Here is a 288,358-nt window from a genome sequence, read left to right on the forward strand (position 1 = left end):
TCTTTGTTGAAATATCAAAAATAAGCGAAATAAAGTTTAAAAACGTTGGAATTAATGGTCTAAGGTTTATCACAACTCTAATCAAAGTAACCCCCCAGACATCCTGTTTGCTTATTTCAATATTGAGGTGGTCCAGTCTGGGGAGTTACGGACCCAAGCCTTGCTTGATCACACTGTCACTAGCATTTCAGCAGCGTCCTGACTGGTCTGAGGGGCTTGTTTGGCTGCTCTGACAGTGCCTGGAGCCTTCAGGCTGTTCTCCAGGAGAAATGCTAAGTGCTTATGACTGTTTGCCCGGCCATCATGCGCACCACTCCTTCTCCCTGCTACCCCAGCCCTGCCCCACCCTAACATAGCCCTGTAACAAGTATGAAAAACAAAAGGATAAAAACATTATCATTTTATTTTTCCTTTTTCCACTGCTCTGAGAGCAGTGGGGCGATGCTCCTCCGCCTTAGTAGAGGAGCCGCTGCTGCAAACAAGCAAGAGAACAAACACAGTGGAGAAATGCCACAAATGGGTAGAAGAAAATCAATATGTGCAGAATAATTTTACCAGTGAGGAAAGAATGTCAACTATGTTTTTCTAACCTTAGAAAGCCCCTGGTCCACTAACCTTTATGGGGCTAACACTTACCAATCTGCCTTTGCACCTGCACCTTACCATTCTGCCTTAGCGCGTGCCGATACACCGCCCAAGGCATCCTCGTTTCCAGCAACTAAGGCAACACCCCCTGTCCCTGATTTGTCGCCTGGTGTGCCTGTCACTCCCCCGAATGCTGTCCACCCCCCAATACAGTAACTATTGTTGCATTCCTCATTTAAACTGTTTCTCTCTAATGGGTCATTTTAGTCCTCCCCTCTCGTTGAAATATGGGGAGGACCCCATTTTTGATGTCCCATTCTTGGGAAGAAGCCCCCTTTGATTTTCCCCTTTGTCATTTCTATTTCACATCATATTTACTGAGACTTCTGTTTATTGCACTGAGGATCCTCACTGTTGTTGCTGTATATTTCATGCATCCACACCTGTTGCATACAACTGTAATATGCAATGAATATACACATAAAATACAATAAAAAAGATTAAAACGATAAAGAAATGGGGCAAACGCTTTCTAGCTGAATGATCACAATCAATTCAATTCAATTCAATTCAAAAGTGCTTTATTCGAGTATTACTCATAAAAGCAGACAAACAAACACATAATAAAATACAATTAAATTACAAGATCGAATATGACTTAAGCACATTACACATTAAAAAGACAATTAGAAATACATTTCATCCTATTTTATGCAATCCAAGGTGCAAAGTTCATAAAAACAGATTAAAAAAAGCAATCCAATATCACTGTTAAAATCAATATGGTTTTTAAAATTATTCATCAGATAAGACACCTCGCATGGGAACAGAGAATAGATAATCTAGCAGTCTCTGTTCGACTAAGGAGAGAGTAGTTACCCTACTAGCAATCTCTGCCTAATTACCCACGCCCACCCCAGATACTTTGCAGTCGCTATTATAATCCAGTTTAAGGAGGTAGATTTTACAATGCGTAGAGCTACCATACTACTTTTAGTACCCAGGTTTCTACACATAGGAGCCAACCAAACACGTCTGGGAGCGGAATATGCATAACAAGAGAACAAAAAGTGACCCAACGTTTCCTTTCCTTCCCCACATACTGGGCAGGTAGCTGGACCTCCATCTCTCCATTTTGATGTTAAGTTACGTAGAGGTAGAGAGCCAGCCCTCATTTGGAAAAGCAGCTTCCTATCCATGGGTTTCGTTATGAAATCCCAATACATTTCGTACGTAGGAAACAGCTTAGCTTCAAGGAAAGCAGTCGTCATAGACCCATTATTATTGCTAAGCAGACTCCTGTTTTCAGCCTGTTCCCAAAAAAGATTTTTTATAAATAACTTAGATGGAAAGGATGACCCGGTTGGATCGGTCCACAGTTCGTTTAACCCTAGTTCACATAATGCTGATTTTAATGATCTGAACCATCTGATCTTATGAAATCGGTCTGCTTTGATGACATCTGCAAACCCTGCTGCATAATGTGACAACTCAGGGGTGGTCCAGATTCTCCGCCAATATAATATCGGACGAAGTTTGCACATTGCCGAGATTTCTTTCCTACCAAGGTCGTATCTGAGAGGCAAAAGGGGGCTGCTCTGTGGGGTACCTGTTAGTTTCCGAAGGAAGTTATTCTCTGATGTCTGTAACTCCTGGAGGTTTTCTTGCCCCCACATCTCTGCCCCATACAATGCTGACCCTATTGCCTTTGCCTCATATATGATCAAGGGAGGTTTAATTGGTTTGGTCAATGATTTACTATGCTCCTTAATGATGGTACCAGCCAATTGTTTGTGTCTTAACACTGCAATGTTTAAATGTTGGTTCCATCTATTATCATTAGAAATGTGAATCCCCAGGTACGTAAAAGAATTTACTACTTCGAGGTAACGCCCACTCATGGATATTTTAGATTTAAAATTTCTACAGGGATTAAAAACCATGAGTTTTGTTTTAGCTGCGTTTACCTCCAAGCCGTGGTCACTACAAAACTTGTCAAAAATTACCAGTGCCTTTTGCAGACCGCTAGGGGATTTCGATAAAATTAAGGTGTCGTCTGCGAACATTAAAATAGGAACTTTTACACCTGCAAGGGAGGGAGCATCCACAGACTGGGATTGCATATGGGAGACAATTCCATTAATAAAAAGTGTAAACAATGTTGGTGCCATTGAACAGCCCTGTCGAACCCCACGCTCAACAGGGAAATCGACAGTGTCGTTGCCGTATCCACCCCATTGAATTTTAGCATAAGTACCCTCATGGAGTCTCATGATCAAGGTCAGAATGGTCATTGGGACCCCCAGAGCTGCCAGCACCTCCCACAATTTTGCCCTCGGCACCAGGTCGAATGCAGCCCGTAGGTCAACAAATGCTGCGTAAAGACTGCATCCACCCAGTACCACGGTCCTCCACTGTATCAATTGAAAACGGAAGACCTGGTCCACAGTGCTGGTTGCTCTGCGAAACCCGGCCTGAAAAGGAGATAAAACATTCTGCTCCTCTGCCCAATCAAGCAAGTTGTTAATAATTACACGCCCTACAACCTTTTGGACCGTGTCAATTAAGCTGATTGGGCGGTAATTGCAAGGTTGGGCACGGTCTCCCTTTTTATATACTGGGATAATAACAGCACCCCGCCAGGATGCCGGAATTTCAGCGCCCCTAGCAATGTGATTTAATATAAGGCAGATGTATTTACTCCACCTGTCGGTGTCATTTAAAAAGACATCCGCAGGGACTCCGTCAATACCCGGGGCTCGGCCACTGTGAACAGATTTCAGGGCAGAGAGTACTTCACCCTGAACAAAGATGTCATCGTCTGCAAACAGGTAAGTAGGGCAGGAGCTGTTAACAAACTGGTCCCTTGAAGAGTACTGCTCGCTGAAAAATTTAACCCATGCATCATGAGAGACATTATTAATGGGAGCTTCTGGAGAACTATCGTTACCCCATTTGACAATATGCCAAAATAGTCTAGAGTGTTTGCGGTCACTTGCACATTTCAGCTTCTGCCAGTGGGCTTCGTCCCATTCTCTTTTTGCCCTAGCAATGCAGTTTTTATAGTGCTTCCTGGCAGATCGAATCTCACCCAAGTTGTTACTTTTGATCGCAGCTCCTAGATTGAATCTTGCTGCCCTACAATCTTGATTGTACCATTTTGCTGCTTTATGTTGGCAGCCCCTCTTGTTATGTACAGGTTTTAAGAAAAAACTTTTGACTTCGTTAAAAAGAGTTGTGTGTACTGTAGTGATATCTTCATATCCCTGTGTAGACCCAACTACACTCTCCAGTGCCGTTATGGCCTTGTCTGTCGCTTCTCCTATTTTTTCGAGGACCTGCTGGTCTGTCTTGACACCTGACCACCTTAACCTACGCATATTATTAGATGGAATGATCGTCGGGAGCACAAGTTGGTCACAAGGGGTTGGTGCTATTTCATTTAATGTCCACCAATTATGTGAGACACAAAGAGGGTCGTGGTCGCTCTCAGGCCTAGCTGTTACTACCATGTCACTGAGAGATGACCATATAGATATGCTACAAATGACATAGTCAATGCGACTCTTATTTCGCCCATTATTAAAAGTCATGGCAGGGACACGATCTGATTTAGTGCGACCGTTCAGGGCTCGTAGTCCATGCTCCAGACACATTGCATTTAAGCCTAGAATGTCAGCCGTCCAGCGAGTTATAGGTGGAGTATCTAATGTGGGGATGTCCCAAAGCTTATCTTCCTCTGCTCCGAGAGGAGAGTCGCCAGTGATGAGAGGTTCGAAAGTGCGATTTAAATCGCCTGCAATTAGAATGTTTTTCCCTGCAGAATGTGTCTCCAGAAGATTAAAAAGACTCAAGAGAACCTCTGATTTACCTTTGTTTCCACCTTTAACATAAATATTGTAAATATCTATGGAGATGGATAAATCGCTGGTCAGTCTGATGAGCTGAATATCTTTTTGGTCAAGCTCCACACATTTTACAACAGTTTTTAATGACTGCCTGATCCATATAGTAAGACCCCCCATCGGCTGCCCTTTAGGGCCCTTAGTAGCAGGAACATGAAAATTTATATACCCCAAGGCAAAGATAGGGTCACACACCCAAGTCTCTTGGAAGATGCAAAGATCGTACTTATTAATAAATCCAAACCAGTCAGCACAATCCAACTTGGAACATAGTCCAGCCACATTCCAAGACAAGAGATTCCCTGAGTTAGGTTTCATAAGAGAACAAGGGTTTGTAATAGTCTCATGTGTCATCCTACCCCCAGTGTCCTGAGTAATATTTTCATTGGATGGACCTGCTAAATCATCAAAGGGATACCCCTGAGTACAATCTTTAGTTGAATTGCTGACCACACCAATAATTCTTTCGTCACAGACAATCGAAGGCATAGAGTTACAAATAGGTGGTTGTCAATCACAAGCATTCAAGTTAGATAATGCAGAGAAACGATTTTCCAGCCCCAAGCCCCAGTCCACTGAAGCAACATCATTCCTCCCCCTCTTAGTCACAATGTTCCATTTGGTTCTCAAGATACTTGAATTTGGACCACTTCCCTTTCTTGGATAGAAGAAGTCCAGAGTCAATGGAACAATTGAGGTTGATCTCCGTTGTGGTGGTAAGATGTTGGGTAAGATGTTAGGCAAAACCTCTGGGTCAGAAAAGTGGAGGACAACACACTCCCCCTTAAACTTTTTCACCCTGTCCCCAATCCACTGAACCCTTCTTGCATTTACGAGCTCTTCAGAGAGTTGCTGCTTTCCCCATGGAGAAATTACCATGTTGTTGGTCAACCATGATAGAGATTTATTTATTAAGGAAGATGTTGTTTCACGCTCACCTTGGGCCAAGGGAAGAACATTAGCAAGAACAAGTACCAATGGTGAAGCTTCAACTACGAGCTCAAAGGTCCCTTTTTCAGTGATTGGGTCATCAGCAACAGGAACTGGAATGGAGGCATTAGGAGCATCACCAGGGAAAATACTCTTGGGTACCATTTGAGGGTTTGATACAGGGGTAGGGATAAGTCCACTGTTAACTACAGTGACTGATTTGCTCAAAGTAGCCTCAATCCTAGCGGAAACATTTTCCGGGAGTTTACCTATCTCACCCAAGGTTTTTTCTAGTAGACCTTCTAATCGGTTGACCTCAGAGGTTAACTTATCTATTTTACTGACCAGAGGTTTAACCACACCTTTAATTTTGGTATCCATCAGAGCCAGTAGTTTATTAAATTGGGCGTTTGAAAGTGTAACATAAGCCTCGTTGGTCAGATCAGGCTCCTCTTCCTCTGAATGTTTCCTCGGGAGGTTTGCTACTTTGTTCTTGCCTGACCTTAGACACTCCCGTTTCCCCGGAACTAAAATGGGAGCTGGAGGGGAGATTGAGGGCTCGTTACTAGTGGGTATCTCTATCAGAGCTTCATTAACGCTAAGGTCTTCAGTTCCAGCAACAGTACCACTAGGCTGAATGATAATAGTATCGGGAAGAGAATCGAGTATATCACCATTTGAGCTACTATTAATCTGAAGCCCAAAGGGATCATCTGACTCAGCATCAATAAGGGGGGATTGGGTGGATGAGTCAATTCCCAGGGATGTTCTCCTGTCACTATTAATTCTTTCTACAACGTGTACAAGATAGTTCTCAATTGAGTTATTAGGAGTAACTAACTTTTTCGGCGGCATATTTCTCTATGCACACAGCCACAATTGAAAAACACGTAAAAGAATAGCCAGAGAGTGAAATGAACTGAAGCTACGTTTACAGCACGACAAACCAAGAGACCAGGCCCAACCCAACCTTGTCCAACCTCGGACGGCCTCAGACTGCCCGCCCTTTGTCCGGGCTTCATCCGGGCGTCCCGCGAGACGGGGGTAACGCGCTATTTCAGCGCCTCCTGGCGCCGCTCGGGATGCTGGGGATTGTGGTTCAGTGTCCCCCCTCACACCGCGCTCCACTCGGCAGCCTGACTCGAAGATGACAATTGAGTCGGCTGCGGGAGGCGGGAGGGCGAGGCTGCAGAGGGCAAAGGTCTCCAAACGTTCTTCTCAGTGGCAAAGCGAGTGGCAGCAAGGACCGGCACAATCACAGTAAGGTTTCCCCCTCTCGACCGGGGTAACGCGCTATTTCAGCGCCTCCTGGCGCCTGATGACGCGGCGTGCGCCGCTCAGGATGCTGGGGATTGTGGTTCAGTGTCCCCCCTCACACTGCGCTCCACTCGGCAGCCTGACTCGAAGATGACAATTGAGTCGGCTGCGGGAGGCGGGAGGGCGAGGCTGCAGAGGGCAAAGGTCTCCAAACGTTCTTCTCAGTGGCAAAGCGAGTGGCAGCAAGGACCGGCACAATCACAGTAAGGTTTCCCCCTCTCGACCGGGGTAACGCGCTATTTCAGCGCCTCCTGGCGCCTGATGACGCGGCGTGCGCCGTTCGGGATGCTGGGGATTGTGGTTCAGTGACCCCCCTCACACCGCGCTCCACTCGGCAGCCTGACTCGAAGATGACAATTGAGTCGGCTGCGGGAGGCGGGAGGGCGAGGCTGCAGAGGGCAAAGGTCTCCAAACGTTCTTCTCAGTGGCAAAGCGAGTGGCAGCAAGGACCGGCACAATCACAGTTTAGAAACGTCACACATAAGCCATCACAACTAGGCAGCTATGGTTTGCAATTTGTTAATAAAAGGAATCTAGAAACAGAAATATCACAATCAAGATGCAGTCTGAGACCTAAAACAAGTAAAACAAAAATCAACAGCAGAACATGTTAAAAAGCCCAATAGAACCTGCTAACAAAAAGCTATTTCAAACAACAATTGTCTCATTGTTCTGATACACTCTAAGGTAAATGTTTTGATCACATTTGATTTTGTTACTTTCATCCTAATTTACCTAGGTAATGATCTGTTCAATAATTGCGACTGCAATTTCATTTGCAAGCCTCTGATATCATTAATTCCAAATTATAACGAGGAGGAGGATGCACCTTTCATGTACCCCTCCTTTTTTAGATCTGTTGGGTCTTAAAAGGAATAGTGCGAGTTGGGAAAACTTTTCTGACTCACAAAGTGCCCTAAACACAGCCTGAAACCCACTTTTTGGGTTATGAAGCCTGTGATTTTATGATTTGCTGGCATTGTGACCTCCAATTTGGTTGCGGAGTAGCCTGCTACTCGTCGAAAAGCACTTCAACACCTCATCAAGGGTAGCAAGAGCTAAATAAATGCAAATCCTTTCCTCTTCAATGCCTGCACTATCTTTTTCAATCCAAATAAGACTAACATATCCACCACTCAAACATATTTCATATTTTACTATTCTAATTCACCGCTAATCCTTTTTGGGTTCCAGAGAAGCGTGCTACTCGCCAAAAATGCGCTTTGATGCCTCGACTGGGGAAGTAAGCGCTATATAAATGCAATTACAACTACACTTTGTTCATCTGGCCGTTCCACTTCAGAAAGCTGGGCCAACGTACTTGTAAGTCCAGTACATAGTGGAGACTTATTTAAATAACATTCTCTTAATTAAGGATTTTAAGTAACTGTAACTCATGAATTTTAGATGAGACATGTCAAATGACTTACCTAAAACTGTCCTTGAATGAGAATTCTGCTTATCCCAGTTTGACAAGCAATTTTCTGTGAGGCCCATGTAAGCTGGATTCCCAAAACCCAATCTTTATTTGACTAATCCATTAGAAAGGGTAAATACTATGCAAGTAATTAAAAAAGAGCATGTATTGTGGCACATTGGAGTAGAAGGTGAGGATTGAAAGTTGTAAATATGCTAAAGTACAGGTACTCCAACCTTTGGAGAAAGTGTACATCTTTTATAAGAATCCCAGGGAATCCCAGGCAAGCTATCAGAAATGTAAGTCAGTCAGAGATTTCCAGGAGTATCACATCTATAAAATGTATGCGAGAGCTAGAAAAGTCTACCTGTGAAAAATAGATATCAACAGAGACTGGTAGGGGTTCTGACAATTCTTCATGCATCATCATTCCATTTACTGCTATAGTAGTGACTGTTTCACCACTACCAGGACCCAACTTGTTTCTTACTGTGGATAGGGTTGCACCACTGTCTATTAGGAAATCGATCGCTTTATCTCCTACCTTAATTTGAAACATGGGATTCTCCTCTGGTGTCTCGGATACCTTCATCATAAAGCACTGGGCTCTGGTTGCTGCAGTTTGTCCCATCTCTCTCTCCGTGTTGTCCTATGCTGATCCATGTTGCTCCTGGAAAGGATTCCTCAGGGAGTGCTGGGTCTGCTTGAGGTCTCTGGGCATGGGTGGTGCAGATGGCTGGGTCTCATTTCTGTCTGACCTTTCATTCCTGTTTCTATCATTTCTATTATACTGGTCACCTCTCTTATTCCAGTCCCTTCTACCTCTATTATTTCTACAATTGCGTGCCCAGTGCCCATACCTCTGGCAATTAAAGCACCGATCCCTACTCTTGTCTCTCCTCTGGTATCCTTGTCCATTATCCTGTCTTTGTTTTGCCCCCGATAGTACATTCCCTCTGGCTCCTCCTCTCTTTGTATTTGCTGCAACATCATTCCTTTGTCATTTTTAGCGATGTCCTTCCTTACCTTAAAAATACCATCTCTTTCCATAGTTATGAGAAGCGTGCACAACTTGTGATGTTCTTTAGTGGACCAATCAGGGTGGCATAGTTTACAACTGTGGGCCACAGAAGCTAGCAATCCATTCATAAGGCTTTGCGTAGCCAATACCTTATAGGCCTCTGTGGTGCGTGGTACCCCTGCACTGTTATCCCATGCTTCATTGTACCTTAAGATGTAATCAGCCACTGACTCACCTGGCTTCTGCAACGTGGCAGTGACTTGAGAAAAATCACCACGTTTAACTGCTAGGCCATTAATTGTGTCCCTGATAGACTCTAACCAATTAATCAATCTATTTTCTGTGACATCTTTATTATTAGTCAGTATGGTCCAATCCCTTTCCTGTGGAATTTGGAATGCACTTTTTACTAAAGACCATCTGCTCCCATATCCTATTTTTAATAGCATTTCTACATCTCGAGGGAGGGGGGTATAGGCAATACATATTTTATGAAGCTACTCATAATATTTTACACTGGCAGTCAGTGGGTCAGGTGCGTCCTTGGTCATATAGGTTGCCTACAAGGGGGTCCATGGTTTTAGCATGGATGTCCCCCCAACACTATTTTTGGTGCAGTTAGTTTAGTGTTCAACAGTATGTCATCAGTATATGAGTTCTCACCCATTCCCTTTAGGGTCCGTGTTTGTGACCGTATATGTATCAGCCGTTCCCTTCTCTCTAGCTTATCCTGTAGTTTATTAATGGAGCGTTGTATTTCCTCCCTATCAGTGTTCACTTCTTCTTGGAACTCATCTGCCTCTTTCCTCAGGTGTGTCAACTGCTCATGTTCCTCATCTTTTCTCTCTTTTGCACTCAGCCCTAAGTCTTCACTCAGACCAAAAGTGGAAGGTTGGGTTAGGGATTCAAAAGCATGTAGCATGTCCCCTCCTAAGGATAAGTGCCCATTCAAGACTGGTGTTCTGAAACTGCCCTCTCTGTTGTTAGTTGGTATGTCAGGTACCCTAGTTAAATCACCTTCCATGGATATGTGGAAATAAGGTACATGTGCTAAGCTCAGGTGTGTTATGTCTTTCACACTGTTTGTAGGGGCCTGAAAGTGATGGGTAAATTGAAGTTGCCGGAAGAGGGGATGAGAATTGAGGTGCAGGAGAAACAGGCCCTGCAGACTGGATGTTTTGTCCCACTGTTTGGTGGCAGTTCTCATTGCTGGCTCTATGGGAGACCCAGGAATTAAATTCACTATTTGCATCTACTCTCTGTCTTTTCCTTTCTTCCTCAGTAAGCAACAAAATCTCCTCCTCAGTCAATGCGCTACTAGTTATTTGCTCATTGTCTGTTCCTTCCCCCGGTTTGACAAAAAGACCTTGAAGCTTGGAGGCGATAAACTGTTTTTTCAACGTATTTATATCAATATTTACTTGGCCGTGCGTCCAAATAACTAGCAGAGCAGCAGCCCTTCTAGAAGTAGTGGCATTTGGTATTTCTTTAACCCGTTCTGCTTCAATTGTTGAAAACCCACACTTTTGCCATAGTGACAACAATTGCTGTTCTGTTTGCACATAGTTACTTAATTCCAATAAACACTGGCTATAAGATGCGGGCCAATCTTTTGCTAATTCTAGCTCTTTTTTAGTAGGCTTTTTGCACTCACTATTCACCATTGCTATTGCAAAACAGTCTTTATATTCAGTGGAGGTATTCCCCTGGCCTTTCTTTTTTGAAAGGAGAGCTTTATATTTTGCAATTGAAAGCCACTGCTGTAAACAATCTTTTACATAATGTGAATCCCATGAAGGGTCACCCTTTAAGTGTATTCTTTCTGTCAAACGTTCACGTTCAATATCATCTATCTCAAGAGAACCAAATCTAGGCCAATCAATCAATCAATCACGTCATTTGTATAGCGCACTACTCACCCGGGAGAGTCTCAAGGTGCTGGGGGAGGGGAAAGTTACTGCTCGAACAGCCAGGTCTTGAGCTGCTTCCTGAAGGCGAGATGGTCTTGGGTTCGCCGAAGGTGGGTGGGGAGGGAGTTCCATGTCTTGGCTGCCAGGTAGGAGAAGGATCTTCCTCCGGCGGTGGCTCTGCGGATGCGTGGTACGGTGGCGAGTGCGTAGCCGGTCGATCGTAGCTGGCGGGTGGGCGTGTAGAAGGTCATGCGGTCGTTGAGGTACTTGGGGCCCAGGTCATGGAGAGCCTTGTGTGCGTGGGTGAGGAGTCTGAACGTGATTCTCTTGCTGACGGGGAGCCAGTGCAGGTCTCTCAGGTGTCCGGTGATGTGGCTGTGTCGGGGGATGTCGAGGATGAGTCGGGCGGAGGCGTTCTGGATGCGTTGGAGTCTTTTTTGAAGTTTCGCTGTGGTTCCGGCGTAGAGGGTGTTCCCGTAGTCCAGTCGGCTGGTGACGAGTGCCTGGGTGACGGTCTTCCTGGTTTCCGTGGGGATCCATCTGAAGATCTTGCGGAGCATGCGCAGGGTGTTGTAGCACGAGGATGAGACGGTGTTGACTTGTCTGGTCATTGACAGGGAGGAGTCTAGGATAAAGCCCAGGTTGGGTTCGTGGTCCGTCGGTTTGGGAGCGGTGCCCAGGGCCGGGGGCCACCAGGAGTCGTCCCAGGCGGAGGGTGATGATCCCAGGATGAGGACTTCCGTCTTGTCCGAGTTCGGTTTAAGGCGGCTGGTTCTCATCCAGTCGGCGACGTTTTCCTCCCTTTGTGTAGGTTGGCTCTGGCGGTGGTGGGGTCGCTGGTGAGGGAGAGGATGAGCTGGGTGTCGTCGGCGTAGGAGATGATGTTGAGGTTGTGCTGGCGTGCGATGGCTGCGAGGGGGCTCATGTAGACGTTGAAGAGGGTTGGGTTGAGTGAAGATCCTTGTGGTACGCCGCAGATGACTTCGGTGGCCTCGGATCTGAACGGAGGGAGGCGGACTCTCTGGGTTCTTCCGGTGAGGAATGAGATGATCCATTCCAGCGTTTTTTCTCGAATTCCGATGTTGCTGAGGCGCTTCACTAGAGTTCGGTGGCAGACGGTGTCGAATGCCGCAGAGAGGTCCAGGAGGATGAGGGCCACTGTTTCCCCGTTGTCGATCAGGGTTCTTATGTCGTCAGTGGCTGCGATCAGGGCGGTCTCAGTGCTGTGGTTGGCCCGAAACCCGGACTGCGAGGGGTCGAGGGATCTGTTCGTCTCGAGGAAGGCGGCCAGCTGTTTGTTGACGGTCTTCTCGATGACTTTGGCCGGAAAAGGAAGGAGCGAGATGGGACTGTAGTTTTTGAGGTCGGTGGGGTCCGCCGTTGGTTTCTTCAGGAGGGCGGTCAGCTCGGCGTGCTTCCAGCTCTCCGGGAAGGTGGCTGTGTGGAAGGAGGAGTTGATGGTCGGTGGGGTCCGCCGTTGGTTTCTTCAGGAGGGCGGTCAGCTTGGCGTGCTTCCAGCTCTCCGGGAAGGTGGCTGTGTGGAAGGAGGAGTTGATGGTGTCTCGGAGATGGGGTGCGATGGTGGCATCGGCTTTGTTGAAGACTTGGTGTGGGCACGGGTCGGTTGGTGATCCGGAGTGGGTGGAGTTCATCGTGCGGGTGGTGTCTTCGGTGCTGATCGGGGTCCAGTTGCAGAGGGTGGTGGTGGCGGGCGTTGGTTCGGTGCTAGGGTGCGTGGTCTGTGCGTAGAAGCTGTTGTGTATGTCGGCGATCTTGCGGTGGAAGAACGAGGCGAGTGAGTTGCAGAGGTCTTGCGAGGGAGTGATGTTGTTGTTTCCGGCGCTGGGGTTGGAGAACTCTTTGACTATGCTGAAGAGTTCCTTGCTGTCGTGGGTGTTGTTGTCCAGTCGTACTTTGAGTGCCATCTTCTTGGTGGCGCGGATCAGCTGATGGTGTTTGCGGATGGCGTGCTTGAGGGCGGTCCTGTTGTCTGTGGTGTGGTCGAGCCGCCAGGCTTTCTCGAGGGTGCGGCAGTTCTTCTTGGATTCCTTGAGTTCGTCGGTGAACCAGGGGGTTTTCTTGCTGCTGGGTCTGCTGGGAGGGTTCTTTAGTGGTGCGAGGTCATCAGCGCAGGCGGTCAGCCACTTGGTGAGGTTGCTGGCTGCTTCGTTGGGGTCCGTTGTGCTGGTGGGAGTGTTCTGGCTGAGGAAGGCCGTGAGCTGCTCGGCGGTGATCTTGCTCCAGCATGGGCGTGGGACCTGTTGCGGGTGGTGGTGGGTTGTAGTTTTTTTGAAGCTGAAGTGGACACAGCTGTGGTCGGTCCAGTGGAGTCCGGTGGCATGGCTGAAGGAGATGTGCTTGCTGGATGAGAAGACTGGGTCAAGCGTGTAGCCGGCGTAGTGGGTGGGGGTGTTCACTAGTTGCTTGAGTCCAAGGTTGGCGAGGTTGTCCAGCAGGGCGGTGGTGTTTCTATCGTTGTTGTTCTCCAGGTGAAAGTTGAGGTCTCCTAGGAGGATGTAGTTGGCAGAGGGAAGGGCGTGCGGGCTGATGAAGTCTGCGATGTCTTAGCTGAATTGTGTGCGTGGTCCCGGTGATCTGTAGATGAGGGTGCCGCGAAGGGTGGTCTTGGGGTTTGTGTATGTCTGGAAGTGCAGGTGTTCAGCGGCGGTGAAGGTTTCGTCTGAATTAGTTGAGATGCGGATGGTGTTCTTGTGTACGATGGCGATGCCTCCTCCCGTCTGGTTGACGCGGTCCTTCCGGGTGATCTTGTATCCGTCCAGGATGGCTATGGCATTGTCGGGCGCTGAGGAGGCGTTCATCCAGGTTTCGGTGAGGAAGGCGACGTCCGTGCTGTCGTGTCGAGCAGGTCCCAGAGTTCCACGGCGTGCCTGTGGATGGAGCGGGTGTTGAGCAGGATGCACTTCAGGTGGTTGCTGCTGGTGCAGGGCTTGGCGGGGGACGTGCAGGTCCGGTAGCAGGAGAAACGGCAGGCTTGGCAGGCGAAGGGTCCGTGGGTGCGTCTCGGGGTGGCTCGGTAGCAGGCAGGGTTCCGGCCAGTGTTGAGTGCGTTGAGTGTGGCGGCATCGTAGGTCTGTCGGGCCACAGCCCTTCATTCCCTTTCAACGTCCATACTAGTGCGCAAAAAGGAGTTACATATTCTAAACAATTTGTATCTTTTACAACCTGAGCTGCAGGGCTATCTGCTGGTAATTTAAAATCCTTCTTCAATGACAGTTCTTTAAATAATTTCTTTATCTTTTTCACCATGCGAGGTCTTACCACCTCCATAGTTCCTTTAGAATTGCCAGAACCCATTGTGCCCTTCACTCACAATTTTTTAAACCCTGAAAGATAAACAAATATGTCTCCTGGAAGTAAACATTTGTTAAGATTTGGATAGAGAGGCTTGAGAGAAAAAATATACAGTTATGGAACACTCAGACACCACATAAAACAATTTGACTTCTCTGATGCAATTTGTTTTGATATCACGCAAAGAAGCATTTTCAAATAAACAGAGCAGGACAATACTTTTTAAAGATCAACACATAAACATAAGTAAATACAATCATTGATCAATGACATAAAAGTGCAAAATTGAAAAACATTTCCGTGTCCTGCAGACAGCCAATAGTCAATGCCTCCCACGCTACACTCCGGGAGGGTTGTTTCTATCTCTTCATCCCTCTACTCTTGGCTCATAAATTATTGTCGTGCCTAGGCTCTCCTGTCATGTATGGGGTCCCGTAGACCCCTGTCGCATATCAACTCCACGGTGTTGATACAGAGAAATATTTCAATGATGATAAAAATTTCAATCACTTGATGGAAAAGACTTCAATCAATGATGAAAAAAAATCAATCAATGTTTCTCTACAGTCCTCTAGTTAGATTAGATGCCAGTTACTATCTCCTCTCTCTTTAAAAAAAAAAAAATACTATGTTCTAACTGAGCATTTGAAACACTGAAAGGTCACGCCAGCAAGTTATTGTAGCTTTACAGCCTACTTACCAACTGGTGACATTACAGTCCTTCAATGCCTTCACTTCTGACACCACTTCTGTTGGGTAATAAATCCATTAAGCTGGGTAATAAATCCTCCAACCCTCCTCAGAGCGATGCAAAGCAAATAAACCACAGCTGCCTCCCAAAACACAGGAAATGTTCTTGCACCTTTGTCCGTTCATTGGCATGCCAAGGCAGAATGCAGACGCAGTGTCACGTCTTGGACCAAGCTTCTTCTGCCCCTCATGAATAGTCACAGCAGAATATATAGGGCAGAAAGTGCAGTCTCCAATAAAATCATAAGATGTGGCCAAGGCCAAATACGGTTGTACATATACAAATAGGAGTGCCATGCAGGCCCAGGACAGGGAGCAATATAAGGGCACAAGGGACCAGAAAGCAAGTTTAAGCCAACCTGCAAGATCCAGAGGCTTTCCACAGCTGTTAACCCATGACCTGTCGGGTCAAGTTTTAATAGATCTGTTAGGGGATGGTGTTCAGGAGCACGGAGCAAGTAGCTTGGTCAGAGCGGTTAGCTCAGTAGGTCTGAGATAGTGTGGAGGAGAATATGGGATTGAGATATATTTTTCCCCACAGTTACCCCCACCTTGGTAACTGTTGCTGCCGACCAGAGACACATTTCTATCCTGCTGCTGCTGAGCCAAGCTCGAGCAAAAGAAGGCGGAACAATAGACATCCTGTCATACGGAGGTGTGATCACCTCTCAGACAGTATTTAGTGTATTGGGACCGGGTGGGTGCGCTTGCCAGCTCCAGAAAGTCTGCATGAGAGGCGCACTTGGTGTCCGTGTGCATAGTCCAGTTCAAACCAGTTCTGGGAGCCGTAGGCTCACGCTTTGGAACGATACTAGACAAAGGACAAGGGAGTAACCGCCCCCTGTCCAGACGCTTCCCTGGGAGGGTCCCCTGAATCTTCCCAATCCTTTCTCTAGGGGACTTAAGGGCTTACCTGGGTGTATGTCCCTCGATTTGTTGTGGGATAAGATTCAGAACAGACACCACTGCTACTTCTACTATCTGAGCACTCTTGACTACTCTGGACTTTGTTTGGATCTGACTTAGTCTCCCTTCCAGTCTGCTGCATCGTCTGTGCTTGTACATCATACAGGAACCTTCCAAGGCCTGTGAAGCATCAAAGACACTTGAGAAAATCTCCCTTGGAGTGAGGGAGTCACTCGCCTGCATTCGCAGGTACCGCAACTAAGCCGACGGGTCTGCAGATTCTGAGCTCCTCCGGACTCAGTGGGCTCTGCAACACAGGTGGTGGTTTTCCACACCTCCCAAGGCCTGTTCTGCCCTCTCACCAGGTTTCAGGTCAGTTTCCCTTATGCGGGTTGCAATAAAGCAATAACCGAACCCCTGGGCACTGCGCCCAACTTGCAGTTGCAAAGGCTTGACAGCTTTCTTCCAAGAAGATGTTAGGGCTCCAAGGAACCCCAACCTCAAGCAACTACAGTGACCAGAATCTTCAGCCACGCTGCATCATGTACATCATGGGCTGCATCTTTTGGTGAGTTGTTCGAGGTCCTCTCGTGACTCCACTGCCTACGGCCTGTGGGTCCACTTGAGGGTCACACTTTTTTCTTTTGGATTTCCCTGATTGCTCGGGCCTGCCCTGACTCCCCTGCTTTTGGGGAGTCCCCTGGACCTTGCTGGTCCAGACGTCGCTCCTTCTTTGATTCCTGTGTTGGTTGCATTTGCCAAGGCTTGTTGGTGCTCCCGCTGGACACCGACCCCTCAGCACTCGACATTCTTCATGGGACAGCTCGTGCATTGCTCCTGGTCCTCCTCAGCATTGCCAGGTTCTCACAGCTGCAGAGTCAAGGTCCTCGTCAACCATCCTGCGACACCCGACATCAGAGGGCATTCATCTTCCAAGTCTCCCGGCCACTCCTGAGTGACATAGACTCTGTCCCCTCTGCTTGCAGCTACCTCTCATCAAGAATCCATCCTCGGATTCCACTGGACACTTCTTCCTTCTTCCACAGCGGCACCTTCCTGAAGTCCTCCATTGGGTTCGACTGCGTTTTCGACACCACTTCACACGTACACACCCTGGTGTAGGTAACGTTGGTACTAGAGTATCCGCAGGTGGGGTGGCTCGCTAACCTTCTATATTTTACTGGGCTTCTTCAGGGTCCACTCGGAAGGGTCCTTAATCTTTAAAAATCCAACTGCGACTTGCACATAGAGTTGTACGGAGCACTCAGTCGTGTTTTCACACTGCACACGCTCTCCGTGGTGTCCCTATCTACTCAGCTTGGGTTGTTTCTTGGAGTCCCTGCACTTCTACGTCCTCTCTACCATGTCTTGATCTAAGCTGTGGTTCTTATACCACTTTCTTAGTATATGGTTTGCCCCCCCCCGGGGTCCAATGTGTATTTCGTGCTATTTACTGTGTTTCTTTGCTGATTTATTGTGTGCATTGTGTTTCTCTCCGTGTTGGAGATATTGCAACATACTAGAGAGTATTATATAATAAATACATATTTGTATAAATACTTGGTGTGGTTCTTTTCACTTAATCTATACTATAAGATTGCATTCTGGTAAAACAAGCTTCTTTACACTCCTTCTGGACTAAGCCTGAAGGCTTCTCTCCACAGCTACCACTTAGAGAGTTTTCTAAGATTGCCTAAGACCTCTTAAATCACCATAAGCGTTGTCTGGACTGGTGCAAGGTGGCCACTTACATTAGTGGACATCATACCAGGCCCGCCTCTCACAAGGTTTATTTATAAATGTACTTTTTTTTCGCTTCTACTGACCTAGTAAACTATTTTACTCACATGGATAAATCCGTACCCCTAAATACCGAACAATATATAGTGATATTCTCGCCACACTCCTGCCCTTGAAACACCATCTCTTGCCCTTGATAGGAGCATATATGCATGTGTTTACAAGTAGGGGATCTAACTGCTAGGGAAAAGGGAACATCCACTAACTTACTGGTAACTGATTTACTTTTTATATAGACTCATCATGAAAAAACTTACTCCCACAGCACCTACATTTCTGATTGAAAACCATTTTGGTGCAATTTCCGTTTTTCCAAATTCACTTTGCTGGGGCAAATTTGTGCAATCATGAATCATTGAATCCGAATTTGGAATTTCTTCACTCAAATTACCTTTTTAATAACAGAACTAGAATTTAGGTGGGCAAATTCTTTGTAATTTGTGCCTTTTGTGAGTAGTGCTCAATTTGTGCTATTAGTTGCAGGTGGTGGTCGCCGGCATTGGTTTTTAGGAACCAAGGCTTATTTTTGTTATCATCTGACTTCGACCAGGAGCCGGATGAGAAGAGAGAAAGGCTGAAAAGTCAGACAGAAGAAGGAACAGAAAGGTATCCCTCCCATCACTATTTTGTTTACTTTAGTGGGACGCCCTAATTGATAAGGGTAATTTATGCCCACATGTGGGTCCTGTACTCACTTTACCGCTGGAAATCAGCTGTGCCCAACTGAAGAGCCCCAACTAGGGTGACTGTTCTGTTTCAAGGAGTACCAGACTTGGGAGTTTGGGCAGGACTGTTCCTATTGGACCAGGATCAAGGTTGATTTGCATATGGCTGGTTCTAAACTGAGGTGTCACTGTGGGCAAAAAAACGATGGACTGGAATGTACTGAATAATTACCACTGACTGAGAATAATTCCAGCATCCCTCCCATCACGTTTTGTTTACTTCAGTACAAAATGACACACACTCGTTGCTGGTCTCGTTAATTTATTTATTTTTGGCAAATGATACACATAATCATCAAACAAAAGCTTTTCACCCTAATGCACAACATTGGCAAACAGCATTGGTAAAGTTACGTGTGCCAGTTCTTGTTTAGCCATTTAAGCAATGAGAAAATACAATTTTAATGCATACAAATACTTTGAGGTGGCTCAAAGTTTCTGGGTGCAGAAGGGGGCTACCAAACCCATGACGTCTGCACAAACAAAGCTGAAGCAATCTAACTATATCTGATTCTTTTCATTATGATAAATAAATATTTAGTCTAGTCGTTGCCTTCTTAACACTCCTGTCTGTTCCTGTAATTACAATTAGTAAACAAATCTTTCCATCTCCCAATCGAGATGGGTTAGGGCTCATTAACATTTACCAGAACCTTTTCTCTCCAGGGTGAGATATTCCCTGAGCCCAAAGAAGTTACTGTGTTCTAATGAGGCTTTCATTAAATTGTCCCTTCCCACACACTGGGGAAAGAGACACCCTCTGGAGTGCACACAAGATTAGGCCCTGATGAACAAATCAGTGCAATAACACCAGCTTCTCCCAGAGGACCAAACACACACACACTTTCACTGTTCAGCTTTCACTGTGGTGTGACATCTGAACGGTCCCAATGGGCTCCCAGCCTGTCTGTACAGTATTTACGGTAATTCGCTCATTTCCCAGTAGATGGGTCGGCGATTAATGTGTTTGTTTCAGGAAAAATATTAACTAATGGTAGAATAAATCAGGTAAATGTCAGTGTCAAGTTGCAAATAAAAACTAAGACCCTGAGCTGCTCAGTTTAAACTTATGCTGGGGGCGGCTAGAAGATATACAGTATAGAGGCGCACGACAAAAAAAGTAAATGTCTTTCATCATTTTCAGAATTCAGAATTCATGCCCAAGTAAACAGGAATCCCCATACCGAATTATATAAAATAGAACAGCATTTCAAAAGGAGAACCCCTCTAGGACCGTCTGTAATAAGGATACGATACAATTTGTAATTCAAAGGGCATTAGACACTGAAAACATATGTTTAAAGTGCTTAATTTGAGCCGTGGTTCCAGGTGGGGCCAACCGGCACTCATTGACCGAGACATAGCAAGAAAACTGAAAAGCGGAAAAGAAGGAGAAAGAATTGGCAGGGGTGCCTCTGGTGAATGAAAGAAGCCTGATGTGGGTTCAAGACTGCGCAGCCTTGGTATTGGGCACCACAATATTCGATAGCGCCATGCCAGCTTCTGAGCAAAACTTTGGGTCCAGGCACGTATTCTTTTACAAATTAAGCACTGATATGTGTTTATACTGTTCTATATATAGACCTTTTCTGGTCCCCCACAAAGCCTCCGTTTACTAGTCCTTCCTCGTCCAATGCACGTTTAGAGATCCTTGCAATATTTATAAGGATTTTTCGATGTCGCCACGGGACACCTGTGTAGCAAATATATCAAAAGTTTATTTTTTGCAAAGCAAAAAATAAATGTCCCTGTGGTGCTGGTGAGTTTTGCCTACACTTAAGGGACTATGGGACAGAAGTCCTGAGGTTTTCTAAATAAACAAACAGGTTACTTCTGTGAATCGTCCAGTTTGCGACTGCAAAAAAAATGTCACTGAATCACAATTTAGGTTTACAATCAAATACCAATTGGGTATTTTGAGAGGGGCAGGTTTAGGGCTTCCCTTCCAAATAACGAATCACAATGACATGTATTGTAGTTGTGGCCCACATGGCTCGTGGGTGAAGGGGGTTCGTAAGGGGGTCACGCAGGAAGGAGCATAATGAAGAAAAAAAATAACACCTTTCTGTTGGGTCCCACGTCTCTGCTCCTCCTCCTATCTCCGCTCCAGGAACAGGAAGCAGGCAGCTAGGCTCCCTCCGCTAAGCCATCAAACACTGCAATGTAGCGCTGTGATTGGTCTGAGCGCAGGGGCTGGAGGGGTGGGCATGTTCTCCATGCAGGCTGTAATGCAGCTGCATGGAGAAGCGGAAAGTGCATATAACTGGTTTGGGCGACCCGAGAAGGCCGACTAAACAGTCATTGTGCACTTAGGAGGGGGAAAACCACTCCTCCCCTGCCCTGCTCTGTTAGCAGAGCAGCCCCACGCACCTGCCCCACCCCCCCCCCCCCGCAAAGGAAACATAAAATGGTCAGAACTGAAAGTTATTACCATTTTATGTTTTTGCTTCTCACACTGCGAGAAAGCAGTGGGGCAACGCTCCTTCGCCATAGTGGAGGAGCCGCCACTGAGAAGTGTCTTGCAGTCCATTTGTAAGTAGGTGCAATTCACGGTGAGTCACCCGGTGAGGTGTGTGAGAAGCAGCGTATATGGGGATCCACATATGTTAGTATTGTTTTACTGGAGTAGACCCCTGAGGAAAGAAACTTTTCTTTTTAAAACACAGTGCTGTTTCCTTTAAGGGGAATAGGCTTTATTCAAATCAAAATTGCTTTATTAAAAAAGCAATATCAGGCAACCAGCAGGCCACCATCCCTGTGATGGCTACGATTAATAGTAGTTCATCCTGAGTTCCTCCAAGTGACGTAACGAACCTTGAGGGGGGCCCCCCTGCAGGGTACATGAAGGGGCCCCCTCCGGACTCACTCTAGAGCTCCCCAGCAGAAGTGCGGTGCTGACGGGGCCCCCTGGAGGGTGAGGCCCCCCCTGCACCGGGGGGGGGGGCTGCAGGGGCCTGTGTTACGCCCCTGGTTCCTCCGTGGCAGTAATAAGGGCCAGCTCGGTACTATGCTGGGCCCGAAAGCCAAACTGGGAGGAATCCAGTACGATGTTGTTAGTTATGAAGCCAGAGAGTTCGATGTTCATCGCCCTTTCTACCACTTTTGCCGGAAACGGGAGTCTAGATATTGGCCTGTAGTTAAGGGTATCCTGGGCGTCCAGGTTGGGTTTCTTTAAATGAGGAAGAATGGAGGCCTTCTTCCAACCCATGGAAAATTTGTGAGTTAAAAAAAAATGGAATAAAAAATTGCTGTGAGTGGGATGGCCAGAATTTCTGGGGCGATGTGCATTATTTTGGGGGGACATGGATCCAGTGGGGAGCCGGATTTGGTCATCAGAATCAGTTTAGCGGTCTGTTCCGTAGTTAACATAGAAACGGAATGAAGAGTTAGGAGGCCCAATTTGAGAGAATCTTGATTTATGTCCTGATGGATCACATGCATTTTATTACATTGGGCCGATGTCTGAACCTACTGGCTGTCCTGCTGAACAAACAGTTCATAAACAGATTTGACTTTATGCTGAAAAGAGGCAGATAGTAAATTATAGAATTCCTGACTGATATTAATGTCTGGCACACTCTGCAGCTTTGGGGCAGTTATTGGCTACTGTGATTTCCCCAGCGAAATATCTAGCCTTTTTTTCCTGAAGATCAGTATCTTATAGTTTTGTAGGGTGGTATTATATTCCCTTCTGGTCTGTGTATTATTCTCAAGTCTCCACTTTCACTCTGCTTTACGGCAGAGTCATTTGTGAGCTTTCAACATGTAATTGAACCAGGGTTCTGATGAAAACCTCCTGGATCGGAGACTTTGTTTGGGGGGTCTAGTTGTATCATGGTCGACTCAAGCTGATGGAGTAAGGATTCGCACATAAGGCGACTTGCTCTCTCTCATGAACCTCGTTAACCTGTAATAATATTAACCAACCCTGTTCGTCATTAATAATTATTGCACTTTTACAGTACACGCGGGTGTCTTAGAGATACTTGCCTATGTGTTTATTAATTCTAACTCCGCTTGCATACTACTGAATGGCCGCTTCGCAGAAATTCAGTCTGCGCATGCGTCGGTCATACCCATGTGATGTGACGCACTCGCAGATTTGGAGGGAGAGTTCGCTCATGCGCATTGTAGCTAATATGGCCGCTTGTCTATAACCATGCGTTCTGCTTGCCCATGCTGCTTTGCATTTCTATCTATTTCCGCTTAATCTTTAACCGCTATAGTTATTATGAAGTAAGGGGTGCAGTGTAGATTATCATGGTGTACAGTGTATTCATTTTTTCTGTGTTTCTAATTTGTTTTCGCTTACTTTTCATGTACCTCGTATCTGGGGGCCTGGGAGTTGGGGAGCTTCTCCATCTTAGAAGTCTATGTGGACCCGATCACGTGATATGAGGACCGGGCCTTGCATCAGTGGAACTCAGCCAGCTGGCTACCAAAGCTGAGACGCTCCTGGGAAGATCACCTCTACCCCGGGAGAAGATGCTGAATTTCACCTAAAAATGTTACATTGTTTCTCTCCACTTTGTATTCTATTGTCCTCTTCTACACGTATGCCTAGGAACAGGAATGTAAGGGGTGGGTACTGTCATTTGAATATTAAATATGGGAACCCAGAATTTTAGGTGGTGACTTTGACCTAACCACCTCTCCTGACCAATCGTAAGTTGGGACCTTGTCACTTGCAACATTTGTGGGTGGTCTGGGGACCCAAAAAGGGTATAACTAGCCTAGTTTAGTTAGGGAAAATTGTCCGACTTGTCCGAATAGCTAACCTGTCACCGACCCCACGACTCTATAGGTGATTGATACAGAGAGCTGCGGAGCACTCTGTCCGAATTTCCACAAACTCCAAGGGGTGGAAATAGTCTTAAGTGCTGGTGAAGCACTTTGCTGGGAGATTCGAGAACCCAATCGGGGTTACTGGCGGATTCTGTGCAGTAAGGGGGTAGCGCAGGCGTTGCATCCGAAGCTGCAGGTGTTGGTCGTGCCCTTTGGTGAGCCCAGTCCTGACCCAAATCCTGAGGGGTATCCTGTCCTGATTTTCCGTGAGCTGTACCTGCTCACCTTCTGGCATCCTAACTCCTTGAGGGTCCTTGTCCTCGTCTATTCCTGAAGCTGACCCGCGGCCAGGGTTAGTCCTCATTCCTGTCCTAGGTAAATATACCCGTGGATGTCCGTCTACTATCCTTTCTTCCTGCTCTTTAATAAAGCCTCTATGCCCATGATATTTTCTCTGTTCTCTCTACTGATGGATACGCAAATTGTTTGTTAGTATGTTCCATTTTTCCCCTTTCCTGTAGGGCATAGTGAAACTGATTTTTGCTTAAATAAAGTGTGATGAATATTTAGGATCTAAGTTAGATAGACTAGGATTAGGGTTTGAATCACTTATAGGCTTTAGAAATTCACTAGCTAATGTGTTTAAATTTACCGTCCCTAGTTTAAGCCTGAAATTAAATAGCATGTTCCCTGTTACCCTTACCCAATAGAATCCCATTTGCCCTCAATGGTGTTTTCTCTTATCCATAGTTACATCATTTTTATGGTTCTGCTTATTGATGTTTTGATCAGCATTTGCCTTGTACTTTTGTCACTTTAAATTTTACATTCTTACATAAAATCTTTAAAACGCCTCAGGTGTCTGTGGTCATTGAAGACTTTTAAATGCTAATAAAGGAATAGAGTAAATGTTTATAATTATCTTGTCACCTACTCTCTAAGAGCTCCTGATTCATCATGAAGAATAAGTACCTGTGGTAAGTCAGGTGTCATGGTAATAGTGTTACAGGAAACACATATAAAATACTGATAGTGGCGTGTAAACTCACTCGACTCACAAAATTGTATTTGTAATCACGTCATGGGCCCGAGTGCGTGAAAATCTGGTAAACTCAGAGCCGGGTGACCTGCGCGCTCTATCAAAGCCATGCTTGATATTGAGCTGAAACATGTTCAGGATCAGAGGATAGGTCAGGTAAGTTCTCTAAGAGGATGGGATTGAGGGAATTGGCTGCAACTTTCTTCCAATGGCGACTGACAAAGTGTTCCTTGGGAGTTTTGGAGTACATTTTGAGCGGTAGTGAAATGTCAAATAGGACTGCTTTATGGTCTGACCAGACCAAACGCAGAACTCCTGTCCAATTAAGAGTGGGAGCGAGATCTGCGGCCATATGGAGGTCGGACCCTGCAAATCGATGAAAACTCTTTCCTGCGACTGGCCCTTTCTGTGCCGCTAAGCATTTCTTCGTAGAGCCTTTCCTCTCAGATGAATTGGCTTTTCGTCCCCTGGCATTATGGCTCAGGATTTGGGCCAAGCAGGAAAATACTTAGTAAACACATCTGAAAGGACTGTCTTTCGCTTGACCATCTTTTGCGTATTCGATGGCTTCAGTACATCAGAGTAGGCCTTTTGAGGCTAGGAAGAGCAGAACTATTCACTAATCCGGAGACTATATGTAAGAGGGACTATGTATGGGCCTAAAAGTGTTTTTCAAGATGGAGCCGTTGCAAAACAGAGGAAGTAGAGCTGTGCAAGTCCAGTGTACGTAGGCACATTATGTTAAAAACGGTGCCAACCACAGAACCATATCTTTTAGGGCTCAAAAGCATTTATGATCATTTTTTATTGACGAGGTTTCGGCTCAATGTTTTTCCACTATCTCTTGGCTCAACCACGTGGCTTCCACAGCGGTCAGCGCCTCATGCCCTGTGCTGCGACGGATAGTCTTCTCAGGACATGATGTACTTTTTAATGTTCTGCAGTTTTTATGATCTTCCCAGAAAAGTATTTAATATCCCTATCCTTAAAAATGCTGGTTTCAGGAGGGTTAAACCAGCTTTTATCTTTTTACAACTTCTTTCTACAGATACTGTTTAGTACACTCTTAACTTTTTAAGGGCAGCCCTAAGACTCGGTTCAAGTTGTGATTAATTTCTGCACTGTAACCTATGTATTTTAGTTATAAACCCAGTGTAATTTGATGTATTAACAGTTGTTAACCTGTATTGTGAAACACGTTTTTAATCATGTTTGTTTGACTTTTGTGGTTTTATACTCATAAAGCCGAATAAAGTTTGTTGATGATGATGATGAGTGGGATTATCTGAGAAGATCCCATCCAAAGAGTGCACGGGTTTATGAGTTGGTTCTTTAACTAGTTGGTGCAATTCTGCGCTGTCCATGTGGTCTAAAAGTGCTTTAGTCTCAGTGTCTGCATTTTTTCCAGATGCAAGTTAAAATCCCAGAGCACTGTCAAATTTGGGTGCTCTGCTTTGTGTGCTAGCAGGGTGCCTACGTTGTTGAGAAAGGGAGCCTTGGGTTGGGACGGTCGATAGAGTAAAACCCCAGTGAAGGAGTGTTGGCCGTGCAATTCGATTTTAAAATCAAATGATTCACAGTCCTTAATGACCGAATTTGTTTTAATAGAGGATTTAAAACTAGCTTTGAGAATAAGGGGAATAACCCCACCCTTTTTCTCTAGCCGGTCTAGCTTGTGAATCCTATAACCTAGAGGTAGGGCCGATAAAAGCTCTGGATCCGAGGAGACATCTGGACAGGTCTGGTTAGACTCCAGGAATTCTCAGAAGGCAATGGCATTCTTAATTAGTGATCTACAATTGATGAGAGCACAGCCTACCTTTATGTGTTGTGTCTTGATTGTGGTGTGAATTTGTGTAGTAGGTAAAGAAAGCTGGACAATATGGTTATTATCACAGGCATCTTTACCTGAGCTGCTCATTGCTGAGGTCCATGCCATGGTGGAAATGTCTCCCCATTCTTTGTCCAAAAGTCAAAGTCCTATTTCCCTTCACACCTCTTTTATGGTGGAGGCTGTGGAATGAGGGTCGCCTTCTGCAACTCTTTATGTATGTCCGATAGCACGGGTTTTATCATCATGTTTCGTGACAAACCACTTTTTGAAGTCTGTGAGGGGTCTTTTCACTTTGGTCCGAATTGAAGGATGGGTAACTCAATCCTTAAACCCTTGCATGCTGATGACGGCCGGGAGCCGTCATGGCACACAGTGCTCGTGTGCTGATGACGGCTCCCAGCCGTCATGACCGCACCCGCGATCGGAATGTGCCGCACAGGCGCAGAATCGCGGAAGCATGCAAGGGGTTAATCTCTAAATAGAGCATGCGCTATATCTCTAGAGAGCGGCCATTGACCCTCAATTACTTGAAAGATTGTATGCCCTCTATATCGTAGAAGTCTCCCTCATGTCTACAGATGGAAACCTGCCAATCCAAACACAATCCAAAACTGACCCCTCTGAAGATGATAAATTCATGGTTGGCTTTAATAAGGGTTATGTAGGAAGGCATAGTTGTCCGACTCTTTGAAAGAGCCACTTTATCCCACAAATCCATGATAGCACAAGTCCCACACCCTATATTATGTTGCTTGCCAAGCCACCTTCCATTTATGGACTCCCGCTACCGCTTGGTCCATAAAGGAGCAATGATTCTACTGCTCTTCCTCCATTTGTCTGGGCTGTGAAGCAAGATAGTTAAGTAATAGCTGAAGGATTCCCAACCCACCCTGGTGAAAATAAATGATAAGAAAAAACTCAATGCAAGACTTTAAGGAGGCACTGAGACAATAAGCTTAACTACAAAGGTCTATTGAAAACCTATAAGCAACAGCAAAATAATATAAAACCTCACATTATCATCTTTTTGTAGAGTAAGTCCCCAACACTAGGAAATATTTATTTCAGATTGTGAAACAAGTAAAGCACCAGACCACTAGAAAATGTAAGATCTTGCAGTCAATCTTTCTGGTAGAGCTTGTTCTATTTCCTTTAAGTTTAAAATAAGGATATTCATGACAATGGACAAAAGTCAATAACTATTATTATTTGTGTGTGAAGCCAAATAGGGTTGGGAAGGGATATCTCTAAAAGGCGAGCGTAGAAATTATTTCAAAAACCAAAACTCAATTATTACAACGCTCAATCAAGAAGGGAGAGACATTTTAAAATAAGAGAATGTACAGTTCTTGTGGCAATCAGCATTTGAATATGAAACTAAATATATGAAACAATCTGTCATTACACAAGACTCAACTATATATTGTTAGTAGGTTTTTACAAATAATCCAATTAAGTACAGCTTTTTGCAATTTCAGCCAAGGTGGCTAACAAAGATAGTGCAGAGTTCAAGTGGGCCTCATTGTTTATCAAATATTGCATGACATTGATTAACATATGTATAAAATGTAGGGCCTTATTTAAGGTTTGGAGTTCCTTCCGTGCCCAGCCAGGGAGGCAGAGGTGATGACATCCACCACCCTGGCAGATAATGGGCCAGGCTGAGATCCCTGTGCCGTAGTAAACGAACAATGGTTCTACTACCTATATCTTGAAGAATTTCATAAATATCTAAATCCAACCCACCTGCTGGGGAATATTCATTCAATGAGAAAAAAAACAATTTACGTCTTAGTCTGTGTTGAATAGGAGATTGACTTAAATTGTCACATTTGACACAAGCCTTAGAGGAATGGGACGTTATATGTACTAATAATAATTTTTATATGTGATTATTATTTTTGTGTATTTCAATGTGTTGTGATTTATATATGTAATCATTTATACACTGTATTTGTATTTTTTTTGTATTGATTGTGTAAATATATTTGTGTTTATGTGTGTGTACATACTATGCCTTTAATACATATGAATTGCTTAAATTGCCTATGTATGATTACTTAAGTTAATTGAGAGACCTATGTAAATTGTTACTTTCTCATTGAATGATTATTCCCCGGCAGGTGGGTTGGATTTAAATATTTAGGAAAGCAGTACCATTGTTTCTTTACTACGTTATCCCCCAGGTTCTGTACATATACTGGGTAACCCCATTGATATTAATGGAGATCCCTGTGCCTTCAGTACAGCAGCACCCTCAGCGGCACTGCTAAAGACACTGTAGCTTTGTTGAATGCCCGCCATTTTTCATGCTGGCTCTCAGCACACGGTATACAACCTTTACAACGAAACTTTTACCACGCACTACCATCACAACGCAGTCATTACAACGCAAACCATTACAACGCATTGCGCTGGGGGGCGCTCTAGGATAGGGAATAAGTTTAATTTACTATTCAACACCTTCCCTAGTGTCCACGGGGACTGGAGTTGGAATAGTAAATTAAACTATTCACTATCCAGCACCCCAAAGCGCTATGCGTTGTAAAGGCATGCGTTGTAAAAACCACGTTGTAAAGGCATGCGTGGTAAAGTATGCGTTGTAATGTCATACATCCTCAGCACACATATTTGTTTTTTTAAAACAAACTCCCATAGCTAAAGGTTTTGGAAAACTGAAAACAAGTGTCCCTGAAATTGTGGTATGGCTACCTTAAACAGGAAAAGCTACACCAGAACCGCCTGAGGTCCTTAGACTGCAGCCCAATGCCAGTGGTGGCTCCTCCACTATGGCAGAAAAGGGTCACCCCACTGCTTTTAAGCAGTGTGAAGAAGAAACATAAAATGATAATAACCAAGATATTACCATGTTATGCTTTGTGTCCTGTTGCTTTGCAGGCAGGCAGGTGGGCGGGGCTGCTCTGCTCTCGGAACAAGGCAGGGGAGGAGTGGTTTGCCCACTCCTAAATGAGCAATTACTGTTTGGTCGGCCCTCTCAGGCTGCCCAAACCAATCATGCACACTTTCCCCATTCTCCATGCAGGCTGCATTACAGCTTACATGGAGAACATGCCCACCCCTCCAGCCCCTGGCTGAGCGCCGTGTCACAATCACAACGCTCCAAGGAGCAGCTGCCTCAAAGCCTGTCGGGCATTTTTTGCTATATGAAGTCAAAATATATATCCACGCTGAAGGAATTGGGCTCGGCATTGGTTTTTACAAAAAGAAACTAAGGAGTTGATTATCGAGGTTCGCTACCTCACCATGAGCCCGCCGCCGTTTTGAGGTAGGAGAACTCGCGAAACTGTTTGATAAATATATATAGCTACGTGTAGCGCGTTATGTGAGCAAGGCCGCAGGTCAGCAGCCAAAATGCAACATAAGGACCATGCTCTCTAAATAAATCTTTTTCACGCATTTTGGAGTCTGTGCCCGAGCACAAACTTTTATATGGCAAAAGCTAGACCATTTCTGGTATCAGAGTGCTGGACAATGGAAAATATCAGAGAAAGTGCACAAGGAAATACAAGGAGGCATGGAGGCATAAGATGGTACCAAAGCGCTGTACATCGGGGAATAACAGGGAAGGTACAGCGAGTGGCACAAAGAGTCATAGGGTGATATCAAGAAGCAAGACTAGGAGTACCAAGGATTTTTCAAAGTTACGGTCAGCTGGAGATCGGATGGAACATAATTGTCAGTGTCATAAAGGTAAACAATAGAATGTCAGACAAGGGAAAGGAAAGAGAAAGTAATTGTCAGGAACAATTACTTGAGAGGAAGGGCACTATTCAGAATCATTGTTCTTCTTTGAAGAGGGTTATTGAACGATGGGTCCTGAGCTCCAAAGGAAGAGAGTTCAAAATTGTTGGGGCAATTTCGGAGAAGGTTTGCTTGTAGGTTTTCTTTTTGTTAATCTTTTGGGGTTTCAGTAGTATCGAGCTTCTGCTGTGAGAAGATCTATATCCACCAGATAGAACCCGTTTCTGGGCCAGGTAGTAAATACTGTGGTGAATAAATTTGAGCATGCCAACAAAAAAAGAGAGGTCCGTGGTATGACAGCAACCACTTCAAGGAGCAGAGAATAGATATTACCTGACCCAACTTAGGTAGGTAAGAAAGCCCTCACACACCGACCTGGTTGGTGTCATGCTTCAACATTGGGCCCCACCAAAAAGGTCGAGTACCTTTTTGGTGTGCTGCGACGCCAGATTTACTGCGGAGTGGGTTTTGTGTAATAGGCGTGCAGTGAAAATACTTAAAAGTGTCTAATGAATATCAAAAATAATTTAATAATGGATCCCTTAGACACAGATAAAAAAGCTATGTGTTCGGAATTTCAACCCAACATAAATGGTTTATTTAATTCCAATTAATATTAATATCAGTCAACATGTTTCAGCCTATGAAACGGTATGAATTTACCAGGCATTCTTCAGGACTCATGTGGTGTAATAAACCCTGGTGGTATGAGCACCCTAAGGCTCACCCTTACCTAGGGACATGAAAGTGAAAATATTTTTCAAAGGTGAAAACAGTGCAAAAATGGAAGGAGCAATTGCTCATTCCTGGTTACTCCTGGTTTAGGAGGATTTCCGCACTTTTTAGTTAATTGCAAAATGCACCATGGGTCACAGGAGCGGGGTGGAGGCTTACTTGGCACACCGGCCTCAAAGCCCGGCACCCGTGTGGCACCTAGCTACTCCTCAGACTGGACCCCGAATAAATTTGAGCGTCATGCAGGTAATTTTTAGATGAATCCCAGCCTCAAACAGTAGCCAGCTCAGAGTATGTAGGACAGGGGAGATATGATCACTTTTTTGTGCCTGTGATGAGTGAACAGCTGCATTCAGGGTAGCCCTCAGAGATACTCGTTTTGTTTTCAATAGGCCCACTAGGGTCGCATTCCCATAGTCGAATTGAGAGTTCAGAAGGGTTTGGACTGCTATTTTGAGATCTGCAGTGGGCAGGAAGGGTTTAAGTTTCCTTAATGTGTGAAGTTGGGGATTGTACCCTCTACTGAATGCGCTAATGTGGTTCTGCATGGCAAGGTTGGTGTCCAGTATAATTCCTAGAGGTTTAGTGGTTTCGATTATATGAGGGGTACAGCGCAAGGCTGTAAGAAGTGGGATCTAGTCATTGATGTTAGAGGTGGAGCTTGGTGGAGAGACTAGTAGGAATTCGGTTTTAAGGGCGTTAGGTTTGAGGTGGTTGAGATGCCACCAATGTTGAGTTTTAGCCAAGGTGATGTTAAGAGTCTTGACTTCTTCCGGTGATGCAACTTTCATGTAAAGTTGTGCATTGTCAGCATACAAATGGTATGAGATGTTAGATAGTTTGAGGATTTCAGTCAGGGAAACCATGTACAAGTTGTACAGAGTAGGGTAAAGTGTAGAACCTGGGGAACGCCTATTGAGACAGGCATCTGGTCGGATAGGGTGAGGTTGATCAGGATTCTTTAAGATCTATTTTGTAGGATTGAAACAAACCATTTTAATACAGAGCTGGAGATAATCTTGTGTTTGACTGTTAGGAATAATAAGCTGGTCTTGCTTTGATCGAGTAAGCGTAAAGCATTGTTGACAATGTGGACCATGGCAGTTTCAGTACTGTTATGTGGTCAGAAGCCAGATTGGTTTTGGTCAAGGATTTGAAATTGGGCAATATGATGGCAAAGTTGCTGATGAACATATTTTTCCAAGAGCTTGGCTAGGGTTGGGAGGCTAGAGATTGCGTCGTAGTTGTTGGGATCAGAAAGGTTGAAGTTTGGCTTTTTGAAGATAGGGATGACTTGGCCACTTTTTAGGCAGACTGGCATGGAGCCTTATGTAAGAGAGGCATTGATAATCCTGGTCCACAAGGGGAGCAGGAGGGATATAGTTTAATTGAAGAGTTTTGAGTCAAGAGGGTCATTGATGTGGTTAGAGTATTTTATAGAAGTCAGTAGTTTAAAGATTACATTTTCGGCAAATGTCTGGAAGATGGAACAGGAAGCATCGTTTTTAGGTTTAAGGAGGTGGCTACTACAGCATTCTTCATGTGATATGGAAATGCGAAGGGGTGGGGCTTCAATCAGTAGAATATTCACAGCATTCCAGAGATCAGTGTCAATTTAGTTTTCTCAAAAAAGGAGGCAAAGTTTTCACAATTTGTGGGAGTTTTAATGTCTGAGGAGGGGGGATAGAGTTTCCCATTTATTTGAATTTGATGATTTCAAAGAGTTTTTTTGGGTCGTTTAACGGCCATGTCTAACTGTTGTCGAAATTAAGATGATTTGGAGCTTGTAATGCATGTATTGTATGCACTCCATCTTTGCTAAAGAAGTATGAGGTTTGACAGAGGATTTGCTCTACATTCTCTTTCCACAAGGATGAATAAGGGACAGCATTACTCCTTAGGTCTACAATTGAACCAAGGGTTCATTTTTTTTTTAATCGGGACTCTTTGATTGTTTGGGGGAAATGGAATCCATGATGTTGGACATAGAGCTAAAATAGTTGTGAGGCTGGCCTGGTATATGATGTCCAGTAATGTAAGGGGGCACCCTGCACAAGTCCAGGCACCATTGTGGGGATTTAAGAGGTCTTAGACACCATTAGAAAGCTCCTCTATTTGGTATATGGCTGCATCACTTACATCCCGTAATAATGGACTCTGTAGACTGTAAGGGGTGTCCTGCTCATGCAGGGGCACCCTCACACTTAGAGCCAAGCACCCTGCCTAAAGGTTTGCAAAGGCCTGCTATAGGGGTGACCCGTAGGTTTTAAGTGCAATGACCCTAGATAAAAGAAACCTATATCTGTAGTAAGTGGTGCTAGCACCATCTTACACAGGCTGCAATGACAGGCCTGTAGTTCCCGTTTGAATGGTCTTGCATGGGTGGCATAATACATGCTTCAGCCCATGGGGACCTCTGGGGTACCTATGCCCTGGGTACATTAGTACCATATACTAGAGACTGACAAGGGTACCCCAGTATGCAATCTGGGATGTATCTAAATACTGAACATAACAATTTAAGGGAGAAAGCAGAAAGACTGGGGTCCTGATTCACCGGATCCCAGTCAGACTAGTCAAAAACAGCTTAGCACCAGGCAGAAAGTTGGGGTAACCATGCAGAAGGATCCTACCTTCCTACAGTAGTGCTCTGCGAGGTCTTGTGAGTCAGACATATGGGTGGGTGGGGACGAGAAATCGTGGCTGAAAGCGTGCTTGGATTGAGGCTACAGGTGTCTCTAACCCAATGTCTGGTCTTCACTGGTTGATCTTTGTGGATGGCTGCTTGTTCAGTTATGGAGAAGGCGATGCAGTGGTGGTCAGTCCAGTCACAAGGTAGAATAGTGTATTTTTGGATGGTATTTTTCTTAGCTATGATTAAGTCTAAGGTTTCCCTTTTAGTATGAGTAGAGGCGTTGAAAGCTTGGATCAGGTTAATAGTTCATATATGTGCAGAGCAGTGCATTGCCGGCATGTTAGTAATAGTTAGCTCAGGTAACTATAACTGCTGAATTTCCCTGGTTTTGTACGAGTGAAATGCAAGACTAACTATAACGTCCCGGTAACCTTTGTTTTTTTAAGTGAATTTCTATGGGTTTTTTTTATTCTGTTTCCTAACTATAAAACCAATGTTATTGTGGGCATATTTCTAGAGGATAGTGTCCTTGGTGTCTGGCATATTAACCTATGACTCTGATAGGTAAAATATTATTATCAAATATACGTACATCTATCTATCTTTCTATCTATGTATTTATCAATCTGTCTGCCTGTCTGTCTAGCTATCTGTGTATCTCTCTGTCTAGCGGTCTGTCTGTCTATCTTTCTATCGTTGCAACTCAATTTATCAATCTATCAAGGCAACTCACACTAATTGTGCAACCTGCTCTACATATGCAAACGGGTCTATCTAGCTATCTATGCAATCATATTGAATTATGCAACACTACTTATCAATCTATACCACTAGATCTGTGTATTTGCCCACCTCTCTGTGCCTTTTTTTTCAAACCTTTATTTGTAATAAAGAGTCACAGAAACATTACAAAAAAGCATTGGCATAGGCAAAAAGGCTACCAGACAACAGAGCCCTATTAGCTATTTTAGGTCTGATGTTAGCAAATGACATGGTTGGGTATCAGGTTTTTCAGCTAGTCTTAAGGCCCAATTTAGAGTTCGGCGGACAGGGTATTCCGTCACTAAAGTGACAGATATCAAGTCAGCAGTATTAAAAGTGATATAGAATAGAATACACCTATAACACAGCTGACGGGATTTTGTCACATTTGTGATGGAGTAGTAGTACGCCCCCAAACTCTAAAATCTTATCCTTTCGTTTGTTATTGTATCATACACCTATTAATAATTAGCCCACTTTGGGTGACTTCAACATGAGTTATGGCAAGCTGCCGTTTCACAAGGACCATATCTAAACAAACAAACATTGGAAATGCAATTGGTCTCTCATTTGTTTGAGTTAGAGCTTTTGGCATTGTAAATGGCAATGTCTTTTACCTATGTGTTATAGAGTGTATGTATGTGGCGTGTAGTGGAAATATGTCGGTTGGATTGGATTAGTGATTTGTGTAATTGTGCGGCATGGAATTGTGTGGTGTGGAGTAGATTTGTGTAGTAGAATTATGCAGCATGGTGTGATCTGGATATATTTGGATATAATAATGTGGTAATGGGTGTCCTGGAATTATATGGAGTGGGGTTGTGTGTTATGGAGTGGAATTATGTGGAATGGTATTGTGTTGTGGAGTGTTATGTAGTGGAGATGATTATGTGGCGTGCTGTTGAATTTTGTGGCATGATGTGGAATTGTGTGGTGTGGATTGAATGCATGTAGTGTTGTGTAATTGTGTTGTTGAGTAGTATTATGTGGTTTTTGTAGTAATCTGGTAGTCAGAGTCCATTCATAAGAGAAGAAGTTTATTCCAGAGACAGCTTAAACATCCACAGTACATCCAAGTTTAGCTCTCTCTGCCCAACTCCCACATAAAGAATGTTAACTAACAGAGATACAATAACAATTCTAAATGAGCATTCTAACTAAGAATACTACACACCTTCCCCCCTTTTCAAAAAAAACAAAAAATAAAAAAATTAAATAAAATAAAATAAAATAAAATAAAATTAAGGAACAAAATCCCGCAACTTGACAGAAATATGTTTGATACGAGAACTTTTCCTCAAATTAACATTAGAAGAATCTGAAACAACATTACCCACATTTTTATCATTGTCACGAGATACACAAGGAGTAGAGTCATGAATAATACTTGCATTAGCAGAAACAGGCACAGCAGTATCTGAAATTGGTAGATCATAACCAAAGGTGTCTAACATGGCAGGATAGCTGTCATAATTATCACAAGGCTTGGATTGAGGAATAACCTTAAAATGTACAGCTTTACATAACGAGAAACGTCTAAAATTCCAAATTTTACCACCTTCTACTCTTACTGCCTTACTAAAAACTTTTAACACTTAGACCATTTAGCCCACTTATTACCACGAACACCACCAAACTTGACACAAACAAAATCATCCTCTCTAATCTTAGAACCCTGACTAGCTACATGCAAGGAATTGCCTCTCATCTTTTCTTGATACTTCATAACTTTGTCTCTAACCTGAGAAGGATCAAATAAAGACTCACAAGGAACTTTGACTTTTATCCACCATGGTAAGAGTTTAGATCCAGGTTTCCTACCTTGCAACATTTCAAAAGGAGATAAACCAGTCACAGAATTTGGAGAAATACGGTATGACAACATGGTCGCACGTAACGCTTTTTTCCACTCCAAACCACTTCTAACTGCAAGTTGAATAGACTCTTTAATTACCCTATTAAAGCGTTCAATTTGACCATTGGCTTGAGGATTGTAATTGGACACTCTTTTATGAACTATGCCACACCGTTCAATAAATAAACCAAACTCTCTGCTGATAAACTGAGGACCATTATCCAAAACAATTTCCGCAGGGATGCCCTCTCTACAAAAAACCTCATCCTAAAAATTCAATTTCCTGTGTAGAACCAACCTTATCAACCACCTTCAGGCCATTTATAAAAGTAGTCAATTAATACCAAAGCAAATACATCCTTGTTGGCAGATTAATTGAGCGGACCAATAATGTCGATGCCAAGTTTCTTCCAAGGACTAGCAACAAACTCAATAGGAGAAACATCAACAACCAAAGTCTTAACAGATTTATCACTTTTGGCACACGGAGAACACAAACTAACCCACTTGTCAACCAGCCTGTCAATCGCAGGCCACCAATAGAATTCCCAAATACGCCTTTTTGTACTGGACATACCCATGTGACCCTCATGAGCCACAGAAATACTTTTCTCTCTTAGCTTAGTTGGTGGAACTATCTTATCACCCCTAGTTACAAAACCATGGTCAAACATGAGTTCATCTTTTATTTTACAAAAGGATACAAGATCACCAGATAACTTCCGTTCCTCAGGCCAACCCAATTGCATGAATTTTACAACATCAGACAAGTAGCTGTCTTCACACATAGCTGCTTTCCACTCAGTTTCAGAAATATTATTGGGCAAACTTTTGGAATTCTCACCATTCACATCTTCCATAGAAAATGCAACATCACAATCAACACCAATGTTGGCAATGTCAAGTGTGTTGGATAACGGCAACCTAGACATACAGTCGGCATGTACATTAAGACGACCAGGAATATATTCAACTACACATTGGAATTCCTGTAATTTTGCAGCTAGACGTGCTAACCGAGCAGTTAAAGTCCTGCCACCGCCAGCTGCCAACATATTTATCAAAGGCTTGTGGTCAGTTCGTAAACAAAATTTAGTGCCCCACAATAATTGTCGAAAATGTTGCACAGCCCAAGTACACGCTAACAATTCTTTTTCAATATTAGAATAATTGTACTCTGCACCCCGGAGAGTTCTTGAAGGATATGAAAGTACATATTCTTCACCCAAGTTCCTTTGCATTAGAAAAGAGCCTAACCCAACATTACTAGCATCCACAGACACAATATAATCTTTGCCAATCTCAAAAGGTCTTAAAAAGGGAGCATTTACAATTTCAATCACATTATCAGGTGCTAGTGTTTTTTCCACCATAGATCTGGCTAGTGCCTATCATCAAGTTGTTCTACATGATGAATCGAAATTTCTAACTACCTTTATTACACCTGAAGGTATGTTTCGGTTTTGCCGTGTGCCATTTGGCTTGGCCAGTGTGGCATCTGTTTTCCAGAGACTCATGAAGGAGGTCTTGGAGGGATGTACTGGTGCCATTGCATTCCAAGATGATATCTTAATTTTTGGAAAGGATTTTGAAGACCATGATAAAAATTTGTAGTACTACAATGTGTACAGGGAAAAGGTTTAACTTTGAAGTTTTCTAAATGTAAATTCAGACAGAGAAGGGTTGAATATCTCGGTCACGAAATTTCTTCCCAAGGTATTAAGCCCAAATGTAATCATGTTAAGAGTATATTTAATGCTCCTGCTCCATCAACAAAGGAAAAACTTGTATCCTTTTTAGGGCTTACAGAATTTTATAGTAAATTTGTACAGGACTACTCTTCAAAGGTTCACGTGTTAAGATCTTTGTTAAAAAAAGATGTGAAATTTGTATAGAAACAAAGAGCAACAGTCTGCTTTTGAATTGCTCAAGAACGAAATTGTAAATGCTCCTTTTTTAAGACCTTTTGAGATTGGCAAAGATTGTATTGTGTCTGTGGATGCTAGTAATGTGGGGTTAGGCTCTGTTCTGATGCAAAGGAACTTGGGTGAGGAATATGTTGTTTCATATGCTTCAATTATTCTACTATTGAAAAAGAATTGTTAGCGTGTACTTGGGCTGTGCAACATTTTTGACAAGTTTTGTGGGGCACTAAATTTCGTTTACGAACTGACCACAAGCCTTTGAATAATATGTTGGCAGCTGGCGGTGGCAGGACTTTAACTGCTCGGTTAGCACGTCTAGCTGCAAAATTACAGGAATTCCAATGTGTAGTTGAATATGTTCCTGGTCGTCTTAATGTATGTATGTATGTCTCGGTTGCTGTTATCCAACACACTTGACATTGCCAACATTGGTGTTGTTTGTGATGTTGCATTTTCTATGGAAGATGTGAATGGTGAGAATGATTCTTCTTTAAAATCCCATCCTCATCGCCAAAATTATGTAGTAATCTGGTAGTCAGAGTCCATTCATAAGAGAAGAAGTTTATTCCAGAGACAGCTTAAACATCCACAGTACATCCAAGTCTAGCTCCCTCTGCCCAACTCCCACATAAAAAATGTTAACTAACAGAGATACAATAACAATTCTAAATGAGCATTCTAACTAAGAATACTACAGGTTTGTGTCGAATTATGCTTCATGGATTAAAAAATGTGTGGAGTTGAATTGTGTGGATAGCTTTGCATTTTCAAGAGGTATTGGCATTGTCAATGTATGTTAGCCACGTGTTATGGAGTGTAGTGGATGTATATTGTGTGTAGTGGAATTATGTGGGTTGAGTTGGATTGCAAATGTTTGTGTAATTGTATGGCGTGGAATTGTGTGGTGTTGAGTGGAGGTGTGTGTAAAGGAATTATGTGGCATGGTGTGCAGTGGAATTATGTGGCTAGTAATTATTTGGCATTGAGTGTACTTGAAATTATGTGGTGTGGGCTTGTGTGTTATGCAGTGTAATTATGTGGAGTGGTAGTGTGTGTCCTGGAGTGGCATGTAATGGAGTGGAATTATGTGATGTTGAGTTTTGTAGCAAGATGTGGAATTGTTTGTAGTGAATTGGATATATGTAGTGTGTAGGGAAATTGTGTTGTGTAGTTGAATTATGTGGCTTGGTGTGGAATTATGTTGTGTGGAATGGCATTTTGTAGAGTTCAATTGTTTTTCACTAGACTATTGATATTTCATGTCAAATTAGGGGATTTCTCCTGTTGTTATTGCACTATTTTCAAAGAGAAGCCAACGTCTTCCAGTCATATGGTATGGTAACATTTTCAACAGAGAATAGAAAAAATACACAGCTTGCACAAAGTATCAGGCAACTGGGAAGAGCGCTAAAGACAAATCAAAGTCAAACAAAAGCCACATAAAAAAGGACAATACCCAGCATCAAGTATATACTCTCATGCATTATGCTATTTGGCCAGTTCCAGTATGATGACATGTATGTGATCACGTATTATGATTAGGGCTCCCTGTTTTCTGTTTTTTACTGTTTTTTACAGATAAATACAGACAGAAAAACAGTTATTTTCCTGTCTGTATTTATTTTAAAATGTGGATAAAAGCAGAAATTATTTTTTTTGAGCGATTCTAAATGCTGTCAATCATGACTATCAGGTCAATAGCTCTGTAGATCAAAAAGTAAGAGGGTAAAAAAATTAAGGAATTTTACTAAAGAGCCTTAATCAGCAATATATATGCTCATATGAGAAAACATGCAAATTTGAATATCAAGGTTGTGCATTATCATCTGAGTGTGTTTATATCCCTGAAAACGTTCAGTCCTTCAGGCATGATTGCATATTTATCAGACAAATAAATGTGGAAATATACTCATTTCAGATTCATTTTTTCACAAAACCCAAAATAAATATGGATAAATACAGATAAAATTAGCAAAAAATAAAAATGGATAAATACAGACGAAAATGCCCAAAAAATAAATACCATAAAACCGGGAGCCCTAATCATGATGCGCATGACGCGCTAGCGTTTTTTAATTTTATTTACTGTTCCAAGATGGTGGATGCCCATTTTGAAGCAGTAAAGTAAAAAAGTGCACAAAAGTGCAATATTGAGAAAGGAGCATCTTAGTAGCACAATTTATTCGGTCTATGGCATTTTTTTTTTACACACATCAATATAGGGTGCGTTAGTCCGTTTGTTTTAACTAAAGACTTATTTTTCTTTCCTAATGAACACCCGGGACCTGTTATGTGGTACTCGGCATTCATGGATACCGAGAGATCTGGCGACCAAAGATGCAGGCTTACCGCCAGCATGCATGCATGCAGCACTTTACTCATACCCTTCATATAAGCGTAAAAATATAGCAGCAGCTAAGACGCCACAAGAGGCCCTTTTAATATCAGAAGAAAAAGCACGGCCTAATTTCAAATACCACCTTCCTATTTTACAGTTGTCTGACAAAGACTGTGGTGGAAAAAGCTGAGTACCTATTCAAAAGACAGACTCCTGTTAATCACTTTCCATTGTAAGAGCATTTTAAGTCACCCATTTCAGCCAGTAGCAACATAGTAGCGCCTCCAACACCAGGGTTGACAAGAGAAAATATTTGCTCTGCTCTTCTAGCCTGTCTCTCCTCCCTAAAACTCCCAACACTTCTTTTTCCACCTTTAATTGACACAGGAGGCATAAATCATCCAGGTAGGTGAGCTGTTTATTAACGTGTAATTTATAATGTCAGTGGCAGTAATATCACTTCATCACTCCTGTGCTTACATCTGTACACCCAGTAACATGTAGTTGAACAAGAATGAAGTGGCAGGACGATATGTGCTGTGGTAGAGTGTTAGGGTGAGATGGCGACCGAGTTACAGGGAAGTTCATGGAAGGAAAATCGATGTATTTGCCTGTGCTGTATTTTTTTTGAGCAGTCAAGATAGCATGCTTTTTGATGGCAGGAAGCCTGCAGAAAGGCATAGCGGTGTATGTCGTCGCAAGCTGGAGACTGAACTGCAGTAAGTGGTAGGTAGTGATGACACCACTAAGGTTTGCCATACTTAGCTTTGAGGCGAGCAGCAAACTCTTCTTCCTTGTGTCCACTCTAGATAGCGAGGAGCAGGCACAGACAGTGACCCACATAGAAACACGGGCTATCCAGCACCGTGCTAACTGGGTCGAGAAAGGTAATCCAGCACAAAATTAGGAAGAGGAGAACCCGCAACGGGGTAAAGTTACTGAGTGGGTAAAAAGGAAAGCAGTAGCACAGGCGGAGAGAGCCAGCAGCGACCGGAGAGGACATAGGATCAGAACAACAGCTGGACACAGGACTACCGAGGGAGCCTATGGGAGGGTACGAGCTGCAGCACCAGGCGGTCCAGGCCGAAGCTGCGGGAGGTAGAGGCAGCCTTACTGCGGAAGCTGCTTGAATAAAATGACAGTAAATCAAACAAGCATGGACAGCGTAAAGCGGGCGCCGCAAGACCCTCAGAGGTACCAGCCACCATTTTGCTGGAAAACCAGCTCTTGGTAAAAGAAAGTAAATAAAGCATGGTGCTTGTGAAGCTGGCACAGTGCTGACCACAAGCTGTCGACATTGTCCCGGCTGCGCACGTCGTCCTGCATGCAGTAGGAAAAATGAAAATAGTGCTTCCAGACTAATAAACACGGACTGTGTAACAACCGAAGTAAAGGGGACAGTAGCCATGGGAAGATACAAATGAAGAAAAGGAAGTACTAAGGAGGGACTAACAAACCGATTACTGAATCCAACGCCAGCAGTTAGGAAGGAAAATGACACAAACCAATGATAAATATGAGTGGAGAGTGGATGAGTCTTCTTTTTCATACTCCCCTACAGCAGTTCACCAGAGCAGCACATGCGGGCAGATTCAGGCTCGACTTAAAAACGAGATCCCTTCGGTGCCAGGGTTACCATGACAATGTGTGCTTTTCGAGACCAAAACACACTTTGCCTTTGGCCAACTTCCTTTCTAGATTAATGAGGGTTGGGCAGCTTACCCCACAGTAAAGTTTTGCAAAAACCATGCAAGAATAGAACAAGCATTGCCGGTTAAGCCGAAAGCCTGACTTACACCGCAAGACCTAGTCCTGCCAAGTATCACGCATCACGTGTTAGACTAACGCATTTCAGTGTGCTATTCTGCATTACCACACTGAAATGCATTGTCACGCATATGCATGTCTCAGCTCTCACTGAAAGTGCTGCCTAAAACTGTTGAGTGTGGCAGTGCGCCGTTCGTGGTGCGCTCGATGCTCCTGCACTTCAGTGTGGGGCTCCCAGCAGAGTTAAGGTTGCTGGCAGGCTCACACTCCAACTGCTACAATGTTATGTAGCACATCCATTATTCCCCGGTGCGCGCCTCTAGCCTGACGTCATCGAGTGTGTGTCCAATGACTGTCTGGCACTGGAATCGGAACACAGCCTCTGCCTTGACGATAATCACCGGAGGCGGCCCGGGCGGCAACCCTGAATTTCCCGGGCCTGCAGTGGCCGACGAGCTGAGCCTGTCTGGTGCAGCCAGTACTGTACAGCAAAGTCGTGCCTGCAATTATGGAGCTCCAAACTCACCAATCTTCAAGCCCGGACTGACTCATTGCCAACTGCGGCAGAGGTCCCAGTAAGTACGTGTGCATGGCAATTATCAAAATGCCAACACCTGCTTACAGAAACGGTGCGGCCAGGCGGGAGGCAGGCGAACGAGGAGTGATAATCCTCCCGTCCTTCCGCCACATTCTGGGGCCAGGTTGTGGACTGCAACTGGTCTTCCTCCTGGCTGTGACCAGCTGGCCTTGGAAAGTGGAGGGCGTTGAAGAAGTGCACGCCTGAGAAGGCACAGGCAAATTCCAGTGTCGGGGACACTCACAAGGGCAGAAGCATGGGAGTAGGAAGTGTGGGGGACGCGGGGATATATCCCCCCCAGATTTTGGAGTGGGGGGACACGGGGGACAAGGGTGGGGGGGACAAGGGGACAAAAGAATTTCCCCTCTCCCTACTGTCATTCGCAGGGCCATTAGCGCGCGAAAGCGCTACCTAATTGCCCTGCACTTGACCTGTGACCTCACCTGCGTGCAGTCAAAGAGGCCCCCGCCCTCTGCACTTTGTTATGCTGCATGAAGGCTCGGTGTTCTGGGAAGGCCCCTGGAGAAGGCAAGGACAGTATCAACTTCTCCTGGTCTGCCTCTGGCTGCTGCCCTCCTCCCCTCTTTCTTTATTCCTCCATCTCTTTCTGTCTCTGTCTCGCTCCTCCTTAAGTTCTGATTTCAAGAGCTCTTACCTACTCTCTCTTGCCTCTCCTTTTCTTCGTTTCCCTGTGAAATGGATCCAAAATAGGGGGAAAACACTTCGGCTGGAAATGTCCTCATTTACTGACCGTTTTATAATTCCAAAGAAAAATCTCGGGATGGAGAGAAAAAATAATTAAATACCGAAATAAAGCAATACAGAGTGGTCAGCAGACAGGCCAGATTGTTATTTACAGCCACACACATTCGTGCAACTTAACAGAGTTTGCCAGTGAAAGCGCTACTTTCTTTCTTTCTTCTTTCTTCGAACAACATTGTTTTCGCAGGGTGGGGAACCATTCCTAAAGGGACTGAAATACCTGGTTGATGGGTGAAGTGGAAATGTTTAATATGATCAATTTCAACTGTTTTAATTATTGTAGCTTATAAAATGTGTACTGCTGCTCTGTGTCGGGGATGTGGTCTTTTTTAAACCAAACTGCTTACAATTTGAAAGGATATAAGCAATGGACATTGAAACAGGTCCCTTCCTGGTCCTGTAGCCATGTTCTGAATTTTTCAGGCAAAATCACTTACTGATTTCTGAATAATGAGTTTTAAACTGTTAATGTATCCATGTTGCTCCTGAATTCATTTCACATGATTTGAATATTCTTGCATTCCTTATGAATGTTTGCTTTTTCCAGGGTGTTATTCATTTTTTTCAGGCAGCATTTTACTGTTGTCTAGTGCATAATTTGAATTTAGTCACAGCACAATTGTTGTGACTAAGTGAGCAAGGGACCGCTTTGTTCGCCATAAGTTGGCAGGGTATGCTCAGACGTGAGTCCCTTGCTCACTTTGCCACTGGATTCAAGCAAGCCTGGCTGAAGATGGCTGTAATGCCAGAAACAGGTCCTAGGAAGCTTGAATCCAGTCCAGGGACGGCATGGCTTGGCAGTTCGAGCTGGACTGTTCCCATAAAGCACAGGGTCAGACCTATTTGCATATGTCTGAACTGAGGTGGCAGAGTGGGCTAAAGAACGGTGATGGATTAAACCCAGATCTGTTGACTGGGTGTGACTGTTTGATGGGTTCAAATGCTCCGTCCATCACCCCCCCCCCCCTTTTTTACGAATTTGGAACTGGAGCACCATTTTCTGCCTTCATGACCAGTCCACCAGACCACACTCCTGACAGAGCTCATTCCGATGCTACACCTTACAAGGTCCGATAGACCTTGGAAGCCCTGGTGTCTTAACACCCGCAGGTGGACCCTAAGGGTGGCAAGTGTGAGTTAACCTTGAAGGCCTGTCCACCACAATCCATACTGCAGTTCACCTCCAGTCTTGCGAGCAGGCATACGAAGAAGCACACCCTAGATTGACAGTGACTCTAAGGTCACAAGATCCTTGAGGCCAGTCCACCGCACCCATTTGTACCTCCATTGGCCTTTTTCAGCAGTAGTGGTGCAACTTACCAGGGGTTGGCAATGTAGGATTTGCATGCACACCAAACTTAGGGGGTGATTATAATGTAGGTGGGACCGCCAAGTCACCCCGTCAGAGGTGGTCCCACCGCCATCGGTGACTGCATCACCACCAACCATATTACAATGGCGGGTGGTTCACTGGCGGTCGGAAAGACCAATCGCCACGCACCTGACTGACTCCTTGAGCCCGCCAGTGCAGCAGATAGGCTTGTGGTTCCTACAATGCTGTTGGTGCCTAACAGGCACCACAGTAGGGATTACGAATCTTACGATACCCCTTACCCGCCAGCCTATCCATGGCGGTTCACCCACCATTGAAAAGTTGGCGGAAAGGGACATTGAAGGCCTGTAGCAGGCCCCGTTCCCCCCAGCCCCCAGACATGGGACCTGGGGGGCACTTAAGAAGCCCCCCTACATATCACTGCACCATGTGGCAGGCACCGCATTGTGCCTGCCACATAGTGCAGTGATATATGTAACATGTCAGTTTTTACGTTGCGGCAGATGATGCAGCCAGCAGCACCTGCTGCAATGTAAAAGATATACACTGCGCACGCCATAGTGGCTGTCGCATTGTAATGCCTATCGTGGGGCCCCCACCTTGGAGGCCAGCAGTCCCATTCCCCGATTCGATAGCGGACGGACTGAAGTCCACCTGCCATCGTAATCAGCCCCTAAGTTTGCAAACTTCATGGTCTCTGCTTCATGCACAAACACTTGCAGCCTGCTTTCAGGCCACTGGAGTTATGCAGCAATGGAGGCCAAAATTATGTTGCAGTGTTGACTAAATGATGCAACAATAAAAAGGCTGCAGCGTAATGCAGTGCATTTTATGATATTTTATTATTTTGACATATTTATACATATTAACAGCCTCTGCAAAGCTTTTGCCTCATTAGCACCTGTGTAACATACAAATGCAGCAGTGGGAAAGGTGACCAGTCAACCTTTGCAAAAGGCCCTACACTTCACAGCAACATAAATCACATTTCTTTTAGTAATTTTTGATCTGTTTGAGCTACAAAGTTGTTTTGGGTCAAATCGTTAGATTACGCAGCAGATGATGTATTATGTGGCAATTATGATATAGTTAAGTTGAAAAACATTTTCCACTTAACTTAATTTTGCCCCAGCATTGTAGTTGATCAATTTATAAGTTCCTCAAACCCAAAAGTCGAGTTTGGGCACAATTTGCGTTTTAAAAGCAGTCCTACAACACAAGGCTACTTTTAAACTGACCTCAGGCTTCAGCAGTGCACACATGCAAGCGCAGAAAGAGCTGCTGGCCTCTAAACTGCCATGCCCTATTATATTCTAGGGACTTAAATGTAGTTCTAATCCCCCTGCCCTATTATGTACTAGGGCCTTATAGGAGAGGTCATGCCAATCATAGGGGTACCCTAACCCATAGTGCACCCTAGTGTATGTAGGTATTTTCACAGTATCTTTTAGTGTCTCTTTCAGAATAGCACTGGCCCTGGGCCTGTGTAGGCAGAGGCCAGGGGTCAGAGTCAGGTACCACCAGTACCAGTCAGCAAAACATTGGGAAGTGCCCAGGGTCCAGGATGGCTTTGCAACACTAAGGAAGCACAAACTCAGAATTTAAAACATAACACCATGGTTGGGGGGTTCTCTTTAATAATCAGAATTGATTTATATTCTAATGAACCCATTTTCCAACATTAGGATAAGGAAAGACTGGGGAAAAATCATAACGTTCTAATCTATACCTTGAAGTTTTCATGCAGCTCTTTGATGACGTTAATAGCTCACTCTTCAATGTTAGGATTTAAACTGCAAATACCAAAAGAATCTCTCAGACAAAAGCAGTAACTCACTGACCTATCTACTTGATATGCATATTGTGATCTGCGTGGTACACGTTCTTTGCGGCAGACATGTTACCCCAATGTGGCTACCTTACCAAGAGTCAAAACTCCCACTAGACAAACCTCTGATCTCTCTCAATAAAGAACATTAATCACCAAAGTTATCTTCACATTTGTATTGTTGCCTGAAAATTGCTGGATACCAGGAAAGCAGCAGCAGGTACTTTTCAAACCATAAGGCACTTGCAAACATGGCACCCCCAACCTAAGTCAGCGACCTTTCTTTGCTTGGTGCATGAAGATGCAAGATTCATATCCATTTTTTTAAACATTTGGTCTGATTACTATATGAATGTAAATAACAATAAAGCATACATGCAAACTGTGACCACGTGTCTGCTTTTCTCAATATTTCACTTCGAAAGTAATGCGATTCTATTTATTTAATGGGCGGTGATTTGTATAGGGTCACTGGAAAGTCCACAAGGTTGTCCCTGTCCCCCCCAGAATTTTAGTGTCTCCGACGCCCCTGGGCAGAAGGGCCAAATGCGAGAAGCCGGCCCCACAGGAAACAGCACGACCGGGCCGGAGGCAGGCACCATGACTATTGGCGAGAGAAGACTGCTTTCTTTTCATTCTTAAGACACCCTCTGGGCCGCGTCGGGCCTGTGGTTTCTCCTGCGATAGGCTGGCGCTGGGGGATGTGAGAGGGACAGACCTGATGGGCAGCTGCACCTTTTGCGTGGTTGGACACGAGGCTCAGGTCACACAGTGATTCCTAATGCACATCTGTTGATGTTAGCGCCTGCCCTCGTACGACACCAATGAAAATTAACTCACACACTCCTGGTACACAGCAGAATGTAAAGTCCTCAGTTTTGGGCTCTCAAGGAAGTCCTTGCCGTCAAGGTCACTAGCCTGGGCCCCAGATCCTCTTTGTAGGCGTCAAGGTGCTCATAATTAGGGTGATGAAAACTCAGTGACCTGAAACGTCAGAGGACGTGGTGAGTGCCCAGCCTCTTAACCTTGAAGGCCCTGACGCCACCCCAGTGCACACGCCTAGACTGCTTAATTAAGTAAGTATGTGGGAAAATCACATTCTTTTCACAGGAAAGTTGTGATTTTCAAATTCTGCTCCGATACAAGTTTAACAGGCTGCGAGGCAGGGGTGTACTATAGGGGCATCCAGCCCCATAAGTTAAGATTAAGCCAGGTTCGAGGGCAGGGCCGCAGCTAATCTTAGCCTAAACCCTTTTGTGTCAGAGGTAGTGTGAAAACCCAGAGGCTAGGCACATGTTGTGAGACCCGCAAGAAGTGACTCTCCCTGCTTTACTGGCACACTGAAAGAGCAATCAGCAGCTCACTGACAAGGCATGGGTTCATTTGCATGTCAGAGGCTCATATTTAGAATCGGTAACACCTTGGTTCAAAACACAAACAGCCGGCCATCAGCACAAGGCAGCACACCAACTCACTTCTAAAGGAAGGAGAAAATGTAGATCAACTGTGTCTTTTCCCTATTAAAAAGCGCAGTGTAAAAGACAAAAAAATATTCACTTTAATTTCGCACCAAACCAGGCAATATATTTTAAACAATGCACACCTGTCAAATTACTAGCGATTTTCGGGTGTCATGCAAGATTTGGTTTTGACACTAGCAAAATATGTATCACACCCGCAGATGCACTGTCAGGCCTGCCCGTCAGTATATTTTGATGAGAAACGCATCTCTTTCAGCTTTGAGAGAACTCTCATGTGCACAGCTCTATGAGTTAGCGAAAGCGAACTGTCACTTCATTGTCTTTGTATTTGTAACAGCACCACTAACCACCAAACGACAGGCTGATACAGTGTCCACGCCACAGCGCCCCAGTACAGTGAGTAGGTTTGTATAGCAGTGTTGCACTTGCAGGCTTCAGTAATAGCCCTTATACATAGCTGTTGACTCACTATCAGGCACTACATGCTGCTTTCAATACCAGAGTTTCAAACTGTGGTTGACTTCTTATTGTCTTTGCCGATGTAGCTCAAGGGAAGCATTCAAGGAGGAAAATGTGTTTTGAGAAGCACCAAAGAGACTGTACTGTCTGCACGAACCTCATGCAAACAGAGCATGACTTTCAATGCATTCCATGCAGGAACAGCGTAATCTGAAGTATACACACGTTTGCCCTAGAGTGCATTGCTACCCCTGCTTATATATATGTTTTCATTGCATATCTGAAGAGTATCTGCCTTTGTGGCTTGTTGCTGTGGAGGTGGACACTTTCTGTCCAATGGCTACCTGTGTTCTTGTTTAAGGAAGTACATATTTTCAGTTAAATCCTGCATTCGTTTAAGTAGATCCTACGTCCCGTGAAGTTTATGCTGCCATGTAGACCTGCATATCAATGAGATCATCTTCTGAGACGCTGCAGTGCCTGCCTGCCCCCTGTTACTGAGAACTGTGGTCATGCCGTCTGCCTCCGATGAGTGCCATTCCATTTCTGGTGCTTTGCAGCAGTTTTTAGACTTTCTTTCAGTTTCTCGTTGTTCAAATGGGTGTAATTTCTGATATTTATATGTTTCCCCCATCTTCATTCCTTGATTTTACTCGCGAGAAAGTGTCACTCACAGTCGTTGAATTGTCACTCATAGCTACACTGAAATTATTGAAATGTCACACATAGCAATCTGAAACCCTGGCAGCTATGAAGATCTATTGGCTTTGCCAATGCTTTTTTGAAAGTTGGACCAGTCTGATAACTCTGCGCATGTTTTTGCTGTTAGAGCCAGCCAGATCACTGGGTCTGAGCTGTATAACGATCGAGGTTTAGGATTTCCTTCTGCATGTTGAACGCACACTTCTTACATTTCCGGTCTGCCCGGTAAAACCAAGAGCCGGAAGTTGGCAGTTGCCTGGCAACGGAGATGCTTTTCCCCGGAAGTGTGCGAAGGGGCGGGCTCTCTCTGAACACAACAACCGCCTGCACGGAGGAGTCCAGAAACCCTCGCATGAAACTGAGCCCCAAAACTGTCAGCTCGAGTCAGAATCGGTAACCTGCCCCTCTCGTGACTTTCAGTTGAACTCTTACATAAACGTTATTGTTATTCGGTTAAATATGTATTATACATCGCTAATATGATGACGCTTTTGTTTTCTCGCTTACGTTTAAAATGTTTTTCGTTGCCTAATATTTATCGCTCTTTAAAATGAGTTACTTTGTTTTGGGAAGGAGAAAGCGCGTTTCTGATAACGGTGACAAGTGAGCATTAGAAAAATGATTAGTACCACCAGGGTGATCAAATTATTATATCACCATGGAAATTAATGTCCGAGCAAAACAATCATTAGCCAATAGGTCGAGTCTTGGAAGTGGACTGTCGCAGGAAGAGTGACTACACGATGTTAAATGTTAAATGTTAAATGTTGTATACTTGTAAAGCGCACAGCTGCCCCAGCAAAGGGGCGTCCCGGCGCTGTATACCGCTGGGGAACCCATCCTGGCTTTCCCTGTGAGATGGTCCCTCCTGGGCATCTCCAAGGTGAAGACAAGCATCCCCGGCGCTGATGGGGCCGTTAGTAGAGATTAAGCAAGCTATTGCCCAGAGTTGCTGAGTGGGACCCATGGTTGGAGTAGGCACCGAGGCGAGAATTATCGAGTCCGCTGACCATGGCTCAAGACCCTGCCGCGTCGGGAATCGAACCCTGGTCCCAGGCCGATCTCTGCTTCCGGGTCTGCCGCTTCTAACCAGTGAGCCACACCACTCCACTCGATGCATGAACTTACGCACTTGAGGGCTTATTTATGCGAGCACTGCGTCACTTTTGCACCACATAAAATGGTACATGCGTAACGCAGGGCTCTCAATCTAATTTATGAAGCCACGCAAAGCCATCCTTGGTGGCTTTGAGTGGCCTCATGTTGAGTTGGGCAATGCAGTACAAATCTGAGCCCGGGAGGCTCCATGGGCATTGCGGTTGGTTTCCCCAAGGCACACCCATGGATTTTGACACTACCCCAGATTTACAAAATCATGTCAACTTGGGAAAGCTCCACATCTGTACGCCTCTCAATGCGTGGCGTAATGAAAATATGTTTATTTCTCCTCGCATAGAAAGAGGAAAACGCCGCTTAGGATTGTTTTTATGCAGGAAGGTGTCCTGTTCTGTACGAAAACAATCCTGCCTGCACTATTGAATTCTGCGGCTGGCACCTTTGACCTGACAGGAATCAGCTCTATAATTATGCCCTAGTAGAACTGCAGAACCGTTACAGCTCTCCTTTTTCTGCAAAGTTATTTCACAAAGAATGTATTTGTTTCATATGTTAAAAGAAGGGCGATTCTCCCTAAGTACCGTGCTGAAAAAATTAGTTACCTTTATTTAAAGAAGTTAACAGCAAATCCTTTGTTTCATGCCAAAAGTTCTCTCACACTTCTCAGAGTGGTAGTCTCACACTGCTGACAACGCTAACAGCCCTCACAAATTAATAGTATTTCACTACTGACTGTACTCACGTCCCTTACACCAGCAGTCACACACATTGGACAGCACTCACAACCCTCACACACTTTTATCAACAGACCCTCTCATTATTTCCTGACTAATTGTACCTGACCCACTCTCACACCCCTCACGGGCTACCAGCAAAGCTAATAGATCCGATTGAAAACTGAAAGTGCCTATTAATTGATTGATTAGTTTGTGTGTTAGGGATTTTATGAATTTACAAGTGAGTGAGCGCAATAAAGAGTTAAAATAGGGGATAAATAGTTCTTTGAGTGCATGGATAAGTGTTTGAGTCCATGGCTTATTACTGAGTGTGCTTATGGATGGATGGATTTGTGACTGCTAGGATGAAAATTTTCGGGTACAATCCAGACATACCGACTTTACCAGTATGCCATGGCAGGCTGTTCTCAGCGTTGCATATATAGTGCGTGTTGTGTAGGATTTCTTGCATTCTTACTGGTTTTACGCCAGATATTTCTGCTCATGTAATCTTAGATATTCTATTTTTGGTGAGCCCAACATGAGGCCAATTTGAGTGTTGTCAGTGTGATAGTGATAGTGCTTGCTCAGATCAGTCAGAGGGTCTTCATGTAGCTTAAGATAAAGATTGAAGGAGGTAGACACTGAATATAGCAACGTGGAGTCAAATTGGCCAATTTTTATCTGCTGAGTGGGATCTGTAAGATAAGATTTGAACCATTTCATTTTCTTTTGAGAGTGTCAATTAGGCTTTAGTGGTCTACAGTGTGAAATGTTGTGTGAGGTCCAACAGGATGAGGGGACAAGAGGGGCCTTTATCAAACTACGGAGGAGAACATCTTATACTATAAATGTCTCTGACCAGGTGCTTTAGCCAGTGCAAACCCGTGATGGAATTTAGCTAAGAGTTCATTGTTAATGTGTTTTTTTTCATTGTGATACAACAGATCTCTCAATTATCTTAGAGGTGAAGGGAAAGTCTGAGATGGAGCAGACAGGTATTCCTTGTAAGCCACAGAGTTTTCTTTATGTATGCTAGTGTAAAAAAATATTTCTAAAGGGGATCAGTATTTTCCCACGGCGGCCGGCCTGGTGCTATCAGTCTCAACTATCAGGAGCCTCAGGGGGATAGAAAGCAGGCCGCCCCCCACTCAAAATACTCTCAACAAAAATGGCCTACCCCTTATAAGCTCTATGGCTAAAGAAAATTTCTGTTTTACTGAGACAGAGGATGTACATAAGCCTTCTGTCTATATAGACTGCACTGTGTTACAGATTTGACCGGCGCTAGTGCCTATGTGTGTGTGTCTAAGTGGTCCACCACCAAACTATATATGCCCACTTTCTTCCAATCGTGAAAAAAGGGGAGGGAAGGTTGACAGTGCCTCACGGAAGCAACACCAAGGGGCGGATTCTACCAGGCTGGTACTCGCCTGATTTCTCACTTCTCATCATCAGCTACTGTCAACCCAAAAATAAAATGGGAGAAAAAGAGAAAGTGCATTCAAACCAAAAAACAATTATGTGTTACACGTGTTAGAACCCAATGTGATATTGCCCATATCCCTAGTTAGTGGAATACAGATGTATCACAAATAAAAAGAGCAAAGCTAACTGGCAACTACTATCTTTATTCTGTGCTGTTAGCGCACTCTGTTAAAAGTCAACCGACATGTTTCATCACTGTGTTTTACTTTACCAGTGATTTCTTCAGGGTTTTGGGTCAGCATATGAATTGCACCTTTACAATTCTTCCCTTATTGTACCAGGTGGCCTCCTCTGACATGCCTACCCGGCCCCCGTGGAAGAATGTATCGTCGTTTGCAAACCCCTAACTCAGTAGTGGGTGCCAGTCAACCGCCAATCGGTCGGTATCATTGATGCGCACCGGTGTGGTCTCAGCTCACCCCTCGTGTCACGAGGGGTGAGGGGTGAGGGGTGAGCTGAGACCACACCGGTGCGCGGTTGACAGGGACCCACTACTGAGTTAGGGGTTTGCAAACGACGATACATTCTTCCACGGGGGCCGGGTAGGCATGTCAGAGGAGGCCACCTGGTACAATAAGGGAAGAATTGTAAAGGTGCAATTCATATGCTGACCCAAAACCCTGAAGAAATCACTGGTAAAGTAAAACACAGTGATGAAACATGTCGGTTGACTTTTAACAGAGTGAGCTAACAGCACAGAATAAAGATAGTAGTTGCCAGTTAGCTTTGCTCTTTTTATTTGTGATACATCTGTATTCCACTAACTAGGGATATGGGCAATATCACATTGGGTTCTAACACGTGTAACACATAATGGTTTTTTGGTTTGAATGCACTTTCTCTTTTTCTCCCATTTTATTTTTGGGTTGACAGTAGCTGATGATGAGAAGTGAGGAATCAGGCGAGTACCAGCCTGGTCGAATCCTCCCCTTGGTGTTGCTTCCGTGAGGCACTGTCAACCTTCCCTCCCCTTTTTTCACGATTGAAAGAAAGTGGGCATATATAGTTTGGTGGTGGACCACTTAGACACACACACATAGGCACTAGCGCCGGTCAAATCTGTAACACAGTGCAGTCTATATAGACAGAAGGCTTATGTACATCCTCTGTCTCAGTAAAACAGAAATTTTCTTTAGCCATAGAGCTTATAAGGGGTAGGCCATTTTTGTTGAGACTGGTGCTATCAGTGACAAGTGTTTGTTCAGTGCAGGGGCTTCCACGTCTGGGCTGGGTGGCCCTGCATTGTCTCCTGAGGGAATGTTGGATCACTTATGATTCTCCTCCTCGGCCTCCTAAAGGGGCCTTACCGTCCCTCCAAACACGATTTGTAATCCTGGGACTGAGCCAGCTTCTCTCCTGTGGGCCATCTATTCAGCATGGCCAGGTACAGCCCTTTGAAGAGTTGGTAGAACAACATATCCTCCATCTGTGACAGCTCCTGATGTACGGCCTTCTCTGTCAGGTAGCTATGGCAGATAGAAGACTCTGAACCAGTTTCAAATGCCTTCACAGACAGCCTTCTAACCCTGGGTAATGAGAGGAAACTGATATCATGGCTCAAATGGGCGATGATGACACGCACCAAGGTCCTTGTGCAACACCTTAGCAAGCCCTATGAGGCAGAATTTGCAGGGCCTTACACAAGAGGGATTGGGTGCAGGCCTTTCAATAACCGCACAAGGTTTCCCACAATGCACCTCCAAGGTTGATACAATTTTATGTACTTGACAGAGCCTACCTCCCACCCCCAGCGCATCAATTGTATATTACTGGCTGTTCCTGGCACATGTACCCATTATAGATCCCTGGCGGTGGACCTCAAACATGTCCTATGGGATTGTCCCCATCTCATACACTACTGGGGGAAGGTTGCACATCTTTCCGTGATCATCTGCCGACTGCTTCTGGACACATGGGATGTTGGAGTGCTGGGGATCTATAACTGGTCAAAGAAACTGAAAACAGCTGCTCGTTTACTGATTTAGCCCTAGTTTTGGCCAAGCTTGGAATGACGATGCGCTGAAAGAGTGCGACTTCCCCTAGCGCCGGTGAGAAGGTCTGTGGGTGAGGCAACTAGCTGCTGTTGCTAATGTCCAATCGTTCCAGTGTGGGACTAATTCCTATCCTGGTTCTTAGATTCAGGGCCGGATGACTCCTCAAAACAATCAATGGAAATATTAATGGATTTACAGCCAGAATACTAAGACTACACCAGGATTAGGCTTTGTTCACAATTTACATAACAAGCAGTCGTTTTACATTATTTATGGTTAGCAATTGGGTGTAAGAATTCAACATCAGATCTTCAGTGGATGGTCTGTGGTTAGTGGGGATGCAGTTTGTGAGAAGTCGGCCTGATATGTGATGTCCACTATTCTAGTGGGCACCCTGTGTCAGTCCAAACAACCCTTATGGTGATGGTTGTAAAGTCAACCTTATAGACCAGCTATCCTAGTTGTAGCATGGACGAAGCAGTTTTAGGCTTAAACTTAAGAGAGCATGTGAAGCCAGCTGTTTTACCATATGTAACCCCTTGAATACCAAATGGAAGGACACCACACAGGTTATATATACAATATATATGTATTTATTACTAACACAACCCCTCTGAACTCTTTATGAGGTCAGAGGCACAAGCACATGACAAGATACTTAATTATCATACAATAAGTTGCACAAAATACAGTTGAGCCCTAGGGGCGGTGCAAACCATATACTAAAATAGTGGTATAAGAACCACGTCACAAACAGGTAGTAGGCCTAGGGCCTAGGGAATCGCTGGGGCTACGCTGTACTACCAAAGGTTAGGAAGCAGGAGGCCCACGGGAAGCGTGTGCAGTGTCTTAACACACACGCGAGTTACCATAGCGGTACAATGGGAACGTAAGAGTCAGAAACTAGTTGATTTAGGGCACTTCCGGATGGACTAGGAGAAAGTTACTGAAAGCTAGGACACTTGGATAGTCAATACCCACAGGAGCACCGGAGTACTTGCGTTAACTCACCCACAGGAGCCGGGTGCATAGGTGTCAAGTTGTGTCGGGTTTCGTTGCTGAATCCTATGGAGACCTGTAAAAAGATACTGCAGGCAACCTGAAGAGAAGTGTCCGGTTGGATCCAAGGGTGGATCGAGGATGAAGTGTACCTGAAAGCAGAGGGGACAGAGTCTGGGTCACTAGCCAGTGACCAGGAAGGAACCAGGAAGGAACCAGGCGATGTTGTGAAGCAATCAGGTGATGTTGTGAAGCTTGTCTCTGCAGCCACGAGGTCCAGGAGGCATCGACGACGACCAGGCGCTGGAATCGAGCTGTCCCACGATGGATCTAGATGTCTGCGGTGTTGGTACCCGTATTTGACCCAACGAGCCTTGGCAAATGCAACCCACGCAGGAATCGAATATTCGCTTCGAGTCAGACTAGCAAGGTCTGGGGGGCTACTCTTTTTCAGGGAAGCAGGAGCAAGCCTGGAGCAACCAGGCCCGCGGTGTAGATTCAAAGGTTTGCCTTCACAGAGGCCACTAGCCAACGGGCAAGTGACCGGAAAGGTGTGTCAAGCTCAAAGGCAACAGCAGGCCCCACGCCGCACTCGTGGAGTGTGGAGGGCTGTGCGTCAGTGCAAATGTGGCTCGGGGCTGGGGCTTCTCAATCCCCAATGCACAACTTCGAGGGTGCATCAGAAGCTGTGCAATTAGCAATAAGCACGTTTTTCAAGATGTCCGGTCCCACGTCTCTCGTCGCCTCCACGGGTCTCAGCTCTGCTGCAGATGTGGGTTGGGGTCAGAGAAGTCTGGAAGTCCAGTTCTTGTCTGGCTCTGTGCTCGGGCTCCGGCGGGAGCGTCGACAAAGCAAACTGGCAAGTCGCTGTTGGTGCCTGTTTGCACATGGTGGTCACTCCTTGACCACAAGGGAGATTCTTCAGTCTTCTAGTTTCAGTAGAATGTCAAAGGTCCAGAGTTTTGTTTCAAGTTTCAGTTCAGGATAATCTAAAGTCTCTAGACTCAGCTCCTAGCTTTATACTGATTAAAGGGGCTGGATTACCTGCTAGGTCCCTCCTATGGGTGGGACCAGGGGATGGAGTGGTTACACCCCTTTCCCTTTGTCCAGTTTCGCGCCAGAGCTGGGGCTGGAGTGCCCCAGCAACTGGTTTGAACCGGGCTATGCATGGAGCACCTTGTGTGCCCCAGGTAGTGTCTCATTTCATTCAGCCCTCCCTACCTCAATACACTATGGTCTGTCTGGGGTGGTGCTAGCACCTCCCAAGATAGGAAACCTATTGTCCAGGCCTTCCTCGCTGGAAGGACTCCCAGCAGCAGGAGGTCAGACTTGTGTCTGTGGCAGCAGCATCCATTTTGTGATGCTGAGGCTCTGGTTAACTTTAACCGGGATTAACAGGAACAACATGTCTTCTCCCTCTAGAAGGGTGGAATGCTACCCCCGTCGCCAGAACTGGCGAGGGAGTAGTATTCCAAAGCGTATGACACCTTACATGACATGTTTTCATAAAGCCAAACCAAAGTTAGCATTAACCGCGAGGATTATAATGCACTTAAGAGTATATGGTATGGCTATATCATAGACCAGCTATAAGGACATGGTTCAGAAAGCTGCAGACAGGCTCAGCTCATGCTAGAGCACCATCTCACATTAAAACCAGGCACTCTGCCTTCAGGATTGTTAAGGCCTGCCATAGGAGTGACTTATAGGTAGATATGTGTCTAAATGTAATGGTAGGTATAGGGATACTATACCTAAGCAAGGGGTGAGTACACGGCCTTGCCCCAGCTGAGTGATCAGCCAGTTGTGTCAATGTGGATGGGCAGCCAGGGGTGGCATAATACATGCTGCAGCCCCTGGTAGGCCTTGGATGCACCTATGCCCTGGGTGCCTATGGTACACTATACAGGGGCTCATAAGGTGACCCAATATCCAATTGGAGATGTACCTAAAGTACATGGAGTCCATTTTACAGTGAGAGCAGATAGCCTGGGGCCCTAATTAGCAGGATCCCAGGCCACCTAAGTCGAAAACCAGCTAAACACTAGGCAAAAGGTTGGGGTAACCATATAGTCAGATATCCACCTTCCTACACAGTTAATTGAGGAAAGGAGATTTTTAAAATTAGATTTGCATCTTTACTGTGTGCCATCCTTAGATGAGGTGATAGGTGAAATCAAAGTGAGGCAGCAAATATCGAAAAAGCGTGCTTTCTTGTTTTCTCTTTTTTATTTTTGGACTGGCAGAGAAAATATGTCAGGTGCTGGAAGTCAAGCATGAACGACCAAGTAGAGAGATTTTCAACTAACTGGGCTGGCTTGTGGGTTTGTAGGGTGTCCTTTTCTTACACAGGAAGCCTACACGGGAACCTTCTAAAGAAACGCCAGGACCCAGTATCATGGTAGGATCAATGGTTGGTCCCCTCTTTGCCACTTTGAATTGGTAATAACAAGTAGGCTTCAGTTGCGCCCCCCCTCCACATTTCCTGCATGTTAACAATACATTTGAGGTTTTTTTTACCAAGTACAAAGGCCTCCACATTTGACGAGGTTGATTTGTTGCAAATTTTAAAAAGTGGGATAACGGTGGACCTGGCTTTGTAAGCCAGCATAGCGGACGTGCTCTGAGCCGACTCCGTCCAGCCCGCCATATATCCAACATCTATCCTGACATTCCTGTCTGATTAAGACTGCAAATAGCGTGTCTGGGGCGCAGCACCGCTCCTCTGTTGACAGGTGTCCTCTGGGAGCTGGGAGCCGTGATTCAGCGGCGGTGGAGGAAGGGCCTGGCCGGGTGTGGAGGGCCCGAGAGTTAGCAGCGGCGCTTCTGAGAAAGATTCGGGGCCGAGTACGGGGCTAGGCCTGGCCAGCGGACACACCGGGAGGCGGTTTACGGCCTAGTGCGGCAACCGATCAGCAGGGAGGAATCGTGCGGGGGCCCGGAGAATCAGAAGACGGGCCTGCTGTGGTGAGACGAGGGGACCCCGGCGGTAAGGTCAGACCGTGGCAGTAAGGTGGAGTGCCTGCGATGAGGGGGGCGGATGATCAGGGGACCTGTGAGGGGCTGCAAGGCGCGAGAGCACAGGCGGCCGGCGATAGGGGCGGCAGGCCTTCTCCCCGGAGTGCTCTCCTCCCTCGGCATTGTGGTGAGGGCCGGCGGCACTATCGGGCCGCGTGGGGAGCCTCCGGAGGTTTAGTTGGGTGCCTCGCCCCCCTCCCCTCGGCAACGCATGGTGGTCTGCTGATGGTCCTGGTGCAGCGGCGGCGGTGTGGGGTCCCCCCTACCTTTTCTTCAGGGTCACAGCGGGGATCGGAGGCCTGGCTGGGCCGTGTGAGGGCCACCATAGCTGCGATTAGCCGCTCTGCCCCCCTCCTTTAGACACATTGACCCTGCTGGGGCCTCCACGCAGGGACTCGGAGTGCCTTCCCACCATCTGCACTGAAAGATTTTGCCGGAAAGTAACGGAGCTGTGGGAACGGCCGGAGGCTCTGTTGGGCTGCACCCACCTCAGTGACATTTTCCCACGCCTGTTGGGCCATTGGCGCTTCAGTGGGAGTAGGGTCTTGGCGGCAATATCGGGCCGCGTGGCTGGGACCTGTGGGTTGGGTCGCCTGCCTGCATCTCGTCACCCGCTCCAGAACCCATTCTGGCCATCTGTTATTTCTGGTGATTCGTGGTACGGGCCACAGGTGTGAGGACTGGGCCGGTGGAGGTGCTCGCCGGGGCCTGTGAGTGGAGCACAGGTGTGTGGGCTGGGTCAGTGGACGCATTGCTTGGGGCTAGCTGCACAATACATGCCGGTCCGCGTGTCCAGGTGGATCTGAGCCCGGGGGGGGGGGGGGCATTTGGAGAGACAGTGTTGTGGGGCCCAGTGCGTGTTGGTGTGCATTCGCGGTCAAGTCGGGCCGCGGGAGGAGCTGCTGTAACCGGTATTGGAGCATCACTTGGTCTGGGTTGGGCCGGTATTGACAGCCTAAGGCACAGCCATGACCAGGGACCCGAGGGGGGCTGGCCTTGGGAGATCAGACATTGGAGCCTTAGCAGAGGGGGCCAGTGTGGCGCAGCGGAAATTCACTTGTTGAGTACCGGGATGTCCTGAACTGGGCTTATGTTACCGTCAGGTGTGAGCTGGCGGGAGCCCTGCCAGATGTGTATGGGCTGTGAGTTGTGGATCCATTGGTTGGGGTGGTGCCCATCCCTCTGTTGAGGATCGGGGATCAAATGTGCCGCAACAGAAACTTAAGTGTTTGGGTTGAGGTATGGGTAGGGTTTTTTTTGGGGTAGAGGTTGTTTCAGTTTTCAGGTCGCACTTCCATCACAGGTCCAATACGGGCTACACACACTCCACCGAGGCTTAGTATTTGTGGTGAATGACGATGCAACCCCCAATGGCTAGTACGTCCGAGGGTGGGCTTGGGACGCAGGGTGGCCTTCGTATCCTAAGCGGGAACGTTCGAGGGGCTTTAGACAAAGTCAAGCGGGGCCATACTTCAACACGTGAAGCGGACACGGGCAGACATTCTTATGTTATAAGAGACGCACCTTATGGGCACAAACGCTCTTTGCCTGCAGCGGTATGGATTCCAACAGGTTTATCATGCAGGCTTTTTGAAGGGGTCCCGGGGGGGTGGCCATATTGTACATCTCAGGGTCCCTAACACGCATGAAAAGCAATGGACAGATTTGCAGGGACGCTATTTGTTTGTCCCGGGTAGGGTCAGGGAGGAACCCCAGATTTTAGGTAGTGTTTACGCACCACCCCGTTGCAGTGGAATTTAATCGAGCGGCAGCGGTCCTTGTGGGTGGATATGCCCAATATATTGTCGGTGGTGGTTGGGGACTGGAATGATGTTATACAGGTGGCACAGGACAGGTCAGAGACGATCCCAGATGAGATAAACCGACTAAACTACATTCTCTTGTGTCAAGGATGGATTGGGTTGACATGGCGGGTGCATGGCGTGGCTTGGGGCTACACCTACCTTTCAGCAGTCCACAAATCCTTCTCTAGATTAGATTATATATTTGTTCCCCTGGCAAGGGCAAGTAGCGTGGTGGCGGCGGGGATACTGCCTCGGGGTCTCTCAGACCACTCCCCCGTGTTTATAGTTAGATACTGGCAGGGGGAGCCAGCCGTTTCTATGGCGTCTAGCGGTATGGAATATTCAGAATGCGGAATATACTGCCCGTATGGGAGAATCCATCGCCTAGTATCTGACTGGGAATGTGGGATCCGTGTTCAGTGCTGCCACTTTGTGGGAGGCGTTGAAGCCCACTCTGAAAGGGGTGGACATATCTTGGTGCGCGGCTCGCAGGCAGCGTAGGGAGGAACTGACTCATGCAGAGGCGAACATAGAGATGCTTGAGCGGCAGAACCGTGAGTCTGGGAGTGAGGCAATTACTCATGGCCCGGCAGGAATGTGCAGCCATGCTGATGGATGAGGTACGTCAGGTCTGGCCGGCAACCCGCAGCATGGTGTACCATTGGGGGGACAAGTCTGGTAACATGTTGCATCGCCTTTGCCAGGCACTTTTCACGCCCAGGCCCTACTGGGAATATTGCATCCGGCGGGGACCCCGATTACGAATCCTCCGGCTATAGCGGAGAGTTTTGCTACATACTTTGCCAACCTCTATGCCCCCCGGGAAAGCCTGGCGGCTGCCCTAGTCAAGAAATTAATTACAGATTTGCCACACAAGGCGCTGTCTGATGAGCAGCAGGACCAGCTTCCCCCGGACTGGAGACATGCGGAAGTGGTGGTGTTTCACAAGCCCGGGCGTCCCCCGGAGCACCACGCCTCTTATCACCCCATCTCCCTCTTAAATGTGGAGGCCAAAATCCTGCAAAGGCGCTGGCCAATCGACTGCTACCCCATATTGCGTCGCTGGTGCACCCCGATCAGGCGGGGTTTATGCCCCCCGCGGGCCACTCTGCACAATATCAGAAGGGCGCAGGTGGAGGTTGCGGCGATTCAGCGACTTGGGGAACCGGCGGCCCTACTTTTGGCTGACATGGACAGGGTGTTTGATTCCCTGAGTTGGGTATACCTGTTTGCCCTGCTTCCTAGACTCAACCTGGGCCCGCGATTTCTTTCCTATGTGAAATTTCTATATACAGGCCTGACAGCGTTGGTGCGAGTTGCGGGCACCGCCTCCTCCACCTTTGCGATTCAGAGGGGCACGCAGCTGGGTTGTCCCCTGTCGCCGTACCTGTTCACCTTAGCCATGGAGCCCTTGGTGGCCTGGGTGCGCGTGGACGCACAGGTTCGGGGGTTTGAGTGGGCCACGGGTATCTCCGATAGAATATCATTGTATGCGGATGACGTTCTCTTCTTCTTGACGGCTGTGGACACAACGGGGCCACGGCTTCTGCGTATAATGCAGATCTTCGGGGAGACGTCGGGTCATTATATGAATCTCCGCAAATCCACATTGTGGTTCCTGGGTGGGCAGACGAGGGTGGGCGCATGGGTGACCGCGGTTCAGTCGGCTGAGGGTGGGTTGAAATATCTGGGGGTGGTGCTCTCGGAGGTACCAGCAGTAGCCTGGGAGCGAAACATGGCACCTGTGTGGGAGCGGGTATGGGCTGACATTAAGTCCTGGTCTCGTATGCCCCTGACGCTGTTTGGTATGTCAGCGATCTTTAAAATGGTAGCGCTTCCCCGACTTCTCTACCAGCTACAGATTCACCCGTACCCTATCCCGCCTACATGGTTCCAATTGGGGAACTCTGTGCTGGGGCAGTTTCTGTGGGAGGGAGGGAGGGTGCGAGTGATCATGCGCACATGCTTCTTATCTACTTATTATGGGGGGCTGGCATCCCCGGATCTCCTCTCATATTATCAGGCCTCGCACCTACTGGTCCTCAATGAGTGGTGGTATGGGGATAGGGAGGATCCGGCGGACGCATTGAAACGCTGCCTTATGGGCCATCACACACTGCACACAATGTTGTATTTGGCGTGGCTGCGGAACGCACTGCCATCAGCTACACGGGTGGTGTTCATGGTTGGAAGCAGGCGCTGCTTCACATAACTGGTGGGGCGTCCTGACCCGGGAGACTCCATGGTGGAACAATGGGAGGCTGCCCCATTTGGCGGCCCTTCTGGGGTTTCGGGGATGGGACGCCATCGGTATCTCCACCCTGGGTGATGTATTGGGCGACACAACACTTAAATCCTTTCGGGATCTCCAGGGGGAGTTCCATATGCCCCAGACACAATTCTATTGATACCTACAGCTGCGCCATGCGCTATCTCCTAGCCTGCAGGGTCTGGAGTCCATTCCTGAGTTCAGCACCATTGAAGCTAAAATCTTTATGGGTGACTTAAGGGAAAAAAAGATTTCAGGTATTTATAAGTCCTTGGTCATACATTGCTCCCCTACACTTCAGAAACTCTGTGGGGACTGGGAGGCAGATGTGGGCGGGTTGGAAGAGGAGGACTGGACAGAAGCCCTGGCAGCCCCGCGGGCGGATATGGCGATGCGGCTTCGCCTAGTCCAATTCAAATACCTTCACAGGGTCTACTTTACTAGGACACAATTGTGGCGGGCGGGGATGATCGTTTCCCCGGAATGTCTGCGATGTGACTGGGCGGAGGGTACATTTATTCATACAGTTTGGCAGTGCACATCATTGGTTCGTTTCTGTAGGGGGGTCTTTGCATGTCTCTCAGAAGTCCTGGGCTGGGAGCTCACCTGCACACCACAGCTGGCACTGCTGCATGCAATGGAGAGGGTGGGGGCAATGTCTATATACGACACCTTCTGCTCCTTGGTCTCACCCTTTCAAAACGAGACATTGCTAAAGCCTGGAAGACAACGAGGGTTCCATCTGTGGCAGCCTGGAAAAATGGCCTGGACTTTTGCATGGGCCTGGAGCAGCCTATCTTTGTGGCAAGGGGGTGCCTGCGCAAACACTATAAAATTTGGAACCGATGGGCGGAGTATCGGGGCCTCTGGCTGGAACCCCCAGCTATGGAGGAGCCCTTGCTGCCGTTTTAAGCTGAGGATTCCATATGGGGGGGGAAGGAGTAGGGGGGTTGGCGGGTCGGGATCAGGATCTTCTGAGCATTTTCCTTGTATTGTTGTGGACAAGGTGGTATGGACTAGTGCGACCTTTGAGGGGAGGGAGTGGGAGAGGGGAATTGGGGGTGGGGTGTGCTATTGTTTTATTCTCCTGTATATGGGGTTGTTGTTTGTGGGAGTGGGGGGACAAAAGAATAAAAAACAAAAGTTGTTTGCTGTCCTAGATGTATTGGGTACGCTTTGGCGTTTGACTCTGGTGTTCAGGGCTCTGCATGATATATGCAAATTGACAAATAAAATGTGTTTAAAAAAAAAAGTGGGATTACCTCACTCAGGAATAAGGGTACAGTAATCCCACATCATTTGTTATTCCCCATACAGCTACAATCTCTGGTTACCGTCCTAAATGGTAATTAGAGGACACTCATAACTAGGGCCAAGGAACGATCCAGCTTCACTTCTGAAAATACAATGTGCTTAAATCTAAAAACAATTGTCATCCTGATTCAATACTTTCTCATACTACTTAAAGCAAATTCTCCTAAAACACAACGTAAAGTATTATTTTTTCGTTCCTAATCCTTACTTGTAATGGATATATGTGAAAATAACTAATGTTTCCCCCAAGAAAGACAGAACCACACCAGAAAATCGTAATCACAAAGTTTTAGGACGAGGAGAGCAAGGTGGAACTCGCAGCTGAATGTATAGAAGTGGGTGAATGGTGTCTTGGGTCTTCCCTTTGAAATATATAAATGTTATTTAAATGTGGTGAAGGTTTTATTGATAAGATTATAATGTTAATGTTTTTTATTAGTTATGAAATATGAGATGTGTACATATATCCATCCTCTCACATATTCTATCCAATGTAATCCTCAATAGTATAGTAGAACCTTTGAAAGCTTAATCACTCTGTCGTTTCTAATTCCCATACTTTATTGGAATTTTCCACATCTGATTTTCACTGAATTTCTTCACGTTTTGCCTCTTGAATCTTGTCACTTTTTTTTCAAATAGTTGGTCTTTAAGTTTCCTCTTATGAAGTTTCCAACGCTTTCCCTGTAGGGTCGTTGCTGTCCTACTCATGATTAAAAAAAAAAGCATTCAGTTAGAAAGGTATAAAAAATACACTAGGTTAGTGCTCCCATTCTTTTTAGAACCACGACCCAATTTTTAGAACAACAAACTTTCACAGCCCACCTATCTTTAATGGAAATATGGCGGGCACAATTTGTGAATTTAACTAAAGCATTGAGTGGTGCATTATCATTTACAGACATCACATTTTCGATCAAAAGGCCACTAAATTTATATAGGCATACAACACGTTATTCTGATTATAGCACACAAAAGATAAAATGTTATTTAAACCTTTTTTTATCATTTGTGCATCACCAAGTAAAGTGTCTTGATTTGTTTTGATCGTATTAAAATCTGTTGTCAGCACACTTCAGAAGTACAAAAAAGGTGCTTCATTATTTCATTCCTAACTGCTAAATGCATACAGTTCAAGTAAAGGTATTTAGGTTTTGTTGTATGTTGCAGAAAAACAACTTCCTACAGCCTTTCCTTTCACGCTGCCTGTAATCCAGCAAGATTGTTGCACAATTCACTTTAAAAACCTATCTCACTTTGCAATCAGAGAACGAAAAGTAAACACCAATCCCCATATTAAAAAAAATAAGGGCCTGATTAACAGTTCGTTGGATGGTTTACGCTGTCACAAACATGAGGGATGTCCCATTGGCCTTTTTTAAAAGTGCATAATATTCAATGGCACTTGTAATACGGCGGTCAGGATATCTGTCTTGTTTGTGATGGAGTAACCCGTCCGCCAAAGTCTAAATTAGGCCCTAAGCAGCAATTTGTCAGAAGACATAGCTGACATGTATTTTCTGCGTTTGAAGCACCAGCAAATGCAATAAACACAGAATTTAAAACCATCTTTATTTATTGGTCTGACTTTCCCGACCCTCCAAAAATGGCGTACCACCAAACAGTGAATCTCGACCCATAGTTTTGGAAATGCTGCTAAGGGTGTAATCCACATGTGAGGTTGAACTGGTTGGATTGCTCACTAACATAGTACACAATGAAAACAAATAAAATTGCACAATACAAAGAATTGTGAATACATTTAATAAAAGTGTAGTGTAGTTATCTATTGTCTGAGAAGGTGCATTTCTTCGTACAATGGAATGCAAGCCGGTTTCAGTAAAACTTGTTAGTATCAATGGATCAAAGTGACAAGAATGAGCAGCCGCAAGGCCTCTAACAAAACATTGGTATGAGAATGATGATGTGCAAGGGTCCTTATGGTTATAGCTTGTTAGATGGAGTGAGCTGTTGAAATTCAGCAGTCAGTGTGGAAGGCGTGGTTGTCAACATAAAAAGTTCATGGCCTTACAGGGTTGAATATTACCTTGACTTTAAATAAATCGCTTTCACACTTGACCGAGACCAGGGACTCCACCTGTAACTAAATTGACTGTATTTGGTTTAAAAAAAAATTTTTTATTGTGAACAGCGAAGGCGTTGGATTGTACCGATCTTGAGGTCTCATGGTTTTAGACATTGTCGGACAGCTTTCTTATTTTTTTAGACCCTGCCTGCTCTCTATATATGTTACATTGTGTAGGTATATTTAAGGGCTGTGATTAGATGTAGAAAAACCATGAGATAATGAAATATTTCTGGTGTTGTAAATTATTGTTTTTTTAAATTCTGATTTTAATATTTATGTTATGTATTTTAACGTATTACTTTTTAGGAACTATTAATGCTTTTTATAAATGTGCTCTATACAATTTTATGGTTTCCTAAGACAAAAACCTAATAAACTTTACTTTGAATTTAGTCACTATTTCTCAGCACTGTATTGCCTGAGCGGTTGCACCAACTGTTACTGTATTTGAGGCACTGAGGTGGTATCTTAGAAATAGGTTTTGATTGGTGGTGTTTCTGTAATGTTTGTAAGTGTAGGTAGAGTGCGCCACCATTGGAGCACTGTAGCCCTTCGAAATCACAATGGTGTTTTAATGGAAAGGAACTGCGCATAGTTGAGTTATGTATAAAGTGTCCAAATGGTTTCAATGCCAGGCGCTTCTCATTATTTGTTCATGCAAAATGTGACTGTAGTATTTTGTGAACACCCACAATTCTCTCTGTAATGATAAATCTCTATTATTTTTTTATTTTCAGCGCTCACTTCTATATCCAACCTTTCTGCTACACTAGATCTTACCCAGAGGCTCATTGTGTCTCCGAAGATGTCAGAAGGCGATATATTAACGAACAAGCCAAGGTTCACCTTCCGCCACTTGCCCAACAAGAAATTTAGCTTCCTTGAGAACAGGGACACGAGGGAGCTGCTGATGAAATGGTCCATGCATGGACGATTGACAGCACAGGCTTTCGGATATGACCAATATTTTCAGGCGTACGAAAAGGATGAATTTGCTGAGGCCTTTTTTAAAGATCCCAATGTTACTTCGAACTTAAAGTTACTCTCATCAACCGCGGGACAATGGATGACACTAGGTGCAATTGTGAAGAAAGTTGAAGCGAAAGATGTGCCTTGCACGCAAGTTTCAATGTCTTTCTTTGACCGCTTATTCACTGAAGAAATTGTTAAAGAGACGGGTCACATTAACAAGTGTTTTGATGATTTTTATGGTGATTTTACCATTTCTGATGAGCTCAGAAAGGTTCTGGTAATGGAGGATTCTGATAAATATGACATATTCAGCCAGGCAGACCGGGAAGAATTAATTTTCCATCTCTTTAAACATCTTTGCCTTGGAGGCGCACTTTGTCAGTTTGAAGATATGGTTGGGCCCTACTTAGACACAACAAAGGCCATGTATAAAGAGCTGATCAGTGTTCAGAAAGATCCAGAAACCAAAGCAATAAATATAATATCTTCAGTTTTCAAAGTTGTGGCCTACAGTGAACATGGAATGTGCTACCCTGCAGCTAAAAAGCATGAACAGACATTTTCCTACCTGATTGTCGATCCGTTAAAACGCCATGTTCACATTTTGTACCATTGTTTCGGTGGGGGATTATTTATTGGCTGAAACTTCAGAACTGTTTCTAGAATTAAATTACTGTTATTTTGGTAAAATATCTTCTCATTAAGGTTGTTTGAATAAAGAGCTAGCTTTTGTGCTCTAAACACGAACTCAGATCTACGGCCATGGAAAAGAAAACCCTGGAAATCCGGTTCCAGATATCGACACAAAATCTGGGTTCTAAATATTTTTGAATAACGTTACTAGAATTATCTTTTATCGTGTAAGCAACAACACCCTCCTCTTTAATAGGTTTTTGTATATAACAAAGTTGTAATAAAAATGTATTTACACTGATGCACAAAACAAGACAATGGCCTAGCTCTATTCTTTCGCACCCACCAAGGTTTATATGATGCTACGCTAAGCCCCTCGCAGTGATTAAATTGTGTCTTCTCTGTCTTGGCTCTGAACTTCTTTAATAGGATTAAGGTTCCAGAGGTGATGTCTATGCAGTTAGTGAAGGGATTTTTTCTGTCAGATGATCCATTTTGTAGATGGGATGCTGAGCTCAGCATAAATGCTCACAACAGAATTGTCACTATGAGGACATTTGCAGCGTACAGGTAAAAACTAAAAAACTCCCAAAGATTCTAAATCATACACAGTAGAAACTGTTCAAAGTTGTCGTCCGATACAAAGTTGACAACTCGTAATGTCTTGCAGAATCTCCAGTTATTCAGATTATCTTCTTGACCTTCCAATGCCCAGCTAGAATATGTTGACATATTGCCAGCAGAAAGCCAAGTACCCTTAACAACTCTGTTTGTGCCTTGATTACAACATGCAGGAAGAGGAGAGAGAAGCTGTGAATAACCTATTTTTCCAGAGTACAACTAACATAATCATAGATAGGGCTCCCGATTTTATAGTATTTCTTTTTTAACATTTCCACCTGTATTTATCCATATTTAATTTTTGGCCATCTTATTGGTATTTATCCATAATTATTTTGTGTTTCAAGGATAAATGTAGCTGAAAAAATTGTATATTTCAGCATTTATATAACTCTTTGATGTGCACTCAAACATGGATGCCTGTCACATTTTAGCAAACTTAGCAGCTAGGATAACAAAAGACTACACTCAAAGGTACATATCAGCATCATGCTACAAATATATGTTAGCATATGCCAGTATTTAAGGAAATCTCATCCTGTATTTTAACCCTCCATGCTGTCTGCCTACCCAGCTGTTGCCTAGAATTCACGAAAGACATCATGGTGAATTTCTTACAAGAAGCACCATTTTCTGTATGTTTCTGCTTTTAAAAATACAGCCAGGAAACACATTGTTTTCTGTCTGTATTTATCAGTAAAACCTGAAAACCAGAAGCTTTAATCATAGATTTTCCCAGAAGTATGTACCAAGTGGGCCAACAGCCTATATGAAAAAGAGTGAAGGCTTCATTTAATGTTTGGTGGCACATGAGCTCCGCTGTACGTCGATGGCGTTCCCATACCTCCAAAGTCCCGGTTCCCCCAGTCTCTTTAGCATTGAGAGAAGTCCAGGTTTACACAGGCGAAGCATTCGCTGACACTGCCAGTGGAGATCTAACCTTGTGACCATCAGCATTCAAGGATTCCCACCAGTCAGAATTGCTGTAAGGTGGGAGGTGCCTGACATTCTCTCTCAAAGAAATTGACCTCTTCTGCCATTCCAACCATTGGTCGAAGACTATCTCATTTTGATCCTTGAATCGCACCACCACCAACCATGGCAACTTCCATTCTCAGCCTCATTTTCCATTTCCGACGGAAGAGTACTTTGATTACCAGTCTGTGGTAATTCTGTAAATCTTTTTCATAAATAAAGTGGACATTTTGTAAATGTTTTTAAACTATATAAATATGCATCAGTTTTAAATATCTCTTGCATTTCAATCCTGGCTGCATATTAAATATTCTATAATACATGTAATGAAACAATGCTTTGGTAGCCACCCTGGTTATAATATGAGTTATAGTTTAAAAATGTTATATTTAGAGATCTTCAATTTCCTGATGCAGATCAGTATAATGAAAATACATCTTCTGGTACAGGAGGGCTCTTTGATCAATTGATGGAGCCAAGCCAGTGTCTCGCTTGGATCTAAGAGCCAAAGTACAAGCTGGGCCAGCAAACGATTTCTTATGTAAAGTGTGCAACAAACATCATGTACAAATATATATAGTCTCTTTGATATTAAAAATAGGTAATTTCTTTAACACTAGTTTCATTCTTACACATTAGTTTATAGGACGGCATTGAGTGACATTTCTGGAAAGTAATAGTTTACAAAAACGAACTTATAAACATTCAAGATTGCACATGTGTCTTGCAACATGTTTGTAAGTGGACCAAGAAATCCAATTGTTTTGTACACTGTATATGTGGCCATTGTTCTTACTTCTTAAGCAACATTATTGCCTTTTCAACCATATATAAGTGACATTCTTGTAGAGCGAGCAAAAATATAAGAATGGGAGAAAAAAAACGGAGGTTTCTGAGTGCTGCTCTGAAGCAGGAGACATGTGAATCTGTCTGAGTGAATCCATAATTGTGTTGCAGGTTATTGTAAAGGATTGATAACAAGCAGTGACTGACTGACTGACTGACTGAAGGTATTTATAGAGCGCACTACTGCCGAGGCGTCTTGGCGCTGGTTGATGTGATTGAACATAATGGCCGGCATATTCAGGGCTGGGAAAAGAGCCATGTTCTGATTTCCTTCCTGAAAACAGATCTATTTGATAGAAATCTCAAGTGTGTGGGCAATAAGTTCCAGAGTTTAGAAGCCAAGAAAGAGAAGCGTTTTCCTCCACACCTTACTCTCTTTATCTTTGGGGGTTGTACCAGGCCAAGGGCGGCCGACCTCAAAGACCGTGATGGAACATATCGGGAGAACAGGGATTGCACATCCTTGGCCCCGCCACCAAACAAGACTTTATGCACCAGACAAAGCGTCTTAAAATCTACACGTCGTCAGACTGAGAGCCAGTGAAGTTGTTTTATACTGGTCGATGTAGGATGATGTTTGGGCAATTTGAGCAAAACTCTGGCTGCCGCGTTCTGAATTGACTGAAGTTGAGCAGCACTTACTCCCAAATAAAGAGCATTACAATAGTCAATTCTGGACAGAATCTTAGCTACTACCACTGTTTTTCTCAGAGAAAAATGGGAGAATCTTCCTCAAGCCTTTTAACATAAAATAACAAGCAGATGACACTTGATTAATCTGAGGGGCCCAGGTAAGTTCTTTGTCAAACATAAGACCAAGGTTCCTGGCTTTATTAACCGGAGCGGGACAAATACCGGCTGCAGTTGGCCACCACAGATGGGTCCAGACCGAGGCCTTCTGACCAAATTCTATCACCTCTGTTTTATCTGTGTTCACCTTTAAAAAGTTGGCATTCATCCAGGTCATCAGGGCAGAAGTGCATTTGCAAAATTGGGTTATAGACATTAGCTGGGTGTCATCAGCATATGACACCAGCGTGTCATCAGCATATGACACCAGAGTGAAGCTGTAACTTTTTATTAGTCTGGCCAGAGGGGCTACATAAATATTAAAAAGTGTAGGGGATAAGGCCGACCCTTGTGGGACTCCGCCAGGGAGTATAAACTCCTCAGACCAATATCCATCCCAGAAAATCACTTGTTCCCTAGACGATAGAAAGGAGCAGAGGACAAGAGCTGTACCACTGATACCTACATCCTGTAACCTCTGTATCTGAAAGAAACAGGTTAGTATTAAATTCCTTACCTTAGAATATCCCCAGGCGTCAGTCTGGATCCGGAAACTTGCGTAGCAGTACCCTTGCGCGTCGGTAGGCATCGTCTGCGGCTCTGCGTCCATCGTCGGCGTCGTTGGCGCCGGGATGACGTCGCCAGAGTACTTAGACGCCACCCTCGCGTGCTGACGTCAGTTCTTCTTTTTTCCGCACCAGCAGAGCAGATCCGGAAAAAGTGGTTCCCATAGTCAATTTTTGACTAACTTTTTCGATCCTTTTTGATCATTTTCTGAGTCTTCTCGACTCCGAACGGTGCCGGTAAGGATGCCTGGATTTAAACCCTGTGAGGAATGCAACCGACTGATGTTGGTTATTGCCCCTTACCCCCGGTGCCTTCACTGTCTCGGCTTCGACCACGACGACAAGGCCTGCCCTGACTGCCGAGCCCTGACGTCGAAAGCTAGGCGGGAGCGGTCATGCAAGCGGCTCGAGCTCCGGCAGTCGGCCCGCGCCGCGAGAGGTCCCGGTCCGGACGGAGGTCGAGGGACCGGCCGCGGGGTCGGAGCCATCATAGCTCCAGGAGTCATCATTGGTCTTCGGGCTCGAAGTCGTCAGGTAAGCACAAGAAGTCAAAGAGACGTCATCGCTCTTCCGACTCCCCCCGACGCTCGCACAACGCGGCTGGGGGTTCGGGTGACACCGCCCACGCGGCTCCGTCGGAGCCGCGGGTGTCGCGGCCTGCTTCATACCCTCCGGTCCCTGGGCAGGACGCGACGCCAGAGGAGATCGAGCGCTTCTCCTCCGACGGGCTCCGCAGCGCCTTCGGGCCCAGCGGACCCGTCTGGGGGCCCCAGCGGGTGCTTCGGCCCCGACGCCGCAGACACCTTCTGGCCTGGCGCCGCAGGGCCCCGCTGGATCCGCTTCCGGATCCGGGTCGTTGCTGGTTGACCTGATGACCTCACCGGCGCCGATTCCTAAGGTGTCACCTCCGGCGCCGCCTTCGGGCAGCGCCGTCCCCGATGCCTCCCTTGATCCGGTCCGGCGTCGTATTCGACGCTGATTGGAGATTTTTACTTCAACTAACCGGCCCCATCCTTTGACACCCTGATTATCAGGAGATGGGTGATGAGGTGTATTGGGAGGGGTCTGAGGACCCTCTGACACGTGATTGTCAGTCCCAGCAGAACTGGACAGGTGAACTTGGGAATGCCAGTGGTCTGGATACTTCGCCAGACACTGGTTTTGACTCACCTCCTACCGTGGCTATGGAGGAGGGGGCAACCTACAGTGTGGTGCTGACGCGGGAGGCCAGGGCCTTGGGCCTTGAACTCCCCGTTGCCGCCGTGAGGACTAACCTCCTCACTGACGTCCTTAAACCGCAGTCAAGCTCGGCTGAGCTTCTGCTGCCGTTTAATGAGGCCTTGACTGACGTTCTTTTGGGCAATTGGTCCTGGCCCGCTACAGGTCCGGCCGGTAGATAGGAACGTGGCCATACGCCACCGCCCGGCCCCGGGCGACCCTTGTTTTCTGTCCACCCATCCCACCCCCGAAAGCCTGGTCATCCAGGCCTCCAACTCCCAGACTGCATTCCCGACAGCTCTGCCTGATCGGGAATCCAAGAGGTATGGCAAGAAGGTATTTTCCTCCCTGAGTATGGGACTGCAGTCTTCCAACACCGCATGCCTCTTGAGCCGCTACACCCACTCTCTGTGGACACGGTCTCGGACGTGCTGCCAGAATGCCCGGCGGAGGTCAGGGCTAAACTCACCCAAGCCCTTGGGGAGGGTCGAGATGCAGCACATTTTTCCATCCGGTGTGGGCTGGATACCACCGACTCACTGGGCAGAGCGATGGCAACGACGGTGGCAATTAGTCGCCACGCCTGGTTCAGGTCCGCCAACTTTTCGGCCGATGTCCAGAATACACTCATGGACATGCCGTTTGATGGCCGTCGCCTTTTTGGCGACAAGGCAGACCATGCGCTTGAGCGCTTTAAGGACTGCAGGGCTACGGCCAAGTCCTTGGGCCTCTCGGCCCCACGCCAGCAAACGGGTGCCTTTCGCTCTTTTCGTGGCTAAGGAAGGGGCGCCCCCACACTTGCTGCCAGACACGCACCGCAGACTAATTTCCAACACGGTGGCGGAAACAGCTGTGACGGTGGTCGGGGACAACGGCGAGATCAGTCCACACCTACCCCTGCAGCATCCGCCTCAAAACCCTCCTAGTCCGAGCTTTCAGACCCATTTGATGCCAGTAGGGGGCAGGGTTCGCCATCACCTCCTCCACTGACGCACTGTCACATCGGACAAGTGGGTGCTACAAATCGCCCGAAGGGGCTACTCCCTCCCCTTCGAGGCAACCCCTCCAGCCATGCTACCGCAATACCACTGCGTGTCAGGGGATCACTTGCGACTTCTGCAAGAGGAAGTTACGGCCCTCTTAGCCAAGGGGGCCATCGAGCGCATTCCTGGGCCAGAAGTAGGGTGTGGTTGATACTCCCACTACTTTCTGGTACCCAAGAAGGGCAAAGGGGGCCTACGCCCTATCTTGGATCTACGGAATGTCAACGGCTTCCTCCGGAAGGAGAAGTTCAAAATGCTGACACTAGCTCAGGTCTTAGCTGCCCTGGACCCAGGAGACTGGATGGTAGCGTTGGACTTGCAGGACGCTTATTTCCACATTCCCGTCCTGCCGGCCCACCGGTGCTACCTGCGGTTCACGGTAGGTCACTAGCACTTTCAATTTACCGTGCTCACCTTCGGCCTTACCAGCGCCCCACGGGTATTCACGAAGGTGATGGCGGTGGTCGCAGCTCATCTGCACAGGTTAGAGATTTCAGTCTTCCCCTACCTCGATGACTGGTTGTTGAAGGCGGGCTCGCCCCAGACAGTCGTCAGCCACCTCCAGACGACGGCAGCTGGGGTTCTCCATCAATGTGCCGAAGTCACACCTGTGCCCCTCCCAGAAGCTCCTCTTCATCGGAGCGGTTTCGGGTTTATCCTCCCGAGCAGCGGGTTCGGGATATTCAGGCTCTGATTCCGATCTTTCAGCCTTTATCCCGAGTCTCGGTCAGGTTGATGCTGCGGCTTCTGGGGTTGATGGCCTTCTGCATCCTTCTGGTGCATCACGCCCGATGGAGGATGCGGGCTCTTCAGTGGAACCTAAAGTTTCAGTGGGCCCAGCATCAGGGCAACCTGTCCGACCATGTCCTGATCTCGGAGGGCACTGCGATACAGCTGCAGTGGTGGCTCACGGACCGAGATTGGGTCAGCGGCAGATCCGTCTCCCTTCCCCAGCCGGAACACGTAGTTGTGGCGGATGCGTGCCTCCAAGGCTGGGGTGGCAACATGGGAGAGGCGGAGATCAGAGTCCTCTGGTCTTTGGCGTAGTCCCGGCTCCATATCAACCTTTTGGAGCTGCGGGCAATTCGTCTAGCACTGAAGGCATTCCTCCCCTCTGTCCGGGGGAGTGTAGTGCAGGTGTTCACGGACAACACCACAGCCATGTGGTACTGCAACAAACAGGGCGGGGTGGGGTCGTGGACCCTCTGCCAGGAGGCTCTGCGCCTCTGGCAGTGGCTGGAACATCAGGGTGTGACCCTGGTGGTTCAACACCTGGGAGGTTCTCTGAACGCCAGGGCGGACGAACTCAGCCGACGGTGCATGATGGATCACGAATGGCATCTGAACTCGGACGTGGCGCAAGGTCTCTTTCTGCAGTGGGGAGAGCCTTGGTTAGATCTATTCGCCACCAAATAGAATGCGCAATGTCATCAGTTCAGCGCGTTGGAATTTCCAAGGCGGCACTCGCTCGGAGACGGTTTTCATCGCGAGTGGAGTTGCTGTCTGTTGTACGCCTTTCCGCCTATACCACTTCTGCCCAGAGTGCTGCAAAAGATCAAACGCGACCAGGCTCAAGTCATTCTTGTGGCTCCAGACGGGGCACGAAGGTACTGGTATCCCGAGCTACTCAGTATGTCAGTCGATCCCCCCGGTTCGTCTGCCTCTTCAGGAGGACCTTCTGTCGCAGCAGCAGGGGACGGTCCTCCACCCAAACCTGTCCAGTCTCCACCTCCATGCTTGGAGATTGAGCGGCGACAGTTGAGGCCATTTGACTTGCCTCCTGAAGTCTGTAATGTAATTCTGGCAGCCAGGTGTCCCTCCACAAAGTCGGTATACGCCTGCAGGTGGAACAGATTTGTGGCATGGTGCACAGCAAAGGCTGTGGATCCTCTCTCTGCCCCTCTTTCTGATGTTCTTCTTTTCCTTCTTTCTCTTGCCCAGCAGGGCTCTGCTCTGGGCGCTATCAAGGGCTACCTTTCTGCCCTTTCAGCCTTTCTAAGGCTGCCTGATCAACCGTCTTTGTTCAAGTCCCCCATTGTAACTCGCTTTCTGAAAGGCATCACACACATGTTTCCCCCTGTTCCGTTTGTGATGCCTCAGCCGGACTTGAATCTTGTTGTTACCTATCTGATTTGCGCTCCCTTTGAGCCACTTCACAAGTGTCCTCTCCGTCTTCTTACTCTGAAGACTGCTTTACTGGTTGCCATCACCTCTGCCAGGAGAGTCCGTGAGCTCCAGGCTCTTTCATCCAAACCTCCTTTCCTTTCTGTCCATCCAAACAAGGTTGTGTTGCGGACTAGACCCTCTTTCCTGCCCAAGGTTGTCACGGCCTTCCACATCGGGCAGTCTATCACCTTGCCCACCTTCTTTCCGCCACTGCATCCCTCAAAAGAGGAAGAAGGGCTCCACCGTCTGGACCCAAAACGTGCGCTTTCATTCTATCTGGATCGCACATGCCAGTTCGGGGTGGATGACCAACTCTTTGTTGGTTACGTGGGCGCTAACAAGGGACGGGCAGTGCACAAGCGGACCATCTCCCGGTGGGTCGTCTTGTGTATCAAGGCTTAATACTCCTTGGCGAAGAAAGAGCCTCCTGTTGGGCTGCGGGCCCATTCCACTCAGGCCACGGCGGCTACCACTGCCCTGGGCCGGGGAGTCCCTTTGCAGGACATCTGTCAGGCAGCTGTGTGGGCCTCGCTGCACACGTTCGCAAGACACTACTGCATGGACAGCCAAGTCCGGAGGGATGGCTTCCTTGGCCGTTCCGTCCTCCAGGACTTTCTAGTGTGATTATTGGTTCGCAGACCCACCACCGGGGATGGTGTTGCTGGGGTAACTATTCTAAGGTAAGGAATCTAATACTAACCTGTTTCTTTCAGATGAACAAGTTACTTACCTTCGGTAACGATATATCTGTAAGAAACAGTAGTTAGTATTAGATTCCGTACCGCCCCGCCCATCCTCCTCGTTCTGCGAACCGATATCTAGGGTTAAGGTCATCCCCTTCAGGGCCCTAGTTTCAATGGCACCAGTGTTGGTTTTTTACATGGCTCTGCGTTTTTGGCGCGGAAAAGCTGTGTATAAGAACTGACGTCAGCGCGCGAGGGCGGCGTCCAAGTACTCCGGCGACGTCATCCCGGCGCCAACGACGATGACGGACGCGGAGCCGCAGACGACGTCTACCGACGCGCAAGGGTACTGCTACACAAAAGTTTCCGGATCCAGACTGACGCGTGGGGATATTCTAAGGTAAGGAATCTAATACTAACTACTGTTTCTTACAGATATATCGTTACCGAAGGTAAGTAACTTGTTCATTAATACTGCGTGATTCACTGTATCAAAGGCTGCTGTTAAATCAAGCAGGACCAGTGCAGCCCATCATCCATCACCTTTCGTATTTCCTCTGCTGCCATAATCAAGGTTGTCTCCGTGGAGTGTAATGTTCTGAAGCCATGTTGCGTGGTGTCAATGATGGTATTGGTCTCTAGATAAGATGTTAGTTCTGACTTCATAACCTTCTCAAGAACTTTGGCAGGCAGAGGCAAGCAGGAGAAATGACAGTAGTTTTTCTCCTCTAGGGGATCCAACTTGTTTTTTTTTTAAAAAGAGGACGGATACAGGCTTTCTTCCAGGTCATTGTAAAAACTCCTGAAATCAAAATTTGATTTAATATAGGGGATAGTGACATACTTATCTCCTCTGGAGCCAAATGTTGTATATGCGGCGGGTAGGGGTCTAGGGGAAAGCCTGATTTGATGTTTAATAATAGGTCAACTACCTTCTCCTCTATCAGTAATGGGAATTGCAATAGACCACAGTGCAAGACCTTGTCCTCAGGCTGAGCTACATTGTTACACGCTGTGTCTTTAACCAATTTTAGGAGGGCATTATATACAGTCTAGACCTTGCTCCGAAGCACCAGATGGCAGAAAGTTATCAGCTGTAAACAGATTATTGGAGAAGAGTTGGGTCCTGGCTCGATTGTGGCACTGGCCAAGGATTTTTCTGATTTGTGGCCATTGTCCTCCTTACCCTGCATTTAAGACGAGCTAATTTAGACTTACTGGTCACTCTACATCAGGGTTCTCCAAAGTCGGCCCAGGAGGGCTGGATCCAGGCCAGATTTTTAGCACATCCCCATTTAGTTAAATGTAGTTATCTTACAATCTGGCATGGATCTGGCTTAACTTGCTACCCCAAGAGACGAGCTATAGGGCTGCACTTGATTCTCATGTGTCTGTGGCCATGGTTGTATGTCGCTATATTGACCACATAAACTTCATGATACCAAATCGTGGTCCAGAGTTTTGTTGACCAAAATATTGAGATGGTATGTGCATAAAGTTAACTTTGGATTTACCATTCTTAAGTTAATTTAAGCTGCACTTACCTACTTATACTTCCTTGATATTTTGTCCACGATATTCTGGCAGCGTGATATTCTGGAGTCGATATTAAGGTGGTAAAAGGACTCAATCGCCACGGTTAAGGCCCAGTAACGCCTGTGGGCTCCCTGACCACTGAGTGATTTTTGACATGTGTATTGTAATATTCCACAAATAAGAGTCCTGAACATACTTAGGGGTGTATGAACAAGGAAATGTTGCAGTGCGCCAGTGCGAGAAATATTTCAACGCCGCACCGTATATAAAACGCAGGTATGTGTTTTCCCTTGCGCTTGCGCCAACAATAACTGCCTAGCACCAACACAGACACCCCTTCCCCATAGTGCAAGGGTGTCTGCATTGCTGGGATAATTGTTTATGTGCAGGAAGGTGTCCCTTCCTGCACATAAACAATCAAGATTGGTGATGTGGGCTGCAGCACACATAGATGTAGAACATTGTCATTATTTAATGAGTGTTTAAGCACAGGAAGGGACACCTCCCTGCACAAAAACAATCATTAATGGTGTTTTGCTCTTTTCTTGTGTGCTGCAGAATGTAGCACACATAGAAAAAGCAAAAATGGGGATAAATAAAAGTATTTCTCCTCAATGCGCCAATCTAACACCTTATTTTTCATGGCGTTAGTTTTTGCTGCTGCCTCGGATTTACACATCCTTGTATATCTGGGGAAGCATCAAAAGGCAATGGCTGTTGTGATGGAATGCCCACAGCAACACCCGTTGCATGCCCCTTTCACACAGATACCTGTGTGAAAGAGTGCCATATTTACAAAGCGGTGTAAAGCCACAAATAGTGGATTAGCGCCACTTTGTACATATGGGGCAGGGCATTGCACCACCGGAAGTCACTAAAATTGATGTTCGGGTGGCGTAATCCCCTTGTAAATATGGTCCATCTATATAATTAACCTATTTCAATTAGAGTTTTCTGGATGGTACTTTTATATTTGGAATAAGGCAAATGTGGCTAGAGATTAAATATTCACACCCCTTGAGGACTATGTTGTACAAGTGTGAACCCAATATGAGGCTACAACCTTCCCTATGAGAAGCCATTGCACAGTACCAGGAGCTTCAAAATGCCTTTCTTTCATGAAAGAGACAGGTTTTGGGTCCAACTCTCATTAACATCAGCAACAGCTTTGACTTTGCCACTCTACAGATTCCCAACCATAGCTACCCCCAGTCTTACAAACCTTCCAATGTTTCTCATTAGCTGGTAAATGATGGTTGGGGGTCACCTTGCTGTATAAATGACTAATCTTTCACCCAGGTTCAAGAAACCATTACACTAATTGAAATCATTTATACTGAAAACGTGGAAGTGACCTTTCAAGGAGGAAACTATCCATTTTACCATGTTTTATCGACCACAAAAACAGTATTAATGACTAAGCATGTTAGCTTTCCTGAGGTAACATCAGTGGGTTTTGGACTAATCAACGACTCTGCAAGAACAGTTGTATCTATCGTTCACTACAAAATGTCATGGGTGTACTACGCTTTGCAGAAATCTAAAACCACTTGCAAATCCCTTCATTCATTTATTCCATAATTACTAATCTCTCCAATTGACTCAAGCAATTCAGCACTGATTCTGCTTGCTGAATCCCTATTAGCGCCAGAGAACACCAGGGCTCTCATTTACAGGAGGCCTGTGCCGCCGGAGCGTTACTTTTTATGATGATCCGTGGCGCAGGCCTCTCAATTATATGTATGAAGCAGCGCAAAGCCACCCTGCATGCCTCTGCATGGCCTATTAGATATGGAGTAAGGCGGGCACTGCCCGAAACCGGTCCTAGGATGCTTGTTTCCGGTCCAGGGAGGACCTGGCTTGGCAGTTCCGGCTGGACTGTTCCCATGAGGCACAGGGTCAAGACTGATTTGCATATGGCTGGGTCCACACTGGGGTGGCACGGTGAGCAAAAGAATGATGGATTAAACCCAGATCTCTTGACTGGGGGAGAATGTTTTGATTTGTTCTGCATTCCGTCCATCAATTGTGTGTCTTTTGTTTCCACTCAACACCCATAGATTTTGGCACTGTCCCGTATTTACAACATCATGTAAACCTGGGGCAGCACCAAAAACCTACGTCTCACTTACATTTCAGCTCATTATTCCTCTTTCCATGTGTACTGCATTCTGTCGCACATATGGAAAGAGGAAACCGCCTCTCGTGATTGTTTTTGGGCAGGAAGGCCCCCCTTCATGCACAAAAAGCAATCATGCCGACAACACAGACACCCTTCCACTATGGTGCATGGGTGCCTGCGTTTGCGCTCAGCTGCAAATTGTGTGCCGGTGCTGGCTGAAAAGACAGGAATGCACAGCATCTTGTAAATACAGTGTATTCCTGCCCTTTCCAAATGGGGGAGGGCTGCGCAGCAAAATGATTTGCGGTGCTGCTCTCTGTCAATCTTTGTAAATAAGGCACCATGGGGCATATTACCAACAACTAGCGATAATTATCGCTATGTTGGCTTAGCGGCAATTTTTTTACCGCTGAGCTGCGGCGATTTTTATCGCAGATAAACCTTGGTATTACCAAGGTTTATCGCAAATGCGATAAAAAACGGCTGCAATGCATGAATATCGCTGAAAAGTCAGCGATATTCATGCATTACCGAGCTAATGCTCTTAGTCATGTTATCCACCTCCCATTGGATAGCATGGCTAAGAACTGCTCAGGGCAGGTGTTAGCTTTTGGAGATATTCGCGCTTAGCGCGAATATCTCCAAAAGTTGGTAATAGAAGATAGCGATGTTAGCGACTGTTTCCAGTCGCTAACATCTTGGCACGCCCACTTTGCATGTCATTAGTGATAAATATCACTGACATGCAAAGTGGGGCCCAAGATGGTCGCTATCTCCTACTAGCTGTCGCTAACTGGTGTTAGCGACAGCTAGGTAATAGGGAGATAATTTTATCTACGCTTTCTTGGCTTTTAAAGCCAAAAAAGCGGAGATAACCCCCCTTGATAATATGCCCCCTTGTTTTTTTCAGAGGCAAGAATATTACCTGCAAGGAGAAACATCTCCAGTGTGTGCCTGCTTGAATCCCAAATTAGTTTCAAATTGGCTTTCATCGTATAAGGTGCAACATTGGCAACAAAGAAACACACACCTGCCAAGCAGAAACAACTTTAAACCGAAATCTATAATATTCAGTTCCACCAGACTGCTAGAAAAGTGTATTCCGGGGTAGCTTCCAAGCTTGACAATGTGGAAAGCAGCACCCATAGAAAGAGGAAATAAACATATTTCTCCTTGTTACGCCTCTGTTGGGATGGTGTAGCATTTTGACGCCTTCTCTGGTTTAGTACCATTAATAATTCTGTTAATGTGTAAAAATCCATGGGTCGATGCATGGAACACCCATACTCCACCCAGGGAACGCCTTCCCAACTTAAAGAAACCGAAGGCAGCGATCTGCGCTGCCTTGCGTTACTCTGCATTTACTAAGACACACCGAGGTGGTTTCGTAAACATCACCTAAGCCCTTGTGCTTCCTTGCGTGACGTAATGGCAATGCAAGGGCTTCGTAAATCTGGTCCTCTCTTCTGTTTTGTAGGTTAATACTGCCCTGCAACCAGAACAAACATTTATTTTAGCTTTTAATGAGTTTTAGTTTTTTTGAAATGTACTAATATTATGTGTGAATATTGTAGTAAATAGTGTTTATGTGCTTGTAGTAACCGAAACAAACTGATTAATTAATGCACAAATAGTAGAATTTCTCCGATAGCAATATTTTGCGGTCGTGTTGACATGAGACCTTGTCACTTCCCAAGATTAGCCACAAGATGGCGGTATGTAGTTAGAAACCCCTTCACATTCTGCGGCACCTGAGGAAGAAAAGGTGCAGTCTCGCTCGCATAGAGATCTAGTCAGTCATCATGAATCACCTTATTACACCTTTGAAGCCAGGGGGCTCCTAAAAAAATGTTTATGGTAATTTTTTTAGTGACCCCTTCGGTTTATGGGCAGCCCTAACGTAATCGGAAAAACAAACCTATAAACACCTTAATATGACGACCTGCTAACATCGGACATGGCAGGGGCAGCTTGATAACGATGTAAATCGAAGATTAACGGGGCATATTATCAAGGGGGTTTATCTCCGCTTTTTTGGCTTTAAAAGCCAAGAAAGCGGAGATAAAATTATCTCCCTATTACCTAGCTGTCGCTAACACCAGTTAGCGACAGCTAGTAGGAGATAGCGACCATCTTGGGCCCCACTTTGCATGTCAGTGATATTTATCACTAATGACATGCAAAGTGGGCGTGCCAAGATGTTAGCGACTGGAAACAGTCGCTAACATCGCTATTTCCTATTACCAACTTTTGGAGATATTCGCGCTAAGCGCTAATATCTCCAAAAGCTAACACCTGCCCTGAGCAGTTCTTAGCCATGTTATCCAATGGGAGGTGGATAACATAGCTAAGAGCATTAGCTCGGTAATGCATGAATATCGCTGACTTTTCAGCGATATTCATGCATTGCGGCCGATTTTTATCGCATTTGCGATAAACCTTGGTAATACCAAGGTTTATCTGCGATAAAAATCGCCGCAGCTCAGCGGTAAATTTTTGTCTCTAACCAAGCAATAGCGATAATTATCGCTATTGCTTGGTAATATGCCCCAACATTTTTTGTGTGTGGGGGAAAGAGGGTAGGGGAACTGTGGGCGGAGCATCGAAGGGCGGGAATAACCAGTGGATTGGGTCAGTGGGCGGAGTCAGAAGTGTGGCAGAAAGAGCAAAATATCCGACTTTTTTGTATATTTTTCCCATTTTGCTAATTTAACCGATAAATACACGTTTATTTAAGGTTTAATATGAGTTATTGACATGAAAATACATTCACAAAGTGGGATACATTTACAATCCCAGAATGTCTCATACATCCTTAAAAATGAAATAGCATGCCATTTGTCTCCCAGCCATGGGGTTTCTGTCATCAGCACTTCTCCTCCCTTTTTCCACAAGAGCAGTTCAAACATGAATGGCAAAATATCCTAGTTTGGAAAATATTTTCCACATAACTATGGCTTTTCCATATTTGCCACATAATACATCATCCGCTGCATAATCTGATGATCTTAACTTATAAATTGTTTATAGCTCAAAAGTTACTAAAAATTATGACTTGTGTTGCTGCAAAGTGGATGGCCCTTTGCAAAGGTTGACTGGTCACCTTTGTCACTGCTGCATTTGTATGTTCCACTGGTACTAATGAGGCAACATCTTTGCATAGATTGTTAGCATGAGTAACAAGCATTTGCAATGCAATAGGTCTCGCATTAGTAAAGTTAGAGGTATTAGTATTGTAAATGACAAATTTTGTATTTATGTTTTTGGGGAAATAGCTAAATTAATAACTTTGTCATTTGCAATGCCAATAGTGTTAACTTTTGCATACGTGACACCTATAGCATTTGTAATGCAATATGTGTTGTATTTACATGACTTAGATGTATTAATATTAAAAACAACAATGGGTGGTATTTTTTTCAATAATTAATACTTAAATAAAAGTTATTGTAATTTATAATGGCAATAGCTTAAACTTTTGCAAATAACTTTTTGGAAGATTATGTTTAGAGTATTTTATTGTGATGAAAATACAAGAACAGAAGTGAATTATTAACATTTTTTTGTGACATTTGTAATAAAGTTTGAAACATGAGAGAACATATTTGAACCAGTTGTTGTTGAATGGTTGCACAGATTGATGCTGTGGTGGCTCTGAATGATGTTGTGGTGGCGACGAGTGATGCAGTGGCATTCAGTGATGCTGGCGTAGCGCATAGTGATGTTGTGGTGCCCCTGAGTGATGCTGTGGTGATGCGATGGATAGTGAGGGCGATAGATAGATAGAGGGAGGGCGAAGGATAGATAGAGGGAGGGTGAGAGATAGAGGCAGGGCAAGGGATGGAGTGTGGGCGAGGGATGGAGTGTGGGGCGGGGGAGGGGTGGAGTGTGAGGCGCGTGAGGGATGGAGTGTGGGGCGGGGGAGGGAGGGAGTGTGGGGCGGGGGAGGGAGGGAGTGTGAGGCGGGGAGGGATGGATGGAGTCGGGAGAATGGATGGATGGATGGAGTGGGATGGATGGATGGATGGAGTGGGGGGATGGATAGATGGAGTGGGGGGGATGGATGGATGGAGTGGGGGGGATGAATGGATGGATGGAGTGGGATGGATGGATGGAGTGGGGGGGATGAATGGAGATGGAGTGGGATGGATGGAGATGGATGGATGGAGTGGGGGACGGATGGATGGAGTGGGGAATGGATGGAGTGGGATGGATGGATGGAGTGGGGGGATGGATGGATGGATGGAGTGGGGGGCTGGATGGATGGAGTGGGGGGATGGATGGAGATGGATGGATGGATGGAGTGGGGGGATGGATGGAGTGGGGGGGATGGATGGATGGATGGATGTATGGATGGATGGAGTGGGGGGATGGATGGATGGAGTGGGGGATGGATGGATGGAGTGGGGGGATGGATAGAGTGGGATGGATGGAGATGGATGGATGGATGGATGGCTGGATGGAGTGGGATGGATGGATGGATGGAGTGGGGGGATGGATGGAAGGATGGAGTGGGGGGATGGATCGATGGAGTGGGGGGGTGGATGGATGGATGGAGTGGGGGATGGATGGATGGATGGAGTGGGTGGATGGATGGATGGATGGATGGATGGATGGAGTGGGGGGATGTATGGATGGAGTGGGGGGGTGGATGGATGTATGTATGTATGTATGTATGTATGTGTCTTGTAAAGCGCACTGCTGCCCTGAGGCGTCGTGGCGCTGTAGACCGCTGGGGAACCCGTCCTGGCTATCCCTGTGAGATGGTCCCTACTGGGTATCTCCAAGGTGAAACCAGGCATCCCCGGCGAATGTGGGGGGCCGTTGTAGAGATGAGGCAAGCTAATGCCCAGAGTTGCCGAGTGTGATCCCTGGTTAGAGTAGGCACCGAGGCGACAATTATCGAGTCCGCTGACCCTGGTCCACGACCCTGCCGCGTCGGGAATTGAACCCTGCTTCCGGGTCTGCCGCCTCTAACCAGTGAGCCACACCACTCCATGGAGTGGGATGGATGGATGGAGTGGGGGGGGTGGATGGATTGAGTGGGATGGATGGATGGATGGATGGAGTGGGATGGATGGATGGATGGATGGATGGAGTGGGGGGATGGATGGCTGGATGGAGTGGGGGGATGGATGGATAGAGTGGGGGATGGATGGAGTGGGGGGATGGATGGATGGAGTGGGGGGATGGATGGTGTGGGGGGGATGGATGGATGGAGTGGGGGAGCCGAAGGCAAGAAAAAACGAGTACAATCAGGGAAGCAGAAGGCAAGAAAACGAGGGCAATCAGGGGAGCAGAAGGCAAGACAAGAAAAACCAGAGTAAAGATTTGTTTTATGTACGATTTTTTTTTATTACAGTAGGATGACGACACAGCTAAAACTGCCTCCACCCAATAAATATGCAGTAAAACAGATGGAATTCTTACTGTCATAATAAACTTGAAGTTGGTCGACACTAGGTGGTGCGCTTGCTTCATATTAGTACTTCGAAATAAATTGCATTCTTCAGTTTTGGAGGGGTCTTCAAGCATGCAGCGTTAGTTAGTTGTGAAATGACAATACCGGTGAAATTTTAAGAGGTTTCATCTGCTGACATAAAAAAACACTTCAATCACATCTGACTCCCCAGATCAGATAACAACCAATGCTCTGTTATTAATCTTAAAGTACTCGGTTGCACTTAGGTGAAACGGAAATGGGGGTAAATTGCCCTATGACAAATGAATTACGGGTATTCTTCACCTGCGTATTTTCAGGACCCACGGTGCATTATCGAAGAGAAAGCTACACTTAGACTTGGGTTACTCTAATGCAATCAGCACCGCAGCATGTTGGGAATCCTGCTGAAAGGCACGTGCGTATTGATTAGCTGAGCCACGTGACTTCAGTGTGAACTAGGTCAGGATGAAAGCAAGCGCTGAAACTAGTGTTTCCCATGTACCTCATTTGCATGTGAAAGGAAGCCTGTCTGGTGTCCCGGCAGCCCAGATACGAATAACAAGAGGCGGAGATTGTGCTCGAGAAAAACTCGAAGATAATTTGCATGTGTTTCTTTCAGTCAGAATATTATTTAAGCGCGAGAAGGATTAAATTAGCGGTAAAATAAAAGCTATGCTAATGGTTAAAAGTTCTGGTGATGGACAATTGAAATAGAAGATTTTTAAGACGCTTTTGCAAACCACTGTTGTGATGTACAGAAAGGATAACACGTTTACATTTTTCTCATTGCTGTGGGGAGGGGGGAGGAGAAATGCGAGACACGGCCGTGAAGTGTGAAGCAGTGGGCGGGGGAGGAGAAATGGGAGACACGGCCTGGTGGCCGTGAAGTGTGAAGCGGTGGGCGGGGGAGCCCTTTGAAGTGAAGCTCTCGGAGGCTGGCGGCTCGGGAGCGAGGGAAAAGTGCGTTCTTATGTTCACGTGAACTGTCGCAAATCCGCCCGATGGTTTGAGAACTTATTTTGCCCACTAACATTCTCCCCTATCCATTCCTTGCGGAATGGGATAGGCGAGCCCTAAAAATGTCAAAAAAATAAAGTATCAGAAAATGTACAGCCCCACTAATACCAGTGTAGGGTGTCAGATCACTTTACATCACACACATTACACGGAGACAATCATTTATAAGTGTGTAAATCACTGTATAGGAAATGTTACAGAAGACAAAGGACTATAATGTGTAGGAGTCTCATGACAACCATACTAGTAGACTGCATAGCTTAATAGTGATTGGTCTGGAGAAACACAAACTCAGAATTTAAAACTTAATACCATGGTTGGGGGTTCTCTTTAATAATCATAATTGATTTCTATCCAAATGAACCCTTTTTTGCAACATTAGGATAATCAAAGACTGGGGGAAAACCACAATGCTCTAATTTATACCTTGCAATTTGAATGCAGCTCTTACATGACAGTTAATAGCTCACTGTTTTATGTTAGGATTTTAATTTATTAACTGCAAGTAACAATAGGGTCTCTGACAAAAGCAGTAACCCACTGACCTATTTACATTATGTGCACTTTGTGATCTGCATCATACATGTTCTTAGCGGCAGGTACGTTAACACTCTGAGCTTCCTTTCCATGAGTCAAAACTTCCCCTAGATAAAACACCATCTCTCTCTACTAAGAACATTAATCACTGGAGTTATCATAACATTGTCATTGCTGCTGAAAATTGTTGGAGGCCAGGAAGAAAGCAGCAAGTGCTTTTAAAATCATATTATGCTTACAAACACGGCGCCCCACCTGAATTCAGCTCCTGTGCGGTCAATTTGCCCTAAAGCACTCTGCTCAAGGGTCCTGTGACCTCAGTGGCAGAGGCACTGTCACTCAACTTTACTTATATTCAATGCAGTGGTCTCTTAGACATATGGCCGTGTCTGTCTGCCAAGCCTAGCTGTGAAATAAGTGTCCTTAATATCACTTACTACACACGTAAATCGATAACATTGTCTTGTAAAACCAGCGTGCCTCCCAGGCTCGGATAGTAAATCTTTTGTAAAAGCCCTAAAAAGTGACATCTTCTACTTTAGATGTCTTGATTTCCATATAAATATATGCATCCACAGAGACTCCTGGCGCTCACTCAGGGACAGGAAGTACTGTGGAAAACACCCCGGAATGACGCTGATTAGTTCCCTTGGAGCATTCATAAACCGCACATGAATTAATTTTGTATAACACTGACCAGTCACTGATTGACACCCACGCTCTTCCTTGAGCCATGAATTAAGGGGACATACCACAAAATAATAGTTGGAGGGCCAATTAGCATTGCCAATTTGCATTGATGTAGTGTCGTCACAGGAAGTGACAAATGCAAAAAAAACAATTGATGGACGGAATATTGCACAATGGCAAAGCATTCACCTCCAGTCACAGATCTGGGTTTAATCCATCCCTATTTTGCTCACCACACCACCCCAGTTCAGATGTGGCCATATGCAAATCAGTCTTGACCCTGTGCCTCATGGGAACAGTCCAGCCCGAACTGCAGCATCCTAGAACCAGTTTCTGGCTATCAGCCTTCATCAGCCAGGATAGCTTGATTCCAGGGGCATGGAGAGCACGTGATTCACGTCTGAGAATACCCGTCCCATTCAGGGTGACAAATGCAAAAACAACAATTGATGGACGGAATATTGCACAATGGCAAAACATTCACCCCCAGTCACAGATCTGGGTTTAACACCTTAGCTGCGTGTAAACATTTCTCCCCAGTGCTGCGCTGTCCATTAGAACTAGTGCTGAATGGACGTTCAATGGTCGTGCGCAGCACTGGGGAGGTAGCGCTGCTGACGACCATTGGCCGTCAGCAGCACTTAAGGGGTTAATCCATCGTTATTTTGCTCACAACACCACCCCAGTTCAGACATGGCCATATGCAAATCAGTCTTGGCCCTGTGCCTCATGGGAACAGTCCAGCCCGAACTGCAGCATCCTAGAACCAGTTTCTGGCTATCAGCCTTCATCAGCCAGGATAGCTTGATTCCAGTGGCATTGAGAGCACGGGACTCATGTCTGAGCATACCCGTCCCACTCAGGGTGACAAATGCAAAGGCACAGGGTCAAGACTGATTTGCATATGGCGAGGGCCGGACTGGGAACCAAAACCGGCCCTGGCAAAGTGCTCGGCCGGCCCCCTGGGGGTGCGACCGAGCTCTTTGGCAGGGCCGGTTTTTGGCCGATTTTGTTACAGGGCCGATTTTGCAGCTATGCTGCAGAAACGGCCCTGTAACAAAAACGTCCCTCAGGGCCCAAAACCGGTCCTCACCCTTGCGGCGCACCGGGGGATTGCCCGGTGCCCGCAACGGCCAGTCCGGGCCCTCATATGGCCATGTCTGAACTGGGGTGGTGTGGTGAGCAAAAAAACAATGGATTTAGGCCCAGATCTCTGTACTGGGGTGAATGTATGACATTGTTCTGCATTCTGTCCATCAACTGTTGTTTTTGCATTTGTCACCCCGAGTGGGACGGGTATGCTCAGACGTGAGTCCTGTGCTCTCCATGCCACTGGAATCAAGCTATCCTGGCTGATGAGGGCTGAAAGCCCGAAAACGGTCCTAGGATGCTTGATTCCAGTCCAGGGAAAAATGGGTTGGCAATTCGGGCTGGACTGTTCCCATGAGGCACAGGGTCAAGACTGATTTGCATATGGCCATGTCTGAACTGGGGTGGTGTGGTGAGCAAAAAAACAATGGATGTAGGCCCAGATCTCTGTACTGGGGTGAATGTATGACATTGTTCTGCATTCTGTCCATCAACTGTTATTTTTGCATTTGTCACTCGAGTGGGACGGGTATGCTCAGATGTGAGTCCTGTGCTCTCCATGCCACTGGAATCAAGCTATCCTATCTGATGAGGGCTGAAAGCCCGAAACTGGTCCTAGGATGCTTGATTCCGGTCCAGGGAAGACATGGCTTGGCAGTTCGGGCTGGACTGTTCCCATGAGGCACAGGGTCAAGACTGATTTGCATATGGCCATGTCTGATCTGGGGTGGTGTGGTGAGCAAAAAAACGATGGATTTAGGCCCAGATCTCTGTACTGGGGTGAATGTATGACATTGTTCTGCATTCTGTCCATCAACTGTTGTTTTTGCATTTGTCACCCCGAGTGGGATGGGTAAGCTCAGACGTGAGTCCCGTGCACTCTCCATGCCACTGGAATCTTGCTATCCTGGCTGATGAGGGCTGAAAGCCTGAAACTGGTCCTAGAATGCTTGATTCCGGTCCAGGGAAGACATGGCTTGGCAGTTCGGGCTGGACTGTTCCCATGAGGCACAGGGTCAAGACTGATTTGCATATGGCCATGTCTCAACTGGAGTGGTGTGGTGAGCAAAAAAACGATGGATTTAGGCCCAGATCTCTGTACTGGGGTGAATGTATGACATTGTTCTGCATTCTGTCCATCAACTGTTTTTTTTGCATTTGTCACCCGAGTGGGACGGGTATGCTCAGACGTGAGTCCCGTGATCTCCATGGAATCAAGCCATCCTGGCTGATGAGGGCTGAAAGCCCGAAACCGGTCCTAGGATGCTTGATTCCGGTCCAGGTATCGGACACTTGATTCTGGTCCAGGGAAGACATGGCTTGGCAGTTCAGGCTGGACTGTTCCCATGAGGCACAGGGTCAAGACTGATTTGCATCTGGCCATGTCTGAACTGGGGTGGTGTGGTGAGCAAAAAAACGATGGATTTAGGCCCAGATCTCTGCACTGGGGTGAATGTTTGACATTGTTCTGCAGTCTGTCCATCAACTGTTGTTTTTGCATTTGTCACAGGAAGTGATGTCACAACTCTATCGAACCTATCACTTTCATAAGAACTTCGCTACTTTCCATTTAACAGTGCCATGAACAGTGGTTGAAGGCCCTTGTAAGCCAATCAGACTCTTTACAATGTGGCACGCGGCAGGTAGGGTCTGCTATGTACTGGAATCAATGTTCTTTGAAGAGAAGCATCTTCTGTCTTTAATTGGAGACGGATTGGAGCAGTTTGGGGAATTTCTTCCTGGCCCAGGGTGTTAAATGTGGAAGACTTGTCTTCTGTTTTTTTTTCTTTTATTTTTGCCCTTCTTTTTCTCCTGTCAGTGCTGCCTCAGCTCCTCTGGGACCGTATTATACTTAGGGCACACTCTCCATGTTAGCACCGCAACAAACCTTTAACTAAGTGCACCAGGGGCAACAGGGACAGTGCACCCTATTTACATATAATGCACTGCCCTAAGGCCAGCCACAAACCCATAGCTGCCTTCAGGGCAGCGCATGAGTGAAAGTCTGAGCCACTTTTGGTGAAATCTGGTACATCATCTAAAGCAGTGGTTTTGCAACTTACATTATGGTAACTTATTGCTTACATAATGGTACCTTATGCCTTTTCTGTGAATACACTTAAGATGATAAGGTAATAAGGGTATTTCTGTGACACATCTATGTTAACAGAAAGATACCAGAGCACTGTAAAGGGTTAAAGGATAAGGTAGTTAGAAAATAGAGGTCAGTTCACCTTGTGCTTAATTTGAGTCAGTGGTTTCCAGTGCTCTGCACTGGTACTTAATTGTAAATACCGGCACTTAAGACAGTCTGCCACATGGTGGTGCTGTTTGTCTAATTAGAGATGAGTACAGCAAAAGTTGTTTATTATTTCAATATATATTCAAAATGAGTAATACCTACTGCCAAAGCCATTCTTCTAGCTGTTGGGGCCTGGAATCATCTGAACTGTCACACGTGTAGGAGCTTGATGGTTAGTAGTTGTGTTGATACTATCAGTGACAGCACTGGTAGGGGCAATGGGTGGTGCAAGCTCCAATGGCCTCCTAATGGGAAACGTCCTTCAGGATGAAGCCGGGTGCTTTCACAGTGCCAGCAACAGAACAAATGCGTCTTTAGCACGCAATCATTCTGCACGCAAGTCATTACAACGACTTACTTTAGGGGGTCGCAATGGTGGGCTGGCGATAGAATTAATGTCCAACACCTTTTCTACTGTTGAGCAGACTAGAGTTGGAATAGTAAAATAGACTATTCCAATATCCAGCACCCACCTAAGACAAGTCGTTAAAAGAACGTGTGTGCCGGACAAATGAGTGCTGAAGACACATTCGTTCAAATGATGGAGTTCCTACGGCATGTGTGAAAAACGCATGCGGGATTCCGTCATATATTCGGCCCAGTCACTTATATGTTTACAAATTAAGCACTGCTTGTGTGACTGGACAAAGACGTGCAGTTTAGTGTGGGTTGGTTGTAGAAGATAAGAGTACCCGTGCAGAAGCCTGTGTGATCCCTAAGAGAATATCAATGTATGTGTTTAAAGTGCATGCTAATTCAATTAAACATCTGTATGGCCAGATTTAGAACTTTCCAAGTGTGTAAGATGATGTGTTGTTATTGGTGATGTCAGTCTTAAAGATGAGGTTAGGGGCAGGAGTGTGAATGTGCAAGGTTACACAAAGGTCACTGGTAAGGTGACTAGTGAGGAAGAACTTTTTAGGGATGAGAATGTTGCAGAATGTAATAGGCAGATGGATGCATCAGCGTTGGAATAAGGAATTTAAGTCAGTCAAGGAGTGGCCTTTTTTTCCTTTTAATTTGTAAGCCATTTATGGTCCACATTTGTACTAATCTATTTGGCATATTGTGAAATATATGGTGAGGTATGTAGAGTGTTTGCAATGTTGGGGAGGCGAGATCACTATAGAAGTCTTAAGGCCTTGGAATGTGGGTTGGTTTGTATCAGAGAGTTTACTTGGAAGCTGATTTTGGATTTGAATTTATTGCATGGCTATTTCAAGTAACTATATTTAAACAACTTTCCTTTCCTCGCTTCCATTGCTGAATTTACAGTCTTTCCATGGATCTGTAATGATAAAATGATCCTGCCGTTAATCATTCCTTATTGTATTTTTTGGGTTTAAGCAGGCTCCACAAACCACCACTTATACCATACTCAACACAGAGGCCCACACATGCAGCCACCAATTGTATATCCTGGCTACGGAGGAGCCCTGAAGAAGGACTAGGATGATGGGAAAGAAAGTGGGGAAGATTTACAAGGAACTGACGCATCGGCATGGATGCGTCAGTTTCCTTGCTTCACCTTCAAATGTCCTTGCGCCACCATGGATGCACTGTATTTACAATACAGTGCACCATGGCACAAGGAATTACAGATGCGTCAGAAATACTGACGCATCTGTTGGAGGAAAATGGACGCATTGTTGGAGTTTGATACAAAAGTGACGCAACTCCAGCCATGCACCAGAAAACATAGGTAGGTCCCATGTAAAATGCCCTGCGTCAATCCTTACGCCTGGTATGAGCAGGCGTAGGGATTTTGACGCAGTGAAGGCGTAGAGTGACGCAGTGAAATCTTGTAAATTTCACTGTGCCAGTTCTACATGGCTTTTTGCATGGGAACGCCTACCCTGCATACATTATACCTGGAGAGGTATAAAGTGACGCAGGCTTAACAACGTGACGCATCTCCCTAGATGCGTCACGTTGTAAATGGGCTGCAACTTTTACGCTACCACTGCGTCACAAAAGTGAGGCAACAGGGGTGCAAAAGTGATGCATGGGGCTTGTAAATCTACCCCAGTATTTTTTACCCTAGGTCTCCTTAAGTCATGCCTTTACTCTGTTCCTGCGGGTGATCTTTCTCAGAACATGTAGGTGTTAGCAGCGGAGTACTTCATTTTGAATTATTTTGTGATCATAAATGTATCTTATCCCTGTGAACCATAAGAAGTCTGGGCTTCAATCTGTGGGATGCGGATCATACAGTAATGTCATATATGTGGCTGGTCATCTTTCTCGGCCGTCCTGTGGCGGATGGGCCTACAGCCTTACCAGCTGCATCTGGGCCTTTACAAGTTTACCTGGTAGTTCTCCCATCTATAAATAAGGCATTCCACCATGCCTAAATTAGCCCCAAACTATAAGGCAAGTGTGGCAGGTAGCTATGGTGTAACTTCAGGTGTGCAGGTTGCATCTTAGATCTTGGGCACACTCCATCCAACACTTCTAAAGTTTAACAAAGCTATTAGTTGATGATCTAATGCTGAAGGAGAACTAGAGATGCAGTTCAATGGATTATCTATGGAAAACTCGCTGATGATCGCGCAGGGCAAGTCTGAAGAAGTACCACCACCACTTTTTTTAAAGCTTAGCTGCGGCAATAAGCATACATTTTTATTAGAGGAAGGTGTGGAATAGGTAACACAAGATTGTCTGCGAACAGATTACCATTAGATTGCATTCAAACAAGATATCTCACCACATTTATTTCAGCCCAAGCAGCAGAATTCTATTTACTCAAAAATATGTTTGTGCACAAAGCTTCAGTGGCAAAAGCTACTTTTTTGTTGACAAGTGGAAGCAATGCCAATGATTCCCATTACCATTCTTTCATCTTAGATTAGTACCTAAATAGGGAAGAGCATGTATTGGTCAATCCATTTACGTAGGTTTCTTGCGGTAACGATGATGTGGCACATACCAAGATTCCGTTGCTCTGAAGAATATTCTTATGCACAGTCCAAAAAATGGTCAGACTTGGGTCACCGTGAAGAAAACACGGAGAACCATTGTTGTTCAAGATAACCACAGGGATCAATTTACACATTTAAGCTAAAGGTTACAATACATCTCACAATGCATAATTTTTCAATTCTGACAATCAGGATACAGACTGGCATTGAGGCGGTGCCCTTAAATACATCACAATTCACAGTCACTCACAAGACGAAATCACTGGAGTGGAAGAAAAATCAACAACCCCCAAAAACCTGAGAAATCTAGTAAGACACAATTCCCCACCACTGACACTGAAGATCTGCTAACTAACAAACACCAGTGGGACAATGACTAGCAAAATTACCCCCTTCCAGAGAGAAGACCCTCAAAAGAAGGCTCACATTTTGAAAATATTCAGATACAAAAAAAAATATCATATCTAGAAAACAATACATTAAGGGCCTTCAGGTATATCAGGCCTGGAATGTTAACATTTTAAAGGCATCCAAAGTTAAAGGCAGTTAAGCTGTATCAGGCAGAAATTTTGCTGTGTTGCGAATGGCTACATTTAAGATCGGCATCTGATTCTCCGGCAAAGCCTCGCTCGGGATTGGTCTGTGAGAGAAGGCTTTGGCTAGCCTCCTAGGCTGTGGGAGAATCAGGAGTATGGGTGGCTCTATTAGGTCCTATTAATTTAAGACTTTTCCAGTTGATCAATTAATGATCCAAATTGATTCAATGTCTGCCAATTTTTGACACAGCCAGTGATTGATTATGCAGACGCCATTTAATAGCTTTGATCCTGCTAGCGCTAGCTCAGAGCAGTAGGGCTTACCTCTTAATTTTTATTAAACCAAATCATCTTTAACACCACACAGTTATATTTAGCTCTAAAGCAACGTTCCCAACTCTGTTTTAAGACCAGAAATTAGCAGTTTAGCCAATTGATCGATATGCATTGCGTCTCTCTCTGACGAGTCACCACCAGTTTGCTTCCAGAGATTCCCACAATGCTTTCTTACATGGTCTTCCATTTGGTGGAAGATACTAAATTACACCAAAGCGTAGTCAAACTGCCCTCTATCCAACCCCTCTTTGTGGTCTGTCCATGAGGATGCAGGCATTCTGCTGTACGGATCAAGCAGAATTCGGACACACCGCACCATGAGGATCACCAGAAAGACCATCAGGAGTATCACCAGCGCAAAGACCGTCTTCTGCTCAGCATCCATGCCCATGCCGTTGGTAGGGTCATCCAGCAGGGTCGGAGAGAGCAGTAGTTCATAATCCGTGGTCGATGCATAATTCATTGTAGACGCATGGCAGTCTGCAATCTATGATTGCAAGTATGTTATGAGAAAATCAGTCTCCGGGGCAGATATTCTCTAGACTGCTGTAAACTCTGAAAGAGAAAACAGGAACCAGAATGAGTAATTATTGTTTTAAAATCTTTAGGAGCAATATGTTTTTTCAGCAGCATTTTTCTAATCTAAATTTTGTAAATTGTCTCCATACTAATTCAGGTACTTGAAGCCTGGCATACACAAAACGAGGCCAGAGTCTCAGACATCTTAGCATAGTCTTAGCATAGTTGCCACAATAAGACACTGGATAAGCTAGACCAGCCTTAGAGACCTACTTGGCAGTGCATTTGAACCTCTCCACAGTGAAAATTTCTCTAGTTGGAACTCGGGAAACTTCTTGGACCTCAGAAGGATCTTAGCCCTGAACCCTAAGGGTGGTAGAGACTTTCTCTGTAACAATACCTTTAGGGCTTTTAAAAGCTAAGCAGTTTCAAATTAAAAGCAATCCAGATTATAACGAATGTAGGATAACTAACTTCCATGTCAAGACGTTGTACAGATTAAACATGGACTAACATGTAGACGGAAAAGGAGCAGAAAATGAGGAATCACTGAAGTGTGAGAACGCCAATTTCCATTTCAACGGTCATCTATCTTCATCTAAATTTATCACAGCAGTTCCTTTCAAAGTAGAAATAGCATCGTTTTTGAGGATCATTTCCCAAGCTTTTTACACTTAAAAAAAAAAAATTTGAGACACAAACTCTGACAGCAGGAGTAAAAACACGAATGACCCCCAAACTCTGGGGGGCTTATTTATGAGACCTTGCGTCACTTTTGCACCGCCGGTGCGTCACTTTTTGTGACGCACCAGCGCCGTAAAAAATGTGCCTCGTTGCACCATATTTACAAAGTGACGCATCTAGGTAGATGCATCACTTTGTAAACCCCTGCACCACCCCCTGCATACATTATACCTGCGCCATGTATAATGTATGCAGGGGGGGCCTTCTGACGCAAGAAAGGGTCATAGAAGTGATGCAGTGGGGCGCAAATGCATCAATACCTTACACCTACCTCATGGAAGACGTAAAACGAATGCAGGCACATTTTACATGGAACTTGCCTATGTGTAATCACCCGTTGCTAGAGTTGCGTCACTTTTGTGACACACTCCAGCAATGCGTCATTTTTGCGCCTACAGACACCTCAGAAATACTGAAGTATCTGTAACTACTTGAGACATGATGTGTCATACTTTAATTATGACGCATCATTGGTGTCACAAGGAGGGCGCACTGAGAAGTGACGCATCACTGTTTTCTCACAGTGATGCGTCCCTTTCATAAATGAGGCCCTGGGTGTTTTCTCACAGGGTGTGGGGGGATTTATTTTCTGTCCATCATTACCTGTTTTTTCTGGTGTTGTTAGACAGCACAAAAAGGCATTATATTGTCCCCCTTAAATAGAGTGGCCACTGTAATGTCCTTCCTCAACTACCACAGTCAGAGGAAGTATTGGCTCCATTGATTAAATACTTCCGGTCTGCCCTCTCTAAATGAGATGGGCGGACAAGGGTCTGGCAGGCAGGGTGCTCAGTCAAGTTTTCGACAGAGTACCCTGAGTACCAAATTCTAAATTGGACGGTAAGTAATTTATAACAGGACAATTCCCGGTTTATAACATCACATGATAATATTAGTTATTTTCAGCTTCCCTCAGAATCTTTGATGTTATTTAATCATGAGAAATCGCAGGAAGGGGGACTCTCAATATTCAGAGGCTAATTAGAACACTGGAATGTCCGGAGTTCTATTGAAAACAACGGGGAGAGGATGTAGCCTAACGGCTAGGGCGGTGGACCTCAAATCTGGGGAACCAAGTTCCAGTCTCGGCAACGACGTTCAACATCCTGTGATCTGGGCAAATCACTTAATCTTCCTGTGTCTAACAAAAATGAATGTGTCTGTCTGTAATGAAACTGGTGTTCATGTAAATAGCTCTGATACCTGATACATTCTGGTCAAGTTCGTACAACATAAAACTCCCCCCAAAAAATGGTGTGAACGAGGGCTAATAATGGCTGGTATAAGCCTTCTGGTTCAACATTTCAATGTTTGCCTTTCTGTTTCTCATTTTTTAATTTAGAACATTCTACTATCAGTGGATGACATGTTCTAATAGCTGTGTAGTCCTTCTGCCTCGGGATATACCTATAACTAGGGTACAGGGCCTTTATCAACCAGTATTGCATTCTGCAGCGGACTATAATGCTACAATATGTATCTGACAGCATCATCAGGGCTAATTAAATTTTACTCACTGATTTTACTCACTGCACAGAAAGCTTTGAATTGATCCCCAGGCAAAAGAGTAGTACCTCCTTGTGTTTTCAGTTGTCAAAGTATAGGTAAAAGAAAGTATTTGCTCTATTAGCTGTTGTTGGTGGATCATTATGCCTGCCCAGCCCATGTACAAATTGCTTTACAATTATTATTTAAAATAATTTTGTTAAAGATCCCACCGTTACCATAATTTTTATATGAACTAATTTTAGTAAATGTTATTAAAATGCATTTATTATTTTTAAATCATGTTATTTTCTTATTAAATGTTTAAAGTAAATGGAATGGGGCCTGCTAATGGAAGCATTCAAGGCCCTAGAACCTGCACCTGTTCCTAGAATAAATGATTAATAGTTTGATAATTATCAACCACTGCCAACTTCCCCATTACTGTCCCAGAATGGTCCTCTAAACCCCACATTATACACATGCCACTATAGGCACAAGGTGGCAACCAGGGCAGATTGTATGGCTGAGTGTTCTAACTGGGGTACAGCCAGCCAGAATGGGTGGGGGGTAGAGAAGTTCAGATATTATGTCGGTTTGTTATTAAAAATGCACTCATTTGTGTGGCCTCTTTTATCAGATGCTACTGTAAGAATGCACATGTAATATATCCTATACCAAGATGTGTAGTGTCAAATGATAGCCATAGACTACAGATAGTAAGATATACAATGTACCACATTACCTTCAATGTACTGCAAATTTCACTGTGCATATACATGTTTCTGTCAAAATGAAAAAGAAAAAAACAATAAAGTGTGTTTAAAAAAAAGTTTCAACTATTTAGCTAATTATAAAAATATATACATTATGGGGCCGATTCCGATTCGGTAAAATCCCATACGAATAGCCGTGTGGAGTATTTTTCCCATACGAATCGTATCCTCGAACGTCCCTGTACGTACGATGTAGTACAATGCGTACCCAAAGCAGTTCTCCTTCCGAATCGTACCAAAGCCCGTACGACTCAATAATCCGTATGAATGGCATTCGGGACACGCAGTACGCGATGTCCATACGGATCGAAGAAACATTTTCCGACCCAGCAAGTACGATTCGTCTAGTCAGCACTCCGTGCGACTCTTTTTCTATGGAGCTCAAAAGGTCCGGAAAAGCAGAATTCAACTCGAAAGGCGTACAAAACGGACCCCCGGGTACGATGCGTACATCCCATGATCGTAAGGGTACGGTTCATACACCCCATGATCATAGGGGTACGGTCCGTATACCCCATGATTGCAGGGGTATGGTTCGTAAACCCCATGATCCTAGGGGTACAGTTTGTACACCCCATGATTGCCTGGGTACGGTTTGTACACCCCACGATCATAGGGGTACGGTGCATACACCCCATGATTGCAGGGGTACGGTTCGTATGTGATTGTGTGGCTCTCCATACGAATTGCTCATACGCGATGTTCACTGTACGAATCGCATACTCATTTCCCGGTCCGGATCGTACTTGGCGGGTCGTACGGCATGTTTACGATTCGTACGGTTCACTGTGAGGGTCCATGTCGTACAGATTTACCATTGCTTTTCGTACAGTTCGCAAAGATTCTGACGTATTTTTTTCCTACGGATCGTAGTACGCTATTCGGAGGGATTTGTACAATTCGTACGGAAAGGGCTACGAATTCGAATCGATGTACGAATTAGTTTCCCGAATCAGAATCGACCCCTATATATGTATTTTAAACTTGAAATAATTTATTTCACTTAACATTATTTTCTATGGACTGTTATTTTAAGTCCCTGTCACAATTCTTTGTTTTGTGCTGTATGTTGCAATACATGTCAATGGCCATGTGTGGTACTGGCTTACGCTGAGACTGAGTTGGAATACATTTATGACTTTGTGGGTTCCTTTTTGGCTGCAGTAACTTGAGAAGTGCATTTTGTAAAAAAACTATGGACTTACTTTTTGCTTTGGAGCGTTCGTATTTGCTTGTCCCTCACTAAACCTCTCATTAGCCCTTCATTATCCCTCCCTAATGCCATTCTATTTAGTAGAGGGTATTACCCGTTTATTTAGCTACCCACTAGGTTCCTCCAGCATTCACTACTAAAATGTATATCTGCATGTGCAGAGACCTTACAACCAGAGTGAAGAACTCCACATAGAAAAGATTGGAGAGACCACGAGGCAGAGGTCTCTTATGTAGGCTAGTAAATAGGATTTTGTAGTGTGTGAGTAGGTTACTAAACATACTACCAAGTGGAGTTTGTGAGTAGGCTCCCCAGCGTCATATGCCAAAAATGTCCTCATTTACCACACCCCAATAATGTAGTGTTTGTGTAAGCATCATTTAACCTTGCACCATGGCCTACAGGAAGCAAAACTGTTGTACAGGTTTGAATTTGGTGCTCGCAGAACATCCTGCTAGGCAAATTTCACCCGAGTAAATCATGAACAGTGTACATTTCTGGAAATTTATACCTATTACACATGGAAATGTCAGGGGAGTTGCTTTTGGCCAAGGTTTGTTTCTATTTTCTTTAGGTTAGTGCGCTACAAGTAGCCCGTGCATACATCTGTTTAGGTGCAAAAGATGATCAGTGCTTTAGTTTGCGTAGCATCGTGTCACTTTGGGACACGCAAGAGCAGATGAAAAATGTCTGTAAGTCTGGGCCCAGCAACACTGTTCTCATTTCATATTTCTCTCTTCTTACACACCCATAATCCTTCAAGTATTAAACTGAAAGCTTCTGAGTGGGTAAAGATTGAACACGTTTCCTCCATTAGGGTCTCAAGGAGATGCCACTTTAGATACCCTTGTAATTTGTCAAATGCACATCCATGGCCTGGTCTTGAGATGTCGGGAATTTCAAATTCTGGATTTACTTCTTTTTAGTCACAACAATCTTCATAATTTGTTTTGATCTATTCTAACCAATGAAAACATGTACAGACATGTACAAAATATGTAAACGCTACTCACCATTCAACGCAAAGATGATTCCTTCATCCCTTAATGATTTCTTTGCCGTAAAATGATCTTAGCCTGTGAATGAACCAGAAACAAACATGTTCCTCATTTGGTCATATTGAATGATATCTCAAGAATAATGTATCCAATATTTGCCAACAGCTAGCCCACAATGCTGTGTCAAAGACTATTCACTTTTACATTCCCTGAATTAAGAAGTTATAATAGTAAAGGACACATGAATGATCTCCAATGAAGCTTGTAAATGCTTAAGTTCAGACAAGCTTCAATTACCTTCTCTGGATTCCAATAACTTAACTGGTAGTCCGTGAAGAAATACACGGCCTGATTTAGAGTTCAGCGGATGGGTACTCCATCACAAATGCGAAGGATATCCTGTCCACTGTGTTACGAGTACAATTGGATATAATGTACTTGTAAATCGCCAGGCAGGATATCCATCACATTTGTGACAGAATAACCCACCCGCCAAACTTTAAATCAGATCCATAGTCTGAATGCCAACCTTACAATCTACAGGGCAAGAGATGCCCTGTACAGCAAGATTAATAACAAATCCTAAAGAAAATTGGGCCTGATTTAATAAGGTTTTCTCTGGCTTAGGAAAGGCTTAAAAAGGTTTGTAGATGGTGGAAAACAATAGTAATTTTTTAAAGAATCAATATTAAAAGATTTCTCTGATGCTGCAATAGGACTCCTGGGGTTCAGAAAAATTCACTTTTGGGTTACAGCCTAGTATGTAAAAAGCCAGAGCTACTCACTGATGGTTATTTGGCTTCTTTGTGGGATTTATTTAATTATTGTTTAGCATGTTTGTATTTCGCTGCTCATATAACAGGGTGATAGTGTAGTTTGCAAGTAACAAAGAACAAGAAGCAGGATCTAAGAAATACACTAAAAAAACTAAGATAGATAATGAAATTCAATATATATAACATGGTTTCAGATATCATTGGAAGACAGGGGGAGCAGAAGGGAAGGAGGAGCATCTAAGGCAAAAGTGACAATAAACAGTACTTCACCTATGGGTGAGATGGGTAAAGGGGGATAAAACAATAAGGTCAGTATGGAATGGTGTGCTTATATTTTCAGGGTTTACTTTTAAATAAATGATGCTTCCATCCATCTCAGCTCCTATGGGAGTGAGTTCCACATTGAGGGACCAGCCATAGAAAAAGATGTTGTCGCAATTGAGTGAGAAATGAATCCCTTTAAATCCAGGAGCAGAGGTACTTTGCAAAGAATAGATTGGTGATGAAAGTGCATGCACGGGTCTGCCACCTTCTAGAGTCCTTTTGAGTACTTGCCGTCTGAGGTGGGCTTCCATCTCCCTACCAGCACAATCTGCCAGCATGAATCCCTATGCACTTTGGGTTTCCGGTTGGACTCAAGGTTGCCTGCTCTCCACTGAAATACTGAAGGACGCCACCCGGCTACACCCTGGACCAGAGCAATAAGGAAGAGGTGCTAGAGTGGATGGCTGTGTCAAAATCCACCGCTGTGCCGGAGTGAACAAAGGTATGCAGAGCCCATATGCCAGAATACGATTTTGGAAAGGACAGTGTCTGCATCAGTGGAGCTTGAGTTCCATTTAGGGAGGATGAAACACAGTGAAGCGCCGTACAGCATCTGAAGTGGACAGGAATCATACTTAAGGTTGGGGTCTAGGATTTGTCACAGGTCCAAGATAGACTTCACCATAAAGAAACCATGAACAAAATATTGAGTCATGGCATCCACACCCAGTGCGTTTCTTGTGTCAGGTGACCCTAGGAGATAAACAAAATCATCCAGAACACTCCAACTAGGGAAAGTGAGGTCCCTAAGTGAAGACTCACACCATCAAAGAAGTGTGCCTGCCTTCTTGGTGACTACAGTTTAAGGGCAATAACTGAGAAGGAAAGAAGATACATTAGGCCCTGCCACTGCACCCGTGCCCTGTCTGTTACAGTGCATCGAGGCAAGAGGCAGAGTGTGTTGCTATAGCACTATACCACTTTTCTGTAAGTCAAGAAGTCTACTGTGTGCTGTCAACAGGGTACACTAAAGCCTCTGATGTGAATACTCTCCCTCCCGAGCCCCTTGCTAATCATGTCTCAAGATCGGCCTTCCAACCATTTGCAAAGGTATGATATTGAAGATAACCAGGAGACATACAAGACTTTTAGAATTTAAAATACAGAATTAGTGCTCTTCGGCAAGAACACCTCACTGTGGGACACCACCGGTGCCTGTCCGAACTCGGACCTACACCCAGATCCCACTTCAGAACCCTTGGAATAATCATCAACAGCAAACTGGATATGACTTGCAAGTCAACACCATTACTGCATCCTACTTCCACACCCGGAAGATGCTGACAATAATCTTCAAATAGCTTCCAAGCAAATCAAGAAAGAGTGTCACTCCCCCTAATCACCAGGAAGTTGGACTACGGGAACACCTTCTACGCTGGGATCACCAAGCAACTCACTACAAGACTACAGACCATCCAGAAACCCAGCAGCCACACTCATCCTCAACCTTCCACACAGAGCTCACATTACACCACACCTCAGGGAACTACACTGGTTTCCAATACTCAAGCACTCTCAATTCAAACTCCTCAAACACACTTTATCTTCACAGGTCAGGCCCCATTTAGCAGCCGCGGCCCATGCAGGTAAGAGCGGTGGGGCCGGGTGGGGGGAGATTTCGACAGACGATGACGAGGGAAAGTTAAATAAATTAATAATTTTCCCTCGTCACCGTCTGTCGAAATCCCCCCCCCACCCCCTCCACCCAGCCCCGCCACTCTTACCTGCACAGGCCGCAGCTGCCATCTGACTGAACAGTTGCATCTCCTTCCACTAAACATCCAGACACCTTCGCTCCGCAGGACTCCTACTCGCCAATATCCCATGCGAACACAGAACCAGATCAGAAGACAAGAGTTCTCTTACAACCTCCTAAAGAATGGAACAACACCAGTCTCCCCATCAGAGCCTTCTCCTCTCTTCTTGAATTCCACGAGAAGCTAAAGACATGGATTTTCAATTAACCAACCTCCCATAGGCAGGGCTAGGCACACACACCTGCCCAGTGCCAAGGATACCCTCACAGGTAATAGTGCGCTTTACAAATACACATAATATAACATAACTAAATTCTATATACTAAGGGAGAAAAGGGCATTGAGGCCAAGGAAAGGCAACCGAGTCAGCTATTGTGTAAAAGTTCAAGGACATGTCTTTGAAAATGTATACAATTCAATTTAAAAGAAGCATATATCATACAGCATGTGAGAAAACTGAACAAACCCATAACAAACAGCAAACTAAAAAAAAAAACTAAAAGAGTGCATGACAAAGGTAATATCCCATACATATTCCAGGTGGTTTGAGAACTTCTCTATCCATTAACAAACAAGGTTTCTTTTTTTGTTGGGGGGGGGGGGGGTGGTCTGAATTGATATCAATCAATCAATTAGTCAGTAGATTTGTAGAGCTATTTTTGTCACGCTTGAGGGTATTTAGGCATTGGCAGGGTCAGGTTGATTAGCCGAATAGCCAACTCTTCAGGGACTTTCGGAACTCTGAAAGAGATGGGGTAGTCCGTAGATGAAAGTGTTGCTCGTTCCATGTCTTTGCTGCTAGGTAGGATATGACGTACAAGAAGCCCATTACATGTTTCTTTTAATACACAAACTTGTGGTAGGATTGTTAGCAAGATCCATTGTGTGATTGTCACAAATGTCCTTCTGCCATGCTTTACATGTGTAGTATCTTTTAATTCGTTTTATTCTGTTGCAGTCTTATTGGTAATAATTAAGTCCCAAATTGATAGAGGGACTTCTGTAGCTGCTGGGTGTCCAACCCTGAGCTATCCCGTTGATGTTCACATGCGGAAGAGGTGACTGACTCCTGCGCCTTGCCCTCAAAGTTGGCTGAGAATGCAGCGCGCTGGGAGAGTGGAGGATTTCTCTGTGGGCTCACTAGGAGATTTCCATCTGTTGCAGGAATACTTAGGCCCACTGGAGGTAGTCATGTTTAGTGATTGGCCTCTTCTAACAACTAGTATGCTAACATTCCCCACTGGTATCAATGGCCATGATGGAGTTAAAATTGTCCACTGCCCATCTTCTCCACAGTGAAAAGGACCCCCTTCAAAGACCGCCTAGACAACAATGCACACAACAGCAAGGAGCTCTTCAACATCGTGAAGGAACTCTCCAACCCCAGTTCCAACACCAACGGCATCCCACCCTCGCAAGACCTTTGGGGCGCCCTTGCCACATTCTTCCATCACAAAAGCGCAGACATCCACGACAGCTTCAACACCATGACCACCCCGACAGCCACTGAGACCACCCACCCCACGGCCACCATCCACACCAACCCCAGCTCACCTGGGCCAACATAATCGACGACGACACCATCAAAATCATGAAAACCACGGTGAGACTTAGGCCGCATGCCCAACCGGGGCTGGACCCAGGCGGGTCCCAGAGATCGTCGCCGGAGCGGACGGACCGCCCAAACCGAAAAGGACGACATCGGAGGTCCAGATCGCGGAAACGGTCAGCCTCCGCTAGTGCGACACAGACCAACGGCACGATGGACTCTGAACACTCTGACGCTGGCAGTTGAACCCTGGTGGGGCCTGGACTTTGGTGTTGCCCTATATCGTGATGGATCGGCTGGTGAGACTGTTCTTTGAGACTCTATTCATGCCAGTCTGTATACTTCTGAGACACCCTGAGATTCTGAGTGGGAAGGCTGTGGGGCTCGGGAGGCGGCTTCTATGGGCCTTAGACCCTCACGAGTTGTGGGTGTTGTTGGGGGGGTGGTGAATATGTGATGATCGGGGTGTTGGGATCCATTGGTATGGCGGGCCCTGGGTCCTCTGTTCTGGACCCGGGTCTCTCCATGCCGCGACAGATACTTCAATGTTCTATGAGGTATTGGGGTGGGGGGTGCGGGGCGAGGGGGTTGTTGTTCTGTTGTTGGCGTTTGGGGGAGTTCGGGCCTGGGGTGGACTGGTGGGTGTTGGGGCTGGGGGGGTGGGACCACACGTGTATATTGCTGCTGAATGGTGGGATGCACCGGGGTGGCGCGGAGGGACTGGTGGAGGGAACTGCCTCGATGATGGCTGATAGTACGACAGTGTCTCCTCATAAAGCCATTCGTGTGGTGACTTGGAATGTGAGGGGGATCCTTGATAAAATCAAACGTGGGGCTGTGTTGCGCTGGGGGAAAAGGGAGGCTGTAGATGTACTGTTGCTTCAGGAGACCCATATGTTGGGCTCCAAGGTCCTTAGTCTCCAGAGATTCGGCTTCCAGCAAGTGTACCATGCGGGCTTCGCGAGAGGCTCCCGGGGGGTCGCCATACTGGTTCATCGCAGGGTGGCGTATGTGCATGAAAAGCAATGGATTGACCCGCAGGGCCGTTATGTTTTCATCAAGGGGTTGCTGGGTACCGAGCAGGTGGTTTTTGGTAGCGTGTATGCCCCCCCTCCTATGCAGTGGGCCCTGGCTGAGAGACTGTTTACTCTATGGGACGAAATCCCGGATGTGCTGACTTTGGTTGGGGGTGATTGGAACGAGGTTATGGATGTGAGTTCGGACCGCCAGAGACGGATGCCTGTTGCGGTGGACCCCCCCCCTGTAGCTGCTCACACTAGATTGCGTGCGACGGTGGATAGTTTGGGCTGGGTTGATGTTTGGCGCCACTTTCATCCTGCTGCGCGTGAATTCACGTATGTGTCGGCGGTGCATGGTTCCTTCTCGAGACTTGACTATCTGTTTGTGCCTGGTGCCTGTTTGAGTCGTGTAAGGGATGCCACGATACTCCCCAGGGGTCTGTCTGATCACTCCCCAGTTGTGGCTACTGTAGACCTCCCCTCGAAGCGACAGCCGTTTCGTTGGCGGATGTCGCCGTGGCATTTACAGCAACCCAAGTACGTGCATAACTTGCATGAAGCGATCGATAATTATTGGAGAGATAACCTAGTGGGCGATGTGGATGCAATGGTGGTGTGGAAGGCACTGAAGCCCACAATACGGGGCGTTGATATCGCTTGGTGTGCGGCTGCACGGCGGAAGCGTCGGGAGGCCATTGTGGCCGCCGCTGCTTGAGTGGAAGAGTTGGAACGGCGTGGCCGGGATGGGGGCGGCGAGGACGCGATACGGCAGCTCCTGCAGGCCCAGCAATCGTACGCCTCGGTCCTCTATGACGAGGCCCGGCAGGCGTGGCTCGCCACGCGTAGCAGGATTTATCAATGGGGCGACAAGTCCTGTACGATGCTTCACAGGTTGTGCCAGGCGACATTCCAGCCTCTCACGTTGCCGGGTCTCACGGCGGAAGACGGCTAGGTAGTGACAGACCCTGACATGCTTGCTGCTAGCTTTGCCCGTTATTATGAGACACAATACGCCTCCCGGGACCACCTGGAGACAGAGGAGATCTCCGCCTATCTCGATGACCTACTGCCACAGGCCGTTTCGGACGAAACTAGGACTGCGCTGGATGCCCCACTCACGGCCGAGGAACTCGGGGAGGCCCTGGGACAACTAAATACCGGGAAGGCACCGGGCCCGAGCGGCTACCCATGCGAATTCTACAAAAAGTTCCACCTCCAGCTGCGGCCTCAGTTCAGGCGCGCGCTGGAGGCGGCGCGGGCCCGGGGGGAACTGCCGCCTGACTGGCGCCATGCCGAGATCGTGGTTTTCCTGAAGCCGGGCAGGGCGCAGGACAGACACGACTCGTACCGGCCCATTTCTCTTTTAAATATCGAGGCCAAAATTCTGGCTAAGGCCTTGGCGAACCGACTGCTGCCCCTTATTACTGACCTGGTCCATCCTGACCAGGCCGGATTCATGCCTCATAGGGCCACTCGTCATAATATTCGGAGGGCGCAGGCGGCGGTTGACGCCATGGGCGCTCGGGATGAGCAGGCGGCGCTCCTACTGGCGGACATGGACAGGGCCTTTGACTCTGTAAGCTGGGCATACCTATTTACCCTGTTGACCCGCCTTAACCTCGGCCCAGTGTTCCTGTCGTACTTGCGGTTACTATACACTAACGTCACGGCCTCCGTCCGAGTGGCCGGGGCCACCTCCGGGCGCTTTCGAATTGGTCGGGGCACTCGGCAGGGTTGCCCATTGTCCCCATACCTGTTTGCCCTTGCAATGGAGCCCCTGGCATCCCGAGTACGGGCGGACGCTCAGCTGCGCGGATTTGTCTGGAATGACGACCTCACAGATAGGATCGCGCTGTATGCGGACGATGTCCTCTTCTTTCTCACCGACCTACAAAGCTCGGGTCCCCGGGTTCTGGAGGTCATGCGTGTCTTTGGCGAGATCTCTGGCCTTCGACTCAACCTTAATAAGTCGACCCTGTGGGTGCTGGGCGGCGGAGTTGTGACTGACCCCTGGGCTGAGGGACTGCGGGTGGCGACGGATGGCCTGAAGTATCTAGGCATTTTCCTGTCGGAGTCGCGAGTCGTGGCTTGGGCTCGCGGCGTCCTGCCAGTATGGGATCGGGTCCAGGCTGATGTCAAGACTTGGTCCAGGATGCCCCTCACCATCTTTGGCCGATCGGCCATCTTTAAAATGGTGGCGCTTCCGCGTCTCCTATATCAGCTTCAGAATTTCCCGTACCCTATCGGCCAACAGTGGTTTCGCCAAGTTAACTCTGTGCTAGGTCGTTTTCTATGGGCTGGCGGTGCGGCCAGAGTGGCGTTGAAAACGTGCTTCCTGTCTACCTATTGTAGTGGCCTGGCTACCTCAGACCTCCTCTCCTACTACCAGGCTTCCCAACTGCTTATTCTTAATGACTGGTGGTACAGTGATAGGGGGAACCCGGCGTATGCCCTGGAACGGTCGCTAATGGGTGATCATACACTCCACACCATTCTGTATTCAGCTCGCCTGCGCCGCGCATTGCCGTCGGTTACCAGAGTGGTCTTTGCTGTGTGGAGGCCGGCCCTGCGCCGCATGGGCTGGTGGGGCAAGTTAACGGCCGAGATGCCGCTCTGGCACAATGGTTTGCTCCCGGAGCTGGCGGCCCTGTCCGGTTTTGAGGGCTGGGAAGCCATAGGTATCACACTACTGGGCCAGGTCATGTCCGGCGCTACCCTTAAGTTGTTCGAGGAACTCCGCACTGAGTTCCAGATGCCTCAGTCCCAGTTCTTCCGATACTTACATCTGCGCCATGCTCTTACCCCGAGCATTGCTAACCTAGACAGGGCCGGCCCAAGGCATGTGCAAACTGTGCACCTGCACAGGGCCGCCAAACCCGAGGGGCCGCCACGACGACCGACCGGTCACCGAGCCGAGGATCGGATTCGGATCTAGTATCACTGTGGCGGCCCCCTGGCAGGATTTGGCGGCCTCCGACCGACCGGGCAATGGCTTGGCAGCGAGGGCGCGCGTGAGGCTCTGTCTCGAGGTTCGTGCCTCTTCTGCCCTTCACAGGGGCGTAACAGAGGCCCCCTGCAGTCCCTGCATTGCGGGGGGGCCTCTGAGCTCTGGGGGGCCCCTCACTTCATCATGAAGTAAAGGGCGTGTCCGGCCTCTTAATAAATGAAATAGTGGTGCGCAGTGCGCACGGCACAAACAGCCCCTGCGGGCCCCGGCCGGGCCTCAGAGGTATGCCTCGCTCTTTATTTAATTTAATGGTGCGCAAGTGCTGCGCAGGCCCAGGCCGGGCCTCAGAGGCGCACTGCTTTGCTTTCCCAGTCCTGCGACCGGACTCTCGTCCGTGGCTCAAAGTAAGTACCAGCCGCCTGTATATTAAAACAATTACAGCACCTGCTGTAGAGGTGCTTCTGTCAAGTCAGCGAGTAAAATACTGATGGCTGACTCTAAACTATGTTCGAGGGCTAAACTCATCTGTCCCACTGACTGCAATGCCTGCGGGGCTGGGAAGGTAGCGGCGCGCAGATAGTGACCACTTCAGAGTAATGGTTTCATTTGGGCTCAGAGTAATATAGTTTTTGAAATAAGTACACTGCAGCGCTCGTCCGTGGCTGCCAGCTCAGCTGTGACCCAACTATGTCACTGTGTGTGCTTTAGCCTTCCACAGATCACGACCGGGGACATGCGTCAAGTCAGCTGACTGTTGACTCGTAATTTTGCAGATGAGAAGGCGCTCTATCTTCTCTGCTGCAGTGCGTAATTAAAATTACGAGTTCCGTGTTGTTGGGGCCTCTTTATATTGTAGTTCTATATGTTATCCTGGTAAATTCACAACTTGAAGAACTAAAGAGCAAAAACAAAACAACTGGATGAGCTATACACACATGCTTGCATGGAATTGGGAAAGTTGAAAACTGTGTTTGAAATAGAAGAGGTGGAACATACATGTTTATGTGCAATCCAAGCTTCCTTGCAAATAGTACAGGTGTGTGGTATGAGCAGTGGGCGCACAGAAGTAGTATCACAATATTGCAGTGTGCACTGATAATCCTTGTGCACAAAATCATCTAAAGCATGGGAGCAGCTCCGTGTTGCTCTATCACCTGAGTGCTTCTTTTCCTCTTCTATGCTCCGTATTGCACTCATTCATTTGAATGCTCCTCTCGATTCCACAGTATTCCTCTCTCTTGTCGGCTGCTTTGAATTTTCCCACCCCAACCCATCCCTCCCACAACTGCACCTCCATTGCCCTTACACCTGAACAACGTTTCCCCCCCAACTTTGGTAGAGCCAACAGGTTTCAAAGACAAGACCTATTGGATTTCATTGACCTCCCAGAGGGGATCCAGGGGGCCCAGTGAGCAAAATCAATTTATTTTTCTGCCGGCCCACCCGGCAACACTATTGATGGCTAAAATGAGAATGTTGTTCGGGCCTCGCAACCTGTTAGTGCCGGGTCCCACGTGGGACAGAGGGGCCCCAGAGTCCACACTGTGATGGTCTGCAACTGCGCTGACATCATTAATAGCCAGGGAGGACTCGGAGCATGGGGGCCCAGTTGGCAAAGCATGGCTATGTCAATCGGTTGTTAATTGACTTTTCTGTCGATCCTGCCCGCAACACATCAGTGTGTCCAATCAGGCACTGGCAGCGCATCTCTGATGTTTTCCTACCTCAGCTTGTGCCCCTGTCTACCTTATCTGCACAGAAGTTTAATAAAATACTGCCTCTGAAATACTTGTTTAATGCCATTATTACACATTTTTTTAATAGTATGATCAGATTACAAAAGCTCTTCCATTTCTGGTCCTTTGTAGAAGTTTTTAAACCCTTGTTACTCAAATGGGTGAAATGTCTAATATTTATATGTTTCCCTCGTCTTCGCTGCTAAATTTTGCTCACACAAAAGTGTCACTCATAGTCATTGAAATGTCACTCATAATTACACTGAAATTATGAAAATGTCACACACTGCAATCTGAAACCTTGGTAACTATGCTTTCCATTAAATGGTGAGTCTGAATCAGGGTAGGTGCCACACTCCTACACCGTCGCCAGAGACTGAGAAGGCCCTGTCCGACGTCCCCATCCATAATTTAAATGAATTTCTCAGTATTCCCTCCCAACCCCCCGCCTGGCTACCCTTGCCATGCCCCTGCCTTATGCTTCTGCTGCCTGCCCAGCCTCGCGCCTTCCTCAGAAGCAGCAGGCCAGGCTAGGCCCAGCCCTAAGGTCAGGTGAGTCTGTGTCCAACTTTAGTAGCCAGGAGTGGTGCGTGGGTGGTGGCGAAGACGGCAGACCTCCTAAAACCGGCCAGGAGTAAGTGTGAAAGTTGGGTAGCAGCATTTAACAGGTGGACAGAAACACAGGGCCAGGTTTTTCAGGTCCAACTTTACTTGTGGAAATGCACGTTTCCACAAAATTGCACAGGTCGATAGCCTGCAATGTGGACAATGCATATGTTTAGCGCAGGTGAAATGTACCCAACAATCCACAGGCGCTGTAGATTAACTGGCATAACAAAGGTGAAATATGTGAACTGCATAAAAACAAAAACATATGCAGGTGGAAACTTACTAGTGTAGATTTACAGGTGCTTATTGTCAAGTGGTAGGTGCAGGACCCTTTTTGCACCCCCAAAAATCTTCATCTGAGCTTTTCCCAAAACTACATATTAAGTTTTTCTGAACGTATATTTTAAGTTCTAGTCGATCTAGCCTTGCAATCAATATCAGATTTAACAAACAAGTTGCTATAAAATAAATCAAAACCATGCATTTGTAGTAAAACACCATTTGCTAGAAATAAGTTTTATTAAAGAACAATAGGGAGAACGTAGATGTACATGGTAGGAAATTACAGGAGTATAAATTAACCATTACCCTAGGCCCCACCACAAAACCGCCGGGGAAACCAGTATTATTTATGACCGTTTTGATTGTGAAAGCGCGACATCAGAGTCAATGTGTTCTTGTTTGACAAGTCTTAGATTAAATGGATATTGTTAAGAGATTTTTGTGACTGAAATTAGTTTGTACATTTGTACATCTCAAACCCATAAATGCAAAGTTTGCAAAATAGTTATAAAATCAATGTCTGGTATTTTTGCACTGTAATGAAGAAAACCATGTTATCGCCCTTTTTTTCAATTTAGCGAATGGGGGAGGTCCCTAAAATCCCCCATGGCCTATTTCAAACCCCTTGTGCAGTTTAAGAGTGTTCTGGGGCTTAGTTGTACTCAGGTTTGCTCCTAGTGAGATCTACCCTGCCCATTTATTATTGTAAGATGCTGATGCCTGTGACCTCGCTGCCCCTTGTAATAGCCTTAGTCACTCCTGATTTCCTGCCCCTGTCAACTGCCATTTCCCACTCCTGCCCCTTCTCAGTTTATGCTCTAAATTTATAACTCTTGTAATTTGCCTATTCTGCAGCTTATGAAAGTCTGCTCAGTTTTATATGTTCTGTCTGTTCTATGCCTGCTCTCATCACGTGCTTTACTCGATCCTGAAAAGTTATGATTGAAATATAACAAGGTTATAAAACAGAAATTTCAGAGTTTTTTTTTAGGATTGTTTGTTTTCAGATGCATGGCTGCCCACTTTTCTGCTGTTCTGACTGCCTGGTGAAGAAAGCATTATTTTCAACTTGGCCCTTTGACGATAATCTTGCGTGCCTTACCCATTCGTTATTACACGTGTTTAAGATATTTAAGTTGTCTGAAACCCTTATTTGACATATTGGTTTCAACAAGACTAAACTATACTGAAGGCATCAGACTTTAGTCCGGAGAGGACATCAGGGGTGACATTGCATATTACCATTTACTCCAATGAATAGCTCATGAAACAATTTTTGCTACATTTATTTGCTGAAGGTGGATGATGCCTAGAGTGTGGTGGGCATGGCTGAATGTGATGCTCTATGGGGTCCAGTGGCAGTAAAAGCTAGTTTGGGGTGTGGATAAATGCCATACTGCACAAGGGCTGGCCAGATGCCATGGCCTCAAGCTCTGAGGGCACTTGGGAGTGAGTGTAGAAAGTGACCAAAGGCCAGACACTGCATTTAGTAGGCTCTCTGGACAGAGGGACATCATTAGGAGGGGAGTCTATACCCATATTGATATGGAGTGAGGGAATAGGGTGCAGGGTGTGCCTGAAGATTGTATCCTTCGACAATGGCCTTGTGGAGTGGACTCTTGGTGCAAAGAACTTGGGCAAAGGCTGGCCCGAAACTAGTGTCTACATTGAAAAATGACCAAAGTAGTTAAACCATTACTGAAAAAAACTTTTTGGGAAGTTGTAATTGTTTACTCATATCAAAAATATATTATAAAATAATCATTGTCCTCAAAGATCTTAAGTTAGATAGATGTTACTGCTATGAAATGATATGTGTAGAACCTGCAAACCCATACAATTTGCTAGTTCTAGTAGGGCTTACGCATTCTGAGGAGTGCAGTGTTCATTATGTCACCACTGCATCCAGTGTTGATGTTGGGTAGTGAGAGGCCTCTCCTCCTGCATCACATCAAGGAGGGAGGGACGGGTGTAGAGTCCAAGGAAGTAATACTAAGGCCTGAGAATAAGCAGAGAACAGTGGATGACTGGCCTGTCTCAAAACTGGGACATTTTCTGAAAAGATAAGTGTCTCTGAAAGCTCGTGAGGGTCGGGACAGATTCAGTCGTTTCTCAGGCAAACATGCTTAATTTGTGCTGGTGGATGCATGTTGTAGACTCAAGCTTTCAATATTTGGGCATCCAGAATTATTTTTCATTTCCAAAGATTGACCCAGTGCAATAGAGAGAAAGGCAGAAAACAATGGAGAAAGAAGAAGGAAGAGAAGGATACGACAGCAGCAGTGATAAAAGCAGGAATCGGGATAAAAATAGTCCCAGCTGTGAGCTAAGAGTCAGTGTGTAGTGGAAGAATCAGGCATGGGGAGGAATAAAAATTAGGCTGCTCTGAAAATCTCCCTTCGAAAGGCTTATCCTTTGCTCACAGCTTGTATCTAGAGAGATGGGTGGGTAGATGAGTGAATTAATGGATGATATGGACAGATGGTCTTGATTTGGTATGTGTTTCGATGCAATAGTTTGGATGGATGGGTGGGGATGGATGAACGGTTGGGTTATTGTGTTAGGTTGGCTGACTGGCTGGGTGGGTGGGTGAATAGATGGATGAGTTTTGCTAGTTTGATGGATAAAGAATTTGGATGGATGAATAGATGGGGTTGGATAAGTGGGCGGGTTGTGGATGGGTCATTTGGGTGGTTTAGTTGGATGGATGGGTTATGACTTGTGGATGGCTAAGGGATGAATAAAAATACAAAAGACAAATGTGTAGCATTTGACTCGAAAATGGTCACACAAAAGTGTCAGATATTGGCACCGCAATGACGTTATTAAAAATGTTCCCGCCCTCGCCTGCATAATTATGAGCATCCTCATAATGCGGCCCTATTGCTCTTGTTGGCTGTTGCTCACCCATATTCATTAATGATTGTTGCCTGGGCAATTTTGTCTGCAAGTGTGTGGTTTTTGCAGCAGTTCCTTGGAATTTCCAAAGAAATAGTTTGGGCTGGTCCCAATTAAGCTAATCGAGTGATTACAAGTGAGTTGAACATATTGCTTTGCCTTTCTTTTGCATTTCTTCCGGGGGGCCCCCACCTACGCTCCCTGCACAGGGCCACCATAAGCCTAGAGCCGGCCCTGACCTAGACTCCCTACCGGAGTTCAGCCCGGTTGAGGCAAATGTGTTTATGGGGGATCTGGGGGACAGAAAGGTTTCCCGGATATACCAGACGCTGGTCATTCATTGCTCCTCTACCCTACACTCTCTTCGGGCGGCATGGGAGGTAGACGTTGGCCCTCTCGATGAGGACGATTGGAGGGAGGCGCTAGAATCCCCACGTGGGACCGCCATTGCTGTCCGGCTCTGACTCATCCAATTTAAATACTTGCATCGGGCCTATTATACCCGTGAACGATTGTGGAGAGCTGGGTTGATAGCATCCCCGGAATGTTTGCGCTGTGGGGCGGTGCCTGGATCCCTGATACATACTGTGTGGTCGTGTGGTCGGTTGTCTAGTTTCTGGAGGGGTGTGTGGAGTTGTCTGTCCGAGGTCCTGGGCTGGGACCTTCCCCGCACCCATCGGCTGGGATTGTTGCACGTCATGGATGGCATTGGTGGGAACATTTATAAGCGCCATCTGCTACTCTTGGGGCTTGTTGTTGCCAAGCGGGACTTGGCCCGGGCATGGAAAGCGGTGAGGGCCCCCCCTGTCTGCGTGGAAAGCTGGGCTGGACTATTTCATGGGCCTGGAAAGGCCGATCTTTGAGGCGAGGGGCTGCCCGCGCAAACACTACAAAATTTGGAAGCGATGGGCCGACTACCGGGGTCTGTCATTGGATCCCCCAGCGGAGCGAGAGGAGGACATTTGATGGCAGAGACATTGCTGGCCCGAAGCTGTGACGCCCCGGGTGCGCTACACCTACACCCGTTATTGTATCACTGTATGTACGCGTGTGGTCGGGAGGTAGGGGGGGGAGTTTGGGAGTTGGGGGGGTCGGGGTTGGGGGATAGGGTGGGTTAGAGCGAGTTTTTATACTGAGCCTATTCTTAAGACCTGCTTGGACATTTGCTACCTATGTGATTTACTGTACCGAAATTGTCGTGGTGATCTCTGGTCTCGGGGGTGCCACGTTTTTGTTGCTCGTTTGCTCAATAAAATCGGTTGTGAAAAAAAAAAAAATCATGAAAACCATCCACTCCGGCTCTCCGGCAGACCTATGCCCACATCACATCTTCAACAAAGCCAACGCCACCATCGCATCCCATCTCCGCAAGGCCATCAAAATCTCCTTCGAGACTGGACTTTCCCGGAGAGCTGGAAGCACGCCGAGATCAACGCCTTACTCAGAAAACCCAAGGTTGATCCAAAGGACCTCAAGAAATTCCGACCCATCTCCCTGCTCCCGTTCCTGGCAAAGGTCATCGATAAGACTGTCAACAGACAACTAGCCCACTGCCTCAAGGAGAACAGCATCGTGGACCCATCCCAGTCCGGGTTCCGCAGAAACCACAGCACCGAGACTGCCCTAATCGCCGCCACTGATGACATCAGGACGCTGCTGGACAATGACAAAACCGTGGCCCTCATCCTCGTGGACCTGTCAGCTGCCTTTGACACCTTCTGCAATCGCACCCTACGCGCATGCCTCCATGACACTGGGATCCATGACAAGACTCTGGAATGGACCACCTCTTTCCTCTCTGGCAGAACCCAAAGCATCCGCCTACCCCTTTCAGTTCCGAAGCCATCAAGATCATCTGCAGCGTACCCCAGGGTTCATCCCTCAGCCCGACATTGTTCAACATCTACATGGCACCGCTCGACCACGTCGCCCGACTGCACGACCTCAAGGTTCCGAAGCCACCAAGATCATCTGCAGCGTACCCCAGGGTTCATCCCTCAGCCTGACATTGTTCAACATCTACATGGCACCGCTCGACCACGTCGCCCGACTGCACGACTTCAACATCATCTCCTACGCCGACAACACCCAGCTGATCCTCTCCCTCACCATGGACCCCTCACTGCCAAAACCAACCTCCACGAAGGAATGAAAGTTGTCACCGAGTGGATGAAGAACAGCTGTCTGAAGCTGAACTCGGACAAGACAGAAGTCCTCATCCTCTGCTCCACCCCTTCCCGTAAAGAAGAGGATCACCTTCAAGCTCCTCACCCACGCACACAAGGCACTCCACAACTAGGCGTGGGCGGAAAATCCGTTCCGCTCGCGGATTTTGCGGATTTTCGGGAAATCCGCAATCCGCGAGATTTGCGAATTTCCCGCAAAATCCGCAAATCCGCGAGCAGCGGATTTTGCTCGCACTGCTCGCACTGTTAGCGTGAGTTCGCGCCCCGCGAATAAGTGCGAAATTGCAGAAATACGATCTTGGCAAAACTGAAAGTAACTACTTACCAGGTTCAAAAGTTCAGGCACATCATTAGTAGCCATTTCCTGTAGGGCTTCCTGAGGGGCCCCTCCAGAGTTCAGTTGCCAGTTGAAACTATTATGTGACCCTGCTCTGAACCTCAGAATAGTTACACATATGCCACAAAGGTCCTGAATTACAGCTAAGGGAGACAAGCAGGAGCCAGGCTGGAAGTTAAAATCCATTAATCAGCCCCTAATTCATTATTGTCAGTTGGGGCAGGGCAGGTGTTGTAACTAATTTTGCAACAATGAAAGCACTTAGCAAGTGCAAAAGATCACTAATCAGGGCGCACTAAGGAAGCAGGTGCCAGCTAAAAAAATATTCTGTGACACATTAATCAGCCCCAAATTAATTCAGGTCACTTGAGGCAGGGAAGGTGTGCTTTGCTTTGCCGAAAATAATGTACACTGGACAACCAGAGGGTGTAGTGATGAAACAGAGGGTGGCATGGGTGGGCCAGAGGGTGGCATGAGTAGTCAGAGAGTGGCAGTGGTGACAGAGAGTGGCAGTGATGAAGAAGAGTGTCCCAAACAGGCTGGACACGTAGAAACAACAAGTTCGCAAAACTTGCGACCCGACAGGTAAGTTCGCAAATTGCGAAATTGTAAAAACCCTCGCGAACTGGCAGAAACACGGGCGAACACAAAAAAAAAAAAAATCCGCAAATTCGCGGGAATTCGCGGATTTTGCGGATTGCGAATCCGCAAATCCGCAAAATTCGCGGATTGCCAATCCGCAAAATCCGCTCATGCTTATCCACAACACCGGACCGGCATACCTCAACAGACGTCTCACCTTCTACACTCCCAACCGCCAGCCCCGCTCCGCTGTCCTCGCCCTCGCCACCGACCCCAGCATCCAAAGTGCGCCCTACGGCGGCAGATCATTCTCCCACCTCGCCGCCAAGACCTGGAACACCGTCCCCACCTTCCTACTGCAGACCCAGGACCTACTAACCTTCACAAGACTACTCAAGACCTGGCTATTTGAGCAATAGCAGCATCCCCCTCCCCCCCAGCGCCTTGAGACCCTCATGGGTGAGTAGTGCGCTTTACAAATGTTCTGATTGATTGATTGATTGAATGAGTCATGCCTAAAACTCCTATTGTGAAAGTTGTGACTCCCCTGGACCTCTGCTTAGACTGCCTTTGGTTGCCACACCAAGGCCAGAATTTGAGCTTGGATCGCTATGGCTACGCTGCAATGGCAATGCCAGGTTTTCACCGTTCATAGAGTCAGGCTATATACCTGTGTCCGCAGCCTACTGTTTTTCACCTCCTCGTGATGGCCAAGAAATCATTTCCCAAATTGCCTCTCATGCTTAATTGTAATTTGCCTTTTGTGACCTATCCACAGTACCATATGTAACAAACCTTAAGTGTGTTTGTAATCAGCGTAAAGCGGTCTATCACCACCTCTGGACTTGTTTACTCTGTATACCACCTGGGAGGTGTGCACTATGGAATGGGGTGGCTGAAAATCATTTTTCAACAAAGAAAAAATCCCTGTTTAAACAATAGTAAGCAAGAGTGGCTTGACGGACAAATGTTGGACAAGGAGAAGGCTATGAATATAGTTCTCTCCGTACTGTTATACTCATGGCAAACTATGTGAACAGGCAGACAATTGAGCATATATATAAAAGTAGCAGAAGGGGTCAGTGGTAGTTGGTTGAAAAAAGTTAGTGCAGTTTATTACCTCCCAACATGGGTTACAATCTAAAACAGAAATAAAAACATTGCAATTAAAAACCACCAACAGTGGTACAACAGTGAGATTATTTGAATAAAAGGTAAACAAAAACAGTCGACGCGGCGTTTCGGTGCTTTTTAAGTCTTCACACCTTCTTCAGGACTTTTGTTACAGATTGATTCAATGTCTGGCTTGAATGTGCCAAGGAGTTTAAAATTTCCTTCCATCCATAACGGAATTGCTTGGACTATCGGTATTTTCACAGGCTTCGCGGTCAATAGAATGAAGCCTATGTTTTTGCACGGAGGAACCACCGTAAATGTCAGGGTTGGGTCCTGTGTCTCAAAAAGATCTGTTTGTGTAAATAAAGATCAGATGGGCGACACTCTCGTTGTCACAGATTTCACCTTTTTGCTTTGGTGAACAAATCTGGTTCTTAAAATCCGGCCTCCCTGTTCCTCCGTGCTGCAGTCTTCATGGCAATTTGAAGTAGCCGCCTACTGTTTTTCACCTCCTCGTGATGGCCAAGAAATCATTTCCCAAATTAACTCTCATGCTTAATTGTAATTTGCCTTTTGTGACCTATCCACAGTACCATATGTAACAAACCTTAAGTGTGTTTGTAATCAGCGTAAAGCGGTCTATCACCACCTCTGGACTTGTTTACTCTGTATACCACCTGGGAGGTGTGCACTATGGAATGGGGTGGCTGAAAATCATTTTTGCCTGCTCATGCATTTTTAGTTTCACCCAAGAAAAAGAGATTACTCCCACAGTAAACACAGCACGGAAGGCAATATTACATAGTATCTCCATTCAACTTCTGGCACTACTTGACAAATGACTAATGTCACCATGTGAGTACTTTTTCACAGTGCCAAAAAAAGAGCCCTGTGACTCATTATGCCACTTATGTGAATAAGTTCCTAAAGCACTTATGGTTGTATGCCCAGTTGACTGTACCGTAACTACCAGTAACTTTTACCCGTTAATACATCCTCTAATCAGATCTGTGGTTATTCCGTATGTGTGTGTGTTTGTATAGAAACTGTTCATAGAATGAGCAATAATACTAGATAATGCAGACAGCTTCTCGTGCCCCTCGATTAATGAGCAGTTGTTACAAATGCCAAGCCACAGAAGGCAGCCACAGTGCAGGGTGTCATGAGTTCTAACATCATCATGGAAAATGGCTGACCCACCACAAGTGGGGACTAAAGGACAAAAATAATGATGGTTCTTTGAGCCCTCAGACCGCAGGGCCTCAGTGCCACTGGACCTGTTCTTCTAACCAAAGCCATGTGCATCCACCTTACGTTTGCAAAGTCTAAGAATCAGAAGAAAGAGCACCATCTTCGTTGTGCTGGGATTCAACCTCAGGAGATGAGAAGACATCCAGGCCTTGAGCACGCGAAGGGAATCATTAACCAGGCTCGATGGAGGGTTCACCCACTTCACCTAGCAGACCGAGGCGGATCTAGGTGTTGTCGGCATAAATAAAAACTCTTAAACTGAACACATGCTAAAAGTAGATTATGGGTGGTATGAAATAATATCAGGGGGTGGAAAGAGCCCGTAGGCACTCCTCAAGGACGTATCTAGAGGAAAAGATTGAGAGAGTGGAAAAGAGATCGTCTACTCCCAGTTCGAGAGGAATAAACTAATCCAATGGAGGTAAGAGCTCTGCATACCAGTGGCGTCAACGCGTTTGCCGTGGTAGTGGGTGGTTGATGTCAATGGATGATGTGATCTGCTCTAAGATGACTTGTCCTGTGATTTAGGGTTAACCACATCCAATTGATGGTCATCAGTATCCTGGGGTAGGCCACATTTGGTGCCCACCCAGATGCAAAAAAAACATCTGCTAAACAAGAATGTTGGTACTTTTGATGACAACTTTCAGTGCAATAAAAACAGGTGCGTGTAATGAAGCCTTGTCCTCCTTTTGTGCATCCATTGATAAAGGGCGGAACCTATGCCCGAAACGCGTCTGGCAAGTCAGAGGGTCTGGTGTGGGCCACGCTGTCACACTACCACCGGCAGCAGGTGTGTGTTAACCCTCTCTAGTGTGGCTTCCTAACGTGGGCAATCTTTTCTGGATTTTAGGCGGCTAGTCCGGTCGCTGGGAAGCCCCGCCTCTGCTTCTGGCGGATCAACACTGCTCAGCAATCAGAGCGGTGTTTCGAGCAAGAGGGGCCTGAGCTGCAGGTATATATTGGACGTGTGGCGACGTTGTGTTCATACCATCCCACCCACTGGGGTAGACATTTGAACATTGGAAGAATGAGGACACCCACATCGGTTTGGCACCATGCAATGTTCGTGGGCAGGCACTTCAACTACCAGCATGCCTTGCCACAGCCCACATGGGCGGGACTTGTTAACATGCAATAAAAACTGGTGTGTGTAATGAAGCCTTGTCCTCCTTTTGTCAGCCATTAAAGGGCGGAACCTATGCCCGAAACGCGTCTAGCAAGTCAGAGGGTCTGGTGTGGGCCACGCTGTCACACTACCGCCGGCAGCAAGTGTGTGTTAACCCTCTCGAGTGTGGCTTCCTAACGTGGGCAATCTTTTCTGGAGATATATATATATATATATATATATATATATATATATATATATATATATATATATATATATATATATATATATATATATATATATATATATATATTCCAAAAGATAGCAGCCCCTGACTAAAGGACCCACAATTAGCCCACCAGCAGGTTAGTAGCATAAAATCCTTTATTTTGCAGAGAGTTACAGCATAACATCTTTCAATGCACTCAGCGTCTTAATCATAACTAAGCAACATGTGGTATGGTCAGCACCGTTCTCCTTTTAAACCACAAAGTGGAAACACTGAAGATGGACTACCAATGCCTTCAGTCAAGCAGCAAGTTTTTACCGAGGTAGTTTATTATTTCGGGTGCCATGGCCTCTAGTATAGTTGTTCAATGTCTTCAAAACAAAAACTGATTCCAAAGTTGGCTCCCACTTCAGATTACTTTCATCCTTATTAAATATCGGACCACAGTCCCCATAATGCATTGCGACTGTCAAATGCACTCGTGGAATGTACATCTTAGATGTTGCCACTGGTGTTCTCATTCTTACAGGGTATCGCCTATTGCACCTTTCACAAATAAAATTAATAAAATTACTCTGTTTGCCTCGAAGAAATCTATTTCATATAGGGCCAGGTAATAGTATAATCCATGAAACACTATATATATATATATATATATATATATATATATATATATATATATATATATATATATATATAGAGAGAGAGAGAGAGAGAGAGAATGATGTATTTATGCAAGCCTTCATTTTCCGTACGCTCTTAACAATTTATAATATAAAAGATAAAATATTTTAATAAAATCGTAATACTGATTTATGCGACACGAATGGCTAACCTACTAAATTGCATTATATAAATTTTAAAAAAGAACATAAGAGTGAGAGGAAGAGGCGGTTTTTGTATGATATTTAATGCAGCCGTTTCCTAATGCTGCAAATTCCGTCTTGGACTGAATGTAATTGTACCCAGTTTTAGAAATTCTCATGAGTTTATTGATCTAAATATTGTGAAAACATTATAAAATGGCACTGTCTATAGCATCTGTCAGCTCTCAAATCTGGCAGACGCCCGAAGGAAGCTTTAGGGAACTCTAGGTCCATTAAAACCCTGAGTTAAGAGGTGTTACTGCTACAAAACAGAGAACATGTGAGGCACAAATTAAGGGCGTCACAGGCTGCCGGCCCGGGGGACAACGAAAAATACACAGCTCGCACCCGGCTCGACGTGGAGAACGGGGTGAATTTGAAGTGACCGCCAGTGTCTTTCGTTTCCCCAAATCCAAATTGTAGATTTCTGTATCGTACCTACTATAGCGCTTAGTGCCCCTGTCAATGAGTTGGAGCACTTCTGCTTACATTACTAAAGCGCCCACATTAGTGCGTCAAGGCGCTGGCACTTCATTTTTGTCCTGTACGTCGGAGAAATGTGGGTTTTCTGTCGGGGGCAGGAAAGGAGGGTGGGGACCATCCCACCTCACGGGACCAACTGATTAACACGTTGCCCCCGCGAAATAAACTTGAAAAAGATGCGCCACCCATGCATGGCAGAGCAGGGGAGGGGACCCGCACCAGGTGCGAGTATCCTGCAGCCACCGGTTGCTTGTGGGCGTCACGCCCATGCATCCAAGAGACGCCCCATGGATCTGGCGGCATCAGACACCCTCTCCCCCCACAAGCACGCGACGCTTTACCTGTGCTGCGCCCCTCCGCCCCTGGTGCAGCGGTGCCCGGTGTGCCAGCCTCCCCTGCCACAGAAGCAGCAACAGTTGTGTCCCTCCGCCGGGAGGGCGGGAGGAGGCGCCGCCCCGCCGCCGCGATGTCTCAGCGGGTTCCTATGGCAATCCCCACCAAAGGTCAGGCAATGAAAGGCGCGGGGCGGCTTCTCCCGGCACCGGAGCCGGCGGGAGCCTCTGCCAGGACCCGCTCGGCTCCTCGCATCACAATCGAATCACTGAATTCATAATTAATCGCCGTCCGCGCGAGGCTCCTGTCAGCGCCTTCCTTAGACTTTTCTGCCAAACATGGAGATGGGGAGCCCGAGTTCGCCCATCCATCATCCTCGGTTTGTCAATTCGTCGGTTTGTCTGGCTCGAAAAATAAGGGATTGTATGTGTGAGGCTGTGTTTCAGCCAAAAATGTTTGTGTTGTTGCTGCAAACCTGGAGTTTGAAGTAACAGGTACCAAGGGCCGTATTTAGAGCTTGGCAGATGGGATAGGCCGTCAAAAGTGTCAAATAGTTAATCTGCCGTATTAGAACTACAAAAGGGTACCATGCGCTTGTCATTCGTGGACGGGATGCCCATCACCTTTACGAACAAAGTATAACATCCATCAAACTCTAAATAAAACCCTTTCTGGGCATCACAGGTCTTCAAAAGCTTGCCTCAGAACACCCGACGGACCGTCACGCAAGCACTCATCACCAGCAGGCTGGATACGGCAACACTCTCTGCGCCGGAACACCCGACGGACCGTCACGCAAGCACTCATCACCAGCAGGCTGGATACGGCAACATTCTCTACGCCGGAACACCAGACAGACCGTCACGCAAGCACTCATCACCAGCATGCTGGATACGGCAATACTCTCTATGCCGGAACACCAGGCAGACCATAACGCAAGCACTCATCACCAGCAGGCTGGATACGGTAACACTCTCTACGCCGGAACACCAGACAGACCGTCACGCAAGCACTCATCACCAGCATGCTGGATACGGCAATACTCTCTATGCCGGAACACCAGGCAGACCATAACGCAAGCACTCATCACCAGCATGCTGGATTACAGCAACACTCTCTATGCCGGAACACCAGACAGACCGTCACGCAAGCACTCATCACCAGCATGCTGGATATGGCAATACTCTCTATGCCGGAACACCAGACAGACCATAACGCAAGCACTCATCACCAGCATGCTGGATATGGCAATACTCTCTATGCCGGAACACCAGACAGACCATAACGCAAGCACTCATCACCAGCAGGCTGGATACGGCAACACTCTCTATGCCGGAACACCAGACCGACCATAACGCAAGCACTCATCACCAGTAGGCTGGATACGGCAACACTCTCTACGCCGGAACACCTGACGGACCGTCACGTAAGCACTCTTCATCACCAGGCTGGACGACGGCAACACGCTCGCTGCCGGAACACCAGACAGATGTCACACCAGCACTCATCACCAGCAGGCTGGACTATGGCAACACGCTCTACGCTGGAACACCAGACAGATCTTCACACCAGCACTCATCACCAGCAGGCTGGACTACAGCAACACGCTCTACGCCGGAACACCTGACAGACCGTTAACCAAGCACTCATAACCAGCAGGCTGGACTACGGCAACACGCTCTATGCCAGAACACCAGACAGACTGTCACGCAAGCAATTATCACCAGCAGGCTGGACCATGGCAACACTCTCTATGCCGGAACACCAGACAGTCCGTCACACAAGCACTCATCACCAGCAGGCTGGACTACAGCAACACTATCTATGCCTGAACACCAGACAGACTGTCACCTAAGCACTCATCACCAGCAGGCTGGACTACGGCAACATGCTCTACGACGGAACACCAGACAGATCGTCACGCAAGCGATCATCACCAGCAGGCTTGACTACCGCAACACGCTCTATGCCGGGACACCAGACAGACCGTCACGCAAGCACTCATCACCAGCAGGCTGGACTATGGCAACATGCTCTATGCCGGAACTCCAGATGGTTTGTTACGCAAGCGCTCATCACCAGCAGGCTGGACTACGGCAACACTCTCTATGCCGGAACCCCAGACAGACCGTCACACAAGCACTCTTCACCAGCAGGCTGGCCTACGGCAACACTCTCTATGCCGGAACCCCAGACAGACCGTCACACAAGCACTCTTCACCAGCAGGCTGGCCTACGGCAACACTCTCTATGCCGGAACCCCAGACAGACCGTCACACAAGCACTCTTCACCAGCAGGCTGGACTACGGAAACACACTTTACAGCTGAATCTCCACACAACTCTTACAGACTCCAGACAATCCAGAATGCAGCTGGAAGACTCATACTCCACCTCCCATGCCACACGCACATCACACTGCACCTCAGGAAGCTTCACTGGCTCCCTATTCACAAGCGCTGCCAATTCAACCTTCTCACACACACGTACAAAGCCCTACACAACACAGGACCAGAATACCTGAATAGCCGCATACATTTTCACCAACCCACCAGACACCTACGCTCTGCCTCACTCTCACTCACACACATGCCCCGCATCCACAAAAATGTGAACCGTAGGTCACTTACTCCTACATCGCAGCCATGACATGGAACGACCCCCTACAACACATCGGAGACACCTCTTCACTTGTTGAGTTCCGCAAGAAGCTGAAGACCAGCTGAAGACCTGGCTCTTCATAAAAGCACCTTCGGGACCTCACACCTACACACCTGTCCAGCACCTGGATACCCTTTCAGTTGATTAGTGTGCTATACAAATCAACATAACATTACATAAGATAGCATAAGATAGCATAACAGCTCGCAGAGTGAAATTCAGAACAGTGTCGAGGCTTAGCATTATCAACCCTCCAATAAACATGTCCAATCAATGGTATGTACTTTTCTCCCTATAATTACCTCGAGATGCTAAATTATTGATAAATTATTTAACCTGTTTAGCGCGGCGTAAAATCCGCCGCGCTGCTGGCGTTGTATTGCGCGGGCGGGGCCGCTACGGCCAACGGACGTGCGCAGCACTACCGAGGAAGTGCTCGCGACGGCCGTTGGCTGACGGCAGCAGCTAATGGGTTAAGATTGTTAGAAATATTAGATCAAAATAATATCCTTTAGGATGCACGCGGATAGGGACTCATTTAGAGTTTGTTGGACGGGATACACTGTGAAAACATGGTGGACAGGCTACCAGCCACGGACATCTGCTACGTTTTGTGACAGAGCATCCCGAATACCAGCCTCTAAATAAGCCCTAAGGCCTTCATTTCAAGGTCAGAGTAATTCCCGATTTGGCATGTAACAGGAGGCATTGAGGGAATCAGGAATTTAAAGGTTTGAAGCAAAACTGTCCCCCTCTTCTCCTCCCACAGATACTTCGCCTGATAAATTCCCAGTTTATTCAAGAGTAACTTTGGATGGTCCAGAAATTCTCCATTCCATAACTTCTGGGACCTGTGAAATGGGTATATCAAGGTGCAGGAGTATCAATGCAGGACTCCCTGATATCATTGGCCTTAACAGTTAAGGAAAATGGAAGCAGAAAGAGTAATAGTTTCAGTAAAAAAGGGGTAAAATCAAAAAAGTACAGTGGGTCACTTCCCATAATTTAAAAACAAGAAGGGCAACTCGAAGATTTACCTTGGAATTCTCAATTTTGAAAACCCTGAGTTTCTGAAAAATCAAAACAAAAATATATAGAATCCCGCGAAGTGATTACTGAGCATGAAATAAACCCTTGGAACTATTTCATGACAGTCCAGGGCTTTTTATCTAGGGACACTTTGTACTCTAGGTTTTGTAGTGAGGTTTTAACATCAACAATGTAGATGGACTGTGCAAATCTCAGCAGACAAAGCACTGTTGCCTAAAAACTCAGGGCAGACCATGGTTCACAGGTCATCTACCTTCACACAGAAGTGATATTTCACATCGCTGCTGCATGGTTCAATACCACAGGGTGAATGATGCGGCGAGCGCAGTGACCGGGTTGTATTCTGAATGCTGTCATCAAAGGGGTTCATGCTCTGCATGACACCGCTATTGGCTCCAATGTTCACGTCAAGAGGTCTAATGGGGGTGGGATAACTGCAGGTTGCTGCTAGGAGCTTCACACCAAGGGATGGACAGCATTGGCGGGGCCCAGCTGCCAGGATTTGTAGTGAGTGTAACTGGAGGATGGGTGGGTGAGCGTGCTCGCGATGTGTCAGCATATTCTAAGAGAACGAAGCAGTGGAGTGCGCAGACGTCTGGTATGTTTCTGCTGTTCTGTGCATGGAAGAGTCAGCCTGAGATGGTCCTCCTTCAATAGCCCAGGGGATACCCAGGAGGTTGATGCATGAGCAGGAGCAAAGGGCAAGCCACTGCTGTGTTTGCCCCTGAATAGTCTTGTGTCTCAGCTGCTGCAAAGGATGGACTAGTCCTGGTTTCCTTAGCAACCCAGTTGATTTGGATCCAGTAGATGCCTACGTGGATGATCATGTTGGCTAGTCGTATAGGGCCAACAGTCCAGTTGAAGTGTACCGACTTTGGGTAGTCCTTTGCCAAGTCCAATTGGCTGCTGCACTATAATGATAGACGGAGTCAGATGAGGCCCTGCAACGACTTTCGTTTACGAATACTGGGCAGTCCAATCACGTTTCCCCAGAGAACTGAAAGAGTACTGCAGTTCCATATCATTTGAAACATAGACTTAGCATTGCATCTTTCAATGCTAATGGTGTTAACTTCAGTAAACAAGGGGTGTGATCCAGTCTGACCAAGATGCATAACCAGGAACAGGGAATCCTCTGGGAGCCCCAGGGTCCCAGGTAGTGTACGGATAGCGCAACTGTATCCCCGGAGTATGTGTTGAAGCTGTTAGGAGTAAGAAGGATGTGTTAAACTGTATTTGTATATGCGGTGTGGCCAGAGTCAGGCTCAGGGGGTCTTTTCCAACAAAAACTGAGTCTTCCATACTTCTCATGAAGGGGTTTGGCCCATAATCATGCGTCTATTCGTTTTCGAGGGAGGTGGGAAATATGACTGATAAAACAGCAGGATAGAACACTTTAGTTAGATACTGATGGTTAAAACAACATGCAGTTTAACTTGTATGTGTAAAGCTCACACTTACTGTAGACATGTTGTTTCTGAATAATTGATGTTGATGGTTACACAACTCAAAAGTGCCTGTTTCTCAACCGTGGAAAGACTTAGTGGATGTACCAGGGTACCAATTTTTGATCATGGAGTTAGCACAGATTCCTTTCCTCAGTGCCTCAGAACTAATTTAGATACCCCACACATGGGGTAAACTGCACCACACACCCACATGCATATTCAGCCTGCATCACAGAATGTGTCACTCTCAGCCTATCTTCAGGGGGCGTGAACTTTGCGACGGCTATTGACCCTTACTTATCACAGGAGAACCAATGGATAATAAGGCTTTCCACCAAGAGCATTAATTTTATGGAAGATTTGTTTTTTTTAAAAAACCTTTTGGTTAATTAAAATTATTTAAATATTTTAAACACCATATATTATTATTTATTTATTATTATTATTATTATTATTATTATTATTATTATTATTATTTTTATTATTATTATTATTATTATTATGATTATGATTATGATTATGATTATGATTATTATGATTATTATCACTCATTTCCTCTGGACCTTCCCATTTATGGAGTGTCTACAGATGTTTTTTAACTTTTGATACCTTTACATTTTCTACTATACTAAATAATAATTACCTGTTATCAACACCAAGGTAGTTATAACTTCTCACTGATTTATTTCCACCTTCTTATTCAGGCAGTAATTGAGAACAATGTCATTAGTAAGTAATGATCATCAGCTGACAGGTAGTGAGGACTCCCAACGGCCCCTAAACATTACTGAGCATCAGTGATGAAAAGAAATGGGACATGGAGACTAGACCACTTTGAAAAGATTAACATAGTTTAAAATACATTAGAAATAAATATAATAGCTTTACTGTCATTCTCAACTTTATTATTTACCAACCTTTTTTACACAATATTTATTATCTATGAAAATATTGATATATGTTTCATTTTTGTATGATTGTTTTTATGCCCATTTTACATACGAAGAGCAATGTAAAGGTTAAAAGAATACATTTAAAACTATCTGTCACCCAGGACTCTAGGACATTAAGAATCTGTTGAATGGTACAGCTTTTTAACATGTCTCTTTTAGACTTGTTTTAGTTAGAGAGTGGTGGCATCGCGACCACTGGAAAATATAGAAAGTAGAATTTTGACATTAAAAGTGTGGTGTTCAAGGCATTTTTCCCTTTGGGCTGCAGCCCAGAACCTTCAATATCTAACAATAATGTAAAGCTCCAAATACATTTATATAAATTCGAAATCAGTAAGAGGACTAAGTTGCATCAACGCATGAAATATTTGGTACAAAGGACAACTCTATATCTGAATTACTTGGTACCTGGGTCCTAGTCTTAATATAATATAAGCCAATTACAGTTTTGCAGTGATATATTAATCAAAAATTCCTCCGGTAAAGGGCATTTCCTTGGGCTTTCGACATTAGAAAAGTTTTCATGATCATTTATTTTAGGCAGAGGATGAAAATGTGGCAAATTTGCCAGGCCAATGGAAAAAGCTGTAATAACTATTTGCTCGGGGGCGTGGCTTGAGGCGTCAAGATGGCGGTCGTGATGGAGCAAGGATTCGCACGTAAAGCGCCTTGCTCTCTTTCAAGAACCTCGGCTAATGTATAATCGTACTAATCTTACTATTCGTCGTTTATTATACGTTTTCCCAAACACGCGGGTGTCCCCCGGATGCTTGCTTGTATGTCTTTTCCGTATTAACGAAGCTTGCACTAAAACATCGGCTGCTTCGCTGAAATTCAGTCTGCGCATGCGTCGGTCATACCCATGTGATGTGACGCACTCGCATTCTGGAGGGAATCTGTGCTCATGCGCACTGATGCAAAAATGGCCGCTTGTCTCTCACCACGCATTCTGCTTGCCACTGCTGCTTTAGCCTATCTGTCTTTTCGCACTAAACAATAATGCTATAGTCATTACAAAATAAGGGTTGGTTAGAATTTTATCATGGTATACAGTGTGATCATTTTTTTTGTGATTTTAATTTGTTTTCGCTTACTTTTCATGTACCGCGTCTTTGTGGGCTGGGGCATACATGAGCAACGCCATGCTGAGGCTCCTCTGAACCCCGTCACGTGACTAGGGAAAATCCTAACTGCGCAGAAGCTGAAACCAGCCAGCTGGCTCCCGAAGCCCGATGCGCCTGGGAACCCGTCCCGAAGATGCAGTCTTGTACCTTGAACTGTCATACACTGTTGCTATATGCTGTACACTTGTATTGTATTATGTATTCCTATGCCTGGGAACGTGAACCCAAGGGGCGGGTGTGCAAAATTGAATATTAATGATGAGAAAGCCGAACTCTAGGAGGTGGTAATGACCGCACCACCTCTCCTGACCAATCATAATATGGGAAACTGTCACTTGCAACATTAGTGGGTGGTCTGAGGGACCCCAAAATGGTATAATTACCCTAGTTTAGCTTAGGAAAATTGTCCGACTTGTCCGAGTAGCAGACCTGTCACTGACCCTACGATCTCAATAGGTGCTCAATCTGAAAGTGCTGCGGAGCACTCTGTCCATACTTTCCACAAACTCCTAAGGGGTGGAAAATCCTAAGTGCTGGCGAAGCACTTTGCTGGGGAATTCGAAAATCCAATCGGGGTTTCTGGCGGATTACTTGCAGAAGGGGGTAACGCAGGCGTTGCTGTCCGAAGCTGTGGGTGTTGGTCGTACTCTGGGAGGCCCAGTCCTTTGACCCGAACCTGAGGGGTATCCTGTCCTGATCTGTCCATGGGCTGTACCTGTTCGCATTCTGGTGTTCCTTTTCTGAGGGTCCTTGTCCCCGTCTTCCCATCTGACCCGTGGCCAGGGTTAGTCTTCAATCTGAATTAGGTAAATATCAATCTGTGGGTTTGCGTCTCTCTCTCTCTCTTAATTCTTTCAGTTAAGCATTCTTGCCTGTGATGCTGCTCTATTGCCTTTAAAGCTAATTGAATGTGATTGATTAGTAGGTTTGTTCCACTTCTCTCCCCACCTTTAGAAAATTGCCAAACTGTTATATTTTGATAGTATGTTCCAGTATTTCCCTTTCCTTTAGTTGATTGCAATGAATTTAGTAAGAATAGGTTAAACACTTAGGATAAGTACCTGTTTTAGGTCCCAATCTTAAACTCGTGTCCTAGTATAAAATTGCAGTGACTAGTTCTGTTCTAAAAATCCTACCTTTAGTCTTCCCATATATTCTAATGGTTATAATTCTAATACAAAGTTACTTATTAGTGTTGATTTTGATGTTTGATATATTATTCTGCATATCGCTTATTGTCTTGGCATCTTCTCTCTGAACCCTTATATAAAGTTTTAAACGTCATCAGGTGTCTGTGGTCTTTTTACAGAAATTGTGGATAAGTATGTACTGAAGTATAAAGAATATATTTTTCTAGGTTCCCTGTCTACTATTTTCCCTTATAGCTCCAGGTCCGTCGAAATTTTGTGCCTGTGGTAAGTCAGGTACATGGTAAGCAGAGGTATAACCCAAACCTTAATTACTCATAGAAGCGTGCAGCAGAAGCCATCACCCAGTTCACCCCAAATGTCAATGGTGTATTAAACTTTTATGCACGCCAGGGCCCAGTGCGTGTAAGTAATTGGTGAATACGGTGACCCGGGTGAACTGCGCGCTCTATCAGTAATTTTCTGGCAACCAGAGGATGGTTTGGACTAGTTAGATTAGGTAGACAGGATAAACAAACCGTAAAAACAAAATGTGCTGCTGATTTTCTACTGTATTGGTTTAAATGTTTGAAATGTTTTAAAGATTTATATGTAAATGTATATGATTTTGCATTGCTGCTATAGATATTACATGTTGAATTAACCCAGAACTGTTTGTAAGTGTTCAGTGTAGTCCGAATCCCCGGGGAAGTATTTGGCTAACGGTGAGCAGAATCCGGTTAGCTGTTGAAGTCACTAGGGTTTGAGTCATTAGTGCAGGGTTAGGAATAACTGGAAGCACTAATTAGGATCTTTTGTTGTATCTGAATAAATGATAGCTACGAGTCCGGTATAAAACTTTCATTGCGATATCACCTAGTAAGGGTCGCATACGAAGGGAGTAGTAGGGTCTCCGAGGCTTGACTGGTAAGTAAAATAGTTCACTGGTGAAATCCCGGCTCAGTACATATCCCTGACGAAAGTGGATGAGTCGGAAGAATAACAGGTTCTATATTACTCGCGTGTGAGGTTAGGCAAAGAAGTCTATCCAGAGTGAATGAGAAGTAGACAGAAGTGGTTTACTTGCAGTGAAAGGAAGTTTTTCTATCTCTTTAGAACGCTCTGACATAGTGGCAGACGTTGTGTGTTAGTAACTAAGTTTTACATTCGCACTTTAGAGAGAGTAAAAAGTTTCCGTTACCTTGTGAAGGAGGGAGTCAGTCGGAGAGCTGCTCTGACGTCACTCCGTGCCGCGCTGATATTGGTCAAGACAGCGGGTGTGTAGCGGAGCTGAATTTGTGAAGGAGGGGTGAGTGCCGAAGCGTGAGACTCTGTCTCGCGAAAAGGCCGCGCACCCATTGGCTAAGGATTTTTTTGTATTCTCTGACCTGATTGGGTAGTGCGAAAAATAAGTCGCGCTAGCATTGGAAGCACAAAGGTAAACAAAATTAATCAAGCCGAGTTAGAAGCGAGTCTGGAGAGTTGCATGTGGTATCCAGATTTCATACCGAATCCAAAGTACCTAGGATTTCATAAGGATCAGCTTATACGAGGTAGACCGCACATGATGTATGGAGTAAAGAGGAAAATGTCATTCTCTGATAAAATAAAGAATTTTTTCAAAACTGACAAGCCCATTAGAACGAGGGAAGGCGTTCTCATTCCCCCGCCAAACACCCCTGCTTCTTTCATGTTGTTTGATAAAGGGTATCACACTTGTGTCTGGTTAGAAAATTGGGCAAAGTATACTGCCGAGGACGGAGTCTTAGCATTCCCTGTTGAAGGTACATTTAATGGTCGGATTTTGTTTAACTTAAGGACCCGCATGAATGAATTACACCCTAGACCTAAGCTGACCCAGTACGAAGCTCTGGAGGAATGGGAGATTGAGGCTGCAGAGCGAGATAAACCCCGAATGGATAAGGGAGTAAGTAAATGGCATCCCAGGCTTCCAACGCCAACCAAAGAGCAGAAAATGAAACAGTGGAGGCAATCCATGTTGACTGAAGGATTATTTCCCATGATGGGGGTATTAGAAGAAAAGAGAGGAAAATGTAAAGAAAAGACCCATCACATAATGCCCGCAGGGGACTCAGAAGATGAGCACCTGGAAGGCCTGTTAATGAAAAATCCACCTCCCTATGTTGCAGAGTCAGAACCTGTGCATTCTCCAAACCCTTTTTCAAAATATCCCAGATGTAGGAGGGATAGTGATACAGATGGAACAGGTACAGACAGTAAAGTCAGTGACGGGGATGGGTTTTGCAGACCTAAATCCACAGTCCCAAATTATCAGCCGTTCGGAGAAGGTCCACCCCGATTGGTCACTCCGACTGCTCCGAGTATCTATCCGTCCTTGGTACCTCAGGTATTGCACGACAATTCTGCAGAAAAGGCTCTACGAGAAAAAGAAAAGGAAGCCCTGGCTAGACAGCGAGAGGATTTGGTTCGAACAATTGCCCAGATACATCCCCATCCTGACTCTCTGACTATTCCAGTAACTATTGGCCCAGCTATCCCACTGTATAGAAATGACCTGACTAGTCCACGTCCTCCTGTTATCACCCCAGTGCTGCCTACTCCTAGCGGCCCTTCCCCGAGGAAAGAAGTATTCATAGATGAAGATCAAGAAAGTGAATGTGAATCTGTGGTGTTGATGGATTTGCCCATTAGAGAGCCTAGGGCTAGTATAGCGGGGGCAAAAAAGTCAGACTAGACCCAAAGAGGTGTTGATTGAAGGTGCATCTGGGGTTAGGAGTGCTACTGTAGTATCCCCAGAAGAATTAGACAGATGGACCAAAGAGCTGGAAAAGGAGACCACTCCCCAACCCAAAGCATTAGAGATATATAAATTGAGAATAGAAATAGAAGAAATGATGGCTGGAAATGTAGGAGTTGAGCGCCTAAGCTCATACAATGAAGAGGAATTATTGTTTATCAGCAAAAATCTTACCCGAAACGCTAGAATGCTCCATGAAAGGATAATGGATACAGCCACAGAAATGGGAATTGATGTTAGTCGCTCCAAAATTCTTCAGAAACCCTACAGAGTAGACTTTTCAGACAAAGATTTAGAAAACCTGAATGTGATGGGAAAGCAGATTCAAGTAAAAGAGTTGTTAAGGCTTTTGCAGAAGTGGGGAGAGGTGGGAAAATGGAGAACCCGGTGGGCGAAGAAAAAGGAAGACAGTAGAGCGAAATCACAAGCGTCAGAATACATGCTGAAAGAAGTAACTCCCGCAGAAAAATTGTGTCCCATGAGAGAGGTCCCGGGAGGCAAATATGTCCATGTCCCTTGGTCCCGACAGGATATTGTGTCATTTACAAATGACTTCCCGAAATTACGGGAGAAGCCTGTTGATTGGTACAGGCAGGTAGAACGCTTCATAAAAGTTCAGAAATGTCTGCTGAAAGACCTGGATGGGTTTTTCGACATTGTGGTCCCTGTAGATCTGTGGACCGACTGTAAAATTGAAATTGATTGGCCCAGTGAGGAATTCCCCAGAGATGAGAAAACAGGAGCGCCTGCACCTGAAGTAATGAGAAAGTATGAACAAGTCATACAATATCTCAAGAAAAAGGTTCCCGCAAAGGAAACAGATTGGACCCGAATAGATAGAACTACCCAAGAACGAGATGAAACGGTCCATTCCTATTACGAGAGGTTACTGCAAGTGTTTAAAACATACAGTGGTATCGATAATGTGGACATGAAAGACATGACCCATTTCAGTTACAGATTTGTGCTAGGATTGAGGCCCGAAATATCTCAATGGATTAGAGACAATAAAATCAGTTGGCAGGGAAAACCAATAGATGATGTCCTGAAATACGCAAAATACTGCGAAGATGAAATCGAAAACAAAAGGAAGGCTCTCAAGGAAAAAGTGATGTGGGCACAGGTGAAATTGGCTGAACAACAAGAACAGCAGTTAAGTAACTTGAATTCTAATAAGAACACACAGAATTCCACTGCTGGGGGAGGAGGAAAGCCCCGGGCTAAAATGAGTCGGGAGGAGGCTATGAAGAAATTCCCGTGCCACGGGTGCGGCCAGATGGGGCATTGGAGAGACGAGTGTCCACACCTGCAGGCCGGTAATGCCCCTGTAAATGGTTTAAATCCACAGGTGCAGAAAGAGGGGACAAGGAAGAACCAGCAGCAGGTAAAATTACCCCCAGTACCTCGCGCTCCTAGACAGAATTTTAAGAATCAGGGTCAGCAGAATGAAAGGGCGGAAGCATGGGAAGTCGAGAGTGAAAGGAACGCAGTCATTCCACAATATTTGTTAAATGATACCTTCCTCTGTGAAGATCAAGATTGACGGGGCCTGAGAGGGGAGGATGAGGAGTGCGTACTTGGCGCCTCCTTGCCGGTAGACCAGACTGGACCATACATTGAAGGAAAGGTTGAAGGAAAAGATGTCACCTTTCTGTTGGACACTGGTGCTACCAGATCTACTGTAAGAACAGTGGATGTTCCTAACCTACCCCTCTCGGGAGAAGCGATCCAAGTAGTGGGCGTCTCAAATCAAATAATAAGTACCCCAGTAACTGAACCAATGGAAATTTCTATAGGAAATTTCAAGGAAATGCACAGATTTGTGGTCTGTGATTCCAGTCCTGTAAACCTGCTAGGACGAGATTTGTTGTGCAAGATGCGTTGTACCATTTACTGCACACCAAATGGCGTCGAAATTCAGACCCCCGATGAAGATGGCCTGTACAAACTGATGTTAGTCAGACAAGATGCTGATATCAAACCTTTGACAGTTGAGGATTTACCTGAAGAGCTCCAGTTAAGAGTGGTACCAGAAGTGTGGGATTTCACAGGAAAGGATGTAGGCCTGATGGCAAATGTGGACCCAATTAAAATAGCGATAAAAACGAATGCTGTATACCCCAAAACCAGACAGTACAAAATGAGTGCAGAAGTGAAAGCAGGAGTAGCGACTGAAATTACCAGGCTGCTCGAAGCAGAAATAATAGAAGAAGTGATGAGCAGCCCCTGTAATTCGCCTATCATTGGGATCAAAAAGCCTAGTGGAAAGTACCGGGTAGTGCAAGATTTGCGCAAAGTAAACCAAATTGTTGTGCCTTGCTGCCCTATTGTACCCAACCCTGCAGTGATACTATATCAGATTCCCTGGAATGCAGAATGGTTCACTGTCATCGATCTGTGCCACGCATTCTTTTCCATCCCGTTGCATCCAGAAAGCAAGTTCCTTTTTAGTTTTGAATTTGACAGTCATATCTATGTCTGGAATCGTGTCCCCCAGGGGTACACCGAAAGTCCATCGATCTTTAATCAGATACTGAAAAAGTGCCTTGAAACCCTAGTACTGCCAAGAGAGTCTGTTTTGGTGCAGTACATAGATGACCTATTGGTGGCATCTAAAACCCAGACTGACTGTGTCACTGACACCATTGCCTTGCTGAATCACCTAGGAAAGGGAGGCCATAAAGTGTCGCCTGACAAATTGCAGTTTTGTAAGAACTCAGTGAAGTATCTGGGGCACCAGATAGAAAAAGGAATCAGGAAAGTAACTACTGAAAGAATCAAAATAATTAGAGCAATGGAACTGCCCAGAACTCAGAAAGAGGCGAGAATGTTCCTAGGAGTTGTGGGTTACTGTAGACAATGGATTGTAGGATTCGCTGCACTAGCAAGACCCCTGATAAAATTGACCAAGAAAGGAGTAGAAGACCCCGTCAGTTGGGACAGCGAAAGCATGAACGCTTGGGTAACATTGAGAAACTGCCTATGTACAGCTCCTGCATTGGGTATGCCTGACTACTCTAAATCTTTTGAACTATTCTGTGACACAAGAGAGAATTGTGCTCTTTCAGTCCTAACCCAGGAGCACGGATTAGTTAGACGCCCGGTGGCCTATTTTTCGGCCACCCTAGATCCGGTGGCTGCTGGATTGCCGGGGTGTCTGAAAGCAGTTGCTGCTACGTGCGTCAGTCTGGAACAAAGTGAGAACATTGTCATGGGACATCACGTCACTGTATATGTTCCTCACTCTGTTGTAATCCTGCTGACTAGAACTAAGACCCAGTACCTCACACCTAGTCGGCTGACTAAGTATGAAAGAATCCTGATTGGTGCTGAAAACGTCACCATTTCCCGGTGCAATGTCCTAAACCCAGCGACACTGTTACCTGTCCCCCTGGATGTAGAACCAGAAGAGGAAGGGGAACATAATTGCATTGATCTGACTGAGTTCAGTACCAAGCCCCGTCCGGACATCCGTGAAATAGCCTTACTTGATGGGGATGAGACAATGTTTGTGGACGGCTCATGTTTGAGACATGAGAGTGGAGGTCTGTGTGCTGCCTATGCTGTGGTCACATTGACGGAAACCATAGAGGCATCTTACTTAAGCGAGGTGAAATCTGCACAAGTGGCAGAGCTCATCGCGTTAACCAGAGCCTGTAAGAGGGGTAAGAACAAAAGAATAACTGTGTACACCGACAGCCAGTATTGTTACGGGGTTGTTCATGACTTCGGCCAATTGTGGTTGCAAAGAGAATTCATGACTTCCTCAGGCACCCCTATCAGAAATGGAAAGGTGGTGCATAACTTACTGGAAGCTATCCAATTGCCCAAAGAATTGGCTGTGGTCAAGTGTGCGGCTCACAGATCTGGAAACGATGATGTGACCGCCGGTAATAGATACGCTGACCAAATTGCACAGTTCTGTGCCCGATATCACATGTCCCTCCAAATTGCATTGTGGGGTGGAACCAGCTGCCAACTTATGTTGTTTGAGAATGTGTCTACGTGGGAAGAATTAAAGGATTTGCAACAGGCAACAGACAGGCAAGAGAAAGGCAGGTGGGCTGAAAATGGATGCAAGTTGAGAGAGGATGGTGTGGTGGTAAACCCGACTGGGGTGCCTGTACTGCCTGATAGTTTGGTAGACCCCATGATCAGAATGATACATGAACCAACACATATGGGAAGGGACGCAATGTGTCGGGTGTTTGACAAGGTGTTCTGTAACTCAAAGTTCAGGAACCAGGCGGAAAGGCTTTGCCAGAGGTGCCTAGTGTGTCAGCAATTTAATGCAGGAAAGAGGACTGTAGTAGAACAGAGTACCATTGGGAAGGCAGTAGGGCCCTTTGTCAGAATGCAGGCAGACTTTGTAACCATGCCTAATTGCAAGGGATATAGATATATCCTAGTCATAGTTTTTCTGTTCTCCAGGTGGGTGGAGGCTTACCCAGCAAAGAAAAATGATGCCCTAACTACAGCCAAGCTATTGCTCAGGGAGTTGATACCTAGGTATGGGATCCCAGAGACTATCGAAACGGACCAAGGTGGGCATTTTGCCAACGATGTCCTAGAGGAACTCTGTAAAGCATTCAAAATGAAGCAAAGACTACATTGTGCCTACCATCCAGAGGCTTCTGGAGTAGTGGAGCAAATAAACGGCACCCTGAAGTCCAGGTTGGGAAAAATGTGTGATTCCACAAAAATGAACTGGATAGAGGCTTTACCCCTTGTGCTGATGAGTTTGAGAAGTATCCCGAACCGAAAGACTGGCCTGAGCCCCCATGAAGTGTTGATGGGAAGAGTGATGCGGCAGGCATGGGTACCCGGACACAAACTGCTAAGCATTTCTGATGATATGGTGCTAGAATACTGCAAGCAGCTGGGTGACCAAGTGCGTTCTCTCTCTCAGCAGATTGGAGAGACAGAAGACGAGTGGCCAAAGACTCCAGCACATAAACTGCAACCAGGAGATTGGGTGGCGTTAAAGAAACACACCCGGAGCAGTTGCCTGAAACCAAGGTGGGGAAAGCCACGACAAGTGATCCTCGTCACTACAACTGCTGTAAAGTGCGCTGGTGTACCGAAGTGGATCCACGCCAGCCACACCAAGCGGGTAACTGGAGAAGACGCGACTGGAGCTGAAGGCAGCGCAGCTGAAGAGGCTTCCGAAGAGGAGAGTCCGGAACTAGCTGACATCGAACTGCCGAGCACAAGTCGAGACGTTGAGTGGTTCCCCGCCGACGACCAGGTTCATGATCCAATACGAACCAGGAAATATTCCTACTTAGACAGTGAGTGGGATAGTCCAGGTGAGCTAGAAATAGATGAAGAAGGTCAGGTCAACGAGAATCACATCACACCTGATCAGGAATTAGGCCAAGTAGGGTCAGATCAAGGCATCGAGACTCCTCCTGAAACTCCGGAGTCTGGAGAGGGACAGATAGTAATTAGAGCTGACGTTCATGCAGAAGAAAACGAAGAGATCGAAGAGCATGAACAGGAACAGATAGAGATAGATCAATGTGCTCAGACACCCGAAATAAAAGCAATTAAAAGGAAAAAGAAAGTACGATTTGAATCTGAGCAGGGTCAGACTAGGGACCAGGCAGAAGAGATAGATGAAAGACCTGGAACTAGTCAGTCAGGTAGGGAAGCAGAAGTGCCACAACAAAAAGAAGTAAAAAGAGTGCACGAAGAAGGGCAAGTTTCCTCAACTACTGGGAGGAAAGGAGGCAGAAGTGCACCCCGATACGTTAAGAGACTGAGGCTCAGACTAAAAACAGTCGAAGAAAAACTGAAAGACCGAAAAAGGGCTGAAAGTGAAAGAAAGGCAGCCCAAGGCAAATCGCTAAGAAAGAGCGACAGAGTAAAGAAACAGAACCGGCTGTATCGGAGCCCTGAATGGACTTACTTTGTGTTGGAAGAAATTGACGAGCCACATCACAGTGGCAACAGTGACGACGAGTCCATCGCTGATCGGAGTTCTGACGAAGACCCACCTTGAGTGAGCCCAGAAGTGAGCCTCTGGTACAAAGAAACGAAGAGGGGTAGCAAAGGCCACCTGTAAGCTAAAAATGTCTGGTCCGAGTGTCTCTGGGAGATCCAGATGTGGGTGTCTTAAAACTTGCTGTAAAATATGCTTGTGTAGTATAGCTATGCTAATAGTAATGTGGATAGGACTAACAATTTTCTTACCGTTTATGATAAGTAAAAATCCTAACTTGTCCCCTACTGAACCTGAAGCAGTAGACGTAGGGGCTGTACAGACTGAAGAAACACCACGAAGCTTAGAAAGACGTGACAAACAAGTGAGTCTGACACTCACACAACCTAACTTAGAAGCATCAGATGAGGATGGACTACATTTTCACAAAATGAAAAACAGGACACATTTAAATGTTTTTGCTAACTTGTTAGTGCATTACGTAGAAGCAATGGAAATAGAAGACTGTTATGTCTGCATGAAGCTACCAACTTCAGTAGCTGAAGGCGTGACATACCACCATCTACCTTTAACCTATGGAATCTCTTGTAGTATATTGGCTAGCTTGTTCTATAGAAGCACTTTGCAGTACTATTATTCAAATGATGACGTAGTATTTTCTGAACTTCCTATTAGAGGACATTTGAACCGTGTACATACTACCAGTGACGTGACTCGTTATATGGGAGAATATTTTCTGACTATAGGCAATATAGATTTAGATGAAGCAAGGCAAGGAAATCTGACCTGTTCTCTACAAGAGCAGGAAAAGATGTTCATTAAGATGGCAGACAGAAGGAGAGAGAAGTTTCAAAAGAAAGCAAATGACGAAAAAGATAGAGTCCCTAGGTGGGCTGAGCACATGGATAACACCTCGCAAGGCGAAGCTAATCCTGCCTTGTTGCTGGATTTTGAACGAAAAGGGAAACTTTGTATCCATAGGGAAAAGACAGAGTACTATAACAATGTATTCATCGGTTCCAGCGAGTGTGAACATAATTACAAGGTAATTGGGGGTTGGGGTTTCAAAAATGGGTCAGAACCTGTGTTTCCCGGAATATATTATATATGTGGGAACAAGGCTTATTTCAAATTGCCGGATCACTGGTATGGAAGCTGCTACTTTGGCATTGTTTTCCCGAAAATATACCATGTGAATAATGCAGCTGGAAGCGATGAAGAAACTAATGGCTTAGTGCGTAGTAAACGTGAAAGTGTAGGTGAAATTATAGGTGATATTTTTAGTGCACTGATACCTGGAATGGGGGTAGTTCTGAACACCCATAGAATCTGCAAATTGTCTACAGTAGTGGACCGGCTATCAACGGACACTGCTGCTGGATTCCTGATGGTCAATACTGAAATGGTTGCGATCAGATCAATGGTTTTACAAAACCGTCTTGCCCTTGACACCCTATTAGCAAAAGAGGGCGGAGTCTGTAGAATGCTGAAGGCGCAACATTGTTGCACCTACATTCCTGATAAAAGTATCGAATTAAAGCAATATGTGAAGAACATAACTAATTTGGAAAAAGAACTCAAACCACTGGAGGTTGACAGTGCCTGGACGAGACTGACTGGAGGTCTCTCCTCTATAGGTAGTTGGTTTACTAACCTAGGTAGAAATCTTTTGTGGAAAATACTGATGCCAATAGTTGTGATAGGTGTAATTGTATTGATCATTTTTATCTGCTGCAAATGCCAGAAGTGTAAAAAGAAATATACAGTGAATCAGAGGGGGGTGAAAAGAAATATTGATGAACTAGAATTAGAAGAGTTAAAGAATGCGATTTACAAAAAGGCGAAAAATCACCACGCTCATAGAGAAGCTGAAAGAAAACTCAACAATAAATTTGTGGAAATAGAAATGGATGATGTGAATGAATGAAAAGTTGGCATCTGTTTCCTTCATATAGTGATGATAGTAAATATCATCAAAGAGGGGATTGATGGAGCAAGGATTCGCACGTAAAGCGCCTTGCTCTCTTTCAAGAACCTCGGCTAATGTATAATCGTACTAATCTTACTATTCGTCGTTTATTATACGTTTTCCCAAACACGCGGGTGTCCCCCGGATGCTTGCTTGTATGTCTTTTCCGTATTAACGAAGCTTGCACTAAAACATCGGCTGCTTCGCTGAAATTCAGTCTGCGCATGCGTCGGTCATACCCATGTGATGTGACGCACTCGCATTCTGGAGGGAATCTGTGCTCATGCGCACTGATGCAAAATGGCCGCTTGTCTCTCACCACGCATTCTGCTTGCCACTGCTGCTTTAGCCTATCTGTCTTTTCGCACTAAACAATAATGCTATAGTCATTACAAAATAAGGGTTGGTTAGAATTTTATCATGGTATACAGTGTGATCATTTTTTATGTGATTTTAATTTGTTTTCGCTTACTTTTCATGTACCGCGTCTTTGTGGGCTGGGGCATACATGAGCAACGCCATGCTGAGGCTCCTCTGAACCCCGTCACGTGACTAGGGAAAATCCTAACTGCGCAGAAGCTGAAACCAGCCAGCTGGCTCCTGAAGCCCGATGTGCCTGGGAACCCGTCCCGAAGATGCAGTCTTGTACCTTGAACTGTCATACACTGTTGCTATATGCTGTACACTTGTATTGTATTATGTATTCCTATGCCTGGGAACGTGAACCCAAGGGGCGGGTGTGCAAAATTGAATATTAATGATGAGAAAGCCGAACTCTAGGAGGTGGTAATGACCGCACCACCTCTCCTGACCAATCATAATATGGGAAACTGTCACTTGCAACATTAGTGGGTGGTCTGAGGGACCCCAAAATGGTATAATTACCCTAGTTTAGCTTAGGAAAATTGTCCGACTTGTCCGAGTAGCAGACCTGTCACTGACCCTACGATCTCAATAGGTGCTCAATCTGAAAGTGCTGCGGAGCACTCTGTCCATACTTTCCACAAACTCCTAAGGGGTGGAAAATCCTAAGTGCTGGCGAAGCACTTTGCTGGGGAATTCGAAAATCCAATCAGGGTTTCTGGCGGATTACTTGCAGAAGGGGGTAACGCAGGCGTTGCTGTCCGAAGCTGTGGGTGTTGGTCGTACTCTGGGAGGCCCAGTCCTTTGACCCGAACCTGAGGGGTATCCTGTCCTGATCTGTCCGTGGGCTGTACCTGTTCGCATTCTGGTGTTCCTTTTCTGAGGGTCCTTGTCCCCGTCTTCCCATCTGACCCGTGGCCAGGGTTAGTCTTCAATCTGAATTAGGTAAATATCAATCTGTGGGTTTGCGTCTCTCTCTCTCTCTTAATTCTTTCAGTTAAGCATTCTTGCCTGTGATGCTGCTCTATTACCTTTAAAGCTAATTGAATGTGATTGATTAGTAGGTTTGTTCCACTTCTCTCCCCACCTTTAGAAAATTGCCAAACTGTTATATTTTGATAGTATGTTCCAGTATTTCCCTTTCCTTTAGTTGATTGCAGTGAATTTAGTAAGAATAGGTTAAACACTTAGGATAAGTACCTGTTTTAGGTCCCAATCTTAAACTCGTGTCCTAGTATAAAATTGCAGTGACTAGTCTTGTTCTAAAAATCCTACCTTTAGTCTTCCCATATATTCTAATGGTTGTAATTCTAATACAAAGTTACTTATTAGTGTTGATTTTGATGTTTGATATATTATTCTGCATATCGCTTATTGTCTTGGCATCTTCTCTCTGAACCCTTATATAAAGTTTTAAACGTCATCAGGTGTCTGTGGTCTTTTTACAGAAATTGTGGATAAGTATGTACTGAAGTATAAAGAATATATTTTTCTAGGTTCCCTGTCTACTATTTTCCCTTATAGCTCCAGGTCCGTCGAAATTTTGTGCCTGTGGTAAGTCAGGTACATGGTAAGCAGAGGTATAACCCAAACCTTAATTACTCATAGAAGCGTGCAGCAGAAGCCATCACCCAGTTCACCCCAAATGTCAATGGTGTATTAAACTTTTATGCACGCCAGGGCCCAGTGCGTGTAAGTAATTGGTGAATACGGTGACCCGGGTGAACTGCGCGCTCTATCAGTCGCACTCTAAAAGTGCTCCGGACCCCCTCCGTTATCCGCCTTACATCGGCCCACTGTTCCTGCCCATCGGCGTCCCACAATCTTTGGGGCGACTCCGATATCCTGCCTGCTTTGCCCTGACCCCCCTGGGGGCCTGTCTGTTGCCCGGGCTGCCTGTGCCAGCTTTCATTCCGACAGACCTTCTATCGACAAAATGGCAGCCCCTGCGCAGCCCGCTCCGGAGGCCTAATTCCCTGGCTGGCTGTGCCAGTTGCCCCCCCTTCCCGCCCTGCTGACCTATGCTCCCTGTCAGCGGTGGCGGCTACCTGTGACGGAGGGCCGAGCTACGGCCAGAGACTGTGGAACGGCCATCGGCTCAGGTCCCAGTGACGATGTAGGCGGTCTCCGGGGTGCCTAGAAGGAGCTTGAGGGGCAGAGAGGTGCCTGGAGTCTCCCCGGTGAAGGCGGGGGCCGGAGAGGATTGTCACGGGAGGCGCTGGAGTGGCGCCTCCCCCTGCCGTGCCGCCCCTGCTCCTGCCGGCGGCCTGTGGGGGCAAATCCGGGCCTGGCCACCCGGCGGATTGAGGGACTGTCGGGCTCCGGGTGTTGTGCCTACCGGAGTGCCTGGGGAGATGTCTAGGGCGAGCGGCGGCCAGCATCGAGTGGTGGAGCAGGTGAGGAGACGGGGAGTTAGCAGTGCGGCCCGCCTCCCCCCAACGCGCCCTTCGGCGGCCGAGTCGGGCCGCGGAGAGGAGAGAGGAGAGGCATAGAGCTGACGATGCTGGGGGCCTGTGTGCCATAGTGATAGTGGACCGTCTGGGCTGACCCCTGACTCAGGACTTGCACTGGTGCCTAGTGGGCCCTCGTATACCTCTGCCTGTATCCCCTGCTGAGGCACCACCCCTCCTGCCCAACAGCGCATCTTGCGCAGTTTGACAGCCTGAGGTGCGGGGTGGATGAGAGGGCCTGAAAGTCCTGTACCAGCTACGGAGGGCTGATGGTATTACGTTGGGGGTGGATGCTGGGCCCTGCTGGGCAGTGAGCTGAGCTGTCCTTTTGCTCATTGTGACACTGGGGAGACAGTGCTTGACTCTGGAGGCCGTCGAGTCCCCTGGTCTACCCTCGCCTGCGAACTGAGGGGTTCCCCCCCCCCCCGTTGCTTGCGGGCTGTGATGAAACTGCGGCTTAGCGTGGGGCAGATCGGCTGCCGGGTCGGGCGGCGCACATGTGTGCCTGCCCCCTCCTCCAGCCGGAGGCCCAGGATCTTGGGGCTGGAGTTTGTGTGGGGGGGGGGTCCTGGAGTCTTGGGCCCTTTGGGGCCGCCTTGAGGGCCGACATTGTCTTGTAGGGTGTGCTGCCCTGAAGAACGGACACCGCCCTCTATCGTGGGGACTGGGAGAGGGGTCAGCTGCCATATCAGATAGCGGGGCGACAGCGTAGGCGCTGCTGAGTACGTGCCCCCCCCCTCCACCCCCCCAGGCGAGCACCTCCACCTGCCTCTTGGAAACATGGGCAAGAACCATGCCTCTCATGCCACTGGCCCCTCAACTCAGACGAAAATGGACCAATTTGCCAAGCCTGGTCGCGATTCCGTCAGCCGGGGCTGTAGCGGCATCTAGGGCGACTGGAGGGGACCTCTCCACTATCCTGCAGGCGATCAGTGCATCGCAGACCTCAGTGGAAACCAAGATTGGAGAAGTGTGGGTTGATGTGGCACTGATCTGGCAAGACCTCAGCAATGCCACGGCTCGTATTGCGGAGACGGAGTCCTATCTTTCCACGGTGGAGGATGATGTGGGCACCCTTAAATCCCTGGTGGCCCGCCTGCAGGCCCAGACCACGGCATTGCATCGCAGGGCCGAAGACGCGGAAAATAGGGCCCGGAGAAACAACCTACACCTCCTGGGTTTTCCGGAGGGAGTGGAGAAGGGACGCACTGACACCTTCGTCGAGACCTGGATTCGGTCCTGGATCCCCAGGGAAAAGCTCTCCCCCTGGTTTGCGGTGGAGCGAGCTGATCACTCCCTTGCTCCTAAACCCCCCCTGGAGCTCCCGCCCGCCCCATTATCATCCGAGTATTCAATTTTTGGGACAGGGACGCGATTCTGGAGGCCGCCAGGGTGCAAGGTCCAGTGCACTACCAAAATTTCAAGATCATGGTCTTTCCGGACTATTCTAGGGAGGTACAGACACAACGCCGGTCGTACAATGAGGTCAAGCAAAAACTCAGGGCCATGGGCCTCCGCTATGGGCTTCTCTTCCCGGCACGCCTTAAGGTGTTTTTTCAGGGGAAAACCTTCTTCGATACGCCACAGGCGGCATGGACCTGGCTTACGGAAGAGCGGCCCCTTCTACCTTTGGGCGGCCCCCCCTGTCCCGACAGCAACGGACTGCCCTGGCCAGGAGGTGCCCAAGGCACAGCAGCACCGCAAGGGGTCCAGACGGCGGGTAACTGTCAGGGGGTGGGCTCTCGGTCGCCGGGGGCACGATCCCGATGCTCCCCGATTCAAACCTTGAGCCAGAGCGCCTCCTCCCCCACCCTGGTGTCCTCAGCTCATTGACATGGGCAGCGCCCCACGACCTGACTTTACTCACCGGAGGGCCATGTTGGACTCAGACCTGTTGGGCAGCCCCGTGATTCGAGGCTCTGGTGGAGAAGAGGGGGTGTGATCCGGGTTAACTGTTGTTTGCCTACGCTCCACCCTTCAGGACCTGCAATGATGCACCTTTCTTTGGCCCCACGATGGGGGCTCTCCCTTGGTTCCGCAGGAAGATCCGGCAGAGGGTTACCTTTTCACTGTCATCCTAGACTCGCGCCAGCTTGAGACTTTTAGTTATTCACTCCATGTTTCTTAATTGTGGGCATGCAACCCTTATATATGGAGGGGGGTCTGACTCAGCCATGCTCCTGACTGATTGTTTGCTAATCGTTTTTGAATAGCGAATCACCTGTTCGTGGTGTAGTTTGCAGTAGGGGTCTTGGTCAACAGATGCTTCCACTTCAGAAGTGTAGGGTGGGGGGAGTTGGGGGGGTTGGGAGGGATGGGGGACCGTTGTTCCTCGACTGTTTCTTTTGTTGCGCTGCCTACGGGCCGCTGGTTGCAGTTCTTCTTGGCACCCATGTCTTTCTGGCTGATCCACAGCTGACCCGTAGATCACATCTGCCATCAGTTTGTTATTTTTGGCCGCCCACAGGCCACCATCGGGGACTCCCTTCAGCTGTTCAGGTCCCTCCTTCTTTGATTTCTACACTTGCAGAGCTGATCATCACCTTCCATGGCCCCGCTCCTGGGCACAGGCTCGGGTGGGAGTTACACTCCGGGTGGGCAGAGTCCCATGTAGCTATCCGCCTCTCCACAGTCCACTTTGTTGATGACTTGCACCCTCATTAAGCCTAACCACATCCTCTCATGGAACGTCAATGGCCTTTTGGACCGCATTAAGCCCACGGCTGTCCTCCGCGCTGCTCACCGCCACACACCGGACATCCTTTTTCTCCAAGAGACGCACCTCCTGGGTACACAATGCAACTTTCTAGCTCGCTATGGGTTTGACAGGGTCTGGCACTCTGGTTTTACACAGGGTTCCCGAGGGGTGGCTATTTTACTTAGGAAGGGACTTCCCTTTACCCTGGTTACAGCAGAGACTGATGCACAGGGCTGCTATGTGGCCGTCTCAGGAACCATCGAGGGGCGCCCCTTAAGCCTCCTGTGTCTTTACATTCCCCCACACTCCTGCCTTCAACACTTCGCCACCTCACACAAGTGATCTCCTCCCTTCCGCAGGGCCTTATGGTGGTAGGGGGGGACTTTAACGCCGTCCTGCAGCCCAATCGCGATACAACGGGGCCTCCGTCTGGAGCCCGGGTCACCTCCGCAAAACTCCTCTCCAGTTGGTCCTCCGCCCTTGGCCTATGGGATGTCTGGCGGGTCTGGAACCCCAGTGGGAAGCAGTACACCCAGACGTCAGCAACCCACCATACTCACTCTCGAATCGACCTCCTCCTGATGCTGGCCACAGGCTGCCAGCTAGTCTCTGGAGCCGTGATATTGCCCAGGGGGATCTCAGACCACTCTCCCCTCTCCCTCCGTCTTGGATTCCCTCCGTCCAGCCTCCAAGCGATTTGGCGGCTAAACGCCTGGTTCTTGCAGGGTTCTGTGATGGTGGAGTCCCTCGGTCAGGAGCTGCGTTCGTTTTTTGCCACCAACGTGGGTTCAGTTCCCTCGCCGGGGATGCTGTGGGAGGCGGGCAAGGCCGTTATCCGGAGGGTGGCCAGGGGACTGGTCCACGCAAAGCGGTCGGCCCAGCTTGTGCAGCTGGAATCCCGGGCGACACAGCTTGAAGCAGCTCAGTCCATTGATAACGCGAGAGATTCCTCTCGACAACTAGCGGTGGTACATGAGGAGATCCGTCGGATCTCGTTGGAATCTGCTAAGATGCTTTGGCGTTCATCGGTTGCCCGTATTTACGGATGGGGGGATAAGAATGGCAAGCTCCTCCACAACCTTGTGTCTTATTCCGAAGTCAACCGTATCATTCCGGAGATCCGATCGAGCACCGGGACCCTCCAAGTGACGTCCTCAGCCAATCCACGAACCTTTGCTCCTTACTACGTGACCCTCTACACCGCTCGCTCCCCGGAGGCCTCGCTAGCCGACTTGCTGGGCGAGACTGCAACCCGCCTGCCGTGTCTCTCTCCAGAGACTGCGGCCCTGGCCCTGGACCGCCCATTCACCCTGGAGGAAGTCCAGGACGCCGTCTTGCTCTTACACCCCGGTAAAACGGCAGGTCCTGATGGGTAGCCTCCGGAATACTATGCTGCTTTTTGGGATATTGGTGGCCCTTTTCCGCCATGTGGTGGAGACGGGGTCATTCCTGCCCGAGTCGGATGTCGCCACGATCGTGGCTATTCCGAAGACACAGCCGCCCCCTCCCTGAGCTGTGCGGAGTATCACCCGATCTCACTGATTAATACAGAGATCAAGATCTTCACCACGGTCCTGGCCCAGAGACTGCGTCCCCTTTTGCAGGACCTTGTCCACCCCGATCAATGCGGGTCCATGCTTGCTAGAGGCACTCGTCACTGTATTCGTCGGCTCCACCTGGCTTTGGCCCACCGGGAGCGCTTGACCCCGTATTTGGCAATGCTCTTCTTAGACTTTGAGAAGGCCTTCGACACTGTGAATTGGGGGTATCTGCAAGATGTGCTGGACAGGATGGGTTTCGGTCACTCGTTCGCCCATCTGGTCGGAGTCTTATATACCAATCCCAGAGCCCGAGTGCTCATTAATGGGGAGCTTTCTGAGATATTCCCGATCCGACGGGGTACGCGTCTCGCCACTCTTATTTGCACTGGCGATGGAGCCCCTGGCAGCCCTTATCCGACAAGATCCGCTTATTCGGGGATGGGCCTGGGACTCGAGCCAGGTGGACAAGATAGCCCTATATGCGGACGATGTTCTGCTTTACTTGGTGGACCCAAATAGCTCAAGCCCCAGATGTTTGGTGGTTTTATCCGCCTTTGAGCGGGTTTCCGCACTCCGTCTGAATCCAGCAAAGTCAACTTTGGTCCCCCTGCATCCCTCCAGGGACTGATTTGACTGGCAGTCGGACATCCCCCTTAGAAGGCACTCAGTCAAATATCTTGGTGTTTGGATAACTCTTCTGCCAGAACTTGAATGGGCTTTAAACGTTAATCCTTTGGTCGTCCGGATGAAGGCGGATCATAAAAGGTGGCAGAACCTTCCCCTTAACCCCCTGGGCAGGAGTGCCCTTTTCAAAATGATGATTCTCCCCCGTATTCTTTATATATTGCAAAACACTACTATTCAGCTCCCGGGTAGTTGGTTCCGAGAGCTGGACGGCGACCTCACCCGGTTTCTCTGGGGAGGGGCGAGATCACGTTTATCTCTGACGCACTATCGTATTCCCCCCTTTGATGGAGGTATGGGGGTCACCAATCTCCACCTCTACTACCTGGCCACGAAACTTATTGTCATCCATGATTGGTATGCGGGCGGCTGGTCCGACCCTGAATACCGCGTGGAACTCAGTACGTCGGACTTCCCGAGGATCCAGGCCTTTCTGTATGGTAGCCCGGTGCCACAGGCCCTACCCTCAGTCACCAGGACGGTGTTGCTGGCCTGGCGTACGGCTCTCCGCCAAGTGCGGTGGGATCGGAAACTGACCCGGAAGACGCCACTTTGGCACAGGTCCTGGATGCAGGAAGTCTCATCCCTGCAGGGATTCCGGCGCTGGGATCTCATTGGAGTTTCAGTGTTCAGGGATGTCTGGGTAGGGGATCGCATTCGCTCCTTTGCGGATTTACAACAGCGCCACGCCCTTCCACACTCCCAACACTATAAATATCTGCAACTTAGACACGCCCTTCATACATATGTCTCGCCACCTGTCTCCCTTCCAGAGTTCAGCCCGCTGGAGGCTCAAGTGATGATGGGAAATCTGGGGAGGGGGGAGTGTCCCGTATCTACCGGTCCCTGGTGAACAATGGTCCCGCTTCCCTAGATCGGCTCAGGGCTCGGTGGGAGGGATGGCTGGACCCCCTGGATGAGGTGGACTGGAGGGATGCCCTTATGGCACCCAAAACCATGACCACATCCTCCAAGTTGCGCCTAGTCCAACTTTATTACCTTCATGTGGCATATCTCACCCCAACATGTTTATTTCAGGCCCGGCTGAGATCCTCCCCGGCGTGCGCACGCTGTGCTTCTGCCCCTGCTGATTTTTATCACATGGTATGGGGTTGTCCAGTGCTGGCGTTCTTTTGGGGGTGTGGAGCGAGAGCTCACGCAAGCCCTGGGGTGGGAGGTTCCCCCTGATCCGCGGTGCATGCTGCTGGGGGTGTTTGATGGTCTGGATGGCTCTAGGGCGGACAAGCGCCTGCTGGGGACAGCCATGTCGGTTGCCAAGAGAGATATAGCGGCGCACTGGTCCCAGGCTAAGGCGCCCTCTGTAAAGGCCTGGAGGAGAGGGGTGGATTGGTGCGAGATCCAGGGGGAGGCCCTATTCGAAGCCCGGGGTTGCCCCAACCTATTTAGTAAAGTGTGGGGCAAATGGTTCAATATGCTGCCACCTTGATGGTCTGCCCAAATGTGTTTTCCTCTGTGTACAACTGTGTCTACCGTATGGACTGCCGGGCTATGCCCTGATGGAACGCCCTTTTTAGGTCTCGCTATTCGATGCGCATGCGCATCGAGCTTGCGAGGATATAGGGCTTTAACCAGAGTTAAACTGACTGGGCGATTTGATGCTGTGCCCGTGGCTTTTAGGTCAATGCGCAAGCGCATTGACCTAAAATGCGCGTGCACAGCATCAAATCGCCAGCCATCTGTTGCCCAGCTTGGTGCCGCTCCACCCCCTGCCGGATCAAAGGCTTTCATGCCGAGCGGCCGTGCTTTCAGTTTCACGGCCGCTCGGCCGGCCGTGTCTCCCTATTTTACTTTTTTTGCTTGTCTCAATAGTATTTTGCTTTTTTTTTAATGCTTGGGTTGTCTTTAGTGTTCTAGAAACATTAAAATAAATAAATAAATGAAAAACACTATTTAAATAGCAGTTGATTAATATAATTGATACATTTCAGTATGCCATAAAGTCTACTTGTTTATGTATAATTACAGTTTCGATAATAGTATGTACAACACACGCGTGGTAAAACGTACAGAGACTCAGATTATGTTTTATTACCATAACCGGAGGTGCGTTTTTTAAGATTCTCTCACTGAGATACGAACACATCACTGTTCAAACATGGCTGCTCCGCTCGCAGCCTCACAAGTTCGAATGCGCTTGCCCGTCTTCTATGTCTCTATAGTGTGCGTTCGGGGTATCTGATGCAGCAGTACTGGGTTTTGATCACATGAGATGAGTTTATGCTGGTAGAGCAGTAGCTGCACCCGAAGAAACAATGTTGAACATGAAGCCCCATTATAGCGTTCCCAAATTCCTGACCAAGATCTGGGCTTTGGTGGAAGATCCCAAGACTAACGACTTCATCTGTTGGAGCCAGGTGCGTGGACAGTCTCATGAGCGCAAAAACTCAATAGCCAGGTGCAGCCGTGAAAGACAACCACTTGAACATAACCTCCTCTCAGGAAAAGTGATGTGCACTAAACCAAAACCAGGCATTCTATCTAAACTTTTCTCGCCCAGTCAAATGCTTGCTGTTGGTTTGTTCAATCCTACACCTTCCTGGTTGAAAACATGGCTTTGCAATTTCAGTTTTTCAAACGAAACTTGAGGTCTATATTTGGCGTTGTTGTTTTCCGTATTTCCCAAAGTATCCACATTGATATTTTCCGTCTGTTTATATCTACTGTTTTGCATATAACAAGCAGGGGCATTTAATAATATGTAGGACATAGTACGTGACTGTGACAAAGTCACCACATTTTAACCAGCCCCGTGCCAAGCCTCCCCACACCCCAACAGAGAGACAGACCGACACACAGTCTCTCTCCTAAACCTGTTTATTTCGTCCATCCACCACGACCCGTACTACTTAACAATGTGGTGCTTTAACGCAACCGTGTTTCAGGTTCCTTATTCAATACAGGATTGGTCTTAATTTCTACAGAGAGGCCGTCCTCGGTCCAGTAATGGAGGTGGTTCATACCCCTCCCATGGAGTAGAGGTCTCCCCGACCGCACATTTGCGTCGATGCCTGGTCATGGGTATGAAGCGATGCATACATGGAATTACAGTGCATAGCAAGACGCTTGTGGCAAAGAAAGGGTTGCCTGGAATTTCATCACACAAGAGGTTTGTCGGGCGATGTCACAGGGAAATGTGGGGTGATGTCAGCGAAGGTTTGCCTGTTTGTATAACGAGGCTTTTCAATTACCGTCGAACTTTAATGTTTAAGATGGTCACTTGTGAAACTGTGTTTCCTGGCTGCAACCCCCCCCCCCCGCCATGCCCCCTCTCCTCCAGCTATCTGATAGTTCCCGACCAGCTCTTCACATCTCTCCGCCCTTTCTCTGTTTTCTCCTCCCGCAAGCGCAAGTGATGCCTTCTCTCTTTGCCTTCTGCATTTCTTGCCCCGCCCGACCTTGCCCCACTTATCCCCACCCCTTGAAAAGCTAGCCCCCAAATTAGTCAGTGTCCTGTGCTCTGTTACAAAAGAACACGCGAAGGGCTGAGGTGGGGAGGGACGGTACTTTTGTAATTGGCAATGCAAAAATACGCTTTCCCTTGCAGTAGTGGTAATGTTTCTTTGTTTACTGCCTCGATCCTGAATTGCACCCCACCATCCGCCTGTATGAAATAAAAACACTCGCGACTCAATTCAGGGAAAAAATGTGGGTCATATTTATTGCAAATATAAACCGTCACAGAAATTCCATACACATATGTTTGTAAAAATCCAAAACAAAGACATCTTTAGAGGTCTGCATTGCCCTAGTCATGAAGAAAATCAAAGTGTTTCCCACTAAGCAAGACTGTTAAACCAGTTTTCCGAAAAAAATATTTTGTTACGCTCTTTTGTGTAGACTGCCCTAAGGTGTCAATATCCTGAAGTTCGTCTCATCTACCCTACAACAAACGTGAGAGAACAGCTTACCCCCAATAACAAAAACCTTTGTTACTAAGTTAAAGAGAATGGATTTCAATAGTCTTGTTTCGATAACTACATGGATTGGAGAGCTGTTTGCGGAAAAGAGACTGAAGTCCCTTCTTCCTGGGTCTTATAGCTTCTCAAATATCTCATGTCACTTTAAATTGTATGGGAGTCACAGCACTTGATCTATCGCGGACCAGGATCTGGAATCACCCTTGGTCATAGTGGTTATTGGAGGAACATGATTCAAGCTTTCTCCGCTGAATTGGGAAGAGCCGACATCCAGCTAAAGCTACCCACTCTTCTCCATACACTGTAATGTACCTTCAAGACTACAAGTCAGTCCTGGGGAGCATAGGCAATAATTTAAAGTGTACAGTGATGTTTTTTGATACCATTCTTTACTACGCTCACTCTGAAGTTTCACAGGTGAAGTCCCACAAATTAAACAAAACAAATCGCTCTTTTGGCCTTGCAAGATCCCTGTGGGACCCCCCCCCAAGAGACCCGGGAGGGAGGGCAGTTCTCCCCGCATTGCTGCGGTGGGAAATTATAGGCCTTTACAAAAGAGGCAAATGAAAGGAAACCCTCAAAACCCTCTCACCCTCACTCAGCCTCACACCCTCACCCTCACAAACACTCACCCCCCCTCACCCTCGCACCCTCTCACCATCACCCCCCCTCACCCTCACACACCCTCAGTCACCCTCACACCCTCACCCTCACACCCCCTAATCCACACCCTCACTCACCCTCACACACCCTCACTCACCCTCACACCCCTTCACTCACCCTCACACCCCCTCACTCACCCTCACCCCCCCACTCACCCTCACCCCCCCCACTCACCCTCACACCCCCTCACCCTCACACCCCCTCACCCTCACACCCCCTCACCCTCAAATCCCCTTACCCCCACACCCCCTCACCCCCACACCCCTCATCCCTCACCCCCCTCACCCCCCTCAACCTCATCACCCTCATCCCACTCAGTGCTACAACACATATTGTGTTACAATAGGTGTCACATTTGCGAAAGATAAAACTATTGGCATTGTAAATAACAAAGCTATTAATTTCGCTATTTTCAAAACACGCACATAAATAAAAAATGTGTCTTTTACAATACCAATAGCTCAAACTTTCCTAATGCGAGACCTATTGCATTGCTGTGCTTCTCTCCCCTGCTGCACTCTCCTGCTCTCTAGAGATGTGGTCTAACGACCAGAGCTGCCATCTAAGTCATGTAAATACAAAACATGTTGCATTCCAAATGCTATAGGTGTCACATTCGCGAAAGTTATAACTATTGGCGTTGTAAATGACAAAGCTATCAATTTAGCTATTTTAAAACCAACAAATAAATAAAATATTTGTCATTTACAAGACCAATAGCTCCAACTTTTCTAATGCGAGACCTATTGCATTTCCAATGCTTGTTTTTCCTCTGTCACCTGTGTGTAAAGTCATGATTTTACTGGTAATTAATGAATTGCAACCAATGAATTTGTATGTTGTGATAAAACTTTTAATAAAATTGATTATAAAAAAAAATAACTATTTGCTCATCTTCTATGCTATTTTAAGAGCTTTGACTAGTGGATACGGTCTACATAAATCTGTTACTTTGAAAAGATAATGGTCCTTATCCTAATCATAACATCTTGTATATTCTATCATACCTAAAAAGAAGTACTAGAACATTGCAATAGTCATCAAGGCCCTTATGCATCAATGCATTTCCTACATATACAGAATTGATCAAATGCTTTAATACACTAGACCATTCATCTTTATGGCTGAAATACCTTTATGCACAGTAGCAAGTTGCATAAAACTAATTCTATATCTCTTCAAATTAATGCTGTTGATGTGTCAAGAAAACCAATACAACCCCATATCACACATAAGGCAATGAATGCTCAGCCTGAAACATTTAACCACCTGTGGTGGGGAAGGCTGTAAACCCACAAACCATTACAAGGTGGGTTTTTATGTTGAAACCATTATTTCCCAGAAATGATGAACACATCTACAGGACATTCATTGCTACTTCTTTACTGTGGATTTGTGTGATATTTGTACGAAAAATGCGTTCCAACCAAACTCTATCCGAAAGTCAGAGATCTAGGCGCAACCTTGAATCAAAAAAGAAGACTATTGGGAATTGGAGCAATTCATTGCAGGCTTCACACTCCCCGACGTCACAGTCTACACTGTAAGACAAAAACCAGCTCTATAGAAAAGCTGAATATTCCACCACAGCATTGAATGCCCAGTGGGGCAATTCAATCAGTTTTTGTCTGACAGGTCATATATAATTACACAAGGGGGAGGCAGAGGTTGAGTTAAGTATTAAGGTACATCCTCCCTGTCGTACAGTATAAAACAGAAGTACCAGACATTCAAAAGAAGGCAGTGCTTGGATTCTCCACCTCTGAGAGTCAGTGAAGTGACATGTTTCATCATCAGGCCCCCCTCCTAATGTGGACCTTTTTACAAACAGTCCATACAGTGGGTTCCACCTGTAGCTCTATACAAAAATAATTATATACCTCCCTATAGGTGGTGTTAGCAGTAAAAATGGTTAGTTCAATTTAGAGACTTTAATATATGGGATAAAGTACCCTGTGTGTTGCACATTATGAGGATATTGCATGTCCCTGAGGACACCCTTTATAAGGCCATGTATCTCCAAAATAACTTGCAATATCCTGATAATGGACCTTAGGGGATACTTTATTTCTTATAATACATGATCACACCATCACCATTTCCACAAACTACCTAAATTCTTAGTGTGTTGCTCTTTCACATGCAAGAGATAGCAAATTTGCAAACATGAAGAACAAAAGTTGAACCTCTATTGCAATATGAAACACATTAAAAAGAACTTATATATAAGTTAAAAAAAATATTTGAATCAGTTTAATGAAGTCAGATTTTTTTTAAGTGATGGTGCTCGGAATGTGTAGAAACGTGCAGAGAGATGGTATCTTTTCTTTAAGTATCTAAGGCTTACAAAAAATAAACATGCTACTCTAACTATCTCCTTCCTGGTTATCACTGTTCATCTAGAAAACAGAGCACAAGAATGAAAAGCTACATTTAAACCAGGCTTTAATTATGCCCCTTTTCCCGCCCTTGGCCTAGACTGCTGGCTCTGGTAGCAGGCATTATGACATCAGAACTGCACTATAAACAGTTATTACAGCTGGGCGGCTACAATATTTCTTTATTAGGGGTTAATAAGTGCACCAATAGTCGCCTGTCATAAGGAAATTGGGCACTTTTTATAGAGGGCTTGCAGGATCCCATTAATTGTACTTCCCTAGCACATGAGTTAAACAGTGTACTGGAGAATCTGCAATGCAGAAACTCAAGTTTAGTGTTGACATGTTTATCCCCCTAACTGTTGTGACCCTTACCGGTCCCGAGCATTCGTCAGGAGTAGCCCCCATTACCTGTCCCTGTCGTGTGATGTGTATGTTTGATGTATGACTGGGTCTCATCATTTTAGTGCGCAAGTGGCTGACGGTGGTTTGTTATCACTGCAATATTTTATGGGCAAATTGTTATTTAATGGCTTCATTTATTAATTCTATTGTTATCATAATTTCACAACGCCCCCCACCACCACCCTCCGTGCCTGGACCCCGGTCAGCACCGAAAACACCATCCACACGATGAACACCATCCACACCGTATCACCAACCGACCCATGACCCCACCATGTCTTCAACAAAGCAGACTCCGTCATCGCACCCCAACTCCGGGACATCATCAACTGCTACTTCAATACCGCCACCTTCCTGGAGAGCTGGAAACATGCCAAACTCAGCGCCCTCCTGAAGAAACCATCAGCAGACCACACCGACCATAAGAACTACCGCCCCATCTCGCTCCTCCCGTTTCCTGCCAAAGTCATTGAGAAGACCGTCAACAGACAGCTCGCCGCCTTCCTCGAGGCGAACGGGTCCCTCGACCACTCACAGTCCGGCTTCCGTGCCAACCACAGCACCGAGACCGCCCTCATCGCAGCCACTGACGACATCCGAACTCTGCTCGACAACGGGGAAACAGCGGCCCTCATCCTCCTGGACCTCTCCGCAGCGCCAAAAATTAACACCATGGAATACCAGGCGTTAGAATGGAGATAATAGGAGAAATTATTAGTTTCTCCTCATGTGTTTCTCTTCCCATGTGTGCTGCATTCTGCAGTACTCATAGAAGGTGCAGATCACCATTATTGATTGTGTATGTGCAGGAAGGTGTCCCTTGCTGCAGCGCAGGCACCCTTGAAACATGTCGGCCGGGTGCCTGCCCTGGCACTAGGCAGCTTTTTTTGCACCAGCGCTATGGTAAATATAGGGGTACGCCTTATTCTTGTGAAAAGGGGGCATCCCTGCATTTAAAAAATATCTAAGAGCATGGCGCTGCCAAATTTGGCCCAGCTCTGCGCTACTACATTTGATTGTAAATATGCCCCAGTATGAAATTAGAGCTGGTGGTACATGGGGGTCCCACGGGTACTCATTTTTGGGGACCAACACGTGTTTTTCCTCATAAGACTTTGGCCCAGAGAAAGAGAGAAAAACACACAAGGGGGAAGGAAAAGATAACAGAAAGACAGAAAACCCATGAAAATTGAGAAATTAAGAACACACCGGTGAGATGAAGTGGAAAAGAGCATCTGGTGTTGGGTTAAAGAGGCATGAGGGGGAACAAGACTTTACAGCCTTGGTATTAAGCACCTGACATTCAATAGCGCTGTCTGGGGGCTTCTGAGCAAAACTTAAGGCCCCATGCTTATTCTTTCACAAATTAAAAACACATTACAATTTTTTAGACACATTGGAAATTTCCAGTTGGTGGCCACCAGGGGGCCACAGGTGAAATGTAAAACAGACTCACTCTGCAGTATTCTGCTCAGTCATCCCAGAAAAGCACCTGGGCGCAGTTTTACTCTTTCTGAAAAACGTGATAAATCACCCAAGCGATCTTACACCTACATGGCAGCTGCCTGTGTTTTTTTATTCTCTTACATTTCCTTGATTCGCGTGTAAATACATATGTGCTTATGAAACAAAGACCATTGGGTGCCTGGGGCACTACTAGTCAGGAGCCATAAATGTGCGCATAAGCAAACGCAAAGAGAATGACATTATGGCTTAACAGTGCATCTGTTTATACCTGACATACTATTACCAATTCTTTATGCACAGTGGGCTTTGCATCTTCCCAGAGGAATATTTTTGATGATGTCTGGTTTGCTTACAACTTCTTGTGGGCGTTCTGAAAGCTCCCCTGGAAATGCATTCCACCCACTTCTGACTATTGGCTTTGTGGTTTGTAACTCACATTTCCTTGCTTTCTATTTGCGGGATTTATTTGCGTAGGCTGCCCAGCTTGAGCTCGTCCCTCCCGTGAACATATCTTGTTTACTGTATCCTTCCGAGTGCTCCCCTTCTGTAAACATACCTTTAAATCTTGTTCTTATCTTGTCCGGTGTTGGCTCCTCTGCTAAGGCGGGGGAGCGCCGCCCCACTGAACAGAGGAAAAATAACATAATAGGAACTATTGTTATTATCATGGTATTTTTCGTACAGCTGTCAGTGGCTCTCAGATGGGACGGGGCAGAGCAGGGGGGGAGTGGTGTATACTCCCTAAGTGCGCATGAACTGTTTAGCCAGCCCTCTTGGGCCGACCAAACAGTTCATGCGCACTTTGCATGCTCCTACCAGGCTGCATTACACACCTTGGTCAGGAACATGCACCGTCACCCCCTCCCAACACAATCCCCAAGAATGGGAAGACGGATACAGTTCTTGAGTTTTTGGAAGGCGGGAGGGAGTTACCCTCCCGGCCGTATTTATTAAAATATGAAACAAAATTAAAACATTAAAATAACAGTTTCATATCATGTACAATTTCATTTATACATTACGATGTTTATTGGCTAACCTTAACATATCTCTAATACAAAGGTTCTCCTAGCCGATTCTAAAACATCCTGTAAATGCATTTCTCAAAATTCAAATTGTACATCCTAACATTACGGGCCAACGGCAAGGTCGTAACCGGTGTCAGATCCCTAATACCAGACTCCCCCCCTTACTTGTGAGGGGCGGGTGCACAGAGGACTGTACCTCTGTGCCAAATTCCAATTTCCCTTGTCTTAACGGGGGCCCATACTTACTCGACGCCATCTTGGTGGTCGTCCGAGGACTCGTGTGAGGTGTCTAGAAGGTAGCGTAGACCCCCCTCCCACCCCACACTGCTTACCACATCCGCCGACGTGGATGTCCTGGCCCCGGGAAATTCCAAGGAGGGGACCCGTAGCCCCTCCTCCCCAGGGAGGGGTCTTAACCGCCTTCCCTTTCGGCGGTCCCATCCTTAGAAGGGTACCGCCTCCCCGTGTGAGGGGGCAATGGCCGCCTCCCCCCGGGCGCTCCCATCCATAATGGGTGGCGCCCCACCTCTAGGGATCTTCCAATTACTGCTCACCGATCATGACCTTACCGCCCGACCAAAAAATAAATACGACATTGTTTAAACTAAAGAGAACGAAATAAACAGTTATACTAGCATTTCGAGTATAAACTTTTATCTCTATAATACACTTCTTTCATCACAGCTGCGATACTCGCCTGAGTTCGTGCTAAAAAAGCAACCATTTAAAAAACATCAAACTTTATTAGAAACAACCTGAAAAAGAGACATCGCACTTTATTAGAAACAACCTGAAAAAGAGGTCATATCATCAGCAATCGACTTTATTGCCATACAAAACGCTGTCATCAGGGGCTGGTGGGTGGGTCAAAATTGGCTCTTGTTCCGTCAAGGGCTCACGTGCAACGAGGAGGTGCAGCTTCCAAGCACAGGAACAAGAGGATGCTTCCTTGGATTGCTGCTCCATTTATTCTTCTCCGGGAGGGCGTGGACCCTCCTCCGACCGCCTACAGGGCGTGGCCAACGGTGTAGGTGTCTAGGACAGCCTCCTCTTGGGCGGGAAAAGGCGCGCCCCGGCTACGCCGCTTCGGGCATACCAGCCGTGACACGCCTTCCGCCCAAAATGGCTTCCCGGGGGGATCGAGGCACCCGACCATACGTTCGGGGGGACCGAATGGTCTCCCCTTTCCATATGGCCTGGATACCCGTCACCCCCTCCCAACACAATCCCCAAGAATGGGAAGACGGATACAGTTCTTGAGTTTTTGGAAGGCGGGAGGGAGTTACCCTCCCGGCCGTATTTATTAAAATATGAAACAAAATTAAAACATTAAAATAACAGTTTCATATCATGTACAATTTCATTTATACATTACGATGTTTATTGGCTAACCTTAACATATCTCTAATACAAAGGTTCTCCTAGCCGATTCTAAAACATCCTGTAAATGCATTTCTCAAAATTCAAATTGTACATCCTAACATTACGGGCCAACGGCAAGGTCGTAACCGGTGTCAGATCCCTAATACCAGACCCCCCCCCTTACTTGTGAGGGGCGGGTGCACAGAGGACTGTACCTCTGTGCCAAATTCCAATTTCCCTTGTCTTAACGGGGGCCCATACTTACTCGACGCCATCTTAGTGGTCGTCCGAGGACTCGTGTGAGGTGTCTAGAAGGTAGCGTAGACCCCCCTCCCACCCCACACTGCTTACCACATCCGCCGTCGCGGATGTCCTGGCCCCGGGAAATTCCAAGGAGGGGACCCGTAGCCCCTCCTCCCCAGGGAGGGGTCTTGACCGCCTTCCCTTTCGGCGGTCCCATCCTTAGAAGGGTACCGCCTCCCCGTGTGAGGGGCCAATGGCCGCCTCCCCCCGGGCGCTCCCATCCATAATGGGTGGCGCCCCACCTCTAGGGATCTTCCAATTACTGCTCACCGATCATGACCTTACCGCCACAGGCCGGATAGTTGACCGGCTATCCGGACCCCCCACAAAAGCTCCTACGAAAGGTCATGGCTACGTAAACTCTTTAACCAAGCTATGAAGTCTCCTATGAGTAAGACATTACCCTCCCGGGACAAATGGACCCCATCCTCCAAATACATATGGTCCCCCCGGATACATCCGTGTGGAATACAATGCAATTTACCTGTACAAAACAACCTACTCATTTTGTTATTAACCTTCTTTACCGACTGGTTCAAAGCCGACACTGAGAGGGCCCCCCGCCACACCTTCCTAGGAATCATGTGTGACCATGCAATTGTGGACCCCGGAACCCTTCTCGCCAACCAACTCACTGCGGACAAAATTGACTCGAGGAGTACTCATCGACCAATGGTCACCAAATCATTGCCCCCAAGATGCACTATGATTACACATGGCGGTGACCTCGTCCGCCCTAACAGTCCCTCAATAAAATCTTGAAACTGGTCAATACAGAGCCCGCCCCTTCCGTGGAAGGTCACCCTGTACCCGTATTCCCCAGCCACGTGAATCATGTCACCTGCTTTGAATACGTCCGCGGCACGCCTCACGTATGAGTGGCCAACGACCCACACCACTCTTTCCTCAGCCGGTGATCTTTGACCGCTGGTCCCCAGGTGTCGGGTCAACTGCACAGTCCGCCCCGCAAAGCCTGCTCGCGAAACTGTAAACCAAACAGAAAACAAGAAGCGTGAGTTCATGACATAGGCTTCACAACATGTGCAACCGCACATACCTTTTATAACAGTTCGAGGACCAACGCCCCAACTGTTTCACCTTTTCAACACTCAGACCCCTGGCTGTAGCCTCTGTCGCAGCCCCTATCCGGAAGGAATGGGTCCCAAAATCGCTCGGGTTCAAGCCCGCTGCCGCGATTGCCATTGTTAACACCCGCTGAAATTGAAACCTAGTCAGTGGGGTGGCGTCGGTGTGCCTCAGCAAGCTTCCCCCCCATGATGCCGCCCTCTGCGCTAAATACTCCTCTACGCATTTTACCGGGCACATGGGAGATCCCGGAATCCGCTGGACTACCACACTGTCCCCGATCGCTCCCTGATCGGTCTTGGACCTGGCTATAGAGACTACCATTGTCTCCCCCTGTATCCGAATGTGTTCTCGACACAGACCTCCCCCCGTATCCTGCTTCTTCCTCGCTACCAGTTCGCTTACCCGCATAGCCCCATGGAATGCTAATGCAAAAGCGGCCCGGAATAGCACCGTCTCAGATTGAGATGAACATGTCGCAGGGAGTACGGACAGTAACAAGGACAACCTTTCTAAACCTATCGGGTGCCTCTCATCCACTCTACGGCCCTCAATGCGTTGCCACCCACGCAGGGCCTTTTGCACCAGAAAGGACGATGTGGGGTCCTGGATGCCATGAGCCCGCGCCATGAAAGAAATGGCGGCCCGGTGCCTATTGGCTGTAGCCACTGATTTGCCTGCCTGATGTAAAGATACCAGAAATTTCAGGACATACTCCTCCTGCCCCCATTGCTCTCCCCTAGCTGACCCTAAAAAGGACCAATAAGAACGGAACGCCCCTTCATATGCCTTCCTTGTCCTGGGTGCTAGACTCTCTCCCACGAGGTTTTGTAATCCGGGGCACCGAGAGACCAGAGAGCTTCGGGAAATGGTGCCGCCACCGAGTCCGCTGTGGGCAGAAAACCCCAGGAGGCCTGCATATGGGAACGAGAGAGCGCATCAGCTGCCTGGTTTAGTACCCCTGGCACGTGTCTTGCCCTAAAGTGGACGTTTAGTCTCATACATAGCAGGACAATTTCCTTCAGCAATCTCAAAATCCATTTGCAGCGTGCTGCCTGACTATTGATACACTCAACAACGGTCATATTATCAGACCAGAACACCACAGAGCGATCCCGAAACCCCTCTGGCCAAGTTTCTAAGGCTACCAGAATAGGGAACAGCTCCAGAAACCCAATGTTAGCAGTGAGTCCATTATCGTGCCACCACTCAGGCCAGGTTCGTGCCGACCATTGATTGCCGAATATGGCGCCAAAACCTACACTCCCAGCCGAGTCAGTCCACAACCCCAGTTCTTCCGAGGAAACTGGGGAGTCGGTCCACACGACACGACCATTGAAATCCGCCAGAAATGCCAGCCATATGCGCATATCCTGGCGAACCTCTGCTGACAGTCTTGTGCGGTGGTGCCCTTCCTTGAGGCCCACCATGGCTTGTGCGATAGAACGGGAAAAGGGGCGAGCCATCGGTATTACTCTCAGGGCAAAGTTAAGCTGACCCACAGCCTGTTGTAACTGATGGAGAGTTACTTTTCTCTCGCCGAGACATATTTTGAGCGAGGCCCTGAATTTCATCACCTTCTCTTTAGGCAAGCGGAAGCATCCCTCTACAGAATCGAGCTCAATTCCGAGAAACTCGAGTGTAGTAGATGGCCCTACCGTCTTACCTGGTGCCAGTGGCACACCAAATACCTTCATAAGATTACAGAATTCCCTCAAGGCCTGTGCACATTCCATCTCCCCGGCTGCCCCCAGAAACAGAAAATCATCAAGATAATGCATAACATGTGTAAAACCCGTGGCTCTTGTGAAAGCCCATTGCAAAAAGCTACTGAATTTCTCAAAATACGCACAAGAGATGGAGCAACCCATTGGCATACATTTATCCATGTAATATCGTCCTTGAAAGCTAAAACCTAGGAGACGCTGATCGTCTGGGTGTACCGGGAGCAACCGGAACGCTGACTCGATATCTGATTTAGCCATCAGCGCTCCGGGCCCCAGGCGATTCAAAATGGCGACGGCCTCATCAAAAGATGCGTACCGCACCGAACAAACTCCCGAGTCAATCGCATCGTTCACCGAAAGACCCCTAGGAGCCGACAAATTGTGTATTAACCTGAACTCCCCCGGGTCCTTTTTGGGGACCACTCCCAAAGGTGAACAAACAAAATCGCCAACTGGTGGTGTGTCATACGGTCCAGCAACCCGACCTCGGGCCACTTCTTTCCCAATCTTTGCCTGCACCACCGCCGTATTCTGCTGAACCGATAGTTGGTTCTTACATTGTGCTTCCCCCCCGAAAATCCCCCGCCGGGATGTGGAAACCATATGAGAAACCGTCTCGCAACACCCCGGCGGAGATATGGTCAGGGTATTCGTTCAGCCAAGGGATCAGTGCCATGATATCAACAGGGGTAGGTAATGGCGCCCCTCGGTCCATTTCAGACCTGTTTGGCGCCTCCCCTACCTCCCGTATCACCAGTCTTGGCTCTGCACGTACTCTCGGGGTGCGAAGACTGTCCACACCCTGCACACTCATGCCTGAACTTGCAGGCTCCCTGTGGCCTAGAACACTTGCCTCTGTTAAAGCTCCAGCAGACCCCTTTCTTACCCGGGTTGCCATTATTCTTTGTGTTCTGATCACTGTTTGTACCCGCCCGAAAGGGCGCCCCCAATGAAGGGCGGGAAGGCTTAACCCCGTTCCCGCCTAAAGATGGCGACTTCGCCGTGCTCGACCTCTCAATTTTCTGCCAGGAAATGGAGTCGAAACAATCCCACGTCAGAGATGAGTCGTGCTCCTTGGACTTACGAAATATGCTATCATAACAACACCATTGATTACCCCCGTACGTTTCATAAAATTCCATGATACGTGTCTGATAAACAGGCAATTCCACCAATAATTCAGGCCTACGTTCCCCCATAATTGCAGTGAACATTCCAAACGCTCTGGCCCAATTGGCGATCGTTTCATCTACTCTGAAACCCGCCATCTTTGCGCGCCATACACTAGGATGCAAAAACTCTTTCTGGTTTTTTACATGCTCAATCTCATAGTGATCGGTCAACAAGGAAAACATGTTCACATATTTATCCGCTCAAATCCTTTCTTTCACCTCAATCGGGATATGTTGAACGACTTTTTCCCTCCTCGAGGGGACCGATCCCTCCCCCGCCATCGGCAGTGGTTGCTTACCTGAACCGGTAGCTGTGACCGTTGTTGCTGCCGAACCCACGCCCGAAACTGGTTGTTCCACGGGAACCTGCGGGGGAACAAGAGGACACAGTGCTTTCGCGGCATCCTTCGATTGCCGCAACTGCTTCATTATCGACCTGGCTTCATCCGCCGTGGCCCCCTCATTCTCTCTGCCCAACCATGCCGCCAACTGGGCAGCCAGCTCAGGAGGCATATCTTCCCCATTCACAGGAGTGACTACCACAGGGATCGGTTGTCCCGCGTTCGGGACCGGAACTGGGGCCTCGGTCGGGGTGACCGGGTTAGCTGGAGGTGCCTCGGGAACCGGGGCCTCCCCACCCGATGCCCCCTTCTTGGCTCTTCTACCTCTCCCGTTAGGGACTACTCCCGGCAATGCTGGTCCAATGACTCTCTTTGGTCCACCCGCACCATTCATTGCCGCCATCTGCTTCTTCATGTCCGCCATGTCCTTCATCAGCATACGAAGCATCTGGTCAGTTCCAACCCTCTTTCCGACCTTCTTGCCCGGCATCGTCTAGGTCCGAAAGCCTCGACTCGCTGAAAGAAGAAACACAAAAATTAAATTCTTCAAAATTGGCTCTTGTTCCGTCAAGGGCTCACGTGCAACGAGGAGGTGCAGCTTCAAAGCACAGGAACAAGAGGGTGCTTCCTTGGATTGCTGCTCCATTTATTCTTCTCCGGGAGGGCGTGGACCCTCCTCCGACCGCCTACAGGGCGTGGCCAACGGTGTAGGTGTCTAGGACAGCCTCCTCTTGGGCGGGAAAAGGCGCGCCCCGGCTACGCCGCTTCGGGCATACCAGCCGTGACACCCTCCCCGGGGGATCGAGGCACCCGACCATACGTTCGGGGGGACCGAGTGGTCGCCCCTTTCCAGGCTCCCTGTTCGAGCCTGAGCGCCGATCCACAGAGCTCAGACCAATCACAACGCTGCACCGCCGCATTGTGATTGGCTCAGGGGAGCCTGTGTGCCGGGTGATACCTGCTGCTGGCTAGGAGTCTTCAAGAAGATGACAGAGGATGCAGGAGAGGTGGCAGCCGGACAGCCATTCCAGGTAAGTGGTTTTTTAATTTTTTTATTTTCGTTCCGTCCTTCGACCCCACCACCCGGGTCGGGTAGTAGCCACTACTGATCTTGTTGTATTTGCTGTGCATTAAAAGACAGAGGTCAAATGTCAGGCTCTGGCTTCTGATGAAACTTGCTGATTACTTTTCTCTCTCTGACTTCAAAGTGAGAGAAGTTATGTGACAATCCTGCTGAGTAGCTATGTGTTAGGAGAGGGTTTAGGATGTTATTTTTTCTAGCGCACAACAAAAATAAATTACGCCCCTATTTCAGAATATATTAGAATTATGAAAGGACAAATGAAGCTATTTTTTTTTATAATTCTAAAGTGTGGAAGAAACAAGTATTTGAATATGATCAACACACATCAATACACTAGGTGATGACATTTCCACACATCATTTGTGCACAGTAAAACTGTATGTATGTGCAAATGTAAAAGTCCTTTTAATCGAAAATGTGTTATCTGTACTGGCAGCGTGCTACCACACCATGCGTACTCCATGCTACAACACGCCACTGCACTTTACACCATTCCACTCTACAACACTCGACTCCAATCTATGCTCTTACACTCTACGAAACACCACTTCGTTCTAAGACACTCCACTCCACTCTGTGACATGACACTTTACGCCTCTCTACTCTAAGGCATGACACTCAACTTGTGTTAAACAAAGAGGGGGGGGCCAAGGAGCTATAAAGGTCCAGTGTCCATGCTCCTAATATAAATATATTTATCAAAAGGAGGACAAAGTTCCTAGATCAAGGTGCAAAAGTCACCCATAGATCAAGGTGCAAACAGTCACCAACAAGGGTGCAAAAGTCACCCATGTATCAAGGTGCAAAAATTCACTAAAAAGGGTGCAAAAGTCACCCATGAATCAGGGTGCTAACAGTCACCTTTATTTTAGAACAAAGAGAAATTAAGAAAGAAGGTAGACTAAAGTAATCCTAGGTTTGAAAATGTCCTAATGTGAGAGGGAAAATAATTCTACATCCTCTTCTGCCCTCACACACCCCGGGGGGTGTCATGCTTCTTCATCGGGCGTTTGCTCCTCGTAGGGCCGGCGCTGCAATTCCCTACGGGTCCCCCGAAGGGTCACTTTATCAGAGATCTTTTTGAGGATTGCCGGATGTTGCATGCGGGTGTGTGGGGATTGGGTAAAAGGAGGTTAAATCAATTTATGTGCACGTGATAGTGTAAAAAATGACTGACCCCAAAAGGGCCCATTCGGCCTAGGTGTCAAAAGTCAAGGCCAACATGTTTCGCGCCTCTGTTGCCCGTAGGTCATTGGCGCTTCTTCAGGACCACAATAATAAACAGTGTAGTGCACGTGCTATAATAAGTAAAGATTAAAATGAGAACCCTCTTAACTCAGCCAGGGCGAGTCTGTACACCCTCAAAGTGGTTACAGCTGCTACATGGAAGCCGCTCGTGGGTAACACCTAGGAAAAGGAAAAACATAGTAAACCACAAGTGCGCATCAATGACATCTTAAGCTTCACAGAGTGCCATTTTTATGCACCCATCCTTCCAAACAGAAAATGTAAGCAGACACACGGGACCAGTCCAACGAGGGGCGGGTGCCGCTGTTCACAAGGGCCCTAGGCTGGATTAACATTTTTAGTGGTAAAGTACGGCACCTAGACTGAGCTTAGGGTTTTGTGTAGTGGATGGCAACAATGTAACAATAATGTAACATACTCAAGTCGGCAGCACTATCTACATGTAGAGTTGGTAGTTAACCATCAGCATGCTTACCAAGGACTCGTTACAAGTGCTCCTCCGATCGTTAAGTCAAAAGGACATCCACGAATGGTCGGGCTATGTAAACAAGCCAGGACATATAACAGGACATAAAACACAAGGGCCCCATATAGTCAATAGGTAAAGGTTGTTGGCTTTAAACAAGTATCTAGAATGTACTTACAATAGTATTCGGGTGCTGCCTCTTGTGCACCTACCCCTGACTCGACCAGACGCTTGCCGAAAGAAAATACAGGCGGCAAACCGCAGCAATTAAAAGTTTGGGTCAGGTGAATGGCGGTTTAAATAACCGGTGAAACCTCACAGCGTTATAACTCAATGCGCATGTGCAGCATGGCGGCGCCACCGCGCATGTGTATCACTGGGGCATGCTACTCCCTCGCTCATGCGCACTCGCTTGATGAAGGTAGAAGGATGTTGTTGCCGGTAATGATTTGCAGTAGCCAGCAACACTAAAAGACATACTCCGGTCTGACACCCTTCACCGTCTCGAGTATCACCGTTATGGCCAATGTCCCAAATTCATTCCTGTGTCACACCTAGTGTAACAGTACCATAACTCAGAGTCAATGCACCTAAATCCTAAACCCTCCAGACGATTGAACTACAAGGATAGGGAGTTGGATCCCCTAAATAGAGGGACTAAGGTTTATGTCCTAACATCTGTCACTACAGGGAAATAGTCAAAAAGGAACATTACTATAATTAATAAAGCTGGGCATACTGTGATGTCAACTCACACAAACCCCAAGGACCAGCCTTGTGTGCCTGCCAGAAAGAAAAAGAATAACAAGGAATGGAATTAGGTCCCACGGCCAATCAGCCGTGCAAAATATGTTAAACAAAGAGGGGGGACCAAGGAGCGATAAAGGTCCAGTGTCCATGCTCCTAATATAAATCTATTTATCAAAAGGAGGACAAAGTTCCTAGATCAAGGTGCAAACAGTCACCAAAAGGGTGCAAAAGTCACCCATGTATCAAGGTGCAAAAGTCACTAAAAAGGGTGCAAAGGTCACCCATGAATCGGGGTGCTAACAGTCACCCTTATTTTAGAACAAAGATCTAAGGGTGACTTTTGCACCTTGATCTAGGAACTTTGTCCTCCTTTTGATTAAAAAAATGACACTCAATTTCACACCACTCCACTCGACACCATTCATTCCAGAACACAACACACCACTCAACTCTATGCACCTCCACTCCAATCTATCCCACTCCACTCCAGTCTACTCCAATACACTCCAATTTACTCCAATCTACACCTCTCCACATGACTACAATCTACTCCATCCTACTCCACTCCAATTTTCCGACTCCACTCCTCTTCAGCCAATTGCCATGTTTTCTATACACGGCCCATTGTAATTTTCCCTTTGTTAGCCTAATTTGTGTTCCACAAGGACAAGCTACTATATAAACACATTTGCCTCTGTGCCACATTATATTTTCACACAGAACCTGCAATTGTTTTCTCATTCTGTTCTTTCCTGGTATTTAGTATGAACAGTAGACTAGGTCTAACAACAATGTTACTTGTTATTTGAATGTATAGGAAGGTGCTCCAGAAGAAAGTCAAGTTCCAATATATATACTCAATATAACCTTATTGTATTTCTTCAATGCAAAAAGGTTAAACTCCAGCCAACACGTTTCGATCCAATTGCTCCTGGAACTTCATCAGTGCTCAGAATAGTGTCTGGTGAATATTTTCTTAAATAATATCGCATGACTGTCCAACCACACAATATATAATGAAAGTTCTCCACATTAAGTCATCAATTGATTTTGCAACCTTTGGGTAGTACCGAGGAAGTTCATAGAACACCATGTTTGATACCATGATACAAATTCCATGTGCCCATAAGTGTTGCAAGGTCCTTGTTACTTCGTTCTGGTAAGGCACTCACACCTAGACACAACACAGAGGTGCAGCTGTTGTTTATGAACATGAGAACCTTATCATATAGGTATGCACACAAGGGCGGCTCAGCGTCACCCCCTCCTGCTAAAAAACAGTAGAAACAAAGGAGTCGGGACAAAAAATAAAATTATAATAAAACATTTTTATTATTTTATTTTAAGCCCTGCAGGCTTCAAGGGAGGGGTGTGGTCTCCCATCCTGCTACCACAGCTGCAGCACCAGAGAGGAGGGGGGAGTAGTGAGCACTGCCAAGTGCTCAGGACGGTTTGGCCAGCCCTCTGGGGCAAACCAAATCGTCATGCGCAGTTTGCTTTTCTCTAACTAGCTGCGTTGTAAAGCTGGGTAGAGAAACCAGCACAGGCTCCCATTCTGTGTCTGAGAACCCAACCGAGGCGCTCAGACCAATCCCAGCGCTGCTCACATGCTGGGAATAGCATTCTCAGCATGTGAGCAACGCTGGGATTGGGAGCTGGGATCCTGCGCAGTGTGCAGCAGGCTCCTGGCAAGGACGTGAGGATCGGGGAGCAAGGTGGCGGCTGTTGGAGCAGGTACGTTTTCTTTCTTTTTTTAATTTATGCTTGTATGCTTTTTGTGTTTACCTCCCCCCGCTGCACCACTTGATACTACGAGTGTCCGCTACTGTACGCACAGCAATGTACCATATACAGAAAGAGACGGATATTTGCAGAGAGAAGGTCACAGCTGTATCTGAGATGTAGAACTTTCCTCTATGTATGCTACGTTACGGGGTCTGCTGCTAAACCCAGATATCTTTTCTATCTAATCAGTTTGCTTCTATAATATGAAAGGTCTTTTCATAATATACGGTTTATTGACAATGCTGATGGTATTATTGCTAGGCAGTTGTGTTCTGATTGTGGCACATATACTGCATTACCCCAAACCCCAATCCAACCCACTCTAGTCTACCCCACTCCACCCTACTCCACCCTACTCCACTCCAATCTACCACACTCCAGCCTAGTCTAGCCCAGTCCAATCTACCCCACTCCATTCCAATTTGCCCCACTACAATCTACCCAGGTCCAATATACCCCATTCCATTCCAATTTACCCTCCACTCCAATCGCACTCCACTGCAATCTATCCCACTTCACTCCACTACAATCTTCTCCACTCTACGCCACTACAATCTACCTCAGTCTACCCCACTCAAATCTACTACAATCTAACCCCACTCCACTCCAATCTACCCCGCTCCACTCCCCACTCCACTCCAGTCTACTCCACTCCAATCTACCCCGCTCCAATCCACCCAACTCTACTCCAATCTACCCCACTCCAATCTACCACACTGCACTGCACTCTATCCCAATCTAACCCACTCCACCTCACTCCAATCTACCACACTCCACTCAAATCTAACCCACTCCACCTGATCCATTCTTGTAATCCACCTCACCCCTCCCCAATCTACCCAATCCCAATCTACCCTACCCCAATCTACCCCACTCCAATCTTGCCCAATCTTGCCCAAACTACTCCACTCCAGTCTACTCCACTCTACTCTACCCTAATCTACTCCAATCCACCCCACTCCAATCTACCTCACTCCAATCTACCCCATGCCAATCTGGCCCACGCCACCGCAGTCAAATGTACCCCATCCCAATCTACCCCACACCAATCTACAGCACTCCACTCTACCCCACTCCAATCTACCCCACTCCAAACTACCCCACTCCAATCTACCACACTCAACTAAAATCTACCCCACGTCACTCCAATCTACCCCACTCCCTTCCAATCTCTACTCTACTCTAATCCACCCAATCTACTCCAATCCAATCTCCCCCACTCCACTCCAGCCATATCTACTCCACTCCACTCCAATCTTCCCCAATCCACTCCACTCCAATCCACCCCACTCCTCCCAATCTACCCAACTTCACTCTATCCCAATCTACCCTCACCACTTCACTCCAATCTACCCCAGTCCCATCTACCACAGTCCACCCTATTCTACCCCACTCCAGCCTAATCTACCCCACTTCACTCCAATCTACCCCACTCCACTCCAAACTACCCCAATCCACTCCAATCTACCCACTCTAAACTACCCCACTCCACTCCAATCTACCCCAATGTACCCGACTCCACTCTAACCCAATTCACCCCAATCCACTCTAATGTACCCCACTCCAGGGCAGTCTATCCTACTCACCCACTCCACCTCACACTGCTCCACTTCAGTCTGGCCCACTCAGCTCCAATCTACCCCACTCTACACCGCTCCAATCTATCGCACTTGACTCCACTCCAATATATCATAATCTACCCCACTCCAGTCTATCTCACTCTGCTCCAAGCTACCCCACCACAAACTATTCCCACCCTACCCCACTCCACTCCACTCCAATATATCCCATTCCTCTATACCCCACTATAATCTATCCTATTTACCCCACCCCACTCCAGGCCACTAACTTTTAGTCATGCAGAACAGCACCCACACTGGTGTACATGATGGCTAAAACACATTGCCAAAGCCAGTAGCTCTCGCCTTGGTGAGACCTATTGACTTTGCCAATGTATGTTCTTTCAGTTCATGCCACTGGCAGCTTGCTGTCTCATTGCATCTCCTATGGCGTCTCTGTCTCACAATGCATGAGGGACCACTGTTCGTCTCAAAAGTACACTGACTCATCATGTATTGCAGTTTTGTATTTCACGTATGTATTGTTTTACGATCCTTTTAATTTTAGTACAAAGGGTCATGATGTTTAGCTCGGAAAAAATATGCAAGCCAGACTTACTGGTTCTTGCCGGTGTTTTTGCTCTCCCTGCACCTAACAAAATGTCCTTAGTTCTAATGGGGAAAGTGTTCCTGTCCCATGCTAACATCTTGTAATTGTCGGTTCATTAGGTTGATCCCAGACATGGCTAATTCAGCCTTTCATCCTTCTGTGGTCAATAAATGAAGCAGAGCAATGAATTCGGTAGGAATAACACTTGTTATTTCCAGACCTTAGAAATCGAATAACGTGGCATTAACCACTACTTACAAAATAATTAGTATGAATCATAAATATTATAGAAGTACAAGCAGAAATGGTTAGAGGTAATTCTGCCTTCAAAGGTGTGACCCCTCCACTATAGGGAAAAAAGGACCGGATAGCTAGCCTGTTTTATGTTCTGCAGGCCACAAATGTATATATATAACCCATCACATGCCCAGATATTATATATATATATATATATATGCCCAGATTATGAATATTCATAAAGCCCATGGGTTGACTGTGTGTATGCACTTAGGTGGTATTTCCATGGAATGAACCTAGCCAAAAGGCAGCGGAGCGCTGCACATGGTCAAAGGCAGACATGAGCATCCCCAGATGAAGATGATGATGATGATGATGAGCGCTCCCCTACCCAGTATGGCCAGCTTCATCAGTGGGTTCCATGTCTCTCACTGGAAAGCATTATTTCATACTGCTGTTCACATTGTAAAGTCGCCTAGCTTTGGGTTGTCTTGTTTTGGTGAAATAATGACCTTTATGTCTACATTCATGCTGTCCCTTTGTTGAACTAACATACTTATATTAAAATTGTGTATGGGTGAGTTGAAAATGTCTACCCTGTACCTCTTTACTTCCGGGATTTCAAACAGACCGTTTCGGCAACTGACTCTCCTTCTGTTTTCGGTTGACATGTTTCGGTTCTTGAATATTGTCCCTACGGGATGAGGAATCTTCTTCAGGAGTATAAGTCTCAGCATCTCACACCCAATATTGTGAATCTGCCCCTGATTCAAGAGGCATATTATGCATGTTCATTCAATGCATCCTGTGGGGTTTGCTTTCGGAAGAAGTTACAACAGCAGTGGAAACACTCCTTCTTCATAGAACAGGGTGCCCATGGGCAGAAAGAGTGCAAGCGTCCCTCATTCAGAGGACAGGTACAGCTAGGGCAGCAGCGATGCAATGTTTCCCTAGCAGAGGTCAAATAAACCTCTGGCACCAGCAGTGCAACTTTTGCTTTCTAACGGAACACATATATCATGGGAGAAGCAGAATAAGCTTCCTTCTCTCACAGAAGGCAGTAAGTGCAATCTTCCATTCTCCACAGAACAGATTCAGCAGGACAGACGAGCACAAGCTTGCATTGCTCACAGAAGATTCAAAGTTAAGACCGGAGTGAAATACTGATTGCAGACTTATCTCAAAGGCATGTGCGTAGATCACTTTGTGGAATGTATTGGTCGACAAGTGAGTGAATATGCAAGTTCTGACACCATGACAGCATCTTGGAAGTCCTACTGCTGTCACTCAGAGACCTGCTGTTACTTTTGCAACTTCTGTTGTTATATATTTCAGTCTTGCTTGTTACTTCCTATTGATCTAACTGCTGCCCTTGCCGTACACATTCTTATTAAATCTCTGGGGCATGTTAGCAAGAACCTCGTTGAAATTATCGACGTTTTAGCGGCCGGAAACTGCCGCTAAAACGGCGATAATGGGCTTGCTAATATGCGCTATAGAATTCCAATAGAAGCCCAGGTTAGATGTACAGGACATCTAACCTGGGCTTCTATTGGAATTCTATAACGCATATTAGCAAGCCCATCATCGCCCTTTTAGCGGCAGTTTCAAGCCGCTAAAACGGCGATAATTTTAACGCCGTTTCTTGCTAATATGCCCCTTGGATCTTAAAAGCGGAGCCTTCGCTTTAACAATGCAAAGACCTTCCCTCCTCATGATGTGAGAGGGGGTGGAGAGAGCAGCATAAGCCAAGTGTGGCTATTTGAAAGCAAAAGGGCAAACACAAAAAGAATGACTTTATGCCACATTGTTGTTCTTCCTTTCCATTGCTCCTTCGGACTCTATATCCACTCTCTCTATAACATGCTAACCTTCTCTATTTCTCTCTCTCCGAATCTTTTTCTTCCTCTCATTCTCACTTTATTGCCCTCTCTCTCTCATGGTCACCTCACCAACTTACATTTCTTTCTCCTCAGGCTCTTGTCATTCTCTACCTTTATCTTTTTCGCCTTTTCCCTTGCCCTCATCGCTTTCATACTCTTCTTTCACACCTGCCTTTGTCTCTCACTCTCTTCTATCTCAACTTGAGCTGTTATACATAAAATCCTTTCACTCTTCTCATTTTCCCACTCCCCCACCATCTCTGTCTCCCACCTACACCTTCCCTGTCTCCCTCCTCTCCGCTGCTTCTGTTTCCCTCTGTACCACCCACGGCCGGCTCAGTGATTTTTCCTATCCTAGTTCCAGATACTTTTTCTGTACCACCCACTTCTAGCAATGATGCCAAATCTGCTCTTATGCTAGTAATATGCAGGGGCCGCTCCTCCGCTAAGGCGGAGGAGTGTCGCCGGACTGCGCTCTGAGCAGTGCAAAAAACGAAAACAAAAATGATAACACGATTTTATTATCATTTCTAATTTTTTTGCACTGGCTCAGTTTGGTTGCATTTTAGGTGCAGGACGGGGCAGGGCAGTGTCGTCACAGGCAGCAGGGGTAGGAGTGGTGGGCATTTTCTAAGTGTGCATGACGGTTCGGCCGGCCATCTTCTCGCAGCTACTCTCCTGAACCCATTTTATACTATTCATTCTCCTTTCTCTTCCTTAAAGCTCGACCCTCGCCCTTTTCCTTGCCACCTCTAGTTCTCTATTTCGCAATCTACCGCTCACACCTCTCATATGCTTCATTCACACACACATTTCTGCCTCACTTCCTTCAGACTTACCACACACCCTCACTACTCTTACTGGCAATCAACTTGTTATTGTAAATCATGCCTTCCTTTGTCACATCTTTTTGCACGTGTTCTAGTCTCACATTCTTCTCACACCCTTCTCTCAAAAATCCACAAATATCCTCTTTTCTGGCCTTCACACTCCTCTAACCATCCGACTATGGCTCCCACTCACTCTCACTCTCACACCATCCTCTCCGAGTTAAATCTTCTCTCACAAACACACATGCACACATCACCTTCCCTCTTTCAAATCCTCCTCGCACATGCAAACCCCACTTACATGCTTTGTCACACACTTAGCCTCCCTCACACTGCCTCCTCTTGTACATATCCAGGTCTTTCACACTTCCTGGTTCTCACAAGCACTTTTTGCTCTCTCCCTTAAATACACACACTCAATGATAGATGTTCTTTTATGCTCCATATCACCGGCGCAGATGTTGAATGAGCATTTTTTGAAAATTATCCCAGTGAAAACAGAGCTGTGTTCCCACAGTTAGGCAATATTGACTTACAGACCTTGCTGAGAAGAGAAAATGCAATGCAGGATTGAAGACTTAAATCAATGAAGTGACAATTTCAAAAGGAAATGTGGATTTTTAGCTGTGCAATTGGATCAGAAGGCTTGGGGTAATTTACAAATTGCTGTAGTTTGTGTTGATTCTTTAGTTTTCCACATATTGAGAAGAAGCCATTACCAAGTAGGTCATTGGTACTTGGAGCAGCAGAGCCACAGTCCAAACCTGATCTTGAGATGCACCCAGAGGTCAACCTTTTCGAAAAAGTTTTAAGTGTGTTTGCACTACGCGCTGTAGAGTCTCGGCCTCAGTGTTGCACCTGTTGAAATTGACGCGAGCCGCTGGAGTGGCCAGCTAGTACATACCCACTCCTGATTTAATTGGGGTCAGTCAATACTCACCGGTGCCAATCAAGGACGTGATGGTGACATCACCGATCATTTTTATTTTGAACTTGTTCCCTGCACTCAGGCCTGCCATCTCTTGCACTCAGCATAACAAAATTGTCGTGTCTGCATGTTTGAAGAACTAGCAAATGAAGCATTTTTTTCGGCTGTCCAGAACCCTGTGTCTTTTTTATTTCATTAGCATTACTAAATGGCACCCTTTCTGAGTCAAACTCGATAAATCTGTAGATGAGATTTAAGCACCTTTTGCCTTGCTGACAAAGTAATATTTATTCTGCAGTGATTGCACTGGATGGAGTCCCCTGGCAGGGAGCAGTACATCTATCCTCAGTCTGCTAACTCAAGACATTTTCCCTGGAAAGGTACCTCTGTTCTTTGGCTTGGTTAAGTCTCATTGGGCGGGACGGGTAAGGCGATGAGTGAGCGTACATTTTTGGCCGCCAAGAGCATTCGCGACGGTGTCTGGGGCTGTTTTGATGGTAAGGAACGGTGTGAGAGAAGGGTGTTGTGGGAGATTTCTTGGCGAAATGGGAATTGATGGAGATTATTTTGCGTTAGACTCTTAAATAGAAAACTCTCTGGGGTACCTCGATTTATTTATTTATGCGTTTTTATATACCACAAACTTTACCCAAAGGTGCTAGACCACATTACAATAGAACCAGTTACAGTACATAAGGACTTCAGAGTACATGGATAACATAAAAGATACAAACAAATAAACTCTAAACTCACATAAGAATGATAATATTTCATTTCATTTCATAAATCTTTATTTCGGTAATATATCACCATAAAAGACATTAAAAGCATTTGATAAAACTGTTAAGAGCTAAAGATTTAAGGCATTGCAAGGTCCTTAAAGTCCATTAGAAAATTTCATTAGTGCAAGATTTCACATTTTTGGTACGGTAAAGTCAGTCACCAGCCTTAAGGCATTGTCTTCTCAGGGACCACATTGCACCTAGATATTTAGCCACTGCGAAAACGATGTGGTCCGACAGATCTGTTTTCAGTACCCTGAGGGCTGCCAGGCACTATGCAAACCCCAAATTTCTATATAGAGGGACAATCCATTTCTTACGGGTCACATTATAAGCCGGGCAGAAAAAAATTATGTGGAGCTCAGATTCATTGCCAGTCTACAAGCTGGACATACGCTGACTGTTTGTTCACTCCACTTAAATGATAATAAGTACATAAGTCTACTACAAATACTAGTGGTTAGAGTAACATATTGTTGTATCCAAGGAATGACAGGAGAAGGGAATAAACTTAAGGATTAAGTTTAATCAAGAATTTCAAGTACAGCATTAGATCCATCAGAGTGCACATCCAACAAGCTCCAGTCTTCAACTGAAGAACAGGAGCAGAACATTCTACTATCACCTAGCAACTAGATGCTAGGATGCAAACATAGGAAAAGCATTAGCAAAGAAGAAACATAGGATATAACACACCTCCTTTCCCACAATAAAACAAAAGAAATAAAATAAAGAGATAAAACAAAAGATGAAACAACAGTTTACAATTAAACAACATTTCAGGTGATGTAATCATTCAAATATTTCGGTGTAAACTTAACTCGGGAAGATTTTGAACAGGAAGCAGAGACCTCAGAAGGACCTGAAGCAGTTTCACTTTTATCTAAAGAAGTCAAGTTATTGTCATCAGAACTGGTCAAAGCAGTGGATTGGAGGGAATCTCCCTCATGAATATTGAGATTGTCAAGGAATGATAGAGCGCCATCTGACACATTGGAACCACATGAAGGAAGATTACATGGAGATAAAGTGTTAGGGTCAACAACATTGGGAATGCCGTTTGAATCTGAAACGTCAACAGAAGCAACATCTGAGCCCTTCACTTTTGAAACGGCCCTTTTACTCCACCACTTACCACCAGTAACTTTAACAGCATGTTTGCCAATCTGAACAATAGATGTCTCTGGATAAAACTTTGAGCCTTTGGCCTTACACGGTCTTCGGATTCTAACCTTGTCACCAACGCTTAAAGAAATTTCTTTTACATGTTTATCCAGATCATATCTGACTTTGGACTTGAGTTGAGCAGAGGCAACCTTATCTTTGACAAGATCCAGATCAACAACATCTTTACCTTGAGATGTTTTGCTAACAACCCAACCAGGGGATAACTCATTAAAGGATTGTCTCCCTCTTAATAAGAGGAAAGGTGTCACCCCAGTGGTTGAGTGTGGTGTGTTGTTGTACGACCAAACTCTGTCAAAAACAACATCCTGAACACAAAGGCTAGAAGAAATAGCTAGTTGGACTGCGTCCTTCAGGACACGATTCGCTCTCTCCACTAGGCCGTTGCCTTGTGGGGAGTACAAAGCAGTGGTAAGGTGTTTAATGGCAAAATTATTCAGAAAACTATTCATTTCATAAGATACAAATTGTACCCCATTGTCCGATACTAAGAACTTGGGAATCCCTTCGGACTGGAAAAGTCTCCTAAGACATTTTATGACATTATGAGTATTGGGCTCTTTTAAAAACTCACAGGTAATCCATTTGGAGTGATAATCTACAATGGTGAGTATGAATCTGAAGCCCTGATTTAAACCACCAATGGGCCCTAGAAAATCCATACCTAATTTCTCCCATGGACTGTCAGGGAAAGTGACGGGACACAAGGGTTTGTTAACAGTCCGCAAAGATTTCTCTGCATGAGAACACTCACTACAGCCATTCAAGAAGGTATCCACACAGATGTCCATCCCTGGCCACCAATAGTGAAGTCTCAATCTTTTTTTTGTACTTGTGATCCCCCCATGACCTTTATGAGCAATCTCAATAATCTTGTCTCGAATAGAAACAGGAGGAATGAGGGAGACACCTCTCAAAAGGAAATCACCCTCCAAACTTAATTCATCCCTAACCTTGGAAAAAGGAAGAAGATCCTTATCAATAAGATTTTCTCTAGGCCAACCTTCAGCAATATATTTTTTAAGTGTAAGAAAAGAAGAATCCTGCAAAGATTCTTTAACCCAATCAGATTCAGAAACCACATCCTTTGCTAAAACTAGTCCATCCAAAAGATTAACTACTACTTCTTTGTCGTCAAGGATAGGAGAGAATTTCAATTCACTTGAAGGACACCTGGACAAAAAATCTGCCGTGAAGTTCTTTCCACCAGGGATATGTCTCATGACAAAATTGAAATCATAAAGTTTTGAAAGAAGACGACTCAATCTAGGGCTAGCATTCCTTAAGCCTTTATCATTCCAAATAAAAATCAAAGGCTTATGATCTGAAATTAGTACAAACTCACGGCCCCAAACATATGTGGAAAAATGTCTGACTCCCCAAACACAAGCTAAAGCTTCTTTTTCGATGGTACTATAATTTCTTTCAGAAGGGGAGAGTTGGCGGGAAGCAAAGGCAACAACATTTTCAGTCCCACCATCAGCTTGACTCAGAACAGCACCTAGACCGGTATTACTAGCATCCACTGTAATGAATGAGAGAGAGTTCCCATCAAACGGTTTGAGAGCCGGGGCATGTATGATCAATTCTTTTAAGGACTCAAAAGCTACTCTGTGTACTTCATCCCACACAAATTTGACATTATTCCTGGTAAGTGACCTCAAAGGCTCACTAACATGTGCAAAATTCTGTACAAATCTGGAATAAAATTCACTCAAACCTAAAAATGATCTTAATTGATCCTTGTTAATGGGTTGAGCACAATCACGAATGCCTTGTAAGAGATCATGTTTTGGAGCGATGCCTTTGTGAGAGATGGTATGACCAAGGTATTCAACCTCACTAAGAAGAAATTTGCATTTCTGTTTTTTTACAGTCATGCCATGGTCACTTAAAATACCAATAACTTGATCAAGTTTGACAAGATGTTCTTCCACAGTGTTAGTAGAGATCAAAATGTCATCTTGGTAGGCTAAGACATCACGAACTTCCCCAAACAGCTGAAACATAAGTTTCTGAAAAACTGAGGCCGCTGAGGCAAGACCAAAAGGTAACCTCAGATATCTAAACAGACCAAAAGGAGTGTTGAAAGCAGTTAAGTCTTTAGATTCATCACACAGCTCTATCTGGTGATAGGCTGCTCGTAGGTCTATAGTAGAGAAGACCTTTGTACCTCTAAGCTGAGCCAACATATCTTGAATACGGGGAAGAGGAAAACAATCTACCTGAATATTTTTGTTTAGAGCTCTTAGGTCTACACATAGCCTGAGTTCATCACAGTTCTTCTTAAGTGCGACTACAATTGGAGAAACCCACAACGAAGAGTTAATGTTTTCAATGACTCCCTCTTTACTCAGTTGTTGAAGATGGGTCTTCAGTCTTTCCATAATGCTTAGAGGGACATGTCTCACCTTATGAATTACTGGAACAGCATCAGGCTTCAAAATAATTTTATGTTCGTAGCCTTTAACTGAACCAAGATTGTCAGAGAAAACATTGTTGTATTTCATTATGATACTTTCTAGAGTAAGTTCTTCAGTAACCAGGGCATTAATATTGACAGAACGATCTAAAGAAATGGGATTTCTAGTACCAGGTCTTAGTACTAAAGGGAATTTGCCTTGATCTCTCCAACCCAAGACATTGTAACCTTTTTTTGAAACGTAAATTTTTGCCTGAACAGAACGGTCTTCAAAAGTTAAACTGTTATTAAAGAAACCCATTAAATCAATGACTTTGTCATTAAATGCAACAGTACGTATATCGGGAGGTAGAAGTAAATTTTTGTCCCAATGTTTAAGAAACAAGAAATCCGCAATAATGGTAATAGGGGATCCTGAATCTACAGTGACTCTAACAAGAATCTCACCAATTTTAAGATCACATACTGGATCATAGATAGATGGGTCTTCATGAACATCTATCATGTCAACGGATAACAAAATTTTTTTTACAATTTGTTCTTCACATGCATTGAAATTATCAGAATCAGAAACTTCAAGGTACATTGTCTTGGACTTGAACTTGCAAACTGTCGCAAAATGACCAATCTTTTTACAATTGGTACATTGTTTTTTAAGAGCTGGACAGGAAGTTGAATTGGCAAGGTGTAATTTTGATCCACATCTATAACAAATGGGAGGCTTGTCAGACTTTTTCCATTCAAGTTTAGGAGATTGACTACGTTGAGAATTATTTTTGGAGGAAGTAGACTTCACCAAATCTACATGTGAAGGTTTATTATTGCCTAATTCTTTGGAAGCAAAAGCAGATCTTTCTATACCTCTGGCTAATTCTAATGTTTCCTGTAAAGAGGGATTACGACAACATAAAATCCTTTCCTGAACTTTGTTATTAAAACAATTTACAACAATTTGATCCCTGAGATATTGATCAATAGGGCCTTCAAATTCACAAGTTGCAGCTAAAATTCTCAACTCAGCTAAAAATATATCAATTTTTTCATACTCCCTTTGTTTGCGTGTGTAAAATCTATGTCTTTCAACAATTACACTTGGTTCGTCCTTAAAATATTTTTCTAGACGAGTAATAGCCTCAGTGTACTCAGTCCAATCATCTGAGGGAGGTCTAACAATAGGGGGTTGATGGTCAAAGATTCTTTGACCCTCAGCACCCAAGGCACTGTATAACATTGCATTTTTCCTTGCAGCAGAAAATTTTACAGCATCTATGGCAATTATATAGCTATTAAAGGCTTTAAACCAATGAGACCATTTTATTTTTGGAGTACCTGGTTCTGGAAGGAAGGAAGAAGGAAGAACTGCAGTCTGTTGTGCCATCCTGGATAAATGAATAACAATATCAAAATAAGAGCTAATAAGTCATATTATTATTTAAAATTGATAAATGAGAAAGTTAACTGTAGTAAATATGGAAAGTAACTCCAGAGTTAACTGTGTGTATGATTATATAAGTTACGCAAGTAAGATCAAACTATGAAGTCAGCTGTGTGTATCAGCGTAGAAGATACACGTTGTAACAGTCTTATATTAGCTGTGTGTATCAGCGTAGTAGAAAATGCACGATACACATTGTAGAGAGTATATAATGTCAGCTGTGTGTATCAGCGTGAATAATACTTGTTGTGGTAATTATGCAGTGTCAGCTGTGTGTGTCAGCGTAGTAAACACACGTTGTTGTGAAAACAAGTATCGAGAGTAATGAAAGCTGTGTGTGTCAGCGTTGTTGGCACACGTTGTAAATGAGGAGAATGTATGATATTAAGTAGATTGTAAACACTCAGTCTTTTAGCTGAGTGTATCAGCGTAGAAAATAAACGAGTAAATTACCTTGTATGAAGAGGTAACATCGGGATTTGTAACGACGATTTGTGTTTATGGTCGCTAAGCAACCCAAAATGGCCGCTACGTTGTACGTGATGACGTGTTCAGACGTCAGTTCGTGGTGACGTAGTTTGTTGTGAAGATAGCAGATGGACGCCGAAGAAGAAATGCAGCGCGCGTTGCCGTTCTCGTGTTGCTCAAACCGCCAGTGAGAGAAGAATGGCGATTTTTGAACGGTGAAAGTTCTAAGCAGGTAGAGAGCAATATACAGAGTAATTAATAATGTTATAATGGAGAAAAAAACGGGAAATTAATACGGGGAAGGTGAATTGTGACTTTTAGAGATTATTGTGGTTGAAGCGAAAATAAGCGAGAAGGGTCTGCCGCAGGTGCAATCAAGGCACAATCAAATAAACAGCCGCTGAAGGTTGGTGATAAGCACATACAAATTCACAGAAACTGAAAGTTAGTGAAGAAGATAGCGCTTTGAAGTGAGAAACTGGCGCTGGTGCAATCAGAGCACAATAAGAAAGAAAAACAGGCGCAGGTGCAATCAAATCACGAAGTTGAGCAAGCAGTTTACTTTTTCCAACAGGAGTCACTGTAGTTTTCTTTAGTGAGCGCTAAAAGATTTATGATAAGTAAGAGCGCCTCAAAGTGATAATTAGAAGAGTAGATAAAATTAGTGAGCAGCCGCTGGTGCAATCATGACACAGAGAGAGAAACAGGCGCTGGTGCTATCAAATCACAGATTAAAAGAAAAGTATCTTACTTTTAGATGGAGTCAATGTTGTCTCTTGAAGAAGTTCAATTTGAAGCAGATTGATAGAAGATTTGAATTAGAAGATTAATGATGAGCATCTGAAGTCTGATGAGATCTGTTTAAAATTGAAATTTTGAGCGTAGGTTCGTAGATAATGCTGACTTGACCACCTCGTCGCCAATTTATGTTGTATCCAAGGAATGACAGGAGAAGGGAATAAACTTAAGGATTAAGTTTAATCAAGAATTTCAAGTACAGCATTAGATCCATCAGAGTGCACATCCAACAAGCTCCAGTCTTCAACTGAAGAACAGGAGCAGAACATTCTACTATCACCTAGCAACTAGATGCTAGGATGCAAACATAGGAAAAGCATTAGCAAAGAAGAAACATAGGATATAACACATATATACAAGTTGCAAATTCACTCAAGGTTCCATTTTAAGAAAAGTTGAAACGATTAGGTTTCGACAATTATATATTACATATTTACACAGCATGATCTTCTCGCCATTGCGGGGGTTCTTGCTTTCAGCCCGGCCTTCAGGGTGTTGTTGCACTCACAGGCGGTGATCTTGTGCCTGGAGGGATCCCCGAACTGGTGATGGTGAGATGTCCTCCAGGCTTGTTGTCCTGGTTGCCTCAACGCTCCTGGGAACTTGAGAATGGTTTACGGCCCCGGGGTCAGTCCAGCGCCGTGGGAGGCTGGTAGCTGAGTAGTGCAGGAGTAGGAACATCATGGCCACCTCATTCTTTTTAACATGGCTCCTCTCGATCATCCCCCACCCCCGGAGATCACCGACGTGCTGGCGAGCAGAGATGCAGCGTTGGAGCGCCCCCACAGCTTGGTCCCATCTTGGAATCTCATGGTACTGAGCGACAAATCTGCAGGATTATCACCTTGAACCTGGGGTTGGTGCCAACCCTCATACTTCTTGAAGTGGAAGTGAAACTGAAGCAATCACAAAAAAAAAAACATAGGCTTCCGTATTGCTAAATGTTTCATCTAGACATGGTGTATACAGGCACATGATTGAACCATCCTGCAGGTGAAGGTGGTTCAACTACGAGAAGGAAGTGAACGAAGAGAGAGTGAGAGATTTTAGCCCTCAACCAGACCTGCCAACTCACACAGTGCTTCCGTGTGTCACATGATTTTGGCTTCCTTCACAAGGTCATCCGGTGAGATGCCGAAAACATGCGGTGGCAGGAAAACGAGCTGGAAACCACTGCACAAAGTGGCTTTCCAGCTCGTCTTTGGAGGACGTAAACATCCATTGTCCATTAAGGGGCATGAAAACTCCACAGGACATCAGCGACAGACTCATGGCCCATTGTTTCTTTTAGTGGGGGGGGGCCGTGGTGGGCTCGGTAGAGGGCAGGGTACCACTTAGGTAGATCTCTGAGTGAGACCCTGCATCCTCCAACACTCCACGTCCCCACTTCCTCCCCACATGGTGAAATGTATTTATAAGTTGGCAGGTCTGCTCACCCTTGAAATGATGCAAGAGAGGATTTCTGTGCAACCCTATGAGGCACATCCTGCAGACAATATTGCAGTATTTTTCAATGGAAAGCTTAGAATTTTTCTGCAAACATACCAGCAGAAAATCCATTCATAACTTTTAGGATCTACGTTAGATTATGAGTTCCAAATACTTGATGTTGATGTTGTGTTAAAGCGATTTGTAAGGAGTGCTAATCCTTCAGGAGGGTATTCAGGGGGCCTGGAAGGTATGAACTGAGCTGTCTGAGACTAGGCTAGGTTTTCTTCCGAATTCAAGGAGGGAGTTGGCTGCTCGACTGAGGAAGGGGAGATCATTCCAGGTCTTGGGGGGGGGTGATTAATTTGAGCCAACGTTTTCCAGTGCTGGGCACCAGCACCTAATTGTCAACACCAGCACTTATGGCAGGCTGCCACGTGGTGGCACTGTTTGTTTAATTTAGAGATGAGCACAACAGCTGGTTATTAATTCGATATATTCGATATACAGTGAAAATGACAAATGTCTGCAACCCAAGCCAATATTATAGCATTGGGTGGCTTGAAAGAGTCTGAATTGTCACACTTGTAGGACAGTGATGGATATTACTGGAGTATGTTCTGTCATCGGCAGCGGTGGCAGGGGCAATGGGTGGTGCAAGCTCTAGTGGAATTACAACATTGGTAATCCTAGCATTTTGCCCTTTCCGTAATTATACCTGGACCCAAGTTTAAGGTAAAAAAAATAATTAAAACTCAAGATTCTATCTCTCCAATTTAGGTAAGAGTCATTTATAATCAGGGCCAAGTGAATTATATAGCAGGGAGGTGCCGAATTATGCAGCAGGGTTGAGTAAATTATGTGTCAAGAAAAGGCAAATTATGCAGCATAATGTGGCACATTTGGTGATATTATTACTTAATTATGTTGTCATTTTTAGGTCTTGTCTATTATATTACGCAAGGAATAAATAGACGAGAGTATTTGGGGCAAACCAAGGTCTAAACCATCGCGGATTTCATCGAGTGCATGTGCTCATGCACGCGCTTGCCATTTGCTCCCGCCTGCCTCCGAGAGCTTCACTTCAAAGGGCTCAGCTCCCCCGCCCCCTGCTTCACACTTTTCACGGCCGCCAGGCCGTGTCTCGCATTTCTCCTCCCCCCCTAATTATGTACTCGCTGTGCCTGCTTGTTTCTTTGGTTTGCTTTCTCTCTGCCAGCCCACTTGTAATATAATGTCCTTTAATAGTAGAAGGCAAACTGGGACATGAACTCCCGCCGCACCTTAATGCATGGAACTCAAGAAAATCTCTAGGTTATAATATTTTGTAGAAAGAAAATCGGGACTCGAACACAGTATCCCTGATGTAGGCTCATGTGCTATGGTTCAGCCAGTCAAATGCTCGCCGCTGGCACAATACAGTATTCATTCAGCCACGGGTACAAATCTAGTAAGGCAGACTCAGCATTCCCTACTCCACAAGTGAGTGGATTGAGTAATATACACCAGGTTACAGTGCATTTAGGGAAGCCAGGGGGAAAGAATAAGTGATTTGTCCATAATCAGCAGGATGTGCCGACACCGAGGCTCGAACACAGATCCCCAGCTCTCAAGTTGTCAGCTCTAACTGCTGTGCCACTGACGGGTTCTCACTCTGTGAATCACTGTGTTTGTCTAAAAGGGTTTGCTCTGATGTTTGCCGAGCTGCATCTTTGTTTTCTTTGGCGTCGCTCGCAAAATCTAATTTTTCAATATTTTCGTAAAGCAGCACAGCACTCTGCCTATGCTGCGCTGGTTATGTTAGTAACACACATAGAGTCCTCCCCTCACCCTCCCCATGTCTTAAAGGATGTCCTTTCAATTTCAAAACAAAAAAGCGTCTCTAGTACTCTGTTCACTACAGAATCGGACTAGCAGCCTGGGAGCCTCACAGCTGTGAGTACCTTACAAGCAACTTGCTGGCTGCATTCAGACATGTGCGGGCTTTCAGCTTCACTCTTTGTTTCCCTGTCTTGTAAAGAGGGAGGGGGGAGCGTTTCCCGATTTTACCCCTGCTCTGCTGGATGCCATCATGTTTGTTTTTGGAAGCAGCACCTCCTAGCCCGCGTAACAAATGCCTCGAAGCGTGAGCCTTTCACCATGGCAGTGTAAAGGTCAAGGCACAGTGTCTCGGTGGAGGAAGGAGTCATTTAACTTTGCAAAGTAGAAGCACAGCCATCTTGCAGTGTTACCAAAGCCTGCATCCAAGATACCATTTGAGTTGCAGCGCAGGTATCTGGCTTGTGTTTTTTAATTTTACAAAACACCTTTAGTTTCTGATAAAAGTGCACTTGTTTTGCGAGCGTTTGAGGAATGTGCTTCCTTGGGATAAGTGTTATGGGGCTCCCCTTGCTCGACCAGAAGATTCCTTGGGTTTGCTTTCGAAGTTGAGGTGGGCGGGTGTTTTATGCAGGGGCGGATTGGCAAGGCGGGCATTCGGGCATGGGCCGAAGGACCGGTGCCTCAGTGCCCTCTGTGGGCCGTTTTTTTTCTCCCCTGTCCCAGTCCACAGAGAGTGGACTAGGAAAGGGGAGAAAAAAAAACGGCCCACAGAGTGCACGGAGACACAGACTGAGAAAATGAAAGCAGCCTCGCTGTGCGGCCAGATAGCGATTGTCAGCTGTGGGCTCTCCTTCACCCCTACCCTGCCAAGCAATCAAGCTGAGGCTGGGCTGGGGAGGAGTGATTGTTTGCAATAATCGGCCTCCCTGGGAGCCAGATGTTTCTCAGGCCTTTGAGCCATTTGCACCTCGGCCCCCTGGCGCCCATGCAGCCCAGAAACGGTGTTAGTCTTAACACCTCGCCCACAACCCTTCACATTCAGGGCATAGTGGGCCAGGAAGAATGGGTCTTGCTGTGGGGGCCTGGTGATGTTTGGAATTTTTTTGTTTTATTTATTTATTTATGCGATTTTGTATAGCGCGGACTTTACCTGAAGGTGTCAGAGCGCTTCACACTAGGAACAGCAATAATACATGAGGAGAAAATTATAAGTGGACAAATGACAAAAGCAAACGTTAAGTTACATGAATCAAAAGTGACAATAGTGAGCAACCAAAATACAAGAGGAGCAAACAATACATTACAGGAGGAAACAGTGATATGTGTGCAGGTTACAAAAGCGTACAAAATACAAGTAGAGGTATAATACTGCAATTAATGGCAGACACTCCAGCACAAGAACAAACGTTATGTAGGCAATGGTGGCACTTGTGCAACTATCTAAAGCAAACAAAAGTGAGAGGTAGCAAACAGTGTGTTACAAGAGAAAAGTGACGTGTGCATGTTACAAAAGGGTACCATACACAGGTACAAGGGTAATACTACAGTAAATGGTAAATACTCAAACTGCCAGAACACACTGAGAAGGCACTTCCCATGCACCAGCTTCACCTCAGCCTCCCCCCGACTACCTGGCTACCTTGGATGACCCAGAAAGCTGTGTTTTGTGCTCCCCTGCCAGGACATTTTCCAAAGGCCTGGAGGGCTGATTAATTTACTAATTGCAGGGGCCTTACCTCTGTTCATGTGCTCCTGAGCTGAAGGTCTGGGGAGGGCTGAGTAGGTTAGTAATAGCAGGGGCTTTGCTGCTTTTCAGGTGCTCCTGTGCTGGAGGGCAGGAATAATTTTGTGACAGAAAGGGGCCTTGCTATTTTTTTTAGTTGCTCAGCATGTAGGCCATTGTCACCTTGGCCCTGTGTCGTGCGCAAGAACAGTATCCTCCCACTTTCATTTCTTGTCTGTGCAAATGGTGTTTCATGAAAGGGCACGCCCCTTGAATGTGGGCCACGCCCCTTAAATATGGGCCACGCCTCTTGAATGTGGGCCACTTTTTTCGTCAGTGCCCGGGCCGAATTGTGATCCCAATCCGACCCTGGTTTTATGACCCCTCCGTCCGTTTTGCAGGAACATTTTGCAGACGCAAGCTGCATCTGCTGCCACGTTAGAAGTGTTGAGCCAACATATTTACTGTTTGTGATCAACAAAGGCTTGTTTTACTTACAGCTGACAACCCGGCGCTGCGCTGCACTATCTGGAGCAGCGGCTTTAAAATAGGATTATCTGATCTGCCCCCCCCCCCCCCCCCCCCCCGCACCCACCAAGCAGTGCCCACGCAGCGCGTGCCACTTTGCTGCCTTCCCCACCAGAAGCCGGGCCAGAGTTTTAGCACTGATGCGGAACCCGAGCATTCATTGCCTCCTGCCTTCCTACCAAGTCAAAGTCAAACTAAAAGCAAATTATTCCTGTCACCATTTCTGTTCCCCTGCGTTTTTACTGTTTTTAAAGAAAATGTGTGAAACGCATCTCTCAGCGAGTTGTCATAGGAGAGTCGGGCTTCCTTATTGCTGCAATGTCTGATTACAGAATACCACTTTCCTGCTAATGGCCCACAGCGCGCTCAGGCCGTCCAGGGCAAAGCATCTCTCACCCACACATCTACCCATCCTCTTATCCACTCATATCACCATCCTCTCATCCATTTATCCATCCTTTCACCCACTTATTCAACCATCCTCTCACTCATTCATTATTCTATCCACCCAACCATCCATTTTTCACCCACCCACACATGCATCCTTCTAGCCACCCATTCATCTTTCGCCCACTCAGTGTTCATCCTTCCACCCATTCATCCATCCATCCATCTTTTCACCCACTCATACACCCATCCTCTCACAAATGTCTCCATGATTGTATGCACCCACTCATCCATATACCCATTTATCAACCCATTCTTTCACCAGCTCATCCATCCATCCTTTTTCCCCTTTTCTACTACTAGCCCATCTTTTTTCACCTTTATTGCGTTAACGTTACACGTTTATCTGCCAAGTTGCAGACAGAAGAGGTACATATAGAGCCCCACCCCGCTCTAGCTGCTAAAGTGGGTTCACAATGTCAATGCAATAGATCTATGATCTGTGGCTCGGAAGCTGGGGCGTGGCATTTGAGGATGCTGCCCACTGGTTATTCGCAGCTGTCTCTCCCGTCTCCTTGTAACCCTGCCCCTCCTTTCACCAGATGTTTCTAACCCGGTCACTTATTTCATCTCCGCCTTTCAGTCTATCCTTGTGGCACTCCCCACCACCACTCTAGGCTATCTCTGCGTTCTCCTAGTCACCCTGCCCCTTCCTTCACTAGAGTCTCTGCTTCTTACCGGTCTCCTCCATTCACTTCACCCCTTCAGTCTCTCCTAATTTCCCTCCCCATGGGCTGTGTCTCCATCTCCGAGTCACTCCGTTCCTCCTTTCACCAGAAGCTCTCGGCTTCTTAGTGGGCTCCTCCTGCCACTGTCTTCTAGTGGTACTGCCATCCTGTACTACACGGGCTATCTCTCCCCTCGTCATTCTGTCCCTCCTTTCATCAGAGGCTGTCCTTTTCTCAACCAGTCACTCATTTCATCTCAGTCTTTCAGTCTCTCATGGTGAGGATGGGGATGGAAGAAAGACTTGAGGGGACACCAGGGAGGAATACAGTGATAACATTTGTGAACCTACATCATTCCAGTGCAGAGAAGCAAGGTGACTGGCTGCCTTCACCAGCTGGCATCTCATGCCAGTGCAACGCGGCAGGGTAACTGGCTGCCTTCAGCAAATGGCATCTCATCGTGCCAGTGCAGTGAAGCAGAGTGACTAGCTGCCTTCAGAAGCTGGTGCAGGGTGGCTGGCTGCCTCACACATACACAACCACAACCACACACAAGCACACACACACACACCAGCACACACACAACCACAAGCCCACACACAACCACACACAAGCACACACACAACCAAAGCACACACACAACCACACAACCACACACACACAACCACACACAACCACACACACAACCACAAACACCCACAACCACACACACAACCACACCCAACCACACACACAAACACAACACACACAACCAAGCACACACACATCCACAACCCCACACAGCCACACACAGCCACACACACACAACCACACACACAACCACAGACACAAACACACAACCACACACAACCACACACACACAACCACACACACACAACCACACAACCACACACACACAACCACAAACACAACCACACAACCACACACACACAACTGCACACACACACAACACACACAACACCACACACACAACCACAAACACAACACACATAACCACAACCACACACACAACCAGACACACCACAACCACACACACAACCACACACACAAACAACCACACACACAAACAACCACACACACACACACAACCACACAAACACACACACAACCACACACAACTACACACAACTACACACACTATTATTATTAGCTTTATTGTATAGTTAATAAAAACCATTACAAAATATAGATACGACAATGTATTAAAAAGCAGAAAGTTAACACTGCTGTATGGAGGTTAAAAAAGTTATTAAAATGAGAATGTCTTTCAAATTTAAAGGTAGACATGTTGCTGATTCAAGTCTTTGCCAGTGATCTTCGCTTTTTCTCAAAATTGGCAATAAATTTGACTGCTCTGCAAATAAATTGTGGATCTATTGAACATAAAATTTGTACGATCGCAGACCGGAAGGTGCGTATTCCATATTCCTTAAACTTGGTTTTTAATCAACTCCGACGTTTCTGAATCAGAGCCGGGCAAATACAAATCAGATGGATGAAGTCTTGTCTTCCTGCGCCACATAGATCACATTCCTCACATTCTTGGGGCTTCCACTTTGGTAGATCAGCACTTGTTGGGAAGCTACCCAACCTTAAATTGGTGTATTTACGTTTGATAAATGGCGAGAAAGCAAGGTCAAGGTAGGCTGCCGGTACAGGTTTTTTATAAGATTGAATTGTCATCCAGGCGTGGTTCCGGTGACTAAAAGTTAACTTATCATTGAGCAACGAGTGCCTGTTGGCAGCCTTCTTTACCAACTGTTTGAAAGATTGCACTGGAAGCTTGGTTTCCCAGAGTGCAGCCAACTCAGTCGATTCTAAAGACAGTTTAAGGTACTTGGCATAGTGGGAGTTGGGACTCTTGTGTATTGTTTCCCACATAGCACGGTAGACCGCAATTTCTTGGTTCATCCAGACATCGTACCAAAATTTTATAGTCTCTTACTTTTTCATCAGCACCTGGGATTGCAAACCAAGTTCGAGTCTTACTTGTGCAGGTGATGCATTGCTTGGTAACGCAAATACACGTTTGTAGATTTTCATTTGTACTTTGTCCAGGAGTTGTGCACTCTTGCCATGATGTAATACACTCCCATTAGCTATTGTTGGGAGTAACTTAGCTTTCATTACTGTTAGCAGGGGGGAGACCAGAGGGCCTTTAAGTTTGGTCGCTAGGCTGGTAAAAGTGTGCAATAGGACAGTGCCCTTCTTTTCCATGCTATTGAAATGCGTAGAGAAATTAAGGCGCTTGTCCAATTGTATCCCGAGATACTTATAACTTTCCACCACTTCCAGTTTAATGTTGTCTATTGTGAAGGTTGGTGGTGCTTTGTGGCGTCGAGTTATAACCATGGTTTTTGTTTTCGTGCTGTTTATTTCTAGCAAGTTCTGTTTAGTATATCGGGTCAATTCCTGTAGTAGACGTAGCAAGCCTATTCTCGTCTGGCTTAGTAGGACCACATCGCCGGCATAGGATAGATGTGTTACATGGAGATTGCCTAGCCGCGGTGGATGTGCATTGGTCTGGTCAAGGCTTACTGTCAGGTCGGCCATGAATAAATTAAAGAGGTGGTGGGCCAACACATAGCCTTGCTTTAGTCCATCGAAGGTGCTGATCTTCCGGGTTAACCGCTGTCCATTGTCGATCTTTACCTGCATCCAGGTGTTAGTGTACAGGTCGATGATCGGCGTTAAGATTGAGTCTGGCAGGCCCTGCTGTTTCAGTTTGACCCATAGTAGTTTCCTGCTGACACGGTCGAAGGCCGCCTTAAAGTCAGCGTAACAAGTGTAAAGTTCCTGATGGTTTTGTAGACTTTTTTCAGCAATCAAGCACAGTACCATTGCATTTGCCATAGTGCCTGTTCCGCGACAAAATCCTGTCTGATTTAACGGGATTTTGTTGTTCATGTCCAACCAATGTGCTAGATCAGCTAGCACCAGGGATGCGTAGTATTTTGCTTCCGCATCGATCAGGGCTATTAAGCAATAGTTAATTGGGTTCTTGCGATCTCCACCTTTATAGATGGGACCACACACACACACACACAACCACGCACACACACACACACACACAACCACACACAATCACAACCACACACACAATCACAACCACACACACAACTACAAAACCACAACCACTCATACAACCACACACACAACCACACACACAACCACAAAACCACAACCACACACACAACCACACAAACAACCACACACACAATCACACACACAATCACACCATCGGTGCACACTTTCACCAGGCACAGACGCCATCAGTCGTCAGTGCACGCTTTCACCGGGCACAAACACCACCAGCCGTCAGTGCACGCTTCCACCAGGCACACACCACCAGCCGTCAGTGCACGCTTTCACCAGGCACCAGGCGCTTTCACCAGGCACACACACACCACCAGCCGTCAGTGCACGCTTTCACCAGGCGCACACACACCACCAGCCGTCAGTGCAGCTTTCTCAAGGCACACAGCACCAGCCGTCAGTGCATGCTTTCACCAGGCACACACACCACCAGCCATCAGGGCACGCTTCCACCAGGCACACACACCACCAGCCATCCGTGCACACATCAATTGTTAACGCATCCACAATTAACTATTGTAGTATGGCCGAGATACCCGCCACCCCCTCTCAACACAATCCCCAAGAATTGGGAAACCGGAAACAGTTCTTGAACTTTTGGAAGGCGGGAAGGGAGTCACCCTTCCCGGCCGTATTTATTAAAATATGAAACAAAAGAAAACATTAAAATAACAGTTTCATATAATGTACAATTTCATTTCCACATTACGATGTTGGCTAACCTTAACAGATCTCTAATACAAAGGTTCTCCTAGCCGAACTAACATCCTACAAAACATTTGACTTGAAATTGTACATCCTAACGTTAAGGGCCAACGGCAAGGTCGTAACCGGTGTCAGATCCCTAAACCAGAAATACCCCCCTCACTTGTGAGAGGAGCGACCGCACAGAGGCGTACCTCAAGTGCATCTACCAATTTCCCTTTGTACTTGACGGGGGCCCCAATAAACTCGACGCCATTTAACGGTCGTTCGAGGACTCGTGTGAGGTGTCTAAAAGGTAGCGTAAACCCCCTCCCGCACCCCACACAACTTACCCATCTGCCGTCGCAGATGTCCTGGCCCCGGGAAATTCCCCAGGAGGGGCCGTAGCCCCTCCTATCCAGGAAGGGGCCTTGACCACCTTTCCTTTCCTTCCGGCGGCCTCTCCTTAGACAGGACCGCCTCCCCGTTGAGGGGCCAATTGGCCACCTCCCCCGCGCGCTCCCATCCGTAATGGGTGACGCCCCCTCATAGGGATCTTCCAATTACTGCTCACCGATCATGACCTTACCGCCCCCGACCAAAATAAATACGACAGTTCTACCTAAGTTACTAAGATTTACAAAGCAAAACAACATTTATTATCAAGCGTAAATACTGATCAATCCTTGTTCAAAATTACTTTATTTGCAAAACATACTGAAAATAACCAATCTTTATTGCATCGTTAAGAAATTTCACGACAATCATCACAACCTGTAAGAAAACAGAGAAAACAAAAGATACTATATCAACTGTATCTACCACGAATCGCTGTCCTCAGGGGCTGGTGGGTGGGTCAAAATTGCTCTTCGTTCCGTCTCGAGCTCACGTGCAGCGGGGAGGTGCAGCTTCAGAGCACAGGAACAAGAGGATGCTTTCTTGGCTTCCGCTCCTTTTATCCGTCTTCAGGGTGGGCGTGAACCCGCCCCCGCCTGCCTCCGAGGGCGTGGCCGGCCGCGTTGGTGTCTAGGCCAGCCCACTCTAGGGCGGGAAAAAGGCGCGCCCCGGCTACGCCGCTTCGGGCATACCAGCCGAGACTCGCCTCCCGCCCAAGATGGCTTCCCGGGGGGATCGTGGTACTCCACCATACGTTCGGGGGGACCGATTGGTCGCCCCTTTCCATATGGCCGAGATACCCGCCACCCCCTCTCAACACAATCCCCAAGAATTGGGAAACCGGAAACAGTTCTTGAACTTTTGGAAGGCGGGAAGGGAGTCACCCTTCCCGGCCGTATTTATTAAAATATGAAACAAAAGAAAACATTAAAATAACAGTTTCATATAATGTACAATTTCATTTCCACATTACGATGTTGGCTAACCTTAACAGATCTCTAATACAAAGGTTCTCCTAGCCGAACTAACATCCTACAAAACATTTGACTTGAAATTGTACATCCTAACGTTAAGGGCCAACGGCAAGGTCGTAACCGGTGTCAGATCCCTAAACCAGAAATACCCCCCTCACTTGTGAGAGGAGCGACCGCACAGAGGCGTACCTCAAGTGCATCTACCAATTACCCTTTGTACTTGACGGGGGCCCCAATAAACTCGACGCCATTTAACGGTCGTTCGAGGACTCGTGTGAGGTGTCTAAAAGGTAGCGTAAACCCCCTCCCGCACCCCACACAACTTACCCATCTGCCGTCGCAGATGTCCTGGCCCTGGGAAATTCCCCAGGAGGGGCCGTAGCCCCTCCTATCCAGGAAGGGGCCTTGACCACCTTTCCTTTCCTTCCGGCGGCCTCTCCTTAGACAGGACCGCCTCCCCGTTGAGGGGCCAATTGGCCACCTCCCCCGCGCGCTCCCATCCGTAATGGGTGACGCCCCCTCATAGGGATCTTCCAATTACTGCTCACCGATCATGACCTTACCGCCACAGGCCGGATAGTTGACCGGCTATCCGGACCCCCCACAAAACACTCCTACCTAAAGGTCATGCTGTAAACTCCTTAACCATGCTATGAAGTCTCCTATGAGTAATTCGTTCCCCACCCGGGACAAATGAACACCGTCCCCCAAATACATACTGTCCCCTTTAATACAACCATGCGAAACAGAATGCAGTGTACTTGAACGAAACAATCTACTCATTTTATTATTAATTTTCCTTACTGAATGATTCAGCGCAGAAACAGAAATAGCCCCCCGCCACACTTTCTGTGGGATCATATGGGACCATGCAATTGTGCACCCTGGAACTCTTCTCGCCAACCAACTTACCGTGGAAAGCATCGCCTCAAGAAGAAGTCGTCTACCAGTGGTCACCAAATCATTGCCCCCAAGATGTACTATGATTACAGACGGCGGTGACCTTGTCCGCCCTAACAAACCCTCGTAAAATGATCGAAACTGGTCAATACAGAGCCCGTCCTTTCCGTAGAAGGACACACTGTACCCGTATTCCCCAGCTACGTGAATCATGTCACCTGCTTTGAATACGTCCGCGGCACGCCTCACGTATGAGTGGCCCACGACCCACACCTCCTTTTTCACAGCCGGCAATGTCTGACCGCTGGCCCCCCGGTGTCGGGTCGACTGGACAGTCCGCCCCGCCTCGTAGGCTTGCGCAACTGAAAACCAAACAAAAACAAGAAGCGTGAGTACATCATTACAGCTTCACAACATGTGCAACCGCACATACCTCTTATAACAGTTTGAGGACCAACGCCCCACACGTTTTACTTGTTCAACGTTCAGACCCCTGGCTGTAGCTTCCGTAGCAGCCCCTATCCGAAAGGAATGGGTCCCAAAGTCGCCGGGGTTCAAGCCCGCGGCAGAAATCGACATCGCAAGCACCCGCTGAAACTGAAACCTCGTCAGTGGGGTGGCGTCAGCGTGTCTTAACAAGGTCCCCCCCCATGCTGCCACCCTCTGTGCTAAATATTCCTCTACGCACCCCACAGGGCACATGGCAGACCCGGGGATCCTCTGGATGATTACGCAGTCCCCGATTGCATCCTGATCGGATTTGGACCTGACAAATGAGACCGTCATTGTCTCCTCCCTGACCTGAATGTGTTCCCGGCACAGTCCCCCCATCGTATCCTGCTTGTTCCTTGCCACTAATTCGCTTACCCGCATAGCCCCATGGAATGCTAATGCAAATGCGGCTCGGAACAACACTGCTTCGTACTGGGATGAACATGTTACCGGTAGCACGGATAATAACAGGGCCAACCTATCCAGACCTATCGGGTGCCTATCGTCTACTCTGCGACCCTCAAGGCGTTGCCACCCACGTAGCGCTTTTTGCACAACGAAAGACGCTGTCGGGTCCTGGATCCCATGAGCCCTTGCCATGAAGGAAATGGCGGCCCGATGCCTCTGGGCCGTAGCTACTGACTTGCCTGCGTGACGTAAAGAGAGCAGGAATCTCACTACACACTCTTCCAGACCCCAAAGCTCCCTCCCGGCAGTACCCAAAAAGGCCCAATAGGAACGGAACGCCCCTTCATATGCCTTCCTCGTCCTGGGTGCTAAACTCTCTCCCACGAGGTCTTGTAGTTCGGGGCACCGAGAGACCAGAGAGCTTCGGGAAAGGGTGCCGCCACCGGGTCCGCTGTGGGCAGAAAACCCCAGAAGGCCTGCATACGGAAACGAGAGAGCGCATCAGCCGCTTGGTTCATCACCCCCGGCACGTGTCGCGCCCTAAACAGTACATTCAGTTGCATGCACAACAACACAATTTCTTTGAGCAGTCTCAGAATCAATTTGCAACGTGCTGCCTGACTATTGATACACTCAACCACGGTCATGTTATCAGACCAGAACACCACAGAGTGATCCCTAAACCCTTCTGGCCATGTTTTCAAGGCCACCAGAATAGGGAACAGTTCGAGAAAAGCAATGTTACTCGTCAACCCGCACTCATGCCACCATGACGGCCATTTTTGAGCCGACCATTGTGTACCCAATATGGCGCCAAAACCCATACTCCCCGCCGAGTCTGTCCATAGCCCCAACTCCTCGGAAGACACTGCTGGTTTATTCCAGACAATTCGACCATTGAAATCCGCCAGGAATGCAATCCAAATGCGCATGTCCTGGCGAACCTCTGCCGAGAGTCTTGTACGATGATGTCCTTCCTTCAAGCCGACCATGGACTGTGCGATCGAGCGGGAAAAGGGGCGCGCCATCGGCATTACTCTCAGGGCAAAATTCAACTGACCCACCACCTGTTGCAATTGATGCAGATTCACTTTCGTTGCACGAATACATGTCTCAAGGGATAACCTGAATTTTAACACCTTTTCTTTAGGTAATCGAAAACAACCTTCCACCGAGTCGAGCTCGATCCCCAGAAACTCGATCAAGGTCGAGGGGCCCACCGTCTTACCTGGCGCCAATGGCACACCGAATTGATTCATTAGGACACAAAATTCATGTAAGGCCTGTCCACACTCAGAATCCCCGGCTGCCCCCAGAAACAGAAAGTCATCGAGATAGTGCATAACATGTTGAAAACCTGTCTTCCTCGTGAATACCCACTGCAGAAAACAACTGAATTTCTCGAAATAGGCACATGAAATCGAGCATCCCATTGGCATACATTTATCCATGTAATAGCGACCCTGAAACTGAAAACCAAGGAGACGCTGATCGTCTGGGTGTACCGGGAGCAACCGGAACGCTGACTCGATGTCCGATTTGGCCATCAGCGTCCCGGGCCCCAGGCGATTCAACATGGCAACGGCCTCATCGAAAGATGCGTACCGCACCGAACATACTTCCGGGTCTATTGCGTCATTCACGGAAAGACCACGTGGGGCTGATAAATTGTGTATCAGCCGAAACTCACCCGGGTCCTTCTTGGGGACCACCCCTAGAGGAGAACACACAAAATTAGCAACTGGTGGCAAATCGAATGGACCGGCGACACGACCTCGAGTCACCTCTTTCCCAATCTTCACCTGCACCACTGCCGTGTGCTGTAAGACCGACATTTGATTCTTACAGTCCGGTACCCCCTGAAAATCCCCCACTGGGATGCGGAAACCATATGAAAACCCGTTCCGTAACACCCCAGCGGAAGCATGATCTGGGTATTCGCTGAGCCAAGGAATCATTGCCATGGTATCAATCGGGGTCGGTAAAGGCGCCCCTCGGACTATATTAGACCTGTTTGGCGCCTCCCTTACCACCGTTATCACCCGTTTTGGCTCTGCACATGGACTCAGGATGGGATGGCTGCCCGCACCCCCCACACTCATGTCTGAATTTGCATGACCCCTGGGGCCTGGTACATTTGCCCCTGTTAAAATTCCAACAGATCCCCCTTTTACCTGTGTTGCCACTCGGCTTCGTGTGGAACTCGTTACCTGTACCCGTCCGAAAGGGCGTCCCAGAGTTTTGGCGGGAGGATTCCCCCCCGTTACTCCCTACTAATGGCACCTTCAACATCCCTGTACTCTCCATTTTTTGCCAAGACACAGAGTCGTAACAATCCCAAGACAACAACGGGTTGTGTTCTTTAGCTTTTCTAAACAGGTTATCATAGCAGAACCACTGATTGCCCCCATATGCCACAGAATACTCCATAATACGTGACTGATAAATGGGTAACTCGGTCAACAACTCAGGTCTGCGCTCCCCCATGATGGAAGTAAAAATTCCCCACGCTCTGCCCCAAGTACCAATGGTCTCGTCGACCTTAAAGGCGGCCATTTTTGCGCGCCAAACACTTGGATGCATGAGCTCCTTTTGACTCTTTACATGCTCGATCTCGTAATGGTCGGTAAGCAATGAAAACATGTTTACATATTTATCCACCCAAATCAATTCCTTGACTTCTAGTGGGACGTGCTGGGCAATCTTCTTCTTTCGAGAAGGTGCAGACTCCCCCCCCGCAATCGGCAATGGCCGCTTACCTGAAGTAGACCCCACGCTTGTCGCCGAACTTGGGCCTGCTGTACTTCCAACCGCCGGGACCTGCGGGGGAACAGGAGATGGAGTCTTCGCAGCCTCCCTAGATTCCCGCAGTTGCCTCAACACTGCCCGGGCGTCGTCAGCCGTGGCGCCCTCGCTATCGTTTCCCAACCACGCTGCCAATTGCGCCGCTAACTCGGGGGGCATATCCTCCCTGTTCGCAGGGGTGACCACCACAGGGATTGGATTCCCCTCCTTTGGCGCCGGAGTTGGCTCCTCTCGTGGCGCTTCGGGAACCGGGGTCTCCCTCCCAAGTGCTCCCCTTCTGGGCCTCTTGCTCTTTCCACCGGGAATTGTTCCCTGTAAAGGCCGTTTCGGTCCTCCCTCCCCGTCCTTAGCCTCAACCTTTCTCTTTAGATCGGCTATCTCCTTCATGAGTATGCGGAGCATCTCCTCGGTACCGACCCGCTTTCCGACCTTCTTCGGCATTCTTAGACGGGATATCTGTAAGACAAAAAGAAAGATTACAACGCTCAAAATTGCTCTTCGTTCCGTCTCGAGCTCACGTGCAGCGGGGAGGTGCAGCTTCAGAGCACAGGAATAAGAGGATGCTTTCTTGGCTTCCGCTCCTTTTATCCGTCTTCAGGGTGGGCGTGAACCCGCCCCCGCCTGCCTCCGAGGGCGTGGCCGGCCGCGTTGGTGTCTAGGCCAGCCCACTCTAGGGCGGGAAAAAGGCACGCCCCGGCTACGCTGCTTCGGGCATACCAGCCGAGACTCGCCTCCCGCCCAAGATGGCTTCCCGGGGGGATCGTGGTACTCCACCATACGTTCGGGGGGACCGATTGGTCGCCCCTTTCCAAAATCGCAGTATGGCACACTTTACTTTTAAACATATTCATGTAAAGCGCAGCATGCCACCATTGCTCCAAAAATAAATACACTTTTTTTTTGGCATACAATTAATAGACTTTTGTTGCTGTTGGTGTTGCAATATTTAGCAATGCCAATAGCTCCAAACTTAAGAGACCTATTGCATTGCAAATGCTTGTTATACTTGGTGTCTCTGTTTTAGAATTGGATGCACCTCATCAGTACCAATTTAACACCAACATATAGAAATAAACAACAGAAAGATAAGCAGTCAACCTTGGCAAAGGGTTTTCCACTGAGCCTAAGCTCACATCGTTATATTTTTAGTAAGTTTTGAACCATTTGAGCTAGAAACAATTCTTTTTTTTATAAAATCTGCAATTATGCTGCAAATCATGGATTGTGTGGCAAATTTGGCAAATCTACAATTATGTGAAAAACACCACGGCCCACAATTGCGTAATTCCAGTGGCCCTGGCTATAATCTAATGGATTACATTCTGTACATTACTTCATGAAGGAGCAAAATAATTGCAGTTACTTCCAATATTTACAACAACAAAAGAGCGCCTAATGCTGTAAATTCACAAGTGACATTGTACCTAATTAAAGAAAAACACAGTGTAAAAACTAAGTTTACGCGTGCGGTCAAAGAACTGGGAGAAAGAAAGAAAAAACTATTTTCTAAAAGAACCCTCACTCACCCTAATGGTGACATGCTTCATAATGGGGTTCCCACAGGAGGGACCGAGTATCCCCCCTGTGTGCTTCGACGCCTGCGATTGCAGCGGAGCAGATATTTCAAAGGTGTGAAGTGACATATGTTATCAGTGGTGAAAAAGTGGTTTGTAAAAGATCACAGCTGGACCCAAACAACTTTATTAAAAGGCCAGTTGTTCACATTAAAAACAGTGAGGTCACTTGGTGGTTTATATTAGAACCCCAGTGACCCGGTGTGCGTGGTCAACATGTTTCTGCTGTTTACTGCTTATTTAGCAAAACAAGAAGATTGGGAGGTGCACAACACGATAGGTGGTGGTTTAGGTGTGTGGTTTTAAGGCAGAGTTGGGTGCTCTCCAGGGAGGCGGTTCCGTCCAGCGCCTAGAAATATAGGACTAATAAGTGTATGCAAAGGTTTGCAGATACATCCCCTGTATGAGGCACTCCTTAAATGTTCATCGAAATGACTCCTAAGTTTTGCGATGCAGTTTAGGTTTATTCATCAATTTTAAATCATTGGAATGATGTTTCAAACGATATTGTCTTCATATCATTGTATTACATCCACAGTGCTGTATATACGCGTACTCCAATGCATTTCGGGCTGCTCGCCCTTTGTCAAGGAGAACTAAAGAAAGAAGAAATAAGCCCATGTTAGGGGAAGGAGAAGGGTGTACATAGGACGCTAGTGGCTAGTTATGTTATTTAAAAGTGCCAATCAATGAAAAAAATTAAGGTGGTGCCGGTCAATGAATGAATAAGGATGTGTACCGGGGTAACGGATTGGGTTATGGCATGCTGGGGCAAAGGATGTGCACGGGTTGTCAATCTAGTGAGCGGTGGACTGATGAGTTAATAACAATAAAGTGATGGCGTGATGTAAAGGACGGTGAACGGGTTAGAGATTAGCGGTTCCCGAGTGGGAAGCTGCGTGCATTGGTAAGACTTACTTCATGGCGTGAAGCCGTGCGGCTCTCCGGTGTGATGATCCGAGTCATTCCAATGATTTAAAATTGATGAATAAACCTAAACTGCATCGCAAAACTTAGGAGTCATTTCGATGAACATTTAAGGAGTGCCTCATACAGGGGATGTATCTGCAAACCTTTGCATACACTTATTAGTACTGCTTATTTAGCTCAGCTTTCTTCAGGACCAAAATAACAATCAAAAGACCGTCCTCCGGGGGTCCACGCTCACTAAGGCGTGCCCACTCCGTTAGGACAGATAAAAAAGACCAAGATATAATTCTGTCCTTGGTTAACTCACGGTTTTACCCGCAGCCAGTACTCCTGCAATTTGCCTGGATATAATTCCGTTATAAAAGTAAGCGCGCCACATGGACTTTCAGTGTGGCAAAATCTTCACGTCCTGTTCTATTTGTCACAAGACGACTCGCCGCCTGGAACCTAGATCTCCGTTCCACTGACGTCCGGATCTCACTTCCAATATCCCACACCTTAAGAAAATTGTCAATAGTTGAAAATTCACAAAGGTATTTAGTGTTAAACATTTTATCAGTAGCCTATTCCTCTAATTAAACCTGCACAACTGGGGCAGACCATTAAGGATTAATATCTATAATGCAATTTACTGGTTATATTCACAGTGATTATGGCAACTCCTTTGGACCACAAAAGTCTGTCTTTCAAAGATGGCAATCACACTCTGATTACAAATGTCAGTCGAATTGAGCTTTAAAAACAGTAACTGTCCTCATGCCTGGTTCCATTTTTAGGAAACATTTGAACTACGGGACCAGTGTCACACAACCCGGAAGCCCTCAAGCGTAACCATGCTTGCCCGAACAAAGCATTTACCGAAACCACGCATATGTGTGGGTGAGGCAAATGCGCTCTAGTGTTCGGGATGGGCGGCGACTCGAAACAAGAACAGGAGCATCAGAAGGGGAAGCAGACAAGGCCAGGTAAGTGGAGCTGGGGGCGGGGCCGGGTCTGGGGGTCGCTTTGGGGGGAGGGGGGAGATCGGTGACAAGATTTAGGGCTCGCGTCTGGGGGTCGCTTTGGGGGGAGGGGGGAGATTGGTGACAAGTTTTAGGGCTCTGGTCTGGGGATCGCTTTCGGGGGGGGTCAGTGGCAAGTTTTTAGGGCTCAGAGATGGGTAGGGTCTCAGGGTATTTTTAAGGTTGGGGCAAGTTTCTAGGGCTGAGGTTCAGGATGAAGGGGTTTGGGGAAGTATTTAAGGAATGGGGCGTTTTAGGGATCAGGTTGGGGTGGGCAGGTAGGGGGTTTGTAATTTAGGGCTTAGGGCAGGGAGGGCAGGTAGGAGGTTGGTAATTTAGGGTTTAGGGTAGGTGGTATGTAATTTAGGGATTTGGGTGGTGGGGCAAGTAGGGGTATGTAATTTAGGGCTTTTGGTGGGGGGCAGGTTGTGGAGTTTGTAATTTAGGACTTAGGGAGGGGGTCAAGTGGGTCAGAGTTGCGGCAAACTTAGCCACTCATACACCCTTACCATTTATGCCTTTACCATGAAATTGCGTGGTAAAGGAATGTGTGGTAAAGGAATGCGTGGTTAAGTCGCATTCGTGGTTCGGGCTGCGTTGTAGAGGCACACAGGGTTAAGCCATGCGTGCCTCTATCGTACAGCTGCCATTTTCTCACCAATCACACAAAAGATGATGGGAGGCATACTTGCAAATAGTCTAGCCACTGGCAATCACTCTGGGTAGCATTCCAACCCATCTTTTTCACCCACTCTGCCACCCCAGACAGTTACTATAGGTAAAGTTATGGAAAGTTCACAAACTTCAAAACAGCCCGCCAAAAGGCAGCGGAACGTTGTACATGGTCAGAGGAAAGGATATAACTAACATGTGTGTTATGCACCCTAACATCCCACAAGGATAATAAAATAGGTGTTTAGATGCATCCTTTATAAATAGAATGAATCCATGCCACTCTGGATCTATGATAGCCAGGCAACACCATTGCTACCCTGAAACGGGACCTGTAAGTCATGGTTAGGGTTTGACGGTAAAGGTCCAGGAGATTGTTGGTCGCCAACTGTTGTAACAAAGGAAATCAAGAAAAGATCCTACGACTAGCCAATGCTGTTTAGGAAACGTAACTCTTGTTGAAGAAGACATTTGGATATCAGAAGAAAAAGAGTTTTAAAAGATACAATGGATTGAGGAAATTTTTATCCCTCCTACCTCCTCTTCTCTAGTTGCTGAATGTGTTTCCTAGACAACAGCAGCTCACCCTGCTAATGTCTGAGTGCTTAAGATGCATGACGTGTAGGGCTCTAAGCCTCTCAGTTTCAATAGGCTCCTGCAGTAAGTGACTCAATTGGGTCTTTTATTTGAGGGTATATTTTGAATTGAGAAGCCCCTCTTCTCAGTTTTAATAAAGTGCATGCAATTTGGCTTTAGAGCCGTTATCCCTGCCCGAAAATCATACGAGCAGAGAGGTGGCATTGCCTTCAATGGAACCTTGAGAATGATGCGTGTTACTTACCAATGGTTTATTAAAGCCACAAACTACCAATTACCAAAAGTTAACAAACTCTAAGGGCCATATTTATCAAAAGTTTTTTTGCCGCCCTCGCGCCATGCAAGGGAATGCGTGGCAACGCAAAGCCTAGAATTCATGTCCTTGCGTGGCTTAGTAAATCTGTAGTAGCGCAAGGCAGATGCCGATGGTAATGCCTGCACGAACCCGTGCGACCCGCTTCAGATATCTAAGTTGGAGGTCTACCCATCTCCTTTTGTACCCACGAGGCGCTTGCGATTACCGCGCACGCCATTGACCCCTCCTTTCGCACACTGTGCACTTGAGCCCTGATGAGCCACAGCCGCTTCACGCTGTGACGAAACACGTGTCGGCTTCATCTAATTTTGTCTACTACTTGCTACTTGGATGTACTGAACATTCATTCCACAATTAAATACCACATTTTCACCAAACGAATCGTGTGTATCTTTTCGTTAGCATTGCTCAAATTTAAGTCTCCACCTGGAGACAACTCGAATCTTTTGTGTGCACAGGATTTTGTTCATGTTATACGGTACAGGAGTGGCATCTCCTTACCTTCGCAGGGGCTGGTTTTCTGTTGGGTTTGTTCCCCTGACCTGTTTGCACCGGACCTTGCACTGTCATAGCAACTACCAGAACCAAAGGAACACGCAGAGCGCCATTACTTCCTTGCACATATCCAAACCCATTCTCCCTTGCTCCAAGGCAGAGCAAGTCGCTGCATTGTGAGGTTCTGTCGTGGGGAGGTGTTCCGTGGGTGGAGAGCGGGTCTTCCCATGCATCCGCCTATGGATTTTGGCACATTCCCAGATATACCAATACGGGTGATCCTGGGAATGCGTCAAAATGTTGTGTCTTTCCAGGGGAGGCACATCCAGGCGAAAGATCTTTCTTTTTTTCTCTTTTTTTTCTCTTTCTATGTGTTCTGAATCCCGCAGCACACATAAAAAGATAAAAAGCCTCAAAGGGTTGTTTTTGTGCAGGAAGGTGCCCCTTCCGGAAGGTGCCCCTTCCTGCATAACCACAATGCCTGCAACGCTGGCACCCTTGCACCGTAGAGCAAGGGTGCCTGCTTTGGCACTAGGAGGCACATAGTGTGTCGGCTGAAGGAAAGGACAGGAACACACCATATAATGTTAAATATGGAGCATTCCTGGCCTCTCCCTCTCAGGCAGCGCAGCAAAGTGTCTTGCAGTGCTGAGATGTGTGACATTTGATAAATCTGCCCCAAAGGCATGCTTCTTTTTAAAATAGAAGTAATCCGATTGGTTATACCACAGCGGATTGCATGGCAGTCCTCATTGGTAACACAGCAGCAATGTAGGGGTAGACTACATTGTTGTAAACTGAGCTGGTGGCTGTTGATCAACTCTACGCGCTCACTGAGAAGCTAGGCCCCATCTTCTATCACAAGTATCAGGGGCACCAAACAGATCTGCCTCTTGTATGCTTCTCTAGCACTAAGGCAAGGACGTGGGGAAAAAAACCTAGATTTCCATGGGGCTAAATCACACAGTTTGTGAGTATAAGACAAATCTCCTTTTTTGCTTGCGGGCCGAAACATGTCATTCCCCATGTCAGAGGAAGACACCAATCACATGGTTGCCTGACATGTTTCAAAATTTCTGCCTTGCACAAAATAAGCATTGAGTATGGTGATGTTGTTGAGTCTAAACACCTTAAATTCAGTGTTTGACTGTTCATTCACTTTGTGGAATAAACTTGGCAGAAGGGTCTGCATTCTGTCCAGGGTGTTTAACTCAACTCCTTTTATTCCTCCTCAGCATAGTGCTTCACCACTTGGTAAATAGTACAAACAAGTCCTAGTATGTCTGGACTCATTTAATTTTATTAATTTATTATTTTAATAATAGCCTTTTATTTTGAAATTCTAATAAAGGGTAGGTGGGAGCAGTGAGCACTATGAATTAGGAATGGCTCATTGCAACATCAATGGTTCATAGTTTCTCCTCTTTAAAATCACATACCTACATCACTTCATATTCTTCACTTTCGCTAACCTTTAGGAAAATTAACATTTGTGGAGGTTAATTTACCACCGAGTAAGGAATGTTGTAATTAAAGTACACTGGCAATAAGGAAATAAAACAGATCTAGGAAATGTGGTAATTCCAAACAGGTTCGTAGGCCCCTGTTTGCAAAGGAAATTACACCACCATGAAGGGTCTTATTAGAAAACAGATCAGGTAAATGAATGCAGCTCAAAACTGTAATTGGATTTTAAAAGATAGGAAAGTGTTTGCAAAAAAAAGCACAAATGTTACAGCTTGAGAAAGTCAATTAAGGACGATCAAGGGTTTTTAATCACGTAGGAAATAAAAAGTGATTTCTAAAAGGTAGAACAGGGATTTACAGTAATGTTACCTCATTCTAGCTGGCTCGGGCGCTTATTTGAATTAGGCCAATCTATCCAAAAATGAAGCAAGCTACGATAAAGAGGAACACCATAACATGTGTTATATCTATGACCTGTGTTATAGATGTCCCCTGCGCCTGCTGGACTGTTAATACATACTTGGAATATTGTGAGTTGTGACTGCAGAATGGTGGCTCTGAGTGTCACTTGGGCCTGGAGGGTGAGCAGATTAGGCCTCTCTCCTGTTGGGGTGTCCTAGATGCAGCTCAAATACATCTTTCCCCTGGAGCCTAGCCATAAGCATAATTTTTTTGTTTTGTTTTTGGCTAATCATAATGAAGAACCCAACTCAAGAAGGCCATGATGCTGAAATTATTAAACTAACCCTAACTTATCCCATACAATTCCCTTTCACCTCTCTGAAAATAACCCTCACTCTAACCTATAAAAACCTTATATGAAAGATATCTGGTCTTGATTCCACCTTATGCCACTTTCTTTCACCACCTCACTCTTCCCGTCTCTTCATTTTATTCTTATAGGTTCTTTTTCATCGCCACTTCCTTCCTAGGGCTCTGTTTTTCAACCTTTCTCTTCCTACTTCTTTTTTCCGTCTTTTTTTCTCTCGCTCTGGATCAACTCTGAAGATGAGAAATAAGTCCCAGTCCTCTGAAAGTGACTGTCAGAGCCCATCAACCACTGCTGCAAACTAAGCACTACTTACCCTCAGAGTATGGAAACGTTGAGACCTTATGGGGACAATTCACTCAGACTGCACCAACCAAGATTCACGTTCAAGGTCTTCGCCTCAGCAGATCCACCTGGAGTACACACTTGTGCCCTACACTCTCTAAAGACCCCTTGGATCCACTAAGGAGCTTATTACAAGGTGGACGGTGTATTCCGACTCGTGCGTATACCTCTGTTTTCCCACAGGTCAATATTCTGAGTTGGTAGGTATTTAACGCAACGGATAATTATCGGATGCAATGAATGTCGTTAAATATTGTCAAGTCACATATGCTGACATTTAACGGGGAAAAATCATATTGTATTTACCATAGCAGGAGGTTTTTGCTGCGCAAAACTCCAAAATGTGCTTGTTGCGTCCCACCAACTCATAATAGGCGTTATTTATCACACTCAATAAATAGCGTACCCCGGGGTATCGATATTTATCAGGTGCAATAACTAACATCTAAACTTATAACCAGGACCTTACTATCTTCGTCTCATCATTCCCATTTCCATGTTTCCAGAATGACATGGGTGCTGGTTCCGGGAGCGAGCTAAGAGGGTATTAGCCTCGATTGGATACGGCTGTTGTCCACTGTCAAATTCCAATCATTGATAAACTTTGCTACAAGTTCACAGTGACAAGAATCAAACAACCTCTTAAGCTTTCACACTTAACACAACAACTCTCCCAACGGTTGTATGACATTACAATGCGGGCTTTTACCCTGCGTGCAATTACAACGCTGTTTTTACAACGCAAGCCGTTACAACGACTTGCGCTGTAAGCGCTGGATAGTGGAATAGTTTAATTTTCTATTCCAACTCCAGCCCACGTTACAGTAGGGAAGGTGTTGGAATAGAAAATTAAACTATTCCTTTTCCAACAGCGCCCTCCAGCGCAAGTGGTTGAAACGACTTGTGTTGTAAAAGCAGCGTCGTAATGGCAGCGCGTGGTAATGCCCGCGTTGTGATGGCTGCTCACTCTCCCAACACAGGCCACATTAAATACCCACACTCTACCACCTGTGCACAAGGAAGGCAGTAGCATAAATTTGTCCACCAGGGAAAGCTTCAACTCCTCATTTGGGACCTGAATCAATATGCAAATTTTACCGAGTAAATACAATGCTGCTAACAATGTACCTAGAGAGGGATTTGATTCCACCCCTTTCAATGACTGTCTTCTTTCACTTTCAGCAATTGGTGTGAGACTTTGTCAATCACATGTTGCCTCAGTCCAGAGGAGTATTCATCTCTCACCAAATTCTATTGGCTAGTTGGTTGTATCTATCCACCTCCAGTAGAGTGCGTGCCCTGAACTGCATAAGGGACTACTTTGCAACAATGCCTTTCTCCTGTGTGTCTCGCTCAGATGTAATAAGCCTGCATGAGTTAATGCAAAAGCCCAGTCCTACTGGCCTTTCCAATGCTTGTTTACTTTGACCAGTGTGGAGGAGAGGTGCTAAATTATAGTCAGGTTTATAGATTACAGCCAGGGCCACTCGAATTATGCATTAGTGGGGGTCCATTTTAATGCAGCTGGATTTTTACATTTTGGAGCAAGAAATGGCAAATGATGCATCATAATGCAGTACAATCTTTCACAGAATTATTTACAGTGGCGGTTCCTTTGGAAATGTAGTGGTAGGGCGGACTTGATTTATAAAAAAAAATATTAATAAAATTCCACTTACCTGAAGGGCTGCCGCCTCCCCTCCATCCTTTTCTCTCAGCAACAAAGAAGCACACAGGCTTCCAGACTCCACTAGCCAATCACAGCACTGCTATCAGCAGCATGACAGCAGCGTGTTGATTGGTGTGAGCGCTGTTATTTGGCACTCAGACAGGGACTGGGAGCCTGTGCATGTACTCCACCCACTCCACTATGCAATGCAGCTGGTGGAGAACATGGTAAGTGCGCATGACAGTTTGGCCGGCCCAAGATGGCCGGCCAAACCGCCATGTGCACTTAAGTACCCATCATACCACTCCTCCCAAGCTCTCTCTGTGGCACAGCCAGGCCCCGCCCTGCCCTAACCTGGCTCGGGCTCCTTACAGATAAATGTAATTATAATAACGTAACGTTATTATTGTTGCTTTATTTTAATTTTATTTTTCCTCTTACGTTCAGTGGAGCCGCGCTCCTCCACCTTAGCGGAAGAGCTGCAGCTGATTATTTAGCAATTTTGATAGTTTAATTCTTATTATGCGTAAAAAGCTATGGCTAAAGTATTATATAATTACAGTGGCTCCAGGCCAGAAGGTGTTGCAGGAAGGGGCTGATGAAGAATTCGCTTCTGCATATATTTTGCCCTTGTAATTTGTAAACTAAATTGCACTTGGGCGGTTTCCCAACAGCGCGTCAGAGGAGTGGCCAGGGAGATTCAATGCATGGATGAAGAACACTCAGTTGGTTGAGCTGTCGCAAACATTTGCCAATGCATTTCCAAGTGATATTTCTGCATGTATGAGCGGCATGCGCATGTGCAGCACAGTGTGGAAAAGTGCAACACCGCTTTTTTTCACTAGGGGTGCTATAGAAAAGGAAGACAGGTCAAGAGCAAATATTTTAATTTTGAGAAAAAGATTTCAAATTTTAAATTAGTCTAATTTCTTATTGCTAAACGTGCATTATGTGCAAAGTGTAAAATCAGCATACATAGTTTAGGGAAATAGTGTGTTTTATTAATGACTACCCCCGTAAGTGCTTCTTGTAACATGCGAATGTTCAGTGGGGCACACGTTTTGGGGACGGCGGACTCCCCCCTCTCTTACTTACCTGCGGCCGCCATGGGGCGGCAAATGCAGGGAAGGACAGCATCCCCCCCTCCCACGACTCTTACCTGTGCCCATCACGGGGTGGCAAACGCAAGGACTGCAATGGGCGGCCAAAGGTCTAGCTACGCCACTGCGCAGGTTATCCCTGTTTTGGCGAGGCACGTTTCGCGACTAACCTTAGCAGGTGCTATTTATGAGAAATAGTTGACAAAACTTAAAAATGAATATATTACACTTGGCCGAAGTGGCTTTCCCAGCCATGGCCACTGGAAGTGTGGTGCGCTGAAGGAGTCAGGGGCGTGGCTACCATTGGTACAGCAGGTGCAGTGGCACCGGGGCCCAGAGCCCCGAGGGTCCCTTGGAACTCTGACTGTGCTGTTTTTTGCTATCCTAACACCAGTCTAATGTGCCATTTCCTTGCTTGCACAGGACCCATTGCATCCTTGCTACGCTACTGGGGGAGTGCAAAGACCTTTCCTTGAAATTTGGAGATAATTAGCGATGCTCCATGCCTCAGAAATCCACTTTTGTCTAATAAAATTGTTTAACTGTCCTGTCTGCTATCTTCCTGAGCTGACCACTCTGCAGTCCTCGCCTCATTAGCTCAGAGTTCACCGGGCAGCCTGACAGCTCACACAATTTACAAGCCGACGAGCCGGGCTTGTCCCCGGGCTTCAGGGCGCAGATCAGAGCCAAGAAATGACACATATCAGGGGCTGAACAAGGCAGCTGTTTAATAGCTATCACGCCAGAGCAATGTGTGCCCGCCGAAGTTGGCACTGGCGTGGTCCAACGGCCAGGAACATCTTGTGAGTCACAAACCTTCCTTGAAGCTGAAAAGCTCTCTCGAGATATTTCCATGTTACGCTAGGCTGTGTACGTCATATCCGGTCTGGCGCCTCTTGTATCTCCTACTTCACCTAAAGAGGAGGGATGGATGTTTTTCTGGGCAGGTTTTCAGCCAGCATTTTACTGACTGCAGCTCCAGTCTTTCATCTATTACTAATATTGATCTATAGACTCCAGCGCTCACTTCAAACTTATGGATTTCGCTTTAAGTGCCCACTTTTCTTTTATGCTGCAGCAACAAATGATGGAGCAGGGTGACAAAAAACGATGCGTTCAACCCAGTTGTCTTGACTAGGGTTGAATGTTTGATTTGTTTCAATTCCGTCTATCCAGGGCCGTTTCTAGGTGTTTTGCCGCCCTAGGCGAGAATTGAAAAATGCCGCCCTCTCCCTTTTACAACCATCACTCTGTCCCCCTCCCTTTTACAACCATCACTCTGTCCCCCTGTCATCCAGGCCTCTTCAGTTTTTCACTCTCTATACACTTTCATTCTTTCTCTTCAAACAAAATCGTTTAGCACTCTTTGAGAACTTCAACTGCCAGTTACAGTGGCACCTCTGCTTGTTTTTGCTGCAGAGTAGACTGGCCTTGGTGACTAGCCCATCCCTATACCAGGCTGTCATGTCATCATCTTCCATCTCAAAGGGTGAGCTCAGAAGCCTCACTGACCTCACTCGATCCAGTGACATGATGTGAGAGGGTACGGAGAAAAATCTAGAAGTGAAAAACTGAACTCTGCACAGTGAAGACAGACTGATGTCAGCTTTCAGTTACCTGCCTCAGAGCCAGAGCCTGGTAGTAACTGCATGCTGCCTGAGGGTCCATGCAACAGCAGCTGAGGAGCAGTAGTGGATTGATGCTGGCAGCTGAAGCCAGAAAAGTTGGGGAAAAACTGTCTATGTGTGAGAGAGACAGTGAGTGCATGTGTGTGTGTGCCTGTGTGTGTGTGTGTGTGAGTGTGAGAGAGAGAGAGAGAGAGAGAGAGAATGTGTGTCTGTGTGAACATGTGAGCACGTGTGTTTGTGAGTAGAAATTACACATTTCTGGCAATGGCATATGTAAAGTAATTATTGGCACAATTATGGCACTTGCATACTAGATGTAATTGTTAACATAAGGGAATACACCCAATTCATATTGGGTGCACCAATTGACGGATATATGATGTTACCACGCGTACTTTTAGCACGCATACCATTACCACGGATTTTTTACAACACAGGTCATTTTACAACGGAAACCTTTACAACGCAATATACTACAACGCCGATACTACTACAACGCATACCATTACAACGTAAGTATAGGTAAGTATATATTATTAATATATAATGTGAATAATTATTTTTGTATTATTTAATTTAATTATTTATTATTTAATTATTAAACAATGTTATTAATAAAATTAATTTTAATTTTATTATTTTTAAATATATATTAAAAATACCCCTGTACCCAAAACCCAGCCCTAAAACCTAAAAATACCCCTGTACCCCAAAACCCAAACCCAGCCCTAAAACCTAAAAATACCCCTGTACCCCGAAACCCAAACCCAGCCCTAAAACCTAAAAATACCCCTGTACCCCATAACAAAATACCACTAATAAATGTTTTTAAAAAAAGATAAACTTACCTATAATTATACTTACGTTGTAATGGTATGCGTTGTAATAGTATCTGCGTTGTAGTGTATTGCGTTGTAAAGGTTTCCGTTGTAAAATGACCTGCGTTGTAAAAAATCTGTGGTAACAGTTACATACCCCAATGGACAAACACAGTGTATCCACTGCACATTTTGAATAAATGGGGTACACCCCTGGGGAGCGTCAGGCTGCACTGGCTTGGCACACCAATGGCTATTGAGCCAATCAGTGTAAAATTTGACCCCATATCATTCAACATTTTCCCAGTGGAGAATCTCCCTGAGCCCTTATAGCAGAAGTCTATGAATTGAATATGATTGAAACCTGCACTCCTACCATCGATGCTGTTCCTGATCGCTGTGCCTTTCGTACATGGTTTTGCCTTTTCATGTGGTGCTGTGGCTGGTATTGATACAGAAACTGGACATTGAGGCTGCAATTTGACAGAATAGCATGGCCATCTGATTATATATGCCCATGGATATATGATAGCCAATGAACACTTTAGACCTGGCTAGCAAGACAAGAAATAGGCCCTATGGTTCACCAGAAGCCACTCCAGATTTCATCTAGTGGTCTAAGTGCAAAACATCCACCTTTCTGGATGTCGAGTTAAGAAATTCAAAGGGAAATGTAAAACTTTATCCACTAGTAGACTGGCACGTGTTAAAGGAAGTAGAAATGTAATTGGATAAATTACAAATGCACAGTCTGCTTCAAATGAACTAGGTATGGACACAATTTGTCACAAAAAACAAAAGCAGTATTTTGTTGGTGCTGAAAGGTATAAAAGGGGTAGAGTTCTACAGAGTGCATTTGTTTTTGGGCTGGTCCTTAGATATGTTGGAATGGAGCAAAACAGGCTGTGGCAGAGTGCCAATTTGGTGAAAGTTTTCAATGGGAGTGTCGAACATTGTTCTAGGAAGGCGCGCAGAAGGAAAGCGATCTGGCAGTGAGCATGGTGAAGTCTTGTATCTGTAAACCGGAAGCAGTTTACACCTGCTGAACTTTTTCTTTTAACAGGCTAAAGAACCAGACACAAGATTGTTGCTCTCCCTTTACTTTTGAAACATCTTTGGGGTCACGGGTGACAAGACTGACTGCGTTTAACTTTCTCCTCTGCATCCCTAAACTGTTGCAAGTAAGTGAAAGGCAATCCCAAACTCCTGCTTTTTGCCGCCCTCCCCCCCCCCTTTTGCCGCCCTAGGCGGCTGCCTAGTCTTGCCTAATGGCAGAAACGGCCCTGCGTCTATCATTTGAGTGTCTTTTGCTTTCTGGTCCTAAGTGCGCCAGGTTTGCCCAGACGTGGGTCCCGTGCTCTCCATGCCACTGGATTCAAGCTATCCTGGCTGATGAGGGGTGATACCCCGAAACCGGTCCTAGGATGCTTGTTTCCGGTCCAGTGAGGGCCTGACCTGGCAGTTCGGGCTGGACTGTTCCCATGAGGAGCAGGGTCAAGACTTATTTGCATATGGCCGGGTTCAAACTGGGGTGGCGAAGTGAGCAAAAAAACGATGGATTCAAATCAGATCTGTGACTGGGGGTGAATGTTTGATTTGTTCAACATTCCATCATTTGTTTGCAGCACTTTTCTTTTACGGCACAAGGACCGATGTCTCCTTTCAATGTGTGCTAATTGGCCTCACAGATAATCAAAACATGCATTGTCAAAAACAATAGATTTGGCTTTTTAGTTAGCAGTGGTGTTTGGTAATAGTTGGGGACCCTGTGTGTGTTGCCCCAGCTGAGTTAGAAAGAAAATCCCAAAATGAAGTAATATTTTGGGCTACAACAATATGAAAGTCTAAAGCAGGGCCCTCTACTGAACAGATTATACTAGAGTAGTTGGACTGCACCGTCAAAGAAGATTGTTATGAAAAGGAGTTCGAAGATGAACGTTGTTTGTAGCCATTGAATGTAAAATGCCCGCACAGCAACATGTTATCTAGTGGACACTTTTGACAAAGGGCCATTATTTTTGTTCCGTCTTTAAGACAGTCTATGCTCATGTAAGTCTTTACTTTGTGAACAAAAAAAATGTAAACCCGATTACATGTTATGACAACAAAGTAAAACAAATGAATGTACAAGGACAATTAGGGAATGACGCTGTGACTTTATAAGAGGCTAAGGAATCCAAATAGCACACACTTACTAAAGAAACAAAACATAAACCAGCAATAAATTCATTTTTTTATATTTTAATAAAAAGTTTTAAATAAAAAAATTTACAAAAATTAAAAATGTGTATGTGTGAGGAAAGTAAACACATCAAAGAGAACAAACTGGCTCTAGTCTAACAAAAGGTTTACTTGATGCCACAGCACCAAAACCTAAAGGGAGCACAAATAGAACAATTTAACCATCCACGAAATGTCACGACCTTGGAGGACAGCCCATCCAAGCAATGGAAATCCTTGAAAAGCACATAAAAACAAGAGGCTAGGGATGGTACCATAAAGCACACTCTCTCTGTGCATCTAGATGTAGTTTATGAATAATTGATGACATACAGTATTCCCGAAATCCACAGCTGCCTTTCTGCAGACCTAAAAAAGCTCCTCAAATGACTTAATATTGCAGTTTTGTTTTATACACAGCTCTATTAGGGTTGTCCTATCTTGGAACTTAGTATTGTCCTATTCTTTTTGCAGTGATGAAAAAAGGTAGAATCCTTTTTAAAAAAGAGACAAAAATTGTGGTATTAGCAATTATTTCACTTCCCCTCATCTTTCCACCTAGTGTGAACTCCATCAGTCTATATCTGATTATGTGTCTGTATGGAGAAATAGCAGAAATGTATAGAAACGAAAAGAATCTCTCATCTTTGTTTCGAAATGATTGACCACCATTTCACGACAATCAAATAATCATCTTTCACCCTGGGGTACCTGACAACTTCACCTCAACAATCAACGTGGCAGAAAAGTTTACACGATTATTTGGTAAAGGCGCTAATAGGCCAAATGCAAAATTCTGTATAATCTTCCTGCAAAGCAGTCTGAGAACAAAAGTCATCCTCAGATCTGACTAAAAATGTAAATGAGATATGGAATTCTGGCAAATGCCACATCCCAATTGGTGGATAACGATGAGAGGCACATGACTGAGTTGAGCTACATCATACTCTTGAGAAAGTCACTGAAAACAAACTTTGTTTTATAAATGAATTTTTTGGCATGCGTTGGATTTGATGAGGGCGGTAAATAATGCAGAAGAAAGGCTCCAGCAGTAAATGAAATACAGGACTGACCTTACAAAGCGCAAGGAGCATCAAAGATCTCATTACTATGATATCTTCATAACGCTGGGGCTGCCGGCATATCAATCTTTAATAGCTGGATGCAAATTTGGCTCTGATTTCCATGCAAAATAGGACTGGGTGTTTTAAATACCTTCTGCGTTGACTCGGCAAAGGTGAATATGACTTTCTAGTGCCTTTAAAAAGTGTTCATCACCTGGGAAAACAAGCCATTGATGATTACTCAATTCAATTCAATCTTTATTCGATTTCGTGTATTGAAACCATAAAAGCGCAAGTTAAAATATATCAAATATAATACATATGATCCACACTGGATCATACCAGATTTAACAATACTATATACAAGTAAAGACTACAGAGTTACCAAGGCTCCAATAACACACCGATGAGTCCGGGTAAACAAATCACCCTAGGTAACACAATAAGTCCTCCCACATGATCAGATGGATGAATGAACAAGCAGGATGAACAGGCAAGGTGCATTGTGCCAGGATGGAGTCAGAGGATTGCTCACTATTACATCTTCTACATTGACTACGAGCAAAAACAACCGAGCCCATGGTTCCGGTGTTGTCAATATAGTTATAAGCAATGGCTGCCGGCGTAAGCGATGTAAACAATTTGGAAACTGCGCTCCTCTGTCAATGTGATTGGTCATCGTGAGTATTAGATGTCCTCTCCCGCTGTAAACTGCCCGCCGGGGTATCATACCAGATTATCATAGCCAAAATATTGTCTGACAGAATTATCATGTGCGTGTCACCAGTAACATATCAAGATGGTTCAATGGCAGTCTGGCAGCCTTCCCAACACTCACGCTCTGTGACGCAAACGTGTGACAGCCGTCAATCACCAGGAGGATTTCAGTCCTTGAGTCACGTACCTCTCCATTTTAAACCCAATAACCCTACCCCGTACCTACATTTCCAACCATGGACCCCTCCTTTCCACTAAATGTCACTCCAACGTGTGAACGTCTTCCCCTACGTACAATCTCAGAGAACTCTGACCTTCTAGAGTCCTCTCTTCAAGCTCCAGAAAAGTCTATGGGCCAGATGCATTAAAGGGTTTTGCCCTTTCTGTGTCTATGGGAAAATGTGTTCATGCATATGGCCCTATGACCCTTATAAGATAGTACCTCTCTGCAACAAGAGCCGCCATGATCTGGTGAAGGACTGGTTCTCTCTCCCAAAGGTCCTGGGGGCTAAAAATGCATGGGTGTCCTGGGAACAACATGAACTCTTCAGTACTGACAAGATGCTGCTCTGTCTGAAGGTGCTTCCTTCAGGTTTCCCTTTAGAGTCCCCCATCCATGATGTTCAGAGCTAAAGGCATGGTTGCCATGACAGTGGTGAGACAATCTTCCTGCTACTTCAGGAAAAACGCATTCTCTTACATTGCAATCTGTGGGTGCCACCTTCTCAGCTGACATAATGCAATGTCAAATTTTGGGAAAACTCAGCAATTAATAGTCCAGGACATAGACACACTTGCAGACTTTTGTTCCAGTAAGAGGGTGTGCATGTAACGCTGAACTGTACTACCTCAGGGTTGGCAGTAAGTCAAGTTGAAGTGACACTGGTTAGGTTCCTACAACTCTGGACACAGTTGAAAAGGCCTGGTTCCCACTCAATCCCACATTAATTCCTCATTTTACCCCGCACTTTCAGCCACAGATTTCGACTGTTTTCAGCAGCCGAAATCTCTGTTATGAAAGAAAAGAGATATCCAGTGTTCCCGTGGATCTCATAATTCTGACAAACCGGTAACCACCTATATTGGAGCTCACAGGCCTCTTGTAATGAAGGTCTTTGTAATTTGTCGTTACCAACAAAAAAAAAAGTAAAATTATCAAAGAGGATATTTAAAAGGGGCGGCACATGTCACCTCAGGTAAACAAGAAAGACCCAGGGCATCTGGGATCTACAAGAAAGTATTGGGCTAGGAAAGAAGAGTGACATCAGGTGAGCAACAATGGGGCTGGCATCAGCTGAGCAACAATGGGGCTGGCATCAGGTGAGCAAACAATGAGGTTGGCATCAGGTGAGCAACAATGGGGCTGGCATCAGGTGAGCAACAATGGGGCTGGCATCAGGTGAGCAACAATGGGGCTGGCATCAGGTGAGCAACAATGGGGCTGGCATCAGGTGAGCAAACAATGGGGCTGGCATCAGGTGAGCAAACAATGGGGCTGGCATCAGGTGAGCAACAATGGGTCTGGCATCAGGTGAGCAAACAATGGGGCTGGCATCAGATGAGCAAACATTGGGACTGGCATCAGGTGAGCAATCAATGGGACTGGCATCAGGTGAGCAGCGATGGGGCTGGCATCAGATGAGAAAACAATGGGACTGGCATCAGGTGACCAACAATGGGGCTGGCATCCGGTGAGCAAACAATGGGGCTGGCATCAGGTGAGCAAACAATGGGGCTGGCATCAGTTGAGCAACAACGGGGCTGGCATCAGGTGAGCAACAACGGGGCTAGCATCAGGTGAGCAACAACAGGGCTGGCATCAGGTGAGCAACAACGGGGCTAGCATCAGGTGAGCAACAACGGGGCTAGCATCAGGTGAGCAAACAATAAGGGCTGACATCAGGTGAGCAACAATGGGGCTGGCATCAGGTGAGCAAACAATGGGGCTGGCATCAGGTGAGCAACAACGGGGCTGGCATCAGGTGAGCAACAATGGGGCTGGCATCAGGTGAGCAACATCGGGGCTGGCATCAGGTGAGCAGCAATGGGGCTAGCATCAGGTGAGCAACAACGGGGCTAGCATCAGGTGAGCAACAACGGGGCTGGCATCAGGTGAGCAACAACGGGGCTAGCATCAGGTGAGCAAACAATAAGGGCTGGCATCAGGTGAGCAACAATGGGGCTGGCATCAGGTGAGCAACAACGGGGCTAGCATCAGGTGAGCAACAACGGGGCTGGCTCGGTAAGTCTTTTTCTGTCACCAAGCAACCGGGTGTTTTGTGCTCACCCGTGCATCGGCTGATGACCAGATGATGGACCCTGTGAATATCGAAGAGAGCATATTGAAACTGAAATATTGAATGGTAAGAAATTATAGATTTTCCATGATTAACTAAACATATATGTACCATAAATATATGTGTATCTTCAAGGTACATAAGTATGAAGTTAAGAATAGTAAATCTTTACCTCCTCTACTTCCACATACCTTTCGATTTTTTTTGGTCTTTGATATTTTGCCCATGATATTCTTATATGACGATATTTCTCTCTTCGATATTCAGCTGTATAATCCGAACAGACTAGGGTCTGCCCAAGTTGAGGCCCCTCGACTTTGAGAGCTCGAGAAGACTGAGGATAAATGGGTGGAATGTTGGCCTCCAAAAGGTTGATTGGTTTATGCTCAAGTTTTCCACAAAAGTGCTCTCCCAATTCTTCTCCTGCTTACTGGGTGTAAGTGGTCAGTAGCAACCACTAGCCATAGCTTCAAAAAGATGCATCGCTCATGTTCTAGACACTAACTTGGCTGCGTCAAATGTTATTTCACATTTTTAGCACCATGTGTCTCATGTTACAGCATCCCCGCCTTGAACATGTTCACCATCTTAATTTTGGGTCTGTCCTTATTGAGCGTGTTGGTGCAAGCACACACAGTGCTCTGCTGCCACTCGGCCTAGGTTAGTGCTTTTTAGATGTCGACATGTTTCAATTCCCCTGTGCATCACAAGGGACCACTCTATAACCAAAGCAGATCTTAGTAGCGGCGGCTCCTCCACAATGGCGGAGAAGCATCGCCCCACTGGCTCAGAGGAAGCAGCTGAAAAAAATATATATTTTATTATTGTTTTATTTTTCAGCTGCTGGCTGAGCCAGCGTGTGTCAAGAGGGGCGGGGCCAGGCCATGGCAATAGCGGGGAGTGATATGCACCACTAACTGTGCATGGCTGTGTGGTCGGCCGTCTTAAGCCAGCCAAACAGACATGTGCGGTTAGGTTTCTCCAACCCAGCTGTATTGCACAGCCAGGTTGGAGAAATAGCACAGACTCCCTGTGCCTGAGCGAGCATTAAACAAGCCCGCTCAGGCCAATCCCGGCGCTGCTCTCATCCTACGTGAGAGTAGAGGAGGGTTGCACAGGGAGTCTCTGATGCTGTCCCAGTGTCTGCTGGGACCAGAAAGGAGCACCGAGGTGTGAGGCGGCAGAAGCAGCTTCAGGTACGTTTTTATTTGTATGTGTTTATTATTGCAGCACGTCACCCGCACTCCCCTCGTACCCCCTCCACCCGCCCTACCACTGAATATTTGCATCGGCCCCCACTGGATCTTAGCGTGCAGAACATCTCAATATCTTGAATATGCATCAAAGAGAAATTATTAGCGATAACACATCCCATGTAGCATCATAGTATAGATACACCATATAGCTGAGTATCACTGTTCTCACAACAGCACCTCCCTAGTTACAATATGGCAAGCATTTTCAACACTGTACATTAGACAGTACTTTGCAAACCCATCCAACACAGTTCATATATTCCGTAAAGTTGCGCTCAAAACGGCACACATAAAAAACACACTTTATGTATTGCTGCTTACCGGTGTAGGCATCCTAGTGAAAATAGAATTTAGCCCAAAATATAACCAAGGCTGACTCTCGGTACAGCCAGGGATAAAGAACAAAATATGCAAAAAGGTGCAGGCTAAACCCACCTTGTCTCCTTAAATCTCAGGAGTGCGTAGTACTTACTGTTGAGCATTCAAGCTGCCAAGAAGGACTAAATGTATGGTAAATCCTTTACTTAAGGAGTTTATAATGCAGATTACCATATTTTATACAGCCAGAAATCATTGAATATAATGTATCTCCTTAACTTCAGGAGTTCGTAGGGCACAATGCAAGGATTTCATTTAAACAAGAAATATGCCAACAAAGAAAATGCAGATGCTCATATCTGCCACAAGGACCCCTTTAGATAAGTATGCTTTGTAACATTTGCAAACGCCTTTCATTCATGCAAGCATGTTACCACCATAGAAATTATTCTTTGGTTGTTCTTTTGCTTTTATACAAGAGAGACCCCACGAGGAATGCTGTGCCGAAGCGTTGGGGCAGAGGAGAGGGCCCACCGAGAAATGCTGTGCCAAAGCGTACGGGCGATTAGGAGTGCCCGACGCGAGGACCCAGGTGCCGGGGAGAAGGACGCGAGGAGCTGTGACCCGGAAATGCCGCTGAGTACCCCGGATGGGAAGGAAACGCTCGCAAGAGCTAGAACGCAGAGCGTCCTTCCCGTCCAGACAGGGTAATTTATGTGGGCGGAGCTCCACCCCTTCCGCTGACTGCAGCAGGGACGGAGCATTTATGACAGTGGGCAGCCCCGCACCCCCATGGACCATGCCCGGAACCTCGGCATCATACTCGACTCCTCCCTCTCCATGACCTGACAGATCAACGCCGTCGCCTCCACCTGATTCAACACCCTCCGCATCCTTCACAATACCTTCAAATAGATCCCCCCGAATCAAGAAAGACCGTCACCCATGCACTCATAACAAGCAGACTGAACTGCGGAAACACCCTCTACGCCGGGATCAACAAATCTCTGCTCTGCAAGCTCTAGACCATACAGAAAACAGCAGCCAGACTCGTCCTCGGCATCCTTCGACACGAACACATCACCCAACACCTGCGAGACCTCCACTGGCTCCCCGTCGAGAAGAGAGTAACCTTCAAGATACTCACCCACGCATACAAATGTCTCCACAACACCAGACCACAATATCTCAACAAACAAATTGCCTTCCACGCACCCAATAGAAACTTCTGATCCGCCGACCTCGCTCTCGTAAAAACCCCACGCATCCATAGAGCCAGAACAGGTGGAAGAGCCTTCTCCGACATTGTGGCTAAGACCTGGAACCAGCTCCTGATCAACATCAGACGCTCCCCCACTCTCCACATCTTCAGGAAGCCCTCAAGACCTGGCTCTTCGACTGACCGGAGCTGCAGTTCCCCCCCACCCCACCTTCCCACCGCCTTGAGACCCTTACGGGTGAGTATCACACTTCACAATTCACAATTCCCTGATTGAGTGATGTCTGCCCTCACCTGAGCTCTCGGTTCCTGACTCTACCTGAGCCCTGGGTGCCTGACTCTAACAGGGCTCTTGATATCTGCCCTCACCTGAGCTCTCGGTGCCTGATTCTACCAGAGCAGTCGGTGCCTGACTCTAATAGGGCTCTCGATATCTGCCCTCACCTGAGCTCTCTGTGCCTGACTCTACCTGAGCCCTTTGTGCCTGACTCTAACAGGGCTCTCGATATCTGCCCTCACCTGAGCTCTCTGTGCCTGACTCTACCTGAGCCATCGGTGCCTGACTCTAACAGGGCTCTCGATATCTGCCCTCACCTGAGATCTCAGTGCCTGACTCTATCAGAGCCCTCGGTGCCTGACTCTAACAGGGCTCTCGATATCTGCCCTCACCTGAGCTCTCTGTGCCTGACTCTACCTGAGCCATCGGTGCCTGACTCTAACAGGGCTCTCGATATCTGCCCTCACCTGAGATCTCAGTGCCTGACTCTATCAGAGCCCTCGTTGCCTGACTCTAACAGGGATCTCGATATCTGCCCTCACCTGAGCTCTCGGTGCCTAACTCTACCTGAGCCCTCGGTGCCTGACTCTATCAGGGCTCTCGATATCTGCCCTTACCTGAGCGCTCGGTGCCTGACTCTACTTGAGCCCCCGGTGCCTGACTCTAACAGGGCTCTCGATATCTGCCCTCACCTGAGCTCTCGGTGCCTGACTCTACCTGAGCCCTCGGTGCCTGACTCTATCAGGGCTCTCGATATCTGCCCTTACCTGAGCGCTCGGTGCCTGACTCTACCTGAGCCCCCGGTGCCTGACTCTAACAGGGCTCTCGATATCTGCTCTCACCTGAGCTCTTGGTGCCTGACTCTATCAGGGCTCTCGATATCTGCCCTCACCTGAGCTCTCAGTGCCTGACTCTACCTGAGCCCTCGGTGCCTGACTATCAGGGCTCTCGATATCTGCCCTCACCTGAGCTCTCGGTGCCTGACTCTACCTGAGCCCCCGGTGCCTGACTCTAACACGGCTCTCGATATCTGCCCTCACCTGAGCTCTTGGTGCCTGACTCTAACACGGCTCTCGACATTTGCCTTTAACTGAGCCCTCAGTGCCTGACTCTAGCTGAATCTCGGTATCGGACTTTATCTATACTCCAGTGCCCACTTTACCTGATCTCTCAGTGCCCGAGCTGTGACCTTTGACTCTGCCTGTAACTAGACACAGATGTAAACAGCTCGGTTGCCTGACACTAACTGGCTGTGTCTGCCGGATGGTTGGCCCAAAGGCTCAGGACCTTCTTATATTTAAAATGCTCACCGCTACACCTCCGCCCACCACTTACTTATAAATAAATCCCGCTCAATACAAGGTTGTGACTTTTTTGTGTATTTATTTAAAAAAACATTGATTTGTCCAGTTCCTTTTATCACCCAACAGATTTCTCCAAATATATCAACAGTGAAGTTTGCTCAATTTAATCAAATACTCTAAAAAGGCCTCTATTCCGTAGGCTCCGCGCTCCTTGGAAACATTTCACCGAAGACTAAACGATGTTGGGTGTTCAGAAAAGGACGACGATTGTTTCTGACAACACGGGTGTGGCCTAACGGCTAGAACTTCAACTGCTGACTTTGGAACTGGGGAACCGGGCTGGAGTCCCAGCGTCGGCTTTAAAATCCTGTGATTCTGGGCAAATCACTTAAACTTCCCGGTGCCTAGCAAAAAATGGATGTGTCCTCGTGTAATGTAACTGGTACTCAAGTAAAGCGCTCCGATACCGTTGGGTCGAGTTCGCGCTATTTAACACTGCAAAAAACAATATGGTACCATTCAGCCCAGCAGAGGGAGATGTGGCCAAACAGTCAGAGCTTCCGGTTTTTGAACAAGGTTTGAGTCCCAGCGTCGGCTCAACATCTTGTGGTTCTGTGCAAATCACTTAAACTCGCCTTAACAAACGAACACGAATCTGACTTTGTTTAATGTGATCTGGTGCTCGTGGAAACTAATTCAAAGCATTAGGGCCGATTTCGCACTCACAGAACTACGCATTTGTCTCCACGCATCTCCCACCTGCATGTTTTTACGTCCCTCTTTTTTGTACGTTCCTGGGCAGAATGTACACTTGTCTCAAAACGCACATTATCTGGAGGTACCCAATCTTGTACCTATATGTCTTTCTCGCTGCTGGTATTGAGTTATTCTGAAGTCCACCGCTGCAGGGGGTCGAGGGATCTGAGGAGGCGAGCAGCGCTTCCAGAAGAGTGGGCGCCTGTCTCTCACACTTCATCCATCGTGCTTCTAAGCGCTGCATCCCAAACTTGGTCCTCAAGCAAGACACGAAAACACTTCTCACACAGGGCCAAAATAAAGACAACATACTTCCAAGCACAAGCCCCACACAATGTTGCATTCAAACCGGGTAGGCATGCGCTTCGGCGCCCCTAGTAGGTGTGATAGGCGCTATAATAATTCCACAATACAAAGTACTTCATTTACCATTTCAAATCCATGGGTGCGTTATCAGAGTAGACGTCTCGAACAACAAAGTGTGCAACTCACCTACTTGTGGGCAGTGGTGAAGCAGCCTCCAGGGCAGGGGCTGTTACGCAGCACTATGTTATATTATGTTATCCGGATTTATTACGCGCACAGATGCCCCAGCAAAGGGGCGTCCTGGCGCTAGTACAGAACAGAAAAGTATGCACAGTGAGCAGAGAAAGTGAGCAATCCTTCTGTACGCCACTGCACATCACCAGTGTGACCAGTGAGTGAGACTCCAAGTCTAAGAGGTAGTGGCAGCATCCGTGAGTAGCTACCCGTCATTGCTGTGAGAAGAGAGCAGAAACGAAGCCCAACACAGCGGCAATCTCACGGAAAGCCTGGCACAGAGAGGCAAGGCAGTGAGTGACACGTCGCGAGTGTGAACAGTGACACGAGCACGAGATAAGCCTGACACCTAGTGAGACAGGCAGTGAGCGGTTACACGCCACTAGCGTGAACAGTGAGCACACGATGAGGCTAACACGTAGTGACGGAGTCGGTGAGCCGTTTCACATCACTAGTGCAGCGAGCAAATAATGAGCCTGACACATGGTGAGTGAGTAAGCGAGCCGTTACACATCGCTAGTGTGAACAGTGAGCACACGATAAGCCGAACACACTGTGGCAGAGTAAGTGGGCTATAAATAACGCACCAATAGCGTGAACAGCGCGCGCATAATTTTACCACATAGTGACAGTCCGTGAGCAGTTACACATCGCGAGTGTGAAAAGTGAGCACGTGATAGGCCTAACAAGAAGTGACAGGGTCAGGGAGCTGTTACACAATCACCAGCATCAGCAGGGAGGGTGTTCTAAATCTGCCCCGCAGTGAGAGTCAGTGAAAAGATTAGCATGACTGGATTGAACCCATGCCGGCCCAACAGCACACTGTGGGAGTCAGTGAGCCGTCACTCCAGCGAGCAGCAGGGAGCGCGTAGTAAGCCTTGGGCAGAGAGTGGCGCAGCTCTCTGCGCAGTAGTGGCGTATCAAGTGTGCCAACGGCCCCAGTGAAAGCAAAGATATAAGCTGCTCTCACTACTAGTTGTGTACCAAAAATATCCTTATAATCAGGGTCTAGTGGGCCCTCCAGAACTCCGGTGCCACTGCACATGCTGCACAATGATGGCCGCACAACCCGAAAGCCTCACGGGGGCGTAACGCCGAGTGTTGTTAGTCCCACCGCCCGCGCAGACTGTGACGAGGCCCCCTTTATTCTCCAACATATCATGGACTTTATGTGAGTCGGGGGCCTTGAAGAATATGGGGGGGGGGCGGTATGCCCCTGATGGCCCGGATTGCCCCTTCCTCCTTCCGGGGTCCACATTCCGCCCCCAGCCCCTCCGGACGCTCCCTGCGCGGAAGCATCTGTTGTTTCACACAAGTTTTCTCTGTCGAACGAGGTTTCCTTTCGAAGACAGCCCCCCCCCCCTCCCCCCGGCCCCTCATCCCTGCTGCGGACGCCGCACCCCTCCGCCGCGCCCTCTTCAAAGTTTCCTTGCAGACCCTGCAGTTCCCGGCGCTCTTGGCCGGCCCACTCGGGTATGCGCGACACTACTTACCGCGGTGCTGCCGGAACGCTAACCCGGTGGGGGGGGGGGTCCAGGGGGCGAAGACACCATTTATAACTCAGCATTTAAACTCTCCATCGCTACTCCGCACTCGGATGCGCGGGGTCTGTAGCACGAGGAGATGTTTTAACCCGACAACCTCCCGCCCCTGAGCCGCACCCCTCCACCACCAGACAACGTGTGCCTATGGTATTCACATTTTTGTATTCCGTCTTGTTCCATATAGCGCGAACGTGAGGCGAAGGCATTTGCGCGCTTTACATGAGCCGCAGTCACATTACACAAGAACACATTCACTTTTTCCCACTCATTCCCTGTACCTCACTTGAAGACGGAATGAAACTCAATCTCCCTCACGAGCCCCCGCGCAGCACGGAGGTACGCGCAGTGCCCGGCTGCTGGCGCCGTCTGTCAGGGTCAGGCGGGGTCTTCACAGGGGTCTGACAGTCACAGCAGCGAACATCCCTCGTGCACTCCCTTCCCAGAGATACCCCTCTGGCAGCATTGCTAATCCTTTATGGGTGCTGGACTAGCAGCGAAAAAGCGCCTCGACGCCTCGTCATATAAATGCAATTACAATACAATATAATATAATACAACTACCAGGTTCTTCTGGTGAGTACCATCAGGAACTCTCGCAGCAGCTCCCCCGGATAGTAATCTCTGGAGCCCCCCCCCCCCTCTCCCCCCTGAAGGGGGTTCAGCAGCTGTCTCAGGTAGTATTCAGGAAGCTCAGTCACTCAGCAGCATTCTCGGGCAGTGGTCACTAAGGATACCCTCTCAGCAGCTCCCCCAGGCATTAACCGCCTAGCCTCATCGCAGTACTGGTTAATAAATATCACCAGAGTCCTTTACCCAGCAGCCGGCATACATGGAATTCTGAGCTATCCTGTCTCAGCAGCACCCCCAGGTAGTCTCCTATGAAGATCCTGTCTCAGCAGCACCCCCAGGTAGTCTCCTATGAAGATCCTGTCTCAGCAGCACTCCCAGGCAATCTCCTATAAAGATCCTGTCCCAGCAGCCCCCTCAGGCAGTCTCCTATGAAGATCCTCTCTCAGCAGCCCCCTCAGGCAGTCTCCTATGAAGATCCTCTCTCAGCAGCCCCCTCAGGCAGTCTCCTATGAAGATCCTCTCTCAGCAGCCCCCTCAGGCAGTCTCCTATGAAGATCCTGTCTCAGCAGCCCCCTCAGGCAGTCTCCTATGAAGATCCTGTCTCAGCAGCCCCCTCAGGCAGTGTCATATGAAGATCCTGTCTCGGCAGCCCCCTCAGGCAGTCTTCTATGAAGATCCTGTCTCAGCAGCCCCCTCAGGCAGTCTCCTATGAAGATCCTGTCTCGGCAGCCCCCTCAGGCAGTCTCCTATGAAGATCCTGTCTCGGCAGCCCCCTCAGGCAGTCTCCTATGAAGATCCTGTCTCAGCAGCCCCCTCAGGTAGTCTCCCATGAAGATCCTCTCTCAGCAGCCCCCTCAGGCAGTCTCCTATGAAGATCCTGTCTCAGCAGCCCCCTCAGGCAGTCTCCTATGAAGATCCTCTCTCAGCAGCCCCATCAGGCAGTCTCCTATGAAGATCCTGTCTCAGCAGCCCCCTCAGGCAGTGTCATATGAAGATCCTGTCTCAGCAGCACTCACAGGCAGTCTCCTATGAAGATCCTGTCTCGGCAGCCCCCTCAGGCAGTCTCCTATGAAGATCCTGTCTCGGCAGCCCCCTCAGGTAGTCTCTCATGAAGAACTTGTCTCAGCAGCCCCCTCAGGCAGTCTCCTATGAAGATCCTGTCCCAGCAGCCCCCTCAGGCAGTCTCCTATGAAGATCCTGTCTCGGCAGCCCCCTCAGGTAGTCTCTCATGAAGAACTTGTCTCAGCAGCACTCCCCGGCAGTTTCCATGGAGAGCCTCAATCAGCAGCTCTTCCAGCCAGTACCTTTCGACCTCGTCATGCACTCACTATTTCCCTCAGACAGTATCATTAGAGATCCCTACTAAGCAGCTCTTTCAGGCCGTATACGACGGAGATCCTCTCTCAGCAGCTCTCCCAGGCAGTCCCCTTCGAATGTGTCACTCAATATCTCCCTCAGACAGTATCATAGCGATCCCTTGTCAGCAGATCCCTCAAGCAGTACCCTAAAATATCTTCTCTCAGCAGCCCTCACAAATAGTATGCCATGGAGATCCCCTCTCAGCAGCTCCTCCAAGCAGTACCCTTAGACTTCTTCACTAGTTATCCCCCTCAAGCAAGATTCTCTCTCAGCAGCCCTCTCAGGCATTGTCCCATAGGGATCCTCTCTCAGCAGCCCTACCAAGAAGTATCCATGGAGATCCTCTCTCAGCAGCTCTCCAGCCACTGCGCTTAGACTTTGTCACTCAAGATCTCCTTTAGACAACATCATTAGCGATCCCTTCTCAGCAGCGCTCTCAAGCAGTATCCGAAAGAGATCCACCTTCAGCAGCCCTCCCAGGCAGGATCCCATGAGGAGCCCTCTCAGCAGCTCGTCCTAGCAGTACCCTTAGACTTGTTCACTTATTATCTCCCTCAGGGAGTATCATTAGAGATCCCTCCTCAGCAGTCTCCTAAAGGAATCCTCTCTCAGCAGCCCTCCCAGGCAGTATCCCATGGTGATCCCTCTCAGCAGCCTTACCTGGGATCTTTCTCAGAGTATCATGAAAGAACTTCCCTCCGCAGCACCCCCGGGCAGTCTCCCGCCATGGTCTACCCCACCTTAGACTGTATTTTCACTTACCTTCTCTCAGGTAGTATTTTTTGGGATCGTCTCTTAGCAGCTCTTCCAGGCAGTATCCAGAGTGGGTCATCTAGCAGCTTTCTCCGTCACTTCCTTAGAGGTTCTCCCTCCGCCTCACCCAGGTGTTATCCAGTGGTGGTCCTCTCTGAGCAGCCCTCCCAGAGTGTCTCAGGCAGCTCCCGTTTTAGGCAGGTCCTGAGAGACCAGCAGCTGTCTCAGGGAGTACCTTCTGAGATGTTCTCCTAGCAGCTCTCGCAGGTAGCATCAACTGTGAGACTCTTCTCATAACCATAGCATCTCTCTGCTGGTATTATCCTCCCCAGGCTGATGTCTCCAACGCTGCTATGGAGTTCTCTCTCTCCAGGCGGTGTCTTCACAGACCCTCCCACTGGATCCCTAGGGCAGTCTTTTCAAAGGCTCTCCCAAGCTGCTCCACAGCTGGATTGACCTGTGCTCCATTAACATCTGCTTTCCCGCGCAGTGCCCTGGTGGATCCGTCCCCGTTTATGAGCCCCGGGCAGTATTCTAAGAGGTTCTGGTCGAGGTGCTCTCCATGGAGACACCCACTTTTCTACCCAGCAGTTTCCTCAGAGGTTCCCTTGCAGCTGTTCCACCCACGCACAGTGTCCGAGCTCTCTTCTCGGCTGTGCCCACAGAGACCCTCTTCCAGCTGCTCTCCTCCAGCCCAATCCTCAGGGACCCTCTTCCAGCTGCTCTACTCCAGCCCAATCCTCAGGGACCCTCTTCCAGCTGCTCCCTCAGGCAGTATCTTCAGAGATCCTGTTCCAACTGTTCCCCCAGACTGTATCCTCTGAGATTTTGTTTTAGCAGGCAGTACCTCCAGGGACCCCCTTCCAGATGCTCGAACTTAGACAGTATCCGATGAGACCCTATTCCAGCTGCTCTTCCAGATCCTCTCCCCAGGCAGTATTATCAGAGTCCCTCTTGCATATGCTGTCACAGGCAATGTCTTCAAAGACCCTCTCAGCTGCTCTCCCAGGCAGTATCTTCAGTGACTCTCTCTCTCAGCTGCTCTCACAGGCAGTATCTTCAGTGACCCTCTCTCAGCTGCTCTCCCAGGCAGTATCTTCAGTGACCCTCTCTCAGCTGCTCTCCCAGGCAGTATCTTAAAAGTCCCTTTCCCAGCTGCTCTCCCAGGCAGTATCTTCAGTGACCCTCTCTCAGCTGCTCTCCCAGGCAGTATCTTCAGAGTCCCTCTCCCAGCTGCTCTCCCAGGCAGTATCTTCAATAACCCTCTCCCAGCTGCTCTCCCAGGCAGTATCTTCAGTGACCCTCTCTCAGCTGCTCTCCCAGGCAGTATCTTCAGTGACCCTCTCTCCGCTGGTCTCCCAGGCAGTATCTTCAGTAACCCTCTCCCTGCTGCTCTCACAGGCAGTATCTTCAGTGACCCTCTCCCAGCTGCTCTCACAGGCAGTATCTTCGGAGTCCCTCTTCCAGCTGTTCTCCCCAGGTAGTCTCTTCGGAGGTTCTTCCAGCTGCTCTCCCAGGCAGTATCTTCGGAGTCCCTCTTCCAGCTGTTCTCTCCCCAAGCAGTATCTCCCTGGCAGTGTCTTCAGAGGTTCTCCCACAGCTGTTCCTCCCAGGATCCACCCCCATACCCTCTCCCCGCGCGCCCCCCTCTCCAGCCACCTGTTGCACGGCGATGGGCGCCCTCCGTCGGCATCTTAAAGACGGTCTCGCATTCCCCCCGCGCCCCTTCCCGCAGGACGTGCGGAATTAAAAGCTTCTGTTTAAAAACCGAACAAATATCGCAGGTGAGTCAGCGCACGGGGGCACAGCCCTATTAATTACAGCGCAGAGGAGCGCCCGTGGGGGGCGGGGGGCGAGGACTGACAGCGCCGGGGAGCTCACCTCAGGAACACGGGGAAAATAGCGAGGCTTTCAGAATAAAAAATACCGTTTATTTTTATCCTATCTGTGGAAGCGTTAAGAACCCCACAATGACAGGGACGCCCCTGCTTCATAGTGGAGGGAAATGTGGGAGAGAGGGAGGGGCGGCGAAGCGCGCTCTGCTTCAAAGTTTTGTGGGCTGTAACCATGCTTCTCAGCCCTGGGAAAATACATCCAAACTTTTCAGTGAGGGTGCGTGTTTTTCAGTGTGTGTGTGTATGTACTTTGCAGTGTGTGTGTGTGTGTGTACTTTTTAATGTGTATTGGTGCGTGTGTGTGTGTGTGTACATTTCAGTGTGTGTCTGTGTACCTTTCAATGTGTGTGTGCGTGTGCATGCATGTGTACTTTTCAGTGTGTATTGGTGTGCGTGTCAGTGTGTTTGTGTGGGTGGTGTGTGTGTACTTTTCAGTGTGTATTGGTGTGTGTGTCAGTGTGTTTGTGTGGGTGGTGTGTGTGTACTTTTCAGTGTGTGTCTGCATACCTTTCAAAGTTTCAGTGTATGTGTGTGTTTATCGTTCAGTGTGTATTGGTGTGTGTGTACTTTTCAGTGTGTGTCTGTGTACCTTTCAGTGTGTGTGTTTGTGTGTAGTCTGCTTCCCTATGCTGGAAAGAACATTGTTTTTTGTTCCCATCTTTGGAGGGCACGCCCTGGCACTCAGTCATGGTGGATGGACCACGTATCTCATTTCCAGCACGACTTCCGCCCCTGCTTCTCATGCCGGGACGGTACTATTTGTTTCCCAGTAAAGGTGGAAGACTTCTTCGATTCACAGTCTTGGGATGAACCCTTGCTTCTCGAAACTGGAGTGTCCACCCTGCTTCACCAGAATTCTCTTATGAGCTTCCCTTTGTGCTGAGTCCCTGACGGCCCCTGCCCCTTCGCATCTCGTTCCAGCCCTGCTTCTCCACCATGGAGGTGGCTCATGTGCCTCTCTATACTGGGAGGACCACCATGCTTGTCAGTCCTCTGTGGTCCCTTGCTTCTCCCTAAAGGGTACATCTTGTGTCTACATTCTGTGAGGGTTCCTGCTTCTCAATCCTGGGACATGTTCTCTGCAGCTCAGTCTTGAAATAGGAGCCTAATCAATAAGCCCTGAAGAAGTCTCATGAAGGAGACGAAACGCGTTAGCTATTTTCGGCTACTTATGAAGAAACTCTTTTATTAAAATAAGAAAGAGTAGATTTGAATAAAAAAGAACATTTTAAAGAAAAAGGAAATGGAGTCTGTGCATTAAGTTTGAATGAAGATTTAATGTGAAACCTGGCAACATAGCTGAGGATATTATTTGTACATATTAGTTGGGGCGGTCTGATCTTTTTGGACATGATGCAAGACTACCTTGCTTCTCAGCCCTGAGAGGACCGCCATGCTTCTCATTGCTAGAGGATACACCTTGCTCCTACATCTTGGGAGGGTCCCTGCTTCGCATTCTTAGGGCATATACGCTTCTTAGTGACGAAGAAAGATCGATCACCTGGCTTCTAAGTCATCAATGTTAAGCATCCCAAATCTCAGTTTCGAGAGGCCCTCTCACTTCTCAGTCCGTTCTGTTGCTTCTCATTCCTGGAGTGTCGACCCTTCTTCTCAGCCACTGTTGAAGAAACACCCTCTTTCTTCTTGGTCCCAGAAAGATCACCTTTCTTCTCAGCCATGGAGGTGAAGCATGACTCCAGGGAGCCCCCCCTGCTTCTCAGACTTGGTATAAACCCCAACCCTTGTTTCTCATTCCTGGATTGTCCTACCTGCTCCTCAGTCACGATGAAGAATATCTCCTTCATTCTCAGACCTTGTAAAGTCTCTTTGCTTCTCCTTCATGGGAGGGGATACCGTGCTTCTCTCTCTTAGGAGGTCTACCCTGCTTCGCAGTCCAGGGCGAATAACAATGGCCAGATCCACTCTGTGCAAAGGCTTCTCAGTTATGGAGAAAGACTACTTTGTTTCTCGATCGTGGAGGACCCCCTCACTACTCAGTCATGGAGAAGGATCCTCTTGCCTGGCCTCTGGGTCCTGGGAGTATCTCACCCCTTGTGTCACATTCCTGGAGCTTACACCCCACTTCTCTGTCATAGAAACGGCGCCCATGCAACCCCATCTTGGAAGGATCCCCCCGCTTCTCACTCTCACTTGCTTCATTCCTCGAGAATACGCAAAGCTTCTCAGTCATGGACGAAGACCACTGTACTTCTCCTTCTTGGGAGCAGCCCCGTCCATCTTAGCCCTGGGCGGTCCTCTTCTTATTGCTGTAGTGCTAATGATGCTTCTCATCCTGAGGGGGGATCACTCTATTTCTTGGAGGAGATGTTCCCCGTTATTCACCCTGGGTCAGATTTCTTGGCTTTTCTTAAAGAAGCAAACACAAGGAGATGACGGACGGAGCGCTGAACCTTTTCAGACACTCACCCCCAGTCACAGATCTGGGTTGAATTCTTCATCACTCTTTAGCTCACTTTGCCACCCCAGTTGAGACCCAGACATATGCAAATCAGTCTTGACCCTGTGCCTCATGGGAACAGTCCAGCCCGAACTGTTAGATCCACGTCCGCTTCCTGGATTCGGTATGATGCACAAAGGGGTCCACCTCCCGACGTCCCCAACTCTGGACACTTCACACAGAGTAATGAGGCAATCAGGTGAGGGGAAAAAGGGTTTAGGGAAGGAGCAGCTGGGAGAGGGATACCTGTAACAAAAGAACAAAGTGTAATTACAAGGCGCTATATTCTTATACTCTAATATGATCACACCAACTATCAGCCAAAACTCACTTGTGTTACACTCATACATACCCGAATAGGTTACTGTCATAGAAGCAAGGAATGGCCCAAACCAGCTCAGTAAACCTGCCCGCAGAAGGATAGGGACAGCAAGGAAATATAATCTGGAATGGAACTCAGAACACCAATGAAATAACCGCATCAGTTCCATGCAGGTTTCATGACATACGAAAATAATAAACCCATAGTCCTTGGGAAGGGTTGATCCATAAACAATAGGTCAGAACTAGGTCACCAAAAATAACGAGATTCTCTGGAAGAGCTAATTCCAGTGTGACCTTGAAGCGCTTAACAAACAGCGCGAAAGTCGCAAAACTCTTCGGGTGTCGGCGCTTACCTCAGCGCGGTGTCCGATAGTCCTCAGCACTTACGGGCAATCCGGGTGGCAGCGCTTCAACCGGTGCGGCCCTCGGAGATCGAAGGCGCTTACGTCAGCGCCCACACAACAGCTGGGCTATCCGGGTAGCGGCGCTTGCAACAGTGCGGCCCCCGGCAATCCAAGCGCGTATGTCAGCGGCCACACAACAACTGGGCAATCCGGGTGGCGGCGTTTCCAACAGCGCGACCCCCGACAATCCAAGGCACTTCAGCGCGAACACTAGGGGAAATCACAGGGGAAGACGCTCGAACAGCGTGAGTCCTTAATCAGAACAGAGTAACAGAAGTCGATCCAGCCGGACCAACACCAAGACCAAGTCAGAATTACGCGCACTTCCTGTGCACTCTTGCTGACCTTTATAGATTATGCTCCTCCCACTTCACACAAGAATGCTGGGAGATGTAGTCCAAATTGTGATAACATAGTAGGCGCATCTGTTCAACTCCTGACACGAACTGCCAAACCAGGTCTTTCCTGGACCAGAAAAAAGCATCCTGGGACCCGTTTCAGGGTAACACCCCTCATCAGCCAGGCTAGCTTGAATCCAGTGGATTTTTGTTGGGAAGAAGGAAACCAAGTTGGTTCTTCCTGGTGTGACTCTGATGAGGTCCAGGATCTGTACCCACAGTTTTTCCTTTGGTACAGTGAGATGATGACAGTTTGCTTTTTTCTATATCTTGTAGACCGGAAACTGCAGAGGACTTTTCAAGTCAACTCTTTTGCATAACTCTTGACATATGGATAATGATTTCAAATTTGTTCTGCCACTTCCCGGACCTGCTCGTTCTAGATATTGCCCACCAGCTCCACCTTCAGATAGCCTCGCAATTTAGAAGTGGGCGAAGGAGGCTAGTCAGTGTTGTTTGGCGAGCTAACCCCTCTGATAACCCAGGACTATGTGGACTTTCATACGACCATTGCTTGAGTGGTAAAAACAAAAGTGCAGGAGCCCAAAGTTAATCTTCGCCGACGTTTCTGCCGAATGCTGAAGTTGTCCAAAACGAAGGCTGCCTTGTCTTGATTCCACCTCAAACCTCATTCGTCAGCTGCCCTACATTTCACGTCTCTTTATCTCACTCTTGCAGGTTCTTTCTCATCTCTGCTTTCTCCATTTGTCATTGTTATCCCATCCTCCTCTTCCTCCTGTCGAGCTTTTCTCTCTCTGGCTATGAGTCACGGCGAGTGAAGAGCCACCACCAGCACCCACATAGAGTACCGCAGCCACCCTGAGCTGGTTGGAGCCTAAGGGAGGTGGGCTTGAGGGCAGCCCCTGCCCTCAGCTCTCAGGTGGTGGTTTGCCTCTCTCTGTAGTGCCTGGAGGTCCACGTTAACTGCCCCGGCACTTTAAATCAAGGCTATAAAAGCTATGAGATATGATGCTGTCTGCTCACATTAGACTTTCTGCTCTTCCAAATCATGAAAATTAGGTTTGCAAGCTTTAAAAAACAATGCACAAATGAACAGGGAAAGCAGTCTGTTTAAGTAATACATCACTGCCTTCATTCTGAGGCAGGTAAAAAAAACGACGATAAAAGAGCCGACATTGCCAATAAAACAGGTGATATTGCCCCATTACTAAGTGATTATTAATGTTATGTCCAGAAAGGGGGGATTCCGCACCGGAAATGACTCGCAGATTTTCTGCCTGTTTGGCCTGATTTTCTGGTAATAGATTCCACCTGAATTTCAAACAGTAGAATTTGTGACCAAAAAAGCAGAATCTAAAACCGGATATGACATAAATGGGCTTGGAACCACACTCAGTAATATTGAGTGGAGCTCAGCATTCTGTACTAGTTGTAGTATTAGGTTAGTTGTTATTGCTCTATTTTTAGGTCTCGCCTGTCGATGCGCATGCGCATCGAGCAAGGCGAGAGTATTGGCACTTATCCGCTCTTTATCCACACTGCAAGGAATCGTGGCGATTCCTTGCAGTGCACGATAAATTTAAGCTCAATGCGCATGCGCATTGAGCTTAAATGCGCGTGCACATGCACCCAGCCGCCTACTCTCTCTCTCAGCCTTCCCACAACTCCGCCCCCTCACTACTTGATTGCACGGCCGCTAGGCCGTGCCTCCCCTACTCTCCTCCCCCCTCCTCCTCTCCTCCCATGCCTGCCTGCCTGCCTCAACTCTCCGCCTCCCGATCTTTTCCTAGCTCCTGATCTTCTCCTGCCGGGGTTCCGATTTCCCTTGCACCCCCGATCGTCCCCTGATTTCCTCTTGTCTCTGCCCTCGCCGGATCCTCGGTTTCCTACTTCCTGGCTCCCTTTTCCCGGCTTCCTGGTTGCGCCTCACCGAACCCGGGGCATCTCCCGGGCGTTGCACCCTCCGGTCGGCGGAGCCTGAAAGTGAAACCACGCGGGCTCTTCCTCCTGACGCTGCTTTCGGTTCTGAAGGAACACGTGTGCAGACTACAGATGAAAGCCATCTGCCCCGCGCCCCCTCCCCCTAGCACTCCCAGCCCGAGGCAGCTTCCCCTGCACAGACCTGCTCTCGGAGGTTCAATTATCGATCCTGTTTCCGGTGCCTTTGTGTAATGCCCTCCTAACACACACACCCTCTCCCCCGCTCCGCCCCCTCCCCGCCATGTCGCATTTCTCCTCCCCCTCCCCCCTCCTGGGTCAGGTTTAAACAACAGCACAGAAAATTATATCTTCGACGTGACTCAATAAACCAAGAGCTCGTGGTGCAGCAGGGGCAGTCGTGCAAGTCTGACGTGACATTCATGGACGCGGCCACGTGCGTCACTCAGATTGGAAGGGCAGCGGTGTCCACAAAGTCATGGTTGCGTGTAACCCAAAACACATCACTCTTCTGGCAGCAATTTCCCAGCCTGCATTCCCTGACGGTGAAGGTGAGCAGGCAGTGTAATGAGAATGGCGCGGATTTATGCCCACCTGCCCTAAATAAATCGCTGTGCCTGGTGGCCCTTATTTGTTGTTTATCCTATTTTAATCAGGGTTTGTTTTCTAACAATGAGCGTTCTCTTTTTTTTCTCGAATTACCTCCTTTTACAGCGCTTCACCCATCGCCATAGTTACACAACGGTCGGGTGTAGCCCGATTCGCCGCAGGGCCGTAACAGACGGAGCAGGGCAGTATGCGATACAAAAGCCCCCGTACGGAGGAAATGTGCCGTACATGGCGCGATATACGCTACTAAATAAAAAACAAATAGTTGCCACATTGCGATTATTACCCCAGCTTTCCTAAGTAAAATGTGTAAAAGCGTGTTACCTATTACAAGCTTTAGGCCACGGGCGTTACCATGCAGCCAGCCACGCGGGTGAACGGATGGGGCGGCGAACCCCTTACAAAACCTTAAGATATTTAATGGGTCGGTCAGGAAGGGATTCACAAGAAATGCCATACTAAATTCCCTTAAAGGAAAAACAACTAACTCAATGCAGCTCACATGTAAGGTCTAGATGGAGTTAATGCTTTAATGGATTGCATGACTCCTTGTAAAGGGTCAGCGAGACATAGACCGCGTGCAACTGGCGGGCTCTGTAAACTCCTTTCATCCACCTCCCACTCTCCGTGGCTAAACATTGCCTCACCAGGCTCCCCGCCGACCTCTACGTCGAAAAATAGCCGAGGGTTGTCTGGACATGAAGGCTTGCTGACCGGTGCTGGGAAGGACATGCTGCTGCGGTTCCTGCAGGCAGTCGATCACTCTATTGTGCGGCAAATACTATCCCTCTCTGCACCGGCTCCGCAAGAAACACACTTCCGCCTGCAGCCACCGGATATCCGCCTCCATGGTCCAATCACAGCACCGAGTAAGACGAACCGAACACCAGGAACACTAGAACAAAATGTCATGGGTGCAATTTTGAAGACATGCGTCTCGTAACTGGAGCCCCGTTTCTGTCTTATCTGTCTATACAGCGCTAAGAGGGGTGTTATGATAATAAAATGGCTTCCAGCTCCGGCCCCCAGGTTGAGTTTGCTTTCTTTCCTCTGTTGACATTTCGCCCCCGGCCTTCTCCAGATTCCGTTACAAGTGGACAAAGCACTACAGCAAGTGGTTGTGTGTATGGAACACCCTCTGTGGAGGCCACAGCGTTGTGTCGTTCTCATGCGGCCAGGGGGCATTTGCTAGCTTTTCCGAGAGGAACCCCTCACCCTCACCCACCCTCACCCTCAACCCCTCAAACTCACCCTCACTCACCCTCACTCACCCTCACTCACCCTGACCATCACTCACCCTCAACCCCTCACTCACCCTCAACCCCTCACTCACCCTCACTCTCACTCATCCTCACTCACCCTCAACCCCTCACCCTCACTCACCCTCACTCACCCTCAACCCCTCACCCTCAACCCCTCACCCTCAACCCCTCACTCACCCTCACTCACCCTCACCCTCACTCACCCTCACTCACCCTCACCCTCACTCACCCTCAACCCCTCACCCTCACTCACCCTCAACCCCTCACCCTCAACCCCTCACTCACCCTCACTCTCACTCATCCTCACTCACCCTCAACCCCTCACCCTCACTCACTCACCCTCAACCCCTCACCCTCAACCCCTCACTCACCCTCACTCAACCACCCTCAACCTCACTCACCCTCAACCCCTCACCCTCACTCACCCTCAACCCCTCACCCTCACTCACTCACCCTCAACCCCTCACCCTCACCCACCCTCACCCTCCACCCCTCAAACTCACCCTCACTCACCCTCACTCACCCTCAACCCCTCACCCACACTCACCCTGACCATCACTCACCCTCAACCCCTCACTCACCCTCAACCCCTCACTCACCCTCACCCTGACCATCACTCACCCTCAACCCCTCACTCTCACTCATCCTCACTCACCCTCAACCCCTCACCCTCACTCACCCTCACTCACCCTCACCCTCACTCACCCTCACTCACCCTCACTCACCCTCACTCACCCTCACCCTCCCTCACTCACCCTCACCCTCCCTCACACAGTGCAATAGTTCTCAGACCATTTCAGTTAGAGCTTTTAGAAATGTTTATGGCTTTTTTTATTTGTAATACTTTACCATTGGCTACAGGAAACAAAAATGCTAAACATTTACAAAAAAAACCCATAAACAATTCTAAAAGCACTAACTCTAATGGTGCGAGACCTATTGCATTTCCAATGCTTGTTTACTTTCTCTATGGCTTAGTAAATTTCCACCCCAAAATCTTTAGCAACTTACGCCTCAAAAAGAGGTTTGATATTTGCCTGTCCATAAGTAGGCGCAATCGCCTCTCTTCCTCCTGCCGCGGCTGCCCTTTCACATGTTCTCCATGCTCTGCCTGCAATGGGGGCAGCAGTGGGTTTTCACCAGGATTCTGATAGATTATGATTAATTGGCCCATGGCATGACTCGATTTACATACAAGATTGAATTTTCCGCTGAGAATTCATTCTGGGGGTTGAAAAATGTAGACAATTTGCAGGGCTGCTGAATGGGCTCTTTCCAGTTTCCTTACAAGCAGTAAAGGGGATTATAATGTCGAAGCATCAGCTCTTGTGCATAAGCGTGCAAAGATGGATAACGCGTCTTTATTGGATCAGGGACCTGAGGATGCCGCAGAGGTCTTCAAACTTCTTTGCTCTGAGCCCCCCCTAAGCAAAATGTTTTGTAATGAGGCCCCCCTCCAAAACTATATTGCACAGATTTGGATAGTAGAAGGAGGAGGAGGAGGGGTGATCACAGAGGGCGGGGATCATGAGATCATTTTTGGGGTGCACGTCTGTAGTTCGTAATCCACACTAAATGTGAGTTTATAAAAAAAGCAACAGCATCAAACAAGAACAGAATTGACCAAAAACACTACCGCCCAAAATTGCAGTGCTGTGGGGCCCAATGCACTCCACCTGCTGCACTAATGATGGCTGCGGTGCTGAGAAGCAGGGTATCTCCTCTTCTTACACTCCTTCCCCACCCTGTGTGACCCTCACTTCAATCTTGAAACAAGGCTGGTTTCTATCTGGAAGAAAACGAGCTACTGCACACTGCCACCCTTTTTTTGTGCCAAGGGTGCCATCCACCCTAATGCTCCGTTATAGGAAACAATGGAACCTAGCTTATTCAACATATGTACAATGTAGTATAGAAACACAATGGAAACTATACAGATCAAGATATCCTGACCCAGCCGGGACAGGAATTTATTCTCAAAAGAACAATGTCAAGTATACAGTACAATAATAACAAGACACAAGCCTGTGCCGTACTGACAGAGAAAAAGGGAAGATAGATGTAGAGTGAGAAAAAGGGGTGTTTTTCAGGCAAGGAAAAAGAGCAAAGACAGGGCACTGCAGAAAATTCAGAGATCAATAGCAGTGTCGCCTGGAGTGGAATGTACACAAGCTTTTTAGACAATAATGTGAGTGTCAACCCACTCTTGGGTGTCGACGTTTCGATCCCTATATCTCTACTAGATGCATGGGATCATCATCAGGACTCATGTAATAACAAAACATGCCTGAATGAGACAAGCCTGTTAAGGAGAAAAAACAAAGAAAGAAAGATTCTTTAAAGATCCGTTAAACACTAAGGAGTAGTTTAAAAACTAGACGCCCACGTTGTAACACATTCGGAATCGCAGTGCGTAAACCAGTGCACGGTGTTTGTGCCAAGTAAAAAAGCTTCACAATGCTATTTTCACAATATTCAGAATCGCAGTGGCATGAGTGAAATTGATTTGTCTACAGGACTGTATGGTGAAGGTGGTCTTAAAACAAGTGCAGTGATAATGCAAAGTTGCACTTCTTTAATACTCAGAATATTTAAACCGGAGAAAGATTGGCCTGAGGGGACTAGAGAATTATAATGAAAGAATCATACCTCTATGGTACGAGGAGAAGCCCCACAATGGAGGTTTCTTTTACTTCTAGGGGGAGGCGGAAGTAGTAGCGTCAGGCTAAGGATAAAATTACAGCCTGTTGTTTGAAAATCAACCATTTAAACCCTTTTCCACAACAATAGCGAAGCATAGATATGCAACATACCAAGCGCTTGTGGGTCCACGTTGTTTAAAGTGGAGTTCAGTAATTGTGGTATTTCGGTAGTTAAAAGCCTCAGCACCCGTCTATGATTGAATCGGGTGGCCGCACTGAAAACAAGAAATGGGTCAGGGATTAAGGTGGGATAATGGAAGCTCAGGCTTGGATGTTCCGAATCGGAACGAGAGGTGGTTACCTTTCATGTGCACGCGAGGGCCGGAATCAGAAGTTAACGATGGCTCTATACTTCGGAAGTCAGCAATGTGACAGGTGTGCGCTCTAGCAAGGAGAGAATAGGAAACTCGGCTTAGTGTGATCTTGAGGGCAGGGGCCGAATCTGGACGTGTCTTATAATTAAAAAAGGGGGTTACTTACGAAGTCACAAATGTGGCTTGCCTCGCCCTGGGGTTCACCAATGTGCAAATAAAGCGCTGAAATTAAGAGTTGAGTGTCAGCTTAGCGCGTGGAGAGTCATCATAGCGCATGACTCGGTACGGGGCCCATCTAGCCTGCAATCGATACCGCATTACTTACTAAGTCATGATGAGACTACGCCTCTCCCAGGGGTGCTCGGTCAATGCCGGTTTCAGTGTAGGAACATGTCCACTGAAGCGGGTTGTATAATTAGCCCCGGTCACGTGCTGTTGAAAATGGGTGCCATCTTGGAACGGCTATGGCGCTTAGGAAGCGACCATCTTGGAGTGGAGGGTGGGAAGTATACTTAAACTGGTCAATTGTGGATTACTGTGGGTGCCATCTTGGAGCGGCTATGGCGTTTAGGTAGCTCCCATCTTAGAGTGGAGGGTGGGAAGGACTAGTCAATGGGCTGTGAGTCCGCCTAGACTAAAGAAGGGGGGATGGTGACAATGTGAAAAACCAAGAGTGACAATTGTGAAAAAGTGACTGGTTATTTACAAAAACAATTATTTTCATTCATCGAGCCCAGATGTCAAATTGTATCCAGAATGTCTCATCATCACGTTATGATCATTATATCTTTACACATGACCTATATGAAACCAACAATGTTTTCCTTTACTTCCCATTTTTTGTTCCTGGAATATTTTTCCATAAAACAGACATCCAATCATAGCAGTGTTGTCCAATCCTCGCTGCGATTAAGACCTGTATGGATTGTGTTGAATTGAATAATGGATTTCAGTTCCTCCCTGTTGAGCAGTTGTTGTAAATTACCGCCTCTCTGTGGTAATTTGACAGTTTTCAGGATGGTCCATTTCAAGTCGTCTGCTGAATGGTTCATGCTGGCAAAATGTTCAACCAATGGGGCATTCAGGGTTCCACAGCGTATGCGGCTCCGATGTTGGCTTATTCTGGTCTTTATTTTTTGTGTCGTTTGTCCCACATACATTAGATGACAAGGGCATACAATAGCATAAATCACATTGCAGCTGTTGCAGTTCGTGAAGTCTTTCATGTGGGTTGTGATGTTATTGTGACTGAAAGTGCGCCCCTCAAGTGTCAGATCGCAAACAATACAGTTTCCACATTTCACATGACCCCTCAAAGGTGGCAGTCCCCAGTTTGACTCAATAGTGTTGTTTGAATGTGGTGCTGGGAGGGCTGCACGGACAAGATGGTCTTTTATGTTTCTACTCTTTTTGAAAGCAAACAATGGTTTGTCAAACGTTAGTAGTCCTGAGTTGAGGGTAGGCCAGTGACGGAGAATTGTTTTTCTTATTTTGTTTGAAATTGGAGAGAAGGTTGTAACACAGGCTATTCTCTCTGAACTCGGCCTAATCTTGGGTTGGAGTAGCACCTCCCTCGGGCAGTACCATGCTCGGTTTGAGGCATTTCTTACTATCCTGTTCGGATAACCTCGTGTTTTGAGTTTCGAGCAAAGTACACCTGCTTCCCTGAAATAATCAGTCTTTGAAGAGCAATTCCTTCTAATCCGAAGGAACTGCGAGTAAGGGAGAGAATCTTTGAGGGCTTTGGGGTGGTTACTGTTGTATCTCAGTAAGGTATTCCGTTCAGTCGGTTTCCTATATAGGCGAGTCAGCAGTTCGCCTTCCTCATGGTAAATCGTGAGATCAAGAAATGCTATCTCAGTTTTGTGATGTGAGAGAGTAAATTGCAAGTTGTCACAGTTATTATTCAACCAATGTAGAAATGAATTTAGAATTTCCCTGTCACTATTCCAAATCAGAAATATGTCATCTATATAGCGTCGCCAGACACCGATGCTTGTCCTGAATGGGTTCGTGTCAGCTAGGATAGTGCCTGTCTCTAGTGCGTCCATGTACAGAATCGCCAGGTGGGGAGCAAAAATAGCTCCCATGGAGGTGCCTTTTATCTGCTGGAAGAACACCCCATCAAAGACAAAGTAATTCTTAGTGAGGCACAGTTCTAGCAGCTGTAGTATAAACAGTGTGGGTACTCTGTGTGGACGTGGCCTTGAGTCTAGTGTCCTCTCGATGACCCGTAGAGCCGCTCCTTGGGGTATGTTAGTGTAGAGCGACTCTACGTCAAGTGTACAGAGTGTTTGGGTACTGGGGTCAAAGGGTTGATGCTCAACCAGATTGATCATTTGCATGCTGTCGCGAACGTAACAGCACGTAGAAGGCACAAAGTCCTTAATGAAAAAATCTACATAGGACCCTAATGGTTCCAAGATGGATCCACAGGCCGAAACTATTGGTCGGCCTGGGGGGTTCTCAGTATTCTTGTGGACTTTCGGGAGGGTATAAATGACCGGAAGCCTTGGGCACTTGACATTGAGGAAATTGTATTCCTTTTTGCTGAGGAAACCTTCATCTCTGGCATCTGTGGTAATTTTCTTGATCAGAGTTTGTATTTCCTGCGTTGTATTACGGCCTAATCTCAAGTAATGTTCCCTATTACTTAGCTGGCGGTTAATCTCATTTTTATATGTGTCAATATTCTGTAACACAATACCTCCACCTTTATCTGCGCTTTTAATGATCAGATCCGTCTTGGATTTAAGCGAATCTATTGCATCTTTTTCAACTTTGGGTATATTAAATGGAATAAACAATTTCTTTTTTTCAAGAACCTCAACTTCCTTGAGAATCAATTTCTCAAACGTGATAATTTCAGGCGGGATCATACTCGCCGTTGGTAAAAAGGTGGAAGGGGGAGAAAAAGGAGTGTTGCGAATTGGCTCAGGTGCAGGGTGTAATTGAAAGAATGCTTTCAGACGAACCAGTCTAAAAAATCGCAATAACTCTGTTTGTAGTTCCATATAGTTTGGACGCACCGTAGGGACAAATGACAGTCCTTTCTTCAAAAGTTCTAATTCAGAGTGTTGAAGGACATGGTTTGACAGGTTAAAAATAGGTAAGGTTTCAGTCAGATTTGGTGTTGTGGATGCTACCACTGGTAAAAGTTGTTGCGGGTCCTCCGCTCTCCTGGAGCGTTGAACCATTTCCTGGTTTTCTTGGCCTTCCCTCTCTGTGGGGTGCCTGGCTGACCTCTGGCTAAAAAATTATTGCCCTGGGCTCCTCCCCGTCCCCTTCTTGGGTTACTTCCTCCCTCACCTGGATCTGAATTGTCAGATGAGTCCTCTGAGGTATCTGAGAAACCCACTATGTTTTGTCGTTTGTTAAAACGACCCCAAGGTCTGTTTTGGGGGTTAAAATAAGGCCTGTTAGTATAGAAATCCTTATTCAGATAAGGGTAAGTAGACTCGGCACTATAGTTCTTAATGTCTTTTTTGATTTTGTTAGATTTTTTATTCTGTTCGATGCGATAATAGTCGGCCACCGTTTTGTCTACCTGTTCTAACAACTTTTTACATTCAGCTGTAGGGTCGGAGTCGTTAATTTGTTTAAGGAGGTCAGCAATCTCTGTATCCAGGGTTTTTAATGTCTCAGTAGCAATGTCAATACCAAGTGCTAACCACTGTCTCGAACATGTGGTACCAATGTGGCTGAAGTTTGTAATGTATTTAGGATTGTCCGTGAATATCCCTGGGATATTACGAACCTGCAAGCCTAGTGGGATTACTCCGGACTTGAGATAATCCGTAAGCATTAACACCATTAATTGAAGCCTGACCTGTTTCTTCTTGAGTTTCTCTAATTGCTCAGGTAAACTGGACACAACAGTTTCTGGGACATCTGGGGTTTCAGATAAAAGAGATGGTAATGTGCATAGATGTTTAATATGATCTGCGGTGTACAAGGGGGCATGGTATGACATCTCCTAAGGCTCAGGAAAAAAAGTTTTTTAGATTTCTAGAAAGATATAGAGGTGTGCGTACAAAGGCACTTGGGAGGTCAACCTCAAGAGTGAGGTATTTAGAGTTTAAGACAAACCCTGCAATCCTGGTGATTGCGCTCAAGCGTTTTATAGAAACAAGGGGAACCCAACGGATAGCTAAGGACCATGGGTATAACTTCGTTATAGGAAACAATGGAACCTAGCTTATTCAACATATGTACAATGTAGTATAGAAACACAATGGAAACTATACAGATCAAGATATCCTGACCAAGCCGGGACAGGAATTTATTCTCAAAAAAACAATGTCAAGTATACAGTACAATAATAACAAGACACAAGCCTGTGCCGTACTGACAGAGAAAAAGGGAAGATAGATGTAGAGTGAGAAAAAGGGGTGTTTTTCAGGCAAGGAAAAAGAGCAAAGACAGGGCACTGCAGAAAATTCAGAGATCAATAGCAGTGTCGCCTGGAGTGGAATGTACACAAGCTTTTTAGACAATAATGTGAGTGTCAACCCACTCTTGGGTGTCGACGTTTCGATCCCTATAGCTCTACTAGATGCATGGGATCATCATCAGGACTCATGTAATAACAAAACATGCCTGAATGAGACAAGCCTGTTAAGGAGAAAAAACAAAGAAAGAAAGATTCTTTAAAGATCCGTTAAACACTAAGGAGTAGTTTAAAAACTAGACGCCCACGTTGTAACACATTCGGAATCGCAGTGCGTAAACCAGTGCACGGTGTTTGTGCCAAGTAAAAAAGCTTCACAATGCTATTTTCACAATATTCGGAATCGCAGTGGCATGCGTGAAATTGATTTGTCTACAGGACTGTATGGTGAAGGTGGTCTTAAAACAAGTGCAGTGATAATGCAAAGTTGCACTTCTTTAATACTCAGAATATTTAAACCGGAGAAAGATTGGCCTGAGGGGACTAGAGAATTATAATGAAAGAATCATACCTCTATGGTACGAGGAGAAGCCCCACAATGGAGGTTTCTTTTACTTCTAGGGGGAGGCGGAAGTAGTAGCGTCAGGCTAAGGATAAAATTACAGCCTGTTGTTTGAAAATCAACCATTTAAACCCTTTTCCACAACAATAGCGAAGCCCAGGGCGAGGCAAGCCACATTTGTGACTTCGTAAGTAACCCCCTTTTTTAATTATAAGACACGTCCAGATTCGGCCCCTGCCCTCAAGATCACACTAAGCCGAGTTTCCTATTCTCTCCTTGCTAGAGCGCACACCTGTCACATTGCTGACTTCCGAAGTATAGAGCCATCGTTAACTTCTGATTCCGGCCCTCGCGTGCACATGAAAGGTAACCACCTCTCGTTCCGATTCGGAACATCCAAGCCTGAGCTTCCATTATCCCACCTTAATCCCTGACCCATTTCTTGTTTTCAGTGCGGCCACCCGATTCAATCATAGACGGGTGCTGAGGCTTTTAACTACCGAAATACCACAATTACTGAACTCCACTTTAAACAACGTGGACCCACAAGCGCTTGGTATGTTGCATATCTATGCTTCGCTATTGTTGTGGAAAAGGGTTTAAATGGTTGATTTTCAAACAACAGGCTGTAATTTTATCCTTAGCCTGACGCTACTACTTCCGCCACTTTTGCAGAGCATGTTATTAATTTTTAACTCGACTCAAAGTTTATTCTGTGTTGTTTTTATGATGTAAATATCTCTTGCATGGTGGTAAGTCCACCCTTTTATGATTTGTTTTAAATCAAATAAAGTATTATTATCTTCTCTCCCATGTCTCATCATCCATCTCTAGGCTCAAAGAAACACTGTCCCAGCAGGTATGCCCTGCAACTGCAGCACCAATGATACCCACAGCTCTGTGAAGCAGGCTGTCTTCCCTGCCTAATAAACAGGGCCCCTACTTTTAGGCCAGATGCCAAACGCAGGCTTTCTGCTTCCTTGTGTGAAAAAAACAACAACAAAAAAGCTTCCTCTGCCCCCCTGTTGCTTAGGCCCTGTTGTGATCAGTTATTGAGCACAGTCAATATATAACAGTTATAGGTGTTGCATTTGTAAATTGCTGTACGGTCTTGAAGTAACATTCTCATGATGTATTATGTTTTGTGTGATTTGTGTACTGTAAATATAGTTAGACATTAGGAGACGTCATCAAAGTGCTATGTATTCACAAAAACTCACATTTCTGACTCAACATTCACATCGTTATTGAAACTAGGATAACTTTGTTGTGCTGAAGCTGGCCTCAGCTCTAAGCCACTTTTCAACTAGACCTTGGCCGCTTGTCCACATCCACCCAGAAAGCCAACACCAGTACTCCCAGCTAACACGAGTACTCACAGCAAACACCAGTACTCACCAGTGGCGTAACAAAACTTAAGGTGTCCCCTCTGCAAACTACATAGCAGAGGGCTCCCACGCTCCAGAACCAGTCCGGAGCTCTCACGGGCGGGGCCTGCCAAGTGCCAAAGGAGGACCCCCAAGCTCGGGCCCCCGCACTGACAGGGGCTTGGATACGCCACTGGTACTCACAGCTTTGATAGTTCTTGACTGTCCTTGCCATTGATAGGATGAAATAAAAAGTCTGACAGCCAGACACACATTTGTAATGAACCTTCTACATATACAGCACTCTCTTACTCATACAGGCATGCACACACGCATCTCCCCTCACACACAGGAAATAACACAATGATCTCTGAGACACGCATAAACAAACACACATTTTAAATAACCCTCCTACATATATGGCTCTCTTTCATACACACCAACACCTGCACACATAATGAAACAGAACCAGAATACATAACTTTCAACAGTAAAGTGCAAGTAAAATTAAAATGAAAAATAAAATTTAAATGAAAAATAAAATTTAAATGAGAAATAAAATTTAAATGAAAAATAAAATTTAAATGAAAAATAAAATTTAAATGAAAAAAATACACTTCTTCCACTGGAGTACAGAGGAGATCAACCCTTAAAAGAAAAATTAAGAATGCTTTAGCGCAGTTTCAAGAAATGTATCTATGGGCAGGCACAAAGGAGGAGAAATCACTCTCATATGGGTGCAATCAGAGTTTTAAATACTGGTCCTAGAACCTGTAAGGAAAGCAATCTTCCATCATGTAATTCAAGTGCTTTCGATGTTTACCTTACAGTGCCTCGTGCAGCCAATTTTAAAATGCAGTGCTAAACCAACTAACGCTTTCCAGGCGTGCACTAAGCATGCCCTAATTAATGAGGCGCTCCTCAAGTAAGATGAAAACTCTGCAATGCGCCGTCTTTGCCTCTATTTTACAGGAAATAGCCCCCTTCTTAAAACAGAAAACAATAAGTCGTCACCTTTGAATCAGATCTCTACAACGAGTGTATGAACAACTCACCGTCCTCACTTTTTTAATGCGCTGTAACTACTTCATGAAGACAGGCTGGAAACGCGCCTTTCCCGCTTCCAGGCTAGCTTCATTTACATGTAAGGGCAGGCCCATTTGCACCCTCCTGGGAACACATCCACGCCCCCCCCACCCCCACCCCCCTCAGGGTGACGCTCCCCACAGTATGAAGATCTCTGGGATACAGGTAGAATATATTACAGTCACCCGGAGTGGGATGAGCTGCCAGTGCTTAATTTGTAAAATAATAAGTGCCAGGGCCCTGACCAGGAGGCCACTGTAGCCCGCACCACCCATCGCCCCATCATCGCTGCCAACGAAGCAGCCAAAACAACTACTAACCATCACTTTCACCTACAAGTGCGACAGTTCCGATAATTTCAGGTCCCCAAAGCTAAGGGAATGGCTGGGGAGGCAGGTATTAGTATTTTTTTAATGTCTATTGTATTCATAAACAGCCATTAGTTGGCTCATCTCTGAATTAGATGAGCAGGGCCACCATGTGTCAGAGTGTCATAAGTGTGGTGATGACAATTAAGTGCGGGTGCCAAGCACCGGAAACCATTTAAGAGCCAGTGCCGAGCACCATAAACCACTGGCTCAAATTAAGCACTCATGACCTGCCTTATTCAAGTCTGACAGTCTTATTCAAGTTCTCGCCAACTACTCCATATGCACACAAAAGCATCACACATGGACAGACATGCATCAATGTCACACACCACACTCCTAACACACACAACAGAAGCTCAAATTAGGATCAAACCAAATGTGCCACTGGTCCTTATCCTGCTCACATACACACTGAAAAGGATGCCCACTGGTGGCAAACAAAGGTTTCCCACACAACCCAGTGGAAAGTGTTCTACTAGTCTTCACCGTACCCACATACAGGCAAGAGCACCCTTATCATTGGTCTACAGCATTCTCAAAGCGTGGCAAGGAGAAAGGTACCAGTGGTCTATTTCAGGCTGCATATGCACACCGAATGATACCATTTCCAATTGTAAGAAAGTGAAATATTTTTTGGGGTGGGGGTTGCCCACCATAAGAAATAATAACACTTGTCAGGGTGAACCCCAAGGTCACTAAATTAACCTGAACCTAACCCCCCTGATAACTTTGGCACAGAGCAGACAGAATTAACCAAGGGCAATTTGTATTTATAATAAAGTATTTATGCAGTACCATATCAGTCTTAAAATCAAAACACCAATCAATACAAATCCTATTCCAAATTAGGGGAAAAGAGTACAATTTAACAAACAAAATGACAATAAAGTATGTACGTCCGTACAGCGCGATCTTTTAGATCGCAGTACTTTACAACGCTGCCATTAAAACGCAAGTCGTTACAACGACTTGCGTTGGTGTGCGCGGATTGAGGATTATTATAGTTTTATATTCCAACACCAGCCCACGTAACAGTAGGGAAGGTGTTGGAATATAAAATTACAATATTCCTTATCCAGCAGCCCCCTCCAGCGCAAGTCGTAGTAAAGACTTGCGTTGTAATGGCATCGTTGTAAAGGTACTGCGGTGTAAACACCACGTTGTAAACAATGTTTCCCACAATAAAACAACCAAAATTCAATAGGGGGAACCAGAGATATGGATTTTAGAGTAAAAATAGCTCCAAACATCGCTAAGCACTATGGAAGCGATAGACCAGGACCTAGGCACAAATTCAGGCCAACTGCAATGGCTCACAGGTCAGATGCACATGCACCAAGCAGGTTCCCCCGAGTCAACCATCGGTTTTAGTCTTCTTCTGGGAGCTAAAATCCTCCAACAGGGCAAGCCTAAAGTTGTGTCTGAGGAAAGTTAATCGAAATCAGATACTCTTCATGTTTCCTCTGGAAGCTCTGGTGGTACTGGAAGGGCAAACAATTTGCAAAGTCTCAACTTTTTAGGGTTTCTGGAGCAGCTCCTTTCAGTCGCTTATAAGACCAGCCCCTCAGGGACAACACTTACGGGGCAGAACACACTCTAAAAGAGGCCACAATCAAAATCCAGTTCATGTCCAGTTGGTACTGGTCAACTGGTCACTTCAGGTCTCTTGCAGCGTGTTGTGTCACGATAACCAAACAGGTGGTTAGCCAGCTGACCCTTGGAGTCCATCCCTTTGTCCTGTGTCCGAGAGAGAGCAGGTTCAGATCCAGCAGGGCTCCTCTCAGGCCACAGACTGCAGGTCTAGCCGCCTCCTGGTGTTCCGTTGGCTCCTTGACGTACAACATTTATGGCTGGCATTAGCCTGTGGGTAGTGATGACTCCTAGACACTCTCTAACCAATAAAGAAAAAGTTCCAGGGGACAACTATACTCCTTTGTTCCACAGTATTAGAAAGGCCATGTCTTGGCCCAACGAAGCGAAAAGGGTCTATCAAACTTTTATCTGCAGTTCATACCACACATTGATTCTCTAATTCAATCCATCAAGTTGACAAATTAACTTATCTTTGCTGCGGAGAAAAACAAACACAAGCTTTCACCAAGGCCATACTGGCCGTACTGGGCATCCGGTGTTTCCCCAGGAGGCTAGAAGGATGGGGGGCTCGTTTTGTTAGCAAAGGCTGGTTTTGCAGCAATGTAGCAGTTTTAAAAGCACAGCAAAGTTCCTTGTATATCCAGCAGTTTTCAGGCAACAATAAAGGTGTCAAGATAACTCTGGTAATGAATGTACCTGCTGGAGAGAGAGAGGAGCTTTGCCTAGTGGCAGTTTTGACTTATCTAAGGTATCATAGATGGTTATTATGCCTGCTACAAAGAACATGGACATCCATATCAAAGACCAGCATTTTACGTGCATTGCCCAGTGGGTTTCCGGTTTTTGTCACAGTGATTATTTTGTTACTGTGTAGTTCATAAATTACAATCTTAATCTAGCACAGTGAGCTATCAACTGATGCTAAAAAGCTATGTGTAAACTGCACGGTACATTTTAGAACGTTTTGTTTTGTCCCCAGGTCTTTCATTATTCTGATGTTGCTAAGAAAAGGTTTGTTTGGATAGAAATACATTCTTATTAAAGTCGACGCTAACCTCTGTGTTATGTTCTGAATCCTGAGTTTTTGCTTCTCCAAACCAAGCACTCTTAAAACATGCCTATCAGTACGTATGACATGTGAATCCTGCACCATTTAGTCCCCTTTGCCGTACGTAACATTTTCTTTACACTGATTTACACACGTATGATTCAAATGTGTTGTAGAATGCACCATTTCCCCCCAAATATTCTTGAGGGAAGAACGCTCAAACCCCCCGTTGTAGTGGTCAGGTCCCCTCGCTGCACTCGCTATGCACCGTACGGGAACTGGTCTGACAACATTTGCCAGGGCTGCTTTGGGTTCTCAGTCCAGCTCTGCCTTTCACAGACTGAAGACTGCATTTACAACTGCCCAATTGACACATTGTGAAGTCCAGTTTGGGGGCCAGAGGGCAGACATAAGTAATTGAGGTGGGGAGGTGGTTTACCACTGTGCCCTTCAACATGTACAAATGCATCTCTGCAAACTAGGCTAAGATCCCCCCTTTCCACACCTGAGTCTCAGAGTAGCATGGGTGAGCCTTCACAGACCTCTCCTGGAGGTAGCGTGGGTAGAAAGAGCTCAAAACTCAACTGTTAATCAACAGATACAGTATTAAAATGTCCAGAGTGCAGAGTTCTGGAAAAGAAAGTACTTCTTATCACACAGTAATACTAATGAGGTGAAAACTATTCCCTGACGTTGTTAACATTGATAATTATGGCAAAATTATAATCTAAAACGATCACAAAACGCACCACATTGAACTGCAAAGTTTGCTTCTCCTGCTGCATTATTTTGCATCAATTGTGTGTCTTTTGCATTATTTAGTCAAGCCTGCCACATCATTTGGTCCTCCACTTTCCCATAATTCCAGTGGCTCTGTCAATTTGTGCTGCTGCAAATATGTTCTAGCTATTAACACTTAGGAAGGATGTTACAAGGAAGGTTCATCATTCAGAGAAGTATTGTTAACCGCATCGCTGCAGCGGCTTTTCCCGCTGTGTGCGGCAAATTTTAAAAAGCCGCGTTACATGACGAGCTCAGCTCGTCATCCGCACACGACCACCGTGGCTGATGACGAGCTGAGCTCGTCATCAGCAGCGAAGAGGTTAACCACGTGGAAAATAGTTAAAAGTAAAAGTAACAAAGAGCAAATTTGTGTCCACGGGAAATGCTGTCAATCATAAAGGAGGTTGTGGTGCAAATTAAAGCCACGGGCATCCTTTCTAGTCGATCAGCAATTTAGGGCCTGATTACTATCTTGGCAGACAGGGTTACTCCATCTTGACTGATATCCCGCCCACCAAATTACAATTCCATTATATCCTACGGAACTTGTAATACGTCGGACGGGATATCCATCACGTTTGCGACGGAGTATCCCATCGAACCAGATTGTAATCAGACCCTGTGTCTCACTGCCTTTCCTGGAGATTCAGTATCCCCATTGCCGTTGTAATCATTTTACATTTGCATGCATGTAATGCTGATAAATGGCCAACCTGAATCATCAATTACAGCCAAGTGAATTATTTCCTGAAAATCGAAACCATATGCTAAACAGCGTCAACTACCAGCAAGAAATCACAGAATATCAATTCATATTGAGCCTGTGTGTAGTTGAAGCAGAAACTGAGTGATCACTGTGACAAAGAAGTTCTCAACAGTAGTTTCAGTGCCTAAATGTTATTCTTTTCACATAAAATTAAATCAAAACATTTGAGTATTCCAATTCAATAATTAGCCCTTGGCAAGAATCCAGGGAAATGGAAAGGTATTTTCTCACCCTTGGAATTTCTGGTACTGGGGCAGCAGAACTCTAGAGATGGGGGAAATCTGGCATATTGTGAGTTAGATCTTTATGGCCCAAGAAAAGAGAATTTTACGGGTTCTTTTAGCAGCCTGAATTTTCTGGTTTTACGCAGATGTCATAATTCCAGTGTGACAAGTAAGTGTGTTTACTGGGCCCATCAGAACTGAGTGGCCACTTGTATTAAGGAGCATACGAGGAGGTTAAGGTCCCTTCCACTGTAACAATCAAGGAGGGACAACAGAGTAGGGAAGAGGATGTGGCCTAACGGCTAGAGCAGTCGACCTCGAAGCTAGGGAACGGGTTCGAGTCTTGGCAGGGACTATCAACATCCTGTGATTCTGGTCCAATTACTTAATCTCCCCGTGCCTAACCCAAAAAATAAATTAGTCTGGCCGTCTGTAATGCAACAGGTGCTCATGTTACCCACTCTGATACCTTAGGGTCTAGTTTGCGCTATATAAAAAGCCCCCCCAAAAAATAATTTATGCTTAGGATGCAAACTTCTGTTGGCGCCCCAAAGCAGGATTATATTATATGTGCACATTTCTGGTGTATGATCCAGCTATTGTGGAAGGTGATGATTGGTGCAAATTGCAGGAGCAAATGGCACGCTTGTTGTTTGTTCACTGCGGAATGTGGAATAACATTCACTGTTATTGCACTATTCCCCATTTCAATCTCCTCATTAGATGTACATTGTGTACCCGCTAGTTTCCCTGCCACAAAGAATTGCAAATGAGTAGATGCACAATTTGCACCTGATATTTTGCAGGCCAATCATGATAGGCCCTAAGAAGATAGCCTCTTCTAAGATAAAGTCTTACTTCTCAGAACAGGCTTTCTTGGAGAGAATTTAAGGTTGCAAGACAGAACCAAAAATCTGCCAAAATTGCCAGTTGTGGCTAGTCCTTTGATACTCTGGCACTGCTCTTGCTAGCCCTAGCTCAGAGCTTTACAGACCTATTTACAGTCTGTAGTTTTCCCTCCAATCCTTTCCAGTGGACCCTCAGCACCAAATAAAGGCTGTTGAAGGTGTGCCAAGAAGGGAAGGCTATTATGTATCGGTGGTCAAGATGTGCATAGTGTTACTACGCATGTGTGTGTGTGTGTGTGTGTGTGTGTGTGTGTGTGTGCATGTGTGATGTTTATGTGCGTATTTTCCTTGATTCTGTGTGTATAACACATTGTTTCTGCATGCACATAAATATGTCACTGGTAAGGAGTGACTCAGTGTATTGGGAATAGACTGCAACACGCATTGCTGGAGTTGCGACACGACTCCTACAATGCGTGACTTTTCCGCCAACAGATGCATCAGAATTTCAGATGCGTCTGTCAATCCTTGCGCCATAGTGCGCCATATTGTAAATATGGCGCATCTATGGTGGCGCAAGGGTTATTCACGCAGGCGCAGGGAAACGGACGCATCTGTACAGATGCGTCAGTTTCTTGTAAATCTGTTCCATAGTCTCTCCGCTCCCCCTGGTGACATGTTGTTTCTCTTCTCCAGTCTCCCCCTTGCCTTCTGGTGCTGGCTGACTTTCTGCTCTTCTTTGACCTCCTTTTCCTTCCCTGGTTCTCCCCTTTCTTTCCTCCTTTGTTTGTCCTTCTTGCTCTCTGGCTCCCACTTCTTTCTCCTCTTTATTCTCTCTGCTCTCTCTGATGACATTTTACTTATCCTATTGAGTCTCTCCGTTTGTTCCCTGCCTCTGCAGACTAATGTTTGTGTTCTCTCTTATCCATCCTCTTCTGTGTCCTTTGATCCCACGTCTTTTTTCATTCTTTTTTTATACACCAAGTTCTGTCTACAGCATCCTATTTCATCCCTTTCCTCCTCTCATTGTCTCCCTCGCTTTAGCCCCTTCAGTGTCCCTGTCCCTCTTCTCCTCCTCTTTCTTTGCTTTTCTTTCATGCCTTCATTCTATTTAATCTCTTCCTGGTACCCTATTCCTCCTCCTGTTTCTTCTCTTGACTCTTTTCGTGCATCACTCTCTTCTTCTTTGTCTTTGGTCTCTCCTTGGTTATCTCTTCTTCGTCTTCGTCTTCTTCTGTGGTCTCTTCTTCCCCTGTGGTCTCTCTCTGCCTTTCTTTTGCTCATTCTCTTTAGTCTATCCAAGCCTCTCTCCCCTCCCCCTCTTTTGACTCTTCTTCCCTTTTGTTTTCTCATGTCACCATCTCTGCTTCTCTATGTTTGGTCTTTCTCTGTTTATCCCTTCTTCTTCCCTTACGGCCTATCCCTGCCCTCTCTTTCATCTCTTCCTTTCTCTTGTATCTCCCTCTATAAAAGCACTCTTGTTCTTCTATCCGCATTTGTGTTTTTTTGGCTCTCCCATCCTATCTTTTCCCACTCTCCTTAATCTCTCCATCGCCCTCTTTTCTTCCTCTTCTGCATCTTCCTTGCTATCTCTTCTTCGTTCTCTTTAGTCTTTCCCTAGTTTTCTGTTCATCCGCTTTCTTTTCATTTCTTCTTGTCTCAATCTTTATCTTGGGTCTCGTTGTGTTTCTCTCTTCTTCTTCAGCGATCTCTTCCTGTCCTCTCTTTAGCTCATTCTCTTTATTCGATCCCTGCCTCTCTTCCCTCCTCCTTTCTTGTCTCTCTTTATTGTCTCTTCCTTCTCTTCTGTCATGTCCCACCTGTTCTCTCTTCTGTTTCTCCTCTCTCATCCTCTCCTTCCCGCGCTCTCTTTAGTCTCTCCCAGGCCCTCTTTTCTTCCTCTTCCGCCTCTCCCTTTCTATCTCCTCATCGTCCTCTGCAGTCTTTCCCTCGTTTTCCTTGTGTCCCCCTTCCTTTAGTTTCTTCCTGTCTTCATCTCTGCTTCTTTACTTCTCCCTGTATCTCTCGTCTTCTGCCTCAGAGGTCTCGCCCTGCATTCTCCTTTGCTTTGAACTATCCCTGCCTCTCTTTCCTCTTCCTCTGTCTCTCTTGCTGTCTCTTCTTTGTCTTTCGTCACTCCCTTTTCTTCTCTTCCCCTTTATTTAGCCTCTTTTCTTCACTCCCCCCCCACCTACTCTTTCCTCCCCTCCCTCGGTTCGTCATTGTTTTATTCCACAAAAGTAGACAAGAGTAAGGATTTTTTGATTGGATCGCGTTGCTTCTGAACGCTCTGCATGTCATGATCTGATTGTACCGTGACCTTTCAGACCCGGCGAGACACTCCCGGGCCAGGTCGGAGCCGCTCGGGGAGCGGCGAAGCAGCTCGGGAATAGCGATGAGCTTGTTAGCGTTGCCATGGCAACGGGCATCCTCCATCCACACAATCGGAGAAAACAAGATAATGTCCAAAGATCAAAAGCGGTCCTTTCCTGCAGCCACTGGTCCCTGCTTTCATATTTGGGCATTTATGACCCTGGCCTGGAATTTGGTATCATTCACCTTTAAAAGAGAAGTTTGGCCTCTTTAGCTGATTAAACTGCTCCCTTATTTCACCTTACATTTCTCTGTCTTGTGGCTTTGTTCGCTGTATACTTTGATTCCATTGCTGGAAATATTGAGCTCAATTCTCAAAATATTTGCGCGATGAAGACCCTGGTCACAAGGGTGGGGGAGGGGCATGAGGTATTTGTGGGATCGGAAGGTTGTGGGGTGACGGGTGAGGCATTAACCGGAAGTGCTGAATATACATTCTATTTCCAGTTCAAACTTGGAAGTTGCCATTTTATTCGGAATTTGGTGCCTAAAATATGCAAGTTTGTTTGTTGCTATGCACTGTGGCAAAAATGTTTCACCTGCCATAATTGACCTATTGAAAATTGAAATTGCTGGAGTTTTTTGCACCGGTTTTTTACCCATGTGGTAAAGTCCTCTTTACTTGGAATCAACATTTTATGTCCCCATTGTGATGGGGAAAAATGCAGATTTGCTCACACAAATTGACTCATTTGCTTCGCCAAACCCAACTCACTAGCCCAGAAAGCCTGGTTTTACACTTGTAAAAAGATTTACTCATGTGAAGATTATCGCATTCGAAGGTGGGGTGGGAGTGTTACACAGCGGGAAGTTCCTGCGAAAAAATTGTGGTTTTCGCCATCCTCTGGCAGGCCCCTTGAAGATTGGCTCCGGTCAATGACAGGAGTGAGTCCATTCCCCGAACGAAACTGGAAAAAACACCCAAATGGTTTTCACCAAAGGTTGAAATACCCCCAACCACTTAAATCATGCACAGTTGAAACTATACCTAATTGCAACTTTGCATTGTCACAATTGGTAACCGACAGAAGTTTTCAGGAGTATGCTGAGCACCGGCAGTTTTTAAAGAGGGCCTCGAAACGGGTCTCTGTCGGGCTCTATTTTGGGTCCTGGCACAGGTGGTCCGTTTTTTTCCGGACTGCAGTGAGAGCAGGCACATCGATGTGCGCATGCTCACACTGCTCACTTCTCACTAGTGGAGACGTTACGGCATGACGTCATGCCAGGTGATCGTTGTAGGGGAAGGGAAATCCTTTAACCCCTTGAACGTGGCGCAAATTCCGCCGCAGTGCTGGGGAATTATTGAGTGGGTGTGTTTCAGACAGCCCCCGGCCGTCCTCTGCACACACCCACTGTGACGTCGGATGGCCGGGGGCCGTCCGACGCACGCAATGGGTTAAAGAAAATAACTTTCTCTCTAGATGTCCCTTCTCTTTTTGAAACTCAGGAGCAGCAACATTGTCGTGGTGTCACCAGGGCTTTAAGTGAAAGTTTTTTCAATATTATCAATATTATATACAAGGCATAGTTGCTGCTTATTTATCATATGCATCTAACAATCATTGACAACGCTAGTAGTCCTGACTTGTTGTAGGTATGGTGTTACTTGTTGTATCATATAGCTGGATGCAATGATAGAAACAGCAAAATACAAGTCAGGCAGCAGACTATATTAACCCCTTGTATGCGTCAGACAGCCACTGGCTGTCCTACGTCATGGTGGGTGTGTGCGTCAGACGGCCGAGAGTCGTCCGATCTGTGCACGTGTGGAATTTTCCCGCACAGCGGGGAAATTCCGGCTGCGTTCAAAGGGTTAAGCACAGATTTTTTATCTTAGGTGTTTTTAAGCCATGCCCTTAAGTACATTGGCAATGCCACTTTGGGAGACCCCCCAGTTTTTTCATCCCACTTAATGCCCTGGGAGTATCTCTTGAAAACTTACGGCCAGAGATTTCATGACGGTCCTACGAAACTTTCGTGAATATCAGAAATGAGCTATTCTTCATCTGTAAGAGATGATGTTACTTTTTTTCCAAGTTTTATTTGCATTTAATTCTGATTTTACAACTGCATGAAAGTATAACAAATATATTTGTTAACATTACAATTCTAATAATTCCGTTTTCCTTGTGAATTGCATTTCTTCAAAAACAATTGTATTGAAGTGCGATTTCAACAATCTTTTTTAGACATTCAGAAGAAGTTTTGGCCCCAATGTAAGCTTCTGAGTTTCTGGATCATTATTGTGGCGATATGGCAAGCTCTCTAACAATCGGATCCATATTTACCTCTACGCTCTGTGGTTGGCTTACACTCTGACGCCGCCATTTTGAAATGAAACTACTCTCTTCATTTGGAAACAATGATGCCTCCTTGCCGCACAATAGTATGGATTAAAAACCTCATTGACAAGTATTGGTTCGCTGTCTTGCAGCGTCATAAGAACCAAAAATCCTCAAAAGGGTTACATTCTGTGGGTGAGATCTGCAACCTCAATGGATAACAAAACACAGGATCCCTATCAGGTGGATTGGCCGACGCATGCATTTCCATGCAACGGTGTCGGGTCACCCCAATGAGCACCTGTGGAGTCACATATCTCTCACAAACTGTTATTCGTCAATAAGAGATACAAGGCCGTTGGAACAAGGTATCACTTGATCACTTGTTTTTTTTCTCTCTGGCCTTTGTGCCTTCCCTCCTCCTAGCATGCCAGTACAGGCCACTGCATCCTCTGGTATGGTTTTGGCAAGCAGGCTCCTTTTTTGTTGCAGTTTCATATAGCACAAACTCGACCCAAAGGTATTGGAGTGCTTTACATGTAAACCACTTACGTTACACAAGGACACATTCATTAGGTCGAGCCTGGGCAGCGCATCCACTGCTCTGCGAGGCATGCTGTATTGGAGTATGGATTAGAAGCCCCGCCCACTCTCCACCCATATTTGTCATTGGCTTGTATAGTTATCCTTCATAAATGCTGGCTTCTGATTCGTTATTAGGCTTGTTAGTCCCTCCTTAGTACCGCCTTGTCTTCATTTGTAACCTCCCATGAGGACTGTCTCTTTTACTTCGGTTGTTACACGGTACGTCTTCTTTAGTCTGGAAGCACTAGTTTCTTTAATGAGTTTCTCTTACTGCAGGAGGGTCTCTTTTGCGCTGTTGTGACCACCGGCTTGTTTATTTAACTCGTAGCCAATGGGGAGCTCTTCAGGGGCCAAGGGAGACAGAAGGGAGCAACTCAGGACCCCTTCAAGCGTTTGGAATGCAATAGGTCTCACATTTGAGACACTTTAAGCTATTGGTATTGTAAATGTCAATGCCTTTTATTTATGTTTTAAAAACCAAAACTTAAATAAAAGGCATTGTCACTTACAATGCCAATAGCTCAAACTCGCGTAAATGCAAGACCTATTGCATTGCAGATGCTTGTCTTTTGGTACGCACGGGAAGATTACGTGATTTGCCTAGAATCACAGGATGTTGAGCCGACGGTGCGACTCGAGCCTGGTTCCCCAATTCCAAAGTCGGCAGCTCTGAGCATTACGTCACAACCTATTTATATAACATGGAGGTTGATCAGGCAAGGGCCCTCTTGGAATCCTCCGCTGATCCAGGTCCATCCTTGGTGGGCACATCACAGGAGTACCAAACGCTGTTCAGGAAAGATCCCTCTCTAGAGATGTCCATCCCCTCCTAGCCCTTACTCTGAACATTCTGGCTTGAGCTGGATTCAGACACACCCCTTTGCCGTACTGGCCAATCACTTTTCAAGCAAAGCACTTTGATGGACAGGTCCTACCGAGGTAGATATCAGAACATCTTCCAATTACTAGCAGATACTTATTGATTATTGTGCTCCACTAGGACATTTGCAGCTCTGCCACATAGGGGGAAACAATGCAAGTAGGCATCAGTGTATATTTATCATCCCCAAATATTAACCCCTTGCATGCTGGTGACGGCTCCCTTCCGTCATGGCACACAGTGCTCCTGTGCTGACGACGGCCGGGAGCCGTCACGACCCCGCCCGCGATCGGAATGTGCTGCACAGGAGCGGAATTCCGGCCGCGGGCAAGGGGTTAATGCAGACTAGTCACTCACCCTCTCTGAGGGGAAAGACCTCTTCGCCGCTATTGAGGGTGGTGCAGAAATATCTGAAAATAGCACCTTAAACTTGGTCTGTGCAAAATGTTGATGACACCGGTATACTCTGGTGTAATTTCCTGCATTTTGCATTATGCTTTTTATTCGAAATGGCTGAAATTACGCCATTACGCCAGGTCAAATCGTTTTGTGTCATTTTGGGGAAAAAACCCAATCAAAGGAACATGGGAACAACGTGAACAAACAGAACGCGAGCGGCTGTTTCCTCACCATGTGTGATTTAATGCGATACTTCTAGAGTAAAATGAATCTTTGCGTTCAAAATGGACGTGAGGACCATTTCATGCAAAAACATAACCCTTAATGCCAGGTTTGTGGTTTGTGTAATTTCAAGTCATTTTACACACATTTAAGTATCTCATAAACTTCATGCACCTATACTTTGAAATTGACCTAGGTAAAATGAAATGTCTCCCACAGAAATACAAAAAACACAGTTGATGGACAGAATGTAGAACAATGTCATACATTCACCCCAGTACAAGGATCTGGGCCTAAATCCATCGTTTTTTTGCACTCCACACCACCCTGGGTTAGACACTGGCTATATGCAAATCAGCTCTGACCCTATGCCTCATGGGAACAGTCCAGTCCGAACTACCAAGCCATGTCTTTCCCAGACCGGAATCAAGCATCCAAGGACCGGTTTCTGGCTATCAGCCTTCATCAGCCGGGATAGCTTGACTGCAGTGGTGTGGAGAGCCTGGGACTCACGACTGAGTATGCCCAGCACATTCGGGGTGAAGTGACAGAAAGAGCCTACTGCTTGGTGAGTGGGTCCGCGGCAGTGTCAGACGATGCTGTCTACGAGCGGAGGAGAGTGAGCACGCACCGAAGCAGTATGGTGCCTTCTCACAGCAGGAACTGCAGCAACAAAGCGGGGCAGAGACTTTTCTGACAGGGTACCCGTTATTCATGGACAATCTGACGGGGGGACAACGTACCCACTGTGGTGAAACATAGCACGAACTACGTCTCCCAGGATGCCGTGAGGCCACGCCCCGTGGGGCGGGAAGATGTTTAAAATCAAGGTGCTGTAAAACGCGCTTTCCCCCTGTATTCCTAACCAGCCACTGACGAAGAGACTTACTCGAAACGCGTTTGGCTTCACTGATGGTGTGATTTTACCTGTCCTAAGAGACCCTGCTGGCAGGCTGTGTTTCAAGAATAAAGGCTGCTGCAAACACTTTGGTCTCCCCTGGCTCTTCTGAAATTGGGAACTGCATATTTTTGGATGTGTTAACGGCCTGCCCAGGTCATTGGAAAGAGCCGACTGCTTGGTGAGCAGGTCCGCGGCAGCGTCAGACGATGCTGTCTACGAGCGGAGGAGAGTGAGCACGCACCGAAGCAGTATGGTGCCTTCTCACAGCAGGAACTGCAGCAACAAAGCGGGGCAGAGACTTTTCTGACAGGGTACCCGTTATTCATGGACAATCTGACGGGGGGACAACGTACCCACTGTGGTGAAACATAGCACGAACTACGTCTCCCAGGATGCCGTGAGGCCACGCCCCGTGGGGCGGGAAGATGTTTAAAATCAAGGTGCTGTAAAACGCACTTTCCCCCTGTATTCCTAACCAGCCACTGACGAAGAGACTTACTCGAAACGCGTTTGGCTTCACTGATGGTGTGATTTTACCTGTCCTAAGAGACCCTGCTGGCAGGCTGTGTTTCAAGAATAAAGGCTGCTGCAAACACTTTGGTCTCCCCTGGCTCTTCTGAAATTGGGAACTGCATATTTTTGGATGTGTTAACGGCCTGCCCAGGTCGTTGGAAAGAGCTGACTGCTTGGTGAGCAGGTCCGCGGCAGCGTCAGACGATGCTGTCTACGAGCGGAGGAGAGTGAGCACGCACCGAAGCAGTATGGTGCCTTCTCACAGCAGGAACTGCAGCAACAAAGCGGGGCAGAGACTTTTCTGACAGGGTACCCGTTATTCATGGACAATCTGACGGGGGGACAACGTACCGACTGTGGTGAAACATAGCACGAACTACGTCTCCCAGGATGCCGTGAGGCCACGCCCCGTGGGGCGGGAAGATGTTTAAAATCAAGGTGCTGTAAAACACGCTTTCCCCCTGTATTCCTAACCAGCCACTGACGAAGAGACTTACTCGAAACGCGTTTGGCTTCACTGATGGTGTGATTTTACCTGTCCTAAGAGACCCTGCTGGCAGGCTGTGTTTCAAGAATAAAGGCTGCTGCAAACACTTTGGTCTCCCCTGGCTCTTCTGAAATTGGGAACTGCATATTTTTGGATGTGTTAACGGCCTGCCCAGGTCGTTGGAAAGAGCCGACTGCTTGGTGAGCAGGTCCGCGGCAGCGTCAGACGATGCTGTCTACGAGCGGAGGAGAGTGAGCACGCACCGAAGCAGTATGGTGCCTTCTCACAGCAGGAACTGCAGCAACAAAGTGGGGCAGAGACTTTTCTGACAGGGTACCTGTTATTCATGGACAATCTGACGGGGGGACAACGTACCCACTGTGGTGAAACATAGCACGAACTACGTCTCCCAGGATGCCGTGAGGCCACGCCCGTGGGGCGGGAAGATGTTTAAAATCAAGGTGCTGTAAAACACGCTTTCCCCCTGTATTCCTAACCAGCCACTGACGAAGAGACTTACTCGAAACGCGTTTGGCTTCACTGATGGTGTGATTTTACCTGTCCTAAGAGACCGTGCTGGCAGGCTGTGTTTCAAGAATAAAGGCTGCTGCAAACACTTTGGTCTCCCCTGGCTCTTCTGAAATTGGGAACTGCATATTTTTGGATGTGTTAACGGCCTGCCCAGGTCGTTGGAAAGAGCCGACTGCTTGGTGAGCGGGTCCGCGGCAGCGTCAGACGATGCTGTCTACGAGCGGAGGAGTGTGAGCACGCACCGAAGCAGTATGGTGCCTTCTCACAGCAGGAACTGCAGCAACAAAGCGAGGCAGAGACTTTTCTGACAGGGTACCCGTTATTCATGGACAATCTGACGGGGGGACAACGTACCCACTGTGGTGAAACATAGCACGAACTACGTCTCCCAGGATGCCGTGAGGCCACGCCCCGTGGGGCGGGAAGATGTTTAAAATCAAGGTGCTGTAAAACACGCTTTCCCCCTGTATTCCTAACCAGCCACTGACAAAGAGACTTACTCGAAACGCGTTTGGCTTCACTGATGGTGTGATTTTACCTGTCCTAAGAGACCCTGCTGGCTCTTCTGAAATTGGGAACTGCATATTTTTGAATATATATATATATATATATATATATATATATATATATATATATATATATATATATATATATATATATATATATATATATATATATATATATATATATATATATATAGAGAGAGAGAGAGAGAGAGAGAGAGAGAGAGAGAGAGAGAGAGAGAGAGAGAGAGATACATAGATAGATAGATAGATAGATAGATAGATAGATAGATAGACAGATAGATAGATAGATAGATAGATAGATAGATAGATAGATAGATAGATAGATAGAAAGATAGATAGAGATAGACAGATAGATAGATAGATAGATAGATAGATAGATAGATAGATAGATAGATAGATAGATAGAAAGATAGATAGAGATAGACAGATAGATAGATAGATAGATAGATAGATAGATAGATAGATAGATAGATAGATAAGTAAAAAGATAGATAGATAAGTAAAAAGATAGATAGACAGACAGACAGACACATAGATAGATAGATAGATAGATAGATAGATAGATAGATAGATAGATAGATAGATAGATAGATAGATAGATAGATAGATAGATAGATAGATAGATAGATAAAAACCTATGATAATCCGAGGAGGAATAATCATGAAGTGCATATATCAATACGTTGTCAAGCATATCAGTTCTAAGGGGCACATGCATCAAGAAATGCTTTTGAGAGTCCCTAATTGCGATTCCTTAATAATGCATAATGCATGTAGAAATCGCTATTAAAATAGCGATTTCTAAACATTCCTTAATTGCGTTTTGCAAATTGTGAGCCGCATTTAAGGAATGGCTTCCCATTCATTCCTGTGGTCCTACAAAACCGTTGATGCATGGGCCTGTAAGAGTCTCCGGAGTCGAGCCAATGATATCCAAGCTGAAGGAGGATCATCTCTCTTGCAGAAGCATTCTATGCATCAAGAGCTTTCTTGCTCTTTTTTCAAGTAGGCAGATGAGGGGTTTATCATGATTACTCCGAGGTAGAGTGTTCCAAATTCTGGGCACTTGGCCAGAGAAGGAGTGTGTTTTTTTGTTTTTTTAACTCCTGTGGGTTCAGTAGAAGGGAATCAGTGCTTCTCAGGGAGCGCCGGCCACCGGATAACTCACGTTTATTTGGCCAAGCATACAGGAGTATTGTAATGGAGGGTCTTTTGCATCATGTCAGCATTCTTTAACTGGTAAATATATATATATATATATATATATATATATATACACACGAGCAGGTACAGCCCCAAAGGAGTTCCACCACAAGGAAGTGCGTAGTTTACCACATTTATTTGAAGACTTGCAAGCAGGCAGCACAACGGACAAAAGGCATCAGTTCAATCAAAGCGCCAGTTCAGCGAAAGCGCCAAACATGTTTCGGGATTCCAATCCTCCCTTCTTCGGTGGCGACTGGTGATGCATGTGAGAAGTGAGCAACGTTTCTCGAGCACTTTTAAATAATCAACATCACCTGCCCTCTTGGGCGTGGCCCTCTGAAGAGCCTTCTGGTCAATGTAGTGCTTCGAGGTATTTCCAAGTGGGTGCGCTCATTACTTCATGCCATAAAAAACACAGTGTTACCCTTGTGGGCTCGTGCCAAGTCCGTGGGTTTGCCTGCCCCGCTTTTTAGAAATCAAACTGCAAACATCAGAAGGAACCTGTCCCGCACAGGCTCCAACAAAGTCCTTTCCGTAATATGAAACACCCACGTGTTGGGCGCTTACACAGACCTGCACTCAAGCAGTGGGCAGAACTCCACGGCTGGGCAACAGCCGTTTTCATATATACACACGAGCAGGTACAGCCCCAAAGGAGTTCCACCACAAGGAAGTGCGTAGTTTACCACATTTATTTGAAGACTTGCAAGCAGGCAGCACAACGGACAAAAGGCATCAGTTCAATCAAAGCGCCAGTTCAGTCAAAGCGCCAAACATGTTTCGGGATTCCAATCCTCCCTTCTTCGGTGGCGACTGGCGATGCATGTGAGAAGTGAGCAACGTTTCTCGAGCACTTTTAAATAATCAACATCACCTGCCCTCTACGCACTTCCTTGTGGTGGAACTCCTTTGGGGCTGTACCTGCTCGTGTGTATATATATATATATATATATATATATATATATGTGAAAGCTCTCTCCCTCCCGGTCCCGGGTGGAAATAAAGACAGCACACACGGGGATTCTCGTTGGTAGCAACTTTACTCGCACAGACGCGTTTCGGAAGCAGCGCTTCCTTCCTCAATGTAGAGAGGGGACTGACGCGTCAGTCCCCTCTCTACATTGAGGAAGGAAGCGCTGCTTCCGAAACGCGTCTGTGCGAGTAAAGTTGCTACCAACGAGAATCCCCGTGTGTGCTGTCTTTATTTCCACCCGGGACCGGGAGGGAGAGAGCTTTCACATTTTCAGCGCGAAGCTCCGACGCGCTTGGACTAGCACCCGCTGCAAGAGTGCCCCGAACTTTGGAGCAGTGAGCTTGGATATATATATATATATATATATATATATATATATATATATATATCTATATATCTATATATATATATATATATATATATATATATATATATATATATATATAGATATATAGATATATATATATATATATATATATATATATATATATATATATATATATATATTTCCACCAAACCAATCTTGATCATCAAAGAAGGCGCTGACTCCGTGTATCTTAGTTCAAGGGTTTTTATTTCTCAAATCAGCTTCTGCTCAGACGCGTTTCCGCTCAAGTGTAAAAACACCAACCACACTCACGGGGTTTCCAGGCAAGGCTTTATTTATAACAGGTCGCTCAATAGCTGGAAACCGGGAACAAGATTCATAATCATTCCTGCTTCGTCTAGTGTCCTGACGCGTTTCGAAGGCAGTTGCCTTCTTCTTCAGAGGAGGACGAATGCTTTGCAGGGTAGTGGCAGGAAACACCCTTCTTAATGTTCAGGGCACGCCCCTGGATGGGCGCAGTGCCTTGTGGTGTTTGTAGTCCTGCCGTGATGCCTACTCGCAGTATTGCGTACAAGTTCAGGGTTTTCATTTGTCATGAAATGGCCCTGTCCTGGAAACCCCTCGCCAGCCAGGCAACGTAGTGATAGTAAAGTTAGGGAGAAGTGTATGATCATCTCCCCACAAGCTGGATGCTCGCCGTTTTGGACTCGTTACATCACTTTGCGTGGCGGTGCTCGGCGAATTGCAGTTCTGCTGCCACGCTCATTCCCCATCAAGGCGCCGTTCACTCTTCTCAGGCGGGTGCAGCAGGGAAGGTGATGGGACCTTCCAAAATGTGATCGCTCAAGTGTAAAAACACCAACCACACTCACGGGGCTTCCAGGCAAGGCTTTATTTATAACACACACACACACACACATACACACTCACACACCCTTACATATGCATATGTATACTTTACAGTGGCAAATGCGTTGTAAATGTATATTGATGTAAATCAACCCGTTGTACATTGCATTACGTGCGTTTAAAGGCATGCATTGTAATCACATGCATTGTTAAGTCTGATATTCTCTTCAGTATCTCCATTGCTTAGCATTGTTTAATGTGGCTTATGCCACTCATGACTTACTTATGCACGGCTTTTTGCCATTAATATAGTTGCGTGCCCACCAATATTCCAGCGTCACCTTTCCTAAATTAATATTTTGTGCGACTTACACTTTTTGACAACTTTACACTTCAGTTTTAAGTTTTATAAATTGGTAACTGTGGAAAATAAAATAAATTGCTTGTAAATTCAATTATGAGAAAGAAACAGTTTACATTTGTATGAAGTCACTGATCAATTAAGGCTAATTCACGAAAGTGGCTTAAAAGCAGTTCTGAGAGAATAAACGCAGGTGACTTCATATATAATCCATGTGCTTTCCTCCTTTTGACAATGTTTCCTTTTTATTGAGTTACATAATTTGCTTTATAACAGCAGTCTTGATAAATGTAGACACAAATATTGAAAAACATGTGAAAGTAATATACCCGGTTCATTCCTAGTTAATTAAGACAAAAAAAAACAGAAAGAGAAAAAATAAATTAGAACTAGCTCATCAAAAAGAGAAAGTGAAAAAAAGGTTTCAGTCTTAAGTCATCAATGAAGAAGCTGGCACAGGAATTCCGAGGGAAACAATACTTACAAAGCAACTTTTACAACGCACTACCTTTACAATGAAACTTTTACAACGCAACATCCATTACAACGCATGCCATTACAACGCAACCATTACAACGCATGTCACTACAATGCATACCACTACAACGCATGTCATTACAACGCAGTCATTACAACGCATACCATTACAACGCATACCTACACTATCCAACACTTACCCTACTGTTGCATCCCCTGGAGTTAGAATAGTAGTTTTTACCCCTACACTATCCAATACTTACCCTACTATTGCACCCCCTGGAGTTAGAATAGTAATTTTTACCCCTACACTATCCAATACTTACCCTCCTGTTGCACCCCCCTGGAGCTAGAATAGTAATTTTTACCCCTACACTATCCAATACTTACCATACATGCAATGTAATGGTATGCGTGTGGAAAAAGGTAGGGCTAGGACCTTTCTCAAGATTTGCCCGGCGCTAACCGCCCTTGTACCATTCAAATTTACCAAGCAATGAGGCAGGCGCCGGAGACCAGAAGGCAGGAAACAGAAGTTTATTCCGACGGAGCAGAACACATCAGATCAGACAACAAGGTATCGTCTCGAGGTGCTCTAACAGCCTCCCGGAGGCCTGGCCTCTTATACACTGGTTTATGGCATGTGACCTTTCTTTATCATAATCAGAACATTGTGAAGCCCGGAAAAAGACATCCCCGCAATCCTCGTGTCAATCCCACCCCCATATATCTTCACAATAGAGGTCCTCAACCTGCTGATAAGAGGAGGGGGGTCATCACGCAGCTGAGTGTTCTGCCGAGTCTTAGGATGTGTGCGCCTGATCATATCACAGGGGGTGGGGAGGCCTGGATCAATAGAGGGTCCTTTGAAGGAGAGCGACCTCATACAATAAGGGGCAGTAAATGATATCTCCCGGCTTAGGCGATGGCCTCGGACCTGTGTGGACAGCTGGACACGGGGTGAGGGGTCATCAAAGGAGTGGTATTCATGCCTCGTGGACAATCCAGTGCGGAGGGAAGGTTGATCAACAGAGGGGCATTCATCGGAGGAGAGGAGGTGTTGGTCAGGCGCTGGCGTGACTCCCAAGGACAGGGTCATGCAGAAGGGTTATGTTCATGAGGGGGGGGGGGGGGGAGCCAGGGTGCGCGGAGGATGCTTGCTGGGTCAGAGGGGCGCGCTGGCGATCGATCGTGGACAGGGAGACCATGATGCCTAAAATGGTGATCGTGCACGTTGTACGTGGGTGACAAGCTGGCGCAGATAATGTTTAGCTCACAAACTAGAATTCCACAGTCCTCCCTTTTAACATATCTCGCCAACTTGTCAGTTTGGATTTATCCCCATAAGGCCACGTATTTCTACTTCATAGAGGGGACTCATGTGCTCATTTCGGAAGTCCAAAGTCTTTGGGCACATACAGTTGGAAACAAGGCCGCATAAAGATGGTAGACATTGGATACCTAAGCAACACCCACATAAGATCACAACAGGTATCAGCACGAAGGAAAACAACCTCCAACCCCAGTTCCTCAAAGTGTCCCAAAACCAGCTCCCAAGCGACCATCCTTCTTGCTCCTGGTGAACCTCCGAGGAGAGTCTGTGGAGGTGTTCAATGGCTTTGTAGACTGAAGGCGAGTTGTCTGGCACGTAGGTGCAGCAGCTAGATCCGATGATGCGGCATGCTCCTCCTCGGTCGGCTAGGACCACATCCAGGACAAGGCGATTTTGAAGGGTCACAAGGCGGACCGCCTGAAGCTCCGCAGTGTTGTTGGCGAGGATGCCAGCCGTGATGTTGATCGTTGTTTCTACTGCCTGGGTCAGGTGTCGGATAGCGCGGCTGTTTGCCATTGGGCCCCACAGAGGAACAAGTCCCTTTGCTGCATCTAGGAACTGTGCTCCGGTGGAGTCGGCTTGTCCAATGTCATCTGCACGCCTCTGTCAGTGATGGTTGGCAGGGGCTACATATGTGGGTGGAAGAACGAAGGCAATGTAACATGCGCCCTTCCAACCTCTCGGGAGCCAGGTGTAAGCTTTGGTGCCACACACAAAGTACATATTCGGAGAAGCAACAAAGGAAGGGGGGTCAACTGAGTCCAATGTTCTGGTGATTCGGCAGGCACTGTGACCCACCAGCTGCGTTCCATGGCCTTCGAGACACACAAGACCTGTGACATTGATAACAGACAGGGCCACAGTCAGAGTAGCGGTAGTTTGTTTTTGCAGATGAGAGAAGGTGGTCCTGGCTGGATTGTGGAGCACCTGTACTTCGACTCGTTCTTTGGCAGGAATGTCTTTAAGGAAGGTGGCGCCCGTGAGCGCAGGACACAGAGCAACAGAGGTCTTTTCAGTTTTGTTCAGCCAGAACCCAGAGTAGAAGTGCGACACTGTCCGGCTGGAGGTGGCGTTGTCCTTGTGGCTCTCTTGCATGAGGATCAGCCAGGCGAGGCAGGAGCCGTGAACTGAGAAAGGAGAAGGGATGAAGGGGATGGAGTGTCCTGTAGCATGCGGGAGCAACCCGCAGATCCAGCAGTTCGTAGCATTTGCAGCAAGGTTGTGTTGGTGCAACAGTTGCACGAAGGAATTGTTCCAAAATTCCCTGCGCCTTTCTCGGAGCTGAGGCGACAGAGAGATTAGGTGATGCTCTTTCAGGGGTGTTGGCTGTGCAGTAGGGAGCAATGCCTCATGAGCCGGTGTGCTTTCTTCCAGAATCCAGAAGGAGGTCATGAGGAGGAGGCAGAAGAGGAAGACAATGAAGAGTGCGATTGTCTTTGATTTGTGCAAGTTGTCAGTCTTTGGATTTCTATACTGGGTATTTCCTGTTGCTTCCATCATCTTCTTATCTGGCGCTTCCATCATCTTCTTGTCTGGCGCTTCCATCACCTTCAAGGGGCTCGGTAGTGGGCAGAACCACAGACTTCGTCTAGCTTCTCTCCCGGTAACCCTTGATTGTGTTTAGGTTACCGTTCTGAGATTTTAACTTAGTCCGTGGCCTACTTAGCCGGAACTCCCTCCTTTCGACGCAGGAAATACCCTTCTCTGGATGGCACAGTGGGATCAGAGAATTTTGCAAGTTCGAGTGCCTCAGTATCGGGATAACAGTCCAATATCGGTCGGTCTTTGCTCAGGAGCTCTTCTTGGGCGCTGACGTTTTCTGTCGCGGTTAGGTTTGCAGAGACCTTCTGGCAATGATGCGCGTGCAGCCAGTGCTTCTTCCCCTCCACTCGGAGCGCCGTTCGGGTGGTGATCAGCACTTGCCAGGGGCCCGTCCACCGAGGTTCCAGACTCTTGGTTCGCTGGAAATTTCGTATCAACACGAAATCTCCCGGTTGGATGTCATGGCCGGGGCCCCTGGAAGCATCGGGGATGGCTTGCTGCACCTGTTGATGAATGACAGACAACGTTTTGTTTAACTTGCACAAATAATCAGATAGTAGGACGTCTGGGACGTCATGAATGGAGGTCGGTTTGGGAGCAGTCCAAAGATTCATCGGTCGCCCAAACACGACCTCGTAGGGGGTCAAATGGTGCTTGGTGGGAGTGGAGCGCATCGATAACAAAGCCAGTGGGAGGGCATCCGGCCAGTTAAGTCCAGTGGTGGCCACTATTTTTGCCAGTTTCAGCTTCAGTGTGGCATTATGGCGTTCCACTAGACCGGCGGATTGGGGGTGGAAGACCGCATGAAACCGCTGCTTCACCCCCAACCCCTTTAGGATTAGCTGGATAACCTCAGCTATGAAGTGGGGGCCATTGTCGCTCCATAAAATTCGACAAAGGCCATAACGAGGGAAGAATTCCTTCAGTAGTACTTTGGCAGTAGTCATGGCAGTGTTGTCACGGGTTGGATAGGCCTCCACCCATTTGCTGAAGGCACATACGATGACTAGTACATACTTCAGGTTTTGGCATCTCTCTAGTTGGATGTAGTCCATCTGAAGGACCTCAAAGGGGTGATTGGGGGTCCCAAACCCTCCCCGGGGTACTACAGTTCCTTTCCCGGGGTTGTGTTGCAGACAGATAAGGCACTGCTGAACTAGGCGTCTGGCTGAGTCGGGGATTTTGTCATTGTGCCAGACTTTGGAAATGAGTTCGATCATGGGTGCAGATCCTATGTGTGCGGGGGAATGTGCCATTGTCAGTATGGGGATCAGATATGAGTCGGGCAGCAACCACTTGTTTGCATCCTTCGTTCGCCAGCAACCCTCTTCGTCCTTCAAACCCACCCTTGCCCACTTAGTCAGTTCGTGAGGGGTGCTGGCCGACTGTATGTCTCTGATCATTTCCCTTGTGTCACTCCATTTTTCTGCTTGTGACCTGGTCACATATATGCGTGTCACCGTCCTATTCTCAGCTGTGGTTCGTGCAGTGATGTCGGCTAATGCATTCCCTTGTCCGACTAAGTCTGTCACTCTTTTGTGTGCCTGACATTTGATCACCGCTAATCGTTTGGGGAGGAGAACGGCCTCAATCAGAGCGGACACTAAATCTCCGTGGGGGATTGGGGTGCCGTGGGACGTCAGGAATCCCCTCTCCCTCCACAGGAGCCCAAAATGGTGGACCACTCCGAAGGCATACTGGCTGTCCGTATATACGTTTGCGGTGGTCCCTGCGGCTATGATGCATGCTCGGGTGAGGACTATCAGCTCTGCTGCCTGGGCAGATCGTTGTGTGATGCAGGCTGTCTCAACTACTGTTCGGGCTGTCGTTACTGCATAGGCAGCTGAAGTGGTGCCATCTGGGAGTTTGATGCATGAGCCATCTACCCATAGCTCTCCATCGGGGTCAGGAAAAGCAGTGTCTCGGAGGTCAACCCTACTCCTAGTCTGTTCGTCTGTGAGGGTCACACAGTCGTGTATGGGAGGAACGTCGGGGTCGTTTTCAGGCAGGGGTAACAATGTGGCAGGATTCAAAGTCGTGCATCTCTTTAGTGTGATGTGGGGTGCAAGCAGAGTCAACTCGTACCCTGTCAGTCGTGCGCTAGTCAGGTGTTGGGTCTTCGTCTGGTTCAAAAGGGTGTCAACTGCATGGGGCACTAATACAGTGAGGGAGTTGGAAAGTACGATTCCCTCGCTCTGAGGGATAGAGACAGCAGCGGCAGCTACTGCTCGAAGGCAGGCAGGTAAAGCTCTGGCTACAGGATCAAGAGTGGCGGAGAAGTCGGCACAAGGGCGCTGCTTAGGACCAATCGATTGAGTCAGGACAGACAATGCGCATCCCTCCCTTTCGTGGGTGAAGAGGGAGAAGGGTTTGGAGTAATCCGGCGTTCCGAGGACGGGTGCTGAGCAGAGTGCATCCCGTAATTCCTTAAAGGAGGCTTGACACTCAGTGGTCCAAGGAAGCAGGGAGGGGACATCTTTGGTCAGCAGGGCAAGTAGTGGTTTCACAATGAGGCTGTAATTAGGCAACCACTGTCTGCAAAAAGAGGTTAGGCCAACCAAAGAGCGAACCTATTTTTGTGTTTTTGGGATGGGGGTGTCTAGGATGGTTTGGATTCGGTCAGGGGTAAGTTTCCTCCCTTCTTTGGACAGAAGATGGCCTAGGTAAGTCACTTGTGGCTGGCAGAACTGTAACTTCTTTTTGGAGACTTTATGGCCATTTTCTGCAAGAAAGTGTAGGAGTTGGACGGTGGCTGTCGTTGCAAGCGGGGTGGTGTCGGCCGCCAAAAGGACATCATCGACATATTGGATCAACACCACTCCCTCTGGTAGCTGGAAGGCATCCAGCTGTCTTTTGAGGGCCTGGCTGTAAATGCTGGGACTTTCAGTGTACCCCTGGGGAGCTCTACAAAATCGGTACGAGCTGGATTTTAAAGTGAAGCCGAAGAGATAACGGCTGTCTGGATGGATGGGGATAGAGAAAAACGCGTTCTTAAGGTCGATAACAGTGAAGGTGGTGGCGGTGGACGGGATGAGGGTCAAAATGGTGGTGATATCAGAGACTACGGGATATTGGGGTACAACCACTTTGTTAATCTCTCGTAAGTCGATGATGAAGCGGTACGCTTTCTCATCTCCTTCACCTTGCTTCTTAACAATAGGTAGGATTGGGCTGTTGCAGACGTTGCTAACCACCTCTTCAACCACTCCTGCATCTACCAGAGACTGAATGATCGCTACCAGTGCCTTCTCACCCTCTGGGGATATCCGATATTGCGGGAGTTTCGGGAGCATAGCGTCCTGTCGTACAGTTATGTGGATAGGATCAATCATCATTCGCCCCACATCAGAGTCGTTTTTGGCCCACAGGTACGGGGGCAGGGTGTCAAGCAAGGACATGTCAGCGTCAGTTATGGGGCACATGTGTCGTGGGGGACGGGATCTGGGCATGTCTGGGTTGTCGTATAGGATGACTCGTATTCCATCTGGGGAACACCTAATGGTAGCTCGAAAATGTTTCAGTAAGTCAATGCCCATAATGGCGTCAGGGGAGTTGGAGGAAAGCAGGAATGTCGCGTCAGTGGTGTTGTTTTCTAGATCAAAGGAAATAGGTACGGACAGGGGGTTAGTGGAGGGCGTTCCATCGAAACCTATCGACGTTATGTGTGAGCCAGACAAGGGTGCCCTTGGAATCAGTCGTTTTGATAACACACTACGTGTCGCCCCAGTGTCTACCAAGAATGGAGACTCTGTACCCAGGACCTTAGCGGTGACATAAGGACCTTGCTGGTCAACACAGAGCTCGACTGGATCCCTCCCTTGCCCCTGGCAGTCCTATGCAAAGTCGGGGGCATGTTCACCTTCGGACAGCTGATATTGGTTCTGCCGGGGACGGTCAAATGTGTTCAGTCTCCCTGATCTGTCATTGTTGGTGCCGTTGGCGTGCCCTCGTCCTTGTACCCCATTTCTTGGACCACTTGCTACATCCCTGGAGTCCCTATTTCTATTCATCTCTAGCATAACCGGACACTGGTATTTCCAATGGCCGAACCCTTTGCAGAAGGCGCATTGGTCGTTGCTGATGTCCCTACGTCCAGTGTGGGGTGTGGGAGTGTGATCTTTAGGAGGTAGATCTCTGGGGGCGGCTGGTTGGTAGTTCCCCCTTTGATGTTCCCGTCCTACCGTTATACCTTGTATCTGGGCTATCATTACCCTTTCTTTTAAATCTTTCTTCTTTTTCTCGGACGCCCTATCATTCTCATTCTTTTGGTGCTCGTAATACTGAGCCATCTGAAGGATAGCTGCAGGTTTGGAGGCCCCCCAACTACTCTCACTCGTCTGCAGCTTTTGGGAGACCTCTTGCGTTAGACCCTTTACGTAATTTTGTACAAACAGGTGTTGTCCGGTGGCGGAGGTCATGTCTTGGCCACTGTAGTCGGAGAACACTGTCTCGAATCGGGAGAAGTATTCTGACACATCTTCCTGCGGTTTCTGTCGACAGGCCGTGACTATCGACCAGTCTACCTTTCTTTCTGGGATCAGTGTCTTTAATTTTTGAACTATTTTGTCTGGGAGTTCTAGTATGTCTTTCACTGGTTTCCTTCCAGGTTCTCGTTGTCTATCTAATTTACCGAGTTGGTCCCAGGTATGCCCAAACAGATCCGTGTGGTCAGCCTTCCGGATTTGCTTCCACACGTCGGCTGGCAGGCATAACCCGAAGAACAAGTCAATGTCTGCTAAAGTCATTATCGTCGAACCCAAGGCTGTGCCTAATTCGGTATAAAATGCTGTCGGGTTCTTTCTTAAGTCGGGCAGGGTTTGCTTAAAGGTTAGGATATCTTGTCGGTCCCATGGTTGGTAAACCCAATTGTACACAACCCTTCCCTTTGCATTTTCATTATTAATATCATCGCTCGTTCCCTGGCCCCGTGGCGGGATCCAGTAAGGGGCCGCTTCTCTGATAGGCATCATAGTATTGGCTACTTCTACCGAGGTCGTTTCAGGGACGGTAGCCTTGGCTTCTGGTTTCTGTTCCGTGAGGTGGCGGAAGACCTCAAGCATCTGCATGAAGAGCTCTGTTGCCTCTCGTTCAGTCCCATCTCCAACATCAATTTTCCTATACAGTGTTGTTAGTTTAGCGGGACCCTTATTTTGATACCTATCTTCATACGCGTTCAGGGTGTAGTAGCTGAATCGCAAGATGAAATGCCGTCTGTGGCTGTCAGCATGTGAATTATATACGCTCATTGTATAATCTTCGCTCTCCCTTCGTTCTACTAATGTCCTTGCTATTTTGTCGATCCCATCCCGCTCATCTTTGCTCAACCTATTTAGTCTGGCTGGTGATTGTTTGCTAGGCTCGGGGTCGTCTGATGAGGTTGTTAATGTGGCTGGTGCAAAGGCCATGAGAGCTGGTGCACTAGCACTGAGATCGCTTTCGCTCACACTCGGAGCGTGAAAGCTTTGTCGGCAGGGGGCATATGGAGGGGGCATGTAGATGATTGGGGGACCTAGCAGTAACTCATCGTTCGCCCGTTGTTTGGAGGGCAATTCAGGGTAGAGCGCAGAGGGGGTCCTAACAGGACATTGGCCTGTCGACCCTGATTCTTGGTTTCGCATAGTATCTTTTTTTTCTTTTATTTCTTCTTCTAGTTGCTTTGCGGCTAGGTGGGCTGCCTTTCGTAATTCTTTCCCTATTTTTGCTTCTTCTCTTTTCTTTCGTTGTTCCGTTTCTTTGCGCCACATGCCGATACTGTCGAGCATAGTGGGCGTGGTCTTATTCTTCTGGAGCGCTATTTCTAATGTTTTTATTTTATTTTCGTCAAAGGAACCTATCAGTGGCCACTGACTTTCAGGGTTCTTTTTCGTATATTTATGCCATAGCTTAGTGTAAGCTATAGCGACTAGTCCATACTTAGTGAACATGTCCTTATTAGGGGTGCCCTCCAGTGGAGCTGGATGGTTCATCTCTAATAAGCGGTCCGGGCTAAACAGGCTACCAACCAGTGGGGAGAAGACAGGCATGACGGATTACAACGGGGACAAAAGTCTGCACTACCTATCTTATCACGGCGGACAAAGACTAGACAGAATATTTCTATTCTACGTTGTTTGGAGGCCGTGAATACCTCAAAAGAACCAATACCGAATAATCGGTCAATCAAACAATCCAGTGGGGAGAATAAGTGGGCACGAAAAGTTATCGTTACCCACTCTTTCTCTACCTGCAAAGAGAGACCTTGTTCTTCCCTGTTTGCAGACAAAGAATCTCCAGACAATAATCCACGAACGACAGTTCGGGAAACAGTGGGGGAGGAAGATAGGCACGACGGATTACAACGGGGACAAAAGTCTGCGTTACCTATCCTTCACTGCTTGCAAAGAGAGAGCCTGTTTGTTTTTCCCCGTTTGCAGACAGTGAATCTCCAGAGGGTTTCAACAAAGCGTAATACTAGTATTATCCAAACAAAACAATATTTTTTCCAATTTGTCGTGTTTACACGACCTTACCCGGACCGCATGGACGGTTTCCTGTCCTCTGGATCCAGCGCCCGATCGTCCTCTCTCCTTCGTGATGCCCGTGGCACTCCTGATGGTTCCCAGTCAGGACCGTAGATCACTCGAGAGAGGTCTGTTCAGAACTAGTGAAGGTCGGATGATCGGCTGTCAGACGAGGGTCTATCGGACACGAGCTCTTCCCGATCGTTGCAGTCGTTCACTCTGTCATCGGGACCTCTCCCACTGGATCCACGTGTCGCTGATGGGCCCCACGCTTTGGGACGCCAATTGTGGAAAAAGGTAGGGCTAGGACCTTTCTCAAGATTTGCCCGGCGCTAACCGCCCTTGTACCATTCAAATTTACCAAGCAATGAGGCAGGCGCCGGAGACCAGAAGGCAGGAAACAGAAGTTTATTCCGACGGAGCAGAACACATCAGATCAGACAACAAGGTATCGTCTCGAGGTGCTCTAACAGCCTCCCGGAGGCCTGGCCTCTTATACACTGGTTTATGGCATGTGACCTTTCTTTATCATAATCAGAACATTGTGAAGCCCGGAAAAAGACATCCCCGCAATCCTCGTGTCAATCCCACCCCCATATATCTTCACAATAGAGGTCCTCAACCTGCTGATAAGAGGAGGGGGGTCATCACGCAGCTGAGTGTTCTGCCGAGTCTTAGGATGTGTGCGCCTGATCATATCACAGGGGGTGGGGAGGCCTGGATCAATAGAGGGTCCTTTGAAGGAGAGCGACCTCATACAATAAGGGGCAGTAAATGATATCTCCCGGCTTAGGCGATGGCCTCGGACCTGTGTGGACAGCTGGACACGGGGTGAGGGGTCATCAAAGGAGTGGTATTCATGCCTCGTGGACAATCCAGTGCGGAGGGAAGGTTGATCAACAGAGGGGCATTCATCGGAGGAGAGGAGGTGTTGGTCAGGCGCTGGCGTGACTCCCGAGGACAGGGTCATGCAGAAGGGTTATGTTCATGAGGGGGGGAGGGGGAGCCAGGGTGCGCGGAGGATGCTTGCTGGGTCAGAGGGGCGCGCTGGCGATCGATCGTGGACAGGGAGACCATGATGCCTAAAATGGTGATCGTGCACGTTGTACGTGGGTGACAAGCTGGCGCAGATAATGTTTAGCTCACAAACTAGAATTCCACATGCGTTGTAATGGTATGCGTTGTAAATGTAGTATGCGTTGTAGTGGAATGCGTTGTAAAGGTAGTTTCAAAGAATTTGTTGTAATGGCATGCGTTGTAATGGAATGCGTTGTAATGGATGTTGTGGTGTAAAAAAATGCGTTGTAAAGGTATGCGTTGTAAAAGTATGCGTTGTAACAACATACATCCGAATTATGAAGGTGTCAGCAGCCTTTAACCCCTTTGATCTTAAGTATAGCTGCCTATAGTTCATAAATTTGGCAGAACCTGGAGCTTTTGATAACGTTTCAACCACAGGAGGTGATTGGTGGCGGGGTTCTGTTTCAGGACATAGCATAGACATGTAGTGTGAATTTCAGTATCATATTCCCTTGCTCACTGGGGCACTTACTGGACTTTGTTTCCTGTCTATTGTTCTACGTGTTACGGAATGTCCTTGAAGCACTAGGGGAAGGAACACTTGCCCAATAAGAGGTTTTGCTCTCTGAGAAAAACATTTGCCATCTTTGTTGGAAATGAAACCAGACAGTGGAACGTCCTTGACAGAAGTCAAGTCTCACAGGCTTTGAATTGTATCACAGGAAGGCAGAAGGATTTCCTGGCATTACCACAGATTTCTGCAATTAAAGTATTTATAGACCACAGCTTCACCCGGCTGGAAGGGTTTTTATATACCATTGGTTCTTACTGTGACACATAACTTACTTTTACAACTCTTGTCCAGATTATCTGATTTTTAATCCTTTTGCAGTATTTATATGAGTACTTTACATTCTTTTACTATATTTTGATTGGGATGTGTGAGGTCTTTATTTCTTCACTGTATGGCTCTTTGAAGCGTTGTTACACCATACAACTGTGTTGAGTAGTTGCGTGCAAATTCTTACCTCTCATATAGTACTTTGCGCTAAATCAAGCGGTAAAGCCCTGTGGTGACATTTACAAATGTACCTAATTTAGCATTTCACTTCAGCAGAAACGCAAAGGATTGATTTGGCAATTCAGTGGGGCGTGTTACTCCAAAGGGCCAAAACCCAAAGGAGAAGGTGCAATATGGACTCAACTCCCACTATGAGTGTAAAACCAAGGACAGAAATAGGTTGCTTCCATTTTACGCTTTACAGCAACCTCTAAGTTCAGTAACCAGCGGCGGCCCCTCCATTAGGGCAAAGGAATGCCGCCCTCCCACCACCACCCCTAAATAAAACGATAATAAAATGGGTTTCTAACCCGTTTTATTATCGTTTTATTTTAATCCCCCTGGATCTGCCCAGAGGACTCTGACAAGTCTTGGGGGCGGGTCCAGGGGGATGGCACTATCATGGGGGAGTGCTAGTGCACCCTTGTCCAGGCCGGCCAAACATCTAGGCCCTTATTTATGAGGCCTTGCGTCACTTTTGCGCCGCCGGTGCATCACTTTTTGTGACGCACCAGTGGCGTACAAAATGCGCCTTGTTGCGCCATATTTAAAAAGTGACGCATCTAGGTAGATGCGTCACTTTTTAAACCCCTGCGCCACATTATACCTGCGTCAGGTATAATGTATGCAGAGGGGGCGTTCCCCCGCAAAAAGCCTCGTAATAGTGACGCAGTGAAATCTATGAGATTTCACTGCGTCACTTTTAGGATGCTGTTGCGTCAAAATCTTGCGCCTGCCTCACAGCAGGCGTAAGACTGACGCAAGCCCTTTCACATGGGGCTTTCCCCATGTGAAAGGACGCATTGCTGGAGTTGCGTCACTTTTGTGACACACTCCAGCAATGCGTCACTTTTGCTCTTACAGATGCGTCAGAAATACTGACGTATCTGTGAGTTCTTGCAACATGATGCGTCATACATTAAATATGACGCATCATTGGTGTTGCAAGGAGTGCGCAGTGAAAAGTGACACATCGCTGTTTTCACGCAGCGATGCGTCACTTTTCATAAATGAGGCCCCTAATGCGCAATGAAGCTTTCTCCAGCCCCAGCAGGCTCAGGATCCCAGTCTGCCTGGGAGCACAAAGTCTTAGCACTCCTGCAGCATCATGATTGGCCGCAGTGCAGTCTGGCAGCCTGTCCCCGACCCCCCCATGACCCCCTCCCCCACTTCCCTCCTGCGGCCCGCCCCGCCCCTCCACCTTGGCACGCGGCGACTGTAACTAACAACTGCCAAACATTGAAGCAGAGTATATTCCAAGAGCATGAGTGGCTACCTACATGGGCTTCTATGAACTCGTCAAGTGTGAGCGAGTGAAAAGTTCTATACATCGCTCATCTTTAATGGTTTGGGACTCAAGACATCACAGTATCATTAAACAAGCATTTGCAAGGCAATAGGTCTCGCGTTTACTCGAGTTTAAGCTATTGGCATTGTAAATGACAATGCCTTTTATTTATGTTTTTAAAACTAAAACATAAATAAAAGGCATTGACATTTACAATGCCAATAGCTCAAACTCAAGTAGATGCGAGACCTATTGCATTGCAAATGCTTGTCATAACAGTGTTTTGAACACTTAATTAATGTAGGAAATCCTCTCAGTTGACATTCTGCTTGACTACGGAATGGCTCCGAACCAGTAGCAGCCCGTGGTGGCAGTGCTGCCGGGTGATGACACGGGGCGGGGGAGGGTAGGGTGGGGGATAGTAAAGTACGTAAAGTCTCTTTGAAGAGTCACCAATGGGAGGAAAAAGTCTAGTGAAAACAAATACTCCAAACAGGCAGGTAGGGAACCCAGGGACTGATTTGTTCTTTGGCAGACCAGGAATTCACTCACTATCACGACCGAGTACTCAGTCTACCAGCATGATGGTCTGCCTTCCCCTCTTGGGTTGGAGGACCATCAGCTTTCCATCCACAGAGCCCCTGCTGGCGCTGTTGATGGAAAGCTTATTTCAATGGCCCTATGGCGTAGGGGATGTCGGAGGAAGTAATTTATATTGCCACAGTCCTAATTAGGGTGGCAGTGTGATGTCCTTTTTTTCTGTCCATCACTGCCAAGTAAAATTTTGTGGTGAAGACGGAAAAAACAAATAATGACCCCCCACAACTAGAAAAAGAACTCCGTAGGTGTTGGGGTCATTTGTTTTTTATCTTTCAATGGCAAAATCTCACTCTGGTGTTTTGTTTTTGAAAAAAAAAAGAAATTACGTTTGGTAAATGGCTGTCAAAACCAACGGTAATGGTCTATCAAACATTTTGTACCTTTACACTGAGTGTCAAGATGGCGATTCCTGTCAAGGCACAGAGATCATCTACAGGTCAACGTTGAACTCTAACACCATCGCTGCTGCAGCAATTCCCCTCCTGTGCTGCAGATTGTGCATTCCCATTGTTCATGACGAGCTCAGCTCGTCATCAGCATCGAAGGTGCTAAATTTAGTGGAAGGTAGTCCCTAAGGGTGGCAGACGTAGTGTCCTCTGCTACCCTAATACAGTAACATCCACTGAATCCCAGATCTGTCCCCCAGTTTGGGAAACGTGGAGGGTCAGGTCCAGCATGAAAAAAAGTTGTAGAAGCGGTCCACAATTTCGAGAAATCTCTGTTGATTAATCAGGGACCAAAACCATTAATTGGGGCAAAGAACTTGACAATAAAAAGTAACTGAAGAGTTTGCAATGCATGGTACTGACAGTTCCAGCTTATAAAGAGTGAGGCAGGAAGTGATAAACAGGAGATTAAGCTGATGTGATGTGTGGTGTTTGGGATGTAGAAATAACATTGACTGTGGTGACAGCCATGACAGATTGGCAGGAAGCAAGCTTGTCACTTCCTGTTTCTTCCAAGGGAGTTTGAACAGACGCCATCTTGGAAGGCATGGATTTTTACAGATACGGGCTACCACCAAGATGGTTCTTCAGAAATATGAAGGAATTCTGCGGGCAAAATGGTCTACACATACTAACAACCCTTAAGACTATAGCACCTGACTGAAAATTCACAGCATTATATAGTACCTCATACATTATATTCGCTCAACACCATACTCCATGCAGCTTCAGTGAGGTGTTGTTTTCACTAGAGTTTGGCGGAATGCATTTTTTAGCATCCGCTGACAGCAGATGTGAAAATACGAACACTTTTTACCCTTCCACATCTCCCTTAACCCCTTGCTTGCTTGGGACGGCCCCCGGCCATCATGCGTCAGAGTGGGCGTGTGCGGAGGATGGCCGGGGGCCGTCCAAATCCCGCCCACTATTCAAATCGCCCACACAGCGAGAAACTTCACGCCCCATGCAAGGGGTTAAACACTTTTTAAAGAGGGAGGAACGCAGGATAAACGCCCTGCTAAACAAGGATTCATTGTTCCACGCGTTGAGCTATGCAAGTATACTGGCCATAGTAATTAATGTGATTCTAATCGCATGATGTTAATTATAATTAAGGCTCTAGGTTTTCCGTTTTTACAGATTTTTACAGATAAATACAGATTGAAAACAGTGGGTTTCCTGTCTACATTTATTAGTAAAAGCGCAAAAATAAAGTATGTTGTGCTTCTTGCGAGTGACTCTCTGCTGTCCTTTATCAATTCCAGGTCAACAGATGAGGACATAGACAGCATAGGGGAGCCAAAAATAGGATTAGATTTCCTTAAATACAGAGATAGCTAAACATATATTTGTACACAATGCTAATATTTACCTGTGGGTGTAGAGTTGAATTATATTTAGCTGTTAGTTTGCTAAAACAGGACAGGCATCTATGAGTGCACGTTAAATCAGGTAAACAAGTGTGGAAACATACCATTTTACGTCTGCATTTATTCTCAAAACACATAATAAATATGGATAAATACCAATAACATGGCCAAAAAAAGAAATATGGATAAATACAGGTGGAGATGGTAAGAAAATAAATACCATAGGAGCCCTAATTATAATGGTGGGCCCCTCACAATGCTCAGAACTGCCCCAGCACAGGAGCTTAAATGTGGTGCCTGCCAGGGGAACATTACAGACTGGTGCTCCACGCTGGTGTTCCTGCTGGAGAAGTTGCTTTGAGGTGCACTTATTGACCATAATGAGGACAGATTTATGGTAAATATGTTGCCTAGCCCCACACAGCAACTTTAATCTTTTGTGGGGGGTTTTCTGCCTACGAAGCAGCAGATCACATTTAATTCCACTCAAGGAGGTGGGAAATGTGGACAAAATTACTGTGTTTCACTTTCTGTATAGCATGTTCACCCTCTGCCAGCCTACACCCATGTCAGATTTAAATAGAGGTGTGTACCATCTTCTTTATGAATTTGAGTCTGTGAACAGCTTTCGTGTATCACTAGGGAGCTCAGATTCACTAACGCTTTGTGCTAGCGCAACACAAAAGCAATACTAAGCCGCAGTATACAACGTTTACCACACATTTTTACCACGCACTACACTTACAACGCAGGCATTACCACGCATACCATTACAACGCATTGCGCTGGGGGGCGCTCTAGGATAGGGAATAAGTTTAATTTTATATCCAACACCTTCCCTAGTATCCACGGGGACTGGAGTTGGAATATAAAATTATACTTACCACTATCCAGCACCTCAAAGCGTTATGCGTTTTAACGGTATGCGTTGTAAATACCGCGTTGTAATGGTATGCGTGGTAATGGTATGCGTGGTAACGTCATACATCCCTAAGCCGCATAAGGTGTTGCATGAATCTATCAGCATGTTTTGGGCTAGGAAGGGGACCTTTTCACAGTGCAAAAAGCAGGGGAAATGAGTAAATCTGGTTCTCTGGTCCACATGCTGGGTTCCTGTTTGGTTTATAACATGTAGTTTGTGTCTCCATTTACGTGTGTAGCGCCTTTGCGAACATAGAGATTCACCCATACTGGTGTTGATTATGTCCATAATTTGTTATTTGAGAATTTTAGTGTATATTTCTTTTTTTGATCCATCATAACTATGGACTGTATGTATGAGCTGTAATTGGTACATGTCTGTTCACCAGATAAGTGCTTGACCCATATTGAGTTTGAAGGTGTCTCTGACATGGGCTGGTCTCTAGCTCCACCCCCACCCTTAGCTTCCTATATATAGTCTTTTTGTACTTTTCTTCAATAGCTCTGCATATTCATTTCCTTTGCTTCATTGGTCCACCCTCACAGCAATTTGCTTTCCAGGCTCATCAAGGAACCAGAAACTCATCAGAGGCATTTTGGTTTCCAAGTTCAAGAGGTAAATAGAGGCTCTGCAGAGGCCCAGGACCCCTTGTCAGTGGGTTCTGGAAATAAAGGTTGTTGTGTAAATGAGATTCACTGATGTAAACAATTATATCACTAACCCTTTATTCATACCTGTAATGTCTTTTTACATTACTTTCTTTTAAACATTATTATTCATATATCTTTAAATACATGTATTGATCTTAATTATTACATTATTCCAGTATCAAAACCCTAACATTAAAATGTATTTCAACTGCCAGATTTCACCTGAGCTACCTAAGACACCTGAAACCTTTCCTCGACACCCCAACCTAAAAATGGCAACCCAGGCACTAGTCATCTCCAGACTAGAATATGGATGCTCTACCCTCGCAGGTCTACCCAAGAACGCTTTGGCCCCATTGAAAGTCTGCCTCAGCGCCGTTGCCGGACTTCTAACAGGTTCAAAGAAATTCAACCATATCTCTTCCCACCTTAAAGCTCTAAACTGGCTTCCTCTCGAGGCCAGAATCCAAATGAAGCTGCCTTGCATCACTCACAAGGCTCTATACTCCAATTCCTCAGCTTTTCTCGCCCAGAAACTCGTGATATCCGGATGAGCCAGAAACTCACGGTCCGCCAGAGACCTTTTGCTCCAACCAGCATGCTTGTGGAAAAAAAAATGTATAATTGGGCCTTGTCTGGGGCCTCCTCAAGAATATGGAACTCCCTCCCGTCCACCATCGGAAGACTTCCATCTTTGGCACATTTTAAAAAGGAGGCCAAAACTTTCCTTATGGGCACATTCCTCTCCTAATGCTTGCATTTCAATCCCCTCAGCGACTTTGTTTCTCCTTCTAATATGGCATTACCCATGGTTCTTTTGGGTGATACCTACCCGGCACTTCTGGGCATCCCACCTGGGAATTGAGATAGCTTGTGTTCTCGTATAACGTATCTACCTGTTTTTATCCCAACTGTATCCGGGAAATGTTACTGTCTATTATTTCTTTTCTTGTATATTGCATCTACCTATTCTTATCCCAATTGTATCCACCCATCCTATGTCTGTTTATACACCTGTCAATTCTGTAAAGCGCTCTGATACCCTCACTGTCTGGTTCACGCTCAGAATAAATAAATAAATACATTTGGCTAAAAGTAATTTAATAAACAAATCTAATCTTTAAAATTATTTAATTATTCTTCATAGAATTTATGTAACAGCTCACCCTAACCTTGTAATATATTTAATTAATGTGTAATTTTTAAAATATAAACGTAATCATTAACATTAAATTTCAATGTTAACTTAAATAACATAATTTTATTATTTATTTAATTTTAAACTTTTGTTATGTAATCTTCCAGTGCTTCCTTATTCTGACTTGTAGAGCTTCTATGAGAGTTGACACTCTCTGGAAGTATACCACCCTGGTCTCCCCTGCGGCGCTTCACATCCTGCAGCCTTGGATCCCCCGAGGTGCATCAACCTTGCTCTGTGGGTGTGCATCGCAACTGCTTCTTGGAGCACATCAACCTGGGCTTCACTGCCATACATCACACTTTGATCCCACCCAAACCATATCACCTTGTGATGACCCCTACTTCACAACATCCGGTACAGCTCAGGTTTACATGAGTCTGTTCCTACTGGCCTACATGGTTGTATATGTAGGGAGCTGATTGAAAATTGCCCAGATGCCTTTGCATAGACCTGTTTGCATAGGGAAAGCGATTATAAGCTGAGTTACAATTACAGGGTGCGATACACTTCGCACACCCTGTTAGATTTCAGCAGGTCAAACCTAGTAGAATTTATTGGGCGGAAAATGCTGGATAATTAGTAGGTCATGTGGTAAACCCCCATTTTCTCACTAGATAAGTGAGATTATTCTCACCAGATAAATTCCAAACCCAGGGGAATTAGATTATGTCAGGTTCAATATATTCTATCTTTCCCTCAGAAGCAATGTTAATTACAGGCGCAGCCAGCATAGGTAAGAGCGTGGGTGGTGGATCAGCCGGGGTGGGGGAATTCGACAGATGACAGGATAGGTAAAAATAAAAAAATAAATAAATAAAACCACTTACTTGAGGTCACCGCATCACCGAGTTGGCGATGCGGTGAGTGCAAGGTACGTGTTTTTATTTTTTTATTTATTTTTACCTATCCCGTCATGTGTCGACTTCTGGCCCCGGCCCGACCACCCGACCACTCTTACCTGTGCTGGCCACGCCTGGTTAATAAGGCCCTGGTTCTTTTTGCATTGATGCCTGTTTAAATGGGTG

General features: G+C 46.5%; 2 protein-coding genes across 5 annotated transcripts; one reads left to right on the forward strand and one right to left on the reverse strand.

The window, feature by feature from the left end:
• Window positions 1-49,444: 49,444 nt before the first annotated feature.
• On the forward strand, window positions 49,445-67,976 carry CFAP300 (cilia and flagella associated protein 300). Its single transcript, XM_086946364.1, has 2 exons — window positions 49,445-49,550; window positions 66,703-67,976. The coding sequence occupies exon 2, from the start codon at window positions 66,771-66,773 to the stop codon at window positions 67,578-67,580; it is 810 nt and encodes a 269-aa protein (XP_086802490.1). The 5' UTR covers window positions 49,445-49,550; window positions 66,703-66,770; the 3' UTR covers window positions 67,581-67,976.
• Window positions 67,977-93,928: 25,952 nt separating this feature from the next.
• Window positions 93,929-231,792, reverse strand: CTXN1 (cortexin 1). Of its 4 annotated transcripts, none has more exons than XM_086947306.1 (4): window positions 230,214-231,792; window positions 100,757-100,819; window positions 98,500-98,539; window positions 93,929-95,561 (listed from the first exon to the last, which is right to left on the reverse strand). In XM_086947306.1, the coding sequence occupies exon 4, from the start codon at window positions 95,467-95,469 to the stop codon at window positions 95,212-95,214; it is 258 nt and encodes an 85-aa protein (XP_086803432.1). In that variant the 5' UTR covers window positions 95,470-95,561; window positions 98,500-98,539; window positions 100,757-100,819; window positions 230,214-231,792; the 3' UTR covers window positions 93,929-95,211. The 4 variants fall into 4 exon arrangements, with proteins under 4 accessions (XP_086803432.1, XP_086803433.1, XP_086803431.1 ...); XM_086947307.1 differs by lacking the exon at window positions 230,214-231,792 and adding an exon at window positions 123,138-123,265; XM_086947305.1 differs by lacking the exon at window positions 98,500-98,539 and having other exon boundaries at window positions 230,214-231,790.
• Window positions 231,793-288,358: the final 56,566 nt, after the last annotated feature.

Source organism: Lissotriton vulgaris, chromosome 12 (genome assembly GCF_964263255.1).
Source record: "Lissotriton vulgaris chromosome 12, aLisVul1.2, whole genome shotgun sequence".
Taxonomy (NCBI): Eukaryota; Metazoa; Chordata; class Amphibia; order Caudata; family Salamandridae; genus Lissotriton; species Lissotriton vulgaris.

Coding starts and splice junctions, on each gene's coding strand:
- CFAP300 (XM_086946364.1), top strand. CDS start 66,771: ATGTCAGAAGGCGATATATTAACGAACAAGCCAAGGTTCACCTTCCGC.
- CTXN1 (XM_086947306.1), bottom strand. CDS start 95,469: ATGAATTATGCATCGACCACGGATTATGAACTACTGCTCTCTCCGACC.